This window comes from Chaetodon auriga, chromosome 15 (assembly GCF_051107435.1).
Source record: "Chaetodon auriga isolate fChaAug3 chromosome 15, fChaAug3.hap1, whole genome shotgun sequence".
In the NCBI taxonomy this organism is placed as follows: domain Eukaryota; kingdom Metazoa; phylum Chordata; class Actinopteri; order Chaetodontiformes; family Chaetodontidae; genus Chaetodon; species Chaetodon auriga.
Window position 1 is genome coordinate 4,313,542 of NC_135088.1, and position 243,793 is coordinate 4,557,334.

General features: G+C 45.2%; 1 protein-coding gene across 6 annotated transcripts; it reads right to left on the minus strand.

Annotated features, from left to right (window-relative positions):
• Positions 1 to 7,634: 7,634 nt before the first annotated feature.
• Positions 7,635 to 243,008, minus strand: ncam1a (neural cell adhesion molecule 1a). 6 transcript variants are annotated; one of them, XM_076751463.1, is made up of 20 exons: positions 242,761 to 242,995; positions 82,757 to 82,831; positions 81,180 to 81,389; positions 80,339 to 80,482; positions 76,908 to 77,045; positions 74,275 to 74,392; positions 70,507 to 70,667; positions 69,540 to 69,682; positions 64,279 to 64,308; positions 59,206 to 59,356; positions 53,817 to 54,001; positions 52,847 to 52,943; positions 50,284 to 50,451; positions 46,112 to 46,237; positions 34,794 to 34,918; positions 33,881 to 34,061; positions 19,326 to 19,533; positions 18,556 to 18,672; positions 17,626 to 18,081; positions 7,635 to 13,129 (listed from the first exon to the last, which is right to left on the minus strand). In XM_076751463.1, the coding sequence occupies exons 1-20, from the start codon at positions 242,810 to 242,812 to the stop codon at positions 13,009 to 13,011; spliced, it is 3,006 nt and encodes a 1,001-aa protein (XP_076607578.1). In that variant the 5' UTR covers positions 242,813 to 242,995; the 3' UTR covers positions 7,635 to 13,008. The 6 variants fall into 6 exon arrangements, with proteins under 6 accessions (XP_076607578.1, XP_076607579.1, XP_076607581.1 ...); XM_076751464.1 differs by lacking the exon at positions 64,279 to 64,308 and having other exon boundaries at positions 242,761 to 242,994; XM_076751466.1 differs by lacking the exon at positions 17,626 to 18,081 and having other exon boundaries at positions 242,761 to 242,989.
• Between the last annotated feature and the right edge of the window lie 785 nt (positions 243,009 to 243,793).

A 243,793-nucleotide genomic window follows, 5' to 3' on the forward strand; every position in this document is an offset into this window, starting at 1 on the left:
TCTCGAAATCGTCTCTTTTTCATCTTATTTTTCAGCTTTCGCGGCTAAACTTCCGAACATATCGTGTTTGTCTTAACTTTCACAGGGTGAGGACGCTTTCATAGCGTTTGCTGGGTGAAGGCGTGTTAGGAGTCTAACTCCGACGCCCATTGTGCTGAGTGCAGGCCGTCAGGCTCTTGTGTCCATAGTGCTTAACCAGTGGAGCGATGGCAAACGACACAGTAATCACCTTACAGTGTTCCTGGTGCTCCTGGGAAAAAGAAGGCCTGCTCACCACAGGGAAGCTCCTCACAGCTAATCCTTCAGCACATCTCTCTCTTTCTTCCTCCCGCTTCCGTCTTCTTTGGCATGTCTGTGCAGGACTCGTTTAGGAAAACCTCGTAGAAAATAAACGGATCTGAAACGCGACCTGGTCTGACCGCTGCTCCGGACTTCGCTGAAGAAATGTCGGATGTTGTGAGTTCCAGCATCACAGAAACAGTTTTTTCAGATGAAATTAGCTTCGTCTTCTCCGGCCGTCGCAGCAGAAACAGATCTTCATGATGGGATTTATTCTGAATAGTAGAATTTAAGGTCTAATTACTACATTTCACTGACATGTTTAAGAACATGTGTCCTGTCAGTCTGTTCGAAAGTTAAGTCATGTTAAACTCGAGGCTGTACGGGAGGATGTTTCCCCCGGTTTCAGCTCATATTTCATCAGCTATCGGTCGCTAATATTTCACGATCTACAGAAAGTCACCCTGCTTTCCAAAGCGTCTCAAGCAGCTGCACAGCGTGGACGGCATCAGAGACGATAATGAAAAACGCCACACGGTGAAAACAAGGTGTTAAAAATTCACCCACGCCGGGTTAGCCTGACCCAGCGGCGGTGTTACGGTGTTCACTTCACGCAGAAGAATCCAACAGTAATGTAAAGTAACACCGACGCCGGCTCCAGACACCCCGCTGCTGGATAACTCAGCATTGTGTTGGTGCTATTTTTAACCCAAAGTTTTAATGCGTAAAACATTCTGAACATTGATTTTGACATCATTAAATATCAATATATTAGTAGTGTTCATGTGGACATGCATCGTGATTTTAATGTCACGTGTTCTTGAGGACTGATGTGCCAGCCTCGGATCAACGGCGCCTTAGAGACGGCGAGCACCTGGAAAGGTCATGGTCACATCCAAGAAGCAGCGAGGAAAGAGTTTGCTGAGCATCAGACTAATATTCAGAAGTGGCGAGAGGGAACAAAAGCAAGTTGTGCAATGTGAAAGAAAAGAGAAGCATGGAAATACAAAGTGGGAGGGAACAATAAGTGATGATATCTAACAGCAAGATGCTTCTGCTGGAGTTCAGCTGAAGCTATCAGCAGTTTGATATGTGAGTTTTCAAAGCAGCCACAAAACGAAGCCAAAGGCGAGTCCTGACGAGCAGTCAGAGGTAATCAACTGAGACTCGATGGACGAGGGCAGCGAGCGGCCGACAAACGCTGCTGAAAACCTTCATTCACAGTTTGAAACTCGTTCGTTCACCGTTCACACGTCTGGAGAAACAAAGGGAACAACGGATCAGCGACAACAACCACGTCTGCATCGCAGGAAGAGCCTCAGGCTGCATCGCTCCGTCCAGAGGTGCCACCAAAAAGTATCTCGACGACACGTCCGATGGCACGCTCCATGATCCCAGCTGTGCCTCCGTGGACGTAGCAGGTCGACCCGGCCTCGAACCCTCACCGCACGCTTCTCCATAGCTTAGATTGTCACTGTCAAAGTTAGCAGCGAGCCATGAACCTTCATCTGGGCTTGAAATGTCCCTCCAGGTCCCTGAAGCGGATCACATAACCAGGCTGCTTTCTGACCTTGTTCACATGATGTTGTTGTCAGGCTGTCGCTGCTCTCTCGTCTCCGTCGTCACCTTGGACGCTGAGGACTGTGAATGCGAGTTAGATGTCGTCCTGTACGCTGGACCTCAAGGCTGCGTTTCGCCAACAAAAGAGATTTTACCATAAACCTGAAGCAGCAGCACTCGACCCCACAGAGCTGACGTGTCCACACAGAGACGAGTTCAGGAGGACGACGGAGGTCCTTGCACAATTTCCTGGACGAAGAAAAGCAGCGAAGAAGAGAGATGACCCTTCGTTAAGCAGACACAAGCTTCAGCGAGGAGGACTTTCAGGGAGACGCTGAACTTCGGGACAGTTGAAATTTGCCGCTTGTTTTCGGAACCAGACAGAAAAACTGAGAAGCACCTCCAGCACCGAGGGAGCCACGACTCCCGTCTGCGAGGAGCGAAGGAGGAGACGCTGCTGTTAGCACCGGGTGGATGGAAGAAGGAGTTAGCACGAGTTTGATCAACATTTTAACAAGAACAACCGGCAGCGTTTTCTGCAGATTTCAGCCACATCCAAACCGTCCTCAACATTTCAACATGTCCACGTTTGTCGATTCAAAATCCAAATAAAACTTAGTTGAACCCAACAGGCTCATTCAGATGAGACTGTGGCCATTAATCCTTCCTGAAACCAAACAAACAAACAAACAAACAGCGGTGCGGCGGCCGCGCGCTCCTGAAGTCTGCTTTTGTTTCTTCTCGCCTTCGTTCTGCTGATGATCTGCGGCCTGCGGAGCTTTTCAGACACTCAGTAGTTCATTAAAGCAAGAAGAGAATCAAACATCTTCGTCTGAGCTTTTCATCCTGATGCCAGACGAAACAAGTCACGTGAGGAAACCTGCCATCCCGAGAAATTAAAAAAAAAGATAAATAAATGGAGCAGCAGCTTGGTGTCGGGAAGCGGGGAGGACAATAATTGCAGTCGTTTCATGTGTTTGTACCTGTTGTGTCGACCCCCTCGATCGGCCTTCATCCTGTGTGTCTGTTCTGTGGCCAGAGGACGAGAGCGGCCAACAATGCTGCCAGCTGCGGCCACAAGCTGTGAGCAAAAGCCATTCATTTAAGAGGAGTTTTTGTTCAGCTTAAGAAGTGAAGTGGGAAGTTATTTCTTTGAAGAAGCGCCTTCTGAAGATTTGCTGATCAAAAACCGAAGGTTCTGTAATTTGCTGGAACTCCTGGTGCATTTCTTTGAAAGGTCGGCGGCAATCAGAGGCAGGAAGTGCGTTTCTGAGCGACGCCCGTGAAATATTTACATGTGGGAATTTTCATAAAAACGGGAATAATGAAAGAATTTTAACAGTTTCATATGAATTAAAGCTCATTTTGTTAATCTGCCAGGCTTGAGCTTGAACATCTGTACAGCATCTTTATTATTATTGTTATTATTATTATTATGACAGTACGTTGGGTCTGTTACCAAAAGAGTGCTTTTACCTGAAGGAGCTCAACCAATGGAGAAAAGGCACAAAAGAAAGAAAAATAAAAATACTCTCGTGTACATTAATCATCACTGTACTTCATGTACTTCTCAGGCTTTGGGAGCGACTGTCTGACATGAAGTAAAAATGTGTTAATATAATAAAATACAGCATAAAGCATTTTGAATCATTGATTTCAGGTATTATCAGACATTCACACGCCTGTTATTCATCATCTTTCACTCACACACCAAAGAAATAACAATCAAAACAAGCTGCTGTCTGTGGATCTGTTTAATATCTGTGTTTGGATTCACTCCAGAAATAGACCGAGCCCGGACCTCAAGCTGCTGGAAGGACTTTAAACTGTTTTCAGCCAAAAATCACACTCGAGTTTAACTGAAAATAAATACGCTCAATAATATTATATTTGAACCATGTGACTAAATTGATAATAATAATAATAATAATAATAATAATAATAATAATAATGATAATGATGTGGTGGGACGAGGCTCAGATCCACTGTACAACCTTTATCTTTAAATAACATCAGTTAAACTTTATTCTTCATCAAAACCTTCACAGTGATGCTCTTATTAAAATAATGGAGGCTTCACTTCATCACACGTCTCAGCATCAAACTTTAAAGTGTCGGCTCAGTTCAGGCTTTCAGCCTCGAGGCCGTTTCTTTAACACTTTGATGAATCTGAGCCGAAAACGTCTTCCTGCATCGATTACCGGGGCTCTCTGTTTGCGCTGTAACCATGGAAACGCAGACAGCGATCACCTGGATCACCTTTGATCGTGAGCAGGAAGTCTGAGCTTATTTTGCATGAAATGAGCAGATTTATGGACGTTCGTCCTCGACGGAGAAGGACGGTGTTTGTCAGCGGGAAGAGAAACGTGTGTTCAGAGAAGTTTGAGTTTTCTGGAGCTTTGGTGACAAAAATGAACCAACAAACCAAAAAAAACAAACAAAAAACAAAAGTATTTCAGCACAAATGCAGAGCTCCATCTGAGTGATGTCACTGCATTCGATTACATCCCAAACAGATGTAAGCTAAAGCTAAAGCTAAAGCTAAAGCTAAATTTGCATAACAAATAATAACAATAATTATACCTAAATGCTTTTTTTACCTTTTCAGTTTTAACATTTTGCAGTAACTTTAAATAACTGTGTGTTTTCCATCTTTAATGTTACTTTAATGAGTCTTTTAGGTTCTTTGTGTCTCCAAAAATAGTGAAATAAATGTGCTCACACCTCTAGAATCAGCAGCTCTGTGCGTCCGTCCACAAGACTGTGAGACACGAAAAGGACGAAAAGTTCAGGACAGAAACGACAAGGACGAGGATGAGGGTGAGGGTGAGGGCTGTTTGGGGAAAAGAGGGAGAGAGAAAAGTTTTTGCATGGTCGCCTCAGCAGGAAGCGTGAGTGTGTGTGTGTGTTTGTGCGTGTGTGTGTGTGTGTGTGTGTGCTATGATGTAACACTGATGCGATTTAAAGGTTGGGGAGCACAGATGAAACACAGTGTTCTGGATAGGAATGCGTGGCTGGCTGAGAGCGACGAGACAGCAGCTGAAACGTGGCTGTGCAGGAAAAAACAGAGAATCTGCAGCTCAGTCTCAGGTGATGTTCTCCAGAGCTGACCTTCGTCCGAAGCCTGCCCTCAGCTTCATCAGCACGGCTGACCCCGGCTCGCCGAGCGACACTGTTCACACACTGCGGGCGACGCTTATTGAGACGGTGGCCCGGCTGTTTGTCTGCACCCACCTGGTGCCGCAACCACGTCCTGACACACCGGGCTGCAGAGCTGCACTCAGGGAGGGGCCGACTGCTTATTCTGCACAGAAGGAAACAAACAGGCAGGAAATGTGAGCTGCAGCTCGTCTTCAAACCACCAGAGAAGAGACGAACGCTCCCCGTGTCTCATGCCATGTGTGTTCAATGTGACACACTGAAGTGGTCCCTCACAGGAAGTTACCACACTGATGTCGGTGCTTCAGGAAGTCAGTGAGGAAGTGTTGAAACAACGACAAACTGGGAACCAAGATGTCATGAGACCACACCACACGTTCACGTTCTCGTGTTTGCTGGACGTCTTCGTCGCACAGTCGTCACGTTTCCAGATCTGAGAAATGAGAATAAAGTTATTAACAAAGACGAATCAGCCTGATTATGAGTGAGCATGACTGACAGGTGTCTCAGCCTAACACCTCACCTCCATGCAGGCTTCATCCACCTTCACCTCTTGATCCTCTGGACGTCCGTCCGGAGACTGACGTGTCCTCACAGACGCTGCGTCCATGTTGTTGGTTCCTGTTCGTGAGTTAAAGCTTGAATCGTGTCGTGGCTTTGATGACAAAAGGTGGACAAAAAGCTGCATTAATGGCACAACCGCTTCACTCATTAACTCATTACACACTGAGGGGAAGAGAGAGGTGGGGTGTGTTCCAACCAGCTTAACACGAGGCCTCTGTGTGTGTGTGTGTGTGTGTGTGTGTGTGTGTGTGTGTGTGTTGAGGTAACAGGTAACAGCCATGAGGCCGGCCTTCCTGCCTTTAGCTATCTGTGTGTAGGATCAGTCCCAGGCCGTGGAGGACCACACTGCGCCATTGTTAGTGTGGGGGAGGGCCGGCTCCCCTGAAAAGGACCCTAATCTGGTGTGTGTGAAGTTGGTGCTGGTGGTGGAGCGACGAAATGAAGTCCACAGCACAGGAGAGCGGGAATGACTCGAAGCTTTCAGCACGTCTGAGTGCTTTCAGAAAGTCAGTAAAGGTACAGAAAACAGCAGGAAAGCAGTGAAACAGAAGCTTTTTTTAAATCATCTTTTCTTTATTTTCAATGGAAATATTCCACATTTAGGTTCTTAAAGTCATCTGAGCCGCTCAGAGAAACATGGAGAGCTTCCTTCATGGCGCTCTCTGCATGTCTGACACATTTCTCTGAAAGCCAGTTTTCATTTCTTCTGTAAAACAGTTCAAATGTTAATAAAAATAAACGTGTGTCTGGTTTCTAAAGAACATGTATGATTCTGTTCCTGACGTGCAGAACACGCGGCGCCCCCGTTGAACTGGCTCAGACTGCCACCTTTTGGACAAATCAGATTATTACTGAAAATCCATGAAGAGTTTTCAGGACGTCACTTTAAACTCTGATGAAGCTCAAACGTGTTTCAGACTTCAGCGAGGCGTTCACGTGACTGTGGTTACTTTAATAGTTTGCAGTGTTTATGGGAGGTGATGTTGTGGTGAGGCGTTCAGGTGCATCCTCTGAGTTGGATCTTTTCTAGTTATCTCAATAAAAGTGAAATAAAATGATTTAATTAAAGTCTTTTTGCATATTAAACACGTGGGTCTGCGGTGCAGCGTTCCTCTGACTGCACGTCAGGTCGAGTCTGACTCTACACTGAGGACACACTGCGCTCTAGTGGTCAAAGTGCGGAACTGCAGGGAACACGATGCTCTGGATAATCAGTGAACAGGCAACAGGTGGGTTTAGAGTTAATCATCAGCTGAGTCGAGATCAGTCTGTAAATGATCATGTGATTAATGAGTGCATGGATGTAGTTTCTATCAAAGAGAAGAACAAAACTGTCAAAGAAAGAACGACCATGAGATCATTTCCTCGTTCAATACTTCAGGTTTCACGTCTGTGCAGATTCAGAAATGAACGTCACAGTGTTCCTTCATCCAGTCATGTGTTCACAAAGCAGTGAACCTCCCTCCATCCTCTATGAACGCCTGAGCCTATCCAGGATGCCCCTTTCATACCCAATCACGATCCTCTCACCTGTTACCAGTGAGCCTGTTTACCTGTGGACTGATCCAAACAGGTGTTTCCACATCATCTTTCCCGGTCAGTGAAACGTGTTGCTGCATCAGATTCATGATAAAATAAGAACGCTGCTCCTGGACCTCATTTTCTTCTTCTCTTCTGATTTTGTTCAGTCTTACATGTTCGACCATGTGAATGTTTCTGTGTGTATTTGTCCTCAAATATGAACTTCACACACTCACCAGTTTAAGCTCCCAGCAGTGTGTGGAGGGATTTTCTCTATTCAGCATCAAAGTGATGGTGAATATTCTCCAGTTTCAACTGATTCTCTGCTCAACTGCTTTGAAAACAAAGTGTACATTTCTTAAATTCACAGGTTATTCTCAGTACTTTGATTCATACTAAAGTTAGATGTACTGTACGTTCGTTTTATTACTGATGTCACATTTATTCTCATTAACGTTGGTTTAAAAAAAAAAAAAACACCTGTTACAGGTACAGCTGGGTATTAAAACACTTTGTAAAGGAAGAAAAACGCTTTACAATGTTTTTTTTTTTCTTTACCTTTATTGAACACAAGAATTTCTGGCAGAATGCAAAGTCAAACTGTGTTTTCCCTCTTTCCTCAGTTAGTATTTACACCGGGGACAGTGGACAGACAGATGGACAGATGGACAGAGGAGCATCTATCGCTGTCTCACCTACACTGAGCTCTGGACCAATGAGTGAGCAGCTGTGAGGCCGAGAAGCTCGGCGGGATGTTTCTCTCTTTTCAAAGCCTGAAAAATTCATGTTGCTTTGTCTCCTCACCAGCGCTGAAAAGAAGAAGCTGCTGGCCGTCTGCACTCTGAGACGAGCGGCGGACTCTCAGAGGACGAGGCTTCACTCCTCACATGAGCTTCAGGAGGACTTCATGGAAAAATTGGTCCCACGTTTTCAAATTCCAGAAAGTTTTCAAGCTCGTTTTTTTTGGACGAAACAAAAAGCTCACGTGTTTTTTTTTTTTTTTAGATTTTCACTCAGTAAATCTCTCCTGTTTTTTCTTTTTTAATTACATTTCAGAGCTTTGTGAAGCAAAAATAAAGAGTTTGGGAAACAGGACAAGTTACACAAAAGACCAACACAACACGAAGCTGTCGTGACTTTTCCTTCTCGAACTGGGATTTCTCCTTTTCTGACTGGACCCTGACCAGTCCAGCGTGTTGAGAGGTCTGGGAGAATACGGGACCTGAGGAAAGCGTCGCTGCGTGAAGCTTTGCTGGATGCCAGCGATGACGTGGCCTCCAGTTTGTTACAGGTGGGGTCTGATTTCTGCAGCTCCCGCCATCATTTCTTTGTATTCGGTGAACTCTGTGCTCACCAGGTTAACTGACGTGCTGGGAGTCGAACAGGTGAGACACTGGAGCAGTCAGACAGGTGAGCGAGGGCACTGGAGATGCTGGTAAGTCTGGTTCTGGACTGAGTCTAATTATCCTCGTTCTTTTCAGTTTGAGCCTGTTTTTTATTTTCTTTTACTGAAAACGGATTCATGGCGGTCAGACCGTCCTCAGGTCGACTGGATCTGGACCTCCTGACCTCCCATGGTGCACAGCTGCAGTGAGTGCACTCAGGCTGAGCCAGGATGAAGCTTTTTTTTTTTTTTTTTTTTTTAAATCTAATCTCACCTTTCAGCTTTGATTGGCTAACCTCTGTGCCTCCCCTCTGACAGTCCAGGTGTTTTCAGATCCCATCAGTTACCTGCTGAGCACAACGTTCATCACGAGCAGAGATGACGGTAAAACCTACGAAAATGAGATAAACCAGAATTATCCTTCAACGGGGACGGCGTGAAGGACTCATCGTCCCAGAAGACGACGCTATCTGCCTGTGAGACGTCCGTGAGGAATAGACCTGCAGAGGAGGGAGACGTGGGCGCACGGCGAGAGGAGCGGACCGCACGCCATCGTTTTCCGACTCGAAGGCACTGTGTCTTTCCAGTTCGCTGCTGTCAGACTTCTGTACGAGGAGAATCCTGTCGCACGCTATCAGCTACATCACACTCAAACTATCTGCTCGACTCTATGACAAAGGACACAATGGATTCACACATTCACAGTGTACTAGCTTGCAGTCTAAAGTAGGAGGAACACTGTACAAAAAAAAAAAAAAAAAAAAAAAAAGATGGCAGACTCGATCGACCTTCCGAACCCACAGCAGGGACTATGGCTTGAGAAAGAACATCTTCAATCCGTTCTTTACGTTCTATGCATAAAAAGAAACCTTTAAACATCGCAGACCAATTTCCTTCCTGGTTCGTTGAAGAGGCCACGTTCAGTTTAGTTTCAAAGGGACGCAGAGGCTTCGCTTCGCGGCTTCGGAGCGTACATTCATCGACAGACGCGGCGTTAATCTCTCGAAGTCGAAGGCAAATTCCAGAGTTTGTCATCAGTCAGCACAGATTTTCACAGGACGCCTGAGGAGCCGCGACCGCTCGGCCTGTTTCATCAGAGTGAGACGGTTCGACCCTCTGCCCACAACGCATGCTAACATGTTAGCACGATGCACGCTAAACAACCATTATCCTAAAACAACGCCCATTAAGTACTTCAATCAGGTATTTCCATTTTCTTCTACTTCTACCCCACTGCATCTTTTTCCTCCCTGTCATTTATTTGATAACAGATTATTAATATGAGATTTGAATAAAATGAGCTCCATCTTTAGCAGCTGCATCTTTAAAGTCATGAACACATTCATCCATCAGTAATTAGAGTCAGGTAATAGAATTTTCTCTTCTTTTGGTACTTCGAGTATATTTTGTTCATATTATTTTTGTACTTTTACTGAAGGACCTGAGTACTTCGTATGTTGTAAAAAACACCAACATGTGCTCACATGTACTACGATGATCAGAGCAGAGCGACTGCAGCTTCCTCAGGCTGTTGAACGACACGCTGATGGCGATGGTCACGTGACCAGCTGGTGTGTTTGTGCTGGTTCGTCAGTTTAACCTGACTTTGTAGTGATGGTAGAAACCATGAAGAAGCCTCATCTTTTGGTTTGTTTTTCACGAGTGTTCGGGCTGGTGACCATCCAGGCTCAGACTAGCGCTGCCGAACACAGCGAGGATGCTAATTATGCTAATGATGCTAATTACAGCACATGCAGGTTCCTCGCCTGCTTTCAGGGTTTTGTTTCGGCACTAAAATGATTCCATTTGATGACATGAAATTAAACAGACTGCAGGTCTAAGCAGGCCGCGCTCAGATCTGTGTAGCGCTGTGCTAACTGTCTGCACGACGGACGGATGGTGCACTGAGTGAAGCTGAGGGCCAAACCGCCAAACGAAGTGAGCGCAGTCCTTTAAAACGGTCCTGAAGTCAAAACCGTCCAAACTGTTTGTGGCTCTGAATCATTTAACTTAACTAATCTGAATGTCCCGTTTTGAAGGGCCTTTAATATCAGGCCAAGCATCACAGATAAAGATCTTCAGGCTCACTGAACCATTTCCAGACATTTTCAATAAACTTACAGAAAGCAGAACTTGTGCTCAGATTATAGTGATTAAGTGGATTTGGTGACAAACTGTCCTAAACCTACAATACAAGACACGTCAAACGAATTAAAGACGGGAACGCGAGCTGGTGGAAGCAAACTCACACTGACGACGGCTGTGGAGAAAGACGGGAAGCGAAGACTGAGGGCCAGTCGGGTGGAAGCGGTGAGGAGCAGTGGTTAGCACAGAGAAGGCAACGATGGCTAGAAAACCAGAGAAGAAGATCACGGTGGTTAACCCAGAGGAAACAAACTGAATCTGATGTTCAGGGAAACTAACGGTTTTGGCTGACGAGCCGGCGAGGGGCCACGTCAGCACCGCTCGGACCGAACCGGCCGACTGAAACTGCTGGCAGAACATTTCAAGTCACTGCTGAGCCCAAACCTGTCAGGTAAGAACTGGTCCGAAATGCTTAAAGGAGACCTCTGGATCAGGTGAGGTGTGTGTGTGTGTGTGTGTGTGTGTGAGAAAGAGGAGGTGCTATAGAAAACCAAAGGACAACATTAACAGCTCACATGACCTGCGTCCCATCACCAGCGCCGCCGTCCAAGAACGTGGTTTTCAGGGGCGCTGAAGTCTGGTCAGCTCCCGAGGCGAGGCGGTCCACAGATCCACGTTAGCATGAGAGACCGAAAGCTAACGGGTGGTCCTCACCGACGCGTGGGGTCAAACGTTACCAGCAGGAAGTTTCCCTCAAACGACCCGAGATGGTTCAAAGGTCAGCGAGAGGTCGAACTCGACTGGCAAACGCTTCTATCGATCCATGTAATTTAATTAACGTTCACTATGTTTCTACTTCCACGATCAAACGGAGGACTTTCAGCCTGGTTTCCCTTATTTACATCCTGCAGCGTCCGTCCTCATTGGTCCAGCTCGTACGTCCACCAGGGACCACAGGACCACACCTGGTGTATTTGGTCACATGATCATTTTCTGACTGTACGAGTTATGAGAGCAGTTTGACCGAACGACGGTGGACTTCAGGACGCTTCAGACACGAAGGACGCAGCAGGACCAGGCAGCGTCTGCTGTCCTGCTGTCTGACAGGAACCAGCTCAAATCTTTAACGTGACATTTGTCTGCGCCCTAAACTCGACCCTGTCTCCTAAAAATGACGCTCAAACACAGCTCGCGTTCAACAGCAAATACCTCCTGAAAGAAACGTGGTTTCTGACTTGACCACCGTCACAAATACGAACGTGACCTCGCTGAAGGACCTGGACGCAGCAAAGGAGACGCCAGAGGCCAAAGCGGCGTGTCGATGCTAACACCAGGCTAGAGCATGCCAGCGGCTAAACCTCGGATGACTCGGCTTATGATCAAAAACCAGCGAGTCGACAGTTTTGCTAAGAGCCAAAAGTCAAGCAAGTGCAACGACAAAGACACAGAGAGTCAGCTAACGTCACTTATTACTCAGACAGTAAGACGTTCAGCTCGGCGTCCGTGGTGGCCTTCACCATCCGTCCTCCGATCCCATCCCTTTGGAAAACGCTGCACTTTAAGGGCTGAAAACCCCCAAAACAAAAGAAAATGTGCTCGTGAACATCCTCCGTGCGGCCGCTGCGTTTCTTCAATGATGTATGAGATGAAGCTGAAACACACGAACTGTGTGAACAGAACTTTCAGGGAGAGGGTCGAGACCCCCGAGCGTGGACTTTTACAGCATGATAAATCTTTCTCCGGTGTCTTCTTCTGTTTCTCATTGATTGAAATGATTTCTGGACCAGAACCGTATGGAGACAACATTTAAGGAAAAAAAACAAAAAAACAAAACACACATCTAAAGAGGAACCAAACGACAGCAACATGTACAGAAATACAGTAACTCTGCAGAAACAGGCATGCTAATGTCTAATCTCTAGCCCTGGAAATAACACATTAAAAAAGCTAAATAGGCAGTAACGTCTGCACATTATTCAAACACAACAAAATATCGACAAAGGAAAAAAGACCCATAATCCATTACCACGACGATGACCGTACTGCATGAAGAAGAGTCTTCTGTGTGGGGGCAGTAATCTGTGAGTAGAGCTACAGTCCATCCACGGTTATCTAGAGGAAAAGATTCTGTCCCGCGTTGAACAGCTGATAAATTTAATATTACAAAGGAGGCGGGGGGCGTGTGACTCCCCCTCTGTGTGACGGATAAACAGAAGCTGACTGGAGGACTAAGGCGTGAGCATGAGGTCTTTACATTTCCCTGGTCAGAAGACACTGTAGAAAGAGACTCATGATTTGTAGCTTTTCTGATGCGATGGGGAGGTGTGTGACATTGCTTTGAGGTTTCAGTGACTGTGACCCCCCCCACCCCACCCCCCTCCCAAAACCTTAAAAACCCACTCCCATCCCTCCCTCCCCTAAAACCCTCTTCTTCCCGCTGCTGCCGGCCGGGGAAATTACGCTTTACTCTCATTGCCGTTCGCCTGGGGAGCCTCGTTGGGGACTGTCTTCACCTCGGCTGTGGCGTTCTTCACCTCCGTCTCGCCTTTGGTGTTATCGTCCTTCACCGTCTTACCGCTGCGGGGGGCAAACGGCGGCGGGGGACGACCGGAGAGAGACAAAAAGAGAGGAGACTCTGTTAAGAGCGAATGGCGACGTCTTTCTCTCGCAGCTGAACTGTCTGCTCTGAGCCGCCTTTTGTGTCATTTTTCAAAGAGAGAAGAAAAAATGGGGGAAAACATGCAGGATGCTTTGAGGGAATTTGTTTTCCCTCCTGGAACTGAATGCATTTCACACATAATGGGATCAAGCTCACTATCCTAGCCAGACATCAAATAAGAGTACATGGATGTCACAGCTATTTTCAAGGAACAATGAATGCTGATGTGGAATGAGACGGGCCGGTACAGTCGGCACAATGCATGAAAGAATGAGACACTGAGGCATAACCTACAACACAAACTACAACACACAAGAGGATTACACGCCGTCTGGACTCAGTCAGGACACAATGGAGGGACACTTTAAAGCCATACTTCACTCCGCTCGGACATTTTCTGGTGTCGGCTCACGCAGCCCCGCTGGAGCAGATTTTCTAGTAATGAGTCGCTGCAGCTTCTGTTTCTTTCACTGCTGAGTCACACGGCGTCACCTGAATCAGCCCTTTGAATCAACGCGCTGCTGCTGACACGCATGCACGCTCTCTGTGGGCCGTTCGGGGTCAGGTCAGGAAGCGTCCCGAAGACAGGAACCAGAAATAAATCCACCGTCTCTGAACTCAAAGCGCCTTCATGCTGCATTGATCTTTAAAAACTTCCCTGATGTTACTGTAAATAATCTGTTATTGGCTGCACAAAAGCTCCACTAGCACCCCCTAGTGGCTGCAACGTCTACTGCATCCCACAATACTACAGTGACAGTGAGTGTGGAGCGACAGTGAAACTCAGGGTCTTTGTAAGCAAGCAAATTTATGCTCGTGGGAACATGAATGTTGTTAATCCGCCCGTGAGATCAACAAAACGATGCTTCAGCCTGATCGTGGTGCTAAAGGGAATGTCAACAAATGGAAAAGTTCTTCCTCTGGGGAACATGAGAGCGCTGTACAGGAGGAAAGCACAAAAACAAGATGACCTGAAGCTAACTGCTAATAGGTCATGCTGAAGCTGCCTCATCTTTAGCGCCACATTTCTGAGCGTTCGGCCTCAAAATTCAAACAATACAAGAACTAATCCTGACAGTACGAGCCCCCACAGGTGCAAACCAGCGGCTGACACGTCTGCACAAAAAGTTAATGTGCGAACACGACCTGGTTTCACTGTGATCTGTTACCAAAAACGACGCCTTTAAACGCAATCACCACGTCTCATTCTGACACCGGATTCAGCCTGAACGAGCTGAGCGATGAGGCGAGGTTACGGTATAAAAGCCTGATGGATAAGTTTAGTCAACAAGAGGAAACGCAGCACGTTTACACACTGAGAGGATCTCCAGCATCTTCAGCTGCTGGCCTTTAATCTGTCAAACCCTCCACGCAGCACTATCTATAACTGTGTCACTCCAAGTCAATGGGCACTACATCGCTTTCATGGACGTTAATTATACTTCCAGCTAATGTACTTTAAGCACTTGCACTCTTTCAGAACCATCCAGGCTACTGTTCTCCCGCAACATTAGAAAGTGCTCTCACATCATCGAGAGCAATTCACAGCCACACTTACTGAGCGAAACCCGGTCTGAAACTTTGTTTTAAACACGATGAGCAGCAGCATCATGAAAGACACTGAGTGTGTGAGGGGGTCTACGTTCTGTGGAAAGATCTACAAAGATACGTCTCCGCTCAAGAGAGAAAAACGCGTCCTGAGGAGGAGTACGTCACTCAGGAATTCATTAAACCCACAAGAAGCCTGACAAGACGCTTCAGTGTCGGGATGCTGAAGAAGGATCACCGCACAGATGAGTGGGAGAGCTGTGCGTCACGGCTGTCAACGAGTTATGAAGAAAAATCCCTCCCATGACAAGTTTGGTTATGTCAAGGTGATGCTGAGCTGACAACAGCGCCGCATCCAACCAGCTCTCAGCTCCCCGCACTTCATCACTGCCATCGTCTTACGGCCATCTGAAGGAGGGAGAGACTGGACTGACTGTCAGTGAGCCTCTGTAATTCCTCTTCTGCCACACATTTCTCATCATCCTCACAGGGTGTCAGGAAGCAGGAACATCTGCAAACTCCAAAGGGCCAAACCTCCACGTAACAACTCTCCAGACGCCGCTGACATCAAGTCTTAGCGCGCGAGTTACGGCTGAGGACGAGGCTCAGACTGGCTTTTTAAGTGGCCTTCAGTCTATTATCCTTTATCAAAACGTAGAGGACACAGAAGAATGAAGAAGTGACAAGTCACTCGAACGAGCTCGTTCACCCCTGAGGAACCGTCTTCTTCTTCTTCTGCAGCGTCCTCGGCTGAACGACATCTCCTCTCTCTGACGGAGGGAGGCTTTTCTGGCCCAGAGCAGCGAGACTTCAAGCTTATTTTTCCAGCTCAGACAAACTGAGCTCTGCTGTATTTGTGCAGCCATGAGGTTGTTGTTAGTACGTTAACAGTCAGCTACAGATTACAGTCTGCGGCGTCCGACGGCAGATGGACGGAACGCCCTGAAGCCTGTTCTACGTTAGCAGTCACAACAAACTGTCGGGGCATAATGGAAAGTTGCTTACACGACGTGGACAGGCGTGTAATTTGAAGAGGTTGAGGCTTATTTTAATAGTTTTGACCATCATTTCTGGCGGTTATGATAACATCACATTCATCAAAGTAACAGCGCTGAGCCAGAAGTTTATCCAGATTATCTAAAGCACTTTATTTGGAGATTTTAATGATGTGCAAAATATTTACACGGAACCAAGTCAGTCATTAAATCCTCTGTGTTTCTATTGAGTCTGGAACTCCTCACACAGACTTTGAGGAGGACGAGGCTGCACGTTGCTCCTCTGCGTTCAGACTTTAATGGCTTTAGAGCCAAAGCGAGCGCACGTGATGCTGCTGGTAATCCTGAGTGGAGGCACAACAAAGGTCAAAGGTGAAGCAGGAAAACGTTCTGACCGCGACAGTTTGAGTTATTTTCCCTCTGAGGGTTCGCTGATCCTCTCACTGTTTATGCTTCTTATTCACAGAAACGATGGCCACAACTACGAAAATAAGAGCAGATTTCTCTTTGAACGTTCTCCACATTGAAATGACTGCTGTCAGAACTGCTGGTGGTAAGGAGTTCTGGGATTCCCGGAGCGTGAAACAAAAACAAAAAGCTTCATCCAGCGACACGTTTCCCATCGTGATGCAGCACACTGTTCGACAACAATATCAATTATTATCAGCTATGATCATTTACCACCTACATGCTGATCAGGGTGAAGCAGACAGCGGCTGTATGAAGAGCTGAGGCCATTAAGTGAGCAAACAAACAGGTGGAGGGTGGAGGGGGTGGTTGGATGAAGACGCGCTGGTAGCATCCCATTGGACTGTACCCCTGTGCCATTTACCTGCCTGGCGGACATCTGCCGTTCTTAAAGGAAAACTTCCTACGATCTTCATCCTCAACATTCAGATGCAACTTTTGCTTCACCTTCACTATTTCTTTCGCCGTATATTTCTTTCATTTCCCGGAATCCGCACCCTCGGAAACGCCTTTAATGTTTTTAAATAAAAGGTGGGCGGATGTAAGAACGCAGTGAAGCTGGTTTCATCCAGCTCTTTGAAAACTGGGGCATGTCTCCAATCACAGCTGTGCTCCCTCTTCAAACTCAAACATGGTCTCTGGCTGCATTTCATTCAGGGATAATGAGGCTGTTGTTAGTGGGGATGTTGTTGTCTCTGCCTCTGGATCTTTTCTGAAAATATACATATATATTTACTGAACACTGGTGCCAAGCCCACAGCCAAACGGCAGGCAGCGCCGTCACAGTCGAGCGCGAGGCAGCGGTGATGAAAGTGGAGGAGCCCGACACATCCTGCTGTTATTTTTAACCTCACTTTTTAGTGCACTTGAGCTCCTTCATCACCTAATGAAGACGAGAAAGCTTTGATCTCAGCTACAGGATTGTCTGAGGCGGCGTCTGCTCTTTAGGTCGACTCCACGTTTTGGCCTCTTGTTCACACACAAACAGAGTTTTAAGCCACTGAAGTGCAGATTTTTAAAAACGTTTGGACACGACGTCAAAGCTCAGTGCAGACATGCTCGTGGCTGAAAAACAATGGTGGACGACAGGTTAGCTTACGTTTGGTTAGCATTACCCAACCCTCAGAAAGGAGTTCAGTGATTAAAGAAATATGTGTCAAATGACTAGAAATACATAATTATCTACCACTGAACGCTCTGAATGTAACTGATGCATCGCTGATTTAGACTCTATCGCCACCTTCTGGCCCGCAGGCTTGTTTGAGTGTTGTTTTGTCGTGTGGACAGAAAATCTTTGGGTGGATTCTGTTCCTTTAAAAATGGCAGACGTCTGTGGGCTGATGGGATGCTACCAGAGCAGAAGCGGAGGAAGTTGAGGAATGGGCATGTGGCAGTGTTCATACTCATTTTGGGCCGGTGTGGTGGAGTCTGTGCACGGGGCTTTGGGCGCATCCTTGGTCGAGCCATCTACTTGTAAGTCCTTATTCTGGGTGCCGTCGGGGGCTTTGACTGGGTCACGCTGGCTCTGCGGCCTGTCGGCATTAGCAGAGGGCGGGCCGACTGGCTCTGAGGGCGTTGGGTTGGACGAGGGGGGGGCTTTAGGGGTGTCGCTCAGGTCGACCAGGGGCCCCACATCAGGCTGGGTGCTAGCTTTAAGCGAACTGGGCTGGGCGGCAGGGCTGTTTTTGGGGGAAGGCTTGGCAGGGGCGGCTTTGGTCGGGCTGCAGGCGCTGGTGGTTAGCGTGGTGCTCTCGCTAGCAGGACTGCTCTGCGCAGTGCTAAAGCTCTCAGCAACTGAGTTAGTGGCAGCGGAGGGGAGCGTGTTTACCACCGAGGAGGCGGTGTCTGCAGCAGCAGGCCTGTTCGGTTGGGAGGAGCAGGAGGAGCAGGAGGAGAGGGAGGAGTGGGGAGGGGAGGAAGCACAGAGCCGAAAAAGTGAGGGAAAGAAAGAAAAAGGACAACGAGAGAAGGGAGGGGGGTGCAGGTCAGGGCATAAACAGAGTGAGAAAGTAAAATCTACAGTCAAACGAGAGCAACAGAATCTGTGAGGGGACAAAAATAAGATGAGTATAAAGTGTAGAAAGGATCAGGATGCTAACGTGGTTTGACAGCAAAGACCCAGGAGGAAGCAGGTCTGAGGGGGCTCAGGAGGCCCCCTCAGGACCAGGTCTAAAAGATGAACCTATAATTAAAGACTCACAACAATGTTTAGTGGTATTTAGAAAACGTGTTGGTGTTTTAGGCTTCTCAGCTTCAAATCAAGTCAAAATGAATTAAAGGACAGATCTAAACCTGGGACGCCCCCCCGGACTGGAGTCCTGACCCATACTCACTCGGGTTCTGTCAAAGGCGTGGTCTCGTTGGGCTCAGTGGGACCCCCTCCTTCCTGGTTTGGGGTGTGTTCTTCCTCCGTCCTCACCTCCACAATGGGCTCCTTCGACTCGTCTTTCCTGTAGTCAGGGGCCAGCACACAGTTAGCGAGCTAGCACGCTAACTTCACTTCCTGCTATGCTAACTCAGTGAGTTAATGAGCTGAAACCAATAAAAACACTGGTGTCGTCCTTTAAGCCGTCAGACTCATTCTCTCATTCCAGCATCTGATCATCCTCCACCTGCATCCACCTGCAGGCTGATTGTACGCCTCCCCGGGGGGGCGCGTCTGTTATCGTCACGCCGCGCTCTGATTGTGCCGAGCTTTAAAGTGTTTGCTCGCCGGGAGTGACATGTTGATGCAAATATCAGCTCTGTGCATCATAATTCATCCTCAATGAATCTGTTTCATGTGAGCTGTTGACTTGAAATATTTATCTGTTGTGCTGCGTTTTGAAGCTCGGAGCTGGAACAATGAGAGGCAGCTGAACACAAGTTCACATCAAACAGAGGCTAACGGGCAGTGAGCGAATGATGGCAAGATCACATGTTCACGCAATTTCAAGCTGTGAATTTGAACATTGACACAAACATCTCTCTATATATAAGCCTACACAAATGATCTGTATAATCTGAGAGAAGAGACAAAGATGAGAGAGCTGATCGTTAATTATCCATGAGGGCTTCACGATGAGCCAAATCTGTTCACGTCACAGTTCTGTGGTTGACTTACGTGAAAGCTGCCTTGCCCTCCTCCATGTCCTTGCTCTTGGCGCCCGGCCCGGCCTTCCCACAGAAGTTAACAGCGATGCACATGAGGAGTCCGCACTTGTTGAGGAAGTAGCAGGTGACGTCCACGCCCACCAGCAGCAGGAAAAAGACAACAATGAGGATGCCTACGATGGCTCCGGTGCCCAGGCCCGAGCCGCCGCCCGTGGCGTCTGAAGGGCGAGGACAGGGAGACGAGCACAACAGGCAGGAAAGACAGGGGGAGAAGAGGAGTTAGGAGAGAGGAAAGGGTTCAAGATGAAGGAGAGGAGACGGGAGGAAAGTTAGAGAGGAGAGAGGGAGACAGATGATGAAGGATGCAGTCAAGCTTTTACGTTTCAGCCAGCAAGACCTCAAGTGTGTCGCTCTTTCAGGGGGAATTTGGAGACAAATCACGGCAAAGCAGGAGGAAACTAATACACTGAAACACAATAAAAGCCTCATCTACGCCTCCACTGCAGCTGCCTGGTGTTTACTCCTGAAAACCATCATGGCCGACACAGTTGAGGTGTTCAATTTCACACACAATCACAACACCCAAAGACTGACAAACACATCTGAATCAGTGTGAGGTCGGATCTACGGCACGTCTCGGGTTCTATGTTAGTGTCTTTAATGAGAGGCGGTCAGTCTGCTATACACAAACCAGACATCCTATCACACAGCAGGACACAACACGGGGGCGCAGGCTTACGTGGCGCTTCGATAACAGGCTCGCATCCTGTCTCAAAAGTACGGACGTGAACTTCACGGCGATCCATCCGGTCCTCGTCGAGACGTTTGGCGCAGGAAGAAAAGCCAGAGTCATCAGATCAACCCCGAGTGATCTTTGCACACAACTCATCTGTTGCTCTGAGGGAGATGAAGTGCCACCAGGAGGATTTCCACACAACAAAGTGCTCCGTCACTCGTCCCCGTGCAATTTGTAGGGAGGCGGTCGGGCTTTGCTTTTGCAAATTAGTCGTATATAAACGTAATTTCTCGGAGACGGGGTTGTTCGGATACACAGTCTGCAAATTTGGTGCCAATCTATCTGGTAGATGTAGAGATATTTCAGCGGTGAAAAAAAAAAAAAAACGTTGACCTGCAGGCAGTGTTTCGGAAATGGAACATCATTAAATCCTGCTGCTGTAGAGACGTCGATAAAGCCAGAAGCTCTGAAATGGAGCTTTTTTTTTTTTTGAGACAAACTCAGGGAAGAGGTGTCTTCAGGTAACATGAAGGCAGCAGAACACAGTGGAAATGTGACACATGATGATCTGATGGTTACACATCATTTCAACCTTTGGTTAAAGAGCCAGGGTGCACGTTTAAAGAGGCAGCTTCAGTTTGAACTCTGTGCTCAGTCAGCGCAGACTTCAGCAGTCGGACCTCTGGAATAAACACATACTGCAATTATGACTTTTTAACACTGAACCAAAGTTAGCAAACAGCTTCCATCAGGTTTTCTGCAGCTGCTCCGGCACGTTGGGAGGAAACCCAAAGGTGAAACAGGTTTATCTGAGCAGCTGTTTATCTCGCCGTTCGCCAGCAGTCGTCACATTTAGAATTCCACTTTGAGGGCAAAGTGCAGACGCAGGTTATTTTCTCCCACAGATTCTTCCACATAAACAAATGCTCATGCAGTTCAGGAATAAACAGGATTTGGGCGTCCAAGGCGGCTCAGGCTTTCCGGCTTTGCATTTCAAGGACGGCTTTCTCTGCTCTCATCATTCGTTTTGGTGACATTTGTACAAACTCGGGCTAATAAATGGCCACATTTCCATATTTGCAGGCGACCTCCAAACACACACACACAAAAAAAAATCAGCAGAGGTTTGAGGGAAAAGCCCAGAATCCACCCAGTAATTCAGTGACCTCAGTCACGTCATCACAGCTTTTCTAAGTGGTTAATTACAGCTGATTTTGTTTGAGAGATGTTGTGCTGACGCCACCAATGGACGTCAAAGAAACTGCACCGTAAATCTCAATGAGCATTCAGATGAAAAGACACTGAGGTGTCTAAACTTTACGGGGATAAAACACAAGATACTTACCAGAATACTTCAAACAGGACGAAGGATTGGGGTACAACGCTAACAAAGTGACTCATACTGAGGGAATCGGAAAGGTTCATACGAACGAGTCGTGTTTAAAGCTGAACCTTTCTTAACTTACCCACACTGAGCTGCTGGGCGCCATCTGAGTCTCTGAGCTGTTGTGGACAGTTTGCTTTTCAAAGTCGCCTTCATGTTGTCCCATGAAAGGACATGGAGGTGGAACCGGATGCAGAGACGCTTTAAAATGTCCCTTCAGAGTCTGCGTTCGGTTCGACATCTCATGACACATTACCGCCCATCATGGAAAATAAAATGAACCAGGTCACATGATCACGAGCCTGTTCGTGTCAAACACAAAATGCATGTTTATCTGAAACTCGTCTAAAACTTTATCATTACTTCAGAGCCACCGAGCAATCTCTTCAGAACCCAGTAGACACGAAGGCTTTTCATTAGAACTGCAGCCTCTCTTCCAGGTGAGCGAGGCTCCGCTTCAGGCACTAAAGATTGTGGCTGTCTCTTGCCAGAGTGTGGAAAGGATCAAGGGCTCATCAGACTGTCTGAGGAGAGCGTGCAGCGCTCCGCAGCTCGAGGACCATCTCTAAGTTTATGTAAACTGATAATAACCACGTCCCGAAGACACAGAGGAGCAGCAGGAAATAGACACAGCAAACGCGCCCTGTGGCACCTGACCTTCAGGACGACGCCATGTTTGATGGCCTCACCTGCAGCGCGTCGTCGGCACTGTGAGCAGAACCGTACGTGATGTTCAACACCGGCTGATATCAGACCAGACGTAGAAGATGAACTGTCTCATGGACGGCCTGCAGCTACAGACTCCGTTCAAAACCATCGAGGTTCAGTCTGAATTTAAGTGCATCAGTGTCTCCAGCTGCCACTTCACACGGCTGATTGATCAGAGACAAACAGAGGGGACAGAGTCCAGTGTCCCCCTCCCATCAAATGAACTCTGAGCCCCGCATGACCCATTACTCAGGTTGACAGTGCGAGCTGACGTTTCACTTCATCACAGGACACCTCTCATAGTATCAGAGCCTGTATGGAGACGAACACGTCCGGGCTATTTACATCCTCTAACTACTCTGCTCTGGTTCATGCGACATATTGACCAGTATCACGTAAGATTTCCAGACTTTACGAGTTGACGAGCGCTGCCATGAAAGCGCCATTAACCCACAGACACAAACGAGGGCTAACGCTGGCCGCGGCGCTCTGGGCCTTTGAAGCGGGACAGTCTTGTTGAGACATATCGAGTCTTAACATCCAGACTTCAAACGGGCGTCTTTCACAATCCGGCAGCCGTTTGGCCTTCGGTGACATGATTTGCGCTCCTGTGCACGCAGACCGCCGCGGCGCCACAGGCGTCGCGTTGACTGATAACTTTTCCTTTTAAATGATTTTTTACGCCTCTCAAACATGTTGTGTTTGTGTTTACTGCACTTCTACGACAGATACATTTGCAAGTGAGAGCACAGCCCATGGTCAATCTCGACATTTCATTTATTTCCCCTATCGCTGCCTCCTCGGCTGCACCGCCGTATGCAATCCTTAATTTTCTCTGATGACTGTGATCAAAATAGCGGGAGCGTGCCGCAGCTCCGTGTACTTATGGACGACTACAGTGTTGCAGACAACACTTGTTTTTCCTTTACCCATTGCTTCATTTGCATTTTAACAGGCATAATAAATCATGTGGCATGTATTCAGTGCCGCGGGGGGTTTTCTCACCGAGTGCTCTCACTGAGGGAGAAACCACAAATCTACGTGTCAGGATGGACTACACAAACATTTCTCTTTACAGGCTCGTCAGGTACAATACTGAGCCAGTTCCCCAGAAGACTGCTGATAACAGACTGCATGTGATAAGCCTCAATTTCACTGAAACCACGAACTCCTAAGAAATCTATAACTGGTCGATGTCCAGCATGGGCAGCCTGCCAGACTCGTGTACCGAGTAACCTTTATATTGGTAACTTACACATCATTACAGCACTGGAAGATGCTTTCAAATACAGACTGCTGATTTGAACAGAAATCAAACAGAAGAACGCAGACAGACTTTTGGATTTAATCTCTCAAACGCTGCCTCACATCACGCCGCCTCCCTCTTTACAGATTCTAATGATCCCAAACATGAAAGGCTGAATTTGAGGAAAACTGATATGAAATGACGTCCCATCAAAACATGTCTGCAATATTTAGAGGTGACGGTTTGGTGCAGCCTTAAATAACTACATGAAACTATTCATCAGACTGTAGAAGAAGGTAAAGACACTGTGTGTGAAACACCATCAGAACATCATCTCTGTACACTGCAGAGACCGAACACACACACACACAGCGTTCGCCCATCTGCAGCAGCAGAACCAGTTTTCAGGTCTAATTTGTTCTTATCTTGGACACAGAGGACGTGCGGTTTGACCGAGCAGTAAAACAGACCATTAGTGTCAAACCTGAGCAGTCCAGCAGAACAAAGGATCGGACTGAAACACAGCCAGCTGCTGCTCACACGTCACCACGTCCGGCCAGGAATCAGCCGGCTTTCGCCATCAAGCTCAGAAGGCGTGAACCAGGACCGTGACGACGGGTCCGACTCCACGCCGCAGTAACGATGCGTGAGCGCTGACGGACGTTGAGGTGGTCTGAGATTCTCTTTGGATCGCTCCTCAGCTGCTCCACCTCTCCACCAGCTAACTGTTTTAATCATGTTGCTGTGAGCAGCTTCTCCGTTTTCCTTTCTGCTTTTCTTTACGAAGCATCTTTTTAATGTGGAGACTGTTTGAGTATACTTCAGTTTTTCCACTTGAAATCTGCTTGGAATAAACACATGACGGCCACATGACCTGAAGGACTCTGACAGCTTGAAAATGGTGGGATCTGCGGTCACTGATGACGATGAGTGGTGTCATTTCCACCTGATGTTCTGCAGATATTTCACTGAGTGAAACTCACAGATTCACAGCAGTTTCCAGAAAGTACATCGATTGGAGGAATATGCAAAATGTGTGAGGAATCCGGAGGTTAATGACTCTATAACTAGTTCAGACTGGTGGTATGAATGTTAAACAGACATCTCAATAATGCTGTAATTCAGATTCCAGTCATCTGAAAATCCTTCAGTCAGCCTTCACGGTTTATCTTCATCATAATCAAGTTATTATTTCTTTGCTTTCCTTCTGTTCTTTGGTTCCATTTGTCCACCTGCTTCTTCTTCTTCTGTGGTTGCTGCATTGGCCTCATTTGGCTCGATAAAGTTTCTTCAACAGCTGCCACGTCTGGAGCCTCCGCCGAGCTCTGCCACAGTGTGGCACTGCACCACCATTAAAACAACATGAACCTCAGACTCGGCTTTCCTCTCCGGGCTCCAGGAGGCCGAGCTGACAACTGACTCCTCTGACTGATTAAGATCTCTGGAAACTCTTCATGCAGGAAGGAGTGTGTGGCTGGATGAGGATTTCACACATTTAAATGAAGATTTCAGTTCGTAGTGAAGCAACACGTGCCACAAACTGATGTGTGTATTGACTTGAGAAGCTATGAAGAGCCGAGTCATATTGATGAAGTATGGGAGGATGAAGAGAGGAAGCGTCAGAAAGGAGCTCACATCTCCTTTATTCCAGAGGGACGACGATGCTAAACGGAGATGATTACTGTAGGTTTTCTGATTGTTTTCTGCTTTATGCTAAGCGCTTCAGTCAGAGTTCTCTCCATCTGATTACATCTGATTACAAACAAAAACAAAACGGAGCGTTCTGTAATAAAGAGCTACGTTGTGGGAAATGACAATTAAGAAGATGAAAGAGATGAGAAAGTGTGGAAGAACATTAGATTACAGAATAAAAACAACTTGCTTCATTTCTTAAATAAATCAGCTGATTTGATTTTAATTGATTCCACCCATATAAACATCTCATTAGGCCCATCGAGCTAACTGAGTGATTTCAGCCGAGCAAAGGCTGGATCTGATTCCTGAGCAGTAACAGGAGCTCCTGCTGGAGTCTGTATGCAGTGGATGACGCCACCGTTCGCTTCAGGGACGGGAAATATTCCGTTTATATGCAGCGCAAGTAAGTCTGCACACACTTAGATGAAGATCCTGATTAGCAAAAATGAATATCACTCAGCACTGATCAGCACTATCATTACTCAGCAGGCACTGATGAACAACAGGAGGGACCAACAAGTGACAAAGAACACCTCAAGGGTGTCGTAAGCTCTTATTATCCTTCTGACACGATTTAACTGAGATTAAACAGCAGTGCCAGAGATAATAAACTGATGGAACATGATACTCTCTTTAGATCCAAACCCAGGAAGGAAAGAAGGCCGGCGGCCATTTTTCAGCCCACAGGAAGCCTCCACAAGGAAAAACCTACAGGTGTTTGTCTTCATCTGTCTTCTCATTCCTGTTTGGGGAAACTGGGCTTCACCACATATCAGTGTTATTGAATAACGTCAAGGCCAGAGAGCAGGTCTAAAGGTGCCTCTGCAGCCTGAGTCACAGCCAGCGCCTCCCTCCACAGGTGACAGACCGGCTGGAAAAACATTCGCTTATTTGGGACTGAAGAGCTCGACGGACTGACGCTGCTTCAGATGCAACCAGCAACAAAAACAATCTTTCTGTGAAAAGGTGAATGTTTGTTTGCTGACTGTCTGTATTTTAACGGCGTGCTGAAGAGAGAAGGAAAGGAGTGATCATCGGTCAAACAATCACCATCCACGTCTGTCTGGTTACTCAAAGTGTATCAACGCTTTATTGTCTCACATTGAATTATTGTTGATCATGACTGGAGGAGACTCTAGACTCTTCTTTGATGCTCTGCATCCTCTCACTGCTCCACTCTGCAGAACAAACGTTTGAACAAATGGAAACTGCACAGAGGACTCTGAGTCAGCGACTCTCTGACGGACATTTCTCAGATCGATATCTGTTGGTTAAAGAAGAGCGTTTTATTATAATTTCTAAATTTACTGCAGGACTACCTCAATAACATGACAGAATCAGCCGAATCGGACGCTTAATGACACGTAATCAAATTATGAATTGATTTTTGAAATGAATTATGCTTCCTGTCAAAGGTGGGACTAGTGTAGTCTCGAAACAAAGGGGATCTCAGGGCGGACACACTAAAGGGATCTGAACATCGAGGGGCTTCCTCATTAAATAAACGAATAAATGACAAATAAACCCAAACCGTGATGCAGCAGTTTTACCCAGAACATAATCGTTAACCTCACAAAGACACTTCAGCACCTAAAACGTCTTTGGAAGACGATGTTGTCCTGTCAAAACCCGTCAGGTCAGAAAACTCACACAGGTCGTTTCAGAAGGCAATTACTACAAACATGTTTAGTTTAGAGGAAAAAGTATTTATAGTGATTAAATTTCTGTTGTTTCTGACTGAACGTTAACTTGTTTGCTACCTGTAACAAAAACAACGGACTAGCTGGACCAGCGGACCACAGACGTGCCCGTTGGTCCAGCTATGAGTAAGTCAGGGTGCAAAGCCTGAACTAAACGACGCACTGATACTGATCGTTGGTTTGATACTAAAGCTGTGTTGATGTTTGGTTGAACCACAGAGACGTAAGGTCCATCTTAAGTACTCTGGTGGTCAGTGCAAACTAACCTGTGGCCAATCGGCAAAAAGTGCTTCTTAAGAGTGTGTCTAACCATTGGAATCTCTCATATCCAACCAAAAGGCTAATAGCTAAAAATGGCTAACACTAATCACCAAACAAAAACAAAAACGTTCACAAGCAAAGACAAAATATACAGCCTCAATCTACAGCAAGTGCAAGATGACAACAGTGACATCAGGTGGTGAAAGCATGAACTACAACACGGGATAATTTAACGGTACCGTGTTGTGGGGCAGATTAAATTTCAACGTTATATAAACATGCATAATAGCCTTCACTGTCAGAGCGCAGCTGATAACACGGCAACAACATAACATCAGCGTCTAATGTCAAATTTAGTCAGTAACAACTAGCCTGTAATATCGTGTGACGCCATGTTGACGTTAGCTTGCGTACTGGTACAGGAGTACTTTGTGTACGAACAGTCAGTATAATTTACTCGTCCCCAACGTTACCCACCTTTAAAACGAGCTGTTTCATGGAGTTTTCACTTCACGCCTACATTGGAACTATTTCAGCTGGTACAACCCTGAAATCCATCTCAGTTAGAAATGACGTTGGACTCAGGTTACGTCCAGTGCAACCCAGCGCTGATTTTTCTAATGCTAGCAAACTCTTTCTGCTGTATTAGGCCATCATATTTTTTTTTATTTTAAACAGAAACCATCTGTGCAAAAACAAATTGAGAAACAGAAGCTGAGGTAGCTCAGAATGAGACTAGTTTTAGTTTCCTGTATAAGTGCAAAGCCTCTACATGCTGTACACGTTTACCATTTGTTCAAAATGCATATTGTATCTTCTTCAATTAGGCTAAAGCTGGCCGCTAATCTTTCAACATCTGGGTTTAACAGTCGTGTGTGGTGTAATGCAACACTGAATGCAGAATACAGACATTTCGTTAAAGCTCCAGAGGCAAAAAAAAAAAAAAAAAAAAGGGGTGAAATCAGCTTCACAATGCAGAGCTTGAACAGTCAGTAAAGTCAGCGCTGTCACACATCTCAGCACGTTTCAGTGACTAAAGCTTCAGAAAGCCATGACTTTCATGAAAGAAAAAGAAACAATTTATTTCAACCCTACAATGGTTACATGGAAATACACTGATATGTACTTACAAAAATGTCTCAGAATAGAATCATTTCACATTATTGAAAATGAAAGTTTTAGTGTTTAACAGCTGCTAACAGCATTTCCGTTTTTTAGACATTTCTCTGCTTTCAGGTAAAAAGAGAACATGAACCATCAAAAAAACAGCTGATTTCTTGAAGGTCAGTTTGAAAAGAGTATGTACACTTTGTCACAAACATGATTAGTTTTTTCTGCACAACCTTATGTCCTCTCCTAACAAGGCGGTTACATAACAATGGATTTGAGAGTGAGCATATTATAATGTCAGAAAGTAATAAACGGTCTTGACCATAACCAATGCTGAAGTTTTGTTATCTTTCCTCATTTTGTTCGGCAGGACATTTCGAGCTCGTATCCAAAAAAACTGAAATTAGGCACAGCATTTGCACTCGTCGGTTAACACATTCATAATGCTTGACTGGGGAGCTTCAAAGCAGCTGCATAGCAACATTCATGAATACTGGCTCATGCCTCGTGTCAGCTTTCATGCAGTGTTCATGCTTTTATGTCATTTGTGACACAGCAGTGGAATGATGTGTCTGTTTAATAGGCAATAAATTCCAAAATAAAAGTCTCTTTACAATTGCCATTTCCGGTTAGCACATTGTAGACACATAATCAGACAAAGGGAATTATTCTTTTTTCGCCCCTCTAAAGGTCACATTAAGGCATTATGAATGTGTTACTAATCACATCTAAAACAAAGCGGCTTCACTTTGTCTATCGTTGTGTCCCAGCAGAGCACCCAAAGTCCACCTTTCAACAGTGACAAAACCCTCTAGAACTCGCCCTTTCTGGATCTATTCATACACAACATGAAAACAGATGAAAACAGAATATTAACAGAATTCAAATCCCCAAAATTTGAGAATGATGCAAGTACTGAGCACCCTGTAATAACTTCATGAAACCAATGTCTTGACTCTTCATCTTTTTTTTATCTTGTGTGTGGCTGCACAAGGGTCAAAAGGCATAGAAAGCAAAGGAGTCTGGGCCCAAAGATTTCAAAGGCTCAGACCGTCCTCTTTCTCCTTGAACAAAATCAGTTTATGAGAGCCAGAGCACAGTCAGCATGGACAGCAGAAGAGCTGCCAGACTGTACGTCACACACCGGCAGCCCAGGGTGGCTGAGGTTATCGACCAACCACGGGTGACGAGCAAGTGTTTGAGCATCCACACAGTTTGTTTTTTGAATGACATAATCACAGCAGAAAAGTGTGACAAGAAAAAAAAAAAGGTAACAAAAGCAAAAATAGAGAAAGAAATTTGCGTGTATGGCAATGTCATGGTCCATAGGTGCCCAAGGAGATCACACATGAAGACAGGAAGAGGACACGGAGAGAAGGGGAAGCAGGAGAGAAAGAGGGAAAAGAGGGAGAGATAGAAAAATAAGGTCAGAAACACAGAAATACAAGTCTGAAAGGTTATTAGAGACTGAATCGAGGAATAAAAAAGGAAGTCAAAAGAAGTCGTAGCATGTTAGTAGCACGGCAGATGACACACGGTGCGTGGCAGGCATGGGTGGAGGGTCACACAGAAGACGTGATGGAGGGTGACAACAGACAGGAAGACGTTTCAAAGACGGGACAGGCCGACCTCTCTGCTGTAAGGCTCTGTGTTTTAATCAGCCGTGGTGCAGATGATGGCAGCGTTTAGGAGGAGGCAGACGACAACCTGGATGCAGGAGCACATCCACGAGAGTCAGCCTATTATCTCTCGCTCGTGATGGCCAGTGGTGTGAAGCCAGCGGTGCTTACTCGCCGCTGACGCGTAACGCTGATCCAAAAGTCTCATTAATTCACCCATTCGCTCATTAATGGACAAACTATGGACAGAAATGAGACTTTGTGGAGAGTCTTTGGTAGTGAGAGCTGAAGGCTGCTGTGCTATCCACCATCCAATCAGCAGCTCCTTTTAGGCCTGTGGTGACGCCCGATTGGCTTGTTGCAGCAGCACCACACAGAAACAACCTTGTAATTATGAGATAAGGCTTTTATTGTGATTAATTAATTGTTTTGTAAAATCGTAACACGGAATACTCACATTAGAGAAAACAGCAGCGCCGGCTTCATAAATTAGGTGCAGCTCACGTTATGATTTCCATTCTGCAACTTTGCAGAAACACTCATTAGAAGCGTTTCCTCATTATGCTGATCAGACTGCGATTCAGGCGCCATTATGATCCCTTCAAAACCGATTTGCTGCTGCAATTTAGCGGAATACAAATGACGTTTCTCAGAGACGATGTAGGAAAGGACAGTCATCTCCTAAAACGTATTAAGGGCGTGACGAAAGAGCAAACATCAGGTCAGAAAAGCTCTTTTATGTTTCGTAAGAACAAATCATGACTCTGGCTAACGCCTGTTTTCTTCCCATGATTCTCCAGTTCTACAGTCCGTCACCGAACACACGGCTGGTGTGACGGTGCGCAGACGGAGGAGGGCGCAGCAGCACCTCGTCGTCACACCACGGGTCATGGCGGGGAGAGCGGCCCATGCAAAGCTACACATCCAAAACAGAAGCTGTTATGAGGGTCAGGTCTACGGCATGGATGGATGGGTGATCTCATGTTATCACAACTGCAAAAGTTAATGGCTGTTTTTGTAGTTTTACTCCAATGTCAACCTTAGCCGGGGAGATTTGGATGGATCAGTCAACACCTGCCACTTTCCTGCCTGCATTAGACGGTTTACTGTTTACTGACCAACGTTTTTTTGGCCTCAGAGTCACAATGGCGTTTTACGTCTCTTCAGCCGGGCAGCATTTTGCCTCCTGTGAGTCTGTGGCATGCAAATGCTGCCCAGCTGGACCTGCAGAAAACAGGAAGCCAGATTCTGAAGAGGTTTTTCACACAGCAGATTCCACAGATCAGAGGAGGTAATTTAACACTGGCGTGTTTTCAGAGATCCTTTGTTCTGAAATACATTCAAATCACTTCGGTCAATATGTTTGTGGCTTTCTGAGCATGTGTTCCATACATGAAAGACAGAACTCGTTTGAACAGATTGAAACTCACCCTCGGATCAACCCTGCATTCACAATTTGCGTCACAGTGCCAATTAAGCGTATAGAGCCACGATGTGTTACGAAAGAAGAGCAGCTGTTTGAAGCCAACATCACCGCAAACAGCTGTGAAACCTACAGAAATCAAGTACAGATGCTGCAGCTAAAAATACACCTCAGCAATTTCCCACGAGCCCCGAAGTGAAGGAAAACAACAGCGACTGGAAGCAATACGAGACATCCCAGGACAGAGAGAGAAATGAGGACGAGGACTAAAGGGGGGCTGACTTGGATGAAGCCCACGTGAACTTCTGCTCTGGTCGTATTGTAAGTGATCCAAACCTCCCACTGCTATATGGCTGTTGCCCAGCAAGCGCATGAAAAAGAAAATAACTGCTGTCTTTATGGGCCATGCACTGGCAGCCGTTGCTTCTCAGGCTCTCCAGTAAAGAACGGACAAAATTAATCCAGCTGGAAGTGGCACCATGCAAAGACTGTAAGGGCTGCGTCCCCACCTAACGAGGCCACACTGTACGTTCAGGCCGTCATGGACCCTGAACTGTGAGACCCACTAAACCTGGCAGTGGAAGGAGAAAGACAGAGGCTGATAGAGGGAGCACAGAGAGGAGAGGACGTGGGAGAAAGATGTTTTTGTGTGTTTGTAAAAGCTTTGGCTCGATAACGTCCTCTATCTACACTGGGCTTAAAGGATAGAGGTGGTGTTACTCTAGATTCTTCTTATTGGCAGCAGATCCAAAACCAAAATCCCTGTTAGTTTGTCTCTCAATACTTTCTGTTGTTCCTGCGTGTCTGTAGCTCCTCAAGGTGTCACAAATATAGAAAAGGCTCAAATATACAGTTTCACTTCCTGAAAAGGCTCACAGACTTTCTGAAACACCTGAGCAGCGCAGATATGATTCAAAGAGGAGTGAGTGCTGCATTTGTGTGTCACTTCCTGCAAATGCAGCCGTAATACGCAGTTATTAAACTAATTCTAACCACTTAGGAGCCATTCTGAAATACTTTTTAAATCTGTCCACCACCTCCACAAAGGTCTCTTTCTAAGACGTTGGAGGCTCCGTCACAGCTCCATCAGCTCCACTGTGCACCTCGACACACTGTTCACTGTCTACATCACAGGCCTCTAAAGGCACAGATCGTTCCCAGCACATGATCAATAATGATAAAGTTTGCTCCACTTTTTTCTCTGAAATGTCAGGTTTGACGGCTGAGAGCCCAATTAATGTGCTTCAAACCTCGTTTGTAATTTTTTATCAGATTCGTTGACGTTCAGCCGACAGCTGAAACCTATTTGAAGCAATCAAGATCTCCTCTGTGAGGAAAGTGAAGGTGAGGATGGAGGAAAGACAGAGCGATGAAGAGAGAAAGAGAAAAGCTGACAGCTGGATGAGAAAGAAGGTTAACCTGCTTTAAAGCTCAGGTTTTGTGCAATGGGGAGGCAGCCCAGTTAAAATGTGCACCTCACACACGACACAACAACAGAGCAAAGGCTGACCGTGACCGCCCGGGGAGACATATTTGATGCTAACTGGACAAAGAGCTCTGCGGCCGACTGATAGCTGGTCCAACTCTGTTGCTCACTGAACTTGAGCACTAACAGCTGCTTTACAGGAGCGACGGAGAGCAGAGTGCCATGATGCTGAGCTTTATCTGCAGCGGCAGAGCATCAAGGAGGAGGAAACACAACGCGAGCGCGCCTCTGCTCTTCATCTGGATTCAGTAGTTGCAGCCCGGCCTGTGAAACTTTGTGAAGTGAGCATGTTTTAAAATGCAAATTGGGTGGTCCAGGCATGAAAAACAGAGAAATACACATCTCCAAGAGGAAAGGATTAGGTGGAGGTGACATAACTGGAAACAAACAGGCGAAACAGGCCGGCAGTGAAAGCAAAGCAAACGTCAGATGACCCGAGTATTTTCACTGACATGAAGGTGTTTTGGCTCTAAATGCTTGGTGACGACACGTGAGCAGTGAGCTCTGCTGCCTCTGTTCAGCTGCACACCCTCATGTCTTCCTCTGCCTTTACTTTTAACGTCCAGTCTGTTCAACTGTTCCGTCAGTCGTGAACGCTCCTTCATCTACGAGCAGCATCGCACATTTTGGATGCTGCAGAGAAACTCTGTCATTGATAACTACTGGAGAGGAAAGTAAAATTAATCCAACCTTCGTCTTAAATAAGGCCTTACTTTCCTAACTCTACCCATTAAAGTTTAATAGTAATGTCACATCCAGCTCACAGTGCTGTGATGAAATCCTTTCATGGAGAAGCCTCATGCTCTTCTGATTATTCATGACTCCAACACCTCAGACTCATTTCCAAGTCTGTGCTCACTTCACATGGCTTTGTGAGACTGTGCTGCGCCTCCTCATTTTATAACTTACTGTACAGGCCAGAATATTACACGTAACCTTCTGCTGCTTCCTGCAAAATAACAGCCGTTTTCACCTCAGTAGGGACTGTGGGATTGTACATTCCCACTCTGTTGCTGCACTAATCAGGACTCTAACAGACGATACGCATGTCGACCGTAAAGCCAGCCAGCTTTGAATAAGCGCCTGTTGTTGGCAGCCAAAGATCCAAATAACAGAGCCTCTGTGGTCACGGTGGGGGCCTTTGTGCACTGCTGCTGGTGTGTGTGGACGCTCGGGGCGGGATGATGGGAGTAGTACCTGGGATGGTGGTGGGCTCTGTGGTTGTACTGATGGAGATGACGCCTGGCTGCGACTTGCCCTGCTGGTTCTCTGCCACCACGTGAACCTCGTACTCTGTATTCCAGTCCAGGCCGCTCAGCACCACATACTCACTGCTGTGAGGCAGGCGGATCTCCGGTTTCCAGTCAGATACCTGCTTCTGAGGAAGGAAAGCAGAGGGGACAAGACTCACAACTGGGTAACAAGTGAGGATGTGGTGATTCTACAGAGCAGCAGAGGAAAGAGTCTTTGAGCAGAAGATGAAGGAGAACATTGTTCTTTAATAACTTCACAAACTGCAGCTAAAGGACAATCAGACAGTCCCAATAAGAGTGAGCATCGTTCACTGGGGATCACAGTGTCTGGTATCAGTTGAACTACATGAATTATTTGCTGCATTGGTGAAGTTTCCTGGGGGCAACTCACAACTGAGGAACTTTATGTTTTCAGGGCTTTCAAGAGCTACTTCAACATTTTAGAGAAAGTGCATGTGCTCGTTTTACTACGACTTCGACAAGAAGAGCAGTATTTTATCGCTGTGCATCAACTCCAGAGTAACAGAGTTATTCACATGACGGAGTCGCACAAACATAACACCACAAACAGTTAGCTCACTCACTAAAATACGAGGACAGAGGCGGACATGTTCGTATTAAAGAATATCTGTCACAGTCTGACTGAGGCTGAGCGTCACAGAGGGCCACCAACACGAGGCCGAGTCCCCGTCCGGGGTCTCTGCGGCTTAGTGTTCAAAGGCGGGAAGCCAGCGAGGGATCGTGGCTTCCTGATTGGTCGGTCTACACTGTGTCGTCTAAGAAACATTTTAAGAAAAGAAAAAAAAAAGCGAAACAGCAAAGTGGTACCAGTTCACCTCCTCGCCCGGGATACTCACAGCCTTGTACCTGACCAGGTAATGTTTAATTGGAGACCCGCCATCGTCCTGCTTGATCCAGTTCACCTTCAGAGTATTGCCCCGGTTTTGGGGCTTGCCCTCCAGTATGGGGGCACTGGGTTCCCCTGCACAGGACAAACCAATGAATTACGATTAGTTGACATAAATGTGGTAGTTAAACGAACGCTGCCTTCAGTGTGTTTGTGTCTTCAAGGTCAGCTAAGCTAAAAATTAATTTGATTGCCAGTTTGACCTGCACTGTTTTAAGAGGCTTTTCTTCGAACTGTAACAAGCGTTTCAATCAGAGGACACTGCAGATGTGGAAGCAGTAATCAGAGTGTGATTTAGGCTTTCATCCTTTGTTGTCCTAAAGGGACACACAGAGTTTTTGTGCCACACTAAGCTGTTAAAGGATGAGAACTCAGACAATAAAATCAAATCCCTGCAGATCAGAGGCTCCAGAGCTCCATGTTATCACGTGCTGAGTGACAGCAGACGTCGTGATAACGTACGACAGGAACACTCATGTTTGAACAATCACCGCGACACCAACAGAGCGTCAAAGTCAAGATTATATGAACTCTGCAGATACGACAAAAGGGTAATTATCTTAAAAGAGCCACATGTAAGATGATGATTGAATTAAATGTAATGACGAGCTCTGTCACACACACGCACGCACACACACACACACACACACACACGCGCACACACACACTATGAAATGAAAAGCTTATCTATCATATTAAAAGCAGCTCCAAACACACATACAGTTAGTTCGGATTAGCTCATGGTGTTATTCTTAAAATACATCATGCCTCATCTATATGACATGAAACACAATGCACCGTGTATGCTAACAGATTAGCATGTAGCATTGAACCCAATCTTCTACCAGCATCAGATCGATGCTGTGGTGTCAATATTCTCATCCCTTAACAGCAACAACCAGTGTGGTTCGTGTGATACGCCGCCGAAGTCTGTCTTTTGATTTCGGGCGGCCGCCTCCCGCAGGCTCGACAGGCAGGTGGGAAAAGGTCAGAGCTTTGAGGATGGATGGTTTTTAAGAAACTGTTTGAAGAAGTACAAGCGTTTTTAACATTTCTGAACAAGTGAACGGACAGCAGAGAGGAGGATTATGCTGCTTGTTTCTATGGACGTTTTGATACTCGTTAGCTGCCATGAAAACACTGAGGGCCACATGAGGGGGTCACAGGGTGTCTGACTCCAGGGGCTGCTGACTGCTCCCTGCTGTCGGTGTCGTTTTTTAACCACAACCACAGTATTACTGAAACCTCGTGGAAGCAGGTTCTCGTATCCAAGTGGTTTTTGTGCCCAAACCAAACTTAAACTACAGCAGCAGCAGATCAGGAACTGCTGCCTTGCTCATAGCGGTGAGGTCAGAAAATGCTCATACTGGTATTTTTTTTTTCGGGAAATGAGTGTGTTGTTGTTGCTGACTTTGGACGCCTTGTTGGACTCAATGTAAAGTTTCAAGCCTGCAATGAGGGAGCGCTCGACTATCACAGACAGACTTGGGCTGGTGGGACTGAGGGCGGTGGGCTGCCTCTGAACCGGAGGTGCTCCTCTCCTTCAGTCTCCTCATTATCTGCTTTGTCCCCTCGAGTAATAACTACTGGCTCGCTGGATAATGAGCCTGTAGACCTTGATTGGACATGTTACTCTATTACTTCTAATAATATATACATAGGCCTGTGGGAGGGAAGCTCGAGGTGTTTTGTGTACATGTGCAGTGAGGCTGACATTTATCCTCATGCCACCCTAAGTGCTGTAAGGCAGGAGACTAACAACCCAGACTCATTAATTATGTACAGAGTGGTTACACACCTTGTTAGCCTTATTATGTTTTTAATTTGACTACCTCATGATGTTACAGCCGTTGCTCTGCATGTGCTAACAATGTGATAACAACAAAAGGGCTGTAATTATAAGACCTGAGCTCTGATGCAGATGTGAAAATGTGTTGTTGTTGGCGAGTCATTTCAGTAAGTGAAGGGAAAATACATTTTACGGCACACGGTTGGAAAGGACAGACAGAAATGTGAGGGTTCACAGTTCCAGTATTCAGCATTTCAAACATCAGTGTTAGTGGTTAATTAAATTAATATGCATGAAGGCACTTTCTCGTGATCCTCCGTAATCATCTGAGCGCACTGCCTGAAATCTGCATTCCACTAGACTGGAGTGAGCGTGACAGGTGCTGGAAGTGAATCAGACAGTGTCGGTTAGTAACAGCAGCAGTCACGTGGGGGCAGGTACGCATTGTTATTCACGAGCATCATTCTGGGTGAGGTCAGTTTGTTCTGAGGCTAAAACAGAGAAAGTGGCTGTTAGGATGAGAAGCTTCTCCGTGCAGGCTGGAAACGTCGGGCGCTCGGAGGGGAAGCGTGTGGAGACACACACACGTCACAGGCGTGAATCCACACGCAGCCACACCGTGAGCGACCCCCCCCCCCCTCATCTTCCAGCGTACACTGAGACAGAAGTGGACTAAGAGAGTTACTGAAAACATGCTGCTGGATGTAAAGAGATTCTTCATTTCAGTTTTGTAACGTCGACTGTTTGGGTTCATAGTTCCATCTGATAAAATACTTACTGCTGAAAATCATAACAGAGTACGATTGGTGCCCAAATTAATATCAATTATTGTGAAGAAAGAATGTGAGTTTAATGATTTTTTTGGTTCTTTATGAGTGCTGTGTGCAGAAATGCAAGTACCAAAAGACGCGAGACCGAGACAGAGACACATGCAGACAGGACGGACATTTTCTTTGGGAAACAGTAGAAGAAGAAGAAGAAGAAGAAGACGGAGGAGGATGCAACAAGAAACAGGACAGAAGCTTGCATGCTGCAGTAATGCAATGAGCTGCTGTGCTCCAATCAGTGGAAGCTACAGCAGCTAATTTGGGGAAAATCAGCACGGTTAGCTTTGCGGCTGAGCGTGATGCTTCGTTCAGCAGGGCGTGAGATGCAGGCTGCAGTTAGAGGCGCTTTGTGACAGTGCTGTGATGTTTAACTGGTCTAAAACAAAGGAGAAAAGAACCAAAAGGTAAAAAAAGGTGAGATTTGTTTGAAAGACTTTAACGCTACCTGAAGCTAATTTTGGCACAATTTAGAAATGAAAGAAACACAGTGCTGTCAAAACCAACACACAGATTTAATTTCTGGTCAAAGTTTTTATAAAAAGAAGAAAAACACACCAGGTATGACGGAAACTAAAAGAAGTGTTTGGATTGAAAGTGAAGCGCTGCACAAACTGTTATACCTGATTCTTCCAGGCTAACATGAAGCTAAATGATGCTATTAATCCTCATCCAGGTCATCCATTTCTTCACCCATAATCTCAGTTTAAAGTTTCCTTCAATAATTCTGATGTTTAAACAAAGAAAACCGAGTGAAACGTTCAAACCTGCCCTCGTTAATTAGCTGGCACGGCAGGCTGACTGAGGAGACTGTGAAACGAAACGTGAGGGAACAAATGCAAAGTGATACTTAAAAACCGATGGGATGAAATGTGTGGGCCCAATCACAAATTAGATTTGCGGTGTGTGTGTGTGTGTGTGTGTGTGTTGTATCACTGTGTTTGAAAGAGGAAAAGGCCTTTTGGTGAGTTTCCAAGTTCCATGTTTTCTTTCCAGTGAAATAACTTTAATGACGCTTTTATTGGGGCCACCATGGAAAAGATGTGAGAAAATGAGTTCACAGAAGGGTAATACTTAAAAAAAAAAAAAAAAGTCTTCTTCATGATGAGGTTCACTCAGAGTTGAAGGGCATGCTGTAAAAAATAGCTTCAGATATATTTTAGCTCGCACTGGAAAAGTCAAAGACTCCACTTCCACCTGACATTAACATGCGTCCAGTGTCTGATATCCGACCTGGATCTGAACAAACGCATGTGGGCCAGAGAGCTAACATCCCATCACTTCACGGCCCTAAAATAATGCAGCCCTGGTGTGTATTTCTTCCATTTTAATGTTAGATTTCCTACATAGAATATGTTTTAACAAGGCACTAAGAGGAGAAGTCTACAGCTGCAATGAAAAAGGTCCAAATCTGAATGATAAAGAGGATGAAGTCTGAAGATGAGCGATGATGGAGTGACAGTGTGTTCATTAAAGGTTGACTACGTGTGAACAGAGGAGCCTAAAGATGGATGAAACATGGCCAAAGAAAACAGGAAGTGTTGAATGTTCGGCCTCTGACTCGCTCTGAATGATCTCTGCTGATCTGATGAGCTCAAACTAAACAACAACAACAAAAAAAAATTACCTTCTGTCGGCCAGCGAAGACGACATCATCAGCACCATGCAAGAGCCATATGACAAAGTCACATGATGTGCACGCACATGATTGGTTCAAAGGAAAATAAAGGAGAAGGAGGGGGCGGGGAGAGGCGGGAGGAGGGGGGGGGGGGGGGGACACAAAACATTTTTGAAATGATGAAAACACAACAGAAAAAACAAATGAAGAATGTTAAAGACAAAATGACACAAAAGGAACACAAACAACCAACCAAGAGAAATCCAGAAATCCATAAACAGATCGTCTTTGAATACACATAAAAAACATGTCGCTGAATATATGAAGCAGTCACAGACTTTGAGTTTGGGTTTTTGGAAACACGTCGAATTGATCAGTAAATACACAAACTGATGTTCAGATAGAGATTTAAGATTGAGAATTGCCTCATGCATCCAGATAATCAGCAGCTTTTCCTCTGACAGGTTTTCTTTACTTCTAATATTTACCACATTAATGCCAATCTGAATTATGAGCTCCGGTCAGCTCGGACGCCACGGCCGCCGTTAAAGAGGAGATGAGCGAGGAAAACACAGCAGAGGAAGCTGCACCATCGAGAATAAGAACATGCCAAATAAACACGACACACGACACAGCAGACGACAGCGTGAACACATGAAACATCGGGAGAAACAAAGTCTAAAAGCAGCTGTGACGCTGGACTGAGGCAGGAAACACAGAGAAGCTGCTGCAGCACATGTATGAACAACTCCAGGGTGAGTCCAATGGAAGCCAAGGCTGTGTCGGACAAATGTCATTAAAGTGTGTTCAGAGGGAGAGAATTAGTTAAAACACGCTGCAAGGACAAACAGCTTCAGACAGAACATCAGCAGAACAGTCACACACTGCAGTGAGCTCTCACCACACACAGGCTGACACACTCTTACCTCAAATGTTGCTTTAAAATGTGCCTCAAACTAACGCGAAAAGCTGTCACGTGTGGTCGCTTCGCGTTCATTTCGTTAACATCGACTGTGAATTAATGTGTTTGTCAACGACGAAGACGAGACGACACCGACGTCATGAAACACTGTGACGATATCGACGTGCTAACGAGGAAAGATGGAACTAAAATGTTTCTGGAGAGGAAACATTACACTGTTTGTTTATGTCAACGCAGCAGTTCTGTTTGTATATCAGGACTACACACACACACACACACAATGAGTGACATGGTGACTGTGTGTGTGGGTGAGTGTGTGTCAGTGTCAGTTATACACTGGGGGGTGTCGATGTGACACTGCCTTGGTGTAAACTGTCGATGCTTCAGCTTGATCTCAGGTCTATTTAAAGCAGCTCCAGCCTTAAACTAGCGAGCTAACGAGCTAAAAGCCGGACAGTCATAAAGAACAGCCTGCGAACAGCTGAACGGCTGAACAGCTGACTCACTGACTGACGGATGTGGTGACATTAAAATGCCGTTTGTTTGACCGTCACATCAGCATCTAAATGAATTTGACTTTGAAAGGAATCTGGATGTTTTCCTTAAACTGATGCCATCAGAGCACGAGACCAGACACCGTGTGCAAAGCTGCGTTCTTCATCATTCAACCTGTTCGTCATCAGATAATGAGAAGATTAAACTAAGTTGGATGAAAGTGACAAAAAAACAAAAGGTTTTGGCTCGACTAGACTGAACTCTTCAACATGATCTGCTGCCTGAGGTTGACTAAATCTGATGAAAACCAACATGGACGTTTGAAAAAGGACGAAGACTAAATAAAAGAAGTAGCTGACACAGTAAGGTCTAAGGTGTCGCTGATCAGTGACTTGACCTGAGGGGCTCTGTAGGCTTTCTGAACAGGCAGAGGAGGAATGGATCAGTCTATTTCCTGGTTGTGTTGTTCAGGGCGCATTGTCGCAGCAAGTATAAGAAGTCAGCAGTGGCAGAGCGTCTAAAATACGTCGATGGAAGAGGCAGAAACAGGCTACGTCTGTCGTAGGAAAAAGCTTCTCTGAATCAAGGTTGACGTTTAGTTATGGCTGCACACTGCTGCGTCACACAATCCAAGATGGCGGACTGGTAACTTGCACGCTGCGTACATTCAGACGTGGTGTTTTGTGGTGCTAGAACAGTGTCCAGTGACCTTGAATGACTCACACTTGAAAATGTTTGATGAAAATGGTGCTCAGAGTAAACTCTAAATGACACACACAAAACATGAGGTGTTAGCATGGAGCCGGCTATCTACATGTTTGCCATGAGCGTGCTGTGTGTTAACATGCTACCGACTAAAAACAGCAGAGGTCTGCAGCCGCCGATCTACCAGCGTCTTCATTCTCACTAATCTAAAAGGTCAATCAGAGAGGCATTAAGTGTGTGCCTTGTTCTGATTCTTTATGAACACACACATTGTGTTAATCATGTTAAACTCTAATCGGGTGGTTAGAATGACGACCTTCATGTCTGACAAATGTTAGTGAAATCACTCCCTGTGAGGATTTAAGGCTGTTAGCGAAGCTGCTAAGCTGCTGAAGTTGTAGTTTTCTGCGGCTTTACTCTACAGAGGGTGTGCAGGCTCTCCTATGAACTCCGCCACATAAATGGACATCGACACTAACTGTGAAGCCAAGCGGGGAAGAGGTGAAGGAGACACACTGCACACTGCGCGACTGGAATACTCACTACGGGCCATACTGGTGGCAGCGATAGGGGGTGGGATCTCTGATGAAACTGAAAGATGGTGAAAAGATGGTGAGAGGAGCCGCAGTTCTCCTCAACATGAGCGGCTCAGTGCTGGGTCACGTTTGTTTTCATGCCGTCTTGGTGAATTTCTCTGAAACACTCATGTGGAACAATGACTCCTGTTTTACAGCATCGATCCGCCAGGATGCCACAACAGGGACACCTTATAGCTATTTGTATTACATCCTGTGCAATGGGAATCAAGGCATGTCTCAGCTCAGAGCATGTCGGGTTTAAAGTCGTGTCCTTAGACTCGCAGGAGGGGGAGAGGACGCAGCTCGGACAACAGACCCCAACAGAACTGAGCAGCTGTTATCATCACTGTGATGTGTATTGATCTATATCTCCATAAAGAATATGTTTACCCACGTTAAGACCGACGTCCTCGGACTACTGCCCTCAGAACAGGAAGCGGTCTCTGGATGCTGGACTGTGGCCCCTGCTCCTTCGTAGTTAACATGCAGGGAAACGCTGAGGCCAAATCCCCCCAAAGTACAACTTAACATGAAATAAGTTTCCTCTAATTAGAGCTAATGCCTGCGAGCATTAAAGAAACTTCTCGTGGAAACAAAGATAAGCGAGAAGAATGAGTGCAGTCGCTCAGCTGCTTGTAAGACTTCAGTGAGCTGCTTGTCGAGCGTCCTTTGCTGCGTTCCCGTGTGTTCAGCAGTGAGTGTACAGGCTTCCTCTCCTTTCATGCTCATTCCAGCTGCCTTTTGTTTTGGTCGCTGTGGTTTCATTTACATCCACAACAATTACTTCAAGTTGTCAAATTTCTACAAAGGCCAGCTTTCCACCCTCTGAAGCTGAAGACGCGTACAGGCAGAACACGCACGCTATTATTCTGCTTGAACCAAGACGATGCCAAAGGTAATGTTGTAAAAAACGCACGTCTGCACATAACTCACTGATCTAAAACTGAACGTTACACAGTAAGAAAAGGATGCAACATGTGCCATTTCACTGCATTTTCATGCACACTAGCGTCCCAGTTATTATCACAGTATGTGTTTAACATAACAAACACCACAGTCTGGTTTACAGAGCCTGAATCTTCAGGCTGGAATATTCAGAATATGATCAAAAGACACGACTCTAAAGAGGAAATCTTGAAGATTTGAATGCAGGCCATGAGGACTGCTGCACACAAACACCAGTCTGGAGCCGAGGATTTAAGAGCAGTTTGTAAAAACCTTTTCGTGAGCAGCCGTGAGCACGAGCTCAAAGACAGCTGCAGCCCGTCCCCACCTGCGCCTCCGCAGAGACCAGGAGGCTATTTACAGCGTTTGTTAAGATGCGTTCTTGTGACCTCTGAGACTATCATCAGTGGCCAAATTACAGCTCCACAATAAAAGCACATCGTGAGCACAAATGGGAATCCTAAAGATTTCTGGGAGTATTTAAACCTTATGTTTCCATATGGGGCCGTTAACGTGCAAAGTCGCCCAGCTTTTAACTTCATTACAAGCAAATATGCAAATTGACATTAATGACCACATGATAATACAACTCTTTTATGTCTCTGTGGACAGAAAGAGTCTGGAAAGACCTGATGTAACACTCAGTGGCTGAACTGCTGCAGTGCACAAGTGCAATATACTTTATACTAGAGAGACACCAAAAGAAAGATGTTACGAGCAAGCAATACTAAAGAAGCAGCAGCACTAAGGACTGCGGTACAAATGACTCACTAGCTACAGGCTGGAAGTCTGTCGTGTCAATCGACAGCAGCGCTAAACAAACCTGAAGCCACGTTAGAGTGACGGGATGGACTGCTGCCTGGAAATTAGTACAACAGGTAATGAAATGAGTCGTGATATTTATGAAGGAGGAGAGAAAATTCAAGGTTGGAGGGTCTGAGGTGGTGATTTTTCCTGCTATGGAGGACGTCATGTGATCACTGTTACATTACACGTTTCTTTAAAAAGCAGTGTTCTAATACAGACAGTACAAAGGAAATGAAGCAGAAAAGACAGCGAGAAAAGAAACTTACTTGTGAAAGAATAACCTGAGAAGTCCGATGGAACACAGAACAGATGATGAGAAAACAATAAAACACAAAGAAGAAACAAAGACAATGAAATGAGAAATATGAACAATGGAAGAGGGCGACTCTGTCCTGCCACATCGTTAACCGCCGTCACAGCGTCTGACTGGACTTCCTGTCAACAGCGAGGCTCGTTCCTCTTTGTTCTGTGATGGAACTGCCTCTGCATCACCCTCCAAATTAGAAATTAGTCTTTCCACTTCAAGCGCAGCAGCGGCTTTGGTTCTATTAAGGATTCAGTGTTTCCTTAAAGAGCTTTTTAGATGACAGTCGTCCTCTGTGCTGCTCTGAAGTGATGTAACACATTAAATGACAACATGCACACAATCCAAACTGATGTCTGTTTTCATTAAATTTACATAAATGACACATTCTCACTCTCAGATACATCACACGCTGACTTCTGCTCAAACATCTTGAAGTAGGACAAAGTTTCTCTTCAGCTTTAGGGAAAACTGGGGAGGATGCTGAGGGCGGGTGGGTGGGTGGGGGGGCTATTTCTACTGAAGCAGTGGGGTGATGACGCACAGACGGGGGCACGACATAGAGGCTGGAGCTACCCGAAACAAAGATTTATTCATGACCCTGATGAGATGCTGATGGAGAAATCGCTCTTTGGCCTTCTAATTGTGGCCAAAGTAATCTCGCTCTGCGGTGGAAAGAAGACTTAAGGGCGCTTTATCACAACTTGGGTCTTAATGTTTCATCACTGTTAGTTCGAGTCCGTAATAACAACATGGAAACTGGGAACACAGTCGGACAGAGCGAGAAACAGTCAGACGATCAGAAAACAAAAGCAAACAGTGAAATTATCACCCAGACCGACTTTCACCCAGTGACTTCCTGCACAGAGGGAGCCGCCATCTCTGGTGTTTTAGATAATCTGGATGAACCGTTTCCAACCTTTCCGAGCGTCTGACTGCTCGTGCTTTCTGTCTTTGTTGGAGCAATGTTGTCTGAAACCTCAGAGGTCACTTTGAGCATCATCACCAATAGAAATGACAGAAGACTCGAGACGTGATAAAGCAGAATCAGCCTTCAAACCCAAGTTTCTCGCCTCACCTGTTCGATACAACCACACTGCTACACTCATGGATTTCTCACGCTGCCTCGTTACCCACATTGGATATAACGACAGCCACTGCCTAACAACAAAGAGCGATTGTTCACACCTGTTCCACAACTAACACCACACTTCTGCCATCGAACATAAGGAACGAGGACTCGGTAACATTCCATCATCACACCAATTGTTTCTCGGTGTGAGACTTCCCATCCCACGATGTGAAGGTGCAAACATTTGGTGCTGTATTAAACACTTCCTGCACGGATGCAAATCAGATGATTGGCTCTAATTTATGCCTCCATGACAAAGTCTTATCTAACATAAGTGCACGTAAACAAACACAAAGTTGACACGTTTTACTTGAAGCCGACACATTGTGATCGGTGACGGCAGGTGTTGCACACCTGCTCCCTGCTGCGAGGTTGAAGACGACGCCATTAGTCTCAGACAGCTGTGATGTGACGGCAGATTATTCACCAAGAAAAACTTAAGGAGAACACGGAGGGCGACAGCCAGCAAACGGCTGCGGGTGTCGCCGTGGTCAAATCTTCCCTCAACCGCCTGACAAACAGGCATTCATGTGTCTCCTTGTTTTCTTAAGGTGACTCGGTCGTCTCATACTTTCCTCCAAAAACAGTGAGTTAAACAGTGTTCCCTCCTCCCCCTCCTCCAGCATTTCATCACGAGCTGCCATTTCCTTCACGACGCACAAACAATCTTCAGCGGGGCTCGACCTCTGGCTGCTGTATTAACAATGCACGCAGTCTCTGAACTATAAATACAGAGCTGACACTCCACACTCAAGTAGAACTCAGCCTTAAGAATGCACAAGTACTTCGCAGAAAGCTTTCCCTAAATCACCTGCGTTGGAGGCTAAAAGGGCAGAACTCTGAAAGGGAAGGAGGCGCAGTGAACACTCAGAAGGTAAGAGGCCCATCGCACTGTTCAGCGATGAAGGAGACACAGGTTATACTTTGCAAAGTTAACACCATTAACCAATCTATAAGTGCAGCATGAGTTCCTCGCAGCCTGGCTGGAAAAGGTCTGCACCGGGGCGTGAGAGTCGAGGAGGGGGAGGGCGAAAGCGTTTGGGCTCAGCTAGACACGAGCAGGCGGTGGAGTGAGCATTAGGTTCAAAGCAGAGGGGTGAGAGGAGCGCTGCCTGACAGCAGGGACACGGCGGCGAGGGCGGTACTTACGGACGGGCTCGGTCTTGAAAGTGCTGGTCCTGCTGCTCTCGCCTTCGCCTTTGCCGTTGATGGCGGACATCTTGACCTCGTAGGTGGTCTCGGGCTTGAGGCCAGCGATGGTGATCTTGGTCAAATCTGTTGGAGGAGGGTGGGGGTGTTATTCCATGTGGGTACATAAAGAACAAAGAAACATTTAACTGTGTAAGACAGGCAGCCATGTTTTCCATCCACCAGCAAAACATTGAAAAGAGGTTTTCTTTCAAAAAGTGGCTGAAACAAAAAGTGATGAATCTCACTGAAGTCATTTCGTTTCAGCTGCTCTTTAGATTTTCTTCCTTTTCATTTGTGAAATGAGTTTTCTTGTTTTCTGTCGTTTCCGTTCGCCTCATTTTGCCTTTTCGCGTTGGATCATTTGGACAGAACCGTTTCTGTGGAAGCTTAACGGGATCCAAATAAAACATAAAGAATAAAGAAACGTCAACACAAAGCCTCATTTTTCACTGATAATCAGACTGAGAGCATAAATCAAATGTCTGATCTGCATGAGTGCGTCCTCTGCTGACTGTCAGAGACCTTTGTAATTACCTTGTCATTGTCCTCTTTGCTCTGCTTGTCTCTTTGTCTCCCTGTTTGCTTTTTCACATTCACTACCATCACGTGTACAGTTCAAACTACATCACGTGTTTCCTGTCCTTCTGCTGTGTCTCTCATATTAAACATGTTCCCTTTTTGATATACTGATGAGTAAAAGTCAGCATCTGCTGGCTGAAATGCTTCATGTTTGTACTGTACACGTAGGCTGGTTGGATGATCCACGGACACTCGACGACCAATGGGAGCGACCCCGGGCCGTGCAGACCAATAGAACTCTTGCACGTAGCCGTTGAGCTCAGGCGCAAATACCAAGAAAAGGGCAAGTTCTAATAATAGCGGGGTAATGATTACTGGTTTTGTTGAAGGGAAATAAGACTCAAGATAAACTGCGACACAGGACGTGTCACCTGCAGTCCAGACAGACCGCTCGAGGGACGCCGGCTGCTGTCACCTGTGAGTCATTTTTCACCAGTCATCAGCCGACAAGAAGCATTTTGGTAGCTTCAAATTCCTTAAAGTGTGAACTTGTGTTGCTTTTCCTCAGGAGGTAAAATAATTAAAATGTTCTTTATTCTATTTGACAGTATTATTTCCATATTAGCGAGGCGGAGTTTAGATTTCAATCAGGACACACTCACGTGTTCCTTGGCTTTTGTCAGAAAACGGTATCTCAGTGTTTATACAAAGAACAGTAATTTCATGGATGAGAACAAATTCAGGCCCCGGTGCAAAACAGCTCAGAAACATTTTTCGATTACAGCGACTCGGAGAAAATCCCGAATGTGTCGCACATTAACGTCTCAATGAGACAGACTTTCAGAATGAAGCGTGCGTAAGTGACTGCTTGGGGAGGCTGCAGGAATACAGCTGAGAAGCACGAGGCCAGATTAATCACAACTGGGCTTTTAGCGGCACCGACATCAGTAAAACTGATGCCACGGCTGAAACCGCTCGTGCTCAGATGAGATTTCCAGCCGGGCCGCAGTCATTCGCTGCTGATCACCGCACGCCGGCTTCCTTAGCTTCTCCAAAAGGTTATCTCCACAAATCATAACAATCGTTACAAACTCCACCGACTTTGTGTGTGTTAATCATTGTGCTGACACAGTTCACGCTTGCTGCAGCATCCAGGACTGTGCCCATGTCTGAGAAATGGATCAATGGAGGTATTCAGGCAACATGATGCAGGAATGATTACAGTTAGTGGCTCAGTGTGAGGCTGTGGCCGAGCAGCACTTTGTTTCTGGTCTTATCTGTAATCTTGGAGTCAAAGAGGAATAAACGAGGAACCCTAGCACGATAACGACCTCGTCGCATGTGAAAATACGGCGTTTCATTGATGCAAACACAACACGTGTTTGTCTGTTAAATGACGAGGTTTGATATATTCTCCATTTCTGTCAACAAATCCCAGGAAAACCAAAAATGACGGGGCCGGTCTGCGTAGGCGAGGCCTGATACAGTTCATTCCACTCTGCCATCGAACTCATTTGTTGTCCAAAATCTATTCTAAATACAATAATGAGTCAACCGGGGGCATGTGGCTTCATTACTACCAACACTGGGACTGTCATTTATTTTGAGCCAATCCCCTCCTATTGTCTAAACCAGCCCCGACAAATGTATGATTTGCTTCCCCCTCGCACTACAGCACCCACTGCCTCGCTTTTTAGGAAATTATTCTGCCATTTAATAAATGAAACTATATTTTTGCGGCCAGTTTTTCTAAAGACTTGCATTTCTAGTAAGAATGAATGGGCTCGGGGCTTAGTGCCACAGCCGGACTAACACATTGTTGGTTTTGGTCTTTTCATGGGATTTGTTGATGATAAGAAAAATATAGCATAACGCCAGCTTTATCCTTTAAGCCTGTGACCAAAAAGTGGTCCAGAAATGACAAAACAGCAACGTATTCATTACCCTCCTGCACACATGGGCCATATGGAAAAGACTAAATGCCTTCTGTCATTATGGTGCAGCAAAGATGGGTATTTTTAGACTGCTGGCCTCATAAATTTAGCTTGTGTATTAATGTTACAGTCCATGTACGATGCAGGCGGAGATCTGATGCATAAAACGTAAAGCGTGTTAACAGACAGAGCAGAGTGTAAATCACAGCAGATGGACTTCAGCTGTGACTTGTAGCTTCATGTACGTGCACGCTGCAGATGCAGATATCTATACATGGACCCACAGTGACTGGGTGTGGTATCCATATGTGGCAGTACTGCTTTCAAACATATGATGGCAGCCCTGGTTCACAATACTGTGAGAGACCCTTTAAAGCTCAAGCAGCCTTATTATTGACACATTTCAGCCAACACATGACTCTGTGTGAGGGACAGTTTCCTTCCTTCCTCCCTGACATGTTGGAGCTTCCATAACTGGACCTTTGACAGTCCTGATGTCACAAATGAACGCTAACACATGTATGCGCTGCACAGTGCGACAGACAAAGTCCATCCAGGGTATGTGTGTTTTGAAGAGGGTTGAATCCATCAGATGTGGAGTAGCTGATGTGGCTGAATGAGATATTTTTGGTAACATTTACTGTGGGTGCGTGGGTGCTTGTGTTTTGTTTTGTGTACTCGCCGGCGTGACAGGCGGCTCTTGAGCCTTGAGCTGACAGCAGAGCCTGTCAGACGCTGACTGATACGTCCCATGTGGCAGACAGCACGAGAACCATCCAGATTTGTAAGAGCCACAAAGCCCTCAGTGGGACGGGGATATTATCTGGGGCCTGTCAGTGTCGGAGCTGACTGTCATTTAGGCTGCGCTGTGTTCCACCTCTCCTCCTGACATCAGCTACTGTCGTGTTTGGATTAACGCTTATTGCTGGCTGAAATGTTTTCCGCAGCTTTGGCCCATATTTCCTTCATGTAGGAGACGCACTTTAAAGAAAAAGACCCCGAAACAATAACAGCAATGACAATAATAATAATGATAATTGGGGATTTATGTTTCAGCAGTGCACTTTTCGATGTGTTTTGGGCAATGAAAACAGGAAGCGTAGCAAAGGTTGAGGTTCTTTCTGCCTGAAGTTGGACGACATACTTTCTGAAGTCTGTGTGTCACCTGCACACTGTGCCAAACCTCGACACTCCAAACGTTAAAACCTTATGATTAAGAGGCAGTTTAAAGCTTCACCTGGCTTCTTTTTCACATGATTTCTAAACTGATTTATGGATGTTTTTTATCAACAGATGCTGACAGAAGATGCACCATTTGATGCCGAAGAATTCAAATGGCTTTAGAGGTACTCAGGTGTAGCTGACGCAGGTGATGCATCTTAAGAAACCGGAGAAAAGACTGAGCATGGAGAGAACTTAATGACATCCCTGACATCCACTTTGCTTGATTTTAAGTGGGGGTGATGCAGGGTCTTAAAAGAGAGATTCAACACTGAATCACACCGAGCAGAAATGTACGTCATCGCAGGTGTTTTTGATCAGTTTTTCTTTTAAATATGGTGTCAAAAAAAGCCCAAAATGAATAAAGTTTGTAAATCTATTGACAGATGTTTTCATGTGCTTCTACCAACAGGAGGCCTGAAGCAGCAGCTCTGGTCAGAGAGAAGAGCGACTCACAGTCCTCAGCGCTGTACTCCATGCTAGTCCAGTCCTGGCCGGGCAAACGCCACTGCACTCTGTACTTGATGATGGGAACTCCGCCTACGGAGTCGGGTTCCTCGAATTCTATCACCGCTGTGCTGGAGAACGGTTCCACCTGTTCGATGTCTGGGGACGATGGCACATCTGCAACACACACAAAATATATATTTTTCTTTTCAAAAACTCATTCGAAAAGCCATAAAACATAATGATTCCCAAACAGCAAATAACTCTGATGTTTACTGTTCTGCAACGTTTGTAAAACATAAATAAGACAGAAAGTGATAACGTGCTTTTTGACATCTACTCAGCTGAAAAGTCAATATGTTTAATGTTTTTCCTCATCAGCTTCACTGATTTCTGTAAATATCTGCTTATTATTACAGACTGGGAAAGAAGTGGAACGCTCCAAAAACACCTGTTTGGAACATTCCACAGGTAAACAGGCTCATTGGTAACAGGTGAGAGGATCATGATTGGGTATCAAAGGGGCATCCTGGAAAGACTCAGTCGATCATAGAGGATGGAGCGAGGTTCATCACTTTGTGAACACATGACTGGATGAAGGAGATTAATGCTATTTAATGTTTCTTTTTTTTAATTTAGTGATTAGTCACGACTTTTTGGAATCAGGGTCGTACAGATTCTGTCACGGACATCATGAAATGTTTCCACACTGCTGGTTAAGTCGGACCTGGGAGCAGAATGACTTTCCTGTTTCATATTTCCTGACATGTTTGCTTCTTTATCCCCTCTCATCTGTCTCACACAGTGCCGACTGATCCATTACTCAGATGGTCATCATCTGAAAGGCATCACCATACCACAGGTAGAGAGCAACAAGCTTGACTTAATAATCACTGCAGTTTCACTTTTAATGGGACTTCCTGAACGAACAAAACGTCACTGGCAAAGTGAACAAAGTGTGATGATTATCTTGTGTCTATGCAGCCCGATATGAAGCTGTTTCTTGTATTTTTATGATAAGCTGCTTACTGAAAGATAATAACATGTGTGAGTATCTGGCTGCTGTGTGGGATTCGGCGGGACCGTCTGCGAGCTCGCAGGGAGAGAATTTAAAGGCCTCAGGGGAGACGATGTGATCGACACAGCACGGCTGCTGATCGTGTCCTGTTCCCCATCAGCTCCTTCACTGTGAGCTGCCGTGCTGCCGTGCCTCCGCTGCTCCAAAGTCTCTGCTGACCAAATTACTGAAGATCTGCAGCTGAATGAGTCTGCAGCGACAGCTTCACCTCCAGCCTGAGTTAAACGCTGATTCATGACGATAAGCCAGAGCGCCACTTAAACAGAGCGCTGTACGCAGTTCAGGCCTCCTGCAAACACTGGAATGATGTTTGTTAACTTTTGGTTCATCAAATCTGAGTCAGTATCTTCATGTGACTCCCCGGCGTTCCTCTGGAGCCTCCATTAAGCTAAAACTTCCCCTGAAGAAGAAGAAAACGAATCTATGGATTACTAAGACCCTTAATAAAAACGTTAATTACAAAGCAACACTGGACGTTTCCCAACTCGCCGTCAGTCCGTTCATGTGTGTCTGCAAACAGACAGACGATTCTCCTCCTTCAGTGACGATAACCCACCGGATTCTTCCCAGATAGTGCGCCATTAGTACGTAACGCACAGACGGTTTAATTATCCTTGAAATTGAAATGGCTTCGTTTGGTGAAGCTCTTGGCCTCATGCTACATGTCGAATTCTCTCATTGTCAAATCAATGTGGAAAATAAGGTGTAAAGAGATATCTGATGGGTTCCTTTTGGTTTCCTTTCAGTCCAACTGTGGTTGGAACGAGCCGCTTTAGGCATACTGATGAGTTCTGCAGAAAGTGGGAAATCAAAGAGAAACACCTCAAAGGGCATACAGTGGACGACACAGTGGACGACACAGTGGACTACACAGTGGAAGTACACGGTGGAAGTACACGGTGGAAGCAGAGGCTGTTAGCACAATTAATTCAGCACTGTTTATCTGGTCCCTGAGTGACCCGCCTCCTCCAATGGGTTCAAAACTATTTTTGGATTTCAAATGAAGCTCATACAAACCAGGACTTAAAATAGGACTTGAAGTCGTCTCATGACTCTGTCCATCAACACAACAACAGCTTCCATTTGGATGCAGGCAGAACTCAGATATACCTTAAAACAAGCCTGTTATCTGTCTGAGGGAAATTAGCATCTTCCTGAATTTATCTTAAAGGACAGACATAAGGGCATGTTTCAGACCTTCATCCCATTACTGGACATACAAACAAAACAGAGATGGAAACACGCTGTTGGATCCATATTTAGTGAAGTGACTTCAGGTGGGATTAATTTATCATATAGAATCAATGATTAAAGTCACCAATCTTCTGTTGTTTCTTTACTTTAGTATTCTTTGGCATAAAGCTTCACAGACCAGGCAGGCACATCATCAAACTCCAAACACTTCCCAATTTTAAATGATTTTTTTTTTCTGTGGAAAAAAAAGCACAAAACACACCTTTAGTTGATGAAATGCCTAATTTTCAGTGAACACACCTGCCGGGATGAGGAGGAACTCCTTGGACTCGGTGCCCATCACGTTGGTTGCTGTGCAGTTGTAGCTCCCGAAGTCGTTCTGAGAGTCGGGGGTAATCTGAGAGGCAGGAAGAGACAAAAACGTTGAGAAACGCCAGAGTCAAGGCGCCGCTGGTCGACAGGAAAACAACGCTTGTGAAGACGTTCAGGAGTTCATTCAGAGCTGATGGCGAGTGATTCATCTGGGGAGTGGTCGCTGTGCAGACCCACAGATATCTACTGTAACTAATCATTCCACGCCGGTTCATTAACATAGCACATCGCACTCTGTCCTCAATAACTCTTTACTATTATTATCCTTGATTCAGAGTTGCTGTGGAACTGCTCATTATTCAGGACATTCATCTCACTGGAAGTGTTCCTTGTTTCATGCTCTGAATAACAAACAGAAATTCCTTTTCAAATTACCACTACATTGTTTTCTTTTGCATCTAAAATGACTCAATTAGAAATGGCAAAATGGAGAAAAAGCCTGCGAAGCTGTGTTCACGCATCGGCAGGTCAAATCATCTGACACCAGAGTGGAACAAAAACTGTTCACAATTGCTTCTAATAGTTGATCTTTATCTGTAAGTAACTACAGCTGCCGGAGACACAAAATCCAAAAACACCTGAAATCTGATATTATTACAAAAACAGTCTGTGTGTTCTGCTAACTGCAGCGTTTTCAGCCCGTCCTCACCACAAAAACAACTGCACGAGGTCATCTGTGCACGCAGGCTATTACCGCCTGTATTTAGGTTTACTGTTAGGCGGCGACCTCTCGTGGCCGCAGCAGTTATGACGGGAGCAAAGGAGGAAGTTAGATGTCGAAGTATAAAGAGCAAGAAAGTCCATCTAAGAAAGGAGGTGGCGTTGATGCAGGTTTGTCGGCTAAATCTAAACAAACTGTGACAGCGGTGCTTTTGTGTGTCAGTGAGACGCTGCAGACCTCCAGATAGCTGATGGTCGGGGTGTTGTAGATCTTCACGTTGGTGGTGTTGGCAGAGGGCAGCACGAGGCCGTCTCTGAACCAGACCACCGAGGCTCCGGGGTGAGCCTCCACGCCACAGCTGATGTTGGCCGGGTTTCCCTCCCACGTGTACACGGCCACCACGCCCAGGATCTTTGGAGCATCTGCAGCCACACACAGGAGAAAACCAACAGGCATGTTTGAACACTGATTATCTGTTATCGGTTTAATCTGGTTCACCTGGCCGGGAGAGAAGGACGCCGCGCATAAGGAGTGAAAGTGCTATCAGTTAACCACAGGAAAAGACCCGAAAACTCAAGAGTTTATGCCGAAACAATGATGAATACTGCATGTTCGCAGTTTTCAAGGCTGACTTGTGCAATTGATCCGAACAGTCAAAACATTTACATACTTCTCAACCACTTTAATTGGAAATCGTCTTAAGGTCAAGTAAATATTTAGATTTAGAGGAACCGTGGCTCCAAGAGAAATTCAACTGAGCTTGCACTCAACATTCAGAGGCTTTGAAACTACTAAGAAGTAAAAAACGAGGTCAGTACAGTACATCCAGACGTCACTGAGTATCACACGATGTACATACAGTAGATACAGCATCAGTACTGCGTCTGTGTACAAACCAAACAAACCACACCATCAGTATCAGGGTAATTATCTGTGCAGCTCAACTTTCTTAAGACCATGGAAGTTATTTTGTTTACTTTCTGTTTCAGGGATTCAGTCTAAAGCTTTGTTTGCCTGATAGGAAACCCTTTACGGCTAATTTTAATACTTTACAATCTCAGAATTGCTGTTCTGCTCACACTACGAAGCACTTCCCCTCACAGACGGCTGACATGGGGGCGCATAAGCCACATAACAACTTCTATGTGGCCACGATAAAGTGAGTCATGTTTGAAAACCGTCCTGTCGTCTGCGACAGCTGGCCAAGAAGCAGAAACCTGTCTTGGAAAGGCTCAAACTAGACGACCTGTCGAGACGGGGATGAGGGTGAATTGAGGATTTCAGCATCAGGTCTCAAAGATTTATGTGGGACAACCAGATCAAGGCAAAAACAGAGCGAACGACACCAGACTTTGGTTTGTGCAAACATTTTTACCGACGTGAAAAAAATGTTCATTAGTACAATTTCATTTTGATCTAACGGGGATGTGAACTCAACATTTCCATAATCCAGAGCTGGAATTGATTCCAGGGAAAGACAAGATGTTCTATTGATTCTGGGGCCTTTTCACACATGTGCATTATCATCAAACGCAGCAAAATCCTCAGGACTGATGGGAATCCAGCTGGGAGGGGCCACACCAAGTCTTTTATTTCAGGAGCAAGTCATTTGTGGGACGACAACATTTCCCTGCCTCCCCGAAGCTCCTCTTCTCAGCGTTTCCAGCAGATCTTATCATTGTTATCAGCGAGACACTTCATTTAGAAATCTTTGTAATCAAAAAAGCCATTTAAAACACACTCCTGAAGGCAGCTGGAGCAATCACGGCACGGCTGACAGAACCTGCCATCTTAGCGGCAAACGTATCGTCTAATGGCTGTTTGTCTCACTTCCATACATTCAAGGCGAGGTGCTTTATGATATCATTTAAGTTTTAAAGACAACCTCTGCTGGTTTTATGGAACGTCAAATTGCCGCTTTTTGCCCATTTGACTTGCGAAAAAGTTAAGTGCGATGCTTTGCTGGAAGATGCTCCGGCTCAGAAATTACAGAAACTTTAATGTCTCGCAGAGCCGAGCGCCATTATTACACAGCAAGTCGAATACACAGTCACGAGTTAGCAGGAGATACCGACAGAGATAACACATCTGAACGCTGTCAGCTCGAGCTGCGATGGAAAGTTCAGCTGATTCATTTTGGGCTTGATGAAGATGATCCTTCCTCTCACTGCAGCAGCTTTGTATTTGATAGCACTCCTGACACTCCTCCCCTTCCTGCTGCAGTGTGAGCTCCATTTAGCGCGCTGCTTTGACATGCTCATTGGATTGAATTGCAGCCATATGGTCAAAATGCTTCACCCTGAGCCTTCTTCTTTGGTCCCGTCATTGAGGAGTGAGGGGCTGGAACGGCAGATGACTGTTTTCCTGCTTTGTTTCCTTTTATTATATCCTGCTCCCATCATAGAGCAGTGCTTCTGAATGCACTGAAGTGTGTTTGGCTTCCTGAGTGCTGTGCTCCCTGACACAGACGGGGCTTTACGTCTGACCCCGGATCCTTGAAAACTCGGCAGTGTGCTGCTGCTAGGAATGACGGACGAGGCTGAGTCAATAGATGCTCCATCGCCTGCAGCTCTGATTAGACTCTCGCTCTTTCTATCAATTCTACTTTTGGGCCTCATTGACTCACTACAGTGTCTGTGACCTGCCTGTTTGATTTCCGTAGCCTCCTCTCCGGGTCAGGGGGGATTGTCCACATGTTTGCAAATAGCAGGGGTGCACCTGCTGGTGGTGCTCATGTAGGTCACATACGACATAGTGAACAAAACATAGTGCTGGGGTTTGGTATGAAACTGGTCAAATATCCAAATATTGCCTATAGGCACCAAACAATGGTCCTCTGCAGCGTCACTCTTAAAATACACATATTTGCTATGGACTTCTGAATGTGCAACAATCCTGAATAGAATCAGGACTTTCTAAGTGAATAGCCAGCAGGGCAGAGATGAGTCCTCTGGAACAGACCCGCTCAAACAGTGTTTCCATTAGTCTCTCATGCTAAACAAACATCGGCCGCTGAAAAACGGAGCTCAAACAGAGAAGATATTAACACTTTCCTATCAGCCCTTACGCAGCAGACGGAGAGACCCTCAGCCCGGCTAATGGGATCATGCTGTGCAGCAGATAGGAAGTTCTACGCCCAGATAACGTCTTGACTGTGTGAGTGGGTGAGTGGTGATAGAGAGGACAGAGAGTGAGAGCTGTGCTCAAGACAAAGCACCTTTTCTTATCGATAATTGCTTGGCAACAGTGAATCAGCTACCTGATTACTCCCTGATTACTCGAGCTAACTGCAAGCCCTCAAACAACTCTATCAACACTGCATTGTGATTATATCTGGAGCAAATTACTGGTGCATTGAGAGCAGGGCATATTAATCCAATTAAGTGTTCATTGGCTTTATTTATCTCATTCTTTTTTTTTCATTTTATTTTATTTTTTTACCAAGGTAACAGAGTCGATAGATTTTAAAACAAGATAAAGTACAATTTGTCTTCATTACGCAGATCTGATCTTTCCCAGAATGCATTTTGGGTATGAAACGAAAATACAACTGATTTAATGGAATATAAACAGCAGCTTTCTTCTGTCGCTGTACTCCAGGACATCAGAGCTGACGTTAAACGGGGAATGAAGTTCAAGTGCTGACCTTCAGCTTTAATTTGAGGGTGTTTACATCCACAACAAAGCACCCTGTTAGCAATCAATGCTCTTTACATTAAAAAGGGTCCCAGTGTCACACTGCTGACCCTGAATGGACGCTCTGACCTCATCATCATGGCTACAGCGGCCAAACAAATGGAAAACACCCACATCCTAATATACAGACTGCAGCTACTTCTGCATAAAAGCAGAAAATAATTCACTTAACAAAAGTATTTGCAGCCTCTCAGACTGTTGTACTCACAGAAAGTATAATTGAGGCTTCGCAGCATTTTCTGCAACCTTACAGCACATTTCAGGCATGTCGACCGTCACGTCCTTTAAAAAATTCAACATGACCGCGATGCCACTGCTTTGAGTGAGAAGGCAAAACGGAGCGCGGATCCTCAAATACCAGAGTTAATAGACAGCTGCACAGAAAATAAAGGCAAAGTAATTTTAAGGCTAAAAAGCCATCGCAGCTCCAGGCTGTGTCAGATCTGAGACCTTTGTTTCCATGGTAACAAATCACAGTGGTACCACTGACCCAGCAAACTCTGCTCGATTGTCCTCCGCTTATCCCCAGAAACAGAGGCGACGGCTCGGACGCTGTGCTCAGACGCCAGCCAGCACACACACCGTGCTCGCCTTCTGATTTCAACGTGTTTCCTCAAACGCTCTAATAAACTGAGGACTGACCGCAAAGCAAACGTTGCTTTAGCCTTGTTTTTAAGTTACCTAACATTGTGAACTATAAGGCTTTGTGCAAACACAGCTCAGTTTGAACATCGTGGGTGATTCATGCAAACACTTACTCTAACTGCACCACACAAACGACAAAGCCTCCACCTCTGCAAGCAGGTAACAGTCACTGCTTACGAACTGCTGCTGCGGTCAAGCAGGTATAAAATTGGCATGGACTAATGTTGGAGGAGCCAGAGGAAATATTTCTTGATGTTTCCACCTGTGACAGACTCCATCCCTTTGCATGCATGCTGACACTGACATGCATGCTCAGTTTTGTGCTTTAACATCACTTAATGCTGCATCTCTTCACCTGCTGCTGGCACACCTTGCAACAGGCTGCAGAACTCTGCTCAAGACACAACACTTTTCCAGCCTTTCAGGTTTTCTCCAAGCTTTTTCGTCGGTGCATCACCTTAAAAAATGGAGATCGTCTGTCTGGAGATGCTCTTTTGCACCAAAATTATACCACACAAAAAAAAATCTCTTGCTGAAGATGCTGAGAGAAGGAATTGCACATGCACGGCAGCCGTGAGGCAGGTTTAAACAAAGGGCACGAGTCTCAAGCTTTTCTTGAGTGGAAAGACGTGCTCTCTTGCTCTTACTGGTGTATTGCTAGTGCTATTGATTTTTCTGCCTACAGGTAAAAGCAACAGCTAATGAACAAAGCCCAGAAAAGTTCTCAGGCTGCTGTCAAAAACCATTTTAGGAAGCAGAGGAAATCACCAGCTGAGCCCAGACAGACACATCGAGAAAACGTCTGGGCACCACAAATGTGATTTACAACAAAATTACTCGAGGAAACATGACAGACTGAAGACAAAACACGGCCAAAGGATGAAACTTTACAGCCCAGGACATCGTTAACTAAAGCTTACTAACTTTGTGACTGTTCTGGGCGAAGGTGGAGACAGGAGCAGCCGGTCCGGATCAAAGTCTCCTCCAGAGGAAACCTTTTAGTCTTTATATCCAGACTGAAGCCCTTCAGTCTTTCCTTTAGCTGAACATTGAAGCATTTGTCTCACGTCAACAGTTATTCTTTGACCTACGTCTGTTACAATATGTGTGGCTCTGCTGAAACAGGATCAGGCCAAACGAAAAACCTGATTTAACATCTGACATTAACTAATATCAGAACATTCTGAGTAATAGTAGTAATAGTACAGAACAACAGATTAAGTGAGCAATTGACCCAAATAATGAAAACAACATCTGCAGGAAGTTGAAGAGGTGGGTGACTTACAGCGGACCTCCAGGTACATGTGCTGGTTGTCCTGACCGATGGAGTTGCTGGCGGTGCAGAGATACTGGCCGGCATACGTGAACTGGACGTTTTTCAAGGTGAGAGAGGACACCCGTGCGTGGCTGCGTACCACGATATTTCTATCAAGGTTCTACAAAGAAGAAGAAGAAGAAGGAGTCATTATTTTCACTTATAAAGGCAGATATTTTCAGAGAATGAATGCACGTTTGCTGCTCTCAATAATCTGTCCCAGCGTCTAAAAACTGAGAGTTTCCTTCAAAAAACAGGAAAGAAAAACACCGGGGAGGTGACGAGGTTATGTTTCTAGTTTGAGGTAAAAAAGAAAAAATGGATGAGGAAATAGAAGATGAAGCGGGAACTAAAAAACAGAGAAAGCAAAGGAACTGACATTATGATGAAGATGGTTTGACTGACAGATGACCTACAGTCTGTGAATCACAGCACACAAACAGAGAAAGAAAAGACAATTTGTACAGATCGGAAACTGGGCTGCTGAGATTCTATATTTTTCTTATAGTCGATGGACTGCCTCGTGCCTTCTGGGTCAAGTTAAATGTTGAAGAAATTCAGGTGGGAAAGGTACTCAGCAATCGCAAAAACATTAAAATATATGTGTCAATAAACGTCTCTCGAGCAGAACGATGGACATCACGCTTCCTTAAACGATCCCTGCATCAGTGCACAAAGCCCGGGCCAATAAAGCGCCTGCTCCTACAGTATGTCGATTACTGCCCCGACCGTTTAGCGGTGTGGTTGCAGGTTTACAGGCGGTCTAATTGCATTTGGAACAGTGTAATTGCAGTTGGGACAAATGGCTTGTTAAACCTTGCTTTTATTTTCCTTAGCAGATCGCCTTTATTGGTCTGCCTACTTAGCTGAACCTGCTGTATTGTGGACATGCAGGGACGCTGAGGACGCCTTATTTAGCGCAGCCCTCAGCTCAGGTGTGCAGCTGACCTCTCTGCACTTTTAAACCCACGTCGCAACCGAGCTTGTTCTGTAGCGTACATGTTAGCGTGCACAAAGCCGAGGCCAATGGATGGAGAGCCGTGCGTTCTGTCGCCTCTGTGAGCGTTATGGTCACATCTGAACCTTTTCATATTCTGTGTGGTGCCTGAAACCAAATGCAACCTTCCCATCAGGACAAATAATTGAGATGTACTCTTGAAAATATGCTGCAGAAGGTAGCAGGCAAAAAAAAAAAGGCATCAATAATGAAGAGGAGCCATGCAGCAGACCCCATAAAAACCCCAACTGTTAAAAATACAGCAGCAGCTCTTCTTGCCTCTGAGCAGCACAGTTTAAACCAACAGGGGATATACATCTTCCGTCTAGCTGCCGTGATTTTCTATTAATATTTCAGGCATTCCAGGTGCTTCAGCGTTTATGTTTTATAAATAATTGAATGATATTTGTTGTATTAGCGTGATAGGATGAAGTGTTGTCCTCCACAGAGCGGGCCGATGCACATGTGGTGGAGACAGTTGTGCTGTTTGCTGGAGATCTGAGGGAGTGTCCTGGAACATTTTGAAAGGGCGGCATTAATCTTGTCTTACTGCAGTGACACAGGACGGGGCTGCACCGGGCACACTGCGGGAATGCTAACGGGGATAAGGTTAATGGAGAATAATACTTTAATGATACGACAGGGGTAGAAGTGAACAGGCAGACCTTTGAACAGGATTTATTAATTAATTCCAGTGAATCATTTTAATTACGCAACTCTGATTTGTCACTAAATTAATTAGGACAGTTGACTTGCAATGGGAAGCGTGGAAATTATTTTTCACAGTGTTTGAATAGTCAGCGCTGCCTCGCTTTGTGGGGCAGAACTGACGCCCGGTTGCATAACCTGTCGATACACGTGTTTCGCTTGTCATATATTCTGTACTACGACTGCCAGCCAGGATGTGCACAGTGACGCAGTGAACACACACAGTTCACTCTGCATATGAGCTGCTTCTGTGTTTCAGCACCTCTCCGCCACCTCAGGCCCTCCTGACTCCACCAGAAGATGGTAACGCTGCATTAATGTCACGCTGGATTTCTGTAAATACAAAACGCCGGCTGAGAGTCGGTGTCAGCATCCCGATGGTGATTACCAGGACGGCATGTGGGGATCTTTAGCTCCAACTTACCAAAGACTGTCAGCAGTCAACATAGGAGAGAAGATAAGCTAATAATCTTATAACTAGTTATTAACGAGGCCACACTGGTGTCTCTGTGAGGCTGCATGGACGCCAACACTGGATATGAGGACATGGAGAACAGACAATGCTCATCACAAGTGCCGCTGAGGCTGATGGGATGTGATTAGCCCTGCAGGTGTTTGGTCATCTCTTTAATTTTCCCTGCATTGTTTGGCTGCGTCTGTTCAACCTGCAGCTGCAGCTGAATTTCCTCCTCACTCCCATCACACACGAGGTCCTGGACACCTTCATTTGTCCAACGAGCATTCTGCGCCGTTCTTCCATCGCTCCGGTCGATACAGATGCTGTCGTAAATTGGCGGTTACTGTTGTTTGTCGTTGTCATCCTTGTTGCGACGTGACCACACATCTGCTTGACCGATCACATCAATCGATGGCAGCACTGCCTGTGGCCCCTGAGAGCTCTTGCGTTGAGTATTATCTCCTGAGCGGCGCCAAAATTTAGTTCAAGGATCTAAGGAAGCAGATCCGGTGATCGTAGCTGCACTTCACACACAGGTTTTTGTTCTCTCGCTGTGGAAATGACGATTCGGCTGACGAAAGCAGAGCTGTGTGTCCTTAAGTGGTGCTGAGCCAATAATGTCTTAAAACAGCCACCGTAGCTAGAATAAAGCTTATGATTGTTTCTCTATTCAGAGGCTGCATCCTCCTGCATGTTGTGGCACATGAGGCTGAACCTGCACCTCCTCTGGCAGTTAAACCGTCTGCTTAAGCTAATGGTGCGTTCCAGTGGTCCCAGTCAACTTAAGTCAAACACTGTGACATCGGGGATGCCTGCTGTTCAGTCACTTACCACCAATCAACGCAGCAGTTCACAACGGACAAGTGGTGAATTGTAAACTGTTAAACACTCAATTTGTCTGTAATCCTGGACGCCGTACAGATAAAGCTGCTAACTGCAGAGTTTTCTCCATTATTAACTCCCATCGGTCTAGTTTCAGCACTGTATTTACTGATGCTGATGAGCTTTAATACACACGGTCATGTGATCTTTCCTCACTGCCTGAGTTGAAGAGGACTGCCTGAACGGTCTATTCAGCACCGCTGACATCGATGGCATTCAGCAGGCAGCAGATTTTAATCAGAGCCTGATCTGGTTCAAGTGTCAGGCTGCTTTCTAAAGTGCACTCCTCAATGAAATAAAAATACACTGTAAATACTTTGCACTTCTCTTTAGCATAATATCACCTTTCACAACTCATTTATCATCCTGACTAATCTTGTAATGCCTGCTTGTTAGCAGCCTGTGATTAATGCCCATCGGCAGCTGAGTTCAGCCGTCTAATGCAAGCAGGGCCAAAACTATTATAGGTGACTACAGGCTGATCAATGCTGCGCTACTTCAAGTGCACTCATCAACAGCTGATCTTCTATGGTGGGCTTCATCAAAATATTTCATAATTCTGTCTGACTGACGACACCTGCAGACGCATAAAATACGAAGGCAGGAATCTTCATCACAGATCATGAGACTCGTTAGCTCGGTGGTATTTCTACACGGGCAGCTTCATCAGGTTCAACACGCTGTTTCCGCTCTGACTCCTCTCACCCTGCAGAGACGAGCAGCTAAAGACAGCAGCGACATGAAGACACAGGACCACAAACATCTTTCTCCACTGGAAACCGTCTACTGACAAAGAGCAAAGCTTAGCTAGGACTAAAGGCTACACTTATCTATGAACAGCAGATATTTGTCTACAGAAGAAGACAAAGGAAGAAGAACAGTCACACCACAATAAGACATCACATAGTAATAAATATGGTGCAGCTGTGGTCTGCAGAGTGTTAAATCACACAGCAACAATGTGACGCAGCGCTGGTCCTGCTGGGACGTGTTAAACACACTCAAGTGACGCAGTGATTGACACAAACTTCGCACAAACAGGACAGCAGCACTGGATTCTGTCTTTGGCTGATGAAACTCATTAAAGCCGTCGGAGGCGAATTGAATGTTAGAAGTTGTGAATTCTGAGCTGCACAAATTCGCTGATGTTAATCTCAGTGAGATGAATCATCACGTGAGCGGCAGTGAGTGAAGTTAGAGGGTTATACTGTGTCAATCAATCGGACAAACGGACAGACGTTCTTACTTTGTGGAGGACCGAGAGTTTGCACGTTTCTCTCCTCTGCAGCAGGGAGCTCGTGTACAAAAACCTTTAGGATTCACTATTATGAGCCCCAGCAACGTCGGGACCGTTTTTTTAATAATATGGGTGAACTGACCCAGTAAGATCATTGCATAAATGAGCCTCTGACTGAAGGAATCAGCTGCTTTTCTGTGCAGATGTAATAAAAACATGCAAACTCCTGGTTTACGATAGCAGGCTACGCCGTTAAAAACCACTCTGTTAGGATTTAGTAGAGCTAGGTGAGTTAGCGCCATGTTTGGCCCTCAGCAGAGCAGACAGTGTTTTCTGTGTCAGGCTGCAGAGCTGCTGGCCTCACAACAACCCAATCTATTTCTTCCCCGAATCAAGTCTGAGAGCTAACCAGACCGTGCAGCAGGAAATAACAGCATGCTATATGGCAAAAAAATGGAACATCTACTTTGAGATACTGTGACTGTCTCTACATCTCGGGGTGGAATTTGTGGACAAAAATAAACAGGGACAAGTAAATAGGGCAAGTCTAAATGCATACTGGAACTAAATGGATTAAATGTACTGTACTACGTGTCTAATGGACTACATATTTAGTGCACAACTGAAAGTAGTGAGCATTAAACGGAGGCTGGGTGACAACACTTCTGCTCTGCAGTAAAAAAAAAAAAGGGGGGGGGGGGTCTACTGTGTAAGTCTGGGCTATTTCAACTAGAGTCAGGCTACCATATTTAGTAGCCATACCTCATATTTGTCTGGTCGCGTCCAAGAAGCCTAGAGGGGACAAACACAGAGGAAGCAGAGACAAACAGCGAGACAGTGGAAAGTAAGCTTTCATACAGGATCAACACAGAGTGAGTTCACCTGCACGAGGTGATCAATGGTTTCAACGCCAGTCATTGGCTACAAGGAGTGTGCGCACGTCGCTGCCAATCATTTTCCAGGACATACCAGAGCGTGTTTTCTACCTCCCAGGTAGATTTTTCATTTGTAGAGCCACAGACATGACTTTGAAGGTGCTGGGTGAGTTCAGTGATCCATCGCAGTGAACCTGCTCTTTTATTGTTTATGCTAAAATAAGTGCATCAACAACAGTAACGTTACTGTGATCAAACTAATGCAGACACAACGCTCACTGTGACAGATCACCCAACTTAGGTTTCTGCATTGATTTCCATATTTTAGTGCCATAAATGGAAACCAATGCTTGCCTGAAAGGTCGGATAACACATTTCCACTTCCACAGCACGCCAACATGCTGAATGTACACACGTGATTTATAGTCGAGGGGCGTAAACATGTATAAATGCTGGTTTTGGCCTCCAAAACAAAACAATACTCACAGTCAGCAAAAACACTGACGACGGCTTCAGGGATTTAAACCAGATGAGACTGAATGATTTTCCACCAAGTCGTATTCATTACAATTAGGATTAATTCTGTCGTAGTAGAACAATTACACTACTCTGTTAAGATACTGAAAACAGAGCCACATTACGATCCAACACCATTAAGTTCAAGGTCGTTAAAGTGAACAGGACGGCTGTGGCGAGGTCACGGCTTCTGCTTTAGTGTTCAGGGAATTTACAGAAGCGGTCAAAATGCCAAACTGAAGCACTTTTTCCTGAAGCGGCGAGGGGGCTCCTCAGTCAGTTATTAATTAATGGACTGTAATAAGGGAGAATTTGGAGGCAAGCTGAGGAAAAGCAGGGCACTGAAACTAATTATGAGGGAGCCATTATCAGTATCTGGAGACTTTGTTTTTCTAATCAGAGGCTTTCTCATCGTGGCATTCTGTGTTTTGATTAACTCATTCATTTATGTACACAACACTGGCGAGCACCACTTATCTTCCTTTAATACCGAGTACACAGAGATACTGCTAATCTCACGGTGTAAAAATAATATAGTATTAATGTGTAAAGAACCTCAGCATTACACTGAAATCCCCCCGAAGACACAACGATAGCATCCTGTGCTTCCTACAGACGAGTGGACCAGTCACCTGCCGCAGCGGCTGTTCTGTCATTTCACATCACTCTCAATGTGTCGGCGCTCTCGTAGCCCGGCTGCTACCACGCAGAACCAGAACGGGAAGGACGGAGCGTGACAAACAGGAAACGGACCGATGGCGAACGACGATCTGATGAAAATTAGTGACGGCTATTACTGAATGATCAGCGGGATTTTCTGATTACGGCAGGATTAAATCCAAACTGATCTGACAGTGACAGATGGAAAAGAGAGGGGTGATGAACGGAGGAAGGCGACAGGCGAGTCCTGTCTTTCAGGTGGAAGATGATCCGGTGACAGAACAAACGTGGATGTACTGAGCCGAGCGGGAGAAGGCTGGGAGACACAAACGGGCTGAAACAGGAAAAACTAGCTCAAATCAAAACTCTCATCTGATGATCCACCAGCACAGAGTCAAACTAGCACTGCATGGAAACAATAACAGCGACATGATCAATTATTCATAGGACCTTCCCAATCAATGATCTAAAAATGGAGTTTATCCACCACGAGGTCAATCAGACCTAAAGCATGTGTTTAATCCCAGCGTGAATCGAGTGAGCTGACATCCACTCTTATTATTTCTGGATCTGTGTTCAGCATTGAAATGTCTTTATGTTTTCTTTGTCTTGGCATGAAGCAGAGGTGGAGCAGCAGCAGGATTTCAGCTTCGAGCTCCACCAGGCTGCACAGTCAGGTTAAAGTAAAGGTGATTTTGTGCACATTCAGATTTTCATTTCAATTTATTCGACTAGTTTTACAGTGACTGATGTGCTTCAGTGACTAAATCAGCTCGAAGCTAAAATGCTTTAGTGGTTTCAGGGTCTGCTGTGGTATAAATATGCCAAATTTAGGTCCATCAGTCCCTTGGGCAAGATTTTGAAAGGCTAAAAATACTCAGATCGTCTGTATCGAAGGCAGACTCTGAAACAGAAAACCATTCATGATTCTGGCAACATTGTGGATTAAATTTATAGACTGCTCTGAGCCTTTGATGACAAACCACCACTGCTGCTCTGCGCTCTCTGGTCGAAATAAATAATGAGAAATAATGAATCTGGTTGAAATCTCCATCAGTGGTCACTGGCATGAAAAGCAGGAGCGCAGTTCTTCCCAAAGGAAATCTAAATCAATGGATGGTGAGAGGATTAGAAGTCAAAACAAATGACTTAAAGCGACTAGTGCGCTGAGTTTGGCGACCCCTGGGGACAAACGTGGTACTGTCCACCTCCTCGTGTCATAATGATTTCGATGCATGGCTGTGCAGTTGTTTTGGAAGTGAGTGAAAGACAGATGCAACTTATTCTTAACACTACTCTTCTACTTTAAAGACATTTTGGGCTCTACACCATTAAAAACTGTAAACTTTGTTTAAGAACCGGTCACACACCGAGGTTAAGCCTGGTCAATTCTTTTCTCTTTTCCATAATCACCAAATATAACATCAACAAACATTTAAAAGACATTTGCTAAAAACTACAGCGACCACCTGTTTCAACACTTTGGTCTTATAAATGAAGAGTAACACCAGCCGTATTCATCCATATATGTTTTAACAGGACCACGAGCAAATACACTAAGTGCAGTATTTCTACACCGATCACGGTACACCAAAGTGGAACGCTTAATTTGACTGTGATGTATTTGATGTTATGAGCTGCTGTTCATGGCAGCGTTGAGACACAATTCATCACACTCGTTCAGCACGCAGCTGGACGGACGGAGCCGTGAGGTAAAGTAGGCCGCAACGGCCCAAATATTGTGCAACTCAGTCCCTTCGTGTCCTCTGGGACATAACAGGACAGGTGCTTTCACTGCGTTTACTGTGTGCGTCTCCAAGAATAGTGCACCTACTGTTACATGCATCTGTTACCTGTAACATCCACACAACGTCTGTGTTTGATAAGGTAAAGCAGGGGGCTCCCGCGGACCACCGTTACAAGGACCAGAGAGCTGAGAGCGAGTGGTCGAGCATTAAACCTGAAACTAGAAGTCAGACCTTAACTTTGCTCTGTATAAATACATCAGCAACACTCAGAGGCCTCAGAGAGTTTGGATAAGGTGATGGAGGATTGTTACCTTCTGCACAATGACCCACTTTAACCACAAATTAGTGCACTGCGCATGACGGGGACTGATTCAGAATGCAGCACAGACCGAGCCTGAACAGCATCAGCCTATAATGCTTAATTATTATTATTATTCTGCTTTGGTTACTAAATCATATCATTTCTTTGCTGCCTGGTAGCAAATTTTAGGACCAGTATCAGCTCATAAGCAGGCGATGGGAGACTCAGCGAGCAGAACACACACAACCTGACTTATTAGCAGACTTAATATGAAGATGCATTACAATTTTTACAGTATCTAATGCAAACTGAAGCACGAACCAACGTCTGAGGTGTTCCTCCTGAATCCACAAACCTGCTAGAGGCAGCAAGGTAATTATCTTAATACTGTTTACTGCATTCACAGCAGAAAATTACCCCTCTGAAGTGACTAATCCGTCTAGTGCTCACATGATGCATGTTGTCAGAAAAGACCGTTAAGATGGATTTTTCAAAATTATACCATTTTAATGAGCTGATAAGAGCATAACAATAGACTGGGGATGAGATTCTCTCTTCAGGCTGGCGACTGCCAACACGCTGTGACCACTGTAATGGAGAAAATGCACAGGGATGGCATTCAGAGCTCGCACGTCTTAAGAAGCCTTTTACCATGTTCTATTGCCAACGCTTTAATCCAGTGTTATCTCCAGCGCTCCTGAAGGACGTGAGGAGAAAAACGAGGCTATACACCAAAGCATGACAAAGATGCATAACCCTTATGTGTTTTTTACGTGCAAAGACTTCTTTACTCTTATATCATGCTCATCCTGAGAAAAATTGCCCACTCATTTCCAAAGTGGATAATCACAGCAGTTTGCCAGAACAGCATAACTGAGCTCAAAACAGTCTGATGTGGAGATAGAGGGAGACCCGAGGCTCCTGGCTTTTAACACAGAAATAATTAAGCTAATTTCACTGAAATCATTTTCACTTAATTTTCTCTGAATTTCCAATGAGAAGTTTTCATAGTAATTTCATAAAAATATTCCCTTTTAAATGCTAATGATTAATAGGGAGTGAAGTAGAGTGCGTGCATGTGTGTGTGTATATACACATACTCTCAACAACGCTGGGGAATATCATGGCACTGCCTGGAAATTGGTTTTATGGCAGTCTGCACACTCTCCCCTCCAGCATTCATGATGGAAATGTACAAAACCATTAGTGCATCAGTGTTGGAGGAGGCTGCAGAGACGGTGGAATCCAAACTTTACAGTTCAGAGAGCACGTTCAGGTATCAGTATGGGATTCAATAAGACGTTTTGGTGGATGAAGCACAGCAACAGTTTGAGCTGTTTGGCCGGCTGATGAGCCGCTAAAGCACGATGAAGGAGAAAACAACGCTTCTCAAAATGATTGAAATATCTGTGTGACTATTTGCTGGATGTGTTCGCTCCGTGATGGATTGGAGTCATGCCCTCATTTTCTGAAATGAATGGTAATTTAGTTGAGGTTTGTTCAATAATGGCGATTCCTCGAGGAGCCCGCATACATATGATTGGTTAACAGGGTCTGCAGAGCGCGCACTGTACTGCCAGAATGAGTGCAGGTCATCGCTGACAGTTGGCAAACATAATCCTGCAGCGTGCGTGGGTTTATTCAAGCTTTTGACCATTTGAACCTTTCAGGATTATATCAAACATCATTTCTTCACTGGAATCTGATTTGAATACATTTGCTTCTAATATTCAACATGAAAATGTTTAGAAACATTAAATGGAGTTCAGTGAAACAACAAAATCAGATATTTGAAACTTCTTGAATCAATTTAAACCGGTCTGTTAAAAGTGCTTCACGGTGATTCATCTGGATCACAGAAACCTCTTTGGATAAGTGGACTGAAAGTGGACCTGTCCATCTCTGGAGAAAATAAACCAGTACCTGTTCTCCTTCGGTGAATACCCTGTTTTCAAAACTCCAGGAGATGGTGGGTGTGGGGTCGCCCGAGGCCTCGCAGGTCAGGGTGACTTGTTCGTCGAACTCTGAGGCAGTCTGGTTATTCAGGTAGGTGATTTTGGGTTGCACTGAAACAAGAAAGACAAGCTGTGATGGAAGCGCAGCTTTCTAAACAGTCGCTGAACAGGACGCTGCAAAAAGGGTCAAACAGGAGGTTTTGACTGTTGGTCTGCTGCTAATATCTGTTAGCAATGTCGTATTATTGTCCTTATAAAACAGCGTTCATTACATAAAGTGACAGTTCACTTCATCAAGCTGAATGGGTTAGCAAACAACTGTCAATCAATGCTGCAAGTTCAATCATTTATCCTCCTTTCAGCTCCCTTTTGGTCTCTACCGCCTCCTGAGGAAAACCGTGGGCTGATCTGAGTTTTTTGCTGAAACCATCCGGCTGCAGCTCCAGGAAACGAGGCTGATGAGGGTGGAGCTAAAAGAGGCGAAAACGCTCAGCAGATGATAGTTCTATGAAGCTTCTTTACACTTCATCCGCTGTTAAAAAAATATTTATTAGTGCATCTTTAAGTAGCTGTCACACATTGTTAACACTGTTGTAGAAAAGCACACAGACAGGCTTCATTACAGTTATGGTTTCATACCCCATTGACCTATAATAGAGCCGCATGCACGTGATTACATAAGGCCAGAGCAAATTTCCTCATACAGAGAAGCCCTAGCGTGATATCTTTGGGTGTCCTAAGGGCTGGCTTAATTAGTTTTCAATAGGACACACTCTTCTTTAAACTATAGGCTTCACGCTGGGTGACCCTGCACGCAGCCACTGGAAAAGCTGTGGACAGCAAATGTCAATAAGTACAAAAAGAAAAGGCCAGGGAGAGAAAAAGAGCCACAGTGTTGTTTACGCCATCGTAAGCGAATGGAGTTATTCTCTTACCGAACACGTTCAGGCTGACTTCCTCGGCTTTCTCCCCCGCCTTGTTCTTGGCGATGCAAGTGTAATCTCCTTCATCCACTTTCTTGACATCTTTTATTACCAATTCTGAACCATCCTCGTTCAGGCTGTATTTATCACCCGTTTCAAGGACGACGTTGTTACTGTAGCAGAGGGAAAAAGAGGAAAAGACGTGTTAGGGGTTCGTGTCACCAGTGTTTGCTTACTCAACTTGAGGGGCCGACAGATAACTTTTTTAACTTGCTGACAGTGATCTGCTCTGGGTTTTATTTCGGGAAGAGAGCAGCTGGGAGACAACAAAGGCTGGAAGACCAGAAAAGCTGTCCTGTGCTGAATACCTCCGAGAACATCTCCGACGTTTCCACAGCTTTTGTTTGCCTCAGCTCTCCTTTAGCCCTTACATCTGTGTTTTTAAGAAGGTCACGCACCGATTTGATGATGATGCATGTGGTTTTTTTTTGTCTTGAAAGAGCACGCTTTCACTCGTGAGTCTTTACTAGAGGTTAGGATCTTTTTTTGGAGAATTAAGGATTTGAATGCGTGAGCAGCAGCCTTCCTGAAGCACTGCAGGCAGACGGTGAATGACAAACACCAAATAGAGCTTTACCCCTCTGTTTTCTCACCGCCTCACCCATCTGTCCTATCGACAACCTCGCTGTCTGTCTCAACTCTCTTCCGGGCAGGAACTGCATCTCCCTCAGCCTCGACACCCCCGTCACACATCAGCAATGCTACATGGGAGACAGCTGTGAAGAGCATCAGAGTGTTCAATAGTCTTTTTCACTCACTTCTCTGCAAAACAGCCCGAATCAAAAAACCCCCTCTGCACAGCAGTGGTGCTGCTGAGTGACAGCAGAAGATGATGCACCATGAATATGAAAGTACGCCGAGCAAAGAGCTGAATGAAGTTATTAACCACTTCATGCTGGGTGAACTTACTGGAGGTATTCTGCATCAGCTAACGGTGAATCCGTTCGTAGGGTTGTGTGTAAACTCATCACTGATTTCCTACATGCTCCTTGTGACTTTGACCCTTCTGGGCTGGACCTTCTGTTGGGTTCTGCTTGCTGGCTGTATTTTGGATTTAGTTCCAACTCAATCTAATAGCTCGTTAACTTCAGACACTAACGAATGTATCGCTTTGTTAGACCTTTGGTGTTTGTTTATAGATCCCAGCTAAATTGACAGTAAATACAGTAGATTTGATGAGTGATTTTAAAGGAGTCACATTCAATAAAATGTTATCAAACCACTAATTTAATGAACAAACTCAGATCTTAAGAAAAACCAGCGTCCAATCAGAAAGCAGTCATCACCGTAAACATGGAACCTGCTGCCACATCACGAGTTTCAGACCAAATGAAACCCAATAAACACGAATGTGCTGCCTTTGTCCCTCTTCCAGCTGCTGTTAGCTTCATATAAACCCTGATAGTACAAAAGTTGGGATGCCGTGTGAAACAAATAAAAACAGAATGCAATCATTTGCAAACAAACAGTTTTTACGAAGCATTCTCGAGCCCGTGTGGTAATATCCTTCATACAATCATGTGTTCACAGAAATCAATGAAGTTGATCTATAATGTCTTTGTACTGTTTTCAATTGAGTTTACAGCAAACAGGACGAGCAAATGATCTCAGTTTAATTTACACAGAGTCCCATTTTGTTCCCAATCACGGTTGTATATTGTTATTTATTCTTCTTCATTTTCTGTGGAGAACATGTTCTTTTTCTATTTGTTGGGCTCCATGCAGCCATATCACAGCTCCATCTAGGCATATTTTTATTATGTTTTCTAGTTTAAATCTCTTCCTTTTAACGTGTACATGTGCAAAGGCGAGGCTTCACATTCATGACTGAGTGGCTGCTAAAGAACCACAGTGACCACATCAAAACAGCATGCAATTTAAATAATGTGTGCAGAGTGGAAACCTGTCTAATAACACTCATCACAGCCTGTTTGTGCTTGTTGCAGAGATGCAAATGTAAATCCATGTAAATCTAATCATTTCTCCCACACAAGTATTTGTAAGTAAGGCAATGCAAATTCATATTTATGCACAATTTACAAGCACTTTACAACACCAACTCCCTGAAATGTATGTTGTGCATACGCCGTCTGGCAATCAGGGCATGAACATTTTGAACAAAGGCCGTGAGAAGTGTGCAGCATCAGCAGCAAGGGAGAGACTTCATTTCTTTTTTTTTATCTCAGACTTGATCAGAAGGCTCATTTAAAAAGGACTGCAAACGCTACCAGCCCCGGTGGATTAGTCCTAAACCTGAAACATGCAATTTGCACTTCCAGTTAGTGTTTAAGTACCATTTCAGGGGGCTTGTTTGCAGCACTGCTTGATTTGCACATATATTCAATGAGTAGGAGAAAAACCCTGCATGTTCTCAGTTAAGGAACCAAGATGAGAAACTTAATCTGAAGGGGAACATTTCAGCACGGCTGCAGTGGACGGGCGTGTAAGTAAATCAGACGTTGTGTTTAGGTTTTAGAAGAATTCTTTCAGCATTTTTCGACATGTTAAACAACAAGATGACTCAAGATTGACTGAAGTTAAGATAAAATACTGAAACACTGAGCACACAGACTGAACTGACAGCAAGCTCTCAACTGGATAAGATCAATATAACATATAAACATACATCAATATAAATCATCTATCTATCTATCTATAAATAAAATGCACGTTATTTAAAGAGGACCTTCTTTTTCTTTTTTACGTGAGTGCACTAAATCTTTGTCCCAACACCAGTCATAGATGTCTGCGTCACATGACAGCCGGACTGCTGCTGTTACCAAGTGCGTTGCGTTCATGTGTATCTCTGTAAATAATAATAATAATATAAAGGGTACAGTCTAGACCTGCTCTGCTATGACGTAGCATTACATAAACTGACTTGGCTTTGTTTGTCTCGTAGCGTGTTCAGTATCCTGATGGTCACATAATGTACAACAGTAACACAATGGAACCTTCCCTTGACTGTGCACTCGTGTCTGCTCACCTCATACAGTGTTCCACCCTTGGTGCATGTGCAAATTGCCTTTGCCATTATGTCCAACACTTGGAGGGAGAAACAGCCTAAAAATACCCCTGAAAAACTGTCCACCAGGTTCCTGCACAGCCCTCTGATCCAGGTGTGATTCAGGTGATAGAGTGCGTCCTGTTACTGAAGGTCAGTCTCACCCTTATTTAAGTGTCACTGATAAAACTGAACCGCTTCCTGAACAAAAGATAAATCAGAGGTCTTATTTGATTAGAAGTCTGTAACTGAACTGCGCTGACCTGGACTTATCGGCTGTGTTATATTAGATCCTGGAAGTCCCTAAACGCTAAAGGAAAGAGCTGCAGGGAGTCCATCTTTTCTAAAAGGACACAGTATTAAGTGTTTGTTTTTGTGCATTTATCTTTTGTCTTGCATTGCTCTGTATCATTTTCATACACCTTTATCTTATCAGGCCGTTTTTACCTCTTTGTCAGATCACCTCTGAGGAGAAAAATAGAGCCGTGTTAAAACCTACTGTACTGCCTTGATGTATGCTTGCAGTATTTTTGCTACCTCCTCTTTGAAGTTTCTGGTGAGGCCACACAATAGGGTTCACTCAGCACTGTGCGCATAGTTTCCCATTTCATTCTTCTTCACAGCTTTACTGAACTTAATCGTGTTTCTCTTTGAGGTCAAGAAAAAGAGGTTAGAAATAAAAAAAAAAAGGGCAATGGCAGCAGAGGGTGACGTACTGTGCCCAGGTGACGGTGGGTTCAGGGAAGCCGTCTGCGTCGCAGGCCAACAAGGCAGAGCTGCCGACGTCTGCTGTCGCGTTGATGTCCGACTGCCTGGCACGGATGGTGGGAAGAACTGAAAGACAGGTAACAACTAATGAGTACATAGTGTACGAGAAGTCTCATGAGGTATTCTGAACAGGCTCCAGGTGACACTCACAGGTGAGTTCATGCCTGTTTTGCTACTGATGAACATGATTCGCACACAGCAGCACAGCAGTGGTTTTAACCAGTTAAGCAAAACGTTTACTGGCGGTCTTTTCTGGAAGCTTCCATTGTTTTTCCAACCTGCTTTAGATGAAACCACGCCCACTTCCGTGTGTGAGGAAAGTAAGTGAAAACACATTTGTCCACATTATCGCCATCAATGCCAAACTGCTTACACATTTAACCATGCCTGTTGTTTGTTTGTTTAGCATTAGTTCCACCATTGACCCCGAATTTGCAGACACACACAATTCCGCGTCTTTTTGGGGGCGGGGTCGCGTTGGTTTGGTTACGTTAATCTGGCACGTTCAGACAGCCCGTAGGCGGGAGAATTTCTCGTTTACTGTTCTTCCGGGCTATTGAGACAAATGCAGTGATTAGAAAGCTAAAATTCACTTAAAGCTAAGATACAGTCACCTCAGGATGCATGATTAACACAGACAAACAGCCGTTTTAAAACTGGCGCAACATTGAGGCAACTCACCATCTCTCGTTGATCCATGAATTCATAAATCTCTGACAAAAACGGTCTGAAAACATCCACAAAGGCCCAGAAGATCCACTGCAGTAAACTGTTTAGTCTAAAACACGATAATAATCCACAAAAAGATGTTTTCTCCTTCCAAATTAGCAGTGTCCTTTCCTTTACAACTTCTACTAACGTCCACACCAGCGCCATCTTGTCTGGAGTTACTCAAAAGAGTATCAGGTTTCACTTGACCAATCACGATCTGCTCTATGAAGCCTAGCAACCAGAGAACCAATAACATTTTGAGTTGAACAGAAGGGCCTCCTTCTTCTTTGTGAAGATCCAGCCAATTGCAACAATCACGCAGATGACTGACGCTTCAATTAGCCAATGAAATTCTGAACGGGAAAATCTTCCACCTCAGTGAGTTATTTACAGATTCCAACGCTAACAGGGATAAAACACACAGCTTAAAGTAATAAATATAGTAAATGTCCTTAATATAAAGACTTTGATTTCATGAATATAAATAGATACATATGTATGTAAATATAATGAATTGGATTTTTTTTCTTGGAAAATGCCTCGATATGCTGTTAGATAAAACTGAAAAATATTCAGTTTCTGTGGTATTGTTATCAGTTTTTATTGAACTTGGTCTCGGGTAAGGCTTCATGCTGTGCACAGATAAAGTCATCTCCAGGCATATAATATAAAAAAAAAATACATATTCAGGCGAAAAAGAAATAAAAAACTTCTACTTCAGTGTCTTCAAACTTCTATTACTCAACGCCGGAAGCACTTACAGTGACTCTGACTGCTGGGGATAAAAGTTCAGAGTGTTAACTTTCAAAAGAAACCAAAACCATTCATATACTCCAAACGGTTCAAGACAAGCTCTCCGTTTGCTGAGGGTCTGCCTCGGACACGCGTTTCAGACTCTTTTCACTGGACTGGTCATAGCATCATTACTGGTTAAAGTAAAACACGGACAAGCATGGTGAACATTTGTTATGGTTTATTGGTTCATATAAATTCATCATTTTCTTTCTTTGTCACTTACCGTGCCCACCATGTGTTCTGCACCCGAACACGCCGTCGTCCAGGGCGGCTGTGTTCCCATTAGATCCTGTCAGTTTGCTGTCGTTCCAATACCTGAACATCACTAAAGGCCTTTGAACTCACTGCACTCCACGGTGAGGAAACAGCATGCTAGCGAGCTTATTCTTGTCTTATTTGTGGTCAGGAAATTCATCAGATTCAGTGCCATGTGTCGCTGTTTTCGATGCTACAAATTAAACGGTCTCCAAGCAAACCGTTTAACTCACCGTCCCTCAGAATAAACATTTCCCATTACTCGACAGCAGACACCCACTGAGCACACAATCAGGAAATAGCATGCTAGCAAGCTACTCTGATCAACAGGAAATTCAATAGATTCAGAGCGTGGTTTCACCCAAAGTAGGTTGGAAAAATGATGCACACAAGAGCGCCACCTGTAGAAACTGCGGACAGCCATAAGCAGGATGCCTGACCTCATTATGTGATCATGAGATCAAACGTAAGCATTAGTGACACATTAGATTTGCAGGTGATATTTTAGCTTATGTCGTTGATAAAGGACAATTCACAGGTGTCAATCAATCATCATGGGTGGATCTTGAATATCCAAATCAAATTTCACAACAATCTGGCTCGTAGTTGTTCCAGATGTCTCGCTCTGTGGACAAGAGTTGGACGGGTGGACAGATGAGCTGAACAGCTGACCATCACTGAGGGAAAAAAGGCTAAATGAACCATATTTAATGCATAAAATCAAACACTTCCAGGTTTGCAGGGTCACCGTCGCTGTCCCCCGCTATGCTGAGCAACGGGGGCGGCGGCGAGCAGAAGGTGGAAGAGAGGCAGCGCTCACCGTTAACAACGACCTTGATCATCCTGAAGTCAATTTCTCCCCTGGCCATGACACGAGCCTCACAGTTGTACATGCCCTCATCTGTCTTCTTGATGCCGCGGATCTGCAGGTGGCCGTTTTCAACGATCCTGAATCGCACTAAAACAGAAAAGGCAAACAGAGAACAGGAAGTTAACACGTGTGGGACTCAAGATTAGGAGTGAATTCTCGTCAGCGGATCACAGAACTTGAAATGGAGGGCGGCCATGTTTGGATGCAGGAATTTAAAGCTCACCGAGGAGTGACATTAAGTACGAGTATTTCCTTGAAACTTGAAAATCTGACTGTGGTCGTAAAATCACGTCAATGTTCAAGGGGAGCATTTAAGAAGTAAAGAACACTTCACTTACGCGGTCAGACAGGAAGTTTAGCCAGATTAAAAAGTCCCAATTATCCGTGGTAATCATGCAAGTGGCCTGATAAACACAGGAGTGCACGGCACCAGACGTATTCCAGCAGTGTTTTACAAGGATCACAGAGGCTGACAGACAGTCACACCTCTAATTAAAGCAGCCATAAACACACAGTAACAGAGCGCGGCGCATAAACTGAAACCAGGTGCTGCTTCTCACACGTCTGTGAGGAAAAAGCTTCCAGCACATTATGAAAATCCAGGGACCACATCTGATTTAGAGCCAGAGGACGAGGAGCTGAGTCATTGTTTGTCCTTTTTAAGTCCCCACTGAAAATTGCACTTATTCAAAATTTGTGAGTGGACAGTGTGTACTTTAAAACTCACTGGATTAAGATTTGTGGCTGTTTAGGGTGTGAAGTGTAACTTTCACAGGCCAGCAGATTCCTTCTTTGGGGATGAGAGCTCCTCTGCAGGAATCCAATGCCACCAGTCCAATTTCCATGCTAATGAGCGCGCACGAGATTTCGATTTGTCCACCTATTTAATAGAGAACTCCACTGTGTAAACTAAAGACAGCCTGTGTGCTATAAAACCACTTGATGCATATAATAATGTACTGAATGGTGGGGGGGGGGCCTTGGCTTGAGGCAGTGAACATTTTCTTCCCGTCATTTTTCATATTTGTGCACTTTACTGCACAAACAGTTCCACCTTCACTGTTGTCACAGAGCTCCCTGCCAGTCATGAAAGGTAACTAAGAACACTGGATTGGATAATTTGCATGCTGGCTCCTCCACGAAGCCATTTTTAATGTCATTTAATGACATTTTATCCTCTCCTAGCAGGATAAATAACAGCTTTAAGGCAGCTCGACACATTTACTAATGATACGAACAATGCCTTGACACCTGTTGTGATAATGGCCTATACAGCTACCGCTATTGATATTTGTACCACTATCACTGCCACAAATACCCATCACAGTACTGCTTCAGGTACTCCTGGATAACTGCATCACGTCTCATCCAGCATCTGGCAGCCAGGCAGTTCCCCCCCACATCCACACGAAGCAGCAGATACACTCAAAGCTTCCCTGAAATGTTAAGTTACTCTGAATTTTAAGTACCTTTTGAGTACTTTTAGCCCTCATGCTGCTACGTTTAGCTGCTAGCTTGCTTGTGGTGTATTTGAACATTATGGTGCTTCAGCTTTAACTACTGTTGTGATTCCCACAGTATTCTGTCTTCTGCTTCCTGTCTGCAAACGCATGTAAACAACCCCAAAACCCTCCATGTACAGACCCGTGAAATATTCAGCAAATGTAAAAGTACTGTCAAAAAATAAAACTAAATGCTTTTGACGGCTTCGTGTGGTGTTTAAAGAGAAAGAATAAGCTTGACATCAACCAGCTCTGAATTCATGTCACATTGACACATATTCCAGAGTTGTGATGGGAGGTTTCACAATGCAACATGCAGCGTTTGGTTGGGTCAACTGCTGCTCGGAGGAAAATTACATAAGCAGTTTTAAGTTTTCAGTGTCGGTTACAATTAGTGGTTTTTCCAGTGAAAAACACATTCCTTGACCAGGCTCCAAGAATAAAGGCAGCCTTAGCACAACACTGTGGTGACTCCAGGCTCTCCAGCGGTCACCAAAGGAGGGGTTACGGTAAGGTTAAAATAGGCCGAGTCCAAGTGTGAAACAAAACCTCCCGGCTCGTCCCGCCTCAGTCCTCACACAGCACATTTCAAGCTTCAGCTGACCTCTGGGAGGTAGAGCTGCTCTGGACTGAAGATGAACTCCTTCACAAAGCCTGTGCATGAATGTATCTGCTGCACTGCAACATTTAGGCCTCTCCAGAACAGGCTGTGACTTGTTCCCTCACAGAGGACAGCAGCTGCAGGCAAAATGGTTTCCAGCGCTGACCTGGAGTCACCGCAGCATCAAAACGGTCACAGAAACTTCTTCCACACTGTGAAACTTCAGCTCCGTCCTCTTCCATGCTTCTTATTTGTATGTTTGGTGTGTTCAAAACCTTCACTTTCTCTCCAACAGAGCTAAATACCTTCGTTCTGAGTCACGCTTCGTAGCTCCAAAGTGTGTTTCTTGGCAAATCAGCGATTGTGGAGAACACAGGGGTAAACTGTGGAGGAAAGGATTATAATGCAGGAGTGGTTTGACAAGTTTCTGTGGACCTTTTGATGTTTTGTTTTGTTCCTTTCTGTTGTTTCCTCCGCTGTGACTGTGACTCACCATCAAAATCCACGGTAACGACGGCAAATTGAAGCTGATTGCAGCTTCCGTCCTCTGTCAGGGAGCAAGCTACAAACTTTTCAAAACCTCCTTTCAAGCCTAAAGGCAGGGAGAATTTGGTTTGAGCGGAGCGCGGTACAGTGACAACAATGAGCAAACTTCCCACCAATCAATCCCTGCGATGGGGACGGAGCGACATCCGACTCTGAACTGTAAAAAAAAAAAACACTTCAGTCCTCCGAGTGCTCCCAAAACCTTCATTTCTGTTTCTACATGTGTGAGAAATATGATGGCATCAAGGAAAATCCTGTAAGAAAGTACAGAAAATGGCGATACAATGACCTCACTGGCTTATAAAACGAGCTAAAACACTTTCTGCTCGTGACAGCAGCAGCAGACATAAATTACACTGTTCGCCCTTCTATAACCTTCCACTTTCCCTTTTTCTCTTCAGTGTTTTCAGATTATTTCAGCCTCCACAGTAGTTTTCCCTCTATTTGGGGAATTTAAAGTCCAATCTGCCCTCAGACATCTTTTCTAGGGACAAAAACTCTTCTTGCTGAGCTGGAAAATACAATTTTCGTGTCCGTGCATCGTCTATGAGGTCTAAAACTTCCCCGCTGAAAATGCATGGTTTTGTTCGTAGATGATGGGCAGGAGGAGAAGGAGATGAGGAAGCGCGTGGCAAATTGATTGGAAAGCATGAATTGGCAGACAGCACTGGCGGGAAGGTGAGGCGACTGCTCGGGGAGTCGGGGGGAGGCAGGACGGCGGGCTGGCTCACCGTCTTTCTCGATCTGGATCCTGGAGCCCTTGTGCTTCCAGATGATGGTGGGTGGAGGTGAACTGGCCACATCGCAGACTATGTCAGCGTCGTCGCCTTCGTTGAACTCCTGCGGGCTGGGGGCACTCTGGAAGGTGATCTTCTCTGTAGGGACAGATGAGATGTACACCAGTTTATTAATATCTTAACTTGCACGCTGACACACTACGAAATCTAACAGTTGATTAGCGGCGTGACGAGGCGCCATATGTTTGAGCTTCTGCTTCTCCAATACACGTTTTCTTTGTTTAGCTCTTATATAATCACAGGTGGTAAAGACTGTCAGAGAGTCTCAGACTACGGGAGGAAACACCCTCGGTCGTTTCACGGCGGGGGGAGTCGGGGGGTGAAAAGGCTCGATTTCCACAACACTAAGAGCTGCTTTGGCGACTCATTCAAGCTCACGTTCCTGCTAGATTTCTTTGTTTACCTCAAAATAGTTGCAACCAGAGATGTGAAAGTCTTCCTCATACTGGACTTCCTGGATCAGATTTCAGTGTGTTGGATGAAAAATGCAGCCTGGTGCATTTTCTGTAACACACGGCTGAGAGCTAAGGTCAAAAGTCTGAAGAAAGAGCTCCAGCTTCTAAAGACAGCGTTCAGAGATTTTACCAACTTTCATCTGTTATTTACATTTCCTGTCTCACCTTTCAAGCGTTTTCACAGAGATGTCAGCAGTTGGGGGTCACTGAATGTTACGTTCAGAGTCTCTAAAGCTGAAGCACACAGTGTGCAGAGGTAATCCTGCATTTCTTTTGACTGAATGGACCGAACTCAGACTGACAGACGAGACGAGACTTACGGAAGATCTTCACTTGGACTGTGGCCTGAGCCTCCTTGTCCCCGTTCTTCGCCACACACTTGTAGATGCCGGCGCTGTCCACGTTGGCGTGGTAGATGGTGAGGGTGGACATGGACTCATCGCTGCGGCTCACGAAGATGTCTTGCCTGTTGGGGAGGATCTTCTCCCCGCTGGGGGCATACCAGTCGATGTCTTTAGCATCTCCCAAAACTGAAAAACAGAAAATGAGGAATGAGGCAAAGAAGTTTCAGGGTTAGGGTTCGCAGCTGAAGTTTCGATGATTTCTCAGATATCTGGATTGTATTTGAAGCTTTCCGCATCTGCTCAGCCTGAATTATCTGAATGAAGTGAGTGAATCCTGAGTGGAGAGCCGATATCTAAACTCCACAAATCAAGAATTCTTTGCGTGACGATGGCTCAGAAACATTATTGTAAAATCAAACCCCATGTCCCCACAGCAGACGTCTTCTTAAGATCAAACCAAATATGCACACTAAAACATAAAAAGAGTGGTATAAATAATTTCTGTTTGCTCTGCAGGACAGAGGATTATTCAGTAGGAGGCGACTTTCATTGAAAGAGAAAAAAAAAAAAAATCAAACAATCTTTTTCACAACGTTCATTTTTTATAAAGACCAGAGCAAGCTGACACTCTTTTTGTTTCCCTGAAACATATTCATGCCATCTCATCTCTTTAGGAACACAAAGGGCCCTAAATGCATTTTGACATCCTTTTCAAGAGTTCAGACCAAAGCCGCGCTGCCTCATGGAACAACAAAGAAAAAATAACTTGGTGAAAAAGAAGTCAAGGCTTCATATTTCACTCCAACAAAGACACCGAGCTTTGCTTTTCATGGCGTCGTTCTCGTCTAGAGGTTCGTGAAGTAGCGCTGCTCAACCTAGGGACTCGACTGGAGGCTTCTCGTGGTGGACGCTTCTGGTTTTCGTGGCCTTGGCTGTGAGATATCCGCCACTAAAGTTACCTTTAAACAGACCGTGTCCCCATCAGAGGCCACTGCATCATCACAATCTCACAACACCAAATGAAAAACATGTCCTGGAACTCCTCGAACTGGACGAGGACAAAGGCGAGCCATCAGGCTAACTGTGGCTCAGTGTGTGCACATCTCCAACTTCACAGCATACATGGACGGATGGTGAGGCTCATTCTGATAAGAGGTGTTGCTGCTTTTACGTGTAATTTCAGCAACAAAAGACACAAAACCTGGACAGATGAGACTGCAGCTGTCTGCATGGCAAGATACCATTTTGTTTAGTAGTTTGAGTGAATGGAGGCGCAGCATTAATGTGATAATGTGATAATAACTGTTACCTCCTGACTGGTGTGATTTTACTCATGGACCATATGTTCTACGACCTCAGGCAGCAAACATAATGCAAACATCACCTGTATCTCACACAAGCTCTTCAGGCTGTCTCACAGGCCTCATCCTCACCTGACCTGATCCTCAGAGTGAACTGCTCCAATGAGAGGACATTCACCAGTACACCAGTCTCATTATCTGACCTTCTGCATCAAGCTGTGGTGAACGAGGTGTGTTGGACATCGCTCTTACCTTCGCACAGGAAGAATTTGGAGTCTCCTACGCTGATCTCTCCTTGCGTTGGAGTGATCTGCACCTGGATGGCAGCTGGGAAAAGAGAAGAAAACAGGCATCAGTCTGCGGCTCCAGCCGGAGGGACGGCGACGCGGGGCGAGGCACGAACAGGCACGGCTGAAAATCAAACTGTTTTGCTTGCTCAAAGGAACAACCATCTCTCAGGCCTGTGCGAGTGAAAGTCTGGGATGAAATCTCCCTGCTCACTAGAGTGCAACATCTCCATGTGCAGATGGATGATGAGCCTACATTTTCCACCAGGAGCTTGCTGAACTGCCAGGCTGTTAGCGGGCTGCTGTTAGCGGGCTGCTGTCACTAACTGTGCAAACGGTAAATTCTTTTCTAATTTTGGTATTTTCAGCAACAGTTTTATGCACTCTGACATATTTTGCTCAGCAGTGGTGGACGGACTGAATCACCACTGTTGGCTGTGCTGTCACACTTTTCTTCTGGCTATTTCTTAATGGAATTCTTAATGTGACACGTATCAGGTATCCAGAGCTGACGCCCGTTCCTGGCTGTTCCTCTGGCCTCTGAAAGTCAATGCGATTGGACGTTTTCTCACATCTTTCCTCTTCTGGAAAGTTAAAAGTCTTAGTGGAGGATGAGCTTCTACTGCAGTTAATATTGGAAGATTTTAACTGAGCTAAACGTGATTAATTACTGCAAAACATGAAAGTACAGCAGAGCAAATACGACACGTCATCATAACACACTGCGTTCAGTCCGTCCTCATCGCTCTAAGTCTGCCGAGCTGCTGACGTTTACTTCATGCAACTAAATGCAACCAGAAACAGAAATGATATTAAACACACATCAGTAATAGAGTTTGAAACTGTGGCGGCGCTCAATGGCCATGTGATTCGTTTATCAGGAGTCTTTTGAAGAGGACGAGGGCAAAGTGCAGACGACTGCGGACGATAATTCAATTCTTGACACAGGAAAGAAAAGAATGAGGATTTTCAGATGTTCTGCGCCTGTTTGATCGTCAGTCCTCAGCAGCAATCTAAAACATATTCAGTGAAACTATGAGAAGATTTTATTTCATTCCTCATTTCACTGCTCATAAAAGCCGCCCAATTGAGCCGTTCCAGGGTGCTCTCGTTCATCCCTGCTTCTCCTGGCAGATGATTTAGAAGGCATAATGCTGTAAATCAAAGAATATCCTTTTCCTGAGCCTCTAATGCACTTCATCTCTCAGCATCAGCTAAAGCCACAGTGACACAGACGAGACTCAGACGAGAGCAGAGGAACACCTGGTGTTTGTTCCTCCCTGCGTGCCCGCCGACAAATTAGAATGAATATTCAATGAAAAGTGTTAAAATGTGCAATAATTTTCAAAGGCCTAATCAGGAAATTCATCACTTGCACGTGTCACCGGAATGTGACACGGTTTCATTTAAGACTCTATATTCAGCGGCATGGGAGCGAAGCAGAAACACCACTGAATCGTGATCCGGAGCTTGACAGAGAAATCCCGCTGAGCCTCCAGCATGTCGCCACTTCACACAAATGAGCGAGGCAGTCTCAGCCCAATTCTCACCGGGAGATTCATGGGAATGGTTTACAAGGACTCGCCATTCAAAGACAGGTAGCCGGCGACAGCGGCGGCACAATGAGACGCCGGTGTTTCATAATTCAACATCCTCCCGGCTGTGGAAACACATCTGTGAGTGAGAAGAGGAGTCACAGCAGTGGCCTTCCTTGTTCTGTCTTCCCCTGCACGGTCGATGATGTGAAAAGCCATCATCGTTACGCCGTGAAGCCGATCCTCCTCCGCCGAGGGCGCGTACAGTACTTAGAAGTACGCAGATGTACACAATAGGCTTTTGTGGCGGGAAGCCTTTAGAGCGTCGCCATGTTTAGTTGTGTTTATGTTGGGCAAATTGGAAGCTCTCAAGGAAGATATTCCAGTGTCAGCGGGGATGATCTGGTCTTCCCCTCGAGGATATCACTTTTAATTCTTTAAGTATACACAAATACAGGAATGTAAGCATCGCTTTGTTGAAAAGGAAGCGATCTAAGAGGGTTTGTGGTGGTTTAACAGCCTGACGCGACTTCTGAGAGAAAACACGACGACGACAGGCCGGGAAAGAGGAACAGAACGGAAGCATTCACACAAACAACAAAGGCTGTGATTCTCCTCTTCAAGGACAATCTCAAACACTGATTCCATTAAGATGTTCAAGGTGAGAATAATGTCTCCTCAGGGCTTCATCAACACATCATACAAGCAGCGGCTTGCAGTGAAACACTGCCTCCGCCACTGGAATGACCTGCCCTCTGCTCCGAGCCGGCAGGCGAACTCCTGAAGCATTAGAAACCGCGACGCTCGGCGTGTTTGCTTTTACAGGCTGGAGGCAGATACAAAGAAAACAGCGTATCCGTTTCCTTCTCTCATCTGTGAGATCACAAACACCACGCCGCAGACCGTGGCCACGCCTCCGAGGAGGAAGACAACCGGCCAAAAATCAACTGATCATATCTGCAACGCTAAAGACAACACGGAGCAGTTCAGGCGGCGTGGGAAAGAAGGCTATTCCCAGAGCCTCGCTCTCAGCGCACGTCTCTGAACGGCCACTCGCAGCGTCTCCGGGACGAAGCGTCTGTCGAGTCTCGTATTAAGTAAAAGTGTGAATTTGTGTCTCTGCTGAGGAGGAAGATGATGGCGGAAAACCGGAGAAGATTCCAGATTTAATGCAAAACGTCACCTGTTCTTTAAACTCTTTATTCTTCGTCTGAATCATCTTCTCCTGTTCTGATAAAGCTGCTAAACTTAACCCCTCAACTCGTTAAATAAACTCAGTTTGGGTTGATTAGTTTGACTTTTACTTTTTAACGTCTTGAAACTTTAAAAACTGCGCGCACTCTTTATTGTCCTTTAACCACATACACACTGAAATAAACGACAAAAACAAGTTTCTCCTGAGACTTGATTTGCAAACCTGAGTGACAGGAACAAAGGAAAAGTATATTTACATATTACATATTTGTTCAACAGGAAATACAGAGAGTTCCTGAAAGGTTGATTAAACTGATTAAAAGACGACAGCACACAGAGACCAACAAAGAAGAATATTCAGAGAAGAAAATAACATGAAACAAGTTACGTTCAGGATAAATCTCATTAAATCACAACCGTCACAAAACCTAATTAGCTGAAAACCAGATAGGAATGATTAACGCTCACTGAAATAATACGACTAAACAAACATCAGCAAACAAATTCAGTAATCACAGTGTGACCGATGTGCCACCGTGTCAGGACATCTGTGGGGACGACCGAACAGGAAGTGCTCATTTAGCTTAAATTCAACGGCCCCAATTTGCCAAAATGTTAAAACATATAGGAACTGGTAAGAACTCGTCGGTCTGAACAACGACATGGATCAGGATTCAATCTGGATTCACTTCGGTCTGTAAAACAAGACCAAAGTGGTTCGACCTGATTTAAAAAGAGACAGATATAAGATTGATTTAACGCTGTTTGAGTGACAGTTTGAAATAATTGTTGTTTTGTTTCTCCTGTAACGTGTTTTAAATGTGGATGGAGCCGCTTTAGAAGACAAAAACAAAATGAAATCAAATTCGTTGTAAATAAGCGAAAACATTCAGGAACAGCAGTTTGATGTTTTCATCAGAGCTCTGAAGCAAAGACAGACCTGACCTCGATGACATGAATAAAACGGCAGAAGAGATTTGGGGGAAGGAGGTGTAGATTAACAGGACGGACGGAAAGAAGTGCTCGACATGGTGAGGAGGAGCTCGGATAAAGGATGAAGCTATCTGTGCCCCGACGAGTCTCCTCACGACACCAATCTAATATCCACCCGCTAAGCCTGCCCCTCACTCTCAGCCTTCTCCAAAAACTCATAAACCTCTCCTTCTCCTCTCGAGAGTCCTTCTTTACCCTCTGGTCCTCTGCTTGGACGCCTGTCTTCACAGGCCTCTGCTCCTCCACAAACAGCACTGTGATGATGGTCATTTTTTGGTACGTGAGGAGGAAGAATCTGTTAATGTGGAAGAAAGGTATTTCTGTAACTGCAGAGACATCTCTGAAGATCCTTTGTCGCTGCATGCAGGCATTTATATCATATCTGGTAACAACACTGATCTATTCAAAGCATCTTCTTCACTCCTGCAGTGATTCGGAGAGAGAGGCGTGTTCTGAATCGTGATTTGACTCGAGTCACAAAAATGAGGACTCGAGACGCGACTGGGACCAAACAAACCTCCACCAAGAGCACTTATCATCTCACAGTTAACAGCAAACCAGTAAAGAACTGAGTATGATGACGTCAGGATGCTGCCATGTATTCAGGTGGAAGCTTAGCAGTTAGCTCTATTCAAGTATGGCCGGTCTCAGCACTGGACTGGGGTGTTAGCCGTAAAGCGGAAGCGTAAACAGCTGCAGGAGGAGCCGTCGGTGGCTTTAACAAACTCACACTGAGGTAAAGACATGTTTGCTCTGTGCAGCAGTGCTTTAAAAAACATCCTTTCAGCCCAAACTGTGGAAATCTTGTGGCACACGTGAACAAACAGGGAGTTAGCTCCTGCTAATATGAGCAACGGGCTTAAATCAGTGCTAATGTTAAGTAAGTAGGTAAGAAACTACACGCGCTACAGGCTAAACTCCTGCCTGAGAGGCTGCTGTTGACACATTAGCATTGTCATGCTAACTGGAGAAAAGATGGTGGCTATCTGTTTCACCCACTGATAGTCCTTCTGCCTGCATGCCAGCGATGCCTCTGACAAATGTTTGCAGAAATCAAACTCTCTGTCCTCCTCCCCCCATAGACCTCCAGCGCCACGTCCACAGTGTTTCCAGGTTTGAGGGGAGCAGAGCTGTACAACCAGAGATGACACCAGCAAACCTTTGTGCAACCTGTCCTTTTTTTTTCTGAGAAAGAAGAACAGGTTGTCCCCTGAAACCATCCACACAGGCAATTAGAGGCCACAGCAACCCAATCCAGCCCGAGTTATTCCACTGCATCCACATGGAGGATGGGTTCCCGCAGCGCTCACCAGCGGTTCCTCCTCACAGGAACTATGTGCTCACTAATATCTCCTTACAAATCCCGTCTTCTAAAAACTACACATGTAACTCATTTGCAGCCGAGAATTCATTTCCAAAAAAAACATGCAGCACATAAATGATGTTTTTTGTTTTGTTTTGTTTTTTATCAGCGCAGCACTGAGCAGGCCTGAGCCAGCCTTCAGAAACACACAGGTCATGAGTGTGAATCCCTTCAGGCAGCCATTACACTTCCTCCTAATGTAAAACAACACAATAACAGAACATTTGAACCTTACTGTAACAATGCCAATAAAAGCCCCATGCACATCATTCCAGATCTAAACAAAAACACTGCAGCCACTGTTTTTCTCCACTTTAACATTTCGCCTTTTATAGTCTGATTAAGTATTAATGTCAATAGGAGCATGATTAAATTACACTGGTATCATCCTTTAACAAACACAGAGAGGTATGGTCTTTCATAGGAGCTGAAGGGAAGTGAAAGCACCGCACACACATCGACATACAGACACACAAACACACTATGTTTGCTTAGTTAATAGCTTGCCGGCAGATTGATTATTCAAGTTATTAATTTGACAAAGTTGGGAAACAAGTTAGATGGAAGAGCACGTTCAAAGCCACTCGCAGCGAGCTCAGAAGCGGTATTAGGAACGGTGTATTAATTTGCCGATAATCCCTCCACACTTTGAAGCAAATACGCCTGTGAGGTTTTAATAACAATGACCAAAACCTCCGAGTGAGGACGTGAGCGCTGGCCATTCTCCAGCGGGAGAATTACGGACTTCACAGGCTGCTGCTGTAAACAGGCTTTTAACATCTTAGCATGAACAGTTTTTAATTCCAATTACGCAACAGCACAAGTTCCTTCACGCCACACGGCCGTCGTTACTTCGTTTTAAGGCGTGCGAGTTCGTGGAGCGAGCGAACAAGAGGCGGTGGTCTCTGCTGGGGAAAACCTGAAGTTCGAGGAAGCTCCTCTCCCCTCTTGGATCAGGAGGTTTGCATGCCTAATTGGAGCCTGGCAGCCGGTGGTGACTGGCTCCATTACAAGGAGGCTACAACAGTCAGCTGTTGGTGCTTAAAATGCAAGTCATGTCTGAGCGAGCACACACGATGCAGGGGCAGACAGCACAGTGCAGGGCCACGCCGGGATGCATGCATCAATAGCACAGACCCTCAGAGAGCGCCGGTCTGAGGATGTGCAGACACACTGTTCTCCTCACATACAGTGTGTGAATCTGATTACAGAGAGCTATTACCTGTGGCCTGAAATAAGGCCAAGACGTCTGCGATGAGGACGCAGACCCGAACCAGATTGAGCTAATGCTGCCCCGTCAACGCTTTCCAACAGGAGACCCATTTTACCACAAACAGCCTTATTTCCCATCTCTCACTGTATTAGGCAGACAGGTTCCTCCTTAATGACCCGCAGGCAGTCAGCAAGAGCTGATGAAATCTGAATTCTTGAGACATTATGAGACAATTTTGATCTTAAATTGAAGCTGCTCCCTTTGAGATGAGTATTATGGAGCGTTTTTGCCATCATTTGACGAGTGAAAGGGAACAGAGAGGAAGTGGAACACAAGCAGAGAGACACGATGTGGCAGCAGACTCACAAACACGGTTATGTGCTATAGCTTATTAGACTGAGCCGTGAGGATTTCTGCAGCTTGAAGTTGCTCTTCAAAATGTGATCCATGTCATGCATTCTGCAGCACACGTCTCTCGACATACTGGAGAGAGATTATGTTTGCAACCCTTTATTAAACGACTGTAAGTGCTGCTCAAATACAGTCATGTTTGGTTGTCTTTAAGATCCGTGAGCTCACAATCTCAAGCAAACACGCTCGATCAGGGCGGGTTTCACATGAGCTGGTGGAGGCCTGTTTCTCAACCCATTTCTGAGACCAGGTGAAGGAAGCCGTGCGAGATCTATTCTTGGATTCCAATGGGATTTCTAAAGCAAGCATTCACCTCACATGCACTGTAGTTTCTGCTCATGTTTGGGTCTGGGGTCTCTCTTGTAGTCGTGACCCTCTTCCATTTACAGTCGACGCTTTAAACACTCTTGCATAAAACTGTGTGTTGTGTGTTGGGTGAAGCCACACACAGATGTAGAAGACCCCACCTGAACACACGAAGCCCCTCTGCAGAGCCCTTTTCCACCCTGTGTTAGTCCACTCTCAGCGGACTTCACAGACCCCAGACTCCCCCCCACCCCCCACCCCCCACCCCCCCCGTCCCTGCAGACTTGAAGAGGCTTCTCCACAAACTTCAAAACCTCCTGCACATCCCAGGTCACCGGTCACTCCCGTGATGCCTTCTTGGTAGCGGCTCCATGTTCGCTCTGCAGCCTCTTTCTGAACCCATTCTCTGACCTGCCAGTCAGTCCAGAGAAACCCCTCACTCTGCTCCCAGCAACCCGTTACCCCCAGAGCCTCGGGGGTCTCTAGCAGTGCTTTCTATAAGTTCTGTTTTCGTCATTTTTCCGTTCAAATGATAAATGTGTGATCTTTCCTGCAGCCATTTCATGTATGCAAATGAGTCATAAATCCAACAGAACAGCTTCAACGCTACGTGTCATCGATCCTCAAAGTCTGTGGAACTCTGGGAGGGTGAACGTCATTCATCCGGAGCATATTCTCCTGTTTGGCACTTTTATGATGGTGGTGGAGCGTGCTGCCTAACACGGCGCTCCAAAATCTCCCATAGGCGTTCAACTGGGTTGGGATCTGGTGACTGTGAAGGCCATAGCAGCAGTGATTCGTACTGTTTTCACACTCATCAAGCTATTTGGGAGCCCCTGGGACGAGGACATTAGCATCCATAGAACCTGAAGTGGACCCAAACCAAGCTGTCCATTTCTGGTGTACGCTGCAAATGGACAGACCACTGTAGTAACAGCAGGCGTATTCATGGTGAACGATTTGGTGCAGGACGTTCAGCTCGGTTTGGTACCAAACACTTACTGTCAAGATAGTCTAGAGCGCAGAAGAGAAAACTGAAGATGATCCGAATGCATCGATTATTGGAAGGAGGCAGCCTTCAACCAGCCAATCACGGCAGACCTGGACTGGGCCAAAGCTAAAACCAATGCAGTCTTCGAGCCGGTCCTGCATGACCGAGCACAAACTATCAGCAGGTCAGCGTGTTACATTAGTCCATTACCGACATCTGTGTGATTTATTTCAATGCATTTTTTTCTTATTAACGTGACAAAATGTAACTTTCTGCGTTTTTCTCGTTTTCCCTGCTACCCTGAACGCACCGAACCGTGACTTTGCCGTAACGTTACACCCCTAATAATCACAGCATATTGCCTGCGGTATTTCTGCACACTCATCTGCACTTTAAAGGGACGCGGATTTGCAGGTGAAGTCTGGATATAATGGCTGTTACGTCGAGCCTCCGAACAGAACTAACTTTTAGCATTATGTTTCCAATTTGCGTTTCAGAGGCAGATAAATTAGCCTTTCAGAAGCACATTGCAAACTGTCTTCACCACTTATCATTAACCTGCTGTACTTTGAGAGACTGCACAAAGCACTAAGCAGCCGTTTCCATGTGCTGTGTGTGGGTGTCAGGCCTTAATCAAATTGACAGAGACGCATCAGCCCCTAAGCTCTTTCTCCTCACATCTTTCAGTCATTCACCAGCACAGCTTTGTCAGGATTACGGTTGTTGCCATCATTCCCCCAACCCACCACCACTTCAGTTGTCATCCCAGAGTATTACAAGCGGAGAGGAGTGACGCAGGAAGGACACAAACGTGTGCTGCAGGAGTCAACAGCGTTAAGTGCTTTTTCCACTAACTTACAGTGTAAAAAGTTTGAGGCTGACTACGGTGTGAACGGGCTTCTTCATCGAGCCTCCCACTCGTCCACCTCTATTGATCCAAAATGTGCAGCCTCACCTCATCATCTCCAAATAAACAACTCCCTGATACATTTCCAATAGCTGCTCCTCTTCTGCCATTACTAATGTTTGGATATTAAACAGAAGCCAAACAGCGAAAAGTCCATTTTTGCTCTGACTAATTTCTAGCCTCCTCGGCGTGACAGCACCTAATTATCAAACCTGGAGAGAATGCAACACAAAAGGCTGAAAGGCTGGAAGGAACGGCAGAGGAGAAAGAAGCAGCTACAGCATGAAATCCGGCTGTGAGCAGACGACGTGCTCGTCAGGGTAAAGGGGCGTAATGACTGAAGATTAGAAAACACGAGCGAAGATCTAAAGCTCTGCTCGCTGCCCACAGACGCTGCAGCCGAGCAGCAGGGCTGAGCTCAGGAAACTGAAAGCTTGGCTTGATGATGGTGCAAGAGGAATACGGAATATGGAAGAGGACACGGTTCGTCCTCTGATGAGCACACATGGTCGTGAATTTCAGGGTAAAACACTAAATGTACATCCTGTCTTCATTGTTCTTGAAGGTGAAATTTGCTGTGATGTAATGAGGGGGTCACCAAGTTCAGGGGTCCTCTGTGAACCATGAATATCCATATTTGTCCATAATCCCAGTCTGTTGTTGAGTATTTTGCTCTGTGCGTCATGAAACTCCATAGCTAGTTGTGCAAAAACTGTTCCAGCACTTTATTTTTATCTTTTAGACCCGTGTGACACTCGACTTCAAACAGCAACATGCACACTGGTGCTGTTCTAAAGTTCTGCTCTGTGAGGCTTTAATTTACTGCCCTCTGTTTCACAAATGCAACCCAACGCTCCTCTCAGCTAAAGCAGATCATGAAAAGTATTTCCAAGTAATTTGAACCAGGTCTGACCTGAATATGCTTCAGCTCCTACCAATTAACTTCCTGCAGGGTCTTTCAGTCACAAGGTCAAATCCCCTGGTACATTATAATTAACAGCAATACAACTGAGGCCGAGCTATAATTTGCAGACCCGCAAACTGTAATGAAAAAGGTGACAGGATACAAAACAAAAATCAGGTAGGGGGTCCGGGGGCACTCTGCCCTGGAAGAAGATTTTTTCGAATGCATTAAAAATAATACGGAAATGAAGCCTTTTGCCTTTTAATCACAATGTCTGACAACAGGCAAGATGGTCTCTCTCTCTCACACACACACACACACACACACACACACACACACACACACACACACACACACTCAGAGGAGAGCAACCCGATCACCAGAATAAATGCCGGCGCTGTACATTTGCACAGACGTGTGAAAACTTTCTGTTTCTTGTGTTCAGTTTTCAGTTTCCTGTCACTGTGGATCAGGTCTGGTCTGGTCTGGTCTGGTCTGGTCTGATCTAAAACCATTTGGTTAGGGTCAGGAAGAGATCATGTTTTGGCCTAAAATACCCGGATTTGTCACCACAGACATGGCTGGAAAACGTCCTGACGTCTGGTTAAAAATAGCCGGTTTTGTTGCCACAAACTTGAGCGGGAGTCTGCTGCTTGGCAGGCGTCTCGCCTCGCTGTCACCCCTCCATCATCCCCTCAACCTCCTGATGAGAAAAGCTCATATGCACGAGGCGGAAATCTGAATTATGTCACTTTGATCATTACTGTGGAAACGCTGACATGATACATACGAGAAGTAAAAATTTAACAAATTTGTGGTTTGCAGATTTAATTCTGGCGACCAGCAGAAGACGACGAGATGCAGGAGAGCAAGAGAGAAGTGGAAGAAGTACAGACTAATAAAGCCTTATTGATAGGATGAGATCATAATTCATTTAATGATTCCATTTCTTACTAAAGAGTACAATATTTGAGATGTAGTGGAGTAGAAGCACTGTAAACAGAACACAGAAATACTCAAAGTACAAGCACCTCAAATTAGCATTTAAACTTTGCACCAATGGTAACTGAGTCATGATGTTAGCTAATGCTAGCTAGTTTAGCTCACAGCACACATAAGGCGGGCGGCTTCAGTCATTCATTGTGTTGCTGTGGACGCTGGTGCTCCTGTTACCAGCACTTTGTTTGCTCATGATAAACTCTCGGATGGATGCCATCGACCAACTTCCAGGCGCTATTTTTAAAAACTCTCTGTGAATAATTCTGAATGTATAAATCTTGTATTCAACGTTCTTTAGCTCAGTCAGTCTGCATGAATGTGAACCAGCTGCCTATTCTGGTCTGTGCTGACTCTAACGTTTGCTGAAATAACTCACGGGGTCAGCTGTGCCAGGGATAAAACCCATCTCTGCTGTGGTGACGGCGGGCAACAGAAAAAATCCTCCTTCCAAAAATGAGAAAGGAAGGCATGAAGCAGAGAGCCTTTGTGTCCCTTCCACTCTCTGCACTTATGTCTCTGCATCGGGTACAGTACAGCTAATGGCTTTTCAGACGTGGTTGTAAGCTTAATGCGTTTGCCCTGAAAAAAAAAAAACAACACAAAAACAAAACAAAGCAAAACAGGGAACTCTGAGAAACGTCTGCAGCAGGAACGTTTACAGCGTGACACTGGTTTCTGAAGAACAAATAAAAATGTCACCCATCGAAGCAAAAGTGCGATTAAATTGGTGAAACTTCAGCTTCAGGGTCAGCAAAGTGCTGTGATGTACGAAATGGGTCCTTAAACTGTAAATGATTAAAGCAACAGCGATGGACGAGAACTGAAGGATGAGCAGCGTCGCTTCAGTGTTTTTCTGCAACAGACAGACGACTCACCACACGCCTCGCTGTCTGACTGCAGTCACCAGCTTCCTTCAGTCACTCATTCGAGGCTAAAATCCCTAAAATGTCAGTCCAGGCTGGTTTGGAAGCAGCTGGTTTAACAGCTCTGTATGTAATGACAGTCAGTTTGGCAGCTAACTGGAGTCCAGCACAGCCAAACAAATGGAAACTCGAGTCACGGCTGAAAGTTTTCCGTTGCAGCAGCTGAATTCAGGTATGAGCCGGCCTCTTCCCTCTGGACCATGTCAGGGACGCGGAACAGGACCAGTGATAAAGGACGCTTACACCATTAAACATGGCCGCCATGAGCCCACTGCAGGTTCCGCAGGTGAAAAAGGTGAGTTTGAGTTTGACACGCAGGAGGCTCGTCTGTAAGCTTCATGCGACAGCTGAGTGGAGGCGGAGGCTGGCTCAGTCTCCATATTTCCATCCCAGTTTGTTTTGCTTCCAGCGTCTCTCATGTATTCTCTGTGCATGCTCAGAGGCCATTGTGAGTGAAATTACCAGCCCGCACCCTAATTAACTAATGAGGCCAAAAGGGCTAAAGCTCTGCCCCCGTCCTCTTTCTTCGCTTGACCCTGAGGTGGCCCTGCATCTCACCGAGCTGATAATCACTGCGGAGCGACAGGACCCTCCCCGGCATACTAATAGCAAAGGAACGAATACACCAAGCACAGCAGCAGTCAGCTTCGATCATCTCAACTATGTTAAGGTCTTGTTCTTTTTACAGAGAGATTTTCACAAGAGTGCTTCTCCTCTTCAGAAGAAGCAACTGATTTCATCCTTCCTGATCACATTCTATTTAGCTCCTCATGAATCACCAACTCACTTCCTTTACAGTACAGTGGCTGCTTGCACCAATGGCAGAACATCGAATAAAACCCGAATCAAAGCAGTGCATAGAAAGATTATTAGGAAAGAGGACCTTGAGCTGCGTCTGCTGTTCTGTGAGCTGCTTCCTCTGCTCAGGGCTTCAAGGCCCTGCAATGACTAGTCTACAGATGAATAACCAGGCTGGGCGGGTGATGCACTTCATACCTTTGGGATTTCTTTATTTTCCACTGAAGCCTGTGAAAAGGCTGTGATATTTGTAGTAATGTTGTAATTCACGCAGTCATCTTGTATTTACTTGGAATCACCCTAGTCGTATTCATAATCAGGGCCAGATTAACACTCCAGATTAACGCTCAAATGAGCTGAAGCTGTGGCCTGTAAGCCCCTTTTCAAAGACTCTGCCAAAGATTTTGCAATAACGCAGGCGTCACCACAGGTAACAAATGTGCAGTCGATCAAGCTTTGGGAGGTCAGGGGCTGCTGGACAGGTGGTCGCTTTGCTCAGGTGATAATCCAGGTTTAGCCTCATAACCTCAACACTGTAGAAGTAACTCTGGATGTATAGATTTAGTGCTGGCTCATGGGGGAGTTGCTGGGTCTGTACGTTCTGGACCTGCTCTATATGGAAAGGACCATGAGATCTGAATCTATATGAGTAAAGCTGAGCTGAATCATGTTGAGGTGAATTCCTCAGAGCACACCCAACAGCTCGTATACACACTAAAGTTTCCATCCATATGACAAATGTAGGTCCAGTATATGCTGCTGTGAGCGCTGCAGCAGCCAGACAGGGACGTTAAAGAGACAAAAAAGGCCCTGAAAGCTGAGGGAAAGTGCACGTTTGGGCGTCTCAGTGGGCTTACAATGAGGAACATTTTTCACACTGCACACAGTCATTTAATCCTTTGTTAATATAAAACTATTGATTTGTGGAGCTGTAATAGCTTAACATTCTATACGTTAACCTCGCCGTCGTCCGTATGAGCACGGGAGATAAATGGTGTTCCACAGCAGATTTAGTTTAAAACTCCAGCCTTACTGGCTCGCACAAAGCTTTCGACTAAAAGCTTTCCTCGCACGCCGAGTGTCTGAGGAGCTGCCATTCTGTTATCCTTCATGGGCCAGCAGCCTCATCTGAATTGTTGACAGTGGCTAAATGACCCGAGAGGCATTTTTGGCAGCGAGTGGTTTAGATAAACTTGCTGAAATGGAGTCAGTTAGAGCTTCCCCTCCAGGCACCTCAGAGAGCCCCTTGGCTCCAGGGTCGAGTGGTTATCACATCGACTCTTCCAAAATACCATTCTCCAGATATGTGTCACGCTGTACGTTTGCACAGGAAGTGGAAAGATAATGTACAAACACGGCTTCAATTTCTAAAAGCAATCTTCCAGAAACGCGTTATGAACGGCGTCCACGCCACGTTGGAGAGTCCAACATTTCAAATCAAGAGAAACGTTGATCCAGGAAAATCTTCCAGAGGCTGATCCAATCAGACAGCTGATGAAATGAAGCCCAGCAAACACAAAAACACAGAGGAGGACGGCGCTCAACGCAGATGGCGAGAGGTGGGGGGGGGCAGACAGCGCATGGCGTTGATCGGACCCAGCCTCGTCGGTCTGACTCGTTCAGGAAGTGGACGGCCTTCTGTTATTAGAGTCTGCCCTTTTGGGTCGATGGCTTCCTTTTAATTTTGTGTCTTCGCTGCCCGATAATGGGCCCAGCAGGGCAAGAGACGTGAGGCGGCTGATCATCGGGTCTGTATTCATGGCGGTGTGTGTCATAATGGGGAGGAAAGAGGATCTCAGAGAAGAAAACAAAACACTTGGAAAGCTGCGATGTGTACATGCTTGTTCTCCATCACTTAAAACTCAGATTTGGACCCCACAGACTTTTCCACACTGCATCAAATTAAAGACATTTGAGCATCTTCAGTCAGCGAACAGACCAATCAGAGCTCTGCGGGCAGCGGCTGGTGTACGCTGACCCGGAAATGACGTCAGAGAAACACAGAGGACCAATCAGAGGACCTGAATCCTTCCCCTCCTTCCAACAGGAGAGGTGCTGTCGTTCCATTGAAAACATTTCAGACTTCCTGTTTCCTAATTAGAATTCAGATTCTTAATCTTTAAAACAAACACGCCCAGAGCGAGCCTCGACAGGAGGACCACAACAAGTATGTTTTCTCTGCCGCGGTTTGTAGGAAGAGATCTTAATTTGGAGGAACACTAGCAATAACAACACCCCCGTTGTGAGAAATAGTCTCCGCCATGTTCTCATTTGTTACGGGCAATTATACAGAGGTAGTGCAATTAATTTGACAGTGATATATGGCTGCTTCAATATGCTAAACATGGCATTTTAAAGCAAACTGGGGCTCAGTTTCACACGTGTGCACGGAGCGGTTTCACCTGCGGTGGAGGAGGAAGGAGATGTGGCACAGGAACCTCAACCTATAGAGCCCGCTGAATCAGAGTGAGCCTGCAGTGGGGATTGGATACGGCAGAATCCATGAACAGAGGCTAACCTTAAATCCAATTGAATCTTTTGCAATCGCTTTACAGCTTCTGGCCAGTGCTGTGCTTATTCCTCACACCATCCCTCATAGGAGCAGAGACTTCTCTCTGTAAGCACCCTCAGTATCACCCCCACACAGACGGACAGGCACACCAAAGACACTCCCATTCACATACCGGTGGATGATATAATAAGGAGCCCGGCCAGATATTAAGAAACAGAAACCGTAACCGCTGGGATGCGGTTCTGGATTTATAATTGATGGGGATTCCACACTGGCAGCTTGAGATAGAATAAAACTCTTTTACATAATTGAGAACGGCTTGTTAATTCATTCCTCTTGAGCCTCTCCATTTGACCGTGCATCGCTCGCTGTGATGGAAGCCTCAGCTGACAGCTTCTCCACAAACAAAAGAAAAGTCATGGCCGAGCGTCTGCGCTCGTCGCCAGAGGATATCAGAGAGTCGGCTGCAGGACTCGGCCGCGACCTTCGCTGAACCCTGTCTATCACCCGGCTGAGCCACGATACCGATCCCCTGAAAGTTGACTTGTTCTCACAACTGAGACACCGTCTATCACTTACACACAGCTGCAACTTGGATATCCTTCAGCTGTAATAGGGGACCTTAATCCAGCTCTCAACTCCGGCTGAGCTCCCACAGCGCATTTGTAATCTCAATCAAAGACAACAGCAGACCACCGTGTGAGACAGTCAAGAGTCTGCTCCTGCATACAGATTCAGAAACAAGCCAAAAATTAGCTGTGTGGGGAAAGAAAAGCGACGGCTGCACAGAAGAGCCGGAGCTTCATTCATAACGCTGACATCTGAGTTCTCAGTTAACATTTCACTGCGTTTAAAGCAGGTGTTTCTGCACAGTTTCAGGTGAAAGTGAGGCCACACTGATATCACTACAATTAGCAGAATGAGACTCCAGCGGTGGATGCGTAGGATTGATTTGTTCTTAACAAGCTGATGAATCACTTTGTACAAACTGACTGACTGCATCAATTTTACACTTTCCTGGTCTCTAAGAAAATGATGATATTGAAGCAACAATCAGTTTTATTTCAGAAAATGACTGTACGGATGTTTGAATGCCAGTGATGCACCAAAAATCACAGCACAGTGAGTCAAAGCTGAACGCACAGACGTCACAGAAACACTCAGCCTTCGCTGTGGTCGCTCTAATTTCTCTAAATATCCATGAATCTGTTTCGAAATCATCACAAATTCTGAATTCTGAAGGTCAAGAATAATTCCAGTTGACTGTTGTCAAACGAACTTCTGCGGCAGAGACAGTTTTCATAGTGAAGGCTGCAAATAAATGACCTTTTGTCGACTCTATCAATGCATTTTCTGACATTACTGAGACATAAAAACATGCTTCTTATAATGCTGCTCTGCTGACACTCTCCTCCATCCATCATTTATTCAGACATTAAAAATGTGTGCAGCTGGAAAACAGAGGGAGGTCTGTGGATCTGTGTGTTGCTCTTTACTGGTTTTTATTGTTGCTTTAAAGCGATCCTTAACTGACTGACTGCAGTTACCTCACACGACACCCCTCATCATGGAGTCACACTTTCCCACAGCGCTGTATAATCTCTCGCTGCTTTTGCAAACGTGTAAACAGCCTCCATCATATTTACATTCATTTATGCACAAACTCGACGTGTAAATCCTCACAAGCCGAATACTAAATCCAACAACAATGTGTAAGAAAATGCAAATGTGATTTATGAGATTGGATCATTTTCTCGCAGTGAACACGAGCAGAGAAACTCGGCCTGCAGACGCTCGACCGGCTCTCCAAGCACGTATGTAACATGCTAAACACGTTTCAGGCAGAAATTATGAAGCACCCTTTCAAATGTTTTAAATGAAAGTAGCTCACAGCAACGAGCGCTGACCTCAGTGCTGCTCTACAGCATCAAGTGCCACTTTCCACAGGGCGCCATTAAACATCACGTGACCATAACGCCGCAGCATTGTGTCCGCATCGACCGGGCACGAGAACGCCTCCCTCACTGAAGCCGTTTCGAGGCTGTGAATGAGCCTGCTGAGTACAGTGCCGTGATGAACTTAAGCTTGTTACGCCTTTGACAACTGAACTGAATGGAAGTGTATCAAGAGCATTAGCGCCATGTCAACCTCATTAGCCATGCAGCCGTACTTAACTTTTGTGTAATCAGTGTGGCTGCAGCACTTTATTCCCATCACTACTATCTGAAGAGATTCTCCCAGAATGCCTCAGCCTTAAAATAAATTCTGCTCGCACTGACGACACGGGAGCAGAAGTGGAACATGTACTCACCATGAAATATATGCTAACTAATTTATGACAGTGCTTAAAAGGCATTAGGAGCATATTTCCTAGTTCTCAATCCCCCCCGAATCATTCCACCCGCACTGTCACCCAATAAATTTGTCTGGTTTAAACATGATTATGAACATTGCATTGGAAATGCATAACTCCTATAGTCGGCTGTCGACTCTGGTGTTTGAACTTCGGTGGATGACTGCTGGGCATTGGGAGGACACACAGAAGAGACGGTTTGTCTGGCGTTTGCCGAGGAAAACGTGTGATCTGCAGGTTATCTGGCAAGACTGAGATACGGAGGGAGAAGGAGTCTGAATCCCCGCATTCAATCTAAGGAGATTTTGTTCCTGACAGATTCTATTTTAATTGGATTTCTCTGTCCAATTCTTTCTGGAATAAATCTTCCTCAAAAGGACACCTGATCTGACACTTGTCATCGTCAACAAAGGCCAGAGGACCATCGATTAAATAGTTGATAGCTCTCGTCTGTGCTCGAAATGCAATTTCCTGAGGCTGGGCTGTAATGCGGAGGGGAATGTGGAGGCTTTTCCTTTTGCCCTTTTCATTCTGATGACGGCAGCACTTTGCAGTATATTCTTAAATATAATTAGAGAAGTGTTGCGTCATACAACCCAGATGCCAGAAAAGTTGGGAAGCTGTGTAAATAAGAACAATCGTGCAGCGCAGTCACTTCCAATCACACTGTGTTCACTGACAGCAGTTCTACAAGCTGTCCATGTGTTCATCTGCTTCATCCAGTCATGTGTTCACAAAGTGGTGAAAGTCGCTCCATCCTCACTGTGAACGACTGATTCTTTCCAGGATGAACCTTTCAGACTCATAACACTCTCACCTGTTACCAACGAGCCTGTTTACCTGTGGAACAAGACATCAGGATCATATACGACTCAAACCACATGTGAGGAAGGCTGCATGTTGACACGATCTGCAGTAATTATTTTTAAAGTAGCTCTCTAAACATTTTACAGCGCCGCTTTAAAAACGTGTGCCTGATGTTTCGTGATGAAATTGATGTGGCAGAACGTTTTATTATCATTATTGGTTATATTATAAGTCTCAAATTTGTGGCTTCAGTAAACCAGTGAGTGAAAGCACGAACGGATGTTTGTCGTTGACATCTGAGAGCCCAAAAGCGCGTCAGCTTTCGAGATGCGAGCGTGGTGAGTTAGAGATAGAGCAAACGCCTGCGCCGGATTTCTCTGGGGCGAGATGCATCACATCACCGCAGTGATTGATGTGACGAGTTCCTCCCTCACCTGAGCTAATTACTGTGTTTCCTGTTAATGGCTCCATTCTGCAGTCAAAGGCCGCAGCAGTGGCAGCGACTGCTCTACACCTGTTGCTGAAGGTAACAATTAGAGACAATGGACGAATAATAACAGCAAAATGTGAATATCTGCTTGGTATGCTGACTGCACGCGGAACAGATGGACTGATGTCAGCTCCAAACAAACAACGTCGGAGGAAGAGATGTTTAATTTAAAGTAGTGCAACAGTTGTGACGACTGCAGCAAACATTTGGAAGGCAGGAGGAGCTGCATCGACGGCTCGTCACGACACGGAGAGGGGTCGCCACACGAGGGCAACAGCAACACAGCAGCGGATCTTTGTCACGCTAAACGTGCTATAAGACGAACAGGTGAGGGCGACCCCACCTGGACCGCTAATGTCTGACATGCTCCACTGTCATGTCACATAGGAGACCCCTCCACCTGCCCTTTGGACTGCATGCGAACACAATGGCTCAAATGAAGTGATGAATATCAATGAGGAGGCTCCATCTCAGCGTTACCTTGAGAGTGTTCTCCCCGATACAAGACTTGGCCTTAATTCACTCCCTGCTGGCAGTACAAGTGTGTTTTCTATTGAAGCCATTTCCATATGAATGCAGCACAATGCAGCTGTTTTGGAGCAGGGGATCAAGGGAAATTTTTCTAATTTGCTGAAAGGAGGAAAGATAAAGTCATTGTGAGTGTGGATAAGAGCGAGCGCTGATCGGAATATCAAAGATTATTGCTGTAAAGTGAGGTGAAGCAGAGAGGCTCGACATCCTCCATATTGATGGCAAAGATCAAATCTGATTGTTTAAACGGGGAAAAAAGTGAGAGGCGACGGCTGAACTCTTGTTCGCGAGCATTCAATAAAAACACACAGGATGAGGAATACAAGCTCGACGGCGTGAGGTGAGACAAGCCGACGGGGGGGAGGGAGGGAGGTCTGTGGACGACAAATGAAATCAGACCCCTGCACCATCTCTCCATTCCACCCTATCTCATTTTCACTGCAAGCGTCCTATGGTGAAATTCATCCAAAATCCGCAATCTGTCAGTGATGGTGTCATCCTAATGACACACTCGGCATACTGATGCCTCCCATCTGCATCCCCCCCTGCATCCAACAGAGCGGATGTGCCGCTAACACATACATTATTTAACCTTCTGAATGGGGCGAAGGAGATTGGTAAAAATAACATGCCTCTGTGGTCCAGCTGGATGCTCAGACACTCTATTATAGCATTTTCACTCCTCGGATTGTTAAATAATGTATGTACATAAGGCAGGCAGGAGGGGAGACAGAGCCGGTGCCAAAAAGGAGAACAGAGTAAAGACTGAGATTGGAATAGACAGAGAGGAGGAAGAGGACTGGCGAGTGGAGCCCACTGGTGCTGGCGTGGAGAAAAAACTCGCCCTTGAAAAATGAGGACGAGCAGCCGAAAGTAGGCCGACTGGTTCCCCAGTGAGCGGGTGCATATGCTGGGTCTGACTTATATACAGGGACGGCCCGTCGTATGGATTTCTGGCTGCTGGGTGTCATTATCATCTGCTTTTGTCAAACTGAGAAGACAGTCAGAGTCATCAGTAAGGACTGTTTTAGAGGGAATGTTTAATTCTGTCCTCATTGTCTCCGGAGATTCTCAGTCATCCGGATGAGAGCTGGAAAGTCTTAAAAGTAGAACTGGAAGTCCAGCTGCCTGCCATTAAACTTCCTCTAAAACATTTAAGAGCGGCCTGTCCTGCCGACAGTCTTCTTCTCCTGCGGCACTGCAGTCTGAGGAGCCTGCTGGTGCTGGACCGTCCTGCGGATTCACATCCAGCGCTGCGGAACGCAGTGCGGGACGCAGTGCAGGAAGTCGGGGCCTGACATCGACAGCACTGCATCCACTCGTCACGTGCAGACCAGAGTTTGTGCTTTAACTGATGTTCTTTTCTTTCACACCCGACCATAATGTGAGTGTTTCAGTTCGTTTGTTGACCTTAACCATGCTGCGCTTTCCACAGCATTTAAAACAACTGTCTCCTAAAACATCCGTTCATTAAACAATAACGTGCATCAGGAAATCCACTGTGAAGAAAGACTGATCTTAATTTTATGAGAAACACCAGTCGATGGTTTCCACATTCCGCTCACTAAACCATGATTAACATTTTTATGGTTAGTTTAAGCAGCTTAAAGCACCTTTGTCTTTGTTACAAACTGGAAAAGAAAAGTCAGCCTAAACTTTTATATTATTCATGTTTTAGCAGGTTAAACTCTGCCGTCAGTTCACATAATCCAGGAAGTAGTCATGTTTCCAGTAAAGAACGACACAAACTGACAGTAGATGAATGCTAATGCCAGACTGAAATTTCCTGTAGTGGACAGAGATTTTTGTTGGGAATAAAGCAACAAGTCGTCCAGATTAAAGGACAAAATACACTGTTTGAACGACACACAGACGCGTTTTCTGAACCGACGTCGCTATCGGACGACATCGTTTGTTTGCTCCTGCCAAAACGGTTACGCTTCGCCAAAATAAACCAGTTTTAGGATGTGGAAATGATCAGTTTAGGCACAAAAATGATTAAACTAGGTCTGTGGAAACATGGTGGTTGGATTAAATCTACACTAACATCACCTGACTTCCTCCTTTGCTGCAGTCGTGACGCTCTGTCGCTGAAGCTGTTCATCTCCAGAGGAAAGTCTCTCATCGGGAAATCCCAGCACGTCATGTATTATTAAACAGGATAACATTACAGAGGTGACACACCGGAGAGCTGGGACACCAGTTTTGGTGTATCTGTACCAAATAATACAGTATATGCATACATACCTACAAGCACAGACACAGTCCACAAACAGCATCTTAGAATGCAGAAAGTGAGGCCCTGAAGCAACATTTAAAACAGGAGTGCCATCCTTTGGCCCTGAAGCCAACAGCTCTGCTGCCGCCTGCCTCATCTCCTCAATCTGCTGTTTGCAGCCTGGAGTGCCAACCCCGGCTGCCTCCCCTGACCACTGTTATCAACAAAGCAGCAAGCAACACATTATCTGGCTGCTCATCCTCATGGGGAGATTCCGATAACAGTAACAGTAACATAACAGCAGCGCGCCCTCGAGGGACAGCGAGGCTTTCATTTGAATATTTTTAATTACCATATTCTCTAGGATTCTCAGCAACACACCCAACAGGAGATTCTTCAATGTGGCAGTGAAGAAAAAATACATATTCCAATATCAAACCGTGTTCTCCAGTGTTTGTCAGTACAGGAATCCTGAGCAACACCAGTTCCAAACAAGGTGGGACAAGGTGGGAAAAACACAATTCATCTGTGCTCGACAATCGCCGATCAGAGCAACTAAAGCGCGATTCAACTTTCTGACAGACGAAAGGTCTCGGTCAAAACTCGAACAGCTGACAGCGAGTCAGGATTTAGATTATAAGAATTTAGCCAAAACCTAGAACTGGCTCGAGAAGTGAACCTCAGTCTCAGGTGCAATTGAGAAAACAAATTCCTATTATATGAAATAAATGATTCCACTGTGAAGGTCACTGGTGTGATAGGCAATCATAGAAAAACCTTTAAAAGCCACTGGGGTTTTATTTTCTCGTTAATACTGTGGAAATCAAGTCTGTCCCTACAATCAATTTAATTGGATATCACCTGGGAATCATTTGCTCCGATCCAATGATTATTAGCCAATCAATGTTGAGTACAAGGCTGTCAAAAGTATCTCCTGTACTTTTCAGTACCACGTTTGAGACGACACCATCTCTGTTAATTATACATTTGATCTTATCAAAGCACCAAAGCTATAAAAAAAACAGATTTTCAAGGCGAGGCTGCACAGGTGAAATCAGAAGGTCCTCCACCTGTGGCTGTCAGGACTCAACGAACCCAACATGTCTTCTTCGTCTTGCCATCAAATTAGAAGAGGAATCGTTTTTTATAGTAGTATTGAGTCAAAGTGTAAAATTCCGAGACAACATCACTGGAACAGGACTCTTCTATACTGGTTTTTACAGAGGGTTTACGTTCGGACATTCTGTGCCCTTGATGAACGTTCACTGGTTTGATGTTTTAGCCAAGAATAAAAGGCCAACCGGCAGATAAATGTCAGGAAACAAGGAGTCGACGAGGATGAGAGGAAAGGTGCAGATACCAGAAGCAAAACACACGAGATGTGACTCACTGGAGCCTCCTTAATGCTGAAAAAAGGTTTCTAACAGCAAGATGCATGAGAATACTTTGATTACTTCGGTTTTGCACTGCTTGCGAAAGCCTTGCTAAAAATGTGAAGCAAAGCAGACAGAAACAAAGGACACAGTGTTTGAAACTCCCCAAATGCTTCCAATCTCTCATCCTGTGTGCTGCATATCTGTGGTCGGCTGTGGGTGGTGCGCTGCAGAGCGGGTGTGTGTTTCTGGATTTTCTTTGGGTTTAGACTGCTGTGTATGTTTATGCCCATGTGTTTGTACACACTACACACTCTGTATGTGTCTGTGCGTGTTGGGCTGGAGGATTTATACGTTGGCGAGCTGCTCTCCTGCGGCGGCCGCGACCACGGCGTGGCCCTCAGCTTTGTCATGGTAAACAGACACCTTTGCTCGCGCGCTTCACCCGGACGATCTATTGTCTTTCTCTGGCCGCAGAAACAAAGGGAGGCTCCCTCGGGTCCAGATGTACATTGTAAAAGCAGCCAAGGTTTGAGAGGGGGGCTCTACATAAGCACAACCTGGAGCTCGGTTTAGCCAGAGAGCATTTCATCCACATCTTGTTCCCTTCTGTTCGCTCTGCCTTTGTTCTGTTTGCTCAGAAACAACTTCCCAGCACCGGAGAACATTTGTAAACGGCGCGCAGAACGCAGAAGGTCGTGGATGCGAGGTGGCTTTCGGACACCGGCTTTAAGGCAGGCTGGTGTGTTGGTGTGTTTCTTCCAGCGTTTTATTGTTGTCAGGGAAGAGGAAATTCTGCAAACAGGATAAACCACAACACATCAACACTTTCCACTCAGAGGAACATTTCTGGATTCTTTCAGGTGGCTCCACAGCTCCGACAGATGGGCTGATCTGAAGCTACTGTTACAATGAGGGAGGAATGTCTGTCTGTGACAGAGTGAGTGAGGATTAACTGGTGGGAGGTATTTAAATGCACAACTGTACACCATGTGCCTGATTAGGAACTGAAAGGAATAGCTTAGTGTCTTCCAAAATTACCCATATGGCCATTTTGTATGATCATTTCCTGCATTAAGCTTTGCAAACTTTCACCTTTGTTTCTGACAGAGCAGCTGCTGCCACATAACCACCAGAGGCTGCTTGTCAAGAAAACGGAAAAATGATTTTAACACTTGAACAAACGGCTGTGCTGAACAAACTTTGAATAACATCTTTTCAGCCAACAGGGACAAGAAGTCCATGAGGTGCTCAGAGGGCTCACACCATGCTGTTAAAACTCCAGACGGTCACTGAATGGACCTTAAAGTCAGACGGTTTTCGAGGTCAAAACCCAACAGTGTTTGTCTGTCGGAAGTCAGATTGACATGCAATCAGATGTGTTATTCCTGGTCCCCAGAGGATGACTCTGACTCATTCTGGTGGCCCTTTGGCTTTTACTCTAGAGCCACAAACAGGCCAAAACACGTCCTTACAGAAGAAACCTAAAAAATCAGCTGACCACATGCCTGCTACCCAGAGGACGAACCCGTAATTTACCCTCTAGCACTGCAGGACAAACACTGTTGGCTCTATTACTCAATTCACTCATTCATTCATTCACCCTTCATTTATGACATCAAGCCATAAACAAACAAAAGGCAACACCACGAGAAAATGAACAAAAAGCCGTTAAAAACAGATCAAAGTAGATCATCCGATAGATTAATGAAGATGTTTAAATGTTAAATAAAGTACAGGTGTGTAATTACATGTGGACATGTGCATTGATCTATGTGTTGTTCACGGAGTTAAAGAGTTAACTCGAGGAACAGGAAGCTCGAGCCAGGCAGCGGAGCAGGTCTGAAGAAGGTGAAACGGTGAATTTCCTGTGACGTCTTTGTGGACAGACAGATACCAGTGAGCGTCTCTCAGAGACGAGACCACCAAACCCTGTCGTACGAAACACAACGATGTGCACCGTGGTGATAAATCTAAAGGCAGAGTGAGTCCAGATGTTTGAGAGCTGAAGAGGAAGCGTGCCTATAAATCTCATCTAACAGTAAGAATAACAGAGGAGTAAATATTCAGCATGTCCTCGTCCCTGACAGACACACAAGCTGCTCGTCGGTGACGGAGGACAGCGTTTCTGATCTGCCCCCTCTGGATGAGGCTCTGCTGTCGCTGAGGTGACTGAAGGTATTCGGTCAAGGTGAGCAGACCGACATCGACACACGAACAGCACCTCATAACGTGCATGCGTGCAGACCACAGCCCCGTCTGCTCTGTCAGAGACCCCGGGGTCCACCGTCTCCTTCTCCGATGATGACAGACTCCACAGTGACGCCGGGGTCTGGCTGCGTCGCTCGCCCTGTTAGCAGACCAACGCTCACATGACGAAGCACCTCCTCTTCCTCGTGTGAACAAACAGGGCTCGCTGCTTTCCTCCGACCGAGCTTCAGTTTTCCAGCAGCTCCCCGAGGGCGGCTAAATTTACCCCTCTCTGCTCATGTGGAGTGCGCCCCAATTCCCAAAGCCATTTATTTTGACTGCGACCGCTGTCGGGAGTTAATCTGCGTTAGAGTGGTTTCCATGGCAACGCTCTGCACCAATTACACACGTATGCATATGAAACAAAAGGGAAATTAATTTCTGTGGTGTTAAAACGGTTCCTCCCCGCAGACATGAGCACGCTCTGCCACATACACCCACTTTGACAGGGTTTCCATTTCAAAGAGGCAGGATGAGACGAAACTTAAAACCATCAAAACACACTTTGATAGACTTAAGCAGTCCGGTTTGTTATTGGGGAGGCCGACTTCTTTGTTGTGTGCTTTTCTTTGGTCTTGTCCCCGAAGAACCTCGGTGCCCAGGCCAAAGTTTCCGCTTTGATCGGCGCTTTTTTAAAAAAAAAACACGGCTTCTGATCGCTCGGCTTTAAGCTATTCTGGCTGGCGATGGCTCGAACACAAACATCGTGTGGATGGATACAGAAAGCGTGAACCGCGGGCGCTCTGACTTGTGGTGCTTCCAACAATAAAGCTAATCCATTTAAAGGGTCATAAATTCCCATAAACTCAAAATGAAGACTTAGTGCTAATATGTGGTGAGTGCAACAGCAGCTCCGACACCTCGCTTCACCTTCCAGTGAGAAATCAAATGGACTGTGTGAAGTCAAACACCAGCAACACAAGAGTTATTCTAGAGTGAAAGTACAGATCTCAACAGATCGAGATCATTTCTATCCAAGTCAGCTCGTATGACCAGGAAATGAACTCCGCTCTGAATGTGCGGTCAAAGCAGAATTGCAAAAGACGAGGACGTTCCATTCCCAGCAGGGGTGGTCCAGCTGATTGGCCAAAACTTCTCCTGAGACGTTGTTTCAACAAAGTCAGAGGGACGGGGCAAGAAACACGAGCAGTCAGACGATCGGGCTGCAAATAAACAGGAAAACACAGGATCGCCAATTTTATCCGGTGGAGAAAATGAGGGCGAGATTCTAAACTGTCGGATGTAAATAAAATGCATCGCTGTTTACAGAACGACTTCCTGGTTCAGACCCGAGCGAGCAGTCGTTAAGTGTGCCGGCTTCCTGCACATTTCAGGTTACATTTCATTCACAGCCTGCAGGCAGAAATGTTGGGGTCCAATGTTTGAATGTGCTTTAATACAAAAAATAAAATCCAGCATCCTAAACAGCTTGTGCACAACATCGCGGTCTTCACTGTAAAATGTGTTAATCTGAATTTAAATCTGAACACAGGAGGGTGGAAGCTGCAGCTGAGTCTTATTTCCCGAAGTGTCATCCTCGTCTCTTTGGTGTGCTTACGCTGAGTCTTCCTTCAGGCAGAGGAAACATTCTTATTTTTCCAGACAGATTCCTCTGACGACACCTGAACACACAACAACACCAGCGCAGGATTTTATCCACCATCTCCAGCAATTTGAAGTTAGTGTCATCTTTAAAAGAGCTCGCCGAGTCCTCTCGTGAACAGATGAATCGAACTCTGCAGGGGTTTCCTCCGAGCATGGAAACACAGAAAAAAGAACTGAATGTAAAATCAAATGGGAAACACAGGCAATGCAAGACGGTGGAAGGTCTGTGTGTGGGTTATAGGAAGCGACAGATGAGAATTTAATAGAAAAATCCAAAAGACTATGAGTGAATCGCTGCACCACACCCACCGATACCACACAGCGAGGGGACAGAACTCTGCTCTTTACTACTTTGTGCAGCCGTCAACATGCAAACATCCACCATCCCTTCTGACACCAGGCAACAGGAAGTGACTTCTTGCCCACAAACGATGCAGCCCTGGTGGACAATAATTAACAAATATGTCTTTTATTAAATCCAACATCGCACCGACGCGTCCAATTAGCGAGTCTTCTGAGGACTGTTGTTCGTGCCATATGTTAGGCCTGATCGTTTCATAAGCTTGTTAGCCGGACAAATCGCACAGGCACCGGCAGAGCACAAATGAACATGAAAATGCACTTAGCGTGAGTTAGGACACGACACGCCGTTACACCTCCGGCCCGGTGAGGAGGGATGACATGCTGCAGGTCTGTTCAACAAGGCGACGAGTCTTTCTATAATTTAAACCATCCAGCACAGAGTATGACTGAGCTGCCGGCTGAGTTCACATAAGAACTTTGAATGTGTGGATGAAGCGGTGAGATATTTTAGGGTATGTGCTGATGGGAACAGGTTCTACAGTGCACAGACTTTGCTGAAGTTTTGACTTTCTGTGAGCTTGACGGCGATGCAACAGGAAAATGACACTAATACAGATTCTTTAAGGCAAGCGTTAGCGATGCTACATCCAAAGGTGGTGTGCAAACATGATGCCTTCCTGATTGCAATCGTATTTTCGGTGACTCCACTCTGTTATCTATTTCACACAACCAGCTGGAGTGCATGTGGGCTGAGAGACGTGAGCGTGAGGGCTAAGCCATTTCGTGTTTTTGAGTGCATGGAGCTTCTGAAAGGCACAATTATACCACGTGAAAAATTCATCAGCAGCAGCCCAGTGACATTTTCTAAAAGACTAACCGTCTAAAAACATCATGTCAACGGTCTATTAAGTGGCTCTATAGAACGCATACAGTCAAGGAGCAAGGCTGCAAACCCTTTGTGACCGTGTGGATGTTGAAGGCTGGAGGTTACCGTGTACTATCTGCAATACTTTCATTTAAAAGGACACAAAATCCAAGTTAGATGGAAGAACAGCAGCAAAGCTGTCGATTAGTTTGCTAAAATATGCGGTTTGTGAAACACAGATGAGACAATTTTCCATCATCAGTATCTCAAGATGCAGCACGTCTAAGCCGTCATTACAGCTGTCATTACAAGTATGTCCTGAAATACTGGCCTCAAGTCTCAACGAGTCTCTGACCAGCTGTAGGCCTGCAGAGTGTTTGATGAAAGACAAACTTAACATCGCCGGTGCAACCCATTTCAGGTCGCCACAACACCGCCAACCAGATGTCAAGTACGCCGTCTCTGCGAGGAATCTGGTACATCCTGTGGACACGCCCACCACAGCTTGCAGTCATACTGTTCAAACTGCTGTTTCAGAGGCAGAGGGATCGTCGCTTACAGCTAGAAGTGGCTTCCACTTTGAGCGATTTAAGCAAACTGTGATGGATCCAGAAGGTTCTGGGTTCTTGAACAACAGGCCTTTCTTTAGTTTCTCAAAGTAACAGCTGAGCACATCTGCTTTTAGGATTTATCAGTTCCTTTCAATGAGTAAAGTACAGATCAAAGTAAATCTGCTGAGTCGAGTTGTTGTTGGTGATTTGTGGTGTCACCTTGATTACGCCTTGATGTGAACGAATGCCTCTGACCGACTGCGAACTGTCCTGACGACAACGACCTCTGACGAACTATTTTCTGAAGATGATACTGGAGACAGGTGAGGCCTCGTATGAGTTTTAGAAAGTAATTCAAAGTTAAATAACGCGTAACGGTGTTGCTTTCTTCAGTGAGCACAATATTGAGTCATTTGAGTGGTTTCCTCAGTGCCGGTTTCAGCCACCGAGGACGGTTTCATCATCCTTTGAAGTGACATTTGGAAGAGGTTAAAGGGCCAGCCGTTAATTGTGTGATGGCCTTGACAGGGGCACGTGTTACAAAAGCATTATTGAACCAAGAAAAAGACAAAACCTGCCGCTGCTTTTCCCTCCTGACACCACCGACATATCCCACAGTTCTGAGGAACCATGAAGGGATCAGGGATTTAACAAGTTCAGATCAGAGGAGATTTTCAGTGGGGCTTCAGGAAGGAGCATAAGCCACCGAGTCCCTCTGGGTTGCCAATTTCACTCTTTCCTGACTGAAAACTCTCACCGTTGCTATAATTATCCTTATCACTGTTGGTATAGGTGTCGCCTCCCTCACCTACTGTACACGTACTCGACATGCTGTGGAAGTGAGGCTGATATACAGAAGATGAGGCGCATTGGGGGTCTTCTCTACATGAAAGAACATGACAACTCTTCATCAGAGAGAGGCTCCTGGAAAGCACAGAACATCACAGGCTGATATGTGAGGGCGGAAAGAATTTTCTTTTTGGTCCGTTTTACACCCACTCAAATCACTTAAAAGCTGCTCAGCGGATACCTGATAAATAGATGCCAAATGGGTCTCCTCACTAAGCAGCTCTGGCCTTCACACTCTGCCTTTTATGCAGCAAGCCAGCCAGTTAACCCCGCTGCCTTCATGCACTGGCCTCTTCACTCTGATTTATTGCTCAAACCTACCCAGAATGCCAACAGAAACCAGATTCCATGGGCATTGCATGTTAAAGCAATCTTAGATCCTGTTTTTTTTTTTTTTTTTTTTCCTAAATTCAAGCTGACCAAGCACAAATGCAGGACGACGGTTTGGGTCAGCATTAGCATAAGAGAGAATGAGACCGAGCCGACCTGCCATGAAATGATTCCTCGTCATTCATCATCCATTTTTTTCCTTCACCCTAATGATATCTTTACCACCGCCTTCACTCTCCCACCTCTGCTCTTTCAGAAGTGCTTGGTAGAGCTATTAACGCTGAAGTTATTTCCTGATTTTTACACTAATGGAATTTAAACAACGCTCGAGGGAACCTTAACGCCAAGTGTTCGCAGCGGCGACATTTTTTGCTTCTAGTATTGAGCTTAGTCAAAAAAACAAAATAAATGACAATTTTCCAATTAATATAGGTAAAGATTTAGACTGTTTCAGAGCAGAAAACAAAGGAATAATGTCACATATTTAGAGTCAGGCCACTGAATTCAGCTCATCGTTCTCTGCATGGTGAGATGAGACTAAAGGCTTTATTTTCATGGCGCAGCACAAGCAGCTCTCCTACATGTTGTCACTGTATTTCCTGGCCTTGAAATACACATTGTCCATCTCTTTGTTCGATTCATGCCCACTGCTGAGCGGCTGATGCAAAGGTTTGAGGAAAGGCACAATGAGACGGAAGCTCGACGCACACAAAGCAGCATTTGATGAGGAGCTGCGACGGGAAAAATGCTTCTCCGACCTCGCTTTGAGGAAACTCCTTGAAGGACCAGGTCAGCTCAAGCTGCCTAAATGTCCTCACGAATATCCACGTGACAATCTGACCAGTAAGGTAACCAATGAGGGCGCGTGCCAAAGACGCTCCGACCTTGATTAAAGAGCGTCAAACGTGTCTCTTGTCACACTGTGATTGCTGTCACTTTCCATCCAACACTGTATTCAGCACAGGCCGTAATAAATGCATTAAAGCCGTTAACAACTGGAGCCGTACTTTACTTATCGCGGCTTCCTATCGGCTGGTGGGCCATCTAATCTCTCTGCCTCTTTGAGAGCGTCCCCGCTGTAAATCCACTGGTGGGGAGCAGATATCATCTCTTGTCAAGAAGAATCCACCTCATTCATCTCACTGGGGGAGACAACGCGCCTCACTCATAAGACGTTTCACATATATGCGCTGCGTGTTTTGATAGCGTAGCCTCAGGAAAGAAACGCAGCGTATGAAAAAAGGCATTTGCTAGCGTGTTGTATTTTGTTTTGGACTCCGCTGGGAAATGTCATAGCAATTGCATCTATTGTGTTAACGTGCTCATTTTTGGCAGCTGTATCTATTCTGGGATTCTTTGTGAGTTATTTTAAACAGATGGCGCACGGGATGATCTTCATCATTTTGATACATGATGACATTAAATGAGGAAAAAGACGAAGAAAGGCAGTGGAGACATTTTAGCTGGAAAAAGCAATATAGCGACCGGGGTTGAGCACATCCATTTGTCTACAGAGGAAGAGGGAAAATACAAGTTTCTGAGTCACTGACTGTTTTCCATCCTTCCATCTACTGTCTGTACCCACTCGTGTGCTGCAGGGATGCAGAGGACTGGAGCCTGTAAGCTTGCATTATCTAAAAGTCCTCGCACTTAAATGAGATGAAAGATAACATGAAGTGCTCTCCAAAAGGCCTCATGTGGCTGATAAATGAGAGCAGCGACCAACGCGAAGCATCACAGATCCTCCAGCTCCAGCTCCACCGGAGGAGGAGAGGGCACATCCCTCACAGGTGTTGAACTGGGCTGAGGTTCGGTGACGGAGACGGTCTCAGCGAATGATTCACGTCGTACTCGTACTCATCGCCGAGCGCTCCTGTCCTGTGTGGAAGCACTCGCTGCGTTTCTGCAGCTTTCAAGCAAAAAAAAGGAAAAGAAAGAAAAACAAACAGCGCAGATATAATGAGACAAAATAATGCCCCCAGCTCACTGGGGTGGTATTCAGCAGCCGCAGCACTGTACAACCATTATAATATAAAGCTGCTATCCATAATGATGAGGCCACCCTCCGCTAATTCCCTGTATGCTTCGACAGCGTTTTCAGGAGGGGGATTGTCTCAGCGCACACACCTCTTTCCAGACACACTGCCTGTTTGCTAAGGTGATTAACACCACATGTTCTTCAGGATAATCCTGGAAAGCAGTAATGTCATCGCCGGTCACATGGCAGAGAGCAACAACGCACGGCGGCGGCGGCAGAGGAAGGCTTCACGCGTGGACAGACAGAGTGAAGCGCAGGGTTAGCCCGCCGCTTCCACACGGTCAGGCCGCTTTGACTGGCTGGTGTGTGTGTGTGAGTGTGTGTGAGTGTGAGCTATAGGCTGTTAACCCAGTTTCAGTCAAAATGGGCACAAACTCTCAAGTGTTTTTTGTCTTCGCTCTCTCTCCATGTCTCTCTCTCACAAACACTCTCAGACGCCCACACATGCACACACATACACACACATTACAGCCACCAGGCCCCACCATAGCCCAATTGCCGCTGCCTGCGCTGCAGTTGCTATGGAAACACCTGCATCCCTGGTAATCCTATGAATAGGATGCAACGAGCAGGGCTTTGGGGGGGGGGGGCGCTTAACATGGAGGCAGGTGGAGACGGGTCAAAGACGAGACGCCCTTTTTTTTGAGTACGGACACATAAAAGTACCCCGAGAAGGAGAGGATTACATTTTGGATACATCAGGTGAAAGTACATGGTCCACTTTGTAATGTCAGTAACTTTTGATGAAAAAAAATGAATCTGCATATGTGAAATAAGCTCATAAAGTCCATATTTGTCATTCAGTGTAATGGTACGAACTACAATTTCAATGAAACATGTTTAAATATTCATGTGAAAAAATAAATAAAGTTGTATTGTAACTACCCTGGCATAATTGTACAGGTGTTGGTCTTATCATATTAAAAGCACTTTGCAATACTCCTTCGTTTTGATATTGAAATCAGTAGGGGACTTTTGTGCCCACTTCTAAGTTAATTACAGATCATTCAGTGTAATGAGATAAAGCTGGCCTTTTTTAACGACCAATCTAATATATAGTCAGCTGAACACCTGTTCCATCGTTAGAAGGACTCCTGAAGGCTTCGGAGGTGGTAGCAGAAGGTGAGTTTTCCTCTCTAAAATATGTGATATATTCATGTTTTTATGATGTGGTACCAATGGACACAAAATGAAATGTCATTCAGTGAAATGTCAAAAGTCACTTTTATAGTTGAAATTTAATTGAAACAAATGTATTGCAGTATGTGTTGGAAGTAATTGCACTGAACTGTGTAGATCATATGCACTTTTTAATGTAGGTGGCTATGTATTTGCCCATAAAAGATGTAAAATGTATAATAATGTCATTCAGTGCAAGGACAGTGTCATTCTGTGTAATCAGTGCTGTTATAGCTGTAAAACACCAACATCATTTCTGCAGACATTTGTCATTGTAATGTATGAAGACAAGCCCTTTATTGGGCAGGTGGTGCAGGTCGTAGGTCACGAGATGGAAGTCAGTTGCATGCATCAGTGTGCAACAGGAAAGAATGCTTTTGTGTGGCCAGAAAGAGCAGACAAAGTTTTTTATTTCAGATCAGATGTGAAGGCTGTTATATCTGAGCCAGAGCCCTTAACTATGAGGCAGTCCAAACTTGTCAAATCAGACTGGGACAAGTTTACAGCAGCAACACAGTGTGTGTAAGTAATGCTAAGCCATAAATTGTGGCATACCTATATCATTTGAAAATTCCATTATTGTGGAAGATTTAATTTGTATAAATGTAGACTTCAGATTGTTGTAGCCGCCGTCTACAATTTCAAGGTTTTTTTTCACATTTTTTTTACACTGTTATACCCTGCAGCATTTTTGTTAACTTACATGCTCTTAAAAATAATAAATACAATTTTCTTTTCAAAATTGGTCTCTGTCATGTATTTAGGAGAGTGCATATTGTGGTATACTAAGAGTAATAATAACATTGCTGTGATCTGTATCAATTTACATAGCTTCTGATAAAAACACGTCATTTGGTCATTTGGTGTAACCATTGTGGTCCATTGGTGTAATGCCCATATTGGCATAAAAAAATGAAGTACATGTCTCATAAGTATTGGTTTAGAATAATGCACACTTACACATACCAACACGTGAATTACAATGGATTTTGAATAGATTTTCCTTTCCATTTCCCAACTTTATGTGAGGAAGTGGGCTGAAGTGACTTGTTGGAAGATTAATGACTGTCTCATAATATGGAGACTTAGGACCTATCGCATCATTATACTTCTAATGATCACTCTACATATAGTACTTTAGTAAGTAGTTTGACTTATTTCATTTTTGTGATTGCATACATATTGTTTTGGAAAAAAAAGTTTTATTACACTGAATGACATTTTAAGGGCCACCCTTTAAAAAACAGAGTAAAAGCACATGTTGTACACAATTCACTTCTTAAAAAATATTAAAGTTAAGAACTAGACAGTCCAAGGTACCCAAAAAAGACAAATATTATAGTTGTGCACGAATTTTATTTTTTGGTGCACTGAAAACCTGGTTTCGTCTTTGACCCAGACAGTAAACTGAAGCGTGTCGCTCAAAAGGACACTTGACTCCCTCGTGTTGTCTGAACACCTGGTCTTAACGGTGCGTTCAGTGTTTTCTGTAAAAATGCGTCTTCGCTCTGCATTTTGCAGTCATGCACCGGAGTGCTCAGGCTGCATCGTGCCTCCGATGGATGAACTGTTTATGGACTCTTGGTTCATCTTACGTAGCTGTGTCCACTGAACCCTGAGCAGTTTCTGGGCATCTTTTGCTCCCGTCTCAGTTTTATTCACCGTTGGCTCATTTTTCACTGAAATATGAAAGTCCTGCACCTATGTGGAGCCAGCAGGATCACAGCTCCAAGGAGAGGGAGCTCAAGAACGTTTTCTGTGGAGTATAACACAGCTTCAATCCCATAAATCATAAAAAAGAAAAGCTGGCACGTTGAAATTCTGCGATAATTATCGAATAGTGCTGCCCTTTCCCTTAAAGGTTTGGCCTGTGAGCAAAGATAAGAAACCCTCAGAAGGAGAAGCCTGAAACAGTTTGGAAATAATAAAAATCCCAACACACAGTGCGGAGGAGCAACGTGTCCTCCCTCCCTCAACACGCACGGAAAGCCTGAAGTCTCAGCTCCATCAGCTACGACTCGTCCACAAGTTCAGCGAGCTGGGTCCAAACATCCGTCCCCTCATCACAGCGAGACAAAATCATGTCTGACACCACGAGACTCGATAGCTGCTGCCTGCGCAGTGCACAGCACGCCACTTTGTGGGTAATAAACACTGTTGGTGAGGTTCAGTGTCAGATGGCATCAGAAGCGCGACACATGACGAGACGCTTTTCTCTGCAGACACTGAAATGATTTCGGTGGCTCTAAACGGATGATTCATACGTTTGTCCTGCAGAACGGACGGACCATTTCACAAACACGTGACCCTCTGTGATTTCAATTAACGGCTGTTAGTGTATAACAGATGAACAAAGTGTCATGTTTGGTCCCTCTGCCTCCTGCTGGACACCAGCAGAGAGCCAGAAACGGCTCCACTGTGGATTAAAATACAAGAAATGACATGAGGCTTACCATTATTAAACATTAATAATTCATTTTTACAATGAAATAATTGTTAAATAAGCAGCCCAATCACTATTGGCGCTTTGTATAATGTCCTAATTTGCCTCCAGGGCCCTTCACCTAACATTCACCATAAATTACAGCCATCATTTACAATTTTGAAAACCATTTCTCACAAACTGTGACTTGAGCATGACGAAGTTTATGATGAGTGTTTGATTTGTGGGTGGATTTTTTTTTAGCTTACACACAGTTCAGGAACCTGAAACAGAGCTAAGAGCCCTCTCAGTTACAGATTTTATGATTTTTTTATTACATATTCTGAAATTTTGTGAGGAACTACTGGCTGAGGGCAGCAAGAGAAGCAGTGGTTTGTTTCAAAAGCAACAATGGCAGATGCTAAAGAGGTTAGCATAGATGCTAACGTAGAGGTTTTAGGAGGAGCAAATGGCACTGAAGGCTTTTCTCCATTAAAAAGCTTTTCTTTTCGTTTTTCTCCCGACAAACTTGGGCTACGTCGTGCTGTTCGTTGACCTGACTGGTCGATGTCAGCCCGGGGTAGACGGCGATATACAGATGGTTCATCCAATCAGCTGCTAAGCCTTTCTGAAAGTGGCTCTCCTTTTCCTAACAGTTTCCAAGGACGACTTCTCAGGTGCTGCTGTGTAACAAACCATCTGGCGCTTCACGTTCAGGAAAGCAGATACGAACACATTCGACCATGAAATACAAGCACAAAGGCTGAGCTCTCAGATTGTCGCCATCAGGACAAAAGTTTACACAAAACAGCCTTTAAAAGTTGTTCGATTCTCTTTCTTCTCACCTCTAAAACTGTTGACATGTGACACCTGGAATCCTTTGCTCAATACCAGCAGAACAGTTCAAAACGCCCTCAACAAATAGAGCTGTTTCAGAGGGAGAACAGACTTGCGAATTAAAAGCATCCCACTATAATTTACTGTCGTCATTTTGCCTCCATCTGCCATTGGAACAGGTCAATGGGTTTGTCAAAGAAATGAGAAGTGGCTGCTGTTAATGCGCCGCTGCAGCTGTACTGAGTCTCTGCTCGTCTCTTCCCTGCGTGACCTTGTTTGGCTGGATGTGCGGCATCCACTGTGCGACGTCCCGGTCTTTCTGCTTCCCGCTCGGTTTACCTCAGAAGTCAACGTGAGCACGAAGTGAACCAGAATTAAAAGGCAACAAGATACGATTTCTGTCTCGTGTCGAGAGCAAGGGAGCGAGCTACAGGTGTGACAGCCACCCGAAGAGGGAGAGTCAGGAGGAAGGGGTTTGTGGAGGTGCAGAGACAGAGGAAAGAGGAGACAGGACGGTGAAGACGTGAGAAGGGAGCGTGACGAGGATGAGGATGATTCATGAGCAGAGGATGTTCTTAATTGGACTGTGCAGCGTGGCTCAGTCTGAGAGGGCCGGTCAGGTGTCAGCTGCTGATGACAGCCACTTATCTTTTGAGGCCGGGCTGCAGACGACACAGTGTTTGCTATCAGCGGCGCTCCCTAATTCCCATCACGGTCTCCACTCACTGCTTGCGTCCATGACACCAATCAACGACCCCGCTGAGCATCTGCTGATGATCAGACAAGTAGAAATGACTCGGAGAGCCACAGAGGAAATGAAAGTTTATTTATGGAAATGGGGCTTTATGTTGCTTCACCCTTAACCGGTCCAGTCCAGGTCCTCGGTTCGGTCTCAGACAGGGTTCGCCACCAAACTCCGCCGCCTGTTGTGCTGCGTCACAATGACACAGTGATGTAGCTGCTCCACAGAGTGCGGCTCATTTGAAGGAGAAACATCTGGGCCAGATCCATCAATGTGCCAAACGCTAACATGGGTATTTTTACTCGCGGCCAGCGGCATAAGTCACCCTGTCAGTCGGTCAGCGACCTACCAAAACTTTCAAAGAGCTTTACTGCTGCAGCAGCACGAGCCTGCATCACTGTGAGATTAGCTCGTTTAACGACGCTGAGGCGCTTTTATCACACATGACAGGCTCATTTCACTGCACGCACAAACAATGCGTCCAATACCATAACAGAATGTCAAAATGGATGTTTGTGAAGAGACGTGCTGAAAGCTGGATTTGGCTTTGTCAGTTAATAGAGCCAAAAAACCTGGTTGGGACGAATAAGCAGCAGCTGCAGCTGCTAACTGCTAATCAAGCAAACCTGACTCACTGCTGTCAGTTTCAAGAAGACCTCATGGAGCAGTGTGTCAGGACAAAGGATGGGACACTTTAAATGGAATTCTGGAATGGAAAGCAGCAGCACTGCACCACAAAAACGCAGCCTCCACGTTCATTTTATCCACAGAGTGAAAGGGCTGAAGCACAAAAATGCAGCGTCGCCCTGCAAAGAGAGGAACACGGCCTCACATTCGCAGCAAAGCAATGCAAACACACACTCTGGTACAGCCTGTTGTAACAATTTCTTGCAGTCGTGGGAGCGCGTTACCACTCCAGAGTGGTGGTCGGTCGTATAATACAGACACAAACTGCATCCGCGGAGTTAAAATGTGAAATCTGTTGGTACCTCGCAGCCTGTGTGGATTGTGGGTTTGATGCTTCAGCTGATGCAGCAGAACTAACGGCCAACAGAAAACAACTGAGAGCAATAACTGTACTGTGTGATTTCTAACTTTGGACGTTCCAGCACCATAATGCAGCGAGAGGCAGCTTTGATCGATTTCAGAGGAATCATTGTGTCCGCTCCTGGTGCCTCGTGCTGGCCGTGGAGCTCGTGGGTTAAGGAGATTCATTTCGTTCTTCCTTAATAAGCAGCCCCCCGTGCTCCCCGGCTCTGGGGTCCGTCCCCGGCTGGTGTTTGATCTGAAGTTCAGCGCCGATGTGAAGCCGCTACCTTCACTGATATGACGCCAGCATGACCTAAAACCTGACGTGAACGGCATATTTATGACAGTGAAAGGCGGAATGCGGCGTCCGGCGCCAGCATCGGTAATAGCTACCACATTGCTGGCCCTTCAGAAAATCAATACAAACCTTTGTCAAGAGAAGCTCTCGGATATTTCGCCGGCCAAAAGCTGGTTTATCCCCTGCGCCAGCGCCCTCCCCCTCCCCACTTTTAACAGCCTAAGGTGTTTTTGTGCACATTTCCCTGAATTTGAGATAAACTGTTAGAGTAGAAAAGAGTGATGGACACAAGGGAAAACAACGCCAGCAAAAACAAAAAGGAGATTAGACCCAGGATTGCGATGGCAGGCTGTGGAGAGATAAGGCACAAAGGAAAGCCATAGTTTTTTTTTTTCTGGTCTGCATTTCTGCTTCCTTTTCTTGCGTCTGTCTAATTGAATCTGCTTTGTTTCACTATAATGTCTGATCCAACACGATGGAAATGCGCTTTAAATTCAAACGAACTGCAGGAATGAACTCTGTGTGCTTGGAGTGGAGGGAGGCTGCTGCACTTGGCAGAGGGAGCGCCTCAGTTATTTTGTTTATGACTTCCTGTCATCCTCCACCGCAAATTACACAGTTATGCCGGAGACGCGGTAGGTCGGTGTTAAGGATACAGCGTGTTATCTTAAAAGCATATCAAGCTGGTTTTACTATCCACATATGTTGCTCCCACTTCAGCGTTTGAGCTGTTTTAGCATTCCCACTTCATTTCACACTCAGCTCCGTTCATAGTTAGAAACAAAAGCAGAAGGTTTTTTTTTTGTTTTTTTTTTGTCCTGCTCTCTGATCTGTGACGGGTGTGGAGCTCTATGCAGAATGAAGAAAGAAAAGAGCAGCAAGGAGACTGTGACAGAGTCGCAGAAGTCCTCTGACTTCACGCTTTAGAGGACGTCTGATCACGCTGGCTGAGCCTGACGCGGCCGACGCTGGAACGCACTCTGTGATTTTTCTCTTAATTGAACGGTGCCCCCACAACTAAGTATTATCTTCAAAAAAGAGCTAATATCAAACAGCCCGGATGAGGAACACTGCCATTCACACATGCATTTAATTTCACGCAAACGGCAGCATCAGAGGGATAATCGGGTCTGATAAATTAATCTGTGCAGTTTTTGAGCTTGAAAAACGCCAATGCAGCGGCAGCACGAGCAGAAGAGCAGCTTTGATTGTTTTCAAAGGCAGCAGGGCTGATGGCTGATTCCTAATGGCTACGGAGGAGCTCGGGGGTTCGGGAGATTAACTTCAAACCTTCCCCGAATTCATTTAAGAACGTTTCACTTCTTAATAAGGGGGCTGCCTCAAAAACAAGTGCTTTTTCAGCTCCATCCTGGGGTTTCATGTAGAGCAGTGGTAGCTACTTGTAAGTAAAAGGCACACTGCCCAGGATTATTCCCCGGGGGTCCACACACTCTGCTTTCTTGTTTTTGAGGGAGGTTCATCACGTTCCATTGCATTTGATGTGATTCCACTAAAATGCAGCGTAATGATTTAAGTGAGCGGTTACTCACAACCCAGGGGACATTATTCATACATCCGGCTAATATCCCCTACAGCAGCAGCACAAACGCTCATAGAAAACAAGTTTCTTACCTTTAAGTCGAATCACCAGGCGGCAGCAGCAGCAGGGAAGCAGGGAGAGAGAGGAGAAAGAGAGAGAGAAGGTAAATTTCTCATAGAAGGTGTTTCATCTTTTCACAGAATGCAGAGCTCAATCGTTTCAGCGTGTCTGCAATTGTTTTCAGAGATGAATGGTGTGATTTGAGGCGCAGGTACAAAGAAACCCACATAGTGTACGTATATACCAGACAGCACTCAGAGTGAATTCATAGAGGGGGGGGGGACGTTCACAAAGCACAGCCGAGCAAAGGTCCCATCGAGCACCATGGTTTTATTTCAGACAGTGAAAACAGAGACGCTCTCTCACTGCTGAGTAATGTAAGACAGGCGTGAAGCAACGCTGAGATACTTGGATATCCCCATCACGTTGACCCTCGGAGCTCTCGTATATGAGGATTATATTACATATTATCTCATATTAGGCTGATCAGCTGGCTGGGAAAATGGACTGAGAGGAGAAAGAGAGAGGATGGCTCAGTTATTACCTGACAAACAGGTACTGACAGACCTTAAATACACCTATTACATGCAGGTCTAAAGGGCCGAGGGGGGGGGGGGGCCTGGTCTGTCTAAGTCCAAAAACGACTATTCTTAGAAAAAACCTTCCCGTGTGTTTGGATGGAGGTCTGGATGCAGACGTTTAAATCATAATAGAGTGAAAAACACGAAGGTGGTGCACTCTGGTTGGAGGTCTCCACCCTCTGGGGAACCTTCTGTCATTCCGGCTTCACACTCAGCCTCAGCCCTGATCTCTAAAACTGGGCCATGGCGTATTTTCCATCTGACTAGGTTTTAATTTAACTCAAACAGAAGCAACGATCCACATTTCTCAGTTTACTGTGACTCACAGTCTTAACGCTGCCTGTGAATATACAACATCAGCCTCTCCAAACACGGCCGAGGCATCGCAAACCCCAGACACAAAGGCAGAAATCAGAGGGAGGAATGCCTCTGCAGCTGATAAACAGCCCGAGACAAAAGGTTACTCAAACATTTGTCCCTCGAAGGAAAATCCTAGCTTGAAATCCAACCTTTCTTTCTGCGTGAGGATGCGTCGTGAACCCTGGGGCAGCCTCAATTGTTTCGTGAAAAGCACGGCTATTTATTTGCTCTGATAAAACAATTGTGGAGGCGCGTCTGCTTCTGAGCAAACGTGAGGGCCTCAGATATTGCACAGGCCTTGACCTCTCTTTCCAGATGAGCAGCAGATATTGATGGTGAGACGTGGTGTGTGTAGACTGTGTGTCAAAACACACCCAGCTGGGAAAACCACAGGACGGGCCAGACGAAGGAAGCTCGTCTCTTCTGGAAGCCCTGCATGGGGGACGCCGAGGGGTCAGAGAGGAAGGCTGCTGGTTTGAATCCCTGGATGAGGACCGCTCGCCCCTCTTTCAAAGAACTACTGCTTTCTTAAAAATAACTCCACTTTATTACAACTTGGCTCTTCATCTCAAATTTGTGGCCAGATTTTCTAACACTGCATTCACTGCATTGATCGCTCAGAGCTGAAGATAATCTTCAGGGTCCTCAGAGGCTGTTCTCAACTTGGCAAAACTACACTTTTGTGCGATGCACCGTGGGCTTGGAGTAACATTCAAGAAAAACGAGGTTTGGAAATGCAGCCTTCACATCAGGCATTCAAACGGCACATTAGTCAAGCTTCTCCTTCATCCCTTTAGGCCTTGTTTTTGTCTACATATGTGTTAGCTGCTCTGTGCTGGTGCAGTGTTAGCAGAGCCTCTTGGAAAATGTGTCTCCAGAGAGTTCACAGCGTCACAAAAGCGCCACGTCTATAGGTTTGTTTAGGTTTAGGCCCAAAATGACTTGGTTATGGTTAGAGAACAATTATGGTTGAAGAACCAACAATCTACAGGACTCAAAGTGTCTCTGGTGTCAAAGCCACATGCTCTCTCAACCCGTCCATCCACGACCAAAATCTTCCATCACATGACGTCACCTGCTCCTGACAGACTGCAGCCTTCACACGGCCATGACAGGAAATGAGAAAATGTAAACACAGGCAGCTTTTAGGGACGGGGTGAACTGAGAAGATGTACTGAACTGGAATTATTCTTCAGTGTGCAGTGGAGTTAATGCGAAGCAGGCAGCTGCTGGAAAAGCACGGAGCTCAGTTGGCTTTCTGCAGGTAAAGTAAGGCTTTAATACAAAAAACAACAACAACAACCTGGACGTCAGCTGGGAACTCAAACTAATCGAGATATGACATATGCAAGGAGCAGAATAAAAGATGGAGAAAGATATATGAAGAGAAGAGGCCGAAAAAGGAGGAAAAACAGCAGCAAGCGGTGGAAAGAAGAGAGAAACTGAAACAACCACCGCAGGCAATCTCTCTCTCTAATACAGCAAATTAGCCCTGATGAATTAGCCATTGTCAGCAGCTCCGTTGCTGCTCTGGGCTACAGCTAATATGAAAACAGAAACTGTAATATTACTTAAGCAGCATTCTGAAAGATTAGACTCAGTGTTTCCGTCTTCAGGGTCAATGTTGTGAACATTTGTTCTGCGAGCAGAAGTCCGGCGTCACCTTCAGAGGGAGATAAACGCTGGTTTGAGCTGTAAGGACGAGTGCACGGCCAGCTTTAGTTTTGTTGTTAAAGACTAAAGAAGTGACGGGTTACGAAACCAGCGCAAAGAGGGAAGTATGAAGAGAATCCAGCCGCCATGACAGCGGTCTGAGCCGGCGACTGACAGCTCATGTTTTCGTCCTGTCTGCTGTGGACCAGTAAGAGGACAGACAGATGGCACAGCGTGGAAAATGTGAAAGGGAAGTGAACGTTTCAGTCAGTGGACCGATGCCAGCACATCTTAGAAAATAAAAAACACGGAAATAAAACTGATTCTCAGGCAAACTAAATATATTGTGGTTTTTGTCAACAACGTTTCTATTGTGGATTTATCAGATCTTCCTGCTGCTTTTTCCTTTTTTCAGGTCCAACTAACCACACAGGAATCATTTAATATGAATTAGCAGTTTTGCTTCTAAACAGGTCGACATGACCTGCGGAGTCCCGCAAAGACCAATACTCGTCCCCTTTTTATTTAATCTATACGCGCTGCTGTTGACCCAGATCTTTCAAAACGTCCATTATCCATCCATTAGCTGAGCCTGGAGCCCATCCCGGCTGACACCGGGCGAAGGCGGGGTCCATACTGGAGCCGGTCAGCGGGTTCAAACCCACAACCTGAGCCGTGCTTGGTAAAAATTAAACTGCGGTGATTGATTTTGGTGTCTTCATTGGAAGATTAGTGCACAGCATTTGCAGCATCAGCCTTTTATCATGTGAAAATATTTCTCCTTTGTGGTACTCTCCACACATTCATCCAGAGCAGATTCCCTTATTGAAACAGAACTTTCTCAGGACTCTCAGAGGCAGCTTGTCCAAACTGCTGCTGCTGGTCTATGTCACTTACTGGGCTGGAACATTTTATCTGCTCCGTCCTGTCTCTGCTGAGCACTTTGTGAGTGAAATATGCTTTATGAATATGTTGCCTTGCCTTTTGTATATGTCATAAATTAATCACGTTATACATTTCAGCCTATTCAACTTTTCTGTCAGTGTCTGGGCATTTATTTTTCGATGTTATGGGGCTGTTTATCTTGGCTGCACACGCCCAAAGCCATGATTGAATAGCACAAACCCTCAGATTGCTTGACTGCTATGGAAGTGTTGTTATTTTCTGAGACGGGACTAAACCAGTTCGGGTCGGTTGTTTTCCTGTACGGAAACCTTACTGCGCCATATGAAAGCACTGACGATCGCTCTGTTCAAAGATAATGACAGGAATTAAAATCAAAGGGAGGCTCATCAGGTTTCAACATCCCACAACATTAAAAATGATGGAGTTCACATGTCTGCGTCCTTTGGCCGCTGCATATTTAGCGGCAGTCGCACAAATAAAGATGGGAACACTTTTGGCCTTTGGGAATCTGTTTGAGACCAAAGTGTCACACTGAATCCGTCAACTCTCAACCACACACTGAGAAAATGGAACAAGAGGAGCCAATCAGAGCACAGCGGTCAGCTGGCTGAAATGACCCACATGTGAAGCCTCTTTATGGAGAGATTCTGTGTCGAAACGAAGAAGTTTGGAAGAAGAAAAACGGCGCTGCGTTATGTGTTTCAGCCAATCACAGACAGATTTTATTGATCACTTGACACACGATGGAGAAGAATAAGAACAGTTCGGTGAATAAGCTCAAATCATCTTTCACTACATGTGTCATAAAAATCTTTGTGATGTTTAATGTCACTTACTTTAAATTCACTCTGAATATAACTTTTAATGATGCAGAAACATTTCTTGTTTTAAGTATCATAACATCGTCATCCAACATCGTTTCTCTCACTGGAAATATTAGTTTCCATTCACACAAGCACCGACGATTCATAGGAGCTAATTAATAAACATTCTTCATTCCTCACTGAGTACGAAGAACACATTTCATCCACAGCAGTAAGTGTGTGCAGATGGATCACACACACACACACACACACACAGAGCCACAGATGGCAGTCAGTGCAGTGACCTTGGAAACACGCAGGCGATCCATTTGGAAAAGTGGAAAAGTGCTTTATCACCGGTCGAGCTCTGGACGTGACAAACTCGCCGTCTGCCAGCAGACGAAGGAGGCCGATTGATTTTTCAAGAGAGTAAACAAAATGTCACAACTGCACTCACCCCACCCTGAAAGGTCAATACACCGACGCTAAACAGCAAAATCAGCTCTCAGATCATCACATACATAAAAAATAATCACATGGGTGAAAGCAGCCGCTCGCAGTGCACGACGCCCAGCAGCAGCCCCCCCAGCCCGACACTTTGCCCCCGACTCATTTACAACTTGTATCATGTTCAGCTGTGATCAGCGTGGAAGCCCTGAGCGAGCGAATGAGCCCAAAGCTAGCCTCGCGCGATCAGCCCGCGTTCTGACAGCGTGTCATCGCGCCGGCAGAGCTCAGGGAGCGCGAACAGCAACCGAATCAACGGCTGACAGACGCACGGCGAGACACGGCAAAGGGACACACGGTGACAGTCAGTGAAGGACGTGGAGCGTCCACAGCGTCCTTTGCATGTTTGAAGATTCTCATAATATATATAATACATATAATATTCAGATCAAAGCTGGTGCAGCCTGACGTTCATCACAGCGGTCTAATGTCCAGCAATCCGTCTATAAGTCCTAATATGAGACATCTCCAAATGTGGCTGCAGCCTTGTTTATGAAACATGTGGAGGGAAATTCATTTCCAAAGAATGAGATCTCTAGTTTTTAATTAACAGCGCCGTGTTTGAGGCAGAATTTAGTGGCAATATTTGAGCTGTATCCTGTGATACTTAAGCAAGGAAAACAAGTTCACTTCCGCTGTTTGTGAACATTTGCCAGCTGATCAAATCACTGCACAGGAAGCAAAAACAAACAGAGAGTGTGACGATACACTGGTAGAGATTTGGAAGCACCTGCACGGTTTAAATGCCATCCCTGGCTCTGCCAATTAAAGAAAAACATGAAATAAAGTCTGATATAACGACAGCAAATAACTGTTCTGTGGAGTCACACAGAGCAGAGCTGCAACAGCACGTCTGACGCTACCAGAGACCATGATTTCAACGATGATAACTGCTTTGAAAAATCTACACAAAGTGTCCTTAATTACCCACAAAGTACAGTGCAGCACGCCAGCCTTGCTCAAGGGTACTTGAGTCAGTCAGGAGGGGGCTGACGGCAGGCGGGGGGAGAGGGTTCCTCATTGGTCACCGTGCTGCTCGGGATCTTTGACCTTCTGGCCACAGTTTCATCTCTGCAGCCTCTGGATTTATGTCCTCATCCTGTGCCTCTGCGGCGTCCCTCCATATTTACTCTCATGATATACGGCACCTCTTGCTGAGCTGGCTGTGATGACTATCCCCTTCCACATTTTCAAGTGATTATGGGCAGCACACTAGATGCGTCTCCTTCAATTATCTCGACTGCTTAACAGCAGACTGCGCTCGCTGCGCCGCGCCGTCGCCCACAAAAGTCAAACTCTCAGATTCGGAGCTCAGCAGATTGTTTTCTCCTCGTGCTGGCACACAGCACAGCGAGTGAGCTGGCAGCGAGCCGAAGATGCAGCACAGGGCTAACGGCGGAAAATAATCCCTTTCTTTAAGTGGGTAAAGGGTAAGCGGACAGCCGGGCCCGCCGACGTAAACCGATGCTCTGACTGAAGTGCTATTAATCCAGATGTTGAATTAATCATAATTCCACTCCATTCTGTATGCAGCTGATAGTTCTTTTAAGTCATAATACCCTGAATTATTCACATTTCCCCTCTGAAGAGTAATTTCTCTCTGAATTATTGAATTCCACAATTCTGGCACAGTCTGTCTGATTGGTCTGTTAATACAGCAACTGCACTGTATTCATTTTTTTTTAATAATTGGGGACTCGCATTCGACAAATTCCCTTTGAATTTCTGCCGTTCTGAATCACAGGATGAGTCGTCATTCGTAGGATTAAGGAAATATTTCACTTTGGTGTTGTCATTTTTCAATATGCTCACTCAGTGTGGCTCGTTACCGCCGCTGCCACCTCCTGACAGCCGGCTCCAGCGTGTCATCGCTGCCATTTGGACTCCCTCACACTTTAATGGCAAATGACTAATGTTATTTTCAACAAAAGTCGCCAGCAGCAGAGGACGCTGCTCACAGATGTGCCCTGCTGGGACATTTAAGGCCCTTATAAGAGACCAGATGAGGCACTTTGGCAGATAATTGCTCTCCATCAAGGTGTACATTTGCAGCAGAGATAATGCTATGTTGTGGCCTGGCGTGGTGCACTGAAGGAAAAACGATGCTTTTTATTTTCTAACAATGGAGAAAAGCAACTTTTTCTTCAACGTTCTGCACAAGTGATGGAAGCGAGTGAGCGACAAACAGTCTGATTCATGACGAGGTGACCTGAATTTCCCTGAAATCACCAGAGAGTGAAGCAAACGTTAACAGCGACCCACAGAGACAAACACCCCGAGGAGGGACTCGACACCACGAGGAGCGACTCGACACCACAAGGAGGGACTCGACACCACGAGGAGCGACTCGACACCACAAGGAGGGACTCGACACCACGAGGAGGGACTCCGTCCTTTTCTGGACACACCAAGCTCCAAGATCAGCAAAGCCCTCAGCATGTTTGTTCCACGTTGTGGGGTGTAATGAGCGCCGTCCTCTGCAGGGGGCGCTGGCGGGGCCTTTGACTGTTAGTCTTGTTTGTGAAAACTCCTCTGACATAACTGCGGTGTTACAGACCTGCACTAAAGCGGAATATTGCCAAAACTGAAGTAACCTCAGCAAATTAGTGTTAATGGTCTGAGCCAAAACCTAATTCTCTTCCTGACATTTCAGCCAAACAACCTTGATTAGCGCTCACATAATTTGTTTACAAATCCCCGCAGTGGATACTTCATTATACCTCATTTTTCAAGTGCCACGCCCCCCGCAGAGGCCTGGACGGCGTCCTGCGCCGCCTGCTTCTCAGACTTTTTTCCACTAACACGAGCTCGTGCTCGAGCCGGACATGATGTTTGATTGACAGGTGATCTTTGGGAAATGTGCACAAACAGAAAAACAATGGAGAAATAAAGAAGGATTTCAGCTAACGTGTCTGAAGAGCCGCTTCAGACACTCAGACTGAGGCGCTCTGAGGAGCTGATGAGGCCTTTCTAAACGCAGCTGCTGAGCTGTTGATTATTTTCTTGAATTTAAGCGTGGTTCATACGTGGGCTTGTATTGGTTTCACATCATCGGGGAAAAAGAGACATGACATTCTGTCAAAAACGCTGAGCAGGAAGGGACCGGGGCTAAAAAAGCCTCGGCTCCCAGAAGCTCTCCGACGTCGCTCTCATGAATATGAATGATGCTTAACCCCTGAGAGGAGAGCTGTCATGTCAGACAGCACTGCAGCTTGGACAAACTCCTCCAGACAGATCCCAGAAGCAGCCATGACACCAGGGCGTCCAGCACAGGTGATTCAGCCGCTCTGCACTTTAACACTCAAAAGCTTTTTTTTTTGGTCAACAGTGTTTCATTTTGTCGAATATGTGAGAGATTGATAATTCACCGCGGGGCAAACGGAGTGTTTCTGAAGAGGATACACTGTGTGATGTATTACAGATGGCTCATTCTGAAGGCATTACAGAGGATCGAACGCAGCCTGGAAAAAGGCTCTGTGGTGAAATGTTCATGAATAACATGCATCACTGTCAGGACTCGAGCCCGTCACATCTGCTCCTCCGACCAAACAGAAATCACTCCCATTATTTCACGGTTTCCACCAAACGTCTGGCGCTGTGTTCCTGCTGCGTCGCTCGCTCCTGCGGGGTTTCCTCCACTTTCTTTGACGAGTAAAGGAAGAAATCTGCATAATGTGTGTTCTTCCCCTTTAAATGTCCTCTTTGTTACTGCACTGTTTAAGTGGATAACAGATCGGTTGACCTGCGTGAAGCTGAAAATCCAACTATTTCATTTTTCCACGTCACTTTCTTCTCAGTGAAACCCTCCAAATGAATTTCGCTCACTTTAAGGAAAAGAGGTTCCACTGGTGCTCCATTCCAGCTGTAGCCTGTCAGCTGCCTGAGTGATGATGCAAAAGGTAAAACAAGAGAGCGAACACAGGCAGAGCACAGCTTTAGCTGCGAGCTGGAAACTTCTCTTTTGTCGTGGAGCTTGCCTGACACAAACCAGACCCAAAGCGAGGTCCGGAGGACAGACATTACTGTCAGCCGCCGAGGAAGAAATGATGTTAGCCGGCGAGCTCAGGCACAGAAGCCCGTCTCTGATTCAAAGAAAGATACACCTGCCACAATGCCGGCGCCCTCGGGGGCACCCGGGACCGTGTGCAGCGACAAATCTAAAGCAGGGCCTTCTCTCGATGCCAAACGGTGACGATGGAGCTCGTCTCAGACACGATTGAGACACCAGAGGAACCAAGTCTGGACAGATTCTGGAGGCAAAACTGAGAGGCTCGCTCAGCTGGCAGGCCTTTAGAGTCTCTGTCGGGATAATTACAGACAAATATGCTGACTGACCACACAAATCTTTCATATTTCATAACCTCAAATGCTGGGAGATATGTCCATTTAGAAAACTAAACGTAATTACAGATCAGATATCTTCATGAGGTTTGTTTCATACAGTTTTCAGAAAATGCAACACAGAGCTCAGTTTGGTCAGAACATGCAGCAATTCTGTTCCAGCTGCACATGTGATGATCACAGATGATCGAAAAGGCCGTCCGAACAATTCAACATCGAGCTCACGTTTCTGTTTTAAGCTTATTATTGTATTAAAAGTAGAGCTTGAAATACTGAGACAGCATGGCTGCACAGATGAAGCAGGAACACACCTGAGCGCACAGACACCTTTCAAACAGCTGCAGTGACGACTTCTCCGACCTGTGAAACGTGTCCACCGTCTTCAGAGTCTGAAGCCCAACCTCACGATCGCAGCTCGGGAAAATCGTCCCGCAAACACTTTTTGTGCCACTTGAAGTGGTTTGTGCTGAACTAATTAACTACAAATCACACTCGTGGCTTCACATTTCTGTCAACGCCCCGTCTTCAAAGCAGCTTGTTATTTCAGGATATTCTGAAAATGAAGTCGCAAAGGTCTGAAACAAGAAAATCTCCACAAATAAGCTTTAATTCTGGACTCCCCTCGGTGGTGCATTTAAGGACATCTGAATTGATAGTTTCCACATAGTCCAGAAGCCAAAAACATGAGCCAATGCAGTCATGACCAAGAATTACAATGCAAACAATCGAATGTGTTGCATTAATAAAACTGTGTTCAGCAGTCAGCTCACAAATCTCAGACTTCAGTGTGTCTCACAGTGTCCTTGAATGCACCAGCAAGGTTCCATGTATGTCCAGCTTACATTTCCCATGTGAAGACAGCATTAATCCTCTATAAGATCAATCTATCGCATGCTTTGACAGATTTCTGGACCTTCTGTAAATGTGTCGCTGACAGATTAAAACATGCAGCCAACAGTAACTAACACACACACACACACACACACACACACACACACACACACACACACACACAAACATTCCAGTGCTTCATTTTAGCAGAAGCGTATCAAAATACTAATGAGCAGCTTTGTTCTGACATGCTACGTTTTTACAGGTTGCTAATCCTGCCACATGTTGTTGTGGCCGCGACGCCGGCAGGAAGAGCTTAGGATCACTGCGTCTTTGTAGGCAGGAGGCAGGTAGAATTTGCTGAGGGATGGAGAGAAGGAGGGACATGAAGTGGAAGGGTATTTGTGCAAGCGAGGGATAAGCAGGGCTGGATACGTGACAAGAAATGGGATCAATGGGAGGGAAGAAAGAGATATGGAGGAAGAAATTCCCAAACCCAGGACGAGACAGATGCTTCACAGCCAGCAGTGCTCCACCTCCAACACAAACACGGATGAGGGATGACGGTGAGAGGGGAGGGAGGAAGGGCGAGCAGCTGGTGGAGAGACAGCCTGTACAGTGTGAAAACTGCCCCGACTGAGCTGTTGTCCATTATCAGGAAAGCCTGAGCTCTGTTCTTTCCTTCATCATGGCAGCCTGCTCTCTCACAAAGCGCATTGCCCATTATAAGCCATTATAAAAGCTGCAAAAATAACACCAATTACCAAGTGAAAGACTTTTTTAGCTGTGAGCTGGAAGGGCAGCAGGGAGATAAAAGGCAGAACAAAGTCTAATACAGCCCTGAGTCATGATGGTTTAATGAACGCGCTGCTTTTTGATGGCTGAAGCTTTGTTTATTTCCAATTGTCCTGCAGCAGCATCGCAGGAATAACACGACTGATGAGATGTCGTCAGCCCAGTCGTTTCTGCGAACCATGGATGCCTTCAAATTACACATGATCAGCTTGTTTCCAGAAGGCATCGAGGTGACGGAGCTCAGGCAATCGGCTGGTGCGTATGAGCTCACCGGCAGGAGGCGGGACCACAGCGGACCGCAGTCTGAGGCACATTTGTGGTGACGAAGCCGAGTATTTTCAGCCAAAACGTCAGAATCTTTTCCCTAAACTAAGTGGTTTTTCTGCCTAAACCTCACCGGACCTGAACCGCAGCGCTGTCACAACGCAAACGCAGGAGGACGTAAAGTTTCAACACATGTGCGGTTTGCAGAAATGTACGATGCCAACGTTTCCTGTGGAGGCTGGATTCAGTTCACGTCTGGCACACAGCGTCCCAGCCTGTTTTGAAACTCTGCAGAGTTCACAGCTAAGTTTCAAAACCTCACTTGTGAGCTGGGAGAACATTTTTAGGATTGCGATGGAACGAGATGATGTAACAGGGGTGAGCGTCTTTCTTTAAATGTAAAGAGAGTTTCACCCAGACGGTCCTGAGTATCGTACCGTAAAGAGCTGAACTGAATTGTCAGTGGAAAATGAGGAAAGCTCTCACTGGAGAACGTGAGCGTGTGAAATGTCAGATTTAAATATGTTTTGAGTGGCAGGAGAGTCCCAAAGAACTGTGTTTAGACTGCACCCGGCTCCATTCAACATTTCTCAGTTTTAAAGTATTGTATCTGGATCATTCTTACTGTCATCAAACCGAATGAAATGACCCAAACCGACAATGACGTGATCCTACTAACGAGTACTGTTTGTGTACACGTCCTGCCGTCCTCAATACTCACTGCAGCACCGAATCCGCCGCTGAAAATAGTCCCTAACAAACGCACTGCTTTCTGCCGCCGAGTGACGAGATGTTTTAGGATGTTCACTGTTCGGCATTAACGTTTCTCAGCTGCTTAGTTAGTTGGCAGCCGACACTGAACTTAATCACAACAACAGGTTTGTGATCTAACCTGAAACACGACAACAACCGCGTGTATCTGAGACCTGAACTCGCTCTGACTTTGATCCCAGCGCTCTCCACACATGAGAACATGTGCTTTCTTCTGCTGTCTGCTGGCAGCTCTCAGGATTCCACATGCAGCCACATCATGAAGGCTCTGTGAAGTCAGGGAGATCCTCCTGCTGAAAAATGCTCTGGTGCACTGGAAGGCATGTGTTTAATGTCTCTGGCAGCGGCGGCGGCGGCTTGTTTGGGCTTAACACAACAGGAAAAAAATGAGGCACTTAGCATGAGCAACAATAGTCACCACGGCTGAGCAGACAGAGGAAGACAAAGAAAGACAAAAGACGAAGACAGAAGCAGAACCTTTGCTCTGAAGTGCTTAGCAACAACAAGCCTCCAGGACACGCAGAGGAGCTCGGCTGCAGTCGCTGCTGAACAAAGCTGCTCTTCCATTATCAGCACACATCCTTTTTTTTAATCTGGTGAAATCTCATTCGCCTAGAGGAAGCACCCGTCATCACCTTCTGTTTCTGCTGCATGACCACTTCCTCTGCAATTTAACAGATAGCTCCATCTGAGGAAGAAGCCAGAGTGCAAATAAGGAGATGATAAATGGCTTCAAGCTCCATGATCCCATCTCTCAGACTGGAAATCTCATTTGTAAGGCTACGATATGTCCTGCTGGAGTATTTCTACTGACCGTGTTTTCCACTGCAAACAAGCATTTTCGGCACATAACGGAGAATCGTTCGGCGACGTCTTCCAGTCACGCAGCAGCAGCGGCAGACTTGTTGCATGAATGTCAATACAGTCAGGAGATATGAGGGTCCGGCAGTGACGAGCGGATATTCGATCGGCTAATTGAGGCCATTTGTTTGACAAACTGTAATCTGTGTGCTGAATATAACGGAGCCTGTTCATAAAAATGAAGCAAACAGTGCTTTGATGTACTGGTCACAGATGATGACTTATTGATAAAGTCATTATGTTGTTTTCCATTAGTCAGGCTATGCATGTTTATGATAAATGACGTGACGCCAAATCGTCACCGTCTGTCTTTGGCTAAATGATGAATGGCAGCAGCCGTCTCCTGTCCAACACGTCTGATTATCTGCTGGATTGATTCACTCCCATTGTCAGATGGCTCTGGTTCGCTCTGAGCTCATCATTTAAGCGCAGCACCGACACCACTGTCACTGACGCTCTGAAGCATAGATTTTTTTTTTGACAGGAGTCCTCTGCCAGAGAAAAAATACCGACAGTAAATGTCGTTTTCTGCACGTCGATGCAGCCTCCAGTACATTCATGACTACTGCGTGACTAACACACCAGCATGAAATTAGCCTTTAAACTTCATTCATTCATAATTGTGGAAGCTTAACATAAAAGCTACAAATGTGTGTGTGTGTGTGTGTGTGTGTTACGACACTAAACACACAGAACATTATTCATTTCATCTTTAGGCGGTTCACATTGAGATGATGTTATATTTGTAATCTCTCTTGCATGTAATTCAATCAAAATCAATGACAACCTGTCAAAAATCCTGTTTTTATGATGCTGCCTCCAGGTTCAGACACACACCTGATGTTGTCTCTTCTGACTTTCACATCATCTGCAGTGACTCGTACAGACATTGGGGGGTTTGGAAGCACTGCGAGAGCGCAGGCTGTCTTAGAGAGCGGGGGGGGGGGGGGTCGTGGTCCACAGCTCCACCTGAGAGCTGGAGCTCATGGCAAAGACTCTCAGGTCCAGTTCCTGAGGCTCATGATGCTCCAGGTGTGAGTGATGAGGAAACACAGGTGAGTGTACCTGCGTCTGATCATGAAGGCCGTCAGGAAGAAAACACCGTTCAAATCCAGGAATTAACTCCCGCTTTGGAAATAATGAGATCAACGACACACTGTAACTGATGGTCTGCATTAGAAGCTAGCACTGCTGCACATGTACTATTAATTACTGTATTGTTCTTTTAATTATTAATTAGTGGCCGTTCCTTCACCTGATTAAATCCTGCAAACTTTCTGAGTAATGATGCTCTCTAATTTTCCCAAAATGAGGCTTGTTTGGAAAACAGGCCTTTCCCTGATGAAACTGTTCAAAGTTTAGTTTTTTATGTATGCTTTATATTTCAAAGACCTCTTTTAATCACTCAGAGGAATGAACAGTGAGCTCTCCGGTAGAAGCAGGTGCAGGCTGTATCCGAGCACATCTCAGGCGGCGTATCCGTCCTGCAGCTCCGCCACTCATTTTGATGTAGTACAGTGAAAGTCCTCTGAGCCTTGTTAAAGTGGGATGTATTGGCATTCTAATAAAGAGAATATTTCTGAGTGTGAAATACGATGCGGGGCACCCTGCCTAATCGCACTTTACCTCTGCTGAAGGTGCTCAGAGACCGGGGGACCGCTCAGCTCCCTCATTCCCGTCGTCCTCTGGGGGAAGTTTACTGTTCTTTAGTTTCATTTGCTTTAACAGGAAAAACTGCAAACGATGTGAAATACGTGACGTGCCACAGCTCTGACTCACGGCAGGATCCAAGATGGGATCAAAAAGAGAGAAAGTGAAAGCAGTGCAGCTCAGTGAGTGAGACCGTGACCACTGGAAATACAGTGTTGACCACTGTGACCACTGCAGCCCCAGCGATTGAAAAAGTGTAACACGGCAAAGCGTGTGCATGTGCCGACCGTTTCCAAAGCGCTGACTGACTGCGGACTCATTTTCAAACAGCCTGGTGGGATCATTAGTGCGTGATTTACGAGACGCTGAAGGTGTGATGTATACAGTCAGAGTGTAAACACAACTATTTATGATGTGTAACACAACCAGCAAATGTCTGCATTGCAGCAGGGTGACGACACGGGCGCACGTTCTCGCCGCGCTACGCATTCCTGAGGAACAGCCTGACGGCGTGGGAGAGGGCTCGCTCGTCTCGAGGTGTCACTGCCGAAGCCCCGTTTGTCGTAGCTGAAAACCAGCAGCGAGCCACAAAGTGCTGAGGAAGGAACCGTGTTTGTGCCAGAAGCTTCTGTGCCTCGGTCCCACCGGCCGTGGCAACAGTCCAGTCAGAGCAGCAGAGCTCAACACACTGCAGCAGTGAGTGCACTGATCAGAGTCTTTCTCCAGGGCCGTCAAGTCTCGTCTTCGCTCCGTCTTACTTCCAGGGGGACGCTAGAGTTTCTGTAACGGGTCACAAAACCATGCAGGGCTCGTGAAGCGCTGTGGCCGCACAGCTAATTATACAGTAAGACATGAGCTGGACCTCTGAGTCACCCAGTCAATCCTATATGGGAATAAGAAATTTTATTATGGCAGCAGAAAAGTGCAATTTTGTTTTTCAAGCTCAAATTTGGATTATTTGTGTTTCTGACCCGTAGCACAGTCAAACCGGGATGCTTCTGTAGTGATTACACGTCAGGTGCAGAGGCCTGACAGGTGAGTAACAAGCAGTCAGAAGATCAGACGGCTTGTAAACAAACCTCCCGGCAAGCTAAACGAATTTTTCAAATTTAACGGGGGGAGAGTGAAACTATTACCCAAACTCCCCACTGTGAGCACAATCTCATCACAACTGACAGAAACGATAGCCAAAACTACAAAAACACAACCTGAATTATTCATCTGGAGGTAGAAATGTTTAAACAACATTATTGAAATGGAGGTGGCTGCACACAGAAAATGGCTGGTTGCAGCCAAATGGCCAAACTAGATAAAACACAGAGCTTTTTCACAGCCTCCAACACGTTATTATCACAGCATGCAACAGGTCAGCAGTTTGAAATGATGTGATTTTCATCTGTGGCCACTGCATTTCTGCTCAATTCAGGTGCAGTTTATGTGCTATCCACTCATTTTCAAGGTAAATCAGCTGCTGACATCCTGAGTATGAACCAGTATGAACCAGCATGAACCTGACATCACACTCGATACTTGAATTTGAAAGTAATACCTGACTTTACAATATATGAAGCGCCCTGTGTTCGTGATTACGCTACTTTCACCAAAGTAGCTGCAGAGGCACCCCTCGCGTCGTATTTGGCCACGTACTGCAGTTTGTCCCACTGTTCTACTAACACGACCACAGCCTCAGCAGAACTGCTCTCTGTACAAATAACACACTACCTTCTGACTGGTTTTGACAGAATTTTGCTGATAAGCTTTATCAGACCTGTTTTCCTGCTTGTGCGTCTCATTCAGCTGATGTTAATCCACGCAGCTGTCTGCAGCGGCTCCGTGCGGGCTCGGCCCTCAGCTGCGCCTCACAGGCGAACCTCGACTGAAGCGTTTCACACCTCAAGTCTGTTTTAGCGTCGTGTAAAGACGAGGACGGCGTACATGTGACGCTGAAGCTTCTGTCTCCTGGTTCCCTCTCGCTCCAAACTCTCTGTTCGGTGTGCAGTCCTCTGATACGTGTGATCGATTTTTCCATCAACACTGATGCACATGATAATGATAATGTTGATGTGAGGGACAGGGCAGAGTGCGTCGTTGAGCCGGAGAGAGATTGCTGGTGGTTGCGCTCTGGCCAGTTAAAGGTACGACAGGTTAGCAGTGAGTACATGTATAATGCAGGTTACAGCTGCCTGTGGACAAACTGAAGCTCCTCCATGGACCAACACGAGAAGCTCTCGTTTCTTGCTTCCCAGCTGCTGAGCAGAAGTAAAGGCAGAGTCTGTGGGGTTCTGAATGCTTCGCCCAGGTGTTCAGTGTACTCATTCATACCTTTTAATTGGGCATCAGCCTCGGGTTCACATGCATATTGTCGAAAAAATACCTGAAGCATTAATAAACGATTCAGGTCGCGGTTACGCCTGCGAGACGCCGCTGCAGAGATTAAAATGAGAGCGTTTCTGCTGCGTGAGACGAGCGAGTTAAAAACACGTGTGGTTCGCTGGCGGTGCAGCGTCATAAAACAAACCAACCTGAAGTCCCAGTCGTTATATTAGCACTTGTGCTGCTACCTTCACTCGTCTTCATCGTGAACATGTTTGTCAGTGACAGATGATTCGATGGGTGGCTGAATTCCTGCAGGTGGTGCAGACGTCAAAACACGCCGAATGCTCCAACGAAAGGGGGATGCTGATCAAATTAAGAGCGAGTATGAGAAGCCTGGGGTGTAACATCTGTGATTAAGATCTACGTGTGCTGTGAGCTAACATTCCTCACTTGGTTCTGGGATACGAGAGCTATTTTTACAGATTCCCAACGACAGCTGGGCCTTCCACAGGCATTAGTCTGGCCGTGCAGGGTGGGTGTGACGTGGGTGTCAACTCTGCATTCCCAGGGCAAACACAGGCATCGCCCGGGTGAATCTACAGTCCATCTCTGCTCCTCACCCCTGCTGGGCCTCTCCCCCATAAAAAAGAGACAACTGCCTTGATGACAGACTGGGAAGGCACAGAAGCAGCTTCCTGTCATGATGGGGGCGTGTTGTTCACCCTCGGATGCTGTCAAACAACAGCCAAGTTTATCACTTCCTCCCAGGGTCGTCCTGGACCGTCTCACTCGGTGACACTGGTGAATGGGTCTGTCCAAACTAAATTCTACAATAATAATGGGGCAAAATAAAATATCTAAGGCGCCAGCGTGAGATCAGATTCAAGTGTGAGCCGAAGACTTTGTGAAAATAAACTCGTTAGCAGACAGAATGATAATGTGTGATCTCTGCGCTTCTGGCCTGGCCTAAGGCGTGCGAATTAAGTGATTATCACAGCCTGGAAACCTGAACCCCAGGGACAACCTTTAATATACGTAGTGTTCAAGGGATCCATTCATTAAAATGCCTCATTCACAGGGAGGCGCAGAGTCAATAGCAGCTGTGTTGTGGAGGGAAATCAGCAATTCTGGAGAGAGAAAGCCAAACGCTGTGCACGGGTTTGACTTAAAAGATGACTAATCAATTCTTCCATGAGGTTTCCTACTTGGAATGAATGTCAATAGCACGTCCTCCTGGTCTCCGAATGCGGACGACTGAAATGGTGCAGCATTTTCTGTTTTTTCCACTCACGTCCTCATTTTTGGTACCTTCACTGAAACCAAAGTCGGAACCTGTTCCAGCCGGGTTTGTGGCGGCTAAAGCAGGTTTTTTAAGCCAAAACGCGACCTCGTCCGAACCCAACCAACTGCTTCTTGTGCCTAAAACTAATCATTTAATCACGACATAGAGTTGAAAATGGAAATGTAAAGGAACATAAAGTCTCAGCATATTTCTGGTTTGCAGAAAAGTATCCCAGCATCTGTTCTCTCAGTTTGGTCGGACAAAGGACGGAATCCAGAGGACAGGCTGAGGATGGAGACGGTGACCCTCATTCATTTCAGCTCTGATGTACTTTATGACATCTGTTAGTCCATATCTGCCAAACACCAAACAACCGTGATAAAGAATGGAGAAATAAGCCATTATTGATCGGCTGATGGAGCTGCTTTGAATGTCTCTGCTTGTGTGCTGAGCAGAAGGCGTTGGCTGCGTGGCGTCGGCTGCAGACGGGAGCACAGCGTTTCAAACCTCTGCCTTTTGGTTGTTTCTGGCCCACAGCTGTGCGCCTCCTCTCTGCCACCCTCGCTTTGCTGAAAGCACGGTTTAATATACTCCACATCGTCCATATTTATCAGCAAATACCCCCATATTTTCGCGAACACCATTTCATCCTGTGCATGCTGAAGGGATTACTCTCCTCAGCTAACATCTTTCTTATTAAAGCAACGCTAAACGGATGAGCTATCGCTGGAGGTAAAACGCACGGCTGATGACGAACAAAAGTGACAAGTGAACAACAAATAAATTACAGTTTAAGGAAGGGTGCTGCCACCAAGGACAGAGTGAGGCCGGGGGTAACGCACTCAATCAATGACTGTGCAATATATCTCCGCTATGATGTTGTCAAGGCAATATGTTGGGATTTAAACACGGCGATCTCATCCAGCAGCGCAGGCACCAGAGAAATGATGCACTGCACAGATTTTAGATTGCATTGCAAATGTAAACTGTTCTTTTCGGAGAACGTGATGAAAGATCACAGGAGTGTCCGATCTGATTTACATAATGCTTCCACTGTCTCCCACCCTCCAGCTTATTAAAACATTGTTTCACATCATTTATCACAAACCTGCTGACGGCTGTGGACATGAAAACATCTCACCGGCTCATCACTGAGGCTTCCATGTGTTTTGCTTTGAGTGAAAGGCAGCTCACATGCAGGCCGATCCACAAGTGGAAGAAACACTAATCCACAACCCACTTCTAACCTTGCTTTGCAGGTTTACAAAACATCTCTGAGAGACGCTTTTGCAACACAGAGCAGAAATTGAAAAGTCATAGAAAATGTGCTTGGAGGTGTGAAAACTCTCAGTCCTTGAAAAACCTTTGGAGTGAAGCATTTCGCACTTTGTGAGATGTTTAAGCTTCAAAGTGGCACTAATTTTTTTGGAGTTGGATTCGATTGCCGCCTGATTTGACGGCACATACCGAACGTTTCAAGGTCGTCTGACCTCAGTGGGCACAAAATGTTTATCCTCCAAAGTGGAGTGAAGGGTGCTTCTGAGCTGACCTGGCCCATTCCAGCGGCCTCTGAATCCCTGTGGCTGGTTTCAGGTGAGTAGGTGTCGGGGCCACGCTGAAGGGCCACCGTTCATCACTTGTAAATAAAGATTTTTTTTTTACCCACAATCATGAGACTCACATATTTGAATGAAAAACAGTCAAACTACTGTGCGGTGTGCTGCATGCAGCTGTCTGGTGGTACACCGGCTTCATTTAGTTCAGATTTGCTTTGGAAACACAACCTAATTAAAACGCATCCTGCACTGTAGCCGTGCCAGCCTGGTAGTCTTGTCAGGGTGAAATAATACGAATATGGAGCTGATTTAAGAAACTGAGCTGCTGATAAAAAAGCAGGATGGTAAAAGTTTCAGCAGCAATTTCAGCGTTGGCACTCTTCCAGATATTCCCCTCATTTGCAAACCATTAGGTTGTTGCATATTCATTATATAAGACTAGCGGCACATAATTCACATTCAGATGGACGACTGGGAATTTTCCTCTTAAAATACTCTTTTGTAAGATTGGCTTACGTTTTGGCAGACAGGTGGTGACCAAGAACCAGACTCCATTAACAAGATAAAAGATAATATTTTGGATCTCTTTGGGATCTCTTTGGGGAATTTTATTGGAGCAGCTGCAAACGCCAGTAGGATTATGTGGAAGGAAAAGACAAAGAGAACATAAGGAGACTGCGTAAAAATTCAAGATGTTCCGAAACTGTTTGTTTTCTTCTTGGTTTTTTGGCTGTGATTCGCTCAGTGCTGTGAGGTTAAAGGCAACAGTCGATTAGTCTTTTAGATTTCTGCCTCAATGACTGTTGGAGGTGCAAAACAGCAAATCCATGATGATTATCTTCATCTGTATGGCCTCTAAGAAGAGAGTGAGAGCCAAATGCATGCAGAGGAAAATGACTTGAAGGCTATTTCATCAGGGATGTTAGAAGATTTAGCAATGCAGCATATTTATCCTTTTCTTGCTGTCAAAGTCCACTGAAAATGCAAATGAGACATCTCAGTGTGATGCCATGTCTCTGTGATGCCAACAGATGAGCTTTTTAAACAAGTATTTCATGCTTTCCTGGATGTGAAGTGAGTTTTTGCCGTGAAGCCAACTCATATGCTCGAACACTCTTCAGCGCCGGGACGCCACAGTCATCCAGAAGCTGCTGCAAATGACTGGGACGCTTCCTCATACAGGTTTTGCTCATGCAAATGCACATAGCAGAATGATGAGAGCACTGGCTCTGGCTGAAAGGTTTGACCACTTGCGGTAACCACGTGGAGTCCTCAGATTTCCAGAACACTCATTTTTCCTCTATGACTGGAAAAGTCAACACAGCATAAAGGAGGAAAGGGGAAATTCTAAGTGAGGATGAGATATTCCAGATGTAATTTCTCCTCTTCTTCTTCTATGGCCTCGCACGTTCCCTCTGCCTGAGAGGCTAAATACGAGTTTCAGCCTTTCATTGAAAGCGCTGCCTGCAGAAAAACTTTGAAAATTCAATATCTGTGTCAAAGCAAATCTGAATGAGCTCTTCAAAATCACAACACTGTGCCGGCTGCCATGACACGGAGCTCTTCAAAGTTTCTCTAAACGCCTTAAGTAGCAGCACAAGGACATGAAAATACAGCAGCGCTTCCCTGAGTGTTTTCCTAATTTCCTGAGAACTCAGTCCGAACTCAGACCGACAATATTATGACTGGAACGGAAGGAGTTATTTCGAGGCATGTGAGATTTATTTGTCTTTGTAGCAGGAAAGCGGAGACGATGTAAAACTCAGAAAGTCAGTGAATTGAGAAAAGGAAGTGACTGAAGGTTGGTTAGAATCTGGCTGCTCCATGCAAGACACAATGAGACTGCAATCATTTTAAGTTCTGAGACAGCTTCATGGTCTCGAGCCTTCGGGTTACAGACAGAAGTTTCTGATTGGAGCTGTGTGAAGCGGAGTTTTATGGAGGAATGTGTGTCTGTCCCGGCCAGACAAAGAGACAGCGCTGGCCTTTTGTTTAAATGTTCAAACAGCTTCAAACTTGTGTTTAGATTTTTCTGAAAGGAGACCTCTTGTGGTCGTGTCGGTGTCGTCTGTCCCCACTTTGATTCTGGTCTCCTCCAGTCAACACTGGTTTCACCCCTGAACCTCATCTGTGCCAAACCTCAGCAGAGTCGCGTCAGTTAGTAAATGATCTAATCTGAACCACAGTTTAGAGAACGAATTGTTAAGAACTACCGTGGAGCTTCAGGTGGAGGACCTGTTGAAGAATACACCTGTTTCATAGGCCTGAACCACACCACGGGCCTCCACCAGAGAGCAGCGTGACGAACCCTCGAGTCAGCACAGTTACTTCCTCACTCATTATTAACTGAATCTCTTTAGTGAAACACGCTGCCTCCTAATCAGCAGTGACTCAGCACTTTGTCCAGAGAGAGCTGGACCAGCCTCCTTTGCTTTTGGCATCCTTTGATATCTGAATCACAGACTGCCTCTGAGCGTGCACTTACAGTAACTGGTGTCAACTTGCAGGATTTTTGGCCGGTGAAGCCGAGATTTTTCTGTTATTTCTCACTGCCACGTGGGGCCACAAGTGTGCAAAGCTGGCAAATGCAGCTGCTGGTTTCCATCCCGGAATAAGCTTCGAAGAGCAGTCATGGAGGGAAAATTGGTAATGTGAGACTTGCCATGTCATAGCCTATCACCCCCAAATGCCTCCATTAACTGTGTGGATGTCCCGACTGAGCGCCGGCCTCCATTTTTACTTGACCCCGTGCTGCTGTGGTTGTTCTGATGCTTTCATAGAGAGCGCAGTTTTCATTACTTTCAAAGGAAAAGACATCTAAGCATTTAGGTTATACGTGGGCTGAGTCTGTTTGAAATTGGACTGCGACTGCATTTCACAGTCTTTGTTCAGCAAATGGAGCTGGCATCATGTGACTGAGGCCTTCAGTAACAAGCAGTCATGTAATGTGGGAGATAAATCAGCGCTGTCTTGGTTCAAAGATGGTCTCTGGCATCGGACTGAATGACCTCCTTGATCTTCCTCCTGCTGTCCTCTGGTCGATGACCGTACCACCCTCCCAGTCAATACTGTGTATTCATGGATGATGCTTCCAGTAATTCTTCAGCCTTATGTGAGGTTCCACATAAATACAACCACATTAAGACGTGACTAAAGAACCAGATTAAGGCCGTGACCACATGTATACAGATATTTTTTAAAAAGGATTTTCTTCCCCTCCATTAAAAAAAATTCTGCCCACAAAAAGTTTGTTTTACAAAGTATCTCAGGACACACGGGAACGCAAAAACACTTAGAAATACAAGCATGTGGAGCCATTAGGTGGCGATAAAGTCGACTATACGTCCAATACCAGAGGAGAAGATGGTGAGCAGGCGCTGTGAGCTTATTTTCTGTTGGGGGAGATGACTTAAAAATGCAAATAGTAGCTAACTATCTATTTATTCCTAGGTATTCAGCACCCATGTAGCGCACAGGCTAACACTGCTAACCGTAGCCAGCAGTCCACCATTATTGTTGTTTTGGATGGAAACACACAGAATACACAAAAAACAGCTCAGAAAAAAAAATCTGCACTTTAAAAGTTTCAAAACATGTTCTAGTGCCCTGAACTGCTGTTTGTGTGTGAACAAGAGGCCCAAACACAAAACATCTGTATACATGTGGTCACGGCCAGAGACTGCCTGAAGTGGTTAAAAGCTCTTTAACTTAAACTGTTGTTTAAACAGAATTTCAAAGCCTGAATTCCAAGGTACGCCACCCACTTTAACATACTGACAAAAATGTTTTTTAAACTTTGGTTATTTGTGATGGAAACTTTCGCTTTTCCATCGAATTTAACCTCAAGACTTTGGCGAGTGACCTTCAAGCCACTGCAGTTCTGAACGTGATGTGAGGCTCAGCCAGATGTGGCTGTTCACAACTGCAACAGTGGAAACGAGAGTGAGTGCATCGATACTGAACGGAGACGCTGAACCAAGATAAACAGCCAATAAGGCAAAGAGAGACCCTGGAATCTTGAGGGGCACCAGATACGGCAAATAAACAGACCTCACATGGACTACATGTGTTCTCAGCAGCAGGAAACAAAGACGATCCAGCCCACTTTGAAAAATAAATGGTGCTGGGAAATGTACATAAACACAATACACGCACACACACACACACACACACACACACACACACACACACACACACCCAGGTACTTCTCCCAGCCAATGACAGCCCTGCCCTGTCTCTGGGATTAGGGTCCGCTCACATCACAGGCTAAATTTAAGGAGCTTGCCCCCCAGATTTCACGAACCGTTTGTTTCTAATTAAGAGGATCTGTTTTTATAATATGTGGGCATTAAGGCAACAGCCGTCCGCAGCAGAACAGAACTTTCCAGAGCTGTATTTTAACAGATGGTTGTATTAACTTGGTATTTTCATGTGACGGAGCAGCGGTTGCCAAAGTGGGGCCTGGGGAATGCCGGTGGTCTTTGAGACCGTTCCAGTGAGTCCCCAGCAAAATTACAATGAGTTTGTACTGAATTCTTTTAAAGCCACCATGTGTAGATTTGTGGTGATTAATCTCTCTGTTTAGTCCGATGGCATATGTTTTCGTTCAAAGACAAGCGAGACAACAGCGGGGAAAGCCGCTGAAGCCTCTGTGTTGTCGGAGGTGGGGCATCGCTGGACGCCACAGTGCGTTCTTTGATCCAACTACAAGGGGCGCCAAAGTTAGCATTTCTCAGATTCTACACATGCACAATTAACAAGGAGACCACTCTGATCTGAGGCTCCATCCGTGGCACCGTTATCTCCCGGCCTGCCGAGAGGGGAAAAAAAAGAAATCATCTCCAGTGGCCATTAGTGGAGCTGAGACCTTTACCAAAGGTTGTGATGTCCTACACTTAGCTTAACATGGGTCTTTAATGTGGAGAGTTATAGGAACATCTGTCTGGCTCAGAGTACAATGCGGCTGAAAGATGAGAATAAAGCCCCAGAGACGGAGCGAGAACAGAGGACATGCCTCCTTTTGTCGCACCGGATCACTGGAATGACGCTTGGGGGGACTGGTGGGCCCCCATTTGTGCTCATTTCAGCGACAAACTTTAATTGAGACCTGGAGGGGAGATGACCACGCTTTCTCGGGGTGATGAAGGGAAAGAATCTGCGAGCTCTCCCCTTTTTTCCCAGGATGGCTCATCAAGCCAACATTAGAGGCTGATTTTTTCCATTGTCAGCAAATGCCAGCATGCATTTGCATCAGCACACTGCCTCTGAAAAGACACCCAGACTCCTTCACCGCCACCACGTACCCATATCTGGGGATTGGGAAATGAAGTGCTGCTCCTATAAATGGATCCTCAATCTTCACACACCAAAAGCACTAATTAAGCAATCCTTTGAAAATCTCATTATCATCATATAAAGTATAGAATTGGCACTCGGGGCACATTTGTAAGAGAAGGTTTTTACTGTGCCAGAACACTAAATGAGCATAATGTATTTGTGAGGCTGCTGATCGATACCAATAACTTTCGACCCGCAGTTTCTCGCCTGTAATCCAGTTTGGAACAAAGCCACCTTGTCCACTGCAGTTTATACAGCGTGAGACAAAAGGCGCAGACTTCAGCATAATCAAACCATATGTGGGCTGGACTTAAATGAGCAATGAGAGCTGCGATCAGCTGTGACGACACCCACGGTTATCCCAGGATCAGTGTTCAAGCCTGGGCTGCTTTGGTTCATCGTCGTCCCTTGAAGTCTCGAGAAGCACGAGAAGTGAGGCCTTCTGGTCCTCACCGAGGGCAAAATGGCAAGCAATCGAAAGGCCTGATGATCCACAAAATGATTTAAAAAGAAATATCCTACTTTAGACTGAACATGTTAATTCTTCGTTCTTACTCAGCAAATAAGCCACAAGGATCAAAGATCTCACCTTTTACCAGCTTCACTGATTTCTGTAAATATCTGCTGATTGTGAATCTGATGCAGCAACACGTTTCACAGACTGGGAAAGAAGTGGAATGCTCCAAAAACACCTGTTTGGAACATTCCACAGGTAAACAGGCTCACTGGTAACAGGTGAGAGGATCATGATTGGGTATGAAAGGAAAAAGACTCAGTCAATCACAGTGAGGATGGAGCGAGGTTCACCACTTTGTGAACACATGACCGGAGATGAACAGGTGATTGCACTGCGTGATTGTTCTGATTTAAAACTTTAACAGAATTAGGGTCGTAGATTAGCATCTCCAAATTAAAATAAAGGAGCTCATAAGTCCAAAAAGCAGACACCAAAAGGAAATCTGCAGACGACAAATGCAAAAGACACAATATAAAAAGCTCTAACGTAACAGCAACATCACACACAAACACACTGCTGGAAACAAGCGTTTTATACCATCGCTGGAAGGGAGGAAGCCAGGCGAGGGTATCGCTCCCTCTGCTTCAGATAAATCAGGAGAAATATTCACTTTGGCAGCCATCTTTCATCTGGGTATTTGGGGATTCCTCCCTCGATTCATGGGAAGACAACATCCGGAAGCAAACATTTTCAGAGGAAACTGGAATATAGAATAGATGTACCATTTCTAAACCCTGCCACACACACACACACACACACACACACACACACACACACACACACACACATGCATGAATGGAGCCAGTCTAAAGCAGGGTCAGACAGCATGAGACGGCTTTTTTTTTTTTTCCTCTCTCTCTCTAAAGTGATGCTGCAGCCAGGCTCATAAACTCTGAGTCATGTTTTGATCCACACACAAAACTTTTAGGAACTTTTTCTTCATCACCAGAAACACTAAAAACAACAATGACAGCTGGAACTTGCTGACTGGTGGGACTGGTGGTTGCAGTCACTGGGACGTACTGGTGAACTGATCCACTTTCTGCCGACTCACAGCTTCTCGACACTTGAACACAATCTTCCTGTTTGCAGGACGTGCTTGAGGAAGAACCAGGTTCACACGCCTGTAAATGAGCTGTGGAAATCTGACGGACTGAGACGCCAAAAGGCCTGTGAGGACAACATTAACAGCTCGTGCAGAGGACTTCTAACGTCAGCCGCCCGTCTGGGGGGCCGGCGCCTCCATCGCGCCCGCAGCACAGCAGCCTGAGCCCACATGCAGCTCGGCTCTGCTCGTGGAGAAGTCAAATACAAACATTATGCAGAAAACTCCTGACCTTTACTGACTGCTTCAAGTGTTTAATACCTGTGACGCAAAAACTGTCTGATTTGCAGAAACAGCTCGTGCGGGGAGATGATGTTAAAGGGCCATAATTCATTCATTAATGTCGCTAATATTCCTGCAAACAAAGCAAATGCCATCCCAATAATAAATCAGCTTTGGACGCTCAGGAAACAAACACAGAATGACAACAGGAGCCTCGGTGAGCTGTTTCTTGCTCACTCTGAATAGAAGTAAGTCTTTATGCAGTCGCAGATTTGGTGGGAAAAGATGGCAGAAAAGTCGGGAGAGCTAAAGCTGGACTCATAAGGGCAGAAGCAGTGAAGCGGCGCTTTGAGGCTGATTCATCTGATGGCCTTTGATAAATTAAATAAAGACATCGTGGCATGAAAATGAAAACTGGCGAAAGGTGAAACCTAACATTCTTATCTAGCTGCAGCCATTAAGGATCATCTAATAACTGGATATTTTCTGGATTGTCCCACGCGATAGCTCGAACCCCCCTCCCTGCACAGCCGAGCACACTGGACGTAGGCCTTGTGCCCCGAGCTGATAACATCCATGACAAAGACGGTTTACATGCTGAAGGTTCCAGCTACATCTTCTTCGTCCCCACTGGGCAGGATTAAAGGGCTGTTGTCCTGTTGGTTTCTTCTGTGGCTGAGCAAAGCTGATAAAAAACAGACCAAATAAACAACGTTCGACATGATGGCCTCAAAGTTGCCTGCGCATACAGCTGTCAAAGTTTTCCTGCTGTCTAAAATGGCCAAGCGGCATCTTTAACCCTACGCTGAGGGAAAATCAAGCCAGAGCTCTTTGTCAAACGTTCTGCCGTTCACTGCCTGCAGGCCTGAGAAGAACAGTGTCAGTCTTTCTGATGCTCGTTGGAGACGGTGAAAATCACTTTGGCGTCACGCCAATCCAGAAAATGTGAGAGGTGGTGTTGTGCGGTTATACAATTGGCCAGTTTGATAATAGCACACTATTTATGTACCTCAGAAATATTCATGTAAAGATGAAAAACAGCTGAAGTGCCAATCCCTGCCGGCCAGAGTATGCACAGTGGAGAATCCCACAAATAGAAATTATAAAACCCTCTTAAGGACCAAAAACCCAAAACTGTGCCTGTTGTCGATCATTCCCATAATGCACCACTTAGCTACTTAAATGGTGTGTCCTCCTTTTCCAGAGATGTGAGGAGAGATGTGCGCCACTTTCTATCCTCAGAAGGCCTCATTGCCTCCTCCCTCCCTCCGGCAGCGTATCACATTACTAATCAGATTATCTCCACTCTTCGAGAAACTCGTCACCCCCCCCAAAACTCCTCTTTGAACAGGCTGGATAACACGGGTCGGCGTTCTTTTCTTTTGTCCTAATGACAAGCACCTCAGCATTATATGACGCCGCTGACGGACGGTGAATCCCTGTTATCCGGCTCTGTATTCTTATTGTAAAATCTCAAATAGGTGCCTCATTAAGAGTCCAATTTGCACCTCATCCCTCCAACAAGAGCCTTTGATTCTGCTAAAACACTCAAATGACTGAGATGACTCGAGATAATAATGGACGAGGTGCCGAACGACTCACAGGAGCGCCACAAAACGTTTCATTAATTAGAACCAAGCAGGCATTTTCTTCTACTGATCTTCCAATTATCAGTATTGGTTCGACGGATCTTCCACATTACAGTTGAGGGATTTGGGACAATTTGAGAGAATTTAAACAACAAAAACGCCTTAATGTTCGGCCAGAGACTGATCGCACGCAGGTCCACAGGTAACCACTGCTCAAAGTTCACACCTTCACAGTCACACGTACGAGCACCGACAGTCAGACACACGTTTAAATGGCGCAGACACATCTGTTACTGTACCAAACCATTTCCTGTCGTCGCTGCGAGCTTTGCTGCAGCCGGCAGATTATTTTAAGACACAGCAGAACGGCGAGGAACGCTCCACATGTTAAAGACAGAGGACGCTGGAAATCATCACACCAGAGCTCGCTGGATTAAAGTGTTTTCTGGGTGTCTCTGGGATCCTCGTTGGATTTACATCAACGCTTCCACCGGGCCTGCTTATTTAATCGTCTTCTCCCAATGTAGCGCATGTGCAGCGTCTCCCTCAATACGCACTATGTGTCCTTGAAGGGAACGCAGCGATAGTGTTTCGATGCTATGTGGCGTGCCTTTCTAAAAACCAATATTGATCTGAAAACAAAAGCAATGCAGTGTGACAGAAACTCGGCTGAGTGATGAGTCACTTGTGTTGCTCATAAAGGTCACATCGCGAATGACAACAGTCATCTGATAAAAGTGTTTCTAAGCCTTATACTCAAAGACAGCTCCTGGTCCTGGTCCTCTGCAGAAAACCAGGTCAAACCGAGCTCCATCAAAAGCTTCTCCAGAAAACATGCACACAAGAAAGCAGGAAACCGAGTTTGGAGAGAAATCTTCACTGCAGCCAATTATTCTTCCAGTAGCTGAAACGCATCACAGTGAGGGTGGCTGAGGCTATTTCTATGCATGACTATGCTAATTAAAGCTCATTAAGATCATTAAGATCGACTTCGAGATTCTTTGATTGTTTTCGTCCCTTTCTGTGGAGCTGATGTGTGCGACTATAAGCCACTCAGACAGCAGGGGTGACGCCAGTGTTTTGCACACATTATTAAACCTTCAGACGTTTCAGGACCAGCCGCTCTCTCACTGAAGTAAACCAATGTCTGTTCTTTCAATGGGCACTTCACTGCTTCAGCGTTCGGATCAAAACATCATCACTGCGCAGATGAAATGACACATTTTCCAGTCTTTACTCTTAGTTGGGCGAGAACGAGGAGGATTGCCTGGGTTTTATTTCCGAGGTTGTTTTTCTCGCTGTTTTCTGCAGCACTTATTGTCTTTTAATATTATTATTTTTTTCCGGTGGCTCTCTGGGATCGTAATAAAATACTGAATGACTAAAACCAGCATCCTTCCTGCTAGGATGTTAAAAAGGCTTGAAAAAACAACAGAAGCAGTATTTCTGTTTGTCAAAGAGACGTCAGCCTAACATTCACTGTTCTGGGTCCTCAGGGGGGGAATTAAACCAAATATCTTGTAATTAACTAAGTGGCTGCAGCCACGGCCCATTGTTCTGCAGCTCGCCCATCTGTGACCACGCAGCCGTCCAATCTCCATGCTGTTACTAATGGAAAAATATTGATCCTGGCTGTTCCATATTCAGACAGAAAAGAACACACACGAGTGTGTGAGAGGCAGGCACAGAGTCAATAGCGGCTGCATTTTCAGGCCTGCCTTTGTTTGCTCTGACAGATGGACGTATTGATCTGATGTACAGTATTAATCTATAGGAGGGGGAACCAGTTAAGAGTTAAAGCCATAAGTACACAGAGGAACTCCACATGATGACAGATGCTGTCAGTGGTGGAACAAAATGTGTTTATCCAGACACTGAACTTGATGAAAAAAGAGCAAACGCATCACTCCTGACATGTGCGCTCCATAAATAACCGGCTCATACACATCTTTAATGTTAAGAAGATATTTTGACTTTTACATCTTGGTGAAAATCTTACAGCAGAATCGAGGTTGCGCTTTAAACAGCGGCGCACACGGAGCAGCCAGGCATCTTATTTATAGAGAATCTGTTTAACCTCGACTCAGACTGCCCCCACAAGCCTTGGCGCGAGCGTCACCTCCACATGCTTTCCTCCATGTCTCGGCGTCGTCGTTCCTCAGAGTCACTTTGTCGTAAAAGTGCAGCCTTTTCAAAGAGCAGCCGAGGCAAACAGAAGAGAGGACGCGCTGATCGATGCAGCGGCCGAACCTTCACAAAATCCAGCGTTTACTCGCAATAAATGTGAAAGTAGTTGAATGAGAAATGCACAGATGCTGGACACATTTTTCCTTCACGGTTTAGTGAATGCAAAGGATCACTGACGTCTCAAATGTAGAATCAGTGACAAGACGACAGAAACGTCATCCAAATATCATAAATGGACCATTTAGGATTAATAATACAGAGAGATTTTAAAGACAAACCAACTGAAGGAGCTGAACTTGCTGTCTTAACATCTTATTTCTTTGCATAATTCTGGAAAACTGCAGTTGAAGCCGAAGGACTAAACGGAGGTGAAGGGTCAATTTGGAGCATTAAAAAAGTCCAAGTGTCGAAGAGTAAGCACTGCAAGGAGTCGAAGTGTGTTCGACTTGGTTCTTAGTCATCATGGATGCACAGCATCCAGTCATTTAACTTTAAAACAGCTGCAAATGCTTTTCTTCTCTTCAGATAATTGGATCCAGAGATGTTTGTACGTCTCTTGGGGGATGTCTAAGTCCAGTCTTTATAAGCAAATTGCAAGTCACTATACGAGTCCTGTGGGTCCCTGAATGCTTGCTGAGTAGAACTAGTTCAAGTAGATGAGAGCATTTTCCTTTCAAAGCTGCTTTTTCACTCATTAGAAAAAGCTCTTTTAATACATTTGAATGAAGTCCATGGAAAATAATACTGTGATACCACTGGATGCTGCACGAAGCATTGGTGCATCGGTGCCTTTGTTGGTGCTTTAAAATGAATAATTCCAGTACGGCCTGACATGCAACGACCGAATTACGAATAATCAAATTCACCGTGAGCTCATCCTTTGTTTCGCTGACGACATCCCGCATGTACAGCTGCTCTTAACACGATTTCAGCTGCCAAATGGACTCTGTCCAACTGACCCTTCTGTCTGGATCTGAAGGGTGGCTCTGACCAACTCTGGGTCCTGGTCGAGAGCTGCACTATCATCCAAGTAGCAGACCAGGGACATGAACCTATCAGGAAATACGAGGATGCACAGGGAACAGGGGTGACGCCGAGTGCAACGTTAATAACATAAACTTGAGATTGAACTGAGATTTTCTGAGCAGGACGTCTGGGTGTCCTCTGACCGGTCTACTGGTGGACAAATAAGGACACAGACGAAACTCTGAAGACAATACAGAGTGTGCTCCTGTGTTGTGGAAATCAGCTGTAGCTGGATGCCGTTTCTACACTTTCTGCACTAAACTCTGTTCTCCTATGTGACAATATTTAGCAGGACTGTTGAATAAACGAAGGCTGTACAGCTGTGGTGAAATAATAAAGCTTGTTTGCCACCATCTGACCTGATTCTGCTGAATGAAGTCTTATCCTAACGGGGTTTGACTCTGCTCTCTTGCCAGCTTTCTTTTCTTGAATAACCACACTAACTACAAATAAAACCTTCTGTTGATGCAGGAAGTTCACCACAACATTCAACTCGGACATCGTGGTCTTTCAGCCTTTATCTTATCATCATTTCTGGTTTCTAAGAAAGATACTCAGTATAGAAACATTTATCAGGAGAAAATCCTCCTCATACTGGATATGTTTACATAGAAATAGATTGTATTTGATTTCAGCGAGAAAGAACTGACCTCATTTACAAATGCCAGCGAGGTAACCTTTAGCCGGGTAACCAAACCCCGCCGCAGGCACAAAGTCCAGCTCTGGAAACCGTCGGTACGTGGTTTTCCAAACAAAGCTGTGCTAACTGTGCCGTCATGGTGGGCTGGCAGAGTTGAGAGACTGCACTGGAAATCAGTGTTTGCATGGACTGGCAAGGGTGGCAGCATCTAGAGAAATGTGCCACACCGTGCCAAATAACCCAAACTACCTTCAGGCAAACATGGCCACATTAAAACAACGTTATCCTGTTACCGACACTGGAATATTATACGAGTCCTTGTCAACGCTCAGCCAAGATAAAGTGGTCTGTCCAGCCAGATTTCGGCCAACAAGCATTGCCAGCAGACCATAATCTTAAATCAGACCACCCACAGTCAGAAAATCTATCATTATTACTGTAAGAAATGTATTACTTCACACATTCATTAATTCCAGGGTTTTAAAGGCTTAAATTTAGCTTCTGAAAAATGTATCATCACTGAGCTAATGCAGAGAGGAATTACTGCACTTCTCTTATACCTCCAAGACACTCATTTGGTGAAGAAGACGGAGCGAATAATATGAACAGCCATGCTGCAGATGTCCGCGTCCACACCTGAGACGGGCCAGACCACCAGAGGTTATTGAATTTCAGGCTTTTTACTGCCGTATAATGAAGATCAGGCTTAACGGGGGTGAAAAGGCAGACGGCAATCAAGCTCAAGAGCTCTTGAAAGTAATAGCTTGGTATCCTGAAATGCAGTTTTTTCCACAGTCGTGGGGAAAAGTTTCAGTTTATGTCCTGCTGTTCCCCTAAAATGAATTATGAGCTTTCGTTACTGATCCTCAGTGAAAGCGCTGAAATTCAAAATGTCAAAGTATCTCTCCAACTCGTGATCACACGGCGTTTTTTAAAAGGCGAAGAGTATCCACGGGCTTCAGACGCCGCCATGATCCGCGGCTCGTCTGAACGGCTTCGCGCTCGCTGCTCTCCCGAGGCGCCCACACTGAAAGGATGGAAGGTGTGTGTGGGCGTGTCGGTGCGCTCGTGTGGATGGATGATGATCAGTGCAGTTTTGCTATCAAATCAGCAGCTATTGATTCATCTGACAGAGCAGATAAATAAAGCTGGCCATTCCTGAGGTGTGTGCGCGCACGTGTGTGTGTCTGGAAAGCGTTTCACAGCAGCTTGAAGCTGCAGTGATCCACTAATGGGCTCGTGCTGCCTTGTTCCTCATTGATCCGGGCATTGGAGGGCTTGCCGATGGCTTATGAGCCATATCCTGCGGCCCAGGCGCGAGCAGTTATGCTAGTCCATTAAACCTCCTAACACCTCAAAATGACCCCATATGGGAACATCTCAATTATTAGATCATCAAGGTGCTGGTTCCGCTTTTATGTTATTTGCTCTTTAATCACTGGCCCCCATCACAATGCTCCTGGTGCCTCTCGTGCAATTACCAAACAACATAGTGTTGGCTTCAATTTGCTGGCGGTATTAATCAGAAAACAAAATTAAATCTGACCAGACCAGATGTCCTTTGCTTAACAGAGCACTGTGTTGCATTAACTCTGCGTTGTGGTATGCCAGTCACAAACCGCAGAGCCACGCCGAGCGGAGGCATAAAGCCGTTTTCTGACTGATTTAATACCTGGAAGGTCATGAGCGTATCAACAAGCGTATTATAACTGCACTATATTTGTGTTCACAGGTTGAAAGCCTGATTTGCTGGCTCACCTCTAAAAATGTCACTGCCTGGTGCATATTTTCAACTTACAAGAGTGTGAAATGAAGCAAATACAGGCTCGCTGCAGCCTCCCCCTCCTGGAAAGGTTAGAGACCACCCGCACATAAAAAGTGACAGCGTCGCTCCTTTGTTTGGTCTGTTGATGCTCACCTGAAGGACCTCTAGTGGACATGTGGGTTATGACCCGTCTGCCTGAAACAAAGGCGGACGTTCCGTGATGTTGTAACACCACCTCAAAGCCTTTAAAAAGTGTGGGACTGTGGAGACCACTGGTCTGATCCCGTCTCCACCAACAGTCAGCATGACCACAATCTTTCTTTAGCCCCAAAAAAGTAGTTAAACCCAACCAAACCTCAACTATAGCAGATTGTGAAAGCCAGATAAATCATTTCTGTCGCAGTCATTTGCAGACGTCCCTGACTGACGAGGCTGTGATGTTGCCCAATGCTTTCAGATGCTTATAGAACTGCAGCGCTGACTCACCGGGGGGCTGGGACTGGAGAGGCAAGTGGAGAACATCACTGGTGAGCTTTGGTCAACTGGATTACCAAATCAAAATGTTATCACAGCCTCAAACCGGGCAACAGAACACGATCGAGCTTGATGCGCTGTTTTTCTTGGGAGGAAAAATAAGAGCGCCGTGGCTGTTTTTCAGTCCGACCATCGTGCCAGTGTGGAAACTCAGCTCGTGTTGCAACATGCTATGAGAATCAAAAGCGCAGAAGAAAGGGCCACTGATCCGATCCATGTTTCTGCTCTCTGCGAGGCCACAGGAGCGCTGAGCATTATCATGCATGAGGTGCACACATGTTCACAAGCACTGAGTGTTCCTCCCGCGGTCGGCTGCTGCAGCTCTCTGATCATTGTGCTCGGCAGGCTTACATGCACTCCGCCGGCGTTAAAGGCATCCACGAGCCACACGTAAATCATGTGAAGCACAGAGAGACATTAATAACTCTGTCAAATCATTTGTAATCTACGTGTTGTGCGTGAAACGAGGAAGGTTGAGAGATATAGTATTTAACATGTTGACTTCAGTCAGAGTGCAGCTGATCTCAGTGCTGCTCAGACTTCTTTAAGCAGTACCATGTGTCCATGTGGTGCTGTTACATGAAAGCTGAGCACTTTAAACTGAAGTTTATAATACTAAGCTGCTCCTTTATCAGCGCTGTCGCTGCCACAAACATTCCTCTGCAGTATTAGTGCTCATTATTTATCCAAACGGAGCAGAAACACAGAGCTTCCTCTCAGCTGAGCCTCATTCACTGTCTTTCCGGCCTGCCCGAGCGCCTCCCTCCTCCCACACTGCATGATTTCAAGGCTGGGGGAGCAGTAAATGTAAACTGCCTTTGCTATTATAGTTTCAGAAAACAATCTTGGAGAAGTGGGCTGTGTCACACAGCCATCAGTCTGCAAACCCACACAGTGTCGTGAGGGAAGCCAGGTGAGGAATTGCGTCTGCGGCACGGCAGAATGTCTCACCTGCTGTACTGCGAGGGGAAGGCGTCAGCTCCAGTGTTTAAGTCATGTTTGTATTTCCTTCACCTTCATTCAGGACATCAGCTGTGCCTGGGCACTGTGTTGTTAACTGGGGTTTAGAGAGAACTGACCAATCCTGGTTGAGCCCTGACCTGCACGTCAACGCTCCAATCAGAGCTGAGCAAAGACTCCTCAAAGTTCAGACAACGTGCATCAACAGACTGATATTATAACCTTTATCCTGATTATATGAAGAGCATGTTTATTTCGTTTAAGCAAAACTGAATGAAATGAATGCGGAGAGAGTTTACTACAACTCAATGTCAGCTCCACATCAGCACCGTCGGCTGAACCTTGTATCGCAGAGCAGCCTCCACATTAAACGCCGCTGAAGAGATGCTATTATCCTGCGGACTGAGAGTGAAATGTACATCCTTTGTGCGAAAGATAAATGTGGAAATTCACACAAATAAACTTCACATGAGAAAAAAAAAACTCAGACAGGCTTGTGCAGAATAAATGTGACTCAGAAAATGTCAGGATGTTTTTTCAGAATGAACTCTTCATGATTTGGGATGTGATTCATCGATGAGCCAGTTACACGCCGCGACCCTCAATAGCTGACACCGGAAATACCAGCTGGTTAATTTTATTCATTTATTAATGTACACATGTAAATTACAGAGTAATGCGTTCATAATGCATGGCAGGGTTTGCGTTTTCTGGTAATTACAGTTTGTTTTTTTTTCTGGCGAAGTCCAACATGTTCAAATCTCTCTGGTCATAACACACATGGTTTTGCTGCTTCTCTAATGTCCGTCCTCTCTCTCGTTTTTCTTCTGATTCAGTGAATTAATTGGTTTCATTTTGAGGAGACCAGAGCTGGGGATGATTGTTGGAACAGTAACAGGCGAACCAAGAAGGTTTTGGCGTGTTTTATTTTGTTTCTGTCGAGTTTGAGTGAAGCGATGTTAAAATCACTGTTTCTGTCAATGGAGTTTGGTGGGTTTGTAGATAGAGATACATTTCTGGTTAAACAAAAAGGATCTGACTCTCCAATAAAACAGGATTCTTTCCATAATGCTGTCAGACTCTTAGAATAACAATGTGAGCCTGTCAGCGGCAGAAACAAACACTTTGAGTGGACGCACACTGACAGCAGAGAGATTACATCACGGCCAGTTTCACAGCTTTCTGACTCAAGACTGGACAAATATCAAACTGTCTCCATTAGTCACTTACACACAAACACATGGGACAACAGGTTCAAAAACAGGTAACAATGGGATTTCTAGAACCTGCTCAAGCAAGTTTTTTATGCTCAGCATCTTTTCTGAATCCAACGTAAGCACAGTGTCAGAAAAGATCTGAAGACAGAGCTGAAGTCTAAATCTGAGCAGACGTCCGTCCATTCATTCATTCATGCGTTGAACTGGTCGACGTGCTCGCGGGACTGAACGGTGTCCTATGTATGGCTGGCTTTCCCTCTCTCAACATACATGTGATGGATCATCTGATCCTTAAAGTCACTCCAACAGTTGGCTGCAACTGTGAATAATTAGCTTGATAAATCTGTCGTTTTCTTGGCTTTTAGCAGAGCTGCTCCTGCGTTGGCTCTTCAGAGCGTCCTTACATGTGGACGTTTGATGGAGCAGACAGACGGAACTGCGGCTGATATGAAAGAGATACGATCTGACCTTAAACTACAAGGGAAAAGCGCAGCTGTACGTAACTGCTGCATTTCGGCAGCAGGAGACTCGTGCAAAGTTCATCACAGGCCTGGTCCAAGCTGCAATACCGCTGCACAACCAGCAGGGAAACCACTTCCTGTGAGTTCAGACATTTCCACGTTCGAGGTTTTAGAAACCTTCTACATAAATGCTTTTCTTTTAGCAACTGCTAATTGCCGCAAACACATTAAACACAGAAATCATGCTTTCTGGATAAGTGGCTCACTTAAAGACTATGAACCAAGCACAAATAATTTGGAATGCAGATTTATGCAAGACATCAAACTCTCCCCTGGTGTACTTTTTAGCGATTCGGCTTTTAGATCGCAGACACGTCTGTGCTTCAGGCAGGAGACAACAGGCCTCTGTTCTCCTTCCATGACGTCTTCCTTTTCAAGACTTAATGATCCCAATCAAGCCGGTGTGATCTGAATGTTACAGGAGGCCCGAGAGGGATGAGTGAGAGAGAGAGAGAGAGAGAGAGAGAGAGAGAGAGAGAGAGGGAGAGAGAGAGAGAGGGAGAGAGAGAGAGAGGGAGAGGGAGAGAGAGAGAGAGGGAGAGAGAGAGAGAGGGAGAGAGAGAGAGAGGGAGAGAGAGAGAGATGCTGCCTCGCTGTGATTCATTGTGTCATCAGCATTTTGGATGACAAGCCCCTGAGGTCAGCATCCCCAACAATTAGACATCAGACTCACCTTTCTAACACGCACACACACACACACACACTGGTCTCAACAAACATCAGCAACAACAGATCTACTAGTTGCTATGACGACGTCCTCAGCAGCTGAACACACTGTGTGAATAACAATATGGCCGGCGCTGCTGCTGACTTCAGAGAAGCACCAGCAGGCCGCTTTAAGTAATGAGCGTGGGATTTTTAGCCTCCGCAGACGGACCTCCACTTTGACACTTTGAGTGCTCCCACTTTGCAGTTCGGGGAGCGCGCAGCACCTTTTTCTGACGCGCCGTACGCCATCTTTCTTATCACCGACGCTGAAAATGTAAACAAAGATTCTCCCTTTGTGGCGCTTCACGCTTGTCAGAGAAACTTGAGCGATTCCGTGTGCCGCTGCGCCGGCGATAAGCAGGATTTTTATTTATTTAGAGCACTTCGAATGTGCACTTACATCTGAACGTGTTTTATTCCATCTTTCATTTATCTGCAAATCCCAACCGAGCAGAACCAGCCCGAAGGTGAAGGTAAAAACTGTTGCTGATGTGCTGTTTAAATCAGCTCATCGCTGCGTCTTTCTTTTCAACACAGGCTTCACAAAACCTTGACATCCTGCCGTTCCAGCAATGGAAGAGTTTTACTCAATTACAGCAATTTAACCGGTCAACAAGACGATGTATGTTTTACACCGCACGACTCTCCACACGGACCAGGAACCGATGATCAACACGAAGCCGTGCACAGTCTTCACGCATTGACACATTTCACATTTCAAAAGCTGGGTCGGCAGGCAGGCATTGATTACAGGACTGTGAGGTTTGCAGGAGCTGACACCTTCAGCGCTTTCCATCAAACGCACAGAACCTACTGTGACACCTCCGAGAAGGTGCATGAATTCTCACAATCAACAATTCACATATTACACAATGAGGAAGGGCCAAAAAAAGAAAACAGTCGTACATTTTCGTTTACTAATTCATGTATTTTTTGGAGGCAGCAGTTAATGGCCATTTGAAAAACTGCACCTTCAGGCACTTCAGCACCGGCTTCTCCACTCAGCTCGAGCAGTTGGTACCATTTCATTATTCAGTACTCCGGCTCAAGAGCTCAAGATCATGTTTAATACATTCTGATGGGCTAAAAAAGAAAAATCGAGGCGATGCGGGAACGTAAAAGCCTCCGTGAGGAAATGTTGTCGAATGTTATTTGAAGGTGGAATGGAACGGCGGAGTCTGTCAAGGTTGGGTGGGGGTTCACGGATTTGTAAGAATGAGGACCTCTTAACTCGCCGACACGCCCGACAGAGTTGTGATGAGCATGATGACATGTAGCACTTAGGTTAATAAAAAGTCGGCGGCGTTTGAAAGGCGGAATCATGGCACAGCTGACTGAGGAATTGCCTCTACATGGTCTCACAGCGCGTTACACTAACTCAATAACGGGGGCAATTCTGCAGGTAGCAGCCTGTTGGGTACCTCTCTGAGAATGAAGGCTGCTGAAGGCCACTTTAGTGAATTTTGTTCCTCTGTTTCCAATTCCAGGTCTGCCTCTCTTTCATTAAAGTCGACTGACTAAGAGAAGGTCAAGTTCACAAATAAATCCACAGTAGCTAAAATATTAGTATGAGCGCAGCCACAAACGGCTGCCTCTGATGATGATGGAGCGGCGCTGGAAAAGATATGAACTCTTTCCCACCACAACAGAAGGAGCCATGGCAAACTAGCTGAAAAAAAAATGTTCCTGTGCAGCTCCCACTGTGCTCCCAACCATCCCTTTTTATTAACGTGAAGTATTGTCGCAGCCTGGCACCAAAACGCCTCTCTGATCCAAAACTCCCCCAGAGAGAGGAAACGAGGGACAGCGAAACGACGAGGGAGAGAGGGAAAAAACAGCGGAAGAAAGAACAGAACAAAGTCAGAGTTAAAGTACAGAGAAAGACGGGAGGAACAAAGAGACGGAGAGAAGACTGAGCAATGGGAGGGAGGGGGGAGGGAATGCAAGGCGAAGCAATATACTGTATAAGAAAAGAGCATGATGATAAAAGAAAGGAAAAGCAGGCTCAGGCTCTCAGATGTAGCTTTCCCCGAAGAAGAAGGATTTCAGAGTCGCCAAATTGGCATTTTTTTTTTTTTTTTTTCTGCTTGTCATAGGTAACAGGAGTGTGCTGCTGAGGCCTCGCAACAAACCCACTGCATGCAGCATTTACATATGCAATTCATTTACAAAGGACGTCTGTCAAAGGGATAGAAGGACGACTGCAAATTAGAGCGTATCAGAAAGGAAGTAACATGAAAGGTGCGTTTTCAGATGTCGGCCATAACCAGCAACCACCAGCTGAGAGCGAGTTAAGTGTGTGCCTAATAAGAGCGAGGCCGCGAAGTTTCCACATAGAAACACAAAGCCACGACAGATCAGCCTCCAGACGCTGGAGTGTCAATCGCCAGCGTCTCTTTTCCCATGTGTGTCGGGCGCGTTGTTCCGTCGATGAACGGTCCGTGTTTGTTTGTATCAGGCACAAAAGGAGGATAATTCTTTCACATCAGTTCACTGACGACTAAAAGCGCCGACCGAGGGCGAAGCACGTATGTCAACGATGTACCACAACATTCAAGAAGCTGCTCTGCTCGTGTTTTAGAAGGAAGGAAATGAATTCATCACGGGTGTCAGGCCAAGTTGCGCAGGTGATATTTAAAGCAACAGTGTTGACGTGTGTCTTAGTATGTGAAGTCAGTCATGGTTAGCTCCATAAATTAGATTTTCTTCCCTCAGCGACTGACGAACAACACGAGAGCCAAAACAGTGAAGTCTCGACAGCCTCAGCTGACGAACAACGAGCCACAAACACCGCATTTCACAACCACGCCTCAGGAGCAGGTGGGTGAAGTCACAGGCGCTTCACCTAAAACGTTCTGATTTTAACGCTGTGTGTTCGCGACGCTGCCGTGTTTGCAGCCGTCCTTCTGCCCCCACAGCTGCACCGTGGGACCGAGGAAAGACGTGAAGACAGTTTACGTGCATTAAAATCAAGATGTAGAAAAGTGAAAGTGCAGTGAAACCTACTTCCTTCTGCACTACTGCTATCAGTGCTAATAGATGCTATGCTACATGCTATCCATTTCATCTGGTGCAATTTCTAAGTTGTGTATTTCTCTCAACTGTGCAATAACACTATTTATGATCCATATTGGCATCAGTATTTTTATAAACTGTATTTATTATGCATATACACAGACTTAGTATTTCTCAAGTGCAATACAACATTTGACATTAGTAGTTTAGTCATAATAATATTGACAATAGCATTTTTATGGCAGGAGGGTTTTTAAGGCATTTAGCATTTTTGTGCCGCTTTCTGTAATACTTGCAGGCTGTAATGACTGAATTTCCCCAGTGTGGGATCAATAAAGTCTTATTTTATCTTCTTCCCTGAAACAATAGAATAATTGAGATGATGAACTGTGATCTCAGTTCATCCTGACTGGTGCAGCTCCTCATTTCTTCCACTGTCCAAGGTTGAAGTGCTGCGGCGCTCCTCTGACACGCCTTGTCATGGTCAGACTCTCACCCAGGAATGATATGCTCATGCATATTGCTTTCCCAGACAATCCATCACCATTGCTTGAGGAAAATGTCAGAAGTGCTTGCTTAGGACAGGTGGGGGTTATTTGTGCATGCTGCTGTCAAACAACATCAAAGCACTCAGTGACCTTTGAAGAGCTCAGGAAGGATTTTTATCTGCATGCAAAATTCAACCTTGGAACAAAAAATCCCTCAAAGTGTTCTGCGGTGAACTATCTGAGTAGAAAGAGAAAGCCTAAAAATGAGACGGATGCGTAAACAAAAGTGGCGACCAATTTTTTCTGTTTATGAGTTGAGACGAAACATCCACTGGGAGCAATTACTTAAAATACCTCACATGGGAAAAAGCGATAAACACAGCATTGCCTTTCCACCTACGTACTGTAAATCAGATACACAGACTACACTGTTTTCCCTACAAAGACGAATCTATTCTGGTTCCTGGCCAAAAATCATTTACCACAAATGCAATAAATCCCCTCATACGGTGAAGCGATCCCCTTCGCTGTGCTGTCATCAGTTTTTCAAGGACGCAAACCCGCCCCGTCTCCACAATCAAACACTTTCCTCTTCAAAAGACGAAGGAAATACTGTTTTAAGTTTATCTCCTATCACTCATTTCACATCTCCTCACTGATATTTCATAAGAGAAAGCTTAAAAAAAAAAAACACATGCTGGATTGGGATGTTTGTTCAGGCAGAAAACCCATTAATGGCAGCAGAGTTCAGGGAACAGCCGTTCAGATGGTCGCCCTGATTTAAAGGAAAGCTTTGGAATTGTTCACGTCCATATTAATAAAACACGCACATTCCATCCGTATGTTGAAAGAGTAAAATGAGACTCTAAACATTCCCTCTGGTCACAGCGGCAGCGAGGTGAGCCCCCCCCACTGTGAATACACTGTGAGCAATGAGGGGTGAAATTCACAGCCATGTAAAAATTCACTCAGATGAGACTCATACGAGGCCTCGGCTGTCCGGGTTCCACCAAAGTTCTGCTTATTTTCACGCTAAGGTCACGACGCTGGCACTGAAGTAGCACTCGTTATCAAAAGTGACTACTTGAATTGCATAAACTGAGATTTCCGAAGCTTCATCGAGGAGCCTGGATTTGTCATTTTATCGACAACAATGACTGCAGCGAGCTGTAATTCTTTCAACGTCCACACGGCATGTGGGACTCCAAAGCTATCCCTGAACATTCTTCACTTTCCGTACGTCAACACAGGAAGTTTGAGCTTCAAATAAACAAAATATTCCACAGCAAATAAGTCTGGCAGTGTGAAACTCCTCAAGAATGCTCAGCTAGTGTCCCAGAAAAAGTCATTTCAAACCCAGGTCTAATCAAACCGACCCTCTAGAAGTTCAGGTGAAATGAAAGTAAGTGAGGCAGAAATAGCTCGTTAAATTGCCCTGGATTTGGTCTGGCAGGCTTTCGCCCAGTCAGTAACTGCTCTCAGATCAGCAGTACAGCAACCCTCCATAAATACATCCTACAATCATCTGATAACTCGGCAGCAGCATTCCATTCCCGTTCGCTTTCACAGAATATGAAGCAATGGAAACACACGAATACAGACACACAGCTAAGGATCCAATTAATGCACTGAACTCGACGTGCACTCGCAGCCTGTTTACACTCGGGAATCATGTGTGAGTGAGTGATTCATACAGCTCCCCCTCTGGTGTGCAACAAGGCAAAGATGGCTGATAGCTCAATCCAGTTGAACACCAGCCATGCCCCACAGCCACGCTACCAAAATGAAACGCTCCATTCCTCTGTGAGCGCTAAAGACCAACTCCAACAACCCATCGCATGTGAGGTGAATGCACGAGGCCTTTCCAATGAACGGGTTAAAATCTACAAAAGGATGCTGCCACTACAAAAACACAGAAGGACTCGAGGGACTTCTTTGAGTGGAGATTTATCTTAACTGCTTTGCAAAACTTCCATCATCGACCAGCTATTTCAGCCAGATAGTTGTTATTATCAAGTAACTGCAGAGAAAACAAGTTGGGATGCACTCAGCAGGAGCTTCATGGAGGAACTCTGCCTAACAGCGCTGCCCATAATTGCTGTTACAGAACCGCCACACACATGAAACCCGGGTGTCTTTGTACTTGATGTTACATGACATGAAACATGGCAGGAAGTCCAAACATTGCATCAGTGGTGACCCCAAAGACTGCTCGGTACACCTGGAAGCTCTTCCCAGAACTAATACAAAGGGAGGAAAATGAGTTTGCACGAGTTTTACACTTGAAAACTGCCTCACAGAGGTGGTACGGTTCTGATTTTGAGTTCTTTTTTTTTCCTCTGAGGAGATACTAAGCCTTAAACAGAGGGATGATTTACGCTGTGTTTGCCTGTTTGGCAGATGCCTCAGCCTATCGCTGCCAGCCACCCAGCCTCACATGCTCGCACATTCCACCTCAGCTGCGTCAGAGCTTCCATCCCTTTGACCAAGTTTGGATTTTCGGTTCAAACCTCACTTCACAAATGGCTGACATCACAGACGCTGCACTGGCACTTTGAGGTTCAAGGAAAATTTGGTTTAAGATTAATACAGTTGACGCACTGAGCGTCTCTGACTGCACGCTGAGGTAATCCAAACACTAACCAGTGCAGCGGATGTAGCTGCTGTGGGAGCAGAAGGTAGAGGCTGACCTTTACATGATGTAAAATCAGAACAATATCCTTTTGACTGGTGATTAGATCGCGCTTTGACCTTGTTAACCTCAGTCTCCGGTAAACCCATCTCTGAAGCCCTGCTGCTCTTACTTCCCACTCAGAATAATGAAACAATTGGATTGGCAGAGGCAGCGTCAGAGGACGGGAGGCCTCCTCATTAAAAAGCCCTTTATTCATTCTTATTGCATTACAGACATCTTTTGTGCTGCTCTCTTTCTCCATTCCATCTTCTAATGTATTCACCTCAGACTCTCGCTGGTTGGAGGCCTTGCAGAGTCGGGGGGCTGGTGGGAGAGCTGCAGTCATTAGACACTGCTAGAGACTATGTGCGACTGTGTGAATTTCGAAACTAATCCAGTTATCATGTGACTCAACATCATTGTAATGCATGTAACATAGACCTGCATCTATTCATGAAGCACGTAGAACATCTGAACCTTGGTTCATTTAGTTCTGCCGTTCCAGTTTGTGTTGCCGGCTCAGAACAATACGTTTTCTAATTAAGGTGGCTTCACAGAGCCTAAAAACGACGCAGTCAAACAGAGCCGAGGTGCAGTTCATTGAGAGGACACACGTACGCATTAATATAAATGGAGATTCTGATTAAAGATCGAGGAAAACATCTACAAGGTCTACATCATAAAGTGCAGAAAAACAAGCAGCATCTGCGACTTCACCCACAAGCCTCTGAAAAGAGCTTCTGACGTCTGGGCTGCGTCGACTTCTTTCAAACCGCGGGGAGAAATACCCACATTGTGTGGATGAAAGCTGACTGCCAAATGAAGCAAAATTAACTTCCAATTAATAGGAAGCAAAGGAAGAAATGACCTTCCTCATGCTCTCATCTTCTATAGCCGGGGTACAAAATGCTATCTTCAGCTTCAGGGTCACTGCGGCTGCACATGCAGGTCCACAGTTCAACTCAAAAGGTGTTTCGCTTCGTTGTCGCTTCAAACACAATGTGGACAAGTTGCAACTGCAATAAAGAAGGGCCTGAAGCCTCTATATTATTTTAATTAAAGACACATGAAGAAACTAAAAAATTAGCATAAGAGAAATGAAAAGGCAGCAGTTAGACAAACTGTGTCTACGTCTCGTTTCTACTGTTTTGCAGATGTTGGCTGTGTTCTGTCCATTCTGAGAAAAAGCTTCTCGTGAACACTTCCTCTCACTCGCCGTCAGGAGCGTTTGATTTAAGCTTTAGTTGATCCTTTGCTCGTGTTTCCTTGATGACGATCTGAAGGGTTCTTGTCTTTTACATCATTATTTTCATTAGTAGAGACACTCTGCAGGGAGGACATCAAAAGAAGACAATCTCCTGAAGGGAAATCAAAGTTACTGAAACCAGAATAAGCCGGTTTGGGAATGGATGGACTGAGGTGGGACAAGCAGACAATAACTACCACAGCAGCAGTCAGTAATGGAACAATAATCCCCAAAATCGCTGCCAAGGCTCACACCACAAGTGAAATTAGTTACTGAGACCTGAACCAGGACTAGAACAGACGGCCTTTGAAAGCAGAAGTTGAGAATTCAGTCAGCTTGGTCCAACAGATTTTAGGGGAACTGACTTTACTACTAATCTTTTTATAAAGAGCAAATATCCATCTGACATGCCTATGAATATCATCTACGTCCCTCCTGGGTCACGTCAAGTCACATTTACAGAGAAGCAGCCATCTGTCTGGCACCTGGATGAAACCCAGCGAGTGAAACACTTGAATACTTTCAAGTGATGGCCATGAAATGCCATCCTGTTCCACTCCCTCCAATGTGACGTGGATCTGGCATTAATTCAGCCCTCCTCCTCCCCTCATTACCAAACCTGTATTAGCTAGTCTTAGGACTGCATTTCTATCTTGTCCTCTAAGCCTCTGTGGCTTTAGAACAGTTTGCCACAAAAGGCACAGCTACAGACTGTTAATATTTGCAGTAAGTTCCCTCTCAGCCCTCTTGGACAGCTGTGAAATATATTCAGAGGAAGGAAGACAGAGGCAGAGACGGAGAGGGGGAGTGCGTACTGCTCATCCATGTCAAACAGAATCCAGCCTATTGTTTCTGCAAGAGCGCAGGAGACGGGAGGAGAGATATTTGCATTTAACATGTCCTCTAAGCTGCTCCCTCCATCCTCACCTTCCCTCTCATCTCCTCCCAGACAGAAGAGCACAACCCTGTAAGTCACCGGCGAGGCTCTCGGGTACATTGCAGCAAACACGCCGCTGCTCCGCACTCAAATATTGGAATTTCTAAAACAGCACGCTGTTGCCTACTGGGGAGGTTCATTAAACCAGAACACCATGTGATTATCGTTATGATAATTCTGAAGATTGCAAAATAATAGAAGTGGAGGAGAGATGTGGGTAAGATGGAGGTGGATATTGAAATGCAATACATTCCGGCTTGTCTGCCCAGTCCTGTGTTGCAATATTATTAAACCGACAGCGGTCTTGGCCTGCCTGAACCGTGAGTTGTTAGAGTAGAGACAATGAATCCTCACTTGCCTTCAGCCAAAAGCAAATCCTAACCTGAATTTCAATCTAACCTTTTGAGAATTGGAAAGGAGGACAAACAAGTAGGTCACGCGAGGCCACATGTGCGCTCACACATACAGCTCCTTCAATCCAGCACTGCTCCACGGCCGCCCAGCCACCTCCGAGGCCGATTCTCATCTGACCCACACACAGCGCTGCATCTGATTCCACTCTTACCATGAGCTCAACACGGGGTTTCTGAGCGTTGCTTGACCCTTTTAAATGTCCTAAAACGGTAATCAACGCAGCAGTTACAGACCTGTAAAGTTTTAATTTTAAAGAGTAAATTATAGGGATGGCATGGAATCCATTTCCAGGAACATGAACACTTTGAATCCCACGCTTGTTTTTTTTTTTTTGGGGGGGGGGGGGGGGGCAGATACAGTGCAGCTTTAACCAGTCATGTCAAGTATTGATCTTTTCAGGGTAGACGACTCAGATACGCCATCAGCGGGCATGTCGGTGCTGCTGAGCTGCACAAAGTCGGGTTTAAATTGTTTTGTTTCTCTGTCTGTCTTCAGGTTTTCACAGTGAAAATCAGTATATGAACACATTCATGTTCCAGGGATGTAAGATAGAGCCTGAGCGCTGTCTGAAAACAAGACACAGCTGAGCGAATATCATTTCAGGTGTTCCCATTTCACATTCTGGAGCACGTCCACCGTAAAAAGCAAATTCTCACATGATTTATGGAAACAGAACGTCAAGCTGATTCTGGGGCACGATTTTTGATGTGAATGGTGTGGAGGTGAAATGAGCCCAGAATAGATTTTATAGAAACGATTTTGCATTTTTTTTTTTTTAAATCCACTTAGTTTACTTTTCACAGGAAACATCAAACAAAGAGAGTCAGAGACATCTCCTGTGGCCTGACAGCTTTAACCTAATGACAGCCGTTCAAGGGTAAACACACATTACTGCCACCACAGAGTAAACAGCCTTGTTATTCAGCAACTGAAGCTCTCCACCGTTCGTCTGAGGGAAAACAGAGTTCCAGGCAGGCGCTGCTAATCAGAGAAAAACATACAAAAAACACCTGCTCTCCACTTCCACAGTCAAATAGTGGCATTTGCAGAGGATGAGAGAAGCAGATGAAAAAAGGTGGAGGGTAGATTTCTCCTCTCTGCTTAAAATGATGCCGCAGAAGCTAAACTAGGACTCCTTTGAACATCATAAATTCCCACAGAGCCAGCAGGATGAAGACGCTCAAGGTACAGTGTTCTTGTAAGGCTGAGCGCGGCGCCGAACCCGCAGTGAAACGCTCCTCTCTGAACTTGTGTGAGGAGGTTTAGAGGCAGATTTTGGGAACAGAGACAATAACCTTTTCCCTCAGCCGATACACTAATACTCAGTGAACTGGCTGCTGCCTGTACGGTATGTACTACAGACTTTGTGTGGTTTCAAGGACATCTTGGAGCAGTGAATGCTGTGGGTCAGCGTGGTGGGTTTTGTAGTGTTCTGGCTTCACAGAAAAGCTCCAGGAAATTACTCAGGAATTCCTACAAGAAGAACGTTAGGAGCATAAAGTTCTCTTACCTTAATATGAGAGATGAGGAAGGCCGTTCCGGATCAGCACATGGGAGGAGGGAGAAAAATAAAGTACATTAGTGAAATTACAATATTTACATAGGCACAGATTAGACCGCGGCAGACGGCTCTAATCAGAGTGACTCAGGCTGAAGTCGGCGATGCTGTGTCTGAACATGTGGACTTTTAATGACAGGGTGCCAGCTGGGTAAACGGGGTGCAAGTGAGTAATTGATTCGAGCCAACACCTTCGACAGCGAAGGGAAAAGACTTGACTTTGATGTTTTATGGTGGATGCAGAGTGTATTTTAAGTTTCTGAGCCAGAGATAAGAGCAGCGTTCAAGCGCAGCTTCATTTCTGTGCAGAAGCTAAATAAGCCGTGCGTTGACTGCACTCTTTAAAACACGTCCTCACGTAACTCTGACACGTATGTCAGGAACATGCAATGCAGCATCAGCCCAGTAACACAAATGAGGATCTGCTGCAGTGTTTGTCTTTTTATTCCAGGCAGAACACCTGCTCTGCGTCTCGGACACCTCTCGAGAGCCCAATGGAATAACTAGCATGTGCAAGATCGGCTTTTTCTTCCCTCGGCTCGTTTAGATGGACGTCTACAACGAGCCCCGTGACGTTTGAGAAGGCATGGCTGTTGACTTTAACTAGAAGTCAGCCTCAGGTCCCTCGTGCCCACTGACCTTTGTGTAAGACGGCAAGCCAATAGCTCTGTCATGTTACAAATAAAACAAAAAGGGCTGTACCTAATCTTACATGGCAACCATTTGAACAGACACGCTGTACATGGCATGCAGAGACACTGCATAAAAACCTCTGAAAATGTCCAAAAACCAGAACAAGACCAGCACGGATGAGGTGTGAGGCCACGACAGAACCTAGATGGAAAGCTTTTGGTTTCATGAACTGCATCGCTGCTGGCTACTGATTTCCTTTAGCCTTTGGCTGCCATGGTGGCCTGAACCATTCATCACTATTAGGTAAGCATGAGCCCATCCAATAGCTCATAGAACGGCAGACAGCCAGAGTCGGAGCTGGGCTGAGTTCCTTCACGATGTGGGCTGTAGGTTGAGTAAATCCACTGTTTGAACACGTGAGGTGTGCTGTGCAACAAGATGAAAAGACCAGGCTGGTAACTTTCTGCTGTTCAGGCCATTAACTGTTCAATTCCATGTACTTCACATCACTGCTGAGTGTGCTCCAAAGCACACCTCAATTTTTTTCAGCTTGGTTTCTTACATTACTGGCAGTTTTCCAGGGTTCAGTTGATCTCTGCGATAAAATCAACTTGCGAAGACTCGAAACTTATTGTACTTAAGCAATAAGATAATCCTTTTTTAATCCCACAGCGGGGAAACTTGAGCTCGAGAATCTGAGCTCGCTGCTGAACACGACTGCAGTCTTTATAGTGAAGGAAAGGACCACATTCATGTTTATTCCTCCCTTTTTCATTTGCTTCATCTTTGTTTTCTGGGCTTGAATTTCTGACATCAGATCTCATGAAGGCAACGTATTTCAGTCGCTGTGTCTGAATTGAACAAAAACAAATCAATTATTCCCTGTGACAGATTACTTATCATAAGCAAGTATCACAGTTATTGTTATAGCATTGTAAAATTAATGGAAACCAATGGCTACCAGGGGAAATCTATGGATGTGGATGCCTTCCAATGCATTGAGACACTACCTTGTAAAGGAGTGGTTTCATCAATAAATCCTTGAAGCAATTTGCATCTGTCAGCGCTGCCTCTATGCCTGACAGTTGTGCTTTTTATAGGGTCATCATAAATCAGAGGGGTCAGTGCACTGAAAAGGAGGGACATAATATGCAAATGAGTCCTTTAGACCTTCCACAGCACAATGGTACAAAAAAGAAAAAGAGAAAAGGACTCAGAAAAGGCTTTTTTTCTTGCGCGTATGCTGACGCACAAACGGGCAAGTAGAACGGGGTTGAACGGGTGGATCAGTGGGTGGTGGTCAACACAAAGCAGCAACGGCTGCAGCATTCAAACTTACAGATTTTATCAATCCCCAGGTCACACGTGACACCATGAAATGTCCTAATGCGTAACGCCCTGGACCTGTCATCTGTCCGGGTCTTATGAGGAAAGCTACACATCTCGTCCTCACAGTTACAGAGCTTTAAACGCCACAAACAACATCAAATTAAGTGGAATATCGCTCTCTGTTCATTATGGTATGCCGAGGATAAGTAAAACATTTTGCCATTAAGCCTGCCTCGAGGAACAAAGACGTTTTTTCCTCCAAACACAAAGCATGAAAACTGCCCCGAGTTTTATAGGCGCCGTATTGACTCATGTTACATAATCAGGCCGAGACGACACTGTGACTGTGGATCGTAGAAGACGTGTGAGAGGCACCTTAAGTTAACAGTATGAGAGTGTGCAAAGCAAGCACAAGTAAGCAAGCATGTGCAGTATTTTCCCAAACAAGGTTACAAAGTGCTGCCAAATGAAAAGAACAAATCCAGTCCAATAACAATCAGCTGGAATAAAGAAGACCTGCTGCGCCGGCTGTGCCAAGACTGTTCAGCAAAAAGAAATGAATGTTATTTTCTGGGATTATCACTAGAACAATGAAAATATACATACAATAATGATTCAATAAGCTTTATAGTCTTTTCAACACTTCAGTAAGCACAAGCATTATTCAGTACGTAATCAACCTGACACAAAGAACAACTCACACTCCAATCAAATCTGCAAAATTCAGAAAACATACTGGAGTCACAGCAAACCAGTGAGTCACCACAGCGAAGGCAACGCGAGATACGTCACATGGGCCGACATGCATCGAGTGCACCAACAGCTCAGGCAGGCTGTGAGGTTTACAACAGCCCAGAATACGAAGACTCATGATGCAGCACGACAGACTGATGGAAATATTATGAGGTGACGACTGTTAAGTTTGTCCTCAGCTCGGAGTTAAAGAACACAGGATCGTGAGAATTAAAGGGGTTAGGGGCGAATTTCATGAGCAGATTATCAGATAAGCAAAGCTGACATTTCGTCCTGAGAGCGGAGCTGGAGGAAAGTCTACGATGGCCAGTATTAACGCGCTTGGTTAATTTCAGGGCAATCTGCAAGGTGGGTTTTTAATTTTCTGTGTTTGTGGCGTGATGAGGGGAATCAGGGAAATGGCAGAGGGTCAATAAAGACTCATCCCCCTCAGAAAACGAATATCCACAGAGAAGTTTAGAGGAATCCAAAGCATTGGACAAAGGGGCATCTGGCAGAACATCAGAGGTCACCAAAATCAACAGAACTCATCCTCTGCAGATCCTCTCCATACTAAATGAAGCCCAGTCATTTTAGTGGTCCAGTTTTCTTGCTCTGCACAGAAACAGAGAAAATGCTGAATTTCCTGTGAGCAAAAGCTTGAGAGCAAGAGGGCAACGTCTTCAGAAAGGACGGCAGAGGAACAAAAACAGCTGCTCCTGCAAATGAAAGGAAGGAGTTTGTGTTGGTGTTGTACAAAGCTCCCATGCAAAGCAAAGTTGTCTTTACTCAGGCTGGATCTGAGGTTATCTGCTTCATCTGTTGTGTTTGATCTGTGGAATGCACCGGCTGAAACCAGTTCATATCCTCCCAGCGTACCGGCCGTTGCAAATATTATGGTAAATGACGGTTACTTTGAAGTCAGCTATTGATTTTGCCTAATATCTCCAGTGAATGTCGGACGGGTTACGGGGATTGCGGTGTGTATGAAGCGTTCAGTTGGCACACACACACACACACATATTGTTCGGCAGTGTTTGCCGGCTGGCTCTGCTCCGTGTGGTCGGTTCTGGAGGGAAACACTCCCCTGTGGATTTTTGGAATTAGATTAGGAATGTGGTGCGAGGTAGCAGGGTTCAAGGGTTCAATTGCTGCCTTTTAACATCAAAGTCATCCCCAGTGTTCAGATTTAAATACTTAAGATATAAACCTGCAAATACCGGCCGAGTATGGAACAGATTTGAGGCCCGTCTGGACGTACAAATGTACGAGAAGTGCTCAGGTAGTAACACTGTGCAGGCTTTAAGATGACATTCGCTTCAAGTTAGGAGCAAGTTTACTTCTTTACATCCTTTTTCTTAGTTTTGCTCGCACTTCCTGTGGTTAATGAACACTGTACTCATCAATTTAATTGCTTATCAGGGAATTTATTAAAAAGAAGTGAGACGGGGCAAGAAATGTGCAGTCAGGTGATCACACAGGTGGTAAACAAACATCAGGCTTATTTAGAGGAAATGAAGTACAACTATTATCCAAAGAGTGTGACAGAAAAGCACTTCAGAAACTGTAGTATCACAGTCGAGTGTGTGTTACAAAGACTCTCACAGGATCTGTAGCTGGTAAAGAGATCACATACCACTGAAAGGCTAAGCAACGTGTCACAGACGATATATGACTGCAGTCAGATAATATCTATCTATTCACGATGGGAACTCGCACAAAAGTCTTCACAGCCAAGTTCAGGGTGAAAACGTCTGCAGTGAAGGACAGAAAAACCTGCACCTCATACGCCTTTGTGAAAATTGTGCAAATTCCACACATGATCGGGCGGATTAGGAGCGAGGCGGCTGTGCATATCCATTGAGTCAACGGGTGCTTTTATGACACGATTCTCACCCATTGCTTAACCTTCATCAGTTTATCCCATCAGCGCTGTTGAACCCAAAAAGAGGCCAGGACTCTTGACTTACAAGGTGACGGTGTATCTAAATTGAATCATTCTTCTTCGGTTGATGTAATTTAACATCGGCGCACTCTTCATCAGAACGATGAGCTTCCTCACAATGAATAAGGGAACAACTGTAAGCAAAACAGTTCATGCAAGATGAGGTTTTTATTCCTCAAAAATAAGTTTGCAAACCGGAGAATGACTGCCTGAACTGCTTTATGCACTTCTAAGAAACATATAAAGTGATTCTTTTCAGCCTTCCTAATTCACTGAGCTCAGGTAGCACCACTTAAGCAGGAATGGTTCTGCTTAACAGTAACAGCCAGTTCCCACTGTAGTTGGCAATTCAGCCATGCAGCCTCATCAGTCAGGCGGTCTCCTGTGCCAACTTAATCACCCATTAACCAGTGAGAAGTGAACTGTGGACAAACAGCATCAATTCCACAGAGTGGGCAGAATGAATCCCAGCATCATGACTTATCCATCCAGAACTGCCTTGTCAGAGGAGACGGATCCACAGGATCTGTGAGACACGTCGGCATGTTGATGGCAAGTGAGAAGTTGTTGCTCAGTATGCTGAAATATCGCAACTGACAAGAAGTGCAGATTCTTATTCGCCTGGTGCGCATTTGGAAACTCTCAGGGGAGGGAAGCTAATCCTCAGCCAGATGCTGGTCTAACATGCCAACGGGGGTCTCGTGATCGGTCTCTCCTGTAAGTGGTGTCCAGTGGTATAGCTGCTTTATAAGTCTGTCTATAAGAAGTCTGCATTACGCAACTGCTGCTTGCATTACTCCGATTTGCACAAATGAACATCTGATATGTGTGCAGTCACTGGTGCTAAGTGCTCTCTGCCCACAGCGAGAGACAAATGGAAACTTGGTGAAAGGTTGGTAAACACAAATCTGTTGCGTGTAATGTGATGGAGCTGGACTCAGTTTCCCTCTGCTTTCAGTCTTTGTGCTAAGTTAAGATAAACACTTCTCAAACCTACTGTACCAGAAGAGATTGATCCTCTCGTCTGTTTCTGGGTAACAGGGCAAACAGAGAATTTCTCCAAATGTGTTGTTGTTCTCTGACTTTCGGTTGGCTTGAGGCTCAGTCAGACAAGAATTTGTAACAGTGAACTTTTGCACTGAAATCAAATCAATCCAGTGGAATAGCTCGCAGACACAGCATAAATTCATAACACAAATGTGTGCTGTTGACCAGTTGATTAGGCCAGTTTTCACATCTAACCTGTTTGCTTTGGTTCATTTGGGCTCAACGCTGCCAATCAGGACCCTCTTCCCGTGTTCAAGCCCCAGAAACATGTGACCAATGTGTGAAGTGGCTTGGAGAACACACCAAGTTCACCATCTCATCAGCTGATTCATTACCATGATTATCACAGCTATTTCATGAAGACAAATATATGAAAGGCACTTAGCGACTCTCTCTGGTATGGCTTAATATAATTTGTATATACAATCATATGAACAACATACTGCATCAAGCTTGCTCAGTATAACACATGAGCCCAGACACCGCTGCTTATTCCTGCCTTTTAGCTGTATCTCCACTTGTTGCCCCTTTGCTTCAACACACATGCTTGACGAAAAGGTCACTGCACGCCAAATTAGCTGTGACGTTTACAATTATGATTGCTGATGACAGTTAACAAGAGTTCCACTGGGCCAGTGGATCATTTAATCCGGAGTTTGGCAAGGGTATTGAGGAATAGGTCATCCGTCAGGGGAATACACTCATCCTGTAGCATCGGCTAACTCAAGAATAGTTAGGCTCATAATTATGTATGTCAAATGTACAACAGACAGCCGGCAGACTGAGTAAACACAGCAGAAACAGGCAGTAATCAACCATAAGGGTTTATTTACCTCTCGAGTATAAGACAAAAGGAGGAACAAAAACAACAAGATGTGGTTGCCATTTTACACATGGCTGTGAAAAATTTGGTATAGGCTCTGCCATCCTTGTGTGGATTCCCTTCACCACCTGCTAAAGCAAGATAAATTTCACAACCAATGAACAGCCACTTAGGTTCACAATGCCGTAAAGGATGAAAGCAATGATGTATTTGTACTAAGAGGCAGAGAATAAAACTCTGAGCACTGGCAAGCACAGTTCACCCCAGAAGAGATGAATTTGAGGCTCACTGACAAAAAAAAAAAAAGGCGATGTTTTCTTTGGAGCAAAATTATTTTCTTGGAGTTGTAGTCTCAGTACTGGCACAGCTATGCACTGGTGTAGCCGTTGGATGTTCTGGATATTCAGTGTCGGCTGTTTTTCTGTGTTTTTCGACATGCCCTGTTGATTTGGGACCGGTGCCAAAAAGCCTTGAGTTCATTCCTGCTTAAAGGTCTCTGAATTGAAGCGTGTTAACATCCTGGTTGGGCTCTGTTCTTCACACGGCGAGGCATGAGAAATCACGTAAGAAATCTCGTGTCTCGACTGTGTCTTACCTCTTCATTCACCCTGCACAGCCGTTCAGGTGGACGAGCCTTCACAGAGGGAGGCACTGACCAACACAAATGAATCCACTCTAGCTTAACCTGTCTGAAAAAATGAACATTTCCAGCTTTCTGACAGGTTTGCCACAGATCTGGATTAGCAGAATTTAAGACTTTCTTCCAAGGGGTATGTCTTCTTTGTCCTGTTCCAACAACCTGACTCCTCGTGGGCTGTTGCGCTGTCCCTGTCGCTTTAGTTACAAGCTGGAAGTTGCACATCGCAGTGGCTCAACAATTGAAACCTCAAGGGGAAAAAGGGCGAGATAGATTCCCATGGCAAAGACATGTTCACCCAGTCACACAACCAATTTATCTAGTGTGGCAGCCGACCAACTGAGGACACCCGCTGCCCCTCCCCCAGTGACAGACAGGGATTTGTGTGGTAAAACCTGGCCAACCATTCTGCGTGGGCCATACATGCTCAGTGATGTGATATAAAGCCACATAGCTGAGTTCCGCTAACAATTAACGAGGCAGTGGATGAGTGTTTGCCAAGCTCAGAGCATGCTTGCTTCTTTTATTTAGCCTAGCTTAGCTCAAATGTTTTATTTGAAAGAGCTCCAAAGAGTTAAAGCTACCCGGTATTTCGGCAAAAAAAAAAAAAGAAAAGGAGAATTAGAGAAAAGTCAGAAAAAAATAACATTTTTTTCTGTTAGTTTCTTTCCTCTATTGTTAATCATGTCATGATCCCTCAGATTTATCTCAGGACCCCTTGGCCTTGGATTACAAGTTGGAAAGAAAAGCTAGAAAGGCTGTTTCAGAAGCATGCAAGTGAAAAATTCCAGGGTAGAGAAAATGCTTGATTTTTGTAAACCTTTCGCATGAAAGAGAATAAGGATGAGAAGTCCAAAAACATCAGTTTCAGTCATGTTAAAGGTATAGAAACTATAGTAAATTCATGTCGCATTTCATCGAAAGGCCAATCAAACCTGTCCAACTCGCTGATCAACAGTGAGCGTATGTTTTGTGTTTCTGTTCAGCATCATCGTTTCCAGCAGGTGTCCACAAAGAATCCACCAAAGTCCACAAAAGATAAATCTCTGAACCTTGAGAAATGCACCTGAGATGTTGGTGCCAGTGCTGGTTGTAAAACACAGGCAGAATTGTACACCGACTTAAACAAACCCAGGATTTTGACTCTCCGGCCACAGAAAGAAGACATTATCAACATGATTAATTTGTGGTCTAACTGGTTGGTGCTAAATGTACCATAGGTCAAAGGTGAAGTGACAATCAGGTCCATTGTCTGGCCTCTGAAATGACCAAGGCTTCTATTGTACCGCTTTCCCAGAGATTGTTGGCGCCCTTCAGCTCTGCAGGTTTCCACACTGACCTCCAAACAACCTCTCATCACAGGGAGCTCATAGGGAGCTTTTACATTGCTGCCTCTTAATTCTATGCCAACTAGACAAAAGTGAATGAGAGGAGATTCAGAGCATGGGAAGCTTTCACATGGAGTTTGACAACGCTCTGTCAGGAAAATTTGTCAGGACAATGAGGTTAAGTGTGACAAGTGCTATCGACCATGGGAACTTTGTTCGCTTCTCGGGTGTCTTGATTTGTTATTGTTTCATAACGCCTTCAAAAAGGGAAGACTTTGAAAGCACGCCTCAGGGAGTCTTCTCTAACAGAATACTCTCTCCTCAGAAGTCGACATGGAGATTATGGTTACATTGCTGCGACTTGGTCTTAAAATCTATTTCTTAACTAAACAGTTTAAGATAACACACAGCGTAAGGCACCGATTTTCAACATGAATAATTCACCAGGCAGACTCCCCTGTGTATGAAGGCTAAAAATATTCCAGCTTCCTAAAAGATTTCCAGATGGAAACCAATGATCCAGTTCATCAGGAATGAGTCACTGTGAAAGCATTTTTCAATCAAGTGAACAAATCTTTAAATATCTTTTGCAGTATATTAAAACCCCAATTAGATTCTGTGTGGTATATTCCAGATGACACTCCGGAATTGTTAAGTGTGTCTAGACAGAGGTTAGGAAGTAACCAATAACTTTCAAAGTGCCTGCAAAAGAGCAAGAAGCAGCCCCCTCCCTGAGTCTTTTTCCATCCATTATTTGTGCGATCCCTCCTTTTTCTTTGCCTTACCAAACTATGCTACATACCCGTTATCTGCCTGGCCTGCATGTGGGCAAATGGAAGGTTTGAGAAATTCAATGCCCCATGAATACTTTATCAGTCAAAGAGTTTGTGGCTCCAAACAAATCAGGAGAGGTCAAAAGGGCAAGACTGCATATGGAAGGATGCTTCTTAGGCTGCCTGATATTTGCTGAGCTGGATGAGTTGTTTGGGTTTTCAGTGAAAAGCGAAAAGAAAGGTTTGCACCCTCAGCTGATGATGACAGTGGTCAGACGGGCCTCTGGTTAGCCCATCTTACTGCAGGAGAATACAAAGACAAATGGTAAAATGAGTACTCAAACATTCACTGTAAGGAGAAATTCTGACCAAGCTCTTTCCCCAAATCATTTCCCTACATCATGACTCATAAAAGAACAAGACCCGCGTTGTAATAAATCTAAATTATCTTTAACTCTGAATTCTTACAAAGACTACAAAGGAAATGTGGTGGTTACATGAGTGAGGAAGAGTCTGCTTGTCTGAATAATAGACAGAAATGAATGCCGTCTGCGCATGGCTGACCATGTGCTTTGCAGCTACAACGCTGCAAAGCACATGGAAATTGGTAGCAAGCGTTGCTGTATGAAGTCAACCCCATCCCCCACACTCACCCCAACCCCCCCAACTCCCAGCAGAGTCTACAGGTCTGGTGAAGCAGACATATATTTCATTTCTATTGTGTCATCTGTTAAACTCTTCACACCATGAATTCTCTCATGCATTTCATCCCCGAGGACTCTGTCATGCACAATATAAAAACCACGACCGTTGGGGTCTGGTGAACGAATGACACCCTTCAAGATCCTCTTAAGTGTACACAGCTGCAAAGATGTGCAGGAGGGTGAGGAAAATGTAAAATACCTCAGCAAACAATACCCTATTCTTGGAATTCAAATGGGAGATTTTATGCCGACCACGGCTGCAGAACAGCGGGTTCAGCGTGAGCAGACGGTGTCTACTGTATAGAAGTGTGTACATCAAAGCCAGGGGTCCATAATCTTTTCATCAAGGCGAGTTGGTACTGAGAGTGGTCACAGCTGGTTTCTATATAAGAGAGCTGTCGAGGCCACATACAGAAGAGGAGCGAAGGCATTTTTATTCGACGGCCTTGTGCCTCTGTGGATTTTACATTCCAGTCGGCGCTGCTCTTTCAATATACATGGAAATCTTTACGATGTGCATAACCATGCTCCTCACAACAACAACAAAAGCCTGTAGACTGATATGTAAATAGATAACTGATCATTTGTTCCGCTAAGGCCAGTTTGGGAAGCTTTCATACACTCGGATGAAAGTGTGACTACACACCACACACACACTTAGCCCTGTGGCCTGAGGACAGTCACACCCCTTGGTGTTGTAGTATTGTGTCACTTGTCAGTGATGCCAAATTTAACAGTGGCTAAACAAGCCCTGAGTGTAATTTTCCGCTGGTTCAATGAGACGGTGGATGCAAATAGTTGGGTGCTTGCAACTTAATGGATCTACTTTAAAGCCCCTCTGGTGGAGAGGAGGGAAAACCTCTTCAAAAATAGTTCAATCCCAAACAGATGTTGGTCTGCTGTTTGGTATATCAGGAGCAACTAATCTCCATCTCGGTGCCAACCCCATGTGATACGCACAAAGAAAAAATCTATACAGCAGGCAGGCAATAACTGCGCTGTTAATGTCGGCCCGTGGCCTGTGATATTAAAAACAAATGGAGTGAAGTTTTAATTTTCATTTTCTCGCTGCTCGCAAAAATAAGAACATCATGGCTGGGTTATTAATAAAAGCTTCTCTCTGTCGGGAGCGTTGTAAAACATTATTGGTTTTATTTTAACCATTAAAGGAGCGTGTGACAGCGTGCAGCAGGGTTTGACTCTTTATCCTTCGTGCTTTCTCCGCTTTTATTCGAGGGTACGCAGATCCAGCTGGAAGATAATCAATAAATACGGTTTCGTTCTCTGCAGAGCTACCGAGCATTTCAAGGACCTCCAATCTGATGCACTCTGCACTGCAGCTTCAGTCATATTTCTGTTTTGGCCGCTGTTTCCATCAGTTAGGTTAACACTGCACCAATTGAATAATTGCTGAAATTACGAAACGTGGAGGAACTGCTGCAACAAGTGGGATCAGGGAAAGAAAAATGAGCAGCCAGACGATCAGACAGGCCATGAACACACAAGCATTTGATGTGGTGGTGAGTGCCTGTCTGTCAGGAGCAGAGGCAGAGGTAGCACATCAATACAGGGCGTCAGAGCGTCGCAGGGCGGAGGTCGGGGTGGATGGATGGGCAAAAAAACATGCTCTTCTAACCAACAGACAGCAGTTTGTCTCCACTTCCTGCCAACAGTCAACGTTGGTTCCTTTTAATCGTGACCACGATGTTTCTAGAACCTTCCCAAAGCACCTTTAATTCTCTCATCCTGACCACATCGATTTCATGCTTAAGCCCGAGCGGATCAGAAAACACGAACATGAATGTTTCTTCCTGTAAATGTGATTTGTACCAGCCTGGAAAACGCTGCTCTGGTCAGATGTGGGGAATTTTAAACGAAATGAGAAACAACATATTTTATCATTTAGTCTGAATAAGTTGTTGAATAACACCAAAGATGCAGAAAATCTGTATTTCCAATTAATTATTTATTTGGAATGAAGGCTGGAGCACGAGCTGCTGCAAACAGAACAACATGTTGATCTGTGAATAACTCCCAGAGCACCATTCAGACGTGGAGGGAAAACACTGAAACATGCGTACGAAGCTTGCTCTGGTCTTCGTCCTGCTTTGCTTTGGACCTGTTTTAGACCTGCTCTTGACCTGGACCAGACTAATGTGTTCTTCCCTGCAGCCATGAGTGAGGAGGGTCTTAAATCAATTGGGGGGATTGAACACCCTATCCACTCGCTGTGTCTCAGGTTCACATGCTCCTTAAGGGGCCTGCGTGTGGACATAAATTAAAGGGATGTCTTTGACCATAAAGCAGCCTCTTAAAAGGGAGTGTGGTTGATGCAGCTGGCTCTCTTTGTTACAAACAGGCATATTTAACCATATATGGAGCCTGGTTCCTTATGCAAACAATATACTGGATAAAGCTAAGCCTCTGGGTAAGGAGTGAAAGCAACATTCAAGACAGCAGATGAATCAAAGTAAAACAAATTAACAGTGATTCTGACAATTCCTCCCAAACCAATGTTACTGTTATCTACGTTATATATGCCTCCAAATGGCAGGAAGCATTTCAGAGCATTATATAACTTACAGTATAAGGGAATTGCTCAGATGGCCCTTTAATTCAGTTATGGCAGCAGCTGAGATAGGTTTTCCCTCTTCCTCAGTGGGCTCAGTTACTGGCGGTAAGAGCAAATGTGTCTAGCAGCTGGTAACATATGGGGTCTCTCCCCTTCTCCGCTTGTATGGGATAAGAGCACAAAGACGCCAGCAGTGCACAGCTGTCTAGACAAAAGCAGGCAAGACTTGGAGGGAAAAAGCCAATGAAGTCAATGAAGTTGAAGCGGACACCGGGGCAGGGGGATGTATGGTGGGCTCCAAACGGCCGATGTGGAAAACGTGGCCTTCGCTCAGCCCGACGCACTGCCAGCCACAGCCGAGCTGTCCTAAAGCAAAGTTCAATAAGCACCGAGGAGTTATCTGTGCGGAGGCGTGAGGCCTGGTGCTGTAACCTTACTCCATAACACATGTTTCCAGGCTTCCTCCTTCTGTACAGGGGGGCTGAGGGGTTGGATGAGGATGGAGAAGTGCAGCTAGCCTGCGTGAACAACAACACCACACATGAAAGAGAATAGCAAAACGCTGGACCGGCTACCAAGTATGTAGCCCAAAAACAGCAACCCCCCAGCAGTGAGCTGGAACTATAGAACAGCATGTTCTCTGTTGACAGAAAGGAAATAATGAGATGGGAACAAAGGTGCAGATCTGTTTTTTCAGAGCCGAGCGCGAAGCCGAATGTTTCCAGTGCGGGCTATAGTTCATATCTAAAAGGCTGTAATTAAGATTTCTAATGATGTCTGTCTGCGGTGTGGTCAGGGCTGGTGATCAATAGATAGTGAGATTACTGGCTTTCAAACCTCAGTTAGAGGCCTGCAAGTGCATCCTGATTCTGTGCTCAAACTCAATTATCTCAGGCTCTTATCCACATGTAGTCTGCACCACCATTTTGATCCTATTAGTTATGGACTTTGAGTGCCTTTCATTTTGTTCCTCACAAGCAGAGGGAAATGTAAACATCAGTAAAGGAGTGAATGCAAGAGCAATGGCTGCAGCAGACACAAAAAAACATTTGATTTTACATTCACTCAATAGCTACGTGTACATAAAAGAGTTTATCTGGGCCGAACACAGGCTAAAGTGGATAATGCATCTAGCCTGTTTATCTCATTAGCACAGAAATGCTCAAGACAACAAAACGCTCACCTGTGTCTCAAAGAAAGCAGTGAAATAAGAGCCCAGAAGCAGGACTTCTTGAGTTCTTACAATTTCTCTCATTAGGTTTAATTACTTACTTTCCCACAGCTGAGGGAGAATCATTACTGAAATCATAACAATCTAAATTTGGGCTCATGAAAATGAGTATTGTCAGCTCATTTTGTTTTAGCTATCCTCTGAGCTCTGGAGTCATTTTCAGTGTTTATCATGTGCCGTATCAGCCCCCAGCCTTTGGGAAACCGCACACTCGGAGCCAGCGAAGGTTCCTCCGCTTTGTTCTTGGAGCCAAGCGGCAGAACGGAAAGGCTCAAATCATCTGCTTGTCTTCGTTAGTGTGGAGCAGGAGAGATCTTATTCCCTTTTCAAGTGTGATAGCATTAATGCAATCCCACTGACATGTGCTGGAGATGACCACTGAGCAGAGACCGCAGGAACTTCAAAAAGGAGCCTGAGTGTTTGTAGAACTGAGAGGAATCAAATAATCCGGCATTTCTTTGGTGCAGACAGATGATTGAAGGCCGGGGATTGCCAGTTAAATTAATGCAGTTTGTTTAAGGAAAGGTCGTTTTTAATATTCCGCAGTGATGGATAGATGATATTATTGTTGGCAAGGCTGCAAGAACAGTTTGTTGATTTATGAAACAATCCTTCACACTATGGTCTCAGAGATTACTTTTCCAAAATCCCTCACTTAAACCCACCAGCCAGCACTAAAAAAGCTATCAGCCTTTTGCCTTCCACTTAAGCTCCAAGGACTCTGTTAAAAATCAGTTAGGGAAATCATGCATGATAATCTGCTCATGGTGATACTTTGCCAATCAGTCGTTCAGTGAATTTCTTTAGAAACCAGTTGTTATTTTCTCCCTTTGTAGTTCATCTACAAGAGTTTGCTTCTCCACCGTGTGGGATTCACATTAAGGAGAACACATTCAATGGTCAGTGAGCAAGCCTTCGGATTAGTGTTTACAATTCTTCATCTTAACCACATACGACGGACGGAAGGCTTTAACTACCGTCCAATCCCCACAGCTCCACATCAGGCAGCAAACAAACATGCACAAACACTCCCGCTGCCCGACTAGTGTTGGGAGGAAACTGGTCCAGGGGGGTAGCAAAAATATTGGAGAGATGTTTTCTGCCTCGCTAATTAAAAGGTCGTTTCAGCAACATAAAGCTGGGCTGCACAGCAAAGGCGGCGGCGGCGGCGGCCACGGCAAGGGCGAAGCCAACAGCAACGGCTGCTGAACGCATGAACCTCATCGCAGTTTAACTTCACCTGCAAATCATCCATCCACCACTCAGATCCATCATCCCCCAGACAAATTAATAGCAACCTGCAGCTGCAGACAGGAAGGAGAAACACTCTCTGCAGCTTCTAATGGATTCTAAATGTACACCTAAAAGCAGAAGAATTGTATATCATTTTGCAGAGATAAGTAACCATGAAAAAGTGCTTCATTCATACATCAGTGTCTCACTTCCTCTTTGTGATGTCTTCTAAATGGTTTGTTTGTGGATCTGTGTTACTGCCTGCCACCATTCTGTCAATACTAGAGCCAGAAAATTCAGTTTTTCTGTCAAAGTGAAGGAAAGGTGGGACGGGCAGGTGGTAACACCACAGCTGAGGGTGACGGACTGCGACCGTGAGCACTCAGTCAAGCAAATGGCCCCAAAACATTCTTCTCAACATTTTCAAAAAAGCAATTGTAGGGATACCAATTGTACCCAGATCAGCTCTCTGTAGTACTCTTGTGCCTGTTTTTTACTTAATGGCATTCTTTAACGACCGTGCGTGATTTTACGAAATGATGAGTGATAATCGGTGAACAAGCATTCCTGCAAAGCTTATACTTCCAGCGTACAGCAACATTATCAATTTAAATCCAATAACTTCACACAATTCGTCCTTGTGCAGAGCCCCAGCATCCCCATGATTTGGGTATTCAAGCAAACACCTAAATCCTGTATTATTCCTAAATCTCTGAAAAGCTAAATCTCCATCTTCTCTTATTATAATAACACATTTAAAGAATTCTGCAGCCGTGATGGAGGTCTGAGTGCTTTTAGTAACAATAGTGATAATACATCACACATTAAGCTGACACTCAACGGTGCATCGGGGTGACTGATTAGAGATGTTGGGATTGGGCTAACTGGTTATTATCATTAGAGACTGCACGTCCTTAAGCACCACTTTACATACTTTGTCCTGAGGATTTCCCATCCAAGCAGGATGTCTATCACCCGTCCTCCAAAAGTAAAGTTATTTTTTCCAACGTGATTTATTGTCTAGGACAGGTTTCGTATCTTAAAGCACTTTTCCAGCTTCAAATAACTTTTTCACCTTTTTACACAAACACCTCCACAGGAGTTCAGGTGCAGTCTGTGTCTGACACGAGCTGCCCTGGGGATCTGCTGTCACTACTGGCATCTAGCATTTTTCCCTCAACTGTCAAGATCAATAATTGTAAAGACTCTTGAAAGTAAGGACCTGAGACATCAATGGACTTCTCGAGCTTGTTTGTGTGTGCAACAATCTGTTTTTGTATTGTTTTCTGTCCTGTTTGGGGGATATTTCTGTGTATGGATTCAGGGTTTCTTAACGTTTCTTCTGCTGTGCACAGACATGTGACAAATGAGAAAACACTGAAAAAAATAAGTTGAGAAACTTAAAGAGAATACATAGAATGACATCTGAATGAATGGTTTGGTGAGTCGAAGCGGTGTGACGATGGAGTGATGCTTCAGACAACATCGTCCAATCAGCAAATGAGGGACTTACCGAATTAATCATTGAAGCTGTTCAGCAAATCCTAATTGAACTGTCTAAATACACGTCACGTCTAAGTCGTTCTCCTTATTTCCTGATTCTGCGCCACATACTCGTGTTGAACAAATCAGAATTGGAAATTAATTAACTCGCTAAATTTAGAAGTCTTGAAGCCTCTCAAAAAAGCTTTCAGCTGCTCCGTGAACAAGAACTCTGAGGAGGAACGAATATGGTCGCCATTCCCTCCAAAGCCCGGATGACTCCATTTCAAGACCATCTTACTCTCAAATTTCCTTGTGCAAACCGCAGCCCTCTGTGAATTGAGTCAGCGAGTCACACCACCACCACCAATATTGAAGAGGAGGCAGCGCCGGCACAAGCACCAATGGAGCAAACAGAAGTAGAGGGTGTGCAGTCACCTCTATCTGGATATTCAAATATTTAAGAGAGCACATATCGCGACACCTGGGAGACAATTTCCTGGGCACAGAAATACCCTCCCTGACAGCAGAGAGACAGCCAGCCTTAAAGCCCATTTTGAGGACAGCCCGTCAATTTCTGCCCTTCAAAGACACTTCCAGCAATTACAGATACAGTGGCAGACAAATTAAATTTCAGCATGAGGGCAACTGGCTCTTTCTTCCTCGCTCTATTTGACTCCACTGTATGAAGCTCTGATTATCTGCCATCTGTTCTTATAGCGGCACCGACTTGGACTCAACATTATCATCATAATTACTTTTAACTGAATCCATGGAATTATCTGTAATAAGCTGAAATGTCTCGCCATTGGCTTTCTCTTGACAGCTAATTAATAGGCCTACATACAGTATGTGCATCTGAAATTCAGCTCATGCAGAGAGCCAGCTACGTTCTTCAGACTGTCAAGTGCTGATGCTGAAATGCCCAAAGCCAGCTGACAGTCGGTCACAAGAAGGGACACAATTTGTGAATGGGGAAATAAAGTTGGCTCCCTTCAATTATTTAAAAGACCCGGGGCCGCGTTCACAAACATTCAGAGGACACGCTACAGCTTAGCAAGAAGTCCCAGTTCAGGAAGAACTCAGCAAAGCTGTCCGCAATGATATGTTCGTATGATGCTTTCTTTAGACACACATCACTCAATCAATAAGATTCCTCAATACAGTTCAGGGGAATATAGAAATATTTACAGAGCAAAACCTGTAGATAGAGATATTTAGTTTCCAGGCAGAAAGGAAAGCAAAGATGGAGAGGAAAAAGAGCAGATAATCTTTCTGGAAATGGGAGAACACCTGATAAAAAGCACCGAGGAGCAGCTCAGCCCTTGATTTCTGCACAGCAACAGCTCCCCAACAACCCCCTCCCTGGACTCTCTTCATCCAATGCCCGTTTATGGGATAGAAATTGTCGGGGAGTGCAGGGGTTGAGCGAGAGAGAGAGAGAAAGACGTAGAGCTTCCTTAATGGCTCAAAGCCAATAAACACATAAATAAACATTATAGCAGCAGATATTTTACGGGGGCAGGTGGTGAAAGGCTGGTTAAGTGGCACAGAAAGCTAGTAAAACGCCAAGAGTCCAGCCTTTAATCAAGTTTTGGTGGGGCTCTCAGCAGAGACCTGATTAGATGCAGACACCGGGCTCCCTGTGATGAATGTGGGTGGGACTGGGTGCTCCGACTTTCCCGCTCACCCCCCTCCGCCGCCTCCCCCACCCCATCACTTTCCGAGGTGTGGGCGCAAGATGGCAGCTGAGCAGCTTCCCGAACACATGGATTTCCGTCCGTTTGCCTGGATGCACCATATGGCGCAGGCTATCAGCATGGCTCCTGCCAGCCCCACAACACATACTCATAAGTAAACAGAGCAAGCTGATTAGCTCCTTTTTGGTTGCTAGCATCAAGATATTCTGCTGAAGTTTTCCTCTGTTCCTGTTTTTCCTCAGAACAGAATGTCGAAAACCGGTCGCTGACAGGTGAAGAGCTGCTGTCAGGTAGTTTTAAGACAAGGGAGAAACAGGGAGTCTGCCAAAATTAAATAAGCAGATAAGCAGATTCTGATTACTCATCTCTAACAGACTTGTAGATTATGTTCACAGGCTGGCTGGCTGAAAAGCCTGGATTGTGTAAGAGCAGTTCAAACTGCATCAGGCACAGCAAAGTGCTCACATGACGCCCGGTAACCAATACAAGTAGTGCAAACGGGGCACTTTGTTCTGGCTGGTGTTCACTCCAGCTGTGCTTGGATCTCAGGTTGTCCTGCAGAAAACAATTTGACTTCAAAGAAAAACGTTAACTAGTCAGAGATTAGTTTGTCCAAACTCACAACGGAACGTCCCATTCAACCGCCGTCATCAAAACAAATGAGGGAGCCTCTTAAGGAAGGACGCCGTTCATCCGTCCAGCAGAGTCCCAGACTGGATCTGTTCTGGAGGCTGATGTTAGCATGGACATTTTCTCTTTCATTTGTCACATCTCTACATATGTATTGTGTGTAGGGGTGGGAGGCTTTCCTCCACTACTACCTGTAATTTTTGCTGTCGTTATTTAGCCCTCCAACTCACGTAATGAGAGCTACAATAACAGCTGACAAGGTCCCGACGCGCTCTTCAGCGGCTGCTTCTCACATTAATGTTTGGAGTATATCTGACGAAGCAGCTATCGTGTACCAGCTTTCTGTCTGTCAGGCCCCCTGGCAGCTGTTTTCCATTAGCCTGATATTAGCCCTCATGCAATTAAAGTCTACACCCACGCTTAGAGGAAACTGGTGTGATGTGTGCTGAGCCGCTGCAACACGTCTTGACAGCCACGCTCTCTGCTCTGGTCAGTTAATTTTTGAGTCAACACATCTGGGGAAAGACGTCTTGTTGTGCTTCCTGTCTGTGGATCTCCCATTCGTCAGGAACACATTCATTACAGTCATAGCTGGAGCCCTCTGGAAATCCTAATTTTAGTAGTAGAGGCTGCCCTGGTGGAACCGACTGACCTTACAGAGATGAAAGTAGTGTAGGAGTGAAATACCAGAGACTCGCATCTTCACATTTTAATTTCAATCTGACCATTAAATCAACAGATAGAGAGAAAGATAGAAAGTCTACGACGCCCCTGCAGCTTGTTCAAGCATTAGCTTAGCATTTTTACTAGCGTTAGCTGGCACTTTGCCACTGGCTGCTTCTGAATGCGAAAACCTTAGTATGTCACCAATGGTACATGAGTGCATACTGTTAACAGGGATGCAAGCTGTAGTGACATGGTCGTGCTATGCCCTGGTGACGGACTGACAGGCTGGAGGCTGCTGACAGGGAGGCAGGGAGGGGTTTTACTTAGCGTGGTGTGTAGAATAAATAAACAACAATTTAGAAAATGGGAAGTTTAGCACTGAATTTTACCTCCGCAGTAATTAAGCAGTAACCTTAATGGCAGGCTGCATAATTTTTATTATCACCGACAGTTTGAACATTTAATCTTTCTGACTGCAGATTCTCTCCATGTTTTGCTGCAGGTTAGGGTTTGAGATATCAGTGCCTGCAAAAACATCCACATATCTTCCACACTCACAATTAGAAAGTTGATAAGAGCTTGCTCAACAGTCTGCAATGTTAAAACTTCACATCAAATAGTAAAAATATGAAGAGGCAGGCATGTTTCATAGCTGCTGGTATCGTCTTGAAAGGAATCAGCTGCTGGAGTCTTTGTCCTGTGGGTGAACACTGCACATCAGTGCTCTCCGTGAACTGCAGTTCAAGCTCTACAGTGAAGAAAGAAATGAAACTTTGACCACCATCAGTCATTATGATGACAAACAGCAGAAAGATTAGGGTTGAAAATGACTGGAATTATCCATTTACACGCCAGACACAGAGACTTCAGCTGAGCTGTAATCTGTTTAGAAGAAAGGGCCACAGTTCAGTTTTACTTGTCTGAGGCGTAAACAGCTTTCTGTGAGTCACAGTGAAAAAGCCCAGAGAGGACAAGCCTGTTAGACTCAGACGGCTCGTAGTAGTTTTAGCACATTACAGTACTCAGGGGATTATAACGATAGTAAAATAATTAACTCTGAAGCACATGTGATAAAAGCACGAGACAGGATGAACCGCGCTGTTTACAATATCTGACACTACATTTGCACCATCTGTGACGGTGAAAACGATGCTGGCTGAGGTTTTTACATTCTCGACGCTCGTGTTAAATCAGCAGCGATGACGAGCTCCGCGTCGTTAATGAAGAAGCTTCGTCTGCTGTCGTGTCTGTTCGTCCGGTCACAAGTTTCTGCTCGTGTACCTCTAATGACACGTTCTTTAAACTTGGGATGAAAGCCCCCTCACAACACCAGTCAAATCCTTGACTCACCCACATTTCATCTGACCCCTTTCTGTAAAAAACTCTCCTCCCTCATGCTGGCAGGCTCAGCCATCCTCTAAAGGTTGTAATTGTGGCTGCTTAGGAGGCAATTTTGAGGGCAGCAGCCCGTGCTCCCTATTTTAGAGGGGGGCACTGCGAGTGTGGTCGGCTTTGAAAAACAGGAGCCTGGCGAGGCGTCGTTATAAAATCTGAGGCCTTTCGGCACGTCGACAACATTTTGTCATGTTTTTGTTTTGACTGACAGCTGGGGATGGGCGTGCCAGCCCTGTGGGGGTGACTTGGAAACGATCCGGATGTCTTTGGGGTAGGGGAGTCATTACCGAGCCGCGGATGCGAAGGGGTAGGGCAGGCGGCATGGTGGGCGGGGGGCTTGTTGGAGTCGACCTGTTTTGCAACTGGCTCAGCACGCGGGCGACAGATGGAAGGGAACGCCATGTGCCGCGAGTAGCCGACGCAATCCCTCACAGCTGTCCAATAGGGCGAGGGTGGGCAAAAATAGCAGGGCTGGCCCATAACAGCTCACGGTGGGTATGTGGAATGAGGAGTAAACATTCTCATCGCTCACTTTCTGTGGCCGCGGCTGATTAGACAGGCCTCTGAGCGGGAGGCGGGAGTGCAGACCCCCTGCCTGAGCACCTCAGCTTTTCCACCTTTAAAAGGCACTATCTCTAACTTCTATTTTCTACCCAGCGGCGCTGCCCCAACAGCCACACCTCCCTGTCGCCCGCTGGGAGCTCTTCACCATCAAAAAAGTGTAAGCTGAGCACAGGCTGAGGAGGATAATACCAGCAGGCCACCTCTCCAAGTGCACACAACGACAGGAGGGCGGCGCTCGGTACTTCACAGTCATGTATAATAGTCATTTAATGTCAATGTTTCCGTTTGGCAGTAATGGCACGATGACGTCCGTCTGTGCGTAATGTGTGATTTTTAAGTATGACTTTGTCCAATCATACAGTGACCAATCAATGCGATGCTGCCGAGCAGTCCACTCTCATAACTCAGATGGAAAAAGTCACCACATGAACCATTAACCGTAATCCATTACAGGCCACATTCAACAGGCAGGAATAAACATAATGCAGCTTTTAAGGCGAAAGCATGCAAAACACTGGCCTGGTCTCCGACTGGATTGAAAGGGTCACTCCGTTCAAACTGCAGGTTTGAGATAATGGGAGTTTGAAAATATATATTGAATATTATCATATTGAAAAAGTGAACAGAAGCAGTTCATAAGGACCAGTTCAGGCAGCGAGGTGTCTGATTCTGGAAAAAAACAGCCTGCTAAAAACACAGATCCCTTCCAGCAGCTTGTTGGACACTGGTTTCCGCTCATTTGAAAGTTTCTGTAAGGTTTCCTTTGTGTGTGAACTGATGCATATCATAATGAGATCTGCAGCATCCTTCATAGCTCAGGTACAGTCGACAGACAACGTGGAAGCGGAGAGCATTTCTTCACTCATTATTCCTCAGACTACTGTACTGCACCTACACATGAGCGGTGCATCAGAGAGCGCTCCTCTAACAGACACGTCAGCCATCACAGCCTCTAAACAATGCATTTGTCATCCCTCATGAAAGGAAAAATGCCGAGCTGTTTTGATGCTGGAAAGTGTTTTTCATCTCTTTCTTGGCTTCTTTGCACATTCTCTTCTTAGGCTATGGCCTCTCTGCAATTATCCTGTCTGCCAGCCCGGCCGAGCACACAGGTGACTGCTGACGTGAGGTGCAGGTGATACAGTCCTGAAAGGAAGCTGTCAATCCCGCTCCGGGATGACGGCACACGGCGATGGAAGGGGCATGTGATCAGTGTCCCATTAGAAATGCATTTGTTCGCCTGCTCGTGCGCATCACTCAGCAGAGAGGTCGCCTCCCCGCGACAGAGAAATTCAGCACAGAGAAAAACGTCGTGCTCTAATTAAATCAGTTAGAAACACAGTTTGGTGATGGAGGTGATGGCCGGGGCTTAAACTGACGCTCTTCCTGGATTTGTCATTCGAGGGAAAATCTCGAACCAGACGACGTGTTCAACAAATGCTTCCACACCTAAAAACACAGATGTGAGCGGCTGACTCACTGCTGAATTAAATTAAACTCGCAAGCGCAGATTTAAGAAGTTGCGCTACACTTGTACCCAGCTGGGAGGCAAGTTTTCACCAGTGAAGGCAGACAGGATGTTTGCTGTGATGGATCACCTAAAACGGCGGCTGAAGTCTCTAAAAGTTTATTTTCACAGCGTAGTGAAATGAATGGAAACCACTGGAGGCCGGAGGTAAAGCAAAAACACATTAAAAACCACTACAGTACGCTTTGGAAAATGGTCAGCACTCATACATTCATGATTTGCATATAAGAGTCGGCTCATCATCTCTTTACTCCACATTTATGGGCTATTTGTTAGAAAGCCTCCAGTGAACTACATCAGTGCTCAAAGTAAGTTCACGTTTCAGCACCTGTTGATAGCATTTTCCATTTTCATGCATCTCTTTCTGCCTTGACTCGATGATAAGCATAATCAATAACAAAATTCCATGATTGGGCTTGTTATCTCAGCGTGTGCAGAATTAGAAATGGTTAATTAAGCCTTTTAATGAAATGAGACACTAAGCCTGCGTCGCAGACATCTCTGTCTGGAGCTGCAGGTACATTAATATTCGTTTGTCTTTTAGGCTGATGGATGTAAGTGGTGACCTGAAATTTCTGTATTGTATGAGTATCAGGGGCTCCTCACGCAGCTCATTATTTCTAATTAGCTCCACATTTTCAGTCTCTTTGCTGCTTGCTTTGCACCGCTGGTTCTTCTGCTGCACTGCATGAGTTTTGTAAGTTTGGTGAAGCGAGCCTTTCAGAGAAATATGATCCATTCCAGCACAGTCCTTCAAAATGCTCATTTTTCATACTTTCAAATACTACGCCAGGGAGTGCTCCGGACGGGAAACTAAGTTTAAAATAGCCTTCATGTGGTCCTGTGAGGGCTCCACGCGATCCAGGCTGCGAGCAGACCGTGATCAATCCTGAGCTGAGACCTTTGTGCTACGACCAAAGCTTCATCACGGATCACCTCGTGGAGCAGGAGGCCGACACTGGATACTCCCCGTGGAGGGGACCCCAGACCCCGGTACAGTGGGTTTAGCGGGCCGACGGGGGCCCCTCTCTTTTGAATAAATGCACAGTGGCGGGCGGACGGCCGGCAGCAGACGGGAGCGTTTAAGGAGGGACCCGTGCGGCGAGGGGCTTGGACGGCATCCAGAGGCTCTCGCTGAGCAGCTTAATCACAACCAGATTTGGAAATTTAAGATGAAAACAAAACTGGGGAAGCTCGTAAAATTTATGAGGTCTTCGGAAGGTGAGGCTGCAACTGCGAGGGGGGGGGGGGGGGGTGTATGCCAGTGTGTCCCGTAGCTAGACTTTATTATCTGCAACATTATCACAAGAAAGTCATTACAGTCATGTCCTATATCCTACACGAGCTGTCACGTTTAAAACACAGCCAGCCATGACAGAAACGCTGACAGGTTAATTTCACCATTATTTACTTCTGTGCAATCATGTGTGCCACATATTGGCAGGTAGGCCAAGCGCTCAGCTCTGGATGCTGCAGTACATAAGTACATCTATGTACTACTGACTTGCATTGCCAGATACCGTCTGCAGCTTTCTTTGGTAAAGGTAAAAGAACGACGCTGGTTTCCTGACCTCAACCAGAAAAACACTTTTCATTATTTAGTCAGTATAAGCAGATACGGTAGCCGAGAGAAGAGACAGGAAGGAAAACAAATGAAATATGTCGAGAGTGAACTTTTTACTGATTCGTTCAGTGTCGACATCTTTGCAAGTTGCCAAATATTTTAATCAGAGGCAGTTGTTCATTCTGCTGATTCCCGCAGCAGTCTGATACGCTTTATTATCGCTGAAAACACAGAAGAAAGCCAGCAAATATGAACAAATGAGAGTGGATTTTGAGAATTCAGCCTAAAAAATGACTGAAATAATGAACTGATTATCAAAATAGCTGATGATTAATTGCCTGTCACCAACTGCCGTCACATTGTGGAACAAATATTGTTTGATTCAGCGTTTTTTGAACTGAGGGAGATAAAGCAGCACAGGCAGAAATCTCTCATGTGAAATAAACAAAAACCATTTAAACAATTGCGTCTGCGTGTCGGACCCCAGCGCACTCAAAGCCTTCAAGTAATGCGGCTTAAACCGACTCCTGAGGGTCGTTCTCGTGGAGGGGCCACCGAGTGCTTCATTTCATGGACCTCTGCCTTTATGATTTACATGTTTTTGGATGTAAGTGCAAGATTTGGCAGGGTGGTTCAGGAAAGTTCCAACATTAAGACTCATCTTATGGAATATTAACATAAAAGTTAATGGAAATCTGGCCATGAGTTTTAAGATTTAAGGCTTTGAGGCGAGCAGCTGGATGGACACACGACTCTCAGACTGACCACAATCACCGTCTGGGAGACCCACCAGTAAAGGGGCAAACTAGCCATTAGCTAAAGGCATATAAATAATGGCTCTCTATTATTTCCACAAGTCACCTTGGATTTTTTACCACAGTACCCCCCCTCAGGGGTTCTTTACTGGTTTGATAAAAGCAACCAGATAACTCACCTATTGAAGAAGACATGAGAAGAAGCCACCAATTGATCCGAAGAAGCAGAGGAGAAGGAGAAAGAGAAAAAAAAGAGAAATTAGTTGCATGATAAACAACTTTCAAACAGTACATACAGTGCACAATGTCACACATGAAAAGCCTTCAAGATGCAAGGTGAATGAAGCCAAGACGCCTTTGAGCAGCTCACAAACAACACTGGATCGTCTCCCAAAGCGAGGGGAAAATCACAGGTAGCTATTTTCAGCTGACCTTTAAATAAAGTCAAAGTTTGAGAGTGAACCGCAGCTCTGGTTCTCACTCTTCAGCTCTTTTTCACTCTGTACAAGGTTGATCGTGTTTTGGCATTAATGATAATGACACACCGGCAGGGACGTGGTGGAGAAAGGCCTTGTTAAAATCGTGAAGGCGCGCCCTGTTAAAAATAAGTTTGAAGGGTACGATGGGAGAACTGCAGTGCTTTTCCAACTGCTAAATCCGCGCAGCTCGACGTGCCATTGTTTGCTTGTTTAATTTAAGTCAGCTTAAAGGATTAACACTGTCTCAGGTTACATCACAACCTTTTCCTACTGAGGCCGCGCTATAATCAGGGCTTCATACGGGCACTAAATACACATATTTGCTCTATCTCTTCTGTCTTGGTTCAGGGTCAGTGTTCCTCGGCTGCTGGATACAAACAGCACACAAATGAGTTTGAAAAGGTTCGCCGTCTCATTTAGACACAACTGCAGTCTGTTTTATTTGAATTGCACACATACTGCAGAGGCCACATGAAGACAAAACCTGACCACAGAGACGCAGACTGGAAATCGAGTTTTTTTCCACTTTATGGCACATTTCCACAATCCGGGCGTGCAGTCCGTCAGCCGCAGTTCTTATTAGTATTAAAATACTGTGTGTCTGAACGGGAACAGAACATGCTGTCTTGGTCAACAGCTTTCCCCATGTTCACACCATTTCCTCCATTAGAAAATCACCATAAAGCGCTCATTCACTCTTTTTAATAGCCAGCAAATCACATCAATTTTGAACAAGTGAAAAGGCTGCGGAACAGGAATGACAAGGTCAACTTATTAATCCACCTGAAGAAAAGCCCTGCTGTCCTTTTACTTTCCTGAAGTGGTAATCACCTCAGCCCTCTCGGGTGCTCGAGAAAAGGGGACGGGAAAAGTGCAAATGAGTGAGGGAAGAAGTAACTTTGAAGTGATAGGCGCGTAAGCAAAAGGCTGGAAAGGTCACCGATATCCGCGGTGAAATGTCTTAATAAGAGTCCGCCCACACTTTTGATTGCACATTGGCAGCATTACTTGGCAGCTTTCTGGAAGCAGCATTTAGAGATAACATTTATCAACAGTTTGATCTGCAGCCCGTCTCAAACCTCCTAAATGATATTCTTGTAAGGGTGCCACACAATTTTTTGCCACAAGGAACTCCCCCACCAAGACTGGAGACATCAATCATCTGACATTTCCCCCGGTGAAAGTCATTTTCAGTCACTCAGCAGTAATGTAGTAAATGAGCTTTGGCAGAATCAGCAGCCTAAAAAGTCAAAATGTAGAAACATGAGCGTCAGTCTGTCATATCTACAGATGTGAAACCTCAAACCGTTGTTGTTGTTGTGTTCGGGCAGCACATGCTGAAACCAACTGGAAACAGGAAGTTGCTCTGAACAGGTGGCTCTGAACTCCAGATGAACCTCGAACACTTTGAAGTTTCTTATCAACCTTCACACAGCAGCTGTTTCTACAGAAGGACAAAGGATTGGGTCTGAGCTGGAGGACAGTCTGCTCCAGGTTCAGCCAGCTCACAGAGCTGCACCCGATCATCATCTCCACCATCAGTTTGTGCACTTCTACAGATTTTAATATTAGCTTTCTGTGTCGCAAACAGGATGAAACGTGTGTGTTTACATCAACAAATGTAAGAAGAAGCAGTTTCTTTTCTCTTCACAGTTAATGCACATCTCACCTGTGTGACGACCTCATATCAGCTGATGGTGAGTCGGCTGAGCTCCAATATGAAACCTTCTGTCGGTATTTAACCCCCCATCATAATAGTCTCTTCAACAGCAAGCTGACATCATCTGCCAACTTTACTGTGTAATATCGAAACAGTGGCTAATTCTGTAACATGACAGAAAAGGCACTGAAGAGACAATAAAAGATTAGATAAAGACCTTCAGTCAGAAGTCCAAAAGAAGCCTGTTGGTATTAAATTATCTTGGTGCTGCCACATGGACGCCCACCACTGTCTGTGATCTGCTGGCAGTGAGTCATGTTCCATAAGATAAACCTGCACAGCTCATGGGGGAGAGCGATCTCCGCTGTTCCAGCAATCTGAGGATGAGTGTTAGGCCGTACCAGTCTGCACTTTCACTGCTGGCAAAGTAGAGTGTGGACTCTTCTGAAACTGAGATCTGAACTGTTTTGATTTTCTGTCAGTGCGAATAAATAAATCAGTGGGTATTTCTGGAATTTGCCAGGCCTTTCTGGAAAACGTACAGCTCGCAAAAGTATCGAGTTAGAATATAATTGCGGTGAGTGTGCGGTCGAAAAATTGGTTGTGCTTATCTAAACAGCCAAAAATAAATTCTTAATGCTGTTAGATGGTGCTTGCTGAGAGATTTTCATTATTATTGCAAACAAAGAAAATAAGGAGTCGAGTCATTTCACTAATTTCGCTATTTGAAACAAGTAAACTGAAGCAAATTGTAGTTGCAAGACCAGTTAGGACAAACATCCTGCTCATGTCAACAGCCACATAACAGGAACCACTTCTGAATCTTTCCATTAAGGAGTTTTATTGAAGTGCGTGAGTCAACTGTAAACCGCTTCGACTTCACACATTCAGCATCTCCAGGCAGCCACACTTAACACAGCATGAGCTTCTGAATTACCCTGATGTTCCAGTTTAGCAGCTTTTATTTTGCACTCTCAGACCACGACCTGGGCAAACCTATAGCTGTAGGTGACCTGGTGGTGTTAACCCACTGAAGTGGCTGGCCCTGAATGCTCCGGAGGGATGTTAGGTGATAAAAACACCAGGTGGCAGTTCACTAGCCGACCATGTCAACAAAACAAGAACACGGTTTTACTGCGTTTGACCAGCAAGGGACCATTCTGCTGCTGATACTTCTGAACAAAGATTATTCGTGTTTAAGATGGAATAATTATTCAGATACTGGTTACTGGTGGCATGTTAGTGTGTACAGATGCGACGCAATGGCAGAAAAGCAACTGGTGAATCTGTCAACTGCAATAAAGGAGACTGAGGGACGGTCCTACATGAAGCGTCTGCATGGTCTGCTGTTTTATGCATCGTGTAGAAGAAGTAAATACACAATGCACTGAATGGCTATAGTGATATGATGTGAAACTTCTGTGGTAATCTGCCAATGCACTTTCAGGTTTGAGGGAACCACGACTCAACTGCAAAGCTGCTGCATCACCTTCCAACACACAAACGCCAAATTCAGGGATTTGTATTGACTCCAACTTTTAATGACTATGAAATGTGTAATTTTTCATCTGTTCATGATGTAATTGAAAAAGATTTTACATTACCATCCAATTATGTTGCACTGCATCCATGTTTGAACAGTCACAGAGTGGCAGAGTTCTGTATGTTGCCAATAGTAAGAACAAATTAATGAGGCTGCTGGTTCTCCATTCATCTGTTGTGCCAGAACATTAATCAGAGCTGATAAGGTGTTATCAGCTAGTTGGTTTGCCAACGTAAAAGCTAGCCTGCTCCTGTTCTAAACATCAGTCTGTGTTTACAACAACTGGTCACGAGTCAGCCCTCCCCGCCTCAATCTGCCGGCAAGTAAATCAAAAGGTACAGAACGGATTGTTCATGGAAACTGCTGCTGCTTCCACAACAAAAAGAGCTTTTGTCGGTCTGTGCGATGACTTGAAGGAGTCACCACCATGCCCGCTCCAACGAAGGGCACGGTGGCGTCCAAGCTGACGGCTGAACACAAGCACAGCAGAGCAGAGAGCGTGCCAGTGGCAGAGCACACAGGCACAGATAACAGGATTAAACACTGGCTGAGAAGTATTAAGACCACAAACTTTTTTTTGCGACTCTGCCAACAAAGCCAGTGATTCAGGACCAAACTGCTCCAAGTCAAGGTCTTACTGGACACGGACCACTGAGTAACCTGTCTGTTCTAACTTGACTAACGCGCCATGGATGCACCGCGTCTCTCTGACTGAGCCTTCACAAACATAAAGTTATACAGCACAGAACTGCTGCACACATCCTGACCCTCAACACTTTCAACACTGCAGCATATTTCATATCCGTCCAAGCTCTAAAGGTCCAGCGTGCAGGATTTAGGGGGCAGAAACTGATCACAATTATGTCTTCATTTGTGTATGATCACCTGAAAATATCACTTCCAGTCACCTGGGACACGCCATGTTTGCTGACAAGTCCACTATGTCTGCCTGTGTCTGATGTGCGCATAATTGAGATCATGCTTATTAACAGCGTCTGCCATCAGATAATGTAATCAGATCACATGTTCGTATCTTTTGTAAACACGGTGCTGTCGTGCAGACTCTGAGGAAGGGTCTCTGCAGTTTCCAGTCTGTGATCAGGACAGCACTTGACTCAGCTTCACACTGCTGGCAGATGGATCTATTTTCACCTAGAAGCTCAGACAGTGTTTGTTTGGCACAGGTCATGCTTGTCCTGGTACAAAGCTGAGGACTCTGACACTGCCGAATGGGATTGGAGTCCTGAATCCAGGTAGCGCCAGCGCATCAACAAGGTGAGAGCAAACAGTAAATACTGTCAAACGGAAAGTGTCTGTTTGCTTCCAACACCGTGCCTGAACACTGCTCTGACCCTCAGCTGTGCGACTTGGGAACATGTGCAAAGTTAGCAAGTCACAAGTCAACCCACTTGTCTACAGCGGCGCCGAAAGGAGACGGTTGGGTGAAAACTACTGACACCATTCAGCCTAAAGAGCAGGGCTTGGAAATCAATGGGGACAAGGACATCAGAGGAAAGTCATATCAGTCTCTGGCCTAATAACAGGCCAGACTGAGATAGAGGCAAATAAGCAGCTGTAAGAGAGGCTGCTTTGTGCCTGATGTCTGCTTCAGAACGCGACCTGAAAAAGAAGCCCATAAGTCCGACATCTGAGAGCTGTCTGCTGAGAGGGAAAGCAGAAAGATCTTCTGAAAGGAGCGCTAAGCAGACAGCACATTGCCTATCATTAAATATTGATGTGTCTCAATGGTAAACTGACAAATTTTAAATGCTGTTTATTAAGTATCTGCAGTTAGAGGAGCATGCCAGAGCTTTACGCAACCCCCCTGCTACTTCCTGTTACACTCCATTAGGGTTCCTGAGTGCTTCCACGAGCTGTACGTAAAACGCTCCACTGCTATGTGCAATTTATGGCCGGTGTTATCCTGAAACAATGTCATTTGAAGCTTTTATTGTTGACACAATACTTTAGGACTCCACGGGTAAATATTAAATTGCTAAATATTATGCTAATGCTGCCACTGCTAACAGTCCTACTGTTGTGCAGGTTACACACAACTGTCATACAGTCGCAGTGTACTGAGGAAAAACTACACAAGAATACATCAAATTAATTTGTCCAGCAGTTCTCTTTCATGAATGCTTCACATTCAATCAAATCTAACGATCGCTTTTTACACAGAGGACAATTTTCAAAAGCTCAAATTATAGATGTAATTATCAAACGGTTGCATACACAGTCAATCAACTTTTCCTCTAATGAGCTTGCTGTTATAACTCAGGAGGGGACAGCGGAGTCTATCAACCACGCTGAGTGTTGTTCAAACAACAAGGCAGGTCTGATATTTTTGGGAATTAGTGTGGAGTTTTTTTATATATATATATATATATATATATATATATATATATATATATATATAAACAAAGCACAAATCCTGGATGAAGCAGTTATTACAGAGCTCACCCTGTTAAAAACATCTCTGTGTAATTATACTCGCTGATCATTCTTTGATACTGCATGTGGACACACTGGAGGGTAACGTCATGTCACGAGCATTATTATATTTCTTGGTCTGCATATTCATTCATGTGCCTTCACTTTATTTTACGTCCTGACTCGTCCACATCTGTCAAACCTGACAGAACTGACGGTAAGTTGCATACCAGCCTTGTCATATGCAGAACTGTTCTATCAAGGTCTTGTTTACATTTCAAAGTCATTTTAGAACATATTTATGTTGCTACGAAGGATTTCATTAGATGTCGTTTTATTGTAAAGTCCAAACTTTACTGTGTTTACTGCTGACAGGCAGGTAAAGCACATGAGGGTGACGGTAACCTTGGTGAGGGCGAATTTTAACAGCATATCATCCGCATAAATTAAGCATATTTCAAAGGAGAGCTGGGCTATTTTTGGTGTCGACTGCATGTTTCTTATGTACGTTTTAAGTAAAATAGAAGGGCACGATTTGTGTTTCAAAATGGGCACAAACTGGTGCGAGCTTCTCCTCAAATATCCCAGAACAACCCTCCAGTGTCCACTTCTGCCTCGAGCTGACCTGTTGAGCTAACAAACCTGGTATGTGCTGCTCTTTGCAAGGGGAGGACAGCCGCCCCATTTCATGTGTATTTACGCTGTTAAATCGCTTTCCAAACTCCAACCTCAAGCCCTCCTGGGGATTATGGAATATGCAATTATTTTTTATCAATATGACAGCATAATCAACTCATGCCTCGGCAATCTCATTATACCCCGGACTGCCAGATGCCTAATCGGAACCTCTATTATCTCTACCTCTGTCTTTTGTCCTGTACGCCAGAGAATTCAATTGTAACATCATTAGAGGCTTTTATAGGGGCACTGACCCTTACGTCTTCCAATAAATGATCTGAAGCTCCTTCGGGTGAGCTTATCTTTTACATTAGGCACTACAAAAGGTCGAGATACTGATTCAGATAGGATGGTTCCCAGAAATGTTCTCATTCATCAACCTGGTGAAAACCCCAAGAAGGTCAAGATCTTTTATTGTAGTCAGTATAGTTTCTGAAAGATCAATGTGAGACAAAATAAAATGAAATACTGCCATGACCCATTTTTCAGCCAAAACAGAGTTAGAAGATCTTTAACTTTCCAAATTAAAGAAGAAGCAGTGATAACAAGGCTTCAAAACACTTCTGAGATATTAATTGCAAAAGCTTCTGAACAGATTCTACCAAGTCAAAGGCATCTGACAAGCTAGCAAAGATCTGCAGTTATTTTATTTTCCATTACTGTTCCTCTCTGTAGCCGAGATGGTGTGTATTTGTGTTGTACCAATCACAGAACTGCCCACGTCCCTCCAGCTGATGACAGAGCTGGGCCATCATTTCTGCATTAAGCCTCCCAGTCGTGATACGGCTGAATCAGAGGAGAAATACAGTGTATTGGAAGCAATGCACAACAGGACCGCTGCCCAGTGGAAAGACAAATCTGCTCAAATAGAGGAATTTAAGGGGAGAGAATCCATCTGACTGTGTCGTCATTCAAACTGGAAAAACGTGTCGCTCCCAGCATCACGTGTCCAAAACTAAGATAAAACCACCTACAGTACAGCATCCACAACCAGGGCCCACACAGTTATCCAATTAATCAGTAACGAACAACAATCAATCCATCGTTAAAATGATCAGTCACGCAAAAAAGCCAAGCACTGCATTCTGTTTCCAGCCTTCAGATGTGAGTATGTGGTGCTTTTCTCTGCTTTATGGGACTGAAATTGAGTATCTTTGAGTTGTGGACTGACAGAACAAGTCATTTCCAGAAGTGACCTGAGGTCTAGAAACTTGTGATGGGCATTTTCATGCAGACTTCCAGGTGGAAAACACAAAAATATGAGGAAATATTTTTAGGTGCCACTTGAGTGGCACACCAAAATAAAGTCTGTGTAGCGTATGGGAAAAACTCTGAGCTATCTTCAAGTGAGAAACATAAAGTGCAAACATTGTGTTTGTGTTGTGTTAAATAAGATACTGTAGAAGTTAAAACAATTTCTAAAAAGTAACCCTCTCCAGCAGTGTTCACAGGTACTGAGGTAGCGGTGCAGAGCCCGGGATGTTTTCAGTGTTAGCTGACACCCTTGAAATCTGCTGCTTTTTCAACGGCTTTATTATGGAAGTTTCAGAATGTTCAGGAAATGAACAAAGTTAGAAAATAAACAGCACTGGTTTCAGATGTGGTGAATATTTAGAGGTCAAAAAGACACCAACGTTTGTTCCTGTTTGATAAAAGAGGCCACGAAGTCTGAAGAGCGAAGGATAACACGGGCTAAATTCCACAGGAGAGGCCTTACGTGGTACCTCGCCACGTTTTTTCAAGAGCAAAAACAAATGCTCTTTGTCAATGCCACCTTCACGATCACTCCAGCTCACTCTGACCCCTCCCCCCAAAGAAACTCGTCCCTGTGGGGGGAAGACAGGAAATGATTGCGATTCCCATCAGTAACCTGTCAGGAAGCGGTGAGCGATGGCTTCAGAACCTCGATTTAATATCATTTCCAGTCCGCCTGTCACATTTAATGGCACGTCGCTCTAAAGGTGTGCTAGCGCTGGGCTTTGTTGCGACTGGTTTCACTGTGACAAACACTTTGCTAGCACTGGAGGAGCTGGAAATGTAAACAATAACCATCATTTCGACAGCGCAGCCATGGACGAATACGATAAGACAGGATGTTGAGAACTTATTCCCAGTGGTAACAAGCCTTCCTCCTCTGTATGCTAATAATCCCTCCTGCCTTTCAGCATCAGCATCTGAAAACTGACTCTGCTTGTGGAGGTGGTACAAACAAATGTTTTTTAGCCTGGTGTGAAACTCCAAGAAGAAACAGCTGTTTTGAGAGCGCTTGAATAGGCGGTGACTGCTATCACATTCATACAATTTCATTCCTGATACATCAGACGGTAAAAAGAGGTTTAAAAGGTGTGTGTTCGTTCCTCCGCATCCCATGATAATACAAGATGTTCAATTTTCATTCTGTTTCTACCTGAATTTATGAAAAATGAGGTCCAGTTTCAGTCTCGACTGATAAACAGCTAATTACTGGAGCTTTCTGTGTCCCACGGGTCAGTACAGGTGTGGAAAAACACCTGGGAGAGCTGACAACATGTGACAATGAACGGCTCACAACACGGGCTGTGCCTCTGCAAATTTTTGAGATATTATGATAAAAACTGTAACAGGAGCACATTTGGCATTTTGAAAATAAAATGAATTGCTTATGAATGCCTCTGTCTATTGGAAACACTGTTGTAGGTAAATTTTCATAGCCTCCGAACCACTTATTGACAGAAAGATTGGCTGCTATAATCCCCTCATCTTTCTACGCCGCCTTAAGCCTCGCGCGGTATCTCTATCCATCTGGTACACAACAACGCTTGGGTCCCTTGGCTTATCATGTCTCCACTATCTCATGCAGTCTACCTCATAGGCAGACTTAATCGCAAACCTTGCTTTCTTCCTTTCCAGCTGGCCGGTAAACAGATAGAGCCTCCTGCCAGTCTGCAAAGCTTTGACAGCTAATGCAATCCTCTCAAACTCTTCTCAAACTCAGCAAAGATGCATATTGGTGATGATAGGCGAGCGATGCCAAATAATACACCCGCCTGTGTTGGGGTTTTGTCCGGGTACATGAGAAATGCTTTGAAACTTGTAATGAAGATCTTGCTTTTTAATCATCATTCTGGCCTTTTGCCTTTATTGTAGGTCTACAAAGACTTTTTTAATTAATCACCATAAAAATAAACTTAACTGATTCAGTATTTAACTTAGTTTTCAAGCCAAACTCAGTATTTGTTGTTTTTCTTTGTTTTATCTGACAATAAACAGGATACTGGACATTTTTTAAATGATTAATCAAGAAAATAATCATCAGACAATGAAAGTAATGGTAGCCTAGTTTCAGCCCTACTTTATGTCTATATAGAGTATAACAAGGACTCCAAGCAGTGACACTGCAGGTCCATCGCATGTCTCTGAACCACCAGGCCTGCATGGCACCACTGCTTGTAGTGCTCTTAATTTGGAAATGTTTAAGTCCCATTCCCATCAACAGCAGTAGCTCTAGCTTCCTTTGTGTTAGCCTTGTGACACCTCTTAGAGATGTGAGGGTGAATCCAACCACACAAACTCTCCCCCTCTCTTTCTTCATACTCAGTACATCAGCAATGTCCTGTTAATTTGTCATTGGTAGCAGTCAAACCCAATAACTGCTGCTGGCTCTTAGCACGCTCCTCCTGCCAAAAGTGGACTACAATAGAAAAGCCGCCTAATGTCAGTGGCTCTTGTGATGAGGTCCTGGGCTCCTTTCGTCTCAATTGCTCACAGATGTTCACCGCCTCAGATCCCACAATCCGGCACACTGTACATAAAAGGGCTGGATGGACACGAACCAGTAAATCTGAAACATACTACGGGATTGTCAACAGAGCCTGAAGGCCTGAGGCAGGGGGTGCCAAAGACAACACGCACCATTTGATTTAACATTTGCAATGAGCTATCAAAGTCTGCGGCTTTGAAGCCACTCGTGCTGCTGAAATGTGTTTGCAGTTGCATGGGCAGGATGAAACATTAGAGCCGAAGCCGATAAATGACCGGCAGGTGATGAATTAAGTCAAATAAATAGCTCAGTCTGTTATTAGCACAGGGTATATTCCATTCAATCTTGTTGATGATATGATGCATCAAAGCTTAAAGTAGCCTCTGGTTGGTGAATTACATCATGGCCTGAGCTCGCCTTGCTTGTGATAAGCTGCAGCATATAACCCAAAAAACCCTTAGAAAGATCAGAAATTAGCCATAGCGATTGGATTCCCAGAGCTTTTCATCTCAAAATCTCCCATCAGGACACAGATCTTCAAATGTGGCAGAAGCTGAAGAGCAACATACAGTCGGTGCGAGTGATTACAGGATGGATTTACATTTTGAATTTGTTCATGTTGGCAAAATGTGCAGTTTGAACATAGTGATAATCATCTTTAGCTATTGTCCAGTTCGTGTCAGTTAGCCCAGGTGCACATATTACAGCAGAAATATACACCCCATGAATTTCTCCACATAAATGCTCACTTCCAGCGGTGACTAATGGATTAGCGGAATCAACGCTAACAAGTGTGCATTATGACTTGACTCAGCTCCACAGCTCTGTTCACTGAATGATAATAGAAGTAGGGCATGGCTGACAGTTCTCTGGCTCTAGCTTGAAGCAATACTAAAAAGAAACAATTAATAGACTATTAATGAGCTAAATGAACCATTTTTAAGTGGCAAAGGTAATGGGGTTTTTCATAAGGCCTGACAAATGGAGCCCATCCACAGAGAAGAGTGAACCTGAACTCTGCTTTTTCTTTCTCCGAGTCATTTTGGAAAATGTTTTTTTTGTCTCTGTTGTGTTGACATGTCTGATAAAAACCAAAACAACCACAATGAAAAACTGCACTGCACATCAAAATTCTGGATGTAATATTATTTCTGATTTCACAAGCTTCTCTAGGAGCTTTCAAAAAGCCAGATTTCAGATGTGCAGCGTCTGAGGCTCGTGAGCTGTTTGCCACCAGAGAAATGAGCCCAGGACAAGCTGATTGTGTCAACAGCACAACATAAAGTCCCATTCGTTTCCACTGAGGTCATGATAATAAGAAGCATAAGGGGTCCCCTGGACTGGGGGGCGTTTCCACGAACTGAGCCTTCCCTTCACACTGGTCTTATAAAAGCCAGGTATGATCGCAATATCGCAGTAATAATACGCGCGAGCCAGTTTTATAATTATAGCGCTCATTAAATCCATTTAAAGGTAAAAACTGCTATATTCCCTTGGAAACCTTTGTTCTTTATTGGCTGTATTTTGTTTGCTCAGCATCTCATCAGCTTATGAGAGCTTTTTCCATTAAAGGTTGCTATCTACTGTAGATGGCAACCAGGTCGGTCCTGTTCAGGCCTGTCTAAGCAAGCCGATAGCTGCAAATTGACAAGGGGCCAGCTAAGCCCCTTGGTAGAACCCTGCCCTGATTAATTAGAGCCACGGAAGATGGAAAAAATATCTGGAGCTTAGTACTCCTGTAATCCCTCTCTCCAGAGATCATGTGCTCAGAGCTTGACCAAGCAAAATACAATGAGGAAGACTTGAAACAGCAGGACAGTAGATCCTCTCTGTTTATTTATTGATCTCCGCTCCACCGTCACCAGCAGAATTAACTGCCGGCAACCCAAGAGAGTCCTGAATATGCCATTTATTCAAGAAATATACACAAAGCCATAAGAAACTACTGATGTTTCTTTGGTAGAGATGAAAAAGGGGGGAAAAAAAGTTAGTGTGGAGGTATTAAGATGAAATGAACCTTGAATGTAGTATTTTTGGGCAAACCCCACGAGAGTCTGGCTTTGTTTAGCAATCATACTATGTCTCCCAAACCGCCCGCCTTTAATAAAGTCATTACGCATTGTGTTTGCACCGAGCTTTTTCTGTGTACTCTGTCACTTTGCAAGAAGAAACACAGCATATAATCAAACCAACAGGCCATAAAAATGACTGTGGCACGCATAAAATAGGAGGGAAAGCAAAACACGACAGGCTGTTCAACAAATAGATAAAACCAGAGGGATAAATGGAGATTATACATAATTTTGTGAGAGATTAAAAAGAAAGCTGGAAGTGCAATTCCGATTCCAATTTGGGTCTAATTTGTGCAGATCTGGTTGTTATTTCTGTCACTGATAAAAATAATTACTGAGATCTGGAAGCATGAAGCCCGACGGACAGAAACCCCCCAATCAGCAAATAAAGGTGAACAGTTAAATGACCATCCGGGCGGTTTGCTTCGTCGTCCATCGTGGTTTAAAGACCGACTTCCTGCAGACAGTTTTCCTCTGCAATAAGAGATTATGCTTTCAGTTTCCAACCACCTGTCTGATCATCTTTTTTATTTTGTTGTACCAATGCTGCTGTGATCCCAGATATCAGTAACACGAATAAACAATGAAAACATCGATGACCCAAGCTGTGATAAATCGCGTCTATCTTCTGTTATCTGGGAACGCTTCAGTGACCAATCCAAGCTTTTCCACACAAACTTTTTCATCTGACAGAGCTGGAGAAGAACAACATGAACAAAGTGATGATTTCTGACAGGAAATATCTGATGAAAGAAGAAGTAAACAGGCCTCTGACCGAGCATTCAGTGTCTACTTCCAGTACTTTCCAGACTTCCAAACTTGCCTTTGTGGACACTGTTCAGTCAGAGCTCTAAAAGCACTGTGGTTGTACACTCAGCCGTAGTGGTGGGCGAGAGTTTAAGAGTTGGATGTCTCCTTGGGTTCCCTGCTTTGTCATTTGTCTCCTTTCTGATCTTCAGCAATGAACTCCCCACGAGAAGGGCAATAACTCCCATTGACTTCTGTTTCTGTCATCTTGGCTGGCTAGAATTACTCTTCAGATCTATACGGAGCGTGACCCTGAAAAGTGTTTTCAATTACTTGCTGCTGGTGTCAACCTCTTGTGCTGAGCTTATTGAAATTGAACACCTCGAACTTTAAACAAGGCCACAAAGCGGCCTTACGCTATGCTGCTGCTGCTATCAACGACAAGAAATTACACATTTTAAAAATGCCTCACAGAGCCATGCATGGTCTAATTTGAGAGAAAATTACGTTCAATACACAGAAAGATCAGCGAGGCACTTTGGGCCACATTCGGTTCAGTGCAATAAATGAAATATCAGAGTAAAATAGCTGCTGTTAAGTTGTAATGGTCCACATTTGTGTTGTGCGTGCTCAGGTGACCTCGCCCGTGGAGGTGAGGGAACACACTGCTCCCACAGGCCACGCATGCCAAGCGAGCCTCCCAAAGAGGTGGCGTGTAATCAAGGTTTACAGGTGTGAGTCACATGACCCACGGCAGGACGCAACCCTGTTTGAATCAATGCTGGAGGTTGTGCAGCAGTACTTTCAGAAACTAAATGTAGGTCACCACGGCAAAGGTCACAGTTCACCTCGGGAGCAACCACTCTCTGAAGGGGTTTGAATATCATTGTGTCTCCACTGTAAACACAAGAGCAAATGGACGCTCTCCGTTCCCCTGAGCTCGAGATGGATGTAAATAACAGCACCAGAAGTAATGGGTTTCAAACCAGAACGCCTCATTTCCAATTCATCTGAGCACACAGACGGGCAGTGGTTCAAGGGTCAAGGCTGTTCTGACTGATGCCGCCTCTTTTGGTCTCACCATTGGAATCAGTTGTGAGTCAGTGAATTCAAGCTGAAGAAACCACAAACCTCCGACAGCCTATTTCAAGCCTACAGTGAGTGTTTGTTCCTCAAAAGACAGATTTAGCCAGTGGTGGAACAACTTTTCAGATCCTTTTTTTAATTAAATGCAGAATGTAAAAATACTCCATGACAAATAAAAGTCCTGCTTTCAAGATCTTACAAAGCTATCAGCATCAGAATATGATATTGCTGGATTATTATTACTGATGCATTACAGTAAAAACAGCATCTTGATGTTGCTTTTCAGAGTGATCAATGGTAATGTTTATTAAATCTCCATTTAAACCCATACGGGTGTTTTCAGCTACTCCTGCACATACATCTGCTCAGTTATCTTGGTTGCATGATGCCATCAACTGCGTGTGCTAATACATACAATGAAGGTAGTTAAGTTAACCGGAACCCAACATGTGAGCAACGCTCACAAGGGAGTGAAGTCCCGTAGAGTGTGGCTGTTAGATAAACGGCCTGGAATGAAATGTACAATATGTCCACTGAAGCACAAATTATACACATAAAATGGAAACACTCAATTACTACTATCTCAAAACTGCACTTAGTATAATTCTTGAGTAAATGTTCTTAATTACTGTACACTGGATTTGGATGGAATCTTTTTTTAACAACCTCACGTCTTATGTGGTTGGCTGCACACTTGGACCGAAGAAATCCCCACAGTAATTCAGAGGACAATACACAAGCTGCGACGGAAACAAGTGCCGCCATAAACGCAGCCGTCACTTGGCTTTCAATGCAAACTCTGCGTGAACTTTGCCGGTTTCTAACTGCGTCTCTTTAACGGCCCTGTTTGCTTGGTAGAGGTGTGCTGTCTGTCCCAGCGCCCCTGAGCTATTATAGCCTTGGCTGGCGCGACGTCACATTGTCAAGGGTGACGGCTTTGCTCTTATATATTGTGTAGGTGTGAACTCTGATCACACTGATTTGCGGTGGCACCGATAAAGTTCAAATCCTCTGCCCCCTCCCTCCCCACCTGAACCTCTCACAGCAGTCCTCGCCCCCGGCTGTACGCCATGGCACGGTGCTAGGCCAGGCAGGACATTTCCATCAATCACACTAAGGGGAATGAAGTGTGGATGAAGGCAGTGATGCAGCAGCGGTAGCGATAATGGCCTTGAAAAGTCGAAGCCTGCCAGCCTTCACCACCTCACTGTATCAGAGATGGAGTGGACCAAGTCCTCTGGGGAGAGGAGGATCCCTGCCCAGAGACTGCTGGGGAGGTGAGTCATGGAACATTCCAGCGATAGGCCCCAGCAGCACCGTGATTCAGGCTTAGCTAACTCACAGATTTCATACAAATTGCATGATTCTTTCATGACTCATGGGATTCTTCTCTACTCCTGCCACGCTCACGGTCAAAACTCAATTCACTGTACCACTAATTTATCACCTCTGCGTCGTTTTAATTAATTCTACACACTTCTAACGTTCCTTGATGACATGTAATGGATAGAACTGATGAAATGAAGTTACGACTGTTAAAAACATTCGTCTTTTAACCCAGAGAGAGGAGAGCAGTGGAAGGATATCTTGCCCTGATAGCCAGACAGCAAGCATCAGATTTGGATTCTGGTGTCTTTGGAAAACCGCGTTGCCTCCAGACTCCAGACCACTGAAACACTGCCAACACCTCGTTTTTTCAGAGAATCAAACATCTCTAGCGTGATGCTCAGAGGCTGATGCAGCTGCGCAGGGTGTTTTAAGTCGACCTGCAGAGACAACAACTTACATAAACAAGACCTGCAAATGCCGTGTGTGTTCAGCGTGTGCGCCATCAGTCCACTGCTCCTGACATGTGCTACCACTGAGAGGACTGACAGTTTGGATGTGTAACTCCCGACTGATTGGTTAGGGCCAAACAGGGTTAATGAACACATCAGGCTGAATAATGCAGTGAAAATCTGGCATTTCAGTCCGACTTTCAGAAGATTTTGCCTCAGCCTCGTCATTCAAAATTGAATGGACAAACAAACTCCTCAATGCCAATTCCAGGCCTCGACTGACTCCAGCTCAGCCCAGCTGCACAGGAGTAACTCCCCTGGACCATTCAAATACCTTCAAATGTCAAGGCTGGTATCTGTGCTCTTTGGCATGAGACTGGGATTTGGGAACGTGAATAAATTTCGATCGACTTTAATAGTTTCAGCCCTGTTTTCTACAGCTGCAATCAAACAGCATCAACTCATGAGGGCCTCATGAAAGTTCATTGCAGTGATACTACTGCTGTCTAAGCATGGCTCCAGGCATTGCTTACAAAGTCAGTTGCAGACATTCGCTTGCAAAGTTGTATCTACAAGGTCTAATTTTGGATAATTTCATAGAAGGGATGAGGTCAGGACAGCGGTTGTGCATGAAGCTCCTCATAAAGTATGGTACCATTAATAAGGACAGGGCCCTCCTATGTCTGTTGAGGCAATATTTCCAAGCTTTGGAGTCAGCAGATGCACAGACATCTCCCTTCTCTGGATAAGCCGTCTCTAATGATGTCATTTTATGTGCTCTTACATTAAAAATGGTGGATGCCTGTGGAAAATTGAAAAAGTGTGGCTTAAAAAATGTGTATATCAATGCAAAAAAGGGTACATTATGGATATTTCACACACAAAAGCATATTGTATGTGTTATTTTAGTCCATTAGGTGAATGCATTCACTACTTGAAAAGAATATCTGACAATGAGAATACACTAACACTGAAAGCACTCACCGAGTCCTCCGCTCCTCAAAGTGCCTACCTGACAAGTGAATGCAAGTCAAACTAAAACCAGAACCAGCAGGCCTTTCTGCATGAGTCAAACCAGCAGGTAGCTCACCTGGCAGAGCTCGCACCACGCATTAAGGCTGAGTCCCTGCCACAGCGGCTCAGGTTTGATCCCAGCCCGGCTGCATGTCATCCCCCCTCTGCCTCCCTGCCTTCCCTGTCTCCCTTCAGCTGTCTCTATCAAACAAAAAGCCAGAAATGCCAAAAAAAAACAAAAACAAAGGAAAATAAAAAAAATGAACACGTCTGAGAATAGATGTGTTGAATGTGTTGATGAGCAGATGTGAAAAACAACCATTCAGTGAGGAACTTGTGGCAGCACAGGCCTGTCCAGCTGGCAGCGTGCATCTGTAAGAGAACAATGATCCTCATTCATCCACCTCATTCTGCTCATGTTCTGTGTTTACAGTTCATACTCTGAAACCGAATATCTGCTGTTTCCTTGATGAAGCTCTCAAATATCAGTGGATTTGCACCGAGGGCTGGGCGATTAAACGACCTCGATAAGGGATCATGTCAAAACTTCCATCAATAATAATGATCAGCTTTGGAAATTTTTCCTCCATATGGATCACACAGCAGAAACAAACAGCCAGTCAGAGTGCAGCTTTTGGCTTACAGATCAAAGGACACGCCCATTTCCAACCACAAAGCATTGTTTGAGCTCCGAGGGAGGAAAGTGGACGTGAACGTGGGTGTCCTCTGGAAACAAGGAATAACACTGTTGCCTCGTTGCCTGCTAGCTCGACAGCCGAGGGACTGAAACAGACTTTACGATATATTTTAGTGCAGCCAGCAAATAGGATGCTCATTATCCATAAGTGCAACAAAAGGGAGGCAGTCGACCAATTTATCAAACACCTGTTGAACAAGCAGGACACAAACTGGCACTAATGTGACGTCGTCGGACACTGTGGTCACAGAAACTCCACCTCTTCATCCAGGTTTGTTTTACGCAGCCATACGTTACCCAGCAGGGCTGAAGATGAACTCACATCATCCTCTAAAGCCCAAAAAACTGTTGACAAAAAAGTTTTGAATATCTCAAAAGCGACAATGAAGGCAAATAAGCCACGAGCCAAAGCCGACCAAGACGAGAAATACATTTTACATGAAGTTATTCATACATCAATTATTCACATACTCTTCAAACTGGCAACATTATCAAATTATAAGTTGTGACAAATATCGATATTGATTAATGTGGACGTGTGGGCATATGGCCCAGCTCTGTTTGTTACCTTGTACATTTGTATCTCAGTGTGTCACAGCGACTAGAGCTCCAATAATCTCATCACAGTCAAGGAACATCATCACCACAGCAGTAAATCAGTGTAATATGGTTAAAGTGCAACCACCATTCAGGCAAACAGAGCAGAGACTGTGAGGTCTAAACAGGCATAACAGTCTGAGTTGATTTGACAATCATTTGCTTTCCAAAGAAAAGTTGAAAGCTTGTTGATGTTCAATTTCTAGAGGAAGCTTAATTGAATTAAGTTCCTGTTAAAGCCACACAGAGAAACGCTTTGGACGGCACAGCCAGTTACACTTTGTGGATGTGAGTGTTTCAGACTTCACACTCGACAAATGAGGTTTTTTGAGGACAACAGCCATTACTGACAAGAGGAGAGCTGCGTTTCAATTTGTGCATGAAAAACGATCACTGGCGACCCTGAACTTGTGGCGAACCGAGGAGGCGATGAAACTGAGATGTGGCTGCGTGCTCCGAATTTCTATCCTACAGGTGAATCTGCAGGAGGTCAACCAAACCCTTCGACGTCCAACTGAAGGCGTCTGACTGCAGAGGCCCTGAAGTTTAAACACATGAAAGACCACGTTTTCTACACAGATATCATCCAAAATTAAGTAGCACCAAGGGAAGAGAAACAGATCTGACACAAGTTGAGATGAAGGCAAGTTCAAGAGTCCGGCTCCGGACAAACAGCTGCAGACCAAAGGGAACATCATCAGGGCTGGAATTCCAGCCGTGGTTTAGTCAGACAATAGACAGCAGCTGCTCGAGACAAGTCCATTTATCAGGACCCCCAAGAGGCTGCTCAGCCGAGCTTTTATTCCCCAGCTTTCTTAACACACTTATGCCGTTTGTTCTCAACACTACAACTGTTCACTTACAGTATGATAAAGTTCTCTGGCTACGCCGAAGTGAGAGCAGTGAGAGGCAGACCGAACCAACACCCCCCCCCCCCCATACTTTAGAGCTGTGTACAATGCGTCTCTTGTTGCTATCTAATATGTCTCGTCTGTTCTGATCAAAAGGGACCCAGGCTGTTCCTTATTAGGGCTCCTTTGTCACCCTGTAGCATTGAAATAAAGCCATTGTAGCATCTCAAACATTGATTTGAAGTACTGGGCATAATAAAAGCCAAATAATAAAAGTGTGAAACTCATTTGCTTCACCAATGATTGGTGACAACAAGCAGCAGTTATGCCAGTAATAAGCCCAGTTTGTTGGTGTGTCTCCCATCACATTGCTGCAGTGTTGTGGTGACAGCTGAAGTTCGCTGCACACTGCTGATTCGAATGGAAAAGCGAGCAGCCTGGTTTAAGGCCCTGAGACGAGCTCTGAAACAAAAAGCTGATGGTTTAAATCATGGCATGACAGCACTTGGAGCTGCTCCGGGGTGCATGGCCGGGTCTGTCGGCCTTACCGGCAGCGTAAATGTATCAGCAGCGCATTCCGTAGTGAAGCCGAACTCCTGCCACTACAACTGACATATTCACGCCCCCTTCACCTCCGCACAGACTCCACGTTCCCAGAGCACGGCCCCAATTCCCATATCCTCATGGCAAGGACCACCAACTGAAACTCTCATCTCCTGTTTCAACTGCCGACAGTTATGCAAACGGTGCAGGCAAATTTCACAGGAGCGGGAAGAGTGGTGTTTTTTCAGGAGCAGCTCTGTGTGCTCATGGAGGTCCTACACAAACATACCTTCACGATGGTACCTCTGCCGCATTGACACGGTCCAATGGCAACTTGGGCTTTTCTTACCAGATTCCTAATGTTTAACCGAGTGCAGTGTCACAGTGAAAGGAACGCGGCTTTTGGCTGAGGTCCTGTTTAAATTAGTGGCCAGTGGCACAAAGAGCAGACAGACACACACAGAGACGCTCACAAATCTGTGTGGGTTTTATTATCTGCAGTTATTAGCAGTTTGCTCATACGTTAATAAAGCTCTGTGGAAAATAAAAGCCATCTTTTCAGAGTCTGTTGGGTGGAGGGCGGCAGCGATCCCACACTCTCGCTCTGCTCTTTGAAAACGGGGGGCACATCTGCTTGTCTTTTCTCTAAATTCATTTTTAATGGAAAAGAGGTGCAACTGTTATCCCTTTTGGGTTCACTGGACTGTGTCGCCCGCTCAGACAGTATGTTCACATAATTTGCTTGTGCACAAAAAAGAGAGAGGATGTTAGGAGAACAGGCCATTACTGTAAGCTAGCGTGACAGCACACACAAGGCCCTGTGTGAGACCCCGAAACAGTTAACATCACTCAAACGGGGCTGCGTCGACGGGTTTGTTCCATCCAGCGGCAGAGTAAATATGTGCTGCTGTGCATTATGTTTACATGGAGAGCACGAGAGGTTAAATTATGGCTCTTTTTAACTGAAGATAATGAGAACTAGTGTGAAAGCACATCTGCCAGGGGACTCCAGAAACCTGGCAACTCTGCATGCATCTGGTCATAAAAAAGAAAAACAGCCATGGAAATAGAAGGATGCAGAGCTACCAAGGGACGCAAAGCAATGTGAGCAACAGCAGCAGCTTCACTGTCAGCGCTGGAAACACCAAGAGGACTGTAAGGAAGACTGTAATGTGCAATGAGGACAGACAAAACCAGAGATTATGTCCTTGGCTGTAGCTTGGAGAGGTGTGGAGACGACTGGCTCAAGTCTCCATCAAGCGCACTAAAAAAAAAAAAAAAAGAAAATAGATTTGAAAATGTCTATTTTTCCTTCCACACTAAACCAGATTTACACTTTTTAAAAGCGCTGATGTGAGAGCTGAACGTGTCTGCACAGCAGCTGTATCACAGCCTGGCTCCAGTTTGGGTTATGTTTTCATAATTTCCACATTTATTTCTGTTTAGTTACGATAACACTGTGCTTACAACAACTTCCTATACTGTAAATAAAGAGGCTGAATTATGAGCAGTCAGACTGAATAGTTTAATCAGATTATTTCCACAGGTACGGTGGGTCGGTCTGTAACTGTGGTGGATGTTTAAAACAGCCAGTCTGGATAATTATTTTACTGGTTTTCTTTGTTTTCGTCTTTCGGCTAATGTAAATGCAATGAAAATGAAAGTTGGATGGTTGCAGTTTCATTTTTACTCAAATAGCACACAGAAATGTAGAAAATGAAAAGCTGTCGGTGGGCTTTCTCACATGTCTGAACATCTGTTGCTTGTCCTCTCTGACTTGATTTAAGTGATATCACCATGTTCCCAGATCTCAGCTTTTAACTTGGTGAAATAAGTTTTATTTTCACCAACAGGAAAGACGGCCAAATCTATGAAAATACGACCCAAGCTGTTAGAAACTGGAATTCTCCTCTTAAAAGCCAGCTTTCTCTCCTCTGGCTGGCACAGATCTGTGTCTTTGTTATTGTGAAACACAATAACTGATCACAGGAAGTCAAGGGAGACATCAGAGCTCTACCCCTCTGAGACAAAGCCAATCAGGTTTCTGGCAATGTTTGTCAAAAACAGGATCCGACCACCAAACGAGAGTGCAGCATCACTTTCTCAGATCTCTGCGGAGGTGTGAGAGCTCTTGGGAAAGTACCACACCCAGTCTTATCAGGCTCACTGTGTGGATTAGCACTGGTACAACCACCACAAAGAGAGCAGATTGATCAAATCAATGATGTAGCGAGCAGAAAATTAATGCAGAAGATACGTGTATGAGACAGATGTGAAAGCAGGTTTGTCTCCAATCCAATTTAGAGGAGTTCAGCTTTCCATGTCAGAGCTTCACATTAATAAATCATTGTCAGATCAGTTATGGTTGGCCATTAAAATGCTTTCACAAATGCAACAATTGCTGTCAATAACAGAGGCTTCAAAAATCCCCAAAGTGCTCCTGTTACATCACATCTCCAGCTACAGTGAGTCAGATCAAGTGGAACTGAAAACCATCATGTGCTTCATGTCTGCGCCTTCGAAATGATCCATATGAGCATTTTCTGGTCATGGTATGGACGTCACAAGTGTCGCCTTTGCTACTGAAGGTTATCAAATGTCATAATGAAACACATCACTGCTTCTAATGGCATCAGATAATACTGACCAGAAACACGCATTAACACACAAAACCTTGAAAATGAGAAGAGAGCACTGAGGGATTTCACAGGGAAAGACAATATGCAGGATAATGAAGGCTGGATGTTGCACTGCACATTCACTGGAGGTTAAAATGAACAGACGAGGCCAGAGACGCCCCACAAGGACAATCCAACCTTTCCCCCACATACTGATGACTCACACAACCTTTTACAAAAGCGTGCCGGCACCTTAACTGTCTTTTTGCAGTGCTTTGAGTGCTTGTAGTTTTATATTCTTTGCCATATGTTCAGAAAGGTGTGTGTGGCTCAGTGAGGGAGAAAGCAGGGATCCTCACAGCAGAAGAACAAAATGGCAGAATGGAGCGCATCCTTTCATTGAAGCTTCCTCCAACAGCCGCAACTTTAAATACATCAAACCAGGGAATGCTAGCATCATGCTAACTGGCTCAACCTCTCGGTCGTGATGGGTAAAACTCAGTTAACCTCCGTGTCCATCAAGTCTGATGAAAGTCTGACAGAGATGGACGTCTCGTCATCCCGCGGTCCCGACCGGTGCGTCTCCATTCCTACCAGCCAGATGAATTCTCACCCTCACAGCAGCTGCGGTTCACAGTGTGAAGGTGAATTGTCAGACTTTTTCCAAACTGTCTAGACTTTCCATCCTTCCACACCAGCATGGGATCCCCGATAGTGGAAATCTATTCTGCAGAATGCTCAGAACCTCTAATGAAGAAATGAGGCATGGAGGAACCATGACGGACCACGGCCAGAGGGAACCATAGAGAGGGAAAGAGGGCCACTGAGGGAGGAGGTGAGCGGAGGGGCTACGACGGGAAGGGAAGACAGACAGAAGAAGACATGACGAAAGAAAGGAGGAGAAAGGAAACTAAGGAGAAAAAGGAAACTAAAAAGAGAAAATTTGCTTATTAGATCCTTGTTGAAGTGTCACGTCTGCAACAACAGTGACAATGAACTTTAATCTACGACTCACTGATGCTTCTCATTTCAGTGGTGGTGGAAAATTAATTCATTTCATTTCAGTTTAAATAGGAAAATATTTGACTTGCTAGCAGACCGTTCGTCTGCTATGAATGGACTTTAAACAAGGACTTCAGTCCTTTCTAACCATTTGATGCCGAGCAAATGTTGAAAATGTGTGTGAAAATTGAACTATAAACGTGGTACTTTCAGCAAAAATGTCCTGCAGTTTCACTGTTTAATGGCTTTTTTCTCTGATTTCTGTCATTGCTGGAATAGCTTGAGCTGTCCTCGCCGACAGAGAAGCCTGTTTACTGTCAACTGTGTTGATGTTCTGATGCCTGGAAACATAAAATCTGGGTAAAACCACTTCAAATCAATGCACTCCTTTTGAAAACTTGGTTATAATTCGGGGAAGACTGGAGTAAATACTGAATGGATGTGTAAGAAAGCGATGTCATACATTTGTATATGTCAGCTCTGTGTGTCTGTCGGCTTGTTTTTGGTGTTTTTCGGCTCACTAGTGACCAAAAATTGATGAATGCATCTTTAGGACTCACAGTATCTGCAACACGTACACTGTGTTCGTCTGTGAGCGACTTTGTTTTCAGTCCTTTTGGCTCAGTATTACCTTCAGCCTCCCTTTGGCACAAATCTGCCAGGCTGACTCATTGTCTCAGGTGAAGCCAAGCAGAAGACATGCTGCTCCAACCCCCCAGTGCCCCGCCTCCCCCCAACACACACACACATCCACGAACAACAAACCCCCGCCTCACCACTGCTGCCTCCCCGGCCCCACTCCAGGGATTCCCGTTATTCCACCCTGTCTGCTGAGGGGCTTCTGGGATCACATCGCATATCAGTCTGGCACCTTGCCTCCTGCCACCATCACCAGTCCCGGGGGGAGTAGGTGGGGGGTTAAGCCACACCCTTGCTCAGCGAGGGTCAGCACGGCTCCCCTTTCAGCACAAACCAGTCACTGGTCCTCATTACTTATGACATTTTCCCCATGATTATTAATTCATCAGAATTATATTATATTCCAGACGCAGTCCAGACACTGTCACATCTGTGGCGTCCCTGGAGCTCAGCAGGTCCTATAGGAGTCAGCCCCACCCACTCCATAAATCCCCTGCCTCCACACCCCCCACTCCATTACTGTTCTTCCACATCTCTAATTGGGTTTTGTTTATGGACTCAGTGATTGCTGGCGACAGCGTGATCGGTGCTGTTGCCTCCCAAAGTCTAATGGGGGGGAAACTTGTCAATTTATCTGCCGCCTGCGTCACTTTCACTAATCACACTGTCATCTAACAATGTTTTCATTTGAGACGTGAGCATTTGCAAATGTTAGAATTTCTATTCTTTCCTAATGTATTGTACTGATGCAGTATCAAAGCCGCTTCACATCTTTCATTGTTCGCCATGATTAATTCTTGTAATGCACATTAGAAATACAATCCTGGGATATCGGGTGTCTCTGCTGTTACTCTTGTGTCTGCTGAGGGCTCAGTGGGCTGAAAGCTCCACTAATCAATATTTCCTATGGATCAAATGACAAAAAGGGTTGTTCGTGGTGCTTCTCAGTCTCTTTTAGCTCGTTGTTTTGGTTTTAAGGCCCTAAAATCTCACCGATCCAGTTTTCAGCAGCAGCTGTTTTCAGCTAAGAAGCTGTGATTGACCCACCTGCTCAGCACTATCGACTCTCAGGAGCTGGTGGGAGAAACAGAGCTGTAATGAGAATGAATACTGGACTTACATTCATCAGGTGACCAGAAATACAGCACCTAATGAATGCCACTGAGTCTGCTGGGTATGTGACTGACAGTTGTTCCCTAACATGGAAACTCTAACAACTTGATGAGGTGATAAAATGCCCCCCAGGTGGCCAAAAATCGATTAATGAAGCAATAAGCTTTCATTGTAACCTACACAGTATTAATTTAGGAAAAGCAGACCCATTCAAACAGGCCCACACCAGGTCGTGTCCACAGTAAACACAGCCTCCTCCGGTTTACAGCCGTTCCCAGCTGGTCCATCCCTTCAACCCTCCAAGCAATCACTCTTTGAAATCAAAGGGGCTCACTTGGACCAAACATGACCCCAAAGTCAAACACAGCGCAGGTGAAAGTGCTGGATCCTCGATCGTAGTTAATCTAATGCTGGACTCTCTTGACAAAAGCGGTGACAAGCAGCGCGTGGCTTGTCTCAAAAGTGAAGTGAAATCCAGGAGATAGTCTCAAATCCCCTGATAGCACTCTGAAACCCGGCTGGTGTGGAAGGATCCTGAGGCCCGGTGTTCATTTGTTCCTCTTGGTCAGCTGCACTCTGAAGGTTGCCATAGCTTTCGGTTGTTTTTACTAAGTTTACTGATGCAACAAGGGACACTATCAAACAGAGAGGGTCTGAAATTAACACCCGTCAAACACTAAATGCAGGTAACTTTGTGTAAAAGCTCGTTACTGAAGGTGCGATAAAAGCTTTGCCAATAAGAGCAATTCATCAAAACATTCAGCGCCTTAAAACAGAGGGATATTTACATGACTGCAGGATGAACGATGGGTTTATTCTAATGACTATAATAGCTCCTTGCACCTGACTGACTGAAGAAAAAACTGATTATTTAATCAAACTATCTATTACCCGGTGAAAGCATGTTTTAATGTCTGCACAAACATACAAATATTTTTAAATCTAGCAAACTCTCCTGAAGGTGATTTGCTCCGATCAGTCATCAATATCTGCACACTGCTCAGATACATCACTCAGACGAGTTTTGAGGATCATTTTTATAATCAGATGATCTGCTTAATGAGGCTTAATGAGCACAGGCTTTAGAGAGGAAGAGTAAAGAAAGCAGGTGAGGACGGGTGAGGAAGGAGCTCAAATGTGCAAAAAACAGACACAGTACTCGATATCCGACATAAATACACACAATAATATAAAAATACCTTAATAGGAGTAGCCCAGAAGACGACCACTGAAAACATGGTGGTTTGCTTATTAGACTTATCATCGCTTCTCTATTCATCAGGTATAATCCAAGTTCCTGAGAGCTGCTGCACTGCAGGCAGTCGTTTACTGAACATCTATTCTATAATTATGGTCACAAATTGGCCATAACGTACCTACAGGGGGATAACAGGATTGTTGATCAATACTAATTACCGGTTGCTGAGATTGTTGCCTCTCGAATCTTACTTTTTGCCATATATATATATATATATATATATATTGCTCAGGAACAAAAATAACCATCAGCAGTGAATTCAATGGCAGATACTGGGACAAATGTGTTCAGTCTCAGCCTTGCAAATAGTTTCAGTGTGATAACACAGATGCGCATCATTTCCAATCTAATGAACCAGCTCACAATTACAACTTTGTGTAGGTCAGGCCCAGAGATGTTCCAGCTTCATCACTGTGGAGGATCAGTCGCCCTACATGCTGTCAGGGTTTCCTTTCCACGCTGCGGCCTCATCACAGAGGCCCTTCAGTCCTAATGCTCATCATTACCGACCACCCTGATAAGAAGGTTAAGCTGCCAATAAATCAGCAGTGACGCTCAGGCTCCGATACAAAACTCAGCTGCAAAACAATGAAACATTTAGTCTGTTCTGAGGTGAGACGATGTGCAAGAAGCTAACACACCATCTGTCTTAGTGAAGCTTCTGCTCATATTTACCCTACATACACTTAGAAAATAGCAGCGCTAAGAGCTATGAAGCTGCGTTGATACACTATCTTCATATATCTTCTCTAAACTTTGTGAAGTCTGCAAAGACACCAACTTTCATTTGGTAATAAAAACGGCGTGTCTGCTGCAGTTTCTGTATCTCTCATTAAATTAATCTCTCTCAAAAAGACACTTTTGTCTCATAAAGCAGTAATGAAATTCTTGGGGGATTTTCTTTTTTTTCCCACTCTTGTTATAAAAAGCTCTGCCTGAGAAATAACTGGCTGGGAAACTTGTCAGTGGTCTGGATGAAGAAGGAACAAACAAATCTCTCCACCCTGAAAAACAAGTCTCTCAGCAGCTGTGATCAGATGCTCGTGAAACGCAGAGAGACAGCAGCATGTTGGACTCAGAGAAAGTCCATCAGGAAAGATAAAGCCCTTCAGCTGATGTGGAATAACTCCCATGTAGGTTAATGAAGTCCGAATTTAGACCTCAGTGAGAATTCATAGCGTAGGGCCAAAAAAAGCAGACGTCTCAGGTAGCGCTCTCTTATTCAGCCATCTTTCCTGGACACCAACTGGGATGCAGGCTACGGCATCTGAGCACTGCATCAAATCCAACACAGAGCGCTCCAAACACAGACAAAGGAGCCCCTCCACCCATGGCGAGCGAGAGGACAGTGATTAATGAGGCCACACCAGTGGAGAGTGGCTCCGTTATACTCCACCTCCAGTCTGTGCTTCAGCAATAAGAGTGTCAACAAGTAACTAATGACTGCCAAGATGTCCTCTGCTATACATTTCCCCAAAACATCACTGTGCTTATCGCCTCTAATGCGGGATGCACATGGTGGTGCTACATGACTGGAGGCAAACTACAGGTTAATTATTTTCAACAGGAGATTACCATTAAAGTGCTGCAGCGAAGAGCCGATAGGCCGAAGAGGCTTTTTCTGTCCCTGTAGTCACAGATGTGAAATTGAGTTCTGCACAGGTTTAGAGCTGAGACCCAAACCCAGACCATACCAGTGTCTTACAGGCCTGGTCCAGCAAAACCACACTGACCTGAGCCTTAAGATTTACAAAGATCCAAAATCCAATACAAGACGTGGCTCTTTGTTTGGACCCTTCAGTCCAGGTCAAGTAGCAGACTGCACTATGACAGGACAACATAAAAAATGTGTCATGCACATTAAACCATTAACATACTGGACAACGCTGTGATGGCAGAAGGCAAACACAGAAAAGGTACGAAGTTAAAACCTTTAATGTGTTTTAAAGAGAAAGACAAAGGAGCAGAAACTCCCCCACAGAGATTAATACACTATAATGTGCTTACCTACATTTGTAATACAAACACTTCACATTTACAACAGATTTTAATCACAAATGCTTCCACTTTCCTGTCAAAACATGGCTGATCAAGGATTCTGCACGGGGTGAGAGGATGTGGTTACAGATATCACATGAGACTGAACCGTTCGTGCTGTGAGAGGAAGAAAAACCTCACAGACTTATTTAAATATGTTTAAAATACAGCTGGTTTCAAATCATTCATCTGGATAACAGAAATCTGGGAAACAATAAAGACGATAAAATCACATCATTGTATTATTATTCCACTGAAAGTCTCTAAAAGATAATCCTGACTTATGGGCCAGTCCCAGGTGTCTAAACCACACGTGTTCCTCGCTGCGTCCTCTTCACATCAAGATTAATGTGTGAACACTGGTTGTTGCTCCTCTTCCAAGTCGAGGATAAAATGACATCACCAAACTCAAGTCGCTTTCATCTTCTTTGAAAATGCAGACCAATTTGTGAAGCCAATTACACATTTTCAGCCCCGTCTCATTCCCAGCACGTCAAACACTGACGCTTTGTCACACCGTCGTGACACTTAAGCCTCTATGAGATGCCCCAGCTTTTAATTTCACTGTAAACTCATCCACAGCACATTAGACGCTCGGGGCAAGAGAAGAGCAGGAAATCCTGCAGATGGAGGAAGGCGTGCTGGACGCCGGAGCAGCCGTGGACGGCTTCACGCTGGACTCAGCTGAAGGACGCTGGCCGTTACAAAGCGCCAGTATTTCACATTGTGGGATTGAGGATGGGTTGGCATTATCCCTCGACACTGAACAGTCACACGGTGCTGTTTATTTTATAAATGCGTGTTTAAACTGGAAACACACCCCCCCTAGTGTTTGGAAGTGGTATTACTGATGACGCTGCTGTCCAGAAACGACCAGGACACGCTGCATTTGTCCCAAAATTTCCGTTTGGAAACGATGAACGCCACACTGGAAAGAGACACAGAACTTCATCCATTCAGACCCTCCGGTCTGCTCGAGTGTCCGACGATGCGTTAGCCAGAAAATACTCTCAGCAGGAATGTTAGAAAGTCCTTTCCCTCCTCTCGGAGAATCCCTCGAGCCGCTGATCGAACTGCAATCTCCCTGTTCAAACACAGCTGCATCAATGGGCTTTTATCACACCGCTACCACCGCCCACCCCCGACACCCCCCTGGATACAAAGATATGCACAGCTGCTGCTCCGTTGCCCAGAAACTGAATGTCATTTCAGGAATACCCCCATTCCACAAACAGGATAGTGTTACAGGAAACAGCCCGGGCCTCCAAACTTGATTTTCCCCTTTCAGCGCGACTCCCATGCATCCATTTTCAGGGCCTTGCCTCTCTAATTAGAGTTCAGATGTCACTGAAATTGTGAAGATAGGGATGAAAAGAATTACCTAATTGCGCCCTTCCTAAAAGGAGGACCTCTCTGTTATTGAGTTTTTGGTATCATTTTCCCATCGCTGGAGACATAAACCTCTGGTCAATCAATGTATACCCAGTTATGAGCTCAGTAATTTAAAATCACATTATTGGATGCAGCTCATCTAGTTTGAGTATTCGTACCGAGAAGACTGATAGCAGACGTTTTTGTCAATTTGAAGCCAAAAAGCACTCAGCAAATGCATCTGCAGGTGGGTTTTTTTCTACGAAATGCCTTTCTTCTTCCTTTCAGGGCCTCAGTTTGAAAAAAGAAGTCTGGTTCCTCTCGTATAAGGCTGTTAACAAACTTTGGGTTTTTTTAAGTCTTTAGGTTCATGAATATATATGAAAATTTTAATATCATGAAACGATGTCAGTAATATATGATTTTATAATACATGATTTTATGAGGGAAAAACATAAAAGTTCTACCTGGAAACGGCCTGAGGAAAAATACAAGTCCAGTTCGGTAACTTTATTGGTTTTATAAGCGTATTCATTAAACTCAACGCCCTTCCTCAGCACTGAAACTCGTTTTTTCAACCCGGGGCTCTATTAGTAGTCCATTTGTGCAATTAGGCCTTGTTTTGACCAGAGCAAATGAAGACGGGAGGACAGAAGCGATAAAGCTTCGACCGGTTTGTGAATGGCATGTAAATCGCCTGTCATCTTCCTCTTCCTCCCTTCTCTAAAGTGACGAGACGCCACGAGTCCTTCGAAGCAGGTGCAAATGTGATAAATAAATGCAGGAAGGTTGTGGGGTTCTCCCTTATTAACCTGACAGATATTTTATATTCTGTACAGTCTGATGCTTTTCTGCAAGAGGGAGCTGGCATTTAAGGCCCTCCAGAGGCACTAAAGCCATCGGGCTAGTAAGACGAGCCATATCCGTGAATGAACTAATTAAGCTCCTCAATGTCCTCGGCAAAATGGTGCCCCGAGATTATTCTCTGCAATAGCAGTAATGAGAAAGGGAGAGACAGAAGGGTGAAAACACTGGAGAAAGAAGTGGGGGGCTGGGGTGGCGAGACCTCATCCTCAAATGCATAAGGAGTGCGTACCGCTCAGAAAAGAAAGATTAGTAACGAGGCAGCGCGGCAGGATCTCAGCTCTTTCCCTTCCTGTCCTGGGCGAGCCGACCTGTTACATTTTTGAATGCAAGGTCCGTATTTCCTCGTCTTTGTTTCTCTACCCTTGGTTGCGGCGAGGCTCATTAAAGTCCATAAACAATGCGAGATGTGCTCTCTAATGAGCGAGTGCTTGTGTAAAAAGGGCTCTGTCCTTGGGAAGCTGGCCATGTCAGCTAAAACTGTATCCAAAGCCAGTCTCATGCATCTCAGGGCTAACAACCAGGCCATTCTCACCAGGCTCGTTTGTGTCCTCAGTCTCCTCGTTTTCATTGTTCCCTCATTTTCTGTACTCTGCTTCCCATGGAAATTACCGCTGGCTTTACCTCCTGACAGGGAGTGCAGAGTCATTTCAGTTATACTTCGCTCTGTGAAAATCTGACACGGTGATTAATGAAGATCTGAGACTTCCCCCTCTGCTCTGCTCCTGAGGTTGCGTCCAAGGAAGCGGGAGTCGACGAAGTCCCGGGAGGCGTCTCCGGCACAGGGTGGCTAACTAAGTGGTCTGCTTGGCCGGCTGCAGAGCACAGCGGAGCTGAATGAAACGGCACTGTCAAAAACAACAGCAGGCTTTCACTGCGTCGGCCATAACAGGGCACGAGAGAAAAGCATTTCGGCAAAACAAAGAGTGGAAAATGGGAGAATGATTTGGCATTTTGAGTTGCTCTTTCACGGCAACAGTGGGTCAGACAGTGATAAGTGATCCACCTATGGCTCACCAGTCACAGCGATTCTGAATAATGATAGCAGCGACCGTGAGATAAATCATCGTTATTGCAAAGATACAAAATAACACCGTGACAGTTTCTACAAATGAGTGTGCAGATATCTGTTCGTGGTGTCTTATTCAAGAGGCAAATGATATGAAACGAGTGAGAGGGTTAAAGACGAGAGGTTTAAAGCTCCGCTGGAGCCCCCAGAGACACAAAGTTCACAAGACCCGTTTTAGAAAAGTGTCTTCGAGCCTTGCGGTTGCAGTAATCTTGAGGGTGCAGTTGGAGGAAAAGCTGTAGGATAATTAACGTCCACAGCGTTCTGTCTCTGAACGTCGGACGCTCGTGAAATTTCATAATGAGGTATCTTTAAAAAAAATGAGACACAGCTCAGTCTGACAGGGTTCATCCTATGGAGGCCATGAATATGAAAGTGGAAGTTTTGAGCTAATGTGGGAGCTAGAAAAAAAGATGAGAGGCTCATCCACCCGTCATCATCATCGTGCTGTCACCAAAGACAGACGGAGCAAAGAAACATCAGCATCCATAAAAACCAGCTTCTGCTTTCAAACAGGCCTCGAGTTTTTTAGGGTGTTAGTCTGAGCTAAGCAATAACTCTGCAAACACAATTACTGCATGGTTCGAAAAAACACTTGATTGATGTCTACCTGCTTGGGTACAACCTACATGAGCTCCTAATGACTGAGACTCCAGCGAGGCAACATCCGGACGCACACACACTTTATATCAGCATGACTGAAGCAGAAACATTGTCCGCTGATCTGAATGGTGGTAAAAAAAGTGCAGACATGCCTCCTGATAGCCATCTTCCAGTAATGTCTCACAATGGAAACATTTCCAGGTGGTGAGCTTCAGAGGAGATATTCATCTTTACCTGCGCGGGTGTTAATGCCACCTCTGGAGACATTAGCACGTTGTATTTAACACACATACACAATACAGACACTCACATGTCGTGAAAAACTGAGGCAGGAAGGGGAAAAATCATCCTGTTTGAAGAATTTAAGAAGCAAGTCCGACATAACGCTGAAATTGGGCAAATCAGCAAAGAGTGATAAAGGCACGGTTACGGTTTGGCCACAAAACCATGACAGAAACGCCGTGAGAGGACCTGGACGTCGTCTCCTCAGGTGAACGTTTTTTACGACGTGCGAATACAACAAACACGTTTCCCTGCTACTCAAGACTATATTAAATATAGTCTGCTCAGAGGTGCGAGGGCCGCTGAGGCGTGCCAAGCACATTACCAGTCTTTGAGCCGGAGCCACCGGGCAGCGCCGTCTCTGAGGCTTCTGCTGGCTCGCGTAAAAAGGCCGAGCCCTCGACCCCTCGCGTCCGACCGTCTGAGCTCGGCCCATCTGGCTGCCCGCGCTGCCGGCCAGCATCAATCATACGTAGCATGACACGCTCCCTTTGTTCCCGCAATGTAAACATATTCCATCCCTCTGCTGCTCAGACGCAGGGCTGCTCCTCGTTTGACATTTACCTCCCAGTTTACCATAAAACACAGACGGGAATGGATCCAAACTAATAAAACAGCTTCATTAAAAGTCTTCACCTCAGAGACACACACGAGGGCATCAGACATTTTAGGCGGGACTTCAATCTTGTAACTTGAATGTAATTGGTCTGATTATTTTAACCTTCAGGCTTCAAAGTATATGAAGGCATGAAAACACCTTTTCAGACATTCTTTGGTCAGTCTCCCTCATTTCAACCATGAGGGGAAAGTTAGATGCGTCTACACTCCGGTGGTGTTCCTTGGCAGGGGGTGAAAGTAGACGCTGCTGGCATGAAATTAAAAATTTAAAGAGACTTCAGAGAGCTTAGTTGGGAGTTTATTGATTGGTTAAAGCTTTTCAAAAGGCAGCATTATTGGCCAAAATGCAATGATACCATAAGGCAACAAGTGAGGGCTGTAGATTTGCCGTATTTCTGGTTCAAAGTCATATGCGAGGGATTTACATTTAAATGTGAGAATTTACAGTAAGCCGTGCAGCACAAACACTGCAAGCTGCCAAATAATATGGAGGAGAAACGACAAAACAACGGCGCCAAGACGGGAGCGCCAAGAAACTCAGAGTGCTTCTTTATCACCTGTCAACATTCATGTATCACCAACAGAACAAATCCTCCCCTCCAACCAGGGCGCAGTCTTATGGTATCCATCTCCACGTGCAGGCATAATTTCTCAACTGTCAATAGAGAGAAATAATTACACAGTTACACAACTTTGCAGTTACGGCGCCTTATTAAAGCAGCAGAGCAGCGCATTATGCAGAAAAGCCTCGCAGATAAAATGAGACAGCTGTCAGTCAGGAGAGCGGCTATTCATGGCAGAGACATAATCAGGCCACGATACACAAGCAGAACTTTGCTCCTTTCACAGCAATCAGTTTACCAGCAGCGCGTCACGGCCACGTCTTATTTTTAGACGTTAATTTGTGAGGGGGAAGAAAAATGCGTATCACACAGGCTTATCTTTCAAGGCGAAGATCTCTCTTTTCACCACATCTGAGGCTCCATTCAACTCATTTCATTTAGGAACAAGAAGAGTAAAGAAAAGATGTGAGAAAATGAATTCGAAAGCGTACGTCCCAGATCTGCGACGAGAAGACGGGCTAGCATCTACGGCGATGCAGTAAGAGCACGCTCGGTTTTAAATTGAATCAAGGGACTGAAAAACATCCCTCCATGTCCGACACTGTCACCGCTCAATCAGCTTTATTACATGAAAATGGGCTCCAGCGACAGAGCGGCAAACAATGAATCCAGAGGTTGAAGTGCCCTCCCGACCCGGCGGTTCCTCCTTGTTGACGCTTTGCACCGCGCCCCGCCTCCCTCTTATCCTCCACCCCTCCTCCCGCCCGCCGCCCTCCACCTTTGTCTGTCTCCCGGCCTCACAGTGAGCCACTCCTGGGGCTTTTCTTCAGGAGCGGCGCTTCCACAATGCTGTTAGTGTGAAAGCCTAATAAATTACAGACCTCTCCTGATCTCATCAAACACAGCAGCCGGGCCATAAAAACATAATGGAAAAGACCCTCATCGAGGGGTTTGTGTTGGGTCAAATCGAGGTGATTGTCTTCAAATTTTCAGATGAAATTGGCAGCGCTCTCGTCGTTTTGAAAAGAAAGGCTTCAAAAGAAAGTGAAGCTTTTTTTATGTCTCGTTCGTGTTTGTCACGCATTTATAGTGTCAGGCTCTGACAAAAGACAACATTTTTCAGCGTCTATCCAATTAAAACTAGAGGCCACCGGGGGTCATGAAATATAAGCAGGAAAATCGTGGCGCACAGTTCGGGCGACATTTCGAATGAAGGCTTTCTGATTCTGCGTTCACAATAAAAGCACGGAGCTACGGTTCAGTTAAAAAAAGGAGGGTTCAGTTATCTAAAGCAGCATTTAATTTGCAAAAAGCACACAATGATAAGTGGCGCCAGAATTTGATAAAAAAAAAATACTATTATATTCCACATGTTGTGCTTCACAGACTGAACACGAGGCCGTCACAGTATGCTAGTTAACTCAGACCTTTAACTCAGCACGGCCTTTAAATTATGCATCAGTGGTAACGAACTCCGGCTCTGATTGGTCAATGCAGGACGCTTCCAGCCTTCCTGTGAGTGCATCTTGACTGCGTGCTCCTCCAAATATTTTGTTTCTTCCATTTTATTTGTCTGTACACACGGATTGTCAGACTGAGTGCACAGTATATTAATCTGTGCACACAAATTAGCGACTGAATAATGAAGCTATAATAAGACGCTCGGCGCAGTAATCCTTCCGTTTGGTTCACCAGTGCGACCACACAGATCTTTACATCAACGTCTTTTCCTGCCCAGTGACACTGAAGAGGCTCCACACAACACGCTCAGCATCTCATACTGTAGATTCTGTTTGAGGTTTTTGTTCCCTTAGTTTGGAGAATTTCATGTTTATATTGGATTAAGAACTAAAGCCTGTCAATAGACACATATATACAAGCTCAAGTTCTGTACTTTCGTAGAAATTAAAGCTATTTGTACTCTACTTGAGTATTCCCATTTATCATACTCTTCCTGTCCAGTGAAAACCACGTATCTCCAGATGTGTTGATGTTGAATGTGTCCTCCTTCAGCTCATAAACTCTTTAAAAAGTCTCTTGGATTAGCTGGAAAATGCGTCGTCACACAGCTGAAAACAGGCTGTTTTTGTTAATGACTTGATACTAAAGACATGTTTGTGTTGTTACTCCTGAACTTTTGCGGTCTGATGTCCGGCCCTGCGGGCGCTTCATGTGTTCCAGTGGACTTTGTTTGCGTTACGACGGCAGCACCTCCCTCTCAGCACCGAGATAATGCTGCCCTGTAAGCACCTGCTACCAGCCCGGCACAAAAACACCATTTATTTTGATCAGCCTGACCTCATCATGGTTCACATGTGATTTCCATGTGGGCAGCAGCAGCGGGGCTCTGGTTAGCTGCAGCGCCCATATTAGATTGTAGGCAGGATCTTACCAGGTAATTAGATGATATCTGACACACCAGTTTGATCAAACGGTCCACAGAGTCTGCGCTGCATCCACTGTCAAATCAACAGCTCCTCGTCTCTGTGTTTCCTCCTGTTTCCATAGCATTGCCTCGCAGCAGCACACACACACACACACACACACACACACACACACACACACACACACACACACACTCCGCCTTATAAACGCTAAGACTGCACCTTTGCCTTCTTTAAACACTTCAATGCCACAACAAGAGCATCGTGATGTTTGAAGAGATTCAGCTGTTTTTTACATTTCAGAGAAGAATCGTTCCCAATCACCTGGAAACACAAACCCAATGTTCTTCTGGTTCACCACGAAATGAAAAATGTAATAAAAGTTACGATTCAATATGTTTTGTTCCCCAGCTGAATTTGCTAGTTGGTCTGGAGTCTGCTGTCTGCTCACGGGGCCATTTGAATGCACAGCAAGGCCGCTCAAAAAGAACTCCACAGGTCTTGAATAAGAATTGTGGACTTAGCGTCCACGCTACTCAACGCGGCCACATTTCCATTAAGATCAGACAAAACCTGCAGCCACAAAGGAAAATATCTGACACTGTGCAGTCTGAGTCAGTGCCACCTGAACTTGTGAACAGTGTGCAGTGAATTAAGTCATTCTGGACTTTTGCTGGCACAGCCTGAAAACACCACAGAGCCACACAGGATGCTCGCCTCGAGAACGCGCTCGCTGACAATTGTGCCAATTTCCAGAGTAAACAAGTCCACAGAATACTGCACATGCTGCACATCTTGCCTTGTTCCCATCTCCCACAAGATGCACTTGTTTTGTTTTTTTATTTTTTTATTTTGTTCTTCACACAAAGGCTGAGGCAGCTTGGCACCTGAGGAAGCCAGCCAATCACAGAGGCCCTAGGATGAGCTAACTGCCATTGCTAGGCATTACATCATGATGGTGAGTCACTCCCTGGGATTAAGAGACTGTAAAACACAGATAGACTACGGCCTCGCCTCCCCATGACAGCTCAGCCAAGGTAAGGTGAGACGATGGATTTCTGACTGAGTAGCCACGGGGAGCCTGTTCTGTCTTTGTGGTCGTAATGTGCATCAAATAAACACCGTCACCGAGGCAAGAATAATCCTCAAACTGGTCTGTGAGCCGCTGTTGTGTCACACAACTTCAGCTCAGGTGAACGATGTCAGTGTCAAGACATCCCAGCAGGTGATACTGAGAGGATGCTGAGTTTATAAGGTGGAGCGCCAAGCATGCAGCGTGTGTGTGCAAACACACACGCACACACTTCCTGAAGCCACTGAATCGTCCATAAACATCAGTGGTGGACAGCAAATATGGATACGTGTGGGGTCTCCTCAAGCTTGACTACGAGTCAACAAGTTTAATATTTAAATAACATTAACACTGTTTAACATTACGTTCATACACATTTTGATGTGAATGGCTATAATTATATTCTATAATGACTGTGTAATTGTATAATTACATCATGCATAAGGACAGTGGTGCTAGTATGAAATTAAATGCAAAATGAGACACTGTGGGCATTATCCCAGCTTTACAATACACACTGGCTGCAGTCCATTTGGCATATTTGTCATCGTGGCAAAGGAGGAAAAACCCATTTTAATGGAAGACATCCCAGAGCCCAAGATGCGTTGACTGATACTATCTCATCGCCGATACAGCGGATTGGAACATACATGGCTCTTCTTCCAGCTCTTGTTAAGGACGGCTTGTAAAAACATTAATATCAATACAAAACAAACATGTTAAACTGCTGTATGTTAGGACCTCTTATGAACTATCGCTCAGACCAAATATTAGCAAATAAAGACAGAACAACATGCATTTGATTCAGATTCAGCGGTGCCAAAGCACATAAACATATATGCCTGCCAATGTGGGATGTTTGCCGCACAGCTGGCCTTCATGTAGTTTTCTGTTTACTTGCTGCACATGGCATCTGTTCAGGTCAGTGTTAAGCAGAATGCACCGCTTGTGTGAGTTTAAATTGTGTACATTTAACACGGACAAGCGCTACGGTCGGTGGGTTTTGGAGTGCACTCACTAATTCATCGCTTCTATTTATCCTACATCCATCAAATGCAAGCAGAACGAAAACATGGGGATTAATGAGTGATTACCTGGGCAGCCAATCAAAGGCTCAAACAACGAGGAAGGCCATGTTTGCTTCCCCATTGCCACAGTGTGTCATTGCAATGTGACCTCAGGTTAATATGGACTTTAAAAACAAAAATGTGGCTTGAGAAGGCATGATTGAAGACGCCTCACACACAAAATACGATTATCAAGCAAAACAAAAAGACATGCAATGAGAAAAGAAGAAAATATTTCACAATCACACCAAAGTGTGTGCAAAAAAACAGCGCTGCATGCATCTTAAATGAGCAACAATTATCCCTGTAGACAGCAGGTGTACAGGAAAATGAGCTGCCTCTGCAGGTGGTTTGAAAAGCAGGATTTCAGAGCAGAAAATCCTTCCCGAATTGAAGACAAATACAGCAGGTGTGATATCAGCAAGGCAGCTGAAATCCTGGAACAAACTGCCTCAGACTGCCTTCCACTTTTACTTCAATGAGTCCCTGCAGCACCACTGAAGTACCAAAAAAATCTACAGAGCGCCATCTCAGGACCACCAACATCACCCAAGAACTGGGGTGACAATCACGTTCCCCATGCACAGCAAAGACGGATAATGAAGTCCAATTAAAGTCACATATTGAGTCTGCAGGTAACTTATTGTCACTAAAATCACATTTTCCATGAAGTCCTGCTGAATAATAAACATTTCAGACCAAATGCTGGGGGGGGAGGTGGCCTTTCCAGGTAAGTCATAGGGAAGCAGTGCGGGGAGCTGACTTACTAAGGTGATGATGAACCCACTGTTTTCAAGGCCTAAACATCTGATGCACAGACATGGAGCTGAACAGCAGGAGGCCAGCGGACATGCAAGCGTTTCGGTTTCATCCTGCACTGGGCGTGTGCCTAGAATGAAGCATTGGCTCATGTCGGTCCAGCCAATAATTGTGGACGTATCGTGTCACGGGCCAAAACGGTTGACAAAAGGTACATTGATACCTAACGGCAGAGCTACAGGAAGATGGCATCACGCCTGTAGCACGCACCGGACGTGCAACGCAGGAGGAATAGTCCAGGTACTGTAGCCAGGATGTGCCAAAGAACATTTGATTAAACCGCTGCTTTTGTGGGGACACAACAAAGAGGACAGTGTGCAAAGATGCTGCCTGCGTGCAGGCTTACACTGAAGACAATGTGTGCTTTGATGTGTGCAATACACAGCTGATATATGCTGCCTTTTAGTCCAGTTCTAATACATTTCAGCAGCCTCTCATGCCAAGCTGCGATACTTAGCCACATATCATTCCACATTACTAACATTTAGCTTTTCCCACGGCCGACCAGCACAGGCAGCGCTGGAGCATCAGGTCGACGTGGACGATGCTGCTGTCGCTCCCCATCAATCGAAGGCTTAACTGAACAGAGGGACGGTGAAGCGTCGAACCTCCCGCTCTCTGCACTTGCCGTCAGTGATCCATCATTAAGAATACACACTTCTAAGAGGCCCCCATTAACTGTGTCCCCGCCGCAAGAACTGGGAATGATCGCAGTTCTTAGAACCCCGGTTTGACGGACTTTTTTTTAGCTCCAGACTAACTACTCTCCCAGGACAGGAACTTTGAAGGATGTACGTGAATAGTGATCGGTTGAGCACATGAGCCGACGCAGCAGCGGAAACCTCCATTTTTTAAAATCTGTCTAAAATGTTAGCCGTGTGAAGAGCAGTTCGTTACAGCAGCGTTCAAACGTGGAAGATGTCCAGGTCTTATTGTTGTTGTCTGCTGCGCAGAGGTGATGCGGCTCTTCGAACCGCCGGCCGGCTTACATCACTTCAGCGTTCCTGTTGGCAGGACGAGCGATAACAGGAGAAAAGCTCTTTAAGGTTTGTAGTTTTCTGGGGAGTTCCCAGCATGCGGGGAGTCCCTGGAAATGTCTGGTCTGAAAACGATTCATGCGTGATCCCTGATGGAAGTGACTGAAGCCGTCTTTCACATTAAGGTGTCGTCTCTCCACGTACGTTTATTTTGAAAACAAATGCAAAAGCATCACTTCTTATTCCAACACAAGACAACTCAGAAGTGTCTTTGACTTTCACAGACAGAAAAACCATCTGTTCACCAGCGCCAGTCCGGGGGGAGGTAAGTTAGAATAGTGACAGACTATAAATAACACTGGCCCCATGCTGACAATAAAGAAAACTGGAACATCAATACAAACAGTATCTATTACAAATAAAATCTGCGCTTGTTGTTCTCCAGGCAGTTCAAGGAGGACAGGGACATCACGCTGGGATTCTGTTACACAGCAAAGTAGTCCATCGTCACCTTGGGCGCCCTCACCAGACTTGGCAGCCTCACTTAAACAAAGCTCAGGAAAAAAAACCACAGAAAGCTGTGCACCGAAGCAGCATAGATCATCAGTGCTGATGCAGAGAACGTGGTGAGGTTGGACTCCAGGACTCTGCTGAAGAGGTGTCGCAGCAAACTACTGTCCATCCACAATCACCCTCCATATTCTCCATGCACAGCGTGGCTGTTAGCCTTCAGGCGCCAGCAGCTTCAAAGACTGTTTAGAATCAGAACCACTCTCAGACATGTTTTACCTTGCTGGATGTGATCTCGGGGCATATTCACATCAAGCACAGTTTTTCTGAATCCATTAGAAGCTGATACCAGTTCACCCTGCTGGGACTGCGAATTCTTCTTTGAAGAGAACTGAAGAGTTATTTAACATAAGAGCCACCGCAATTCAACCGGGGGAAGCGACCAGAACGCGGAGGGTCTGAGACAAGCTTTCAGTAAATTCACCAATTTTTAGAAGGTCTGTAAATCTGAAAGACCGGACCACCGGATAATGTATTAAGAGTGCAAATCCATTAGGCTTATCTTCAGTGGCAGAGAGCGAACACTGAAGTCATGCTGGTTTTGATCCTAACAGGATACTGAAAGTTACAAAAATGGACCAGAAATGGCTTTGTGATACTGACAGAGCAGTGGGTTTTTCTAGGTTATACGACCGAGCTCGAGACTGCCCACAGCTGAAACTTAACGGTGGGGCACAGGCCAAAAGCAAACACCTACTGTATGGTTGAAATGCAAGCTGGCACCAGGACCCTTAAAAGATCCCTGTAAAGACTGACTTCCTGCACAAAGTGTCACTCTGCCCGTCAGGCTCAGATTAGGAAAAATCATTTTAAATCAATTCCTGACTTCAGTGTTAACTGATTAAGAGGAAAATGCAAACAATCAAAGAGAGTTGGTTTAGCAGCTGTGCAACCTGGTACACAGTGTGTATCTACTGTACTGAGTTTTGCAAAGTAATGCTGTGCTGATGAACTCACTGGAGTGTTGGGGGAAGGGGAGCCCCCATCCTGCATAACAAACCCATCTCCTTTTTTCAGTTTTTTCTTTTTTTCCCCCCACATTCAATTCTCTACAGGACGCCTTCATCGCTCACACAATGCAAATCACTCACGGTCCCTATTCATGCGCTGATTAATATGCAAAGACGGCCCATCCTCATCTAACAGTCAGCAGAGAAGAAATAATAACGGCCGGCCGAGTCATTTTGAACTTATCTGCTGGAGCTATCTGCACTTTCCCGTTCAGCACGGAGGAGCACTGTGAGATGACATGAATTCATGGATAATCAAAACCCACTGCAGCAGAATATGTTTCATTCTCACGTCTGACCAGCACGTGACGTTTTATCCACAGATCTGCAAACAGCCGCCGATGACATTCTGACTGCAGTCATTCTCATCTGTTCATTCGTTAGAGTTAAAGAGGAAAACTGGGACAATCTCTGGGCTTATTACTGAAGACGTTTATAAAATGTCATGAAGCTATTTTGGGATTTGGTGTTGCAATAGCAAAGTTTGGAATTTCAGGCATGTGGTATAAAATTTTAGGATCTGAGGGCATTAAAAACAAAACAGGAAGGGCACCTTAAAGCTGTGGTTTGCTGACTGCTGCTAACAGTGCAGCAGTTCTGTCTTTCTTTTCTCTTGTAGTGATTTAAGTTTCCTTCCTTGCTTCCTTCCTTCCTTCCTTCCTTCCTTTCTCTGTCCTCTTTAGGGCCCTGAGCCCTGGTCCTGATGGATTTCACCAGTGGTATTTCCACAAAGTGAAATTTGATTTATTTCATTAATCCTCCATCATTTTAGTTGACTTTTACTTTCCACGATTTACCAATGCAAACAAAACACCTTAAATCCCTGGGAAGCCTCCAAGGTTTCAGGAAACACACTTTCAACAATTAGTCTGAGTCACTTCACTGGTTTCATCTGTGTCCAGTGCAGAGATGTAGTGAGCTCAGTTTGGCTTACAGAGAGAATACAGTAACAGTGATGAGAAGACTTTTGAGGCTGAAGAGCAATTCATTGTTTTAAACAATACACAGAAAAAAGGAAAAGAATAGGCAGCAGAAGTATGTGGAAAAAGAGAGTAATGAATGCACAGTAATGGATGGGGCTTATGTAAACTTCAGCAGCAGCGTGGAACTCACATCTGGAAAATCAACTAAACTTGCAATTATGAGAAGTCATTTTCTGACGCTGTCCTCTGCTTTTCTAAGTGTGCAGTAGTTGCAGTATATCGGTGGAAATGAGCTGAATCCAAAGGGGTACGGCTGTAATGTGAGCTGCATCTGCGCTGATGAGAACTCGAGCTGTGATAAATTGGTACAAATGTGCACATGTCACTTTGAATGCAGCACGGATCTTGTTGGAACTACAGAGCAGAAGTTCTGAAGATCCAGAATCTAGTTTTATTCAGAGAGCAGACTAAAAACGCCTTATAATTTTCCCTTGTTTGGCTGCTTTTTCCAGTTCCCCTAAGGCAAAAATAGCCTGTATTATTTTCATAGTGGCTTTGAACTCACCACAGCAGTTAAAGTCACATATGTTAGTCATTTAGGAATTGTGTATTTTCTCTCCCTCAAAATGTTGAGTTAAACTTTTTCGTTCCGTTTTAGAAGCGGCCCGACGCTTGACGCACGAAAACATTGTTTTAGATCCAGAGGCTCATTAAATGAACTTCACAGTTCACTTCCTTCAGTCTTCAGACTCAAAAGCACATGGATCTGCTCTGCTCCTGAAGTCAGTATCTTCAGTTTCATAAAACTGCATGAATGGAACAGCAGGTGCACAGCAGCAACTGGGAATCCAGACCAAAAGCAGAATTCAGAAGATGCAAGCAGGTGGAGGCTTTTTGTTTCAGGTACCAATCAAATGAAAACCTGAAGTGAGGAGGTTCAGTATGAGCAACAGATACAGGCGGGAAAGTTATCACAGTGAATATAATCTTATCTCCCATCCTGCAAAGCAACAGTGGAATCACCTCGATCACATTATAAATGAGTCTAATGTCCGCTCCAGGTCTGTGACTGGGCGACACAGTGCGCTGTGGAGCACAGTGAAGCTTCAGGTTTAACTTTTTGGCAGCATTGTTTTGTCCTCTCCAGAGTCCTCTGGATCAGGACTCCCACTGCACGACACCGTGGTCTCATTGAAATAAATGAGGAGGCTGCTTTTTCCCTCAAATGGTGCTAATGGAGACAGCAAAGGACATGAAACCAAAAAAACAAGCTGAATCGAGCTCTCTGCGCTTAGAAACAGCAAATGTCCAGCTGAGGCCAAAACCCCAAAATCATACGATCAAATTCAAGCATCAGCAGCCATCAGGTTTCACTTCTCTGCAAAACTTAAACCAACAGCTTCACATTCGTCCAGCGGTGAGTCTGAGCCACTCTCACTCTCAGCGTAAAGTCGGTGGAACACACAGTTTTCTTACTCTGATCAGCCTCCGTCACCTTCTCCTCTTTCATGCTGCACAATGATGACCACGGACACGGGAGGTCACTCCAATAACGCCACGTCTGAACACACCAGACTCAATCCATCTGTCTGCAGACAGACTAAGACGAGAAGGCCGCCGTCTGTGTCCGCTTCTGAAATCATATTCTATTTAATCCGGCCATTATTCGGTTATTTCTTGGAGGGTGGTGTGCCTCTCCGTTCTAATGTTTGTTACTAGCCTCAAAATTCAATTATCAGTGAACCGGAACAGGAACTGGAAATCAATAAATGTAATTAAATTGCTCAGCCTTCAAACTGTGCGATACTGTCATTACCCTTTTAATATACCCCGGGCCTATCAAATAATGTGATCAATTTCTTTGAATTTCTTCCCGTACTGCAACAAGGCAGAGCTAAGGCACAGTTGTCTAATTATCCCCCTCTTGGTTCCTTTCACTTTCCCTCCCATATGAGGTGCAGTGAATTGTGGGGGCGTCAGAATATTTCGGCAGGATCATGAATCATATAGAAAAAGATGAACATATCCCGACTGTTTTTGGTACCACACCGCCCTCTACACCACAAACAGCTGACAGGCTGACAGTGTCTGGGTGTAGAAGAGGCAAGAAATACTGCTGACTTAAAAAAACACCTCAAAAATACTCAGCAGGAGCTAAAAAGGGCCGTTTCCTTCATGTGCAATGAAGTGCAATCCGTTTGGCTGCATGTATATTACAGGTTTGCAATATTGTCAAGGCTCAGATGTGCAGAGTGACAAATTTTAGGCCCACAAAAGCCATCAGACGCTGAACAATACATCAGTCAGGCCAAAAATACAGGCCAATCACAGATATTGAATGGTTTGTCCACCAGAGGGTACTGACTAGTTTACTTTTGCACTTTAAAGTATCAAGGTCAGAATATATCTCAGACACTAAATCTTAGTAACTTTGGTAAAAATTAAAGTTAAACACGGTATGTTAGCATGTCAGTGTCAATAATAAAGATCACGAACACACTTTTTTCAACTCTGAATACATCTAGACTGGCCTCAAACGTCCTGTAGGGGCTTATTTTTCTGCCCAAAGTAAGACTGAAGGCAAAAACAGGACATGAATACAAAGACAGGAGGACAGGCCTGTAGGACATGGAGGGACGACGGATCAGCCGCACAATTAGGATAATGTTTACTGAATGAAATTATTACTGAATCAAACTATCCCTCCTCTCTCCAACGACCCCTGGGGGTCCTCAAACTCCACTCGGAGCACACAGTTGCAGTCTATAGAAACAGGGGCCAGATGCAGGGAGGGGAGGAGGATGTGGGAAGCAGAGGAGGAGGGGGTTTAGAGGGAAAATGGGTCCCCTCCCGCCCTGACCATGGGAGCTCTGGGATTGGATCCTATTGTATACATTCAATGACTATTCAGTGGCCTCAATGGATGACGAATTTCCACCCCCCCAAACCAACCCAATTAAAAAAAACACGATCAGATCAGCCTGCGCTTGTATGTCAACATCGTTTTGCGCCTAAAAACGCGCCGCGCTTAAGTTGGAAAGTCCACAGTCATATTAAGCAACATTAAAAAAAGAACAGAAAGAGAAATTCAGCCGCGTAAAGAAGGTCAGAGGCGGTTAACCCAAATGATCACACTGATGTTAAAGTCTAAAATCCCACACTGAAGCATCCGCGCAGAACACCGTTTGCGTGCCAAATCCGATGATGAGCAGAGTCGGAGCGGCGGACGCATCTCTCATCCAGCTAAACGACTTGAAACGCGTGTTTATTAGAGACAAAACCCGAATTCGATCCCGACAGAAACGCCGTTAAACCTGCTTTTAGCGGACTGAAACAAAGCATCGTCGCGCAGAGCGAGCGACGCTCCCGGCTCTCCATCCTCGGTGCGTCACCACCGACCCAGCAGGAGTGAGAGCGCCGAGCAGGACTTCAGCTCTGCAACACGAGCCGCTTCAGTCCGCTTCTCTCATTTCTCACACGGAAAGGTTGTTTACGCGCAGCCATACAGACTATAAGCAGTATGGGGGGGCACACAAAGCGTCCCCGCATCACCAGTCCTAATCTCCGTCAGCATCCACTAACCTTTAACAACACACATCAACTCAGAGCATAACTGTCACAAAACGCGGCGCGTGTGCCTCATTTTGATGGAAATGACAGAAACCTGCAGCAGCTTTAACTCCGGGAGGACAGAAAGCAGCCGGACCTGAGCTCACACACTGCTCTGTGATGAGACATTCAAACATGCACCGAGGCGAAACTCGGCACACAACACCTCCGACCTGGGATGAAGGCATCCCGGCCGGTATTTCAGGCCCAAAGAGCGGTTAAAGTGTCACTGCACACAGAAACTTTTGGTTCAGTGGTGGTGGATTCCGCAGGGCTCCAGCTCTGACCTGACGCCACTGTCCGGAGTCAGGGACAGGGATGCCGCTGGCGGGACCAGAGGATGCTGCTCCAGAATCAGCCCCGCTCGGCCTCAATAATACAGACTCTGCTCCGGCCACAGCCTTGGCATTAATCTCCACACAACCTAAAATGAATCATAAAGAAGTCCGCATCTCACCTGCACAGCCAGCGAATAGCAATCCCCAGAGGAGCTCCCTGATTTGAAGCATTGTAATGTGTCACAGATATTCTCCTGCAGGAGCAGACGCACTTTAAACAAGCGAGGTGTCTCTACTGATGAGGGGAAACAGATACCAGCCTTTCCAGGGACAACGACTGCCACCGGACGGAATTTTGGTCCTTTTCGCTACCCGTGTTCGCGGCACAATGAGTGACAAGCAGCAGCAGCCGTAGCACGCACTCACACACATACACACACACGCATGCACTCAGCAGATACCAGCACGAATTACTCCGCCCGGTAGGCTAAGCCACGCACACACACACACACACACACACACATAGACACACACATACACAAACACATGGATGCACCAGCGCGCGCGCGCACGCTGGCGCACACGCACGCGCGCAGGGGGCGGGCTGAGGTGAATGCAGTAACAAAGTAGTGCGCGGAGCTGCCGGTGCAGACAGCAGATGGTCACCAGAGGCTCTAATTCGGATTACCGAGTTTACAAACTAGCTCAGAAACACGCAGAGAAAGACACTTATTAAACACTGGGGACTAATTAAAGGTGGGATTCACTTGTACATAATTAAACAAGTAAACAAACAAACAAATAAATAATGAATGACTTCAGTTAGAAATCTTTAATGTGGTCTTATTTCTTAGACTATAAACACATCACATGATGTATCTGCAGAATGTTTAGGAACATATCAAGGTAACATTTTCATTAATGGATCCGTTATTTCTAAATTATTTCATTAATGCTTCCTTAAAAGAAGAGTTTAATTTGTCAGGGGTGCCTGCTGAATAGAGACTGCTATTTTACTTTAATTTTTTATTTTAGGCTATTTTAGTGAGTGAGTTTCTGAGGATTTCCAGAGGAATTTCCTTTGAGGATTTACTTTATTTAAAGCAGCAGAACAAGCTTGTTAAGGCAGCATTGACACATTATGGAGTTCATATGGAAAACTTGTTAAAAATGTGGCTTACATGCACATCCAGCCAATATGTAAGATGAGAT

Excerpts from the sequence above, each read along its gene's own strand:
- ncam1a (XM_076751463.1), bottom strand. The coding sequence starts at position 242,812 with ATGCTTCAAATCAGGGAGCTCCTCTGGGGATTGCTATTCGCTGGCTGT. Across the intron at positions 70,668-74,274 it reads CCCACCGTCACCTGGGCACA|TAACAACGTCGTCCTTGAAA; the intron begins GTACGTCACCCT and ends CCTCTGCTACAG. Across the intron at positions 52,944-53,816 it reads CGACCATCAGCTATCTGGAG|ATTACCCCCGACTCTCAGAA; the intron begins GTCTGCAGCGTC and ends CCTGCCTCTCAG.